The sequence below is a fragment of the Urocampus carinirostris genome, chromosome 10 (assembly GCF_059441175.1).
Source record: "Urocampus carinirostris isolate Australia breed hairy pipefish chromosome 10, RoL_Ucar_1.0, whole genome shotgun sequence".
Lineage (NCBI taxonomy): Eukaryota > Metazoa > Chordata > Actinopteri > Syngnathiformes > Syngnathidae > Urocampus > Urocampus carinirostris.
Genome location: NC_142358.1, coordinates 36,467,433 through 36,755,790, shown reverse-complemented (window position 1 = coordinate 36,755,790; position 288,358 = coordinate 36,467,433). Strand labels below are relative to the sequence as shown.

Sequence of the window (288,358 nt, the reverse complement as noted above, 5' to 3'; positions counted from 1 at the left end):
TAGCTAAAAATACATGCTAATTTCTCTTATGAACTGATTAACAAGAAGTCCCATTTCTGATTCTCTGACAGCTTTAATACATTGCAATGCAAAAGCATGAAGCGATTCTCTCTCCAAGGACGTGGTAGGCAGCCCTACGCTTTCAAATCATTTCATCCAGCACTTGAAAGGAAAGCGTAATGCAGCATTGTGTCACATCACACCAGTGTTTCTGTGATGGAGTCAATGAGCCCGAGTGTACTCCACGCACTTGAATAGTAGAGCTTGTTAAAGTAATAAATGCGCCTCTTAAATGTTTTCATTAATGTCTCTTTAAAGGTAACCACTTGAGGAAGAAAATCAATTAATGACGAATGAAAAGGCCAAGTCTCAGGATTTTTCTCTTTGTTTTGACAATTACCATATGTAATTTTTTTTTAAACACCAATGCAAGTTACTTTGCATAAAATATCTTACACAGGGTTCGCCAACCTTTAATAATGTCAGGTACCAGCACAGAAAACAGGACCCACTCGTGTAACGTGACTCACAGTTTATCGGGGAGAAGAGAAAGGAGCGCACACTTGTCCGAAGACATGTCAAAACAGAATTTCGCAGACGCTCCGACCAAGGGCGAATTACAGGACAGCGTTTAAGTAGTTACAGGGAGCAATCTGTCAACGAGTTTCAGCTGGTGTCCATGGGCGGGGCCGATTGGGCGCCATGGCAACCGTGACACAGCCTTAATAATGATTGCAAATATTCCCTCTCTTTTGTTGAAAGGTGGGGTGCATTGTCGGAGAGTCCTTAAAAACTCGAAAGTAGTAGTATTAACTCTATTAATCAGCTAACTCTGACACATTGGCGAGAGCAAGACAGGAGCAAAAACACAGGAATAACAGATACTCAGGGCTTGACGTGTCAAAACATAGTTTTGCAGACGCTAAGACAAAAGGCGACCCACAGGACAGCTTTTAAGTAGTGACAAGGAGCAATCTGTCAACGAATTTCAGCTGGTGTCCATGGGCGGGGCCGATTGGGCGCCATGGCATCCGTGACCGAAGCTGGCGTCACATGGCAAGGCCAATTGGGCGCCATGGCAACCGTGACACAGCCTTAATAATGATTGCAAATATTCCCTCACTTTTGATTAAAGGTGGGGTGCATTGTCAGAGAGTCCTTAAAAACTTGAAAGTAGTAGTATTAACTCTATTAATCAGCTAACTCTGACACATTGGCGAGAGCAAGACAGGAGCAAAAACACAGAAAACACAGAATCTCTATTCTCAGGGCTTGACGTGTCAAAAAATAGTTTTGCAGACGCTCCGGCAAAAGGCGACTCACAGGACAGCGTTTAAGTAGTGACAGGGGTCAATCTGTCAACGGGCTTCAGCTGGTCAGGCCAATTGGGCGCCCTGGCAACCGTGACAGAACCTGGCGCCACACGATGGGGACCAATTGGGCGACATGGCAACCGTGACAATTAATTTTCGGGAACTGATTTGCACAAAGGCTACTAGTTTGATATGCCTGTTGAAAATGCAATATTAGGGACAGAACCATAACTAAATATTGTTTTATTTATCTGATTACATTTCAATCTATTTCTTAGGTATACAATATAGTTTAGTCACTAAACTATATTCGGCATTTGAAAAAATCAGTCCGGTTGATAGCATGTAATCAAAATTTTGTTTCGGCCCGCCATTTATTTGACTTTGAAACCCTTGCTTTAATGTATTCTTTCTGGAAATTAAAATGTTTAGAATATAAGGATTTTTTAAAAGGTAGGGCGCATTGTTTGCAGTGTCTTTAAACAGTGGAATATTTTAACCATTAAGTATGTTAATAATGCCCTAGTGAGTTCAAAGAGCCTTTGTATATTTTTCCAGCCATCTACTTTTATCTTATTTTTAGCATTGCTTTTCAGGAACGTGCAATACATAAGGAAGTGTCATGGCCAGCATGGTCGCCGTGGCGACCGGCTGGCCCTGCCCCCTGGGCACCAGCTGAAGCAGATCGCCTAATTTGCGTGTTTGCTTCTTAAGGGTGGGTTGTGGGTATTGCGGGTGCTGGTTCATTACATTTTCTGTTCTGTTTTGCTCTGTCCTGTTTTGTTTAAGTCGGAGGAAACCTGTGTATGCACGTTTCGAGTAAAAGCTTGTTTTGTTAGTATTCCTATTCTAAGTTCCTGTTTGCCTGTAAGCCTGTTTTTGTTTTGTTTTGTCCTTGAGAGTTGGACGACTTTTATTTTGCTTAATAAAAGTTCTGATCGTCAACGCAAATGAGTTCTCCCTTCCTGCTTCCTGCCTCCGTTCTGGTCCGGTCCCCCCGTGACAGGAAGCATGAAAGGAGGGCATGCATATTTCATACCCCGCCCCCGCGATTTTTTATTAGTGTAGCATGAAAATGGTGAAAGTAAGAAAAGGCCTGTTTCAAATACAGTGTAAACCCCAACCTGAACCCCAAAACTATACAGTCTTCATTTGTATGTAACTTCCTGTTTTTGTTTTTTTACCTCAAAGAACAACTTCAAGTTTGGGTGCCCGATAAACACAAGTTATATTACTATGTTTGTCCGATGGCCGAAAAATATCGCTGACCACAATCGTAACACATTGGTTGAGTGGGAATCGAACCTGGGCCGCAGCGGCGAAAGTGTCAAATCCTTATCACTGGACCATAGGGTTTATTTCATTATCATGATACCAGAAAATAAGCCTAAAATATTAAAAAAAACACAAAAAACAACGAGGGAAAAAACTCTTATGTGTATCTGAGGAAGACGTAGAAGGTCTTTAAATAAATATATTGTAAATTGTTTTGTCTTCATAGTTTATTGTTTTAATTGTTTTAATCATGGCTGCACTTATTCAACTAAGTTCGCAAATTAGAATGTTTAGAATAGAAGAATAGAACATTAGTTATTGTCATTTTAACCTGTCAAATGCACAACAAAATTAACATTGTTGAAGGAAAATGGTGTCATGAAGAGTTAAAATAGAATGCCTATTCGTATGTCATCTACATCAGTGTTTGTCAACCGGTGTGTTGTGACCCAAAAGTGAGTCACAGGGATTTGCCCTGGCAAAATAATGCTAAGAAGAAGAAAGAGCAAAGGGTAAAAACAGTAGATGGCGATAGGGCTCTGATCAATCTCTTCATCCTGAATAGTCACTCGGACCGTTCCAATGGTGTTTGAGAGGGACCACATCTCATTGTATTGGGATTTTGTTTGTTTTATTTCCTTTTTCTGTCAATAACATTATTATAATATAAGAAAGTTAATGATAAGGGGAAGGAAAAGTGGAAAAGAGAGACAACAATGATCAAGCCAAAGATGGAAATGAATTTCTCCGCTGTTTTTTCGTGCCGGAATTATCGCCGTTGTTATCACTTTCGGCATTACGTTTCGACTTATTACTGACACTGAAGAAATGATTTTCACCTTAAATCGACAACAAGCACCACAACAATGACGTCATCTCGAAGCAACGAGATCTCCTTGGCGGAGATCGGCGTGCAGACGAAAACTCGAACCGCGAGACCAAAACAACAATGGCGGATCTGCCTGACGAAAAGTTTGGAGTGCTGTAAATCTTTGTTAAAAATAAAAGTAATCGGGTAATAATGACAATTATGCGTCCCCGGCAAAAATGATGCGTCTCAGACGCAGGCAAACCAGAACCCTGCTCAATAGGTAATTCACAACGACTTCCCAAGCGACGTTTGTTACAAAGACGTGAAAGCTGGAATATAACCTTGGGAAGTGTGTATAGACGTAAGCGCAGAGCCGCAATCACACATAAAGCCGCGGCACACAATACCGAGTATAATTTGTTTTCTCCGAGCTTTTCAGTCTAGTAATACTCATTGCGAGAGCCCGCACGCCTTCCTCCCCTCCGCACCTGTTAAAATAACTCTCTCTAGGTGTGCAGAGGCATGTTTCCAGAAGGATGTGTCAAATGAAAGACTGCAGGGGTGCAAGGTGAGGGCAGGCTGGAAGGGAATCGCCACAGTTTTCCGAGGCTGCAGACAGGACTGCACACGGGCCTTTTTTTTCGACGGGGATGTTCATTAAAGTGCAGCTTTTGCTTCTCCTCGGGGACTTGGCCGAGCTTCCTGGCATCATCCCCCGCCACAATAAAACCCGCTACGCCCAACTCTCGGCGCGTGCTCCGTTCGGGGAAGGGGCGGGGGCGCTCGCGCGGAACCAAAGTCCAGAAAAGTGATCGTTAATTAGTTTCATCGCGCTCGCGTTTCTGACGTTGATGCCCTTTTAAGGACGGCCGTGCAGATTTATTTTTACAGTCATTACATTGCGCTGTGATATAGAACATTTTATATTGGTTAGACTTAAGAGAGTGTCTCATTGGTAGCGCTGATGTTGCTGTGTTAAGGAGGTTCATCTCCATAATTGCGTGAGGCTGCCCCCTAGGGGCCTACGAGAGAAACAGATCAGTAAGTCTTTCAATTCTAGGAAAGCCTAAATTTAAGACCGTTATCTTACACAGGCAATAGAACTCACATTTACCGTATTTTCCGCACTATAAGGCGCACCTAAGAGCCTTTATTTTTTTCAAAAGCTGACCATGCGCCTTATAATACAGTGCGCCTTATGTATGGATCAATATTAAGTCGCAAAGTCTTCCAACTAACTTGCAGCCGCCGACTAGATTTTCCCCCGAAGGCCAAGTAGTCCGCGGTGTGTGCTGGGATTTATTTACCGGCGTTTCATTGGCTAACCAATGTGTCAATCATCATTTGAATCGATCACTATTGGCTAAAGTTATTCGGAGGTCAAGGGGCGAATCCTTTTTATCATTTACAGGCTGGCATAGGCTTAAGCGGCAAAACAAAGCCTGCAATTGGCCGAAAAAGATGTGTCAATCATCAGTTGAATCGATCACTATTGGCTAAAGTTTTTCGGAGGTCAAGGGGCGGATCCTTTTTATCATTTACAGGCTGGCATTGGCTTAAACGGCGAAACAAAGCCTGCAATTGGCCGAAAAAGATGTATAGCACGTGGTTGACGGCATACAGAAAGCATTTTTTACTATTCTGTATTTGTAAATATTTGATTCTCCTATATTTACTACACTCACGGATATAAGAGGACCATGACTGCACATTATTATTGAACACAACGACTTCGGTGAGCTACTCCGGCTATATATTTTCCCTGTATCTTGTTTCAGACTGAACTCGATGTTTCAGTGATAAGCGGTGCAGATAATGGATGGAATGGAGTGTCTATTTTTTAAATTAAACTCAATTCCAAGTGTTTATTGTCATATGCACAGTAAAGTTGCGAGCGAAAAAGAAAATAGAAACTAAGGAATGGTTGGCATTTCTTGAATCCCAAGACTTTAACCTTCCGAATGATGGAACGATGCATTTGAGTGACATCGTACGGACACCGCATCCGCACGTGTTCTCGACACGTATTTGCTTCTTTGCAAGCTTTCGGAATGTTAAGGGGGTAAGAAGTTGGACTGAACTAGCTGACTGTTTTGTCGACGTTCCCATTGTAGCGCCTTATAATCCGGTGCGTCTTATGTATGTCAAATATAGGACCAAAAACTTTTTTTTCGGGTGCGCCCTATAACTCGGTGCGCCTTATAGTGCGGAAAATACGGTAGTTTTAAAGAAAAAATACATCAATGTCTTCGTTAAATCGAATAAATAGCACTGATTAAAGAGAGTTATTGATAGGATTATGTAGCAAACACGTTACTTAACCAAATTAACATACCGTAAATTCCGGACTATGGAGTGCACCTGATTATAAGCCGCACCCACCACATATCAAGAGGAAAACCGATTTTGTCCATACACAAGCCGCACCTGTATATAAGCCGCATGCGCGCACATTAAAAAACGTAACACAAACACAAAATGAACCCAAACCCGACTTCAAGTCCCGCGATTGAAACTAAATATCCTTCATCAAAGTCCACAGTCACAGGCACAGTTTGGATGATACCGGTACTTAAGGTTTGATGCAGACCTGCAGAGTCCGGGTCCCGTTGAAAGTAATCCAAGGAAACAAGTGTATATTTCCAAAGGAAAGGGTGGGAAAAATATATCAGATGAACACATTTACTCACGCAACTCGTTTTTCTTTAACCAACTTTTTATCCCCCTCTTCACCTTTTTTTTTGTCTGTCCCTCACCTTTAGCGGGCTCCACTAAACCCGTCACCTCGCGTTTGTTCCGCCCCTCCTTTTTCATTCACCCGTGCAAAACATATCAGAATAAGTGTTACAAAAATATTCAGTTGCAAATACATATTATACATGAGTTAAACATATTTACAAAGAAAGACAGTACACCGAGAGATTTTTCAAAGCTTTAATAATAATAATATGACTTTCATTCCAAACGGTGCCTGTGACAGGGCAGTTAATGGTAGCAACACTCGAGCGCCGCTGGCGGCCGTTAGAAAAATTACATGAATTGGCCGCATCACTGAATAAGCCGCAGGGTTGAAAGTTAGGGAAAAAAGTAGCGGCTTATAGTCCGGAATTTACGGTAGATAATTTGATATTTTCACCTTAATTAACCACACAAATTACGTCTCAGTCGATTTGTTTAGTTGTTGGTCAGGAATGATTTACTTTCTACAGTTCTCATTGACCAATGATGTCGCTTTCGAGCTAGAGATTAAGCTAATTTTATCGTTCACTCAGTCCTCATAAACAAAGCTAGTTAACTGAGCCGATGCTTAACTACAATATAAAAATCTTTACATTGTGTGACCATCACCTGATAAAGTAAACGTGAACATCTTTAAAAATGAACACATTATGAAAAAAAACGTTTTGTTAGCATGGATGCTAACTCCAAACACAACGGTTCACACTCGATATTAAACGTGATCGGTCGGAATGAACTTTACACCAATGTCAACGCAGACAGGCAACTTTTAATGAAAAACCAAATGTTTTATCAGGCACGCCGCACATTCGGAATGGTCCGCATTCGAGTACCAAAAACAAAGTTGTCGAATTACAAGAATAGAACCGTTATTTAGCCAGCAAATATCTAAATCCCCACATCGACAAACGCACCACGTCTGAAATAAAATTGGCTAATACCATGTATACACATATTTGTGAAAAACAACGGGAGAAAAATGCACAACATAAAACTGATTTTCATTTTGCTAGTTTTCCGCATATACGACTCTTGTTTTCAGAGTATAACAGTCTTGTCTTACGCAATAACATTCGTTTTTCAAAGTAAATTTGTTGGGGATGGAATGACACGTGTTCAACCATGGAAGGGGGCGAAGTCATTTACAGGTACGTAAATAAAAATGTACTAGTAATTTCTTTTCTGGTTTTAGCCTAAAAGACAACAACAGTTGATGATAAAGCGGCTAATTTTCATGGTAAAATAGGCTTGTTTTCCGCAAATACTATACTCATTGTTTTCAGAGTATAATAGTCTTGTCTTACGCATTAATATTTGTTTTTCAAAGTAAAAGATGATGCTATTTGTTGGGGTTCAAATATGGAGGGGGAGGACATTAACATGTATGTAAATAACAACTTAAGGGTACACTTTTTTTGTGTTATTAGCATAAAAGACAACAAATTGACAAAGCAGCTAGTTATGAGAGAAGCGGGTAGTTTTCGGAATAAAATATGTTAGCTTTCCAAACATACGATCAGAATATAACAGTCTCGTCTTACGCATTATTAATAGTTTTTACATGTAAAAACAATGCTTGTTTTTTGATATACATAGCATCGCTAAATATTGGAGTTGCAACAGCACACGCAAAGGTAAAATCGTGTTTCAAAATTCAGATATCACTGTGCATGTTGCAGTTTACGTCAAAATACCTTTGCATAAGAGAGACAAAGCACCAAAACGAAACATATATTTTTCTTCCTAAAATGCTTTGTATGAAAAGACCCACAGCATATATCTCATCTCATTAGCTACACCGCTTATCCTCAGTAGGGTCGCGGGGGTGCTGGATCCCACCCCAGCAATCATCGGGCAATGGGCAGGGGACACCCTGAACTGGTTGCCAGCCAATCGCAGGGCACACGGGGATGGACACCTAGGGACAATTTGGACCGGCCAATCCACTGCATATATAAACAGATGAATTGATTTTCTGCGAAAGTCTGATCTTTATAGACAAAATTTACATCAAAATGGTGCTTGGGTAAATTGATCCCTCAACCACTAGAGCAGGGGTGTCAAACTCATTTTAACTCGGGGGCCACACGATAGAGCAAACATTCTGTCGGGGGCCGGACTAGTCGATTAAAGAGAAAGAAAAAGAGAGATAGAGAAATAAGATAAAGAGGGAGGGAAAAGGAGAGAGGGCGGGACAAAGAAAGAAAGGGAGGGAGAGAGCGTGAGAAACAAAAGAGACAAAAAGAGAAGTTGTGAGAGAGGAGGAAAGAAAGGGAGAGGAAGAAAGAAATCCAAAGAGAAATAGAAAGACAGAAGGAGAGAAAAGAGAAAAGAAAGCGCGAAGAGAAAAGAGAGAAAAAGAAATTAGAGCAAAATAAGTAAAAAAGACACACAGAGAGAAAGTGACAAAGAGAAACAAAGGTGAAAGAGACAGAGACAGAGAGTGGGAGAAAAGGGGTGGAAAAGAGAGAAACAGAGAGAGAGAGAGAGAGAGAGAGAAAGAGAGAGAGAAATAAATACAAGTACAGTGTCTTTGTGAGAGGCACCTAGCTTTGGCAACATCAAGTGGACATATTTCAACCTGCAGCTTGTTTTTCTCTTGCGCTTCTCTGGTTGTTGTCTCACGGGCCAGATTCAATCCCTTAGCGGGCCTGATCTGGCCCGCGGGCCGCCTGCTTGACACCTGTGCACTAGAGTCATAGGGGCCCTATTTCCTATGGTGTGTCTTGGGCAAGTACAGCCTGGTGGCGTCCATCCCTCCCCAGGCCAACATGTTTCCATCCAGTGCCGAACCAGTGACTTTTCGCGTGTTAGTTCGAATGATCACTTACATCAAAATATTTTGCATAAAAGACAGACATTTGGTACAAATAAACAGACCAGAGAATATTATCCCGAGGAATGGCGTGTATAACCCGTGTATCCATCCATTATCTGCACCGCTTATCCTCAGTAGGGTCACGGGGTGCTGGAGCCCGTCTCAGCTGTCTTCGGGAGACCATGCAAAATCTGCACAAGAAGGTTGGTAGCCGAATTTGATCCTGTGACCAAAAAATTGACCATGACCAAGTCCCAAATACCCAAACAAGTGAAGCACCTCGGCACCCAAGTCGGTCATGCTCTTGTCCCTCCAGATGAAACGGGACACAAGAAAGTGGCCATGTCACTCGGGTCACACGACACAGCAGGGCCCAACAGCTTTCACTGGTTTACCCCTGCCGCATCATACTTTTGTATAAAATATGCAAAACCCAAAAAATGCAAAACCCCCAAAAATATTTTCCGCAAAATTCGGATAAACAAATTTACGTCAAAAAACAACGGATAAAGGACGGCCATAGAAAGCGAATAGACCCTATAACTGGATAAGCAGAGTTCCCTTGCATGGCTGACGCTGCCATCGGTGTGTGAGTGTGTGTGAATGGGGAAGTGTGAAGCACATTGTAAAGCGCTTTGGGAGGTCTCGACTTGAAAACCGTTGTATAAATGCAGATCATTTACATCCACGTCATGCTACTTCTGTCACGAAACGGATCGGGAAGCAGGAAGTACAAACTCCTTTGCGTAGACGTCCTCACACTTTAATTGAGAAAGAAAAGTTGTCCAAAACACAAACGGACCAGACCAAAAAAACAAAACGGGTCAAACACAGGCAAAACTACAAACTACCGTAAATTCCGGACTGTAGAGCGCACCTGATTCTAAGCCGCACTCACCACATTTTAAGAAATTAACCGCTTTTATGCGTACACAAGCCGCACCTGTATATAAGCCGCATGTTCACACACTGCAACATGCAACACAATCGCAAATATTACCGAAGCTCAATTCTAGGTCCTGCGATTGTGACTAAATATATAGTACACAATCCGAAAACCATAGTCAGCAAAATGAATGGAAAATCATACCCGTACTTAAAGTTTGATGCAGACCTGCAGAGTCCGGGTCCCGTTGAAAGTTATCCAAGGAAAAAAAATGTATATTTCCAAAGGTAAGGGTGGGAAAAATATATATCCACTATTATCTGCCGCGTCCACAAACACTCACCTTTACCGGTCCCCACTTCCCATCAGCCCGCGTTTTTTTCGCCCCTTCTTTATGATTCGCCTGTAGAAAACTCATCAGAATGGTCTCTAAAATAAATATATTACAAAAATATACAGTTGCAAATACATATCATACATGTTTACACATATTTACAAAGAAAGACGGTACACCGAGAGAGTTTTCAAAGCTTTAATAATATTAATATAACTTTTATCCCAAACCGTGCCTGTGAAAGGTACCAACACGCTACTAGGAACACCCTCGCAATATAGCAAACGTGTCTGTTAAGTAAAAACATACCGTAATTGTAAAATTCACGGTAAAAAGACCTCATCTTCCTCTTTATAACTAATGCCTTTAAAGGCGTCTTCCTCGTTATCGGAAAGGACCTTTATCCTAAAGACAATTTGTGCACAATCGAAGAAGTAGCAGTCTTCCTCGGCGCATATGAAGTAGCAGTCTATTCCACCGGTCTCAATCTTACCTTTTGTTCTGTCAATCTTACCTTTTGTACTCGAGCACCGCTGGCGGGCGTTAGAAAAATTATACAAATTGGCCGCATCATTGAATAAGCCGCAGGGCTGAACGTTTGGGAAAAAAGTAGCGGCTTATAGTCCGGAATTTATGGTAGTCATTTCCAGAATTAATCAGAACTCGCAGGAATCTCTCAGTATGTTACACCGAAGTGCAACAAAGTCCAACAAGCACAAAATATACAACTAAGCATAAACAAGTTTTCAACAACAATCAGTTCAAAAGAGCAGGTTTAAGTACCCACAGGAGTAATCGGAAAATGGGAGTCAGCCGGTGTCAAGGGGCGGTGCCAGCTGGGCGCCATGGCAACCGTCCAGAACCTGACAACTTCGTGTAAAAGCACAAATAAACAAACTTTCCACTGGAAAATAACCGCAACTTCTAAATTATTGGTGTCTCTCAGAGAAGACGAGTCTTGTTTTTGGGAGAAGCAGAAAAACCACCCGAGTTTTTTGTCACTACAACGTATCAATTCCGTCTCCGTGGGGAAGGACGATTTACGGCAAATGTTGTTTCAGGTTATGAGCGAGCGCACCGAACAATTTCAATGTATCTCAAGGCGCCGTTCGGGTGTTGTAATACGCTTTTAACTTTAAATTGCTGCCAAATCCTTTTTCCTTTTTGCGCTGCTCCAGACGTTTCGCATCCACCGCAAGTTGCCAAGGAAACAGTATAATGGCCGCGATTGGATCATGCCTTATTTTGATTTTTTTTTCCCTTTTTTTTTTTGTTCAAAACTTGTCAACATCTGCCAAGTAACAAGAAGCCTTACGGGTGAAAAAATACAAAATCAATTTGCAGATTTCCCGAACGGAGGGAAGATTGAAATAATGGCGGAAACACCATGAAGGTGTGATTCGGGTCTAGATACGTCCGGCTTCAAATAACGAAGTGTGATTTTTTTTTTTTCACCTGAGTGAAATCTGAGTAAAAGATAACGCTCGTTTTTAATATGAAAATGAAACATGTGGAAGAAGAAGTGACGCATTAACAAGCTCAGATATGCTTTGAAAGAAAGTATTGTCGTGTCCAGCATGGTCGCCGTGGCGACCGGCTGGCCCCGCCCCCCTGTAGTAGATCAGCTAATTTGCGTGTGTGCTACTTAAGGGTGGGTTGTGGGTATTGCGGGTGCTGGTTCATTTGCATTTTCTGTCTGCATTTTCCCTTCTGTTTTGCTCTGTCCTGTTTTGTTTGATACGGAGGAAACCTGTGTTTTCACGTTTTGAGTAAAAGCCTGTTTTTGTTCTGTTTTTGCTCTGCCCTGTTTTGTTTGATACGGAGGAAACCTGTGTTTTCACGTTTTGAGTAAAAGCCTGTTTTTGTTCTGTTTTGTCCCTGAGTTTTGGACGACTTTTATTTTGCTAAATAAAAGTTTTGATCGTCAACGCAAATGGGTTCTCCCTTCCTGCCTCCTGCCTCCGTTCTGGTCCGGTCTCTTGACAAGTATAGAGGTACATCGGTAGTCCTACATTCAAAATAATCGTTTTGTTGCGGGGTTCGAAAAAAAATTGGAACTTGAACACCCGAACACGGCCGAGTGACATGAGCGGCCATCTTGGCTAATCAACCCGAGTCGGGTAAAATCTTTTTGAGAGAAATTGTCACATTTCGACGAATTTATTGTGATTTAGTGCTTGTAATTGCATTTTTTGTTGATGAAAATGGATTTCATAAAAGTTTGTAAAAATGGAAGGCCTTGTTCCAACTACAACCCTAACCCCAAACAAAACCCGGTCCCTAGCTCCAAACAAAACCCGAACCCAAACTCCAACAAAAACCCTAGCCCTAGCTCTAACCAAAACCCTAAACCTAGCTCCAACCAAAACCCTAACCCTAGCTAAGAAATAAAATCAGGCCTAAAAAAATCTAGCCCAACTTGACCTGGGCCCACGTTTTTTAAAGCCTGACACAGCCCGAGCCCGACAAAACGCAAACTCTATTTGTTAAAGTTTATTTGTGAGGACTCAGTGAAAAGAATCCGCGAGAGGAGGACGGAATCCACTGTACTAATCCTCAACAACAACAAAGAAAATTAAGAACAGTGACGGGTGGAAAATAAAAATTAAAAAAAAAATCAGTGAGAGATCCCCGACCCAAACCCGAACGTAATGATTGACATTTTAGGCCTAACGGATCGCGCCAGACCTAAAATGTCGTGCTCGGGCTTAAGATCATACTTCTTCACTAGTTCCAACAAAAGGTCCAAAGCCTAGAATTTACTGCCTTGCATCTTCAACTACAGTGTGGCATATTATTTTTTTTGTTTCGGTGGAAGAAAAAACATTTTGCCCGGCAACAGAAGACCAATAAAATAAATAAGTAGTTAACAGAGATCCAATTAAATTGTCTGATTAATCAGAACTACTGTGAATCTGTTAGTTGTACTCACTAATGGAGCAACAATAATTTTAATAATCCTTGAATCAGACAATCATTTTTCATTAATAAATAATCAGATTTTTGATGAATATATTATTTAATTTCCTCCAATTTAATCCAAAATTTTGGACAGAAAAAGAGAATATTGTATACTATCAAACAAAAATCCAAGTGTTTGTCAAATAGCTTTACAATAAACAAAAATACATATAAATGCTTGCTATACACCTGCAAATATGTATTTAAGATACTTTTTAAATAAAGTGGAAAAAAATGAGAAGCAACATCGTCGGTTCCAGAGGAACCTTGTATTTTAGGCCGGTCAGTAATTCATTCATTCATGCATCAAAATACGGTCTCGAAGCGCCCTCTGCCGGACCTAAATGTGACTACAAGTTTTTCGAGTCGCCCCCTGCTGGGTCAAAGTGGCACTACAAGCACACCCCTTCTACGTCACAACGGAATTCAATGCATTCTTATTTGCATTGAATAAACGTGCTGAGTAATGCATTTAGTGAGCAACACAACAAATTGGTATTGAAATTTGTTGCCACTGCTTTTAATTATCAAGTTTCAACTATTGTATTGATTATTTGGTGCAGCCCTAGTCCCAACACTCACCAACATGGAAAATACTGGAGGACAGGTGTAGGATTTGATCGTTTGATTCAAGAGCTATGGCTTGGGCACTTGAAGAAGCAAATCGAGCTGCCGCCCCTAAGCTTGGCATTATTTAATCGATCTTGTGAAGGTTGAGGCGCTGGCAGGAAGAACTATGTATTCAGATACAGTGGAACCTCGGTTTTCGAACGCCTCTCTTTTCGAACAAATCGGTGTCCGACCAATAATTTCGAGAAATTCTTGCTTCGCTGTTCGGTCAGAAAATCGGAGTTCGAACACCGGTAATAGAATAGAATAGAATAGAATAGAATAGAATGGAATAGAATATGCCTCTATTGTCATTGTTACAACATGGGATATGCTGTGACAACGAAATTGGACGACTCCAGTTCCACATTTACAGTGAGGATAAGGAAACAAAGAGATAAAGGAACAAATAACTAACTGTCTTTGTTGTAAGTAGGCGTTGTTTTCCTTCAGGGGGGGATGGGGGGGTTGGGGGATGAGGGGGGTGAGGGACAAACAGAGTTGGTGGATACAACCGGAATGTTTGATGTTTGATCTTACATTACACATAGTCCAGTGTTTTTCCAGAACTGCTTAGTCCACATATTGAATGGATTTGGGAGTACAGTCCATAAACATGCCCGATTAAAGTCGCCGTCGACGATAAAGCTCCATTGGGGTGTGCAAGCTGCTGTTTATTGATAGCAGCGGGCAGGAGATTTAGCGCTATGCTAACGTTAGCATCCGGTGAAACGGTTAGTGTGAGTGCGTACGCTAGGGTGCGATGCTGAGCGGCTTACGGGTGTTTTAGCCCCTTATTATGCCTCTGAAGAAAGTCAGTGCAAGCAGCAAAGTTGCTACAGGTGAAAAAAGAAAAGTAGTGCGTACAACTATTGCATTTAAGAAAGAAATAATAGCCAAATATGAAGGAGGTGTGCGAGCGCCTTCTGCTGACCACCACAAAGGTAAGAAATCCTATTCATAAGATTACGATAACGCGAACGTTTGATTAGCCTGGGTTAGCTTTAAGTTTACATTAAACATTCAGGGTGTTGGAACGGAGCCCAACATTGAGGGTGTTGGAACGGAGCCCCCTTTCCAATGAACCGCTCACCACTTGTTGTGGAGACCCGGGTGCTAAATGACTTGTAAACGACCTGATTTTTTTATTTTTACACATTCATGTTAGCGTAATCTTTCGTACAGAAGATAACGAAAACGCGGACGTACGATTAGCCTGGGTTAGCTTTATGTTTACGTTAAACATTCAAGGTAAACATTCAGGGTGTCGGAACGGATTAAAACGATTTACATTATTTTTAATGGGAAAAATGATTTTGGTGATCAAACAAATCGGTTTTCGAACAGGGTTCTGGAACGGATTACGGTCGAGAACCGAGGTTCCACTGTAATACATAACAGGGGGGCGGGGGGTTTGACAGTACTTCATTTAATATTGACTCACAATTTTTCAACTTTTTCCAGTCCTCAACCTTTTGAAACGAATTAAAAAGCTGAGGAAGTTATCAATTCAATCGGTTCTCTTTCTGTATCATCTGAGTTATTGTCAGGGCGCTGGACTTTCCTTTAATCCTCAAGGATCGATGACAAGCGAATGCAATTTTTTTCTGCCACCATGGCAACAACAAGTTTTACAAACTGGCACTATTCTCTACACTATGGTATCCGTTGTGCTGTTGTCTGGAAATATAAGCCTCACGGTTTATGCGGAAAATCCCACATTTGTGTTTTCTTTCGAATGCGTAGTAAGTCCGTGCTTGATTTTGTAATAGCTCCTGTAGTCCACATCATGGATGGTCCAGTACTCGAACAAAATTTTAGTCAAATACCTGAACGGAATACGGTCAAATACCGTCAGGTCATTTTAATTTGAATGTATGAATACTTGGGCAACACACAACTTGCTGTATTCCATTATTAACTTCTAAATCCATTATTTACTCAGGGGTGCACTCATAGAGTGTTTTTAAATTCGCTCTGCTCAAAAGGATCTTTGCTCTAGTTCATTAAATTTGGAGAAAAAGAAAATATTACCCTGTCCTTTGTCATTTGTATATTCAACCAATAATGGTTTTTAATTTTATTTGATTGTCTTCGCCGGGAGAGCAATTACCATAATAATAAGTTCTATTTGTTATATATATATGTATGTTGGTAATTGGCAATACCAACATTGGTGCGGTTAGGAGTAAATTAAAGAAAATGGAAATTTAAAGTATCATATGTATATTACGTATATATATATATATATATCTTCTTCCCTGACGAGGGAGGTCATGCTCATCCCTGCCAGTTTTTGTTTTTTTGTTGTTATCGTCATGATTACTGATTTAATCACCTGTGCCCGCTCATTTGACGCCAGCCGCAGCGGGCTATCTGATTGACTCCCGGTCCCTATTTAAACCCAGTCCCGTCACTTTCCTGTTGTCAGTCCGTCTGCGAACCTCTGTTGATACTAGGCAAGCCTTTTTGACCCTGACTTCCGCCTGTTTTTGCACCCGTTTTTCCACCTGCCCGTTCCTGATCTCCCCGTTTGTCTCCGGCTACGACCTGTTTTGATCCCGACCCCGTCTGCTCTCCCGTCCCGACTTTGGACCCGTTTCTGACCCCGACCACGTTTTTGCTCTCCTGTCCCGGCTATCGACCTGTTTTTCCATCCGATTGCGAGAGCGACTTGCCTCCCGCATCCAGCGAGCACCGGATCGAGGGCGCTGCCCTTCCTCTTTCTATCAATACAACTTGTGGTTAACGTTACGCGATTGGGTCTACTCTTTGTGCTGGTCCAGACAGTTATCTTAGCATGAAAATATCGAAAGTAAGAAAAGGCCTGCTTCAAGTACAGTACAAACGCCAACCCAAACCGAAAAGGGATGAAAAAATAGAGGGTGTCTAAGAAATGCACGAACTTGCACGTGCATCATGAACAAGCTAATAGAGGCTGTTGTGATGACACAAGCCAGGAGATGGCGGCTGCGAGTAAACTTTAAAAATTCCATCATTTATATACTCCATCAAGTCTTACAAAGAAAAAAATTTAATCAGCCTATAATACATATTATATATATATATATATATATATATATATATATATATATATATATATATATATAATCTCCCTTATATCCCTTAACCACTAGGGTTGTAGGGGCACCATTCCCTGTGGTGTGTCTTGGGCAAGTACAGCCTGGTGGCGCCCATCCCTCCCCAGGCCAACAACCTGGTAATAATATATATATATATATATATATATATATATATAACAAATTACAATTCAACATTGTAACAACAGTGTAATAACATGTTATTGTATGTTGTTATTTTAGAGATGCATTTCAAACTATTAACCCTCTGTGCTAATAATTAACAAAAAAGTAGCTCTAAGCTTAAAACATGCTGGTTACCTCTGGTATACAGTATAGGGGATACTGTACTTAGTTTTTTTTTCTCAGTGGATCAAATTGAAGGTAATAACATAGTTATACTTTGTAGTATTAAAGGAGCTAAACGGAATTTGGATATTTTTTCTCTCGTTGCCGCCATCTCCTGGCTTGTGTCATTATTGTTTTCTGTGCAATTATGTACATTTCTTAGACAAGCTTGAATGAACTATTTTTCTTTCATCTCTTTGAGGTTAGCGTTTGGACTGTATTTGAAGCAGGCAACCTCTTACTTTCACCATTTTCATTCTAAACAAATACAAACAAAAAACTCACTCTCTAACACCCCTCCCCTAACCCCCATTCCTCTATCCTTATGTGTTCCACTCCGAACTGCTTTGCTTGAAGTAAAATAAAAGCAGATAGGCGTGGTGGAAAGTAAAGCATACGGGCTCTTTGAACTCAGTTGAGCATTGTCAACACATACTAGATAGAAAAAATATTTATAATATTATTTTTAAGGACACTTTAAACATGCTCCTCACGTTTAAATATGGACCATATTAGGGAAGTGATTCAGTGAGTGTACAATGTTACCTCTACATACAAGAGTTTCAGGTTACAAAGTACCTGAATGGGAGAATATTGCCTCTTATTACAATATACGAAGTCAACAATGCAGTATAGTATGCGCTGCCATTTGCCACTCTCAGAGTTCTACCTGGCAATGCGTATGTGTGTATTCCAGCATGCTCTTCGTGTCCCCTTCCCACTCAGTTAACAGTCTACTGTATGGTTCTGTGACAAAAAGCTATCATTCACAATAGACTCCACAAAATACATGCAAAAAAGTGGACACAGAGAAAAGAAGTGAAAGATATTTTTTCCTGGTCATAAAGAAAAAAAAGATATAATGGAAAGGTATAAAAACACATATATATCAGATTCAGATTCAAATATACTTTATTGTCATTCTAGTACACGTGTATACAGAACGAAATGTCGATACATCTGACCCGCACAGTTTCCTTGAATGTACAGTTATAAATAAAATGTTGTATTGAGTTGGAGTATTGAAGTACTAATAATATACTAAATAATTATGGCTATGTATAGTATTTTACAGTAGTGCAAAGAGCGCAAGAGGAACAGCTAACCAGATGTGCAAAATGGGCAGTCAGGTAAACAAGTCAGGTAGACAGTAACAATAACACTGTAACACTGATATACATATATATCTTACAACCGACTAAATAAGCCCCCAAAAATGTTAATATTATGCGACAAAATATATCAGGAAATAAAAAGAAATGGATATCTTGTGAAAGAATTGAAAGAACAAACGACGTTTGTAGGCCGTACAACCTTTGCACATGAGTCAATAATTTATTGAAAAATAATTTTGCATTGCCGGAAACTCAGCAAAATGTAACTTGATGTCAAGTTTTGGACATGTTTGATAATTCATTATCTTGCCACACTTGGGATTATGGTTGCTCACTGTTGTTTCAAGCGTTTCTCACCGACTTTTGTGAACGCTCAGACCCGTGGGAAATTACAGGGAACATTGCTCAAGAGGCATTTTTTTTTTCTTTGCTAATAAAACACTGTTACTACAATGTCTTCATTTCAAGCATACATGTTAGCGCCCGAAGCTAGCTGAGGTATAAAAACCACTGGCAGCGATTTTAAAGGCGAGTTCACACGCAATAAAGTATATTGGCCTTCATGAGAGGCCATTTGTGGAAGTCATATCGAGCTCTCAGAGATAAATTGCACCCGGGCGGCCGTGTGCGCGCCTGCCTCAGGTGTCACGGAGCATCGCTCTCTCGCACTAGGGTGCATTTATCCCGGCACCCTGCGAAAGAACAAGGCGACGTTCAAAGCCTTTGGAAATTCCAAACCCCAAAAATAGTTCGTATCAATCGTGTACGATAGGGCGCTCTTTGGGAAAATGGCGGCGCTATTCTTTTGCTGCATGAGAGAGCAGCTCAATTTGCCAGAAGTCTCACTAGTCACGCACTGGACTTGAACGATGACGCCAGAGGACAGCGGCGAAATCAAGACACATCTTAGTTTCTTAGGTTTTTCAAAATAAAAGTGAGGCTCGTGCATTGCTTTGGTAAAGAGAATTCAGTTGCTTGTGTTTTATGGGTGCAGGACGATTTAACACGGAGTTTTTAGTTTGGATGCTCCAAATGAATTCATTTATTCATACTGATAGGTTGGTCGTTTTGGTTGTAACATTTCTCAGAATTCACTGTGTGAATATAACTTGTTTTTATATTCCTAAATATAAAAACAATCTTTCACACACACACACACACACACACACACACACACACACACACGAAGTAACGTTTCAATAATCAGTCTAATTGCATCTCTTGTACGTTTTTCAGTCTTGTACTCTTTTATTTTGAAGTCGCATTTCCGGTGTATTTTTCTGTTTCCTGTGTGAATATAGTTAACTAGACACACGGGGGCGGGCAGTGCTGCCGGGGCACTCGCCCGAGGTGTGTTATTACAGTGTTATTAAATTTATTTACCTTAATGCTTGTTTTTATTTGAGTAATTCTGCCAACATAGAGTTTATATAAGTTTTAACTTTATCACATACAATGGTACCTCTGCTTGCGATTTTAAATTCATTCTGGGAGTAGCTTTGTAACCTGAAACATTTGTAAGTAGAGTCGCCTTTTGAATGGGAATGCGCTAATCCGTTCCAAACACCACACAAGTGTGATTTTCTTTAATAAATGGTCTCAGTTTTATTGGGAAGAAAGGAAAGGATTGCACACACTATCTGGTGCTCGTTGGTCGCGGGAAGCAGGTCGCTCTGAACGCGTGAGTGGCACTTCCGTGGCGAGTGATAGCGGTGTCGGGAACGGAAAAAACGGGTCAGTAGCCGGGACAGGAGAGCAAAAACGTGGTCATATCAGCAACGAGTCCGGTTACATTGAATTGAGATAATTTACATGAGAAATAAAAAATAAATTAAAAAAAAAGCATAGGGAAGATTAAACTGACTTTGAAGGACATGAAATGAATAAATTGTAAATTTTATGTTATGATTCTGGGCGGCACGGCGGTTGAGTGGTTAGCGCGTCTGCAGCACAAATCTGAGGCCATGGGATCAAATCCAGCTACCAGTCGGAGCTTGTATGTTCTCCCCGTGCGTGCGTGGGTTTTCTCCGGACACTCCGGTTTCCTCCCACATTCCCAAAACATGCATGTCAGGTTAATTGGCCGATCCACCAAATTTTACCTAGGTGTGAATGAACAAGTGAATTGTCCTGCAACTGGCTGGCAACTAGTTCAAGGTGTCGCCTGCCCACTGCCCGAAGATAGCTGGGATGGGCTCCAGCACCCCCGCGACCCTACTGAGGATAAGCAGTGCAGATAATGGATGGACGGATGTTGTGATTCTGTTCATAGTTCACGTAGTCAATCAAACGTTTCAATCATGTACTTTTGTTGCTTACAATGATTAGTTTGAGCTGAGAAAAAGTCAAATAAAAGGTCGTTGATTCAAATTAAAGGATGCGCATTATACAGGAGTGCGCACTACACAAAGAAATACGGCACATATTTATTATTGCACCTTTTGAATTCAATCCAATATACATGTTGCACAATAATATTTTAACATTGAAATTGTTCTTAAAAAACGGCCCCAAACCACAAAGATGAAGCAAACCTTGTAAACTTTTTGAAATCTGTTGGCCTGGAGAGGGATGGGCACCCACAGGCTGTACTTTCCCAAGACACACCACAGGAAATGATGCCCCTACCACCCTAGCGGTTAAGGGATCCAATTACCCACCCACCCATTGTCACTTCCACAGCCATGACATGCCCGGTCCATATTTTTTCCCAAAGAATTCAATTTTGGTCCACCTATAGATTGCCTGTTCGCTGCCTCTGTACCGACAACAATAGCAAATCAATGTGACCCACATTCCCCGTTAGCTATTTTCAAGCTATTACGTCGGGGTCAGATTATTCTATATTGTCGCTCTAATGTCACTACTTTGGCGCGTTTATAGCGTCATTCTCGCCTTTCATAGCTTGGCAAGTGTGAAAGAAAGCATTTAAACTGCATGGCACGCTTAAGAGTGCACTTGAAGCTATGAAAAGAAATGCTGAAATCATAAAAATGAAGAAAAAAGATGCCGCTATCATCCAGTTGCTGCACGTGCCGTTAAGTAAGAACAAAAAAAAATGCTTTAATAGTCTATTTTGGCGCTCTTCTGTTAGAGCGTTTAGCGTTAACTTCCCTCAAACCCCATAGGAGCGACTGGTGCCATGCTAGCGTGTCGTCATTGTTTTCTTCTGTACGCAGAATTAAAATGTTACTCCTTGGAGCCTTGCTAGTTCACAGCCCATTTGTTAAGTCTTGGCAGTCTAATCATTTAATGGCTATTACTGGTATAATTTCATTTATTTTTGCCAAAAGGATAGATAAAATTGCAAAATTGGTACTTTTCAGTTTCTATTATTATACAAAGTCAGGAGTGTCCAAACCTTTCATAAAGCAGCCCAGATTCAGTATACTGAATATGTGTGAGGGCAGATGATTCAGCTTTTTGATTCTTTGAATGTTTGGTAATAAATTCTATCTATCTACCCTGGTCATATCCCTCGAGGGGTGACCGACAGCAAGACAAACACATAAAAAAAAAAGAAAAGAGAAAAAGAAAAAAATTGCAAAAAAAAACACCCACAAACATTTTTGGACCATGGCCAAAACACCCAAACAAGTTAAGCACCTAAGTTGGTCATGCTTCCGTCCCTCCAGATGAAAACGGGACACAAGAAAGCGGCCATGGCACTCGGGTCAGGGTGACACAACACACTCTTCTGTTCAACAGCAGGGCTTGACAGCTTTCACTGGTTTACCCTTGCCGCATCATATGGGTTCCCTGCCCATCCCTTAGAACGCGTCCAAACATCCCACTAACCTTTCACAACACCTCTCCACTCATTTCTATCACCAACAAGAGCTCTAGCTTCCATCATATGTAGACCTCTTTCCTGCAGTGCACTCATAATAACATCCATACACGTCAATCGCGGCTTTCCTCTTGGTCTCCTTCCATTGACTTCTGCTCTGTAGATCCTCTTCAACATTCGCTCCTCATCCATCCTCTCCATGTGTCCAAACCAACCGAGTACTCTCTCATCCGCACACTTGCTCAGTTCCACTACTACTCTAGTCCTGTCCCTCACAATTTCATTTCTCAAACTATCCAATCTTGTCACTCCACTAACATACTCCTGAAACACTTCATCTCAAAAACATTTAGTGACCTTCTCAAATCTGCGTTCAGGCGCCAAGTCTCTGCACCATACAACACAGTCGGCACAATCACACTCTCATGCCCTTTTAACATCCATACTTATACTCTTAAGTTCGTTAGGTTTGCAGTGCTTGGAGACCAGCGTTGCGACCTCGTAGCTTGCCGTTGTAGCGTTTTCATTTAACTTGCAGGGTTTTGTGAAAAAGAGCTACTGTGCTGTTAAAACAGCTTCCAGTTACTTCACTTTTTCACAGCGTTCGTTTCCAGTTAGCTTTTTGTAGTGATTATCTTTGGTCCGGCAGTGCCTTTTTATATTATGTTCTTTGATAACAGCCCCACTCTCTTGGAAAATTAGGCAGACGCAGTTGTTTTGGATTTCGGTAAAAATAAATACTCCAATTTCCACTTGTCCGTGTAGCGGCAGTCGTTACAGTCAACTTTTTTCTTTTTAATTTACAGTCGCCAGGTCGGAAATGGGATGAGCTAAAATTCTCACTTAAAGCCAAGGGTGGTGGCCTAAGGACTACTGCCATCATCTGGTGAAATTGTGATTGTTGGTTTTTTTGGTACAAATTTATTTAATACTGCGGTTAAAATTATTGGTATATTATCAATTTGATGACAGAGGCTGCGGGCCAGTACAAATTCGATCACGGGCTGTAACTGGCCTCCGGGCCAGACTTTGGACATGCGTGATTTAAGTGGTTGAAATGGAATTGAATCACTCGAATCATAAATAATTTGCTGTTTAGCGCAAATGTACGGTGAGCAAATTAAACCCCCCAAAAATGACATACTGATTACTGATGGTAATGTTTCTATGATGAGTATATTTTGAAATTGTCTCTTAAATCCCAAGGGTTTAAGTTTTCCAATGATATTTGGCATGACGTTGTACAGACACATATTTGTTTATCAACAGTTCAGCTGTCCGGTGAGGGGTGATATCAGCTCCTATGATGCTAAGGGGGTAAACCATTGTATGCGGTCGAGCCCACTGTTGGTGAAGGGTTGCATGGCACAGAAACTCACCCCTTGTTGTGCTGTGGGCTTAATGTTCAGTGTCAGGCTCTGAAGAGCGAAGATGAATGAATGGTTGGTGAATGTGAGTGTGTTCTTGACTCTAGCCACCTCCCAACAGGGGATACAGACAGGAATGATTGATGGATGGATGGATGGATGGATGGATGGATGGATGGATGGATGGATGGATGGATGGATGGATGGATGGATGGATGGATGGATGGATGGATGGATGGATGGATGGATGGATGGAGTGATTGTTGGATGAATGAAGTGATTTATTGTTTATAAATGAATGGGTGGAATGATTTATTGTTTATATATGGATGGTGGATGGATCGAGTGATTGTTTATAGATGGATGGAGTGATTGTTTGATGGATGGATGGAGTGATTGTTTGATAGATGTATGGATGGATGGAGTGATTGTTTGATGGATGAATGGAGTGATTGTTGGATGGATAGATGGAGTGATTGTTTATAGATGGATGGAGTGATTGTTTGATGGATGGATGGAGTGATTGTTTGATGGATAGATGGAGTGATTGTTTGATGGATGAATGGATGGATGGGGTGATTGTTTATAGATGGATGGAGTGATTGTTTGTTGGATGAATGGATGGATGGGCTGATTGTTGGATGGATGGATGGAGTGATTGTTTATAGATGGATGGAGTGATGGAGCGATTGTTTGATGGATGGATGGGGTGATTGTTTGATAGATGTATGGATGGATGGAGTGATTGTTTGATTGTTTAGAGATGGATAATTGGAGTGATTGTTAGATGGATGGATATAGTGATTGTTAGATGGATGAATGGATGGATGAAGTGATTGATGGATGAATGGATGGATGAAGTGATTGTTTATAGATGGATGGAGAGATTGTTTGATGGATGGATGGATAGATGGAGTGATTGTTTGATTGTTTAGAGATGGATAATTGGAGTGATTGTTAGATGGATGGATATAGTGATTGTTAGATGGATGAATGGATGGATGAAGTGATTGATGGATGAATGGATGGATGAAGTGATTGTTTATAGATGGATGGAGAGATTGTTTGATGGATGGATGGATAGATGGAGTGATTGTTTGATTGTTTAGAGATGGATAATTGGAGTGATTGTTAGATGGATGGATATAGTGATTGTTAGATGGATGGATATAGTGATTGTTTGATGGATGGATATAGTGATTGATGGATGGATGGAGTGATCGTTGGATGGATGGATAGATGGAGTGATTGTTTGATTGTTTAGAGATGGATAATTGGAGTGATTGTTAGATGGATGGATATAGTGATTGTTTGATGGATGGATATAGTGATTGATGGATGGATATAGTGATTGATGGATGGATGGATGGATGGAGTGATTGTTGGATGGATGGATGGAGTGATTGTTGGATGGATGGATGGAGTGATTGTTGGATGGATGGATGGAGTGATTTTTTGATTGTTTAGAGATAAATAATTAGAGTGATTGTTAGAAGGATGGATGGAGTGATTGTTAGATGGATGGATATAGTGATTGTTAATGGATGGATGGAGTGATTGATTGTTTGATGGATGGATGGATGGATGGATTGAGTGATTGTTGGATGCATGGATGGAGTGATTGTTTGATTGTTTAGAGATGGATTATTGGAGTGATTGTTAGATGGATGGATGGAGTCATTGTTTGTTAGATGGATGGATGGAGTGATTGTTAGACGGATGAATGGAGTGATTGTTTGATGGATGGATGGGTGGAGTGATTGTTTGATGGATGGATGTATGGAATGATTGTTTTAATTGTTTATAGATGAATTGATGGATGGAGTGGTTGTTGGAGTGATGGATGTACTGATATTTGGATGGACGGATGGACTGACAGACGGATTTGAACAAATCATGGAATGACACACAAGAACTAGCTTTTTTCTGGAGTACCCATATATAGTGCAGATATTTCTTAATTTCCTCAGTTTAAATACTAAGTATCTCAATGTGGTTCTAGTAATACATTTTTACATCTATAAAAAACATTTTTTAACAAAAAAAACAAAACACTCTTCTTACTCTTGTATAGGGCGGCATTAGCTCAGGAGGTAGAGCGCTTGTCTTGGGATCAAGAGATCGATTTCGAGTTCGATTCCCGTGTTATATGTCAAAGTGTCCTTGGGCAATACACTGAATTCCTAATGCCCCCAATAAGCAGGTTGGCGCCTTGCATGGCTGCACGGCCGCTATTGGGGTATGAGTGTGTGTGAATGGGTAAGTGTGAAGCACACTGTAAAGCGCTTTGGGAAGTCTTCATTGACTTGAATATATTATATATATTATTATATAAATGCAGACCATTTACCATTTACTCTTCACGTTTGCGTCGGCTAATTTACCAAGGGTTCAAACGGACAAATTCCGATTCAACAATCCCCCTTTTGCATCCGCAGATTCCCGGGCGGGCGAGGGGGCGCCGCCCAAACTGGACCACGCCGTGATCGGCGGTGTGGTCGCCGTGGTGATGTTTGCCATCCTCTGCGCGCTCATCGTTCTGGGTCGATACTTCGCCAGACACAAAGGTAAGGCGTCACCAAATCCCCTCTCCTCCATGAACCCTTCGGCCTGATAGTATGTCCACTGTGAGTGAGATAAACTAAAAAGAAAAATCCAGAAATCACAATGCATGGTTTTTTTAACGATTTATATGTATTATATAGCTGCAAATAAGTATTTGAACACTTGAGAAAATGAAATATTTGGTAGATCCAAGATGGCGGCGCGCGCGAGTGCAGCGGCTTCAGGGTCTTTTGTTTTTCAGTGTTCTTTTATCCCTCATATTTTCCCTTCGACTCCTTTCAAAACTACAATAACATCCACAACATCCCGAGGGATATACAGAGACCACTGGATCTCCCTGGGTGATTTGCCTACCGACAACGACACAGCAAAAGTAAAAACCTGCCGGTTGGGCCTAGGCTAGGAAGGCGACCACACAGACCAGCGCTTCCATGCATGTTCCTGACCAACGCCAGTTCCATGAACCACAAAATGAGTGAATTTGAGCTGCGGATTGCCACCAACAGCTTCGTCCGAAAACGCAGAATTACTCCGAAGTCCAACTAGCAGGATGCACGCTTCACCGGCAGGACTGAGACAGAGACTCCGGTAAAAACAGGGGTGGGGGACTATGCACTGCAATAACAGCCGAATCATTGACACACACTGCTCACTCGATATAGTTTCTGGCAGTATCGTGTGGACCCATCTATCTACCGAAAGAGCTAACTGTGGTCATTGTGGTTGCTGTTTACGTCCCACCGGATGCTAACGTTCCACCAGATACTAATGTTAGCATAGCGCTAAATCTCCTGCCCGCTGCTATCAATAAACAGCAGCTTGCACACCCCGACGGAACTTTTATCATCGCCGGCGACTTAAATCAGGCATGCTTAAGGACTGTAATTCCCAAATTCATTCAATACGTGGACTGAGCAAACAGGGGAGAAAACACTGAAATGAAATGAAATGATGATCTGAAATGATCTGCATTTATATAGCGCTTTTCAAGTCAATGACCTCCCAAAGCGCTTTACATTGTGCTTCACATTTCCCAATAGCGGCCATGATCTGTGCAGCCATGTAAGGCTGCTAACCTGCTTATTGGGGGTATTGGGGGTTCAGTGTCTTACCCAAGGACACTTCGGCATGTAACACGGACAAGCCGGGATTCGAACTGGGATCCCTTAATCCTAAAACGATTGCTCTACCTCCTGAGCTACTGCCGCCCACTGGACCGTGTGTACAGTAAGATCAAACATCTAGTTGGATCCGGCCATCTCTGTCTGTCTCTCACCCCCTCATACACTCCCCTCCAGAGGAAAACAAAGCCTGCAACAATGACAGTACAATCATCTTCTTTGTTTTATTTATGGAGTGCCACGTCCAATTTCGTTGTCACAATATAGTCAACCCATGTTGTAACAATGACAATAAAGGTATATTCTATTCCGGATACAATTGCTTTTTTTTTGCTATTACAGAGTTTTCCCTTTTGTCGTCCGACAGGCACTTACTTCACGCACGAAGCCAAAGGGGCGGACGACGCCGCCGACGCCGACACGGCCATCATCAACGCCGAGGGCGGCCATAACAACAGCGACGAGAAAAAAGAATATTACATTTAGGGTTCCGTAAAGAAGAGATGGCGGTGCCGTGGTCCAACTGATGGGGATTATTGTGTTGTGACGGGTTCGGGGTGGGGGAAGGTTTTAAAGAAGGAAGCCGAATTTTGGGACCGGCGTGGCCTCGCCGAGTCTTTTGTCTCAAAAAAAAAAAAAAAAAAAAGCTTCCTGGACTGCTGGGGCCTAAACTTCTGTAAACTTTCTTTCTTTTACAGACGATTTTGTGCCTTGTTCTATTTCGGTTTGTTTTCTTCCCATCCCGGCCTCGTGCTTGTTTTAGATGAAAGTGTTCCTTTGTAAACTTGTGCCGCCGAGCGCCAAGAGGATGCTTTATATTTCGCGTTCATCTTAAAGGAGACATTTTATGACGTTTTTATCCGATTTGAAGAGAAGAACTATCCCAAGTACAGTAGACCCCAGGGATACGACATTCGTTCCAATGTGAGGATTGTAAGGTGAAATAATCTTTATGCTTTCCCCTCCATCATTACCGCAAGTATTGGGACCCTAGTCAAAGAAATTTAAGTTTAATATAAATAAATCAAAAATACCACATTTACTTAGAGAGATACAGTATTTTGAAGAGAGAGGCATTATGGGAGGGAGTTCAACCGATAACATATCCTCACGACGCTGTGATGCAATCAAGTAACAGGCCAGCATATTATATGACACCTCCCACAATAGCAGGAATCTAAGAGATGAAACAGTTATAGCTATTCTTATTTTCTGGGTATCGCACTGTGAATTTAGCATATAGCATGGGATAGAAAACGATGGTAATTAGCTAATGCATTCCAAGCCCAAGATATGAAACAATAAAACAGTAAATTACTACCTATATGTAATATGTGTGTATATTATTGAATATCCATATCGTTAAACAGATGTAAAAGAATAATGGGATTGTATTTATTTTGAGTGTGATGCAAGTAGAGCTGGTGCAGTAGGGTTAGTGGGTGGATGCAGAGGGGGACGAGAGAGCGGATTAAAACAAATTCTAAAAATTCCACTTGCCCTTATAAGACTTTTTTACCTTAATCACATCCTTATTCGAATAATTGTCCTGACTGTCGATTGGTTATGGCCATATACTTATAACGTTCTGTGTGTCTTTTTCATATTTCTTTGCAAGCTTCATTTCCATGGTTATCATGTTTTTTGTTAGTATCTTTAGCATCTCTTCAAGCCTTTCGACCCATGGCGTATGAACACAGTACAAAATATACAGTATTTGATTGCAGACTTGCAAAATCTCTCTGAAACACATGAAACTGATCAAAGAAAGAGAAAGGCATCATGGGAGGTAGTTCAACCAATACCATATTTGGCGTTTTCATGATGCCGTGATGCAGACCCATAGCAAACTAGCATGTTTTATGACCTCAACCAATATTGGATAAGTCATATTACCTTACTCATCATATGTTTGAAGACCCTAAATTTGAATTGTTAGGTTTTTGGGCGAAAAAAAATATTTTCCTGTTTATGTCGTATACCGGGGCCAATAAAAACATTGTTTTCCACATTGTAACGTGAAAATATTGTAAGCCAGGAACGCCGTAACCCAGGGGTCTACTGTACAGTAAATAAATTACCATTCACTGCATTCTTATTGGCTAAAGCAGCAATTCAGTATGCACGTTCAAGAACGTGGTCCGTGAAACAAACACGTCTTAGATATTTGTACACAAAACATTTTTAGGGAAAAAGTCGATAACACGTCTAACACACAAACACGTGTTAAGGTAATGGATCAAATGACAGGTATTGGTTACACTGACATAAACAAATTTACATCACCAATGTTAGCTAAAAAATATCATTGACCCCTAAAAACTGAAACCGCAGCCCCTTATTATTTTTGTAACATGTTTGTAAGCTTTTAAATATCGAACGTTTTTCTATTCCTACACTATGAAAGTCAAATTCCCATGTCCTGATTTTATGAGAATATATCCAATTGTTGGGGCAATAATTTTATCATAGTGAAAGAAAAAAAAACATTAGATTTGATTAGAAGGATGAACTTAAGGAGCAATATTCATAGTCTGAAAATTTAAATTAACACGAAATTAGAAACAACAAAATTGGACGCGCAAGTTACCGGTGAAGTGATAAACATGAAGCCGAATTATCAAGGTAATAACATTAAGATTTACATTAAGATACGTTTAAAACTGAAAAAAGTCATTTCCCAACAGTCATTCTTTTGAAAACACATTTTAGATATAACATACAGTGAAGAAAATAGGTATTTGAACACCCTGCTATTTTGCTATTTCCCCCACTTAGAAATAATGGAGGGGTCGGAAATTGTCATCGTAGGTGCATGTCCACTGTGAGGGAGATAAACTAAAAAGAAAAATGCGGAAATCACAATGCATGATTTTTTTAACGATTTATTTGTGTGATATAGCTGCAAATAAGTGTTTAAACACTTGAAAATGAATGTTAGTATTTGGTACAGTAGCCTTTTTTTTTGCTATTAGAGGTCAAATGTTTCCTGTAGTCTTTCGCTAGGTTTGCACACACTGCAGAGGGATCTTGGCCCATTCCTCTTCACAGATTTTCTCTAGATCAGTCAGGTTTCTGGGCTGTCGTTTGAACTCCCTCCAAAGATTTTCGATTGGGTTCAGGTCTGGAGCCTGGCTGGGCCATGCTAGAACCTTGATATGCTTCTTACAGAGCCAATCCTTGGTTTTCCTTTGGGTCGTTTTCTTGTTTGAAGACCCCGCCACTTAGGGAAGGAGGTAGTTCCCCAAAATCTCACAATACACGGTCCCCAGTCATCCTCTCTTTAATGCAGTGCACTCGTCCTGTCCCATGTGCAGAAAAATACCCCCAAAGCATGATGCTACCACCACCACGCTTCACAGTAGGAATGGTGTTCTTCGGATTGTACTCAATTTTGGTCTCATCTGTCCACAAAATATTCTCCCATGACTCCTCTGTATCATCCAAATGGTCATATGCAAACTTAAGACTTATGTGCTGGTTTAAGAAGGGGGAACCTTTCGTGCCACGCATGATTTGAGAACATGACGTCCTACGGTAACCTTGGAAACGGTGGACCCAGCTCTTTTCAGGTCATTGACCAACTCCTGTCGGGTAGATCCGGGCTGATTCCTCGCCTTGATTAGAATCATTAAGACCCCACGAGGTGATATCTTGCATGGGGCTCCACTCCGATTGAGATTGATCGTCATGTTTGGCCTCTTCTATTATCCAATGATTTCTCCAACAGTGGACCTTTTTTCACCAAGCTGCTTGGTCATTGCTCCGTAGCCCTTTACAGCCTTGTGGAGGTGTACAATTTTGTCTCTGGTGTTCTTCGACAGTTCTTTGGTCTTCGCCATGTTACAAGTTACAAATCTTACTGATTGTATGGGGTGGACATGTGTCTTTATGCCGCAAACGACCTCCACCAGGCCTAACAGGTCTTTCAGGGTCAGAATTCTAGATGAAACACAAGTGTTCAAATACTTATTTGCAGCTATATCACACCCAAAAATGGTCAAAAAAATCATGCATTGTGATTTCCGGATTTTTCTTTTTAGTTTATCTCTCACAGTGAACATGCACCTACGATGAGAATTTCAGACCTCTTCATGATTTCAAAGTGGGAGAAATAGCAAAATAGCAGGGTGTCCAAATACTTATATTCTTCACTCTATGGAGGTATTTTAAGAAGGTCTCTGTTGTGCATTTTTCTCCAGTTGTGTTTTTCAGAAATATGTGTATATATGGTAGTAGCCAATTTTATTAGCAGAGTCGTGTTTCAGACGTGGTGCGTTTGTCGCTGTGGGGATTTAGATATTTGCTGGCTAAATAACGGTTCTATTCTTGTAATTCGACAACTTTGTTTTTGGTACTCGAATGCGGACCATTCCGAATGTGCGGCGTGCCTGATAAAACATTTGGTTTTTCATTAAAAGTTGCCTGTCTGTGTTGACATTGGTGTAAAGTTCATTCCGACCGATCACATGTTTAATATCGAGTATGAACCGTTGTGTTTGGAGTTAGCATCCATGCTAACAAAACGTTTTTTTTTTCATAACGTGTTCATTTGTAAAGATGTTCACGTTTACTTTATCAGGTGATGGTCACAAAATGTAAAGATTTGTATATTGTAGTTAAGCATCGGCTCAGTTAACTAGCTTTGTTTATGAGGACTGAGTGAACGATAAAATTAGCTTAATGTCTGGCTCGAAAGTGACATCAGTGGTCAGTGACGACTGTAGAAAGTAAATTATTCCTCACCAACAACCAAACAAATCGACTGAGACGTAATTGGTGTGGTTTATTAAGGTGAGAATATAAATTCATCTACGCTAATTCGGTTAAGTAGCGTGTTTGCTACATGATTTTATCAATAACTCTCTTTGAATCAGTGCTAATTATTGGATTTACCCAAGAGATTGATGTGGAGAAAAAGAAGCAAATTCCAAACAATTTCCCTGTGACAAAAACAATAGCTAGCATTGATTTTAGCTAGCATGTTTAGCGCACCGATCTGTGTGAAACCAACCTATTTCTGAAACTGAAGATTTTGAACTTGACTCTCTATGATTATAATTTAATCATTTATTTTATTTGTACATTTATTAAATGTCCATTTGAAACACGTTATCCGTTCAATGATAATCTTAGCATGCTAATACGACAAACGGGGTATGATTTTTATTTTAAAAGGGCAAGAAGTAACACGTTTTAAGTTTTTATACAATAACAGTCATTTCTATTGACTTTTTGTCGTTTTTATTCCCCTAAAGATTGTAAAATAATCGGAAACTCTATTTCCTTGGTTTTCTTTAAAGATAACAAGCTAGGAAGAATTTAGCGCTACTGTTAGAACGATTAGCATTGTTAGTGTATATATTATAAAAGCATACAAAGTATGCTAATTTCCTTTCAAAAATACTTCTTTTGTTTTAGTTTGTTGCTCAGGATATGAGCAAATCCAAGGATTTTTTTAAATGTATACTACAAAATAGTAAATTAGAAACTTTCCAAAGTAAATGTAAGGAAGTAGTATGTTAGGTATAATTGTAGGATCGCATCAGAAGTAAGGACAATTATTGTTATTCTTTTAATGGTATTAGCCAGACTTTTGCTCTATTAAACCTGCTTCCCAACATACCGTTTAATATCCTAAAAACTTCACCTGAAAGACTTTGTTTCTTAGCAACAGAAATGCTAACAAAGACATGGCTAGCTATTTTATTTCAGCATGTCAGGAAAAGAGGGGAGAAATAATAATGTTTTATGGAGTTTTTTGTGTAGTCTTTTAAAACCAGAACCAGAACATGTCCTACAAAAAATAGGAAGCTAAAACGCTAAAAAACGTACAATACGTAAAATTACGGTTTCAGTAATGCGCCAAAGTGATGGATGCTAACCGCCATTAAACTCGAAGAAGTACATACGACTTTTTCTATAAAACGGGGATATTTTCCGTGAAATTATTAGAAAAATTAGGACTTTGGTACCCTAAACTTATTGAAAACATTAATCAATAACGTTATGCGTTTTTTCATAAATTTGCAACAATAATCTTATTAGCAACGATTGCCAATTAAAATATGGGTACTATGTATGTAATTTTTTTGTTGACTGTATCGATTTAAAAGATGATTTTAATGTCCTAAAATTAACTAATTGTAAAAAGAATAAAATGTATAATTCCGACACTAGTTACGGTTCGGTTCCTTGTCTATAATCATAAAGACACATCATGTATTTTAACCATGTTTAATCTAGTTCCTTTTATTATTGTAAAATTGTGACCTCATTCAAATATTTTTACGACTTTTGAAAAAAAAAATTGTTTATTTAAAAACAATGTCGCCCCTTTGGTTTTCTTTGTAAGATTAGAATATTTATCCAGAAAACACAAAACCATTGTCATTTAAAGTTGTTTATTAGATTTGATAAAGGTTTCCATGCCCTGCATTCAAGTATTTTCTTGTATATTTCTGTTCTCTTTTTTAACCGGCTGGACACAATGCCGTTTTCGGACCCTGTGTTGTACAAATCTTGGATGGTCCCGGATGTTGTATTTATTATGTCTTATTAAATTTGGTGATTCCAAATGTTCGGTGGAGAGACATTTGTTATTTATAGGGACGTTGACAGTCAATCAGATGCGTTATTAGAGAGAACCTGCAGATGATTTTAAACTGAAAATTCTGTCAACTTGAGGTTAAAATGGTACATTGACACACATTTTTATTATCATTATTATTTTAATCCACTTTAAAGCTGTGTTAAAGTGTTGAGTTAATGCCAGATTAAAGCATTAACTCCAGTAGAGTTTTAACTCCAATTAAAGTAGCTCTGAAGGTTTACCTTCAGTTAGAGCAGCTTTGAAGCTTTAACTGCAGTTAAAGCAGCTTTGAAGTTTACACTCTAGATATACTTTTAGTTTTTTAATAAACTGAAAGTATATTTGACTGTTTATCTCTGGTCAAAGTGGCTTTGAAGCTTTAACTCCAGTTTAATGGGCTTTGCATCTTTAACTCTAGTTAAAGTGCCTTTAAAGCTTCAACTCCAGTTAAAATGGCTTTGAAGCTTTAACTCCAGCTAAAAATAGATTTGACTTTTTAACTCTAGTCAAAGTGGCTTTGAAGCTTTAACTCCAGTTGAAGCGCCTTTGAAGCTTTAACTCCAGTCGAAGCGCCTTTGAAGATTTAACTCCAGTCGAAGCGCCTTTGAAGATTTAACTCCAGTTGAAGTGGCTTTAAAGCTTCAACTCAAGTTAAAGTGGCATTGAAGGTTTAACTACAGTTAAAATAGCTTTGAAGCTTTAACTCCAGCTAAAAGTAGGTTTGACTTTTTAACTCTAGTTAAAGCAGCTTTAAAGCTTTAACTCCAGTTAAAGTGGCTTTGAAGGTTTAACTCCAGTTAAAATAGCTTTGAAGCTTTAACCCCAGCTAAAAGTAGATTTGACTTTTTAACTCTAGTTAAGCTTTAACTCCAGTTAAAGTGGCTTTGAAGGTTTAACTCCAGTTAAAATAGCTTTGAAGATTTAACTCCAGCTAAAAGTAGGTTTGACTTTTTAACTCTAGTTAAAGCAGCTTTAAAGCTTTAACTCCAGTTAAAGTGGCTTTAAAGGTTTAACTCCAGTTAAAATAGCTTTGAAGCTTTAACCCCAGCTAAAAGTAGATTTGACTTTTTAACTCTAGTTAAAGCAGCTTTGAAGGTTTAACTCCAGTTAAAATAGCTTTGAAGGTTTAACTCCAGTTAAAATAGCTTTGAAGATTTAACTCCAGCTAAAAGTAGGTTTGACTTTTTAACTCTAGTTAAAGCAGCTTTAAAGCTTTAACTCCAGTTAAAGTGGCTTTAAAGGTTTAACTCCAGTTAAAATAGCTTTGAAGCTTTAACCCCAGCTAAAAGTAGATTTGACTTTTTAACTCTAGTTAAAGCAGCTTTGAAGGTTTAACTCCAGTTAAAATAGCTTTGAAGGTTTAACTCCAGTTAAAATAGCTTTGAAGATTTAACTCCAGCTAAAAGTAGATTTTACTTTTTAACTCTAGTTAAAGCAGCTTTAAAGCTTCAACTCCAGTTAAAGTGGCTTTGAAGGTTTAAATCCAGTTAAAATAGCTTTGAAGCTTTATCTCCAGCTCAAAGTAGATTTGACTTTTTAACTCTAGTTAAAGCGCCTTTGAAGCTTTCACACCAGTCGAAGCGCCTTTGAAGCTTTCAATCCAGTCGAAGCGCCTTTGAAGCTTTAAATCCAGTCGAAGCGCCTTTGAAGCTTTAACTCCAGTTCAAGCTTCTTTGAAGCTTTAACTTCAATTTAAGCGGCTTTGAAGCTTTAACTCTAGTTAAAACGTCTTTAAAGCTTCAACTCGTCAAAGTGGCTTTGAAGCTTTAACTCCAGTTGAAGCGCCTTTGAAGCTTTAACTGTAGTCAAAGTGGCTTTGAAGCTTTAACTCCAGCTAAAAGAAAATTTGACTTTTTAATTCTGGCTAAAGCGGGCTTTGAAGCTTTAACTGCAGTTAAATGGGCTTTGAATCTTTAACTCTCGTTAAAGCGTCTTTAAAGCTCCAACTCCAGTTAAAGTGGCTTTGAAGGTTTAACTCCAGTTAAAATAGCTTTGAAGCTTTAACTCCAGCCAAAAGTAGAATTGACTTTTTAACTCTAGTTAAAGCAGCTTTAAAGCTTTAACTCCAGTTGAAGCGCCTTTGAGCTTTGAATCCAGTCGAAGCGCCTTTGAAGCTTTCAATGCAGTCGAAGCACCTTTGAAGCTTTAAATCCAGTCGAAGCGCCTTTGAAGCTTTAACTCCAGTTCAACCTTCTTTGAAGCTTTAACTTCAAGTTAAGCGGATTTGAAGCTTTAACTCTAGTTAAAACGTCTTTAAAGCTTCAACTCGTTAAAGTGGCTTTGAAGCTTTAACTCCAGTTGAAGCGCCTTTGAAGCTTTAACTGTAGTCAAAGTGGCTTTGAAGCTTTAACTCCAGCTAAAAAAAGATTTGACTTTTTAATTCTGGCTAAAGCGGCTTTGAAGTTTTAACCCCAGCTAAAGGTAGATTTGACTGTTTATTTCTGGTTAAAGCATTTTTAAAGCATGGTCTCCAGTTAAAGCAGCTTTGAAGATTTAACTCCAGTTAAAGTGGCAATGAAGTTTTAACTCCAGGTAAAGGATTTACTCAGGTTAAAGCAGATCTGAAGCTTTAATTCCAGTTAAAGCTGCTTTGAAGCTTTAACTCTAGTTAAAGGGACTATTGATATACTATATGTCGAATAAGAAAATAAGTACTGATGTTCTGTTTTTTTATTTTGAAAAACGCAAAAAATACATTGGGCATTTTATAGTATGTATTTTAGTGCAACTATACCAGCTCAGTAGCCTAGATGGTAAGGCGCCCGCTTTGAGACTGGGAGGTCGGTGGTTCGCGCCCCCGCCGAGTCATTCCTAAGACTTAAAAAGTGGTCGGCGGCGCCCTCTGTTGGCTGCATCGGCTCGCTACAACGGGTCAGGTGCAATCGACATTTCGTTCTGTGTACATTGTTACACAGAATGACAATACAAGGAAATTATTATTATTATTATGTGGCTGTCATGCAAGACGAACTCCAGTTAAAGCGGCGTTGGAAGTTTTAACTCCAGTTAAAGCATTAACTCAAGATAAAGTAGATCTGAAGCTTTAACTCCAGTTATAGCTGCTTTGAAGTTTTAACTCCAGTTAAAGCATTAACTCAAGATCAAGCAGATCTGAAGCTTTAACTCCAGTTAGTTCTGAAGCTTGAACTCCAGTTAAAGCGGCTCTGAAACTTTACTTTCAGTTAAAGCACCTTTGAAGCTTTAAATACAGATAAAGCAGTTTTGAAGATTTAAAGTGTTGCCCACAGTTAAACCGCTTTGAAGCAATAACTCCAGTTAAAACAGCTTTAGAGATTTAACTATAGTTAAAACAAATTTGAAGCTTTAACTTCAGTTAAAAGTTTGAAACATTAAGCTGACAGCACTAAAATACATACTATAAAATGCCCAATGTGTTTTTTGCGTTTTTCAAAATAAAAAACAGAACAACAGTACTTCTTTCTTATTCGACATATAGTATATCAATAGTCCCTCACTATATTACTATTTACTTACTGACGCGTTTAGCAAATATATGGATAAAATTCCCGATTGAAAAATAAAGGAAGACTTTTAAGGAAGTGTACAAACAAAATAGGAACACAACCTTATTTAAACAGTACTTTTGCAATTACTTTAAAAAAATGAAAATGGTTCAAGGTATCAGGTGTATGTTTTAAATGATTAATCTTGGTCCCTAGTTTTTGGAAACACGCAACAGAGGTTCGACAAATTTCTAGAAAGGAAAGTTTGCACGATGTCACTGTATTGGATTTCCTTATCTTCCGTTTGTTGCACCACTATTGCGCTAATCCTTCGCTTTTGTTTCCTTTGTTTTTTAGCGCTTGAATTGGGTTAATGAGTACCTTTTGTTTCTTCTCTCAGGTTGGTGAGTGTTAATAGTTGTTTTGTTTTCATCTCAGGTGGAATTCAAATGTAAGAACAAAATATTGAAAAAAATAAGAACTCTCTTTTGTGTTAGCATAGCGGCTTTTTCAATGGATTTCAACGGCCCGAAAATTAAAAAGACCGATTCGATTTGTTCATGGAGTGGAGCGGTCCTTGTTCTGGTAAATCAAATTATATATATTTGACATACATGATACGATGATTTTCCTGTGACATATCCAAAACCGATGTGCTTTGCCCGAAACGCTTCGATATTTTGGTCGTGTTTCCTTTAGTGTCGTGAACACTTGGTTTGTTGTTTTATCCATGCACCGTTTGTGTTGGTTGGCAATCATTTTTACAAAAAAGAAATACTACCTGATGAGTACTTGTCTTAATAAAAAAGCTGTGGTATGTTCTTGTTGTTGTTTCTTGAAAACAAAAAACAAAAAGAACAGCGTTATGGTCATTTTATACAATGTACCGTGTTTTCTGCACTATAAGGTGCACCCAGGGATGTGATTTTTCCGCTAATTCGCGGAATTCCGCTTTTTTTATCTCCAAAAATAAAATTTTAAGATTTCCGATTTTTTAATTGGTAAAAAAAACGATTTCGTCTCTACAGCATTCCATTTTAGTGTTTCCGTAACTGAAATGAAACGTACTTGCGATTGGTTGAAGTCTCCGTGTTGACCAATAAACGCGCTTGTTATAAAGGCGTAGGAGTATGCCATTGTTCATTTCTCACACGTTTTTGCCGAGTGTTTAAAGAAAGATGTCCGAGATCGAACGCAAAGATGCTCCGCGAGGTAAAGAAATTGATAAGATCATAAAAAACAAGTTTCGATCGGACCGGTTGGAGAAGGAATTATCTACAAATGTTGGAAAGAAGACTGTGACGAATTTGTTCAGTGACTTTATTCGGAAGATCGATCGTGCCGGGAAAGCGCTTTGCATTTGATGCCATGATACCATTGTCTATGGTGGGAGAGGTTTCAAAGCTCTTGAAAGTCACGCAAAGAGCAAAAAACACGTGAAAGAACTCCAGTCAAGAACAACAAATTATTCCGTCGCTGGTAGTTTCGGTGCCCAAACGAAAACTCCAAAACTTTAACGCCTCCATCCCTTATTGACACCACAAACGGAAGCGGTAATAGAGACGTGATCCACCCCAAAAACCTGTACCAGTTGCTGATAGAGTCGTGAATTTTGAGGTAGGTGGTAAACTTTTCAAATTTATTTGACAGTTTTCCCCTTTTTTTCGAAAATATTATAACGTAATAAAAATGGCCATAAATATTTAACAATTACAATAATAGATTTTCATGTGTACATTACACCAACACTTTACTGTAGGGCCTATACTTATTGTACTTTCATTTATAGATAACATCTTCTGCTATAACAAAGACATTTGTGGTATGTTCTAATATGAGTTACTTTTCATTTGGTCATGATACAATTATTTCTTCATGAAATTTGAACTCTTCAACATGATTTATGTGTTAACTTAGTAATCACATGAGTTAGATATGATGATATTCTCAGTGATAGTTTTTAAAAGCAAAGGCAGTCCAATGTTTTTTAATGTGACTGATTTTGAGTTGACTTAAACTGTAATTTTATATGGGATAGTTCAAAATACATTGAAAATTGATGCTGTTGTTTTGTCTATTTCTTTGTCATCTGAGTGCATTGAAAGTACTTAAAAACACGGAAAACCCATGAGCTCCGGGGGGCTTCGCCCCACTTGTCCCCCCACCAGGGCACTGCCCTGGACCTAGCTGGGTGCCCGCGGCCCCAGACCCCCGCCTAATTTTCAGATAATTTCACTTTGGTCAAATCACATCCCTGGGTGCACCTGAAAGCCTTCAATTTTTTTCAAGAGCTGACCATGCGCCCTATAGTACGCTGCACCTTATATATGGATATTGATAAAATAATATTCCCAAGGTGCGTAATTATGTCGATTGGAGGGACATTCTCATGTACTGATCATTACGCAAATTTCTCTCATCTTTGGCTTTCTAACAAGTTTAGCAATTCCAAACACCGTCACCCGATACTGAGAGTATCAGATATCTAAGACCATGCCCATAGAGGCATGATCTGTGCGAGTGTCGCTGGTCCATATAAAAAAGAAAATTGGCTGAGGGATAGCCCTGTCATCTTTTTTTCTGGCCTGCCTTCTTGCCTTGTTCATCTTGGAAGACAGCCACATGGCGTGGCCGTGCGGGCCTGACGGCAGCCTTGAGCTGAGCACGCGGGCCATACGTTGCGACCATTCGAAGCTTGAGACCAAATCTCTCCGCAACTCAGGTAATGTGATGGCTATAGATTTAAGTCCATGTTTGCTTGTTCTTGGGAATAAGCGTTTTTTTCTTTACAAGGAAATCTCCCCAATTTGACTAACATTATCGCTTTCTTTTTGTGCTTGTAACTTTTCAGTGGTCGAAAACTACCACAATGTCCGCCCCATTTTTTTCTATCCTTGATTTTTTGCGTCAATAAATTGTGTGTCCTGGTTCATTGATTCCATTTTCTTGAGATTAGTAATTCATATCAGAACTCAAAGCACTCAAAGTAATAACGTAAGTTTTTTGTTTTGTTTTTTAATCAGTGAAGTAATTCTAGCATCCTTCAGAGAAATTCGTTTACTGATTGGAGTAAAGAATAATTCGTTTCAATCCTAACGATTTTCAAAATGAAAGCTAGAAAAATCCATTTAAATTTTTTATCCAATTTTGTGTGTGGATAAAACATTTTGCTACACAAAAGATGAAATGTATTGCTCTTTTTGTTTTCTTTTGTATGATAAGTCCAAGTACAATATAATCCATCCAAAACTTCAATATTTGAATGAAGAGGAGGAAATTTAAAATGTCTTAAAGAAATCCGACCTATCGAATGATCGAGAGAAAAAAACCCGACAGAATTCATGGATTACGACAATAATTGTTAGAAAATTTTACACAAGGTCCAAGGCTAATTAGACCTAATAGGCTAATTGGCTGGGTGCAATACCAATATCCACCACCGGAGTTGAATTGACTAACCGCACTTCCTCAGGTGTAATCGAAGACGGACAGGAGAGGTGTTTCTTCTCACGCCGTCCGTCAAAATCAAAGCCAGGAAAATATGCAGAAGCCAGGCCTCATCATGAAAGAGGCGCTTCCCGGGACATCGTGATTGACAAGGACAAGCTCACAGAGATCCTGTTAGGCGTTTCGAGTGGAAACTTTGTTTTAACAAATGGAAAAAACATTTTTTTTTCATTTTTTCGGCCCGGGAAATAAGGCCTGCTGGCAGGTGTCAAGCCTAGCCAGGTAAAGGTCAATAATGTATTCCTCCTTTAATGGGAAGACTTGAACCGGATAAAATACTCACAATTTACTCTTGCTGTGTAGAAAGAAATATGCTGTATGGGGAAAAGGAATAAATAAAAGACATCTCAGAAAATGGAGGCTATTAAAGCAATTGAATTTGTTAAGCGATAAAAACTAGTGTCATATTATTCTGCGCCAGAACAAACACGTACTGTATTTATTGATGTATAACGCAAATTTTCTTAAAAATAACTCAAAGAAAGTGTGCATTATACACAAAGTTCAACACGTGCAATTATTATTCATTAACCATAGCTGACCACAATCACAAAACATGGGATGTAAGGGAATTGTACCCGGATCCACCAGCGGTAGATAACATACGAAAAGGCATTCGATTTTATCATCACATTATTTGCATCGACTGTACGAGAGACGAATGATAGAGAATGGAAAAAAACAGGAAGTCACCCTGAAAGACATTAATCAGGGGTGTCAAACTCATTTTAACTCAGGGGCCACACAATAGAACAAACATTCTCTCGGGGGCCAGACTAGTAGATTAGAGAGAAAGAAAAAAAGACAAAGAAATAAGAGAGGGAGAGGGAGAGAAAATCTGAGAGGGTGGGACAAAGAGAGAGAGAGAGAGAGAGAGAGAGAGAGAGAGAGAGAGAGAGAGACAAAAGAAATAAAAATAAACAGTGAGAGACAGGGAAAGAAAGAGAGAAGGAACGAAATCTAAAAAGAGATAGAAAGAGAGAAGGAAAGAAAAAAGGAGAGAAGTGTAGAAAGAGAGGAGGAAAGAGCAAAAGACAGAGAGATAGAGAAAGAGAGAAAAGACAGAAAATGAAAAAGGAAGAGAGAGCAAAATAAGGTAACGAGAAAGAGACAGAGGAACAAAGAAAGAGGAAAAAGAGAGACGGATAGAGAGTGAGAAAAAAAGGGATTTGGAGGTTGTTGGCCTAATGCATATAGTTTTTGTGTTTTTAGTTTAGAACTCTGTCGAAAACAAACATATATACATCGTCTGATGAATGTATTCTCTTTTTAATAATGGCTGCTTAAACGACAGTAGCTCAGGAGGTAGAGCGCTCGTCTTGGGATCAAGGGATCCAGGTTCGAATCCCGGCTCGTCCGTGTTACATGTCGAAGTGTCCTTGGGTAAGACACTGAACCCCTAATATCTGAGGTTAAAGCCTTTATGGGGCCCTAAGCAAAATTTGATTTGGAGCCCCGTATTACTTATGACTATAGTATTTTTGTAGTAAAACTGTAGTATTATTATTTTCAGTATTTTTGTACTATCTCTTGTATTTTGTAGTATTTCCATAGAATAATGTCTATTGTATATCTTTAGTATTTCTGTAGTATTTTTGTAGTAAAGTATTACTGTAGTTTTATTTTTGTATTTTTTTTTTTTATATTTCTATTGAAAAATTATTGTAGTATCGCTATAGGTGTAATTTGCAGTATTTCTATTGTAAACCTCTTGTAATAGTATTTTTGTAGTACTATTTCTCGAGTAGTTTTATATATTATAGTACTATGAATTTGTATATTTTTAATATTTCAGTAGAAGTATAATGGCTGTATTTCTAAAGCAGTATTATTGTAGTATTTTTGTGATCGTATTTCTTTAGTATTTTTGTAATTGTCTTTTTGTAGTATTTTTGTAGCAGTAGTAGTATTTTGAAATTTAGCATTACTCTAGTAGGATTTGTGCAGTAATTATAATACTGTTTTTTATTTTCAGAATGAAAGCAAAATAATATATGATGTCCCTGTTTTTAAGCACTATATTTGATATTTATTTTTGTAGCTATTGCGTAGTATTTTTGTAGTATTTGGTAGTATTTTTGAGTAGACACTGTTAGGAAATAGATAGGTACCGTTTACCAAATCTTACCAATTAGTTATCTCACTCCATTAACCAAACACAACCTACGTTCTCCTAACAATGCGCGCTCGTTTCTTGGTGGAAAAATGAACAAGAGACCGGTATTTCCACAAGGGGGCAGATTTAAATTCTAAATTATTTAGCTAAGTGAACTCCATCGAATACATGGCCAAATTAGCCGAATTAGTGTCGCTCGAGTTTTGGTTCAAGCCTCCTCTAAGGATCTTACATGGCTCCTCCCATGGGCGTGCCAGGAAAGCCCCCTCGCCTCGATGTCTGGAGGAACTCAAAACAGCAGAGCGTTTCTACGTCATCAGGGCCTTGTTCTCCAAACATCAAATTCCCCAGGCAAAACATTCCGCAATTTGGAACAGCGTGACCTGAAGCCCACTCAGTGAAAATCTTCATTGCACTCGATAAATATGACTTGTATTTAATCGTATAAAATCCTTTATAGTAAAATGTATAAAATCCTTCAACACTTAAAGTGACAATGGGGATCCTTTCTCAAGATCTCTTCGTTTTCCTCATGTTGAGGTCTTTGAGTTTTTCGTTGCCTTCATGTGGGTTTTAGATCAGGGGATTGAGTAACTCTTGACTCTTTGTGATTAAGGGTGTCACAAATAAACATGACTTGACTTGACTTAAACCTCCCTCCTGTTTTCCTTGCAACTTTAAAATCCATTGATGTCTTCTCTCCTTACATAAGAGTCTACTAAACTGTAAACTTAATGTCTTACTCTGTAAAAGAAGAGTTAATAAGCTCCCGTCGAATTTCAACGTGCGGTTCAAGTTCAGGCTCAGCGAGTTACGAGCCACGATTTGCACTTAAGATGCGGCGGTTTCCATCCTGGGTGTTTAATTTTAATTTGGGAGGACACGTTTAGGTGTAATTAGCACGATGGGGAAATTGCGGGCGAACAAACGTTGGCGGCGTAACTTAATTGCTTAATTGAGATTGATGGCGGCCGCGTGGTAACGACGCCGCGTGGGAACAAACAAGGTCAACGCCGTTTGTGCCAACCGTTTAACGGCTCGCATTTAGCGCCGACGGGAAACGTCTTTCTCGTCGTTTGCCGCGTTATTTTTATCCCGATGTTTGATGGAGAGAAGTATAAATTGAAAGTGGGTGGGTAGGGTTACTTTAACTGGATTACTTTCAATGACTTTTGGATTACTCCAATACCAAATATGCTAATAAAAGACAAAAGAAACTAAATATGAATAAAATGATGACTCACAACACATGGTAAGCTTTCTCTCCTGGCTTTGATCTCTTTGATCTCCAGGCAAAACGAACATAAAATGCCACAGAAACAAAAAGAAAATAAATCCAAACAGCTTGCCAACATCATTTTTGCCGTTCCATGTATTCCGTTACTCCCCAAGCCTGCACAAAATGGAGTCATTTTATTCATATTTAGTTTCTTTTGTCTTTTATTAGCATATTTGGTATTGGAGTAATCCAAAAGTCATTGAAAGTAATCCAGGTAAAGTAACCCTACCCAACCCTGTTTGCTGGAGATCAAAGAGATCAAAGCCAGGAGAGAAAGCTTACCACGTGTTGTGAGTCATCATTTTATTCATATTTGGTTTCTTTTGTCTTTTATTAGCATATTTGGTATTGGAGTAATCCAAAAGTAATTGAAAGTAATCCAGGTAAAGTAACCCTACCCAACCCTGTTTGCTGGAGATCAAAGAGATCAAAGCCAGGAGAGAAAGCTTACCACGTGTTGTGAGTCATCATTTTATTTATATTTAGTTTCTTTTGTCTTTTATTAGCATAATTGGTATTGGAGTAATCCAAAAGTAATTGAAAGTAATCCAGGTAAAGTAACCCTACCCAACCCTGTTTGCTGGAGATCAAAGAGATCAAAGCCAGGAGAGAAAGCTTACCACGTGTTGTGAGTCATCATTTTATTCATATTTAGTTTATTTTGTCTTTTATTAGCATATTTGGTATTGGAGTAATCCAAAAGTCATTGAAAGTAATCCAGTTAAAGTAACCCTACCCAACCCTGGGTTTTATAGCGTGAATATTGTTTTACAGTGGTAACCTCACTTGAAGAATTAATTGGTTTTAGCAGTGACGTTGTATAATGAAACACGTTTTCCCATTGAAATGAATTGAAACGAGATGAATCTGTTCCAAGGTCATCGAATGCAACCAAACCCCTAATAAATAAACTGTAACTAAAGTGATGTAGTCTAATCTTATTGCCCGTGCACCGCCAAAACTTTTATTTTAAATGTATTTCTTATTAATTTCGAACCCGTATGACCATAAAGGCAAAAATTCCTTTTCATAGCTCCTATTGGAGTTTGTATAGCGTGGTGAGTAGGTACACTAATGTTCAGTCAACGTTCATAAACATACCACATAGTATAATTAAAACACAAAATTAGGCCAAAGAAATGCAAAAGATGAAGTTACAGTACAGTACAACGCTATATTAGCAGTTCACAAAACAAACAATAAAAGCTGGCAGTCGTTTGTGTCGCTATGGAGACATTGAACTGAGCGCCCGCCATGCTGTTTGACTAACAGCCTATAACAGTCGACCACACAGTCATGCCTACCCAACACACACACACACACACACACAAACACACACACTCGCCCCTAGGATAACATTTGCTGTGTGCTGCAGAACACAATGCACAATATGTTGATAGCAATGGCAATAAAGACAATTATATTCAATACAAAATCCCTGAAGTGTGGACGCCGCTAAAAGTAAACTTTGATACAACCATGGATATCTCATCTCATCAGCCGTACCGCTTATCCTCATTAGGGTCGCGGGGAGGGCTGGAGCCCATCCCAGCCATCTCCGGGCAGTGGGCAGGGGACACCCTGAACTGGTTGCCAGCCAATCGCAGGGCACACAGGAACAGACAACTCATACGCTCATTCAAACCTAGGGGCAATTTGGACCGGCCAATTCACCTGAAATGCATGTTTTTGAGGAAACCGGAGTGCCCGGAGGAAACCCACGCAAGCACGGGGAGAACATACAAACTCCTACACAGGAAGTCTGTATTTGAACCCACGACAGGTTCCCATGACATGAACTGTGCCGCACACGCGCTAACCACTGCGCCGCCGTGCTGCCCACAACCATGGATATGGCATGTATTATTTTGATCAGAGGTTAGCAACATATGGCTAGCAAGCCTTATTTGGCTCTTTTAATGAGTACATATGACTCAGGGATGAAATAAAGCGTAAACAATACAGCACTGATTGATGCACATATAAAGTATACATAGAACACATTTTTAACTACAGTTTACAGTCAAGGTGTCACAGAACCAGTTTTGTCTGTAAATCGCTAATTAATCCTTTATATGAAAGCTCATTAAACAATATATTGTTTGATGCGACACTATACGATGCAAAGCCACAAAACAGACTTCAACCCAATCACATATTTTACCCAGAAGCTCTAGCAAAGCACCTAGAGCAATTTGATTGGGTGAGCAGTAGGAATGGGCGGAGCTCAACACAGGACAGGATGCACACACTCCTTTGCTCCCAGCCCCGTCTGCACTGAAAGTTATATACGTTGGTATCCATGTGTGCAGTATTTTGTGACATTTTTACAAAAGTACTTTGCTTGCACCTTGTTTTGAAACCAATATCTGGGACAAAAATGAGCATTAGCACTCTCAAGTAACGGGAGGAAGACAAAATTTAAGTGGCATATTTATATTTATATTGGACACAGGCTCTGGTATTATCATGATTTCATAGTTTTTATTAAATCCTCAAACTCCACACAGTAAAATAAAACGTGCTGAAGAATTGTCTTGTCTGGACAGCGGGTTTGGTCTTTTTATTGAATTTTGTTTTAAAATATATGGTGTGGCTTGCTAAAGAATTTTTTTTAAATATATTTTTGATTTTATGACTCTATGGGTCAATTGAGGTTCCCCACCCTTGTTTTACAAGAGCCATTTAAAATAGTTCCTGGTTTGTACAACAGAGGGCACTGTATACATTGTTTTGCAGACGAAGAAGAAACGCTTTCAAGAAGTAACAAAAATATGTTTTTACCGTGCTGTGGCCGTCAATCGTAGCTCACTCTTTCATCGTTCGACAGAGATTCAAGAACCTGAAACCAAATAAGATGACATTATTTATTTTTTTAAACACAAAAATTATTATTTAAGACCAATGTCACAAAATGACATCACGTTTATTGTCATCTTCTGCAAGGAGCAGTTGTAAGATCAAATCAGAGATCAAATCCGATTATATTTTGCAGAGTTTGCTTCTTGAGTAAAGTCAGTAGAGTTTTTTAAGAACCGGCTTCTTCGGCTCAGCTCACTACAAAGAACCGGCTCTTTTGGGTCCCAAACGGCTCTTCGGGTTGGTTTTGCTTCTTTAATCCCTACACGACCAAATATTATGTAAAATTGTTCACAAAATGAAGTAAAGGAAGGGGGGAGAATAGAAAAACAAAGAAACAAAAATACCAAAATGAAAAAGTAGTGAAAAGCTGAGAAAAAAAGAAACAAAAGGAAGAGGAAAAAAAAAAGAAAAAAATCTGAAAAAAGACAGAAAAAAAGAAAAGAAAGAAACAAAGGAAAAAAAGTAAATAGAGAACAAAAAGAAAAAAGTAACAGCTCGGAAAAAATAAACACAATGAGATTTTTTTAAAGGAATTAAAAAAACAGGGAAAAAGAAGAAAAAGTTTGTGTTGCATTCAAATAATTTCCAATCATACCAAGTCAATCTTGTTGCCAACATTGTACTTCCACTAAATTAAATACAGTTCTGTATCGTGCTAATCGTAAATGTTAGTATTATGAGACAAAAGATACCTGGAAAAAAAATAAATGGGAATCTTGTGAAAGAATTGTAGTAAAAACAAATGACGTTTGTAGGTCATACAACCTTTGCAATAATACATGAGTCATTTCATTCAAAAGTGAAAACAATTTTTGCATTGCCGGAAACTCAGAAAAATGTAACGTGATGTCAAGTTTTGGACATGTTTGATAATGACTTAGTTGCCACACTTGGGATTGCTGTTGCTCACTGTTGTTTCAAGCGTTGCTCACCAACTTTGTGTGAACGCTCAGACCCGTGGAAAATTAGAGGGAACATTGCCCAAAACCCTTATCCTCCTCTCTCCAGCTCACAGGCTCGCTTACTTTTGTTTACTCAATCTCATGTTAACATTGACTTCAAAATACTGCGTTTAAAATACACAGAGGGAATGCGTGTTGTTTTTACCAGAATGCACTTTAATTCTGGCCGAATTTGCTAGGGAATTGACCATTTACCATTTGTGCGCTCTGCACACACGTGCAGTTTTTGATCGTTCAATGTAATTTAAATCAAGACACTCTTGGATTTATGGACAACAGAATGATAAAGAACAATAGGATTTGAGATCTTGGGTTGTACCATTGGTTATGAGTAGAGATATTTTCTGTAGAGTAAACCTTTAGTCACAATCTATCGTAATTATTCATTTCGGAATAATTAAACATATTAATTTAAATATAACCAGGCAGCACGGCGGGGCAGTGGTTAGTGCGTGTGCGGCACAGTTCATGTCTTGGGAACCTCCTTTGTGGGTTCAAATCCAGCTACCGGACTTCCTGTGCGGAGTTTGTATGTTCTCCCCGTGCTTGCGTGGGTTTCCTCCGGGCACTCCGGTTTCCTCCCACATTCCAAAAACATGCATTTCAGGTGAATTGGCCGGTCCAAAATGTCCCTAGGTGTGAATGAGCGAGCGAGTTGTCTGTCCCTGTGTGCCCTGCGATTGGCTGGCAACCAGTTCAGGGTGTCCCCTGCACACTGCCCGATGATTGCTGGGATGGGCTCCAGCACCCCCGCGACCCTACTGAGGATAAGCGGTGCAGCTAATGAGATGAGATGAGATTTGAATATAACCGCTTCGTAAAATACTGTATATTCTGTGCGAACAACAAAGAATTTAGAATACCGTATTTGAAAAAATACATATTATTCATATCGAGCTCAAGTTTACGTTAACGAGAACGGACAACTGAGGAAAATATCGCTTTCTTCCTTTCAAATGCAGCCGCTATATTTAACCGTGGTTAAAAATAATAACGGCGATAAGAAGTCACGTCGAGAAGCACTTGCTTTATAACGACTAGCATCTGACATGCGCTATAATAAACATCACGTCCCAATTAGCTTAAAATGCTTCTCGATTTGACTCAATTCATCGGATCACCACTAGATGTCAGGCATCGTTTAAGAAGAAGACAACCACAAAGAATGCTTTCAATAATTTAAAGAGGAAGTCAACATTATTACTTAAATCACAGGCGTCAAACAGGCGGCCCGCGGGCCAGATCAGGCCCGCTAAGGGATTAAATCCGGCCGAGACAACACTCAGAGAAGCACAAGAGAAAAACAAGCTGCAGGTTGAAATATGCAGGGATCAGAATGGAGATTTTCATTTTCAGCTGAAATAGCCAGGGTCCAGGAATAAATCAGGGCGGAGCCCCCCCCCCAAGCTCCTGGGTTTTAGGCAATTTACTTGTCCAAAACCATGCTTATATTTATCATTTTAGTAACATTTTTAGAAGATTAAAATAATTTGCCCACATAACTGATTTTTTTGTAAATACTGCAAGATAAGTTCAAATGCAGTTCAGTCCCTGCAGCTTGAGCAACAATGCGGCCAATTTTTCTAACGGCCGCCAGGGTGCGCCAGAGCAATAAAGGAAAGAGTGAGACAGTCGGATTTTGAATTTGTTTGCTACGCAAGAGAAAAAGTGAAAAAGTCGGAATGCCTTTGGGGTTCAAAAACAGCGGAAATCCGCGGATCCGCGGAAAATTCTGATCCCTGAATATGTCAACTTGATGTTGCCAAAGCCAGGTGCCTCAAACAGAGACACTGTGCTTGTATTTCATTCTCTCTCTCTCTCTCTCTCTCTCTCTCTCTCTCTTTTCCACCCTTTTCTCCCACTCTCTGTCTCTCTTGTTCTTTGTTGCTCTTTGTCTCTTTCTGTCTTTTTAACATCTTTTACTCTAACTTCCTCTTTTCCTTTTATCTCTTTTGTCTTTCTCTCATCCTACCCCTCGCACTTTCTTTTCTCTCCTTCTGTCTTTCTATTTCTCTTTGGATTTTTTTCTTCCTCTCCTTTTCTTTCCCCCTCTCACAACTTCTCTTTTTATCTCTTTTGTTTCTCACGCTCTCTCCCTTTTTTTCTTTCTTTGTCCCGCCCTCTCTCCTTTTCCCTCCCTCTTCCTCTTATTTCTTTATCTCTCTTTTTCTTTCTCTTTAATCTACAAGTCCGGCCCTGGACAGAATGTTTGTTCTATCGTGTGGCCCCCAAGTTAAAATGAGTTTGACACCCGTGACTTAAATGATAGGCCACCTGAGGTTTATAAGGATTACAAAAGACTATTTGTTCCCCATTAGGCACAGAACTGTTCCTCCCCAAAATCATGCAGATAGGTCTCAAAATATTCCACGTGCCATGGATCTCGAGGAATTAATGCTCAAAGTACACCGTTTGACCTCAGATCTCTTAGATCTGTAGCATCAAGTTCCTAGGGGTGCACATCACACACAAACTCACCTGGTCCGTGAACACTGCATCACTGGTAAAGAGGGCACAGCAGCGCCTGTACTTCCTGCGGAGGATGAGGAGAGCCCACCTGCCCCCACCCTCCCTCATCACATTCTACAGGGGCACCATAGAGAGTATCCTGACCAGCTGTATCCCTGTGTGGTGTGGAGGCTGCAGCGCTTCCGACTGGGGTAGTGTGAGGAGGGTGACGAGGACAGCAGAGAAAATCATCGTGACTTCTCTCCCCTCCATTCAGGACATTGGCCAGAAGCGCTGCCTATCCCAAGCTAAGAACATTATCAGGGACCCCTCTCACCCCCATCATGGACTGTTCAGTCTGCTAGCCTCTGGGAAGAGGTACTGCAGTGTGCGGTGCAGGACCACCAGGTTCCACAATAGTCTTGTCCCCCTGGCCATTGGACTGTTAAATGGTCAATTAAACACATAGTAAATCTAAACTGCTGCTAATCTGTACATCTGTTGGTTTTGTTTGACTTTTTGCACTACTGGCAGTTCTTTATAGCTAGCCACTCCTTGCACATCTGTTTCTCTGCACTATGGTACTTACAGCGTTATTGTTACAGTGTTATTGTTACTGTTTACCTGACTTGTTTACCTGACTGCCCATTTTGCACATCTGGTTAGCTGCTCCTCTTGCACTATTTGCGCTTCTGTAAAATACTATACATAGCCATAATTATTTAGTATATTATTAGTACTCAATACTCCAACTCAATACAACATTTTATTTATATCTGTATATTCAAGGAAACTGTGCGGGTCAGATGTATCGACATTTCGTTCTGTATACACGTGTACTAGAATGACAATAAAGTAGATCTGAATCTGAATCTGAATCACCAGAAGAAAACATGGACCAAATTAATGGCGGGTCCCATTGAAAAAGATTGTATAATCAGTGAATGCATAGCGCTCATTTTTGCTTGAAGTAATTGGAACTTTGCTTGCCATGTCGCTGGGTGACTTCTGACTGTTTTGTCCGTGCTTTGATCATCAATCGACATCGTGATGTGGCATAGTGCGTTTTTTTTCAAGGTTTTGTAGTGAATGATGGAGCTTTGATCAACCACTTTGTTACTGTTCGAGTTTTAAAAGCGCCGACCAATCAGAGGCAAGTTTTAATAATGGCACAAGCCAATAAACGATGCAAAGTTTGCAAGAACCACACGATGCCACTCCCACTGTGTGAGTTCATTGAGTGTCATGGCAGACTCCGCAAACATAGTCCCAGAGTCAACAAACGAGAAGGAAATGAAGCTTGCACCGAAGAAGGGGGATACATCACTTGTTTGGACCTATTTTAGTTTTGACGAAGCGGACGTGGAACAGAAGAAAAGCATCACACTATGCCACACCCGCCGTGTGAGCTTATTGAGTGTCATGTCCGACTCCGTAAACATAGTCCCAGAGTCAACAAACGAAAAGGAAACCAAGCTTGCGTCGAAGAAGGGCAGTACATCACTTGTTTGGACCTATTTTAGTTTTGACGAAGCGGACGTGGAACAGAAGAAAAGCATCACACTATGCCACACCCGCCGTGTGAGCTTATTGAGTGTCATGGCGGACTCCGTAAACATAGTCCCAGAGTCAACAAACGAGAAGGGAAGAAAGCTTGCACCGAAGAAGGGCGGTACATCACTTGTTTGGACTTATTTTGGTTTTCACGAAGTGTACGTGGAACAGAAGAAAACGCCTGTTGCAGAATTTGCTTTCGCATAGTTGCTAGGTCCAGAGGAAACACAAGTAATTTGTACCAGCACCTTAAAAAGGTTTTTACCAGGGGGACCCAAGTGTGTAAATCGTGTCTGCAGGGCTTAACTGCTTCATGTGGCTTCATGTTGCCATCACTAGTCTTTTGTTCATAAATGTTTTTGCAACAAAACAATACTTAGAGAAAAAAAGACAAAATCTTGGACATTACCCAGAAATGGAAACAGAAATATTTGAGTGACTTAAAGGCACATTTATATTAAGTAGCTTATGAAGTATGTTGAACTCATAGCTTTTGAGTTTCTCCTCACCCTCATGTAGGTTTTAGATCAGGGCACGGTGTAATAATAGTCTGTAGTTTGCAATAATCTGTGGTCTGTGCAGCCCTTTGAGACTCCTTGATATTAAGGGCTATACAAATAAACATGACAAAAGACAAAATGGATATGGAGTGTCTCAGATACGTGTCCGTTTGTAAGCTGTCAAGATTGCACTAGGTGGTGTACAGTTTTTCCCAATTAAAAAAATTTTTTAGCTCTTTTTGAGCAGGTTTTAGCTTAAATGTGATTACTTACGATAATGTTTCAGTAGATAGTTACTTTTAGAGTAACACTTTAATTACCGTAAATTCCGGACTATAAGCCGCTATTTTTTTCCCAAACGTTCAACCCTGCAGCTTATTCAGTGATGCGGCCAATGTATGTAATCTTTCTAACAGCCACCAGCGGCGCTCGAGTACAAAAGGTAAGATTTAGAACGGTGGAATATATGTGCCGAGGAAGACTGCAACTTCTTAGCTTGTGCACAAATTAAATTAGCGTAGAAATATCCTCACCATGCAAATTGCAAAAAGAAAGGCACATGACGCAGCTTTCAAGCTAAATGCAATCGAGCAGTCCGATAAAGAAGGAAACAGAGCTACTGCACGTAAACTTTACTTTGCGAGTGTGTTGCTAGCATGTTTTTGAATAAGGGAGAGTGGGGCGACATCTATATGACATAGTCTCTTTCCCATACTAGGGAAGACAACTTTGATGACGTCAGTTATAAGGAGGAAGATGAGGACAGTTTACCGTGATTACTACAAGTACAGTATGTTTTGTTTACAGAGCAGTTTACTGTGTTGCGAGCGTGTTCTTAGTAGCGTTTTGCTACCCTTCACAGGCACGGTTTAGGATGAAAGTTATAATATTATTAATAAAGCTTTGAAAACTCTCTCGGTGTACCGTCTTTCTTTGTAAATATGTGTAACCATGTATAATATGTATTTGCAACTGTATATTTTTGTAATGTATTTATTTTAGAGACTTATTCTGATGTTTTCCACGGGCGAATCAAAAAGAAGGGGCGAAAACAACGGGGGCTGACGGGAAGTGGAGTAAAGGTGAGACGTGTTTGTGGACGCAGCGGACAATAGTGGATATATATTTTTCCCACCCTTACCTTTGGAAATGTACATTTTTTTTTCCCTTGGATTATTTTCAACGGGACCTGGACTCCGCAGGTCTGCATCAAACTTTAAGTACCGGTATCATTTTCCGGTTATTTTGCCGGCTGTGGTTTTTGAACTGTGTACTTTATATTCAGTTACAATCGCGGGACTCAAAGTCGGGTTTGGGTTAAATTTGTGATTGTGTTACATGTTTTAATGTGGGCGCATGCGGCTTATATACAGGTGCGCCTTGTGTAAGTACAAAAGCGGTTATCCTCCTAAAATGTGGTGGGTGCGGCTTATAATCAGGTGCGCTCTATAGTCCGGAATTTACGGTATATGGTGTTATTTTTATAGTTGGGGTAACGCATTGAATTTTTAAAGGAAGTAACTAGTAACCGTAACTGTTTTTTAATTCAGTACCATACCGAACACCAGTCGTCACCCGTTAACCTGCAATCCGATTGAACCCCTGGAGAACTTTCCGAGTTTGGGGGCACTGTTCCGTTTCACAAGATGCACCCTAACACAATAGTCACATTTCTTATCTTCTTATTGCCTTATCTCCCCGTTGTATTTACTATTGTGGATGCATAATTGATTTCCTTTTATTTCAAATTCTGTCATTATCTGTTATGAAGGCCGGGAAAAAACACATAACAGTGCCTTTATTTAGTTGTTTTTTTTGTATAGGAAAAAGTGTTGGCTTTTGGCCTTGAAGCGCCGCCATCAATTATCAGTCCTGCTGTTTTTTTTCTCCTTCTAACTTATCAAATTAATGAGTTGGGTAATTAAAAAGTTACATGTTTTAATTAAATTGCCAACGGATCCACGCCCGTCACCTGGAAAAGTGAGAAAGCTGCCGCAGGGGGTTAGAGTCGAGCTCTTTCGACGGGCTTCCCCGTGTGCTTTAAAATGGAGCTTCTGGAAAATATTTTTTTAAAAGATGAGAAAACGTTTCAGTATTTTGGAAGTGGAACTTATCCTGTGGCTATTTTGGTGCTTTAAAATGAGAAGGTTTTGGGGAGTAATGAGCTCAGCTAGGCAGAGAAGAGTAGCAGCATGTGTTGTTAGGTTCCTGTTCAGGTTAGCTTGGCACTAGCTAGCTAGATAGCATAGTCAAGTTTATTTGTGACGCCCTTAATCACAAAGCGTCTCAAAGGACTGCACGGACCACAGATTATTGCAAACCACAGACTATTGTTACAACATCCCCTGATCTAAGACCTACATGAGGGCAAGGAAAAACTCAAAAACCTCAACATGAGGTAAATGAAGAAACCTTAAGAAAGGACCATCTCAAAGGGCTGCACAGACCACAGATTATTGCCTAACTACTATTACTATTATCACACCATCCCCTGATCTAAGAACTACATGAGGGCAAGGAAAAACTCAAAAACCTCAACATGAGGAAATCACAAATTTAAAAAAGTGAAAATAAAAAACACCCACTTATTTTCTGGACTATGATAACGTTTTTTAGCAGGGGCAAGTCTTTGTTCTCCAGAGGACTGGAAGTAGAAGGTTGACATCTTCCGTTCCGCCATCCTTCTCAACTTTTCCACCAAGATGCCTTTTGTTCCGGTGAGGTAAACCAAGAAAAGAAAACGCAGTAGACAATTTTTTTTTTGGGGGGGGGGGGGCCGAATAATATTTCATTTCAGAATTCCCAGGCCTCGCAATAAATTGATTGTTCTTCATTCTTTGTGTGCCTATACATATTTCCACTACTCATGGACTGCAAAATCGATAATCCAATATATTTCAAAGTAATGGTCTTACATATTAATGGTACAACCCAAGATCTTAAATCCTATTGTTCCGTTTCATTGTGATGTCCATAAATCCAAGAGTGTCTTGATTTAAATATATTGAACTATCAAAAACGGTGAAAAAAATTCAAAAGTTATAACTAATAAAAATAACTAAAAAAGTTTTTTTTTTATACGTTTATCTGATATAATGATCTAAAAAGGAATGTAGTGCTCCAAAAAGGTGAGACGAGTTTTGAAAAGAATAAACTTGCTCTTCGGTTTATTTGGATTATTTGTTCAAATAATTTATTAACCACCTAATAATGCTACATCGCGTTGGGGAACCCTGACCTAGAATATAAATGTAACTTCTTTTAAACTAAAAGGGATACCATTTCCCAAATATTACTATATTTTTTTTAAAACAAAATAAAAAAATGTATTCTCTTTCTGCACAGAGTTTGATTTAAATCGTACTGTACTTCTCAAAATGTGTAGGATTAAAACTTAGCTGTTAATGCTAACATATTAGCATTAGCGGTCACGTCAATGATTGATTGATTAGCATTTACCTCTGACGAGATGCTAGCGGCTATACTGTAGAGGGCTAAGCCGCCAAAGCCAATGCTATTTGATAATGTAGCTAGTGGTTGCATTCGCAAAAATATGCTAAACCCAGGCCAGAGATTCCCAGGATACAATAATAATAATAATAATAATTTCCTTGTATTGTCATTCTGTGTAACAATGTACACAGAACGAAATGTCGATTGCATCTGACCCGATGCAGCCGCAGCCAAGAGAGGGCGCCGCCGACCACTTTTTAAGTCTTAGGAATGACTCGGCCGGGGCGCGAACCCGAACCTCCCAGTCTCAAAGCGGGCGCCTTACCATCTAGGCTACTGAGGCCACAGAAATCATCCAACAATCTTTGATTTTGTTGCGATCAAATTTAATATGGTCATCTCGCCCACCTCATGTCTTAAACAACCCTTTTTAAGTGACTTTTTAAAATATTTATTATTATGGCCATGCCAACAAATCTTAGCATTGGTCATTGTTTGTAAAACCAACATTAGCTTCTAAACTTATTAGTATTAACCTCTAAATTGAGGAGAGCGCTTATAGTAAGCTAACCTGCCAAAGTCGATTCTAATTGGTAATGCAGCTAGCAATAGCGTTGGCAAAATGATGCGCTTTATTCAGGTCAGAATATTAAGCTTAAGTGTTCATTATTTTGTCAACAATGTTAGCATCAGTTAGCGTTTGTGACACAAGTGTTAGCTGCTAAACTAATTTGTATTAATCTCTGAAGTGATGCTTGTGCCTATAGTAAGCACGTTCAAACGTTCGCTTTATTCCGATTTTGAAATTTTCGTTCAGCTTGGAAATTTCTGTTCGTTTGGCAATTTGCATACTCGGCAGCCAATCAGAAGCCTGGATTGAATAACTTCGTGCTTCCAGACTCTCACGAGCGTAATAAGGTCGTGCATTTGCATATCATTTTCCAAAGTAGACGCACAGAGAACACAAGAAAAATGGATAAGTGGTTAGGAATCAAGCCAAAACCTCAGCCTGAGAAGAAATATTCAAATATTCAAAAGAAGCTAACAAAATTTATGACGCTACAAAACATAAACGTACATTAAAAGCATCGTGAAAAGAGGAGTTCACGTGGCTTGTAGCAGACGACGCAACGCAAACATCGGATGAATGAAGATGAGTAAATGCAGGTACGTACTGATGGCAGAAGGAAAACAGCGATGTCATATACATGCAATGAATGTTATAAGTAGATTTATAATAAACTTAATTTCAAAGTGTTGTTCTGTTCTATATTCTGATGATGAATCCTTAATACTATGCAACAATGTTTTTTTTTTTTTTGCGATGAGTCGTCTTATTGTGTTTCAAGTTGTGAAAAATGGGGCAGGCAACTTTATGGCTGGACATGCAACTTTTCGGAGTTGTCTGCCCTGGTGTCCGCTAACTCTTTGTCATGAGTTTCAGACACTGGTTTGACGCTTAAACAGTAATATCAAACTTTGCTTTTTGTTTTCGAGCCCAACAGCGTTCGACTAATTTTCAAATTTTATTTTACTGTATTTTCCTAACTATAAGGCGCACCTAAAAGTCTTAATTTTTTTCAAAAGCTGACCATGCGCCTTATAATACAGTTCGCCTTATTTATGGATCAATATTAAATCGCAAAGTCTTCCAACTAACTTGCAGCCGCCGACTTGATTTTCCCCCGAACGCCAAGTAGTCCGCTGTGTATGCTGGGATTTATTTACCGGCGTTTCATTGGCTAACCAATGTGTTAATCATCAGTAGAATCGATCACTATTAGCTGAAGTTATTCGGAGGTCAAGGGGCGGATCCTTTTTATCATTTACAGGCTGGCATAGGCTTAAGCTGTAAAACAAAGACTGCAATTGGCCGAAAAAGATGTGTCAATCATCAGTTGAATCGATCACTATTGGCTAAAGTTATTCGGAGGTCAAGGGGCAGATCCTTTTTATCATTTACAGGCTGGCATTGGCTGAAGCGGCAAAACAAAGCCTGCAATTGGCCAAAAAAGATGAATGCGCATAGCACATGGTTGACGGCATACAGAAAGCATTTTTTTACTATTCTGTATTTGTAAATATTTTATTCTCCTGGATTTACTAAACTCACGGATATAAGAGGACCATGGCTGCACATTATTATTGAACACAACGACTTCGGTGAGCTACTTCGGCTATATATTTTCCCTGTATCTTGTTTCAGACTGAACTTGATGTTTCTGTGATAAGCGGTACAGATGATGGATGGAATGGAGTGTCTATTTTTAAATTAAACTCAATTCCAAGTGTTTATTGTCATATGCACAGTAAAGTTGCGAGCGAACATAGAAACTAAGGAATGGTTGGCATTTCTTGAATCCCAAGACTTTAACCTTCCGAATGATGGAACGATGCATTTGAGTGACATCGTACGGACACCGCATCCGGCGTGTTCTCGACACGTATTTGCTTCTTTGCAAGCTTTCGGAATGTTAAGGGGGTAATAAGTTGACTGAACTATCTGACTGTTTTGTCGACGTTCCCATTGTTGCGCCTTATAATCCGGTGCGCCTTATCTATGGAAGATATAGGACCAAAAACTATTTTTTCGGGGTGCGCCCTATAACCCGGTGCGCCTTATAGTGCGGAAAATACGGTACATAAACACATACCCATATGTGAAGTATGCCGCGAAGACTTTTTCCTCCACCGGGTGTTGGTTTAACATTCGGGTTGTGAAACGGGTAAAACAAGTGCTGGAGTCGAGCAGTTCCGTTGACGTTTTACCCAGAACATTCTGGCCACAAATGAGAACACAGAACAAAGCGGTGTGATGAACAAAAGCGCAGTTAAAATGGCTGACGATCACTTTTTACACCAAGACAAAAACAAAACTCATGAGGTAGTGGAAAAATCCCTACTACACACCAGCCCTTTGTGTAAACCTGGTATGGCAAGTACTGATTTGTAAAAGGAACTCAAGGCTTTCTTCTTGAAACAAAGTAGAGACTGAAAAACCGAATGAATGGCTGTATCAAGAAGTGAAATAGTCGCGTTCAAATAAATGAATTATGAAGACTAAAATACATACGGTGGCTTGCGAAACTATTTGGCCCCCTTGAACTTTGTGACCTTTTGCCACATATCAAACTTCAAGATTTAATACTGTAATTTCTTATGACGAATCAACAATAAGTGGGACACAATCATGAAGTGGAACACACTTTATTGGAAATGTTAAACTTTTTTAACAAATAACGAAAAAGTGGGTGTGCAAAATGATTCAGCCCCTTTACTTTCAGTGCAAAAAACTCTGTCCAGAAGTTCAGTGAGGATCTCTGAATGATTCAATGTTGATCTAAATGACTAACGATGATAAATGGAATCCACCACTGTGTAATCAAGTCTCTGTATTACTGCACCTGCACTGTGACAGTCTCAGAGGTCTGTTTAGAGCGCAGAGAGCATCAAGAAGTACAAGGAACACACCAGGCAGGTCGGATATATTGTTGTGTAGAAGTTTAAAGCTGGATTTGGATACAAAAAGATTTCCCAAGCTTTAAACATCCCAAGGAGCACTGTGCAAGCAGTAATTTTGAAATGGAAGGAGTATCAGACCACTGCAAATCTACCAAAATCAGGCCATCCCCCTAGGCCAATTAAGTGCAGACCTCAATCCAATTGAGAATATATGGAAAGAACTGAAAACTGCAGTTCACAAACGCTTTCCATCCAACCTCACTGAGCTCGAGCTGTTTTGCAAGGAGGAATGGGCAAAAATTATTTTGAAAATGGGGTGGCAGTAGCTTAGGCGGTAGAGCGCTCGTCTTGGGATCAAGGGATCCCAGTTTGAATCCCGGCTCGTCCGAGTTACATGTCGAAGTGTCCTTGGGTAAGACACTGAACCCCTAATACCCCCAATAAGCAAGTTAGTGCCTTACATGGCTGCAAGGCTGCTATTGGGAAATGACATTGTAAAGCGCTTTGGGAAGTAATTGACTTGAAAAGCGCTATATAAATGCAGATCATTTCATTTTTATTTCATTTCATTTCAAAAATATCAGGTTCTCGATGTGCAAAAGTGATAGAGACATACCCCGAGCGACTTCCAGCTGTAATGGCAGCAACAGGTGGCGCTACAAAGTACCGTAAATTCCGGACTATAGAGCGCACCTGATTATAAGCCACACCCACCACATTTTAAAAAGAAAACCGATTTTGTACATACACAACACGCACCTGTATATAAGCCGCATGCGCCCACATTTAAACATGTAACACAAACACAAAATTAACCCAAACCCGACTTCAAGTCCCGCGATTGAAACTAAATGTCCTTCATTAAAGTCCAAAAATCACAGATGGCAAAATGAACGGAAAATGATACCGGTACTTAAAGTTTGATGCAGACCTGCAGGTCCGTGTCCCGTTGAAAGGAAAAAAGTGTATATTTCTAAAGGTAAGGGTGGGAAAAATATATCAGATGAACACATTTACTGACGCAACTCCTTTTTCTTTAACCAACTTTTTACCCCCTCTTCTTTCCTTGTCTGTCCCTCACCTTTAGCGGTCCCCACTTAAACTCGGCACCCCGCGTTTGTTTCGCCCCTCATTTTTCGTTCACCCATGCAAAACATTATCAGAATAAGTGTCTAAAATAAGTACAAATAAATACATTACAAAAATATACAGTTGCAAATACATATTATACATGGGTGACACATATTTACAAAGAAAGGTACACCGAGAGAGTTTTTAAAGCTTTAATAATAATAATATAGCTTTCATCCCAAACAGTGACTGTGAAGGGGCAGTTAATGGTAGCAACACTCGAGCGCCGCTGGCGGGCGTTAGAAAAATTACATAAATTGGCCGCATCACTGAATAAGCCGCAGGGTTGAAAGTTAGGGAAAAAAGTAGCGGCTTATAGTCCGGAATTTACGGTATTAACTCAATGAGGCTGATTAATTTTGCACACCCACTTTTTTTGTTTTTTATTTGTTAAAGAGGTTTAAAAAAATCCAATAAAGTGTGTTCCACTTCATGATTGTGCCCCACTTATTGTTGATGCTTCACAAGAAATTACAGTCTTATATCATGATGTTTGAAGTCTGAAATGTGGCAAGGGGGCCAAATAGTTTCGCAAGCCACTGTAAATACTTCCAAAGTATGCCGACTCATTTTTTTCCCACGTTTCTACATTTTTTGTCTACAGTTGCATAGACACAAAATGTGAGACCTCCTAACAATAGTGAGCAGAACAAAGCCGGGCAATTACGTTGATAATGACTTTTCAGACACATCATTACATCTCATCTACATCTATTTAAGAGCAGTTGGCGCTACCAACTGTTTGTTCGCCGCGTGGAAAAAAAAAACAAAAAACACTGCCGATAGTGAGGCGGCTGCGTGTTCAGGGTTCATTATTGAGCACTAATTGAATTTTTAAAAAAGGGGTGCACGCATGCGTGTCGTTACGCTTGGTGGCACTCTTCAAACTTTTATCTTCACCTTTGCTCGAGATTCTCTTAGGGTGTTGTCGTTTTCTAACCAAGCATTGTTAAGAGTGTTGATGCTGATTTACTGGGAAATTACTTACTTTATAGGTGAGCAGAAAAGGAAAATATAAATGGGTCATTTTAGCAGGCGTGTCAGACTCATTTTAGATGGGGGGAACCCCCATGGTTGAAATACCCAATAAATTCACAGGGGTTGGACTAATCACTAGTAGATTCATGAGAGATTGAGAGAGAAAAAGAAAGAATGAATGAGAAAAAAAGAGAAATAGGGAGAGAAATAAAGAGAGAGGCAAAAAAGAGAAAGCAAGCAAGAAAGAAAGAGAAAGAAAGAATAAAAAGCAAGAAAGAGCAAAATAATTGGAGAAGAGAAAGCAAAAAAGACAGATACAAAGCGAGAACCAGAGAAAAGGTGAAAACAACGAGAAAGAGGAAGAAAAAAAGGTGACAGCGAAAGAGAGAGAGATGAAGAAAGAGAAAAACTGAGAAAAATAAGAATAAAAAGAAATCAGGAGAGGATAAAGAAATATGGAAAGGAATCAGTAAAACAGAAAGAGGGAAAAGAGAGACAATTGGGTGAAAAATGAAGAGCGAGGGATAAAGAAAGGGCGAAAGAAAGAGAAACAGTGAGAGTAAGTGAGGCATGAAAAGAAATGGAGAGACAAAGAAAGAGAGAGAGAAAAAAAGAAATTAAGAAAAAGAGAAAAAAAGAGAAGTAGAAAAAGAGATACAACAAAGAGAGGGAGTAAGATAAAGAAAGTGAAGAGATAGATGGAGAGAAAGAAAGACAAAGGGGAGAAAAGATAAAGCGGGAGAGAAAGACTTTAAGACAAGGATAGAGAGAAAAAGAGACATAGAAAAAAAAGGACAAGGAAAGAAGAGAGGGATAAAAAAAGAAGAGAGAAAGATAGAGAAACGTATAAAGGAGAGAAAAAACACAACTACAGTGGATGTTTTGTGAGTGGCGCCAGGTTTTGGTGACATCCAGTGGACCAAATTAAAACTGCAGGACATTTCTCTTAGCATTGTCTTGCAGGCCGGATTTTTGACCCCCTTTTCTTTAGATATTTTAAAGAGTATGTCAAAAAGACAAATGACACCCAAGCCTGCTTTGTTTTGTCGGGCTATAAAAAGTATTAAATTGCTTAATGAATATATTAAATAGTTGGAGGTTGACCCCCGCCCCTCTATCAACCCCCCCAGTTCTGCTCCATTAAAGGACTGAATGATGTCATTAATATTCTCCGCCCTTCCGCCTTACTTCCCTAATGGCGACTTTCAGGCTTGGTGTCATTCACGCTGTTAGCATGCTAGGTTATCCTACATTAATTACGCTAGGCGTTGTTGCCTTTTGGACATGTTAGGCAAAGTTTTGGTTATTGCTTCATTAGTTCTTTGAACCTGTTAGTTAAACATATTCTAAGCTGAATCTCTTTTAGCACGTGTTGCTATCTAATGTTATGCTAAGCCATGTTTTCTTTAGCATATACACACACGTAGCCACAAAAACAGACTTGTTTTATGTTACTCTTGATTGTGTTCAAGGCTCATGGATGCCTTGATAGCTAGTAACACGCATCATCCGTTGATGTAGAGATGCTTTTAGGCGAATTTTTTTAAATATTTGTCAGTATTATTGCGAGTTTTTAAATACACGAATATTTTACACAGTTGGATTCGTTACATTGACCGATGTAAGGAGACCATGGTTGCGTATTATCAGCGAATGTGATGGCTGCCAGACAACTTCGGTGAGCTATCCCAGCAATACATTTTTGGGGTAACTTTTTTCAGACTGATCGTGCTGTACCTGTGATAAGATTATCTTTAAAAGGTCAGCATTGCTTGAATCCAAAGAGTTTACGCTTTCCAATGATATGTGCAAGCTTGCTACGCCATTGCTAAACTCGGCCAATTGCAGGGTTTGTTTTGGCTATCTAGCCAATTTGAGGCTCCGAATAACTTCAGCCAATAGTGATCGATTCAAATGATGATTGACACATTGATTAGCCAATGAAACGCCGGTATATAAATCCCAGCATACACCGCGGACTTGCTACGCCATTGCTAAACTCGGCCAATTGCAGGGTTTGTTTTGGCTATCTAGCCAATCCGAGGCTCCAAATAACTTCAGCCAATAGTGATCGATTCAAATGATGATTGACACATTGATTAGCCAATGAAACGCCGGTATATAAATCCCAGCATACACCGCGGACTTGCTACGCCATTGCTAAACTCGGCCGATTGCAGGGTTTGTTTTGGCCATCTAGCCAATCCGAGGCTCTGAATAACTTCAGCCAATAGTGATCGATTCAAATGATGATTGACACATTGGTTAGCCAATGAAACGGCGGTATATAAATCCCAGCATACACCGCGGACTACTCCATGTTCGGGGTAAAATCGAGTCGGCGGCTGTTGAGTAAGTTGCGAGACCTTGCGAATTTAATATTGAGCCATATATAAGGCGCACTGTATTATAAGGCGCATGGTCAGCTTTTGAAAAAAATTAAGACTTTTAGGTGCGCCTTATAGTGCAGAAAATACGGTACAAGTCTAAAGTCTGAATTTTGGACATGTAAAATAACGTGGACGGGGGGGTCTCTGTTCCCAGGGGTCCACTGCATAAAAAGCCAAAATGTACGAGTACGATCTGACAATGCATCGACTTCAAAAGGTGTAAAGTTATAATACCCCGGACTTTTTGTTTTTGCAACCCAAGTGCTTTTTTTCCTCCTTTAGTTTTCGCCTAGTCAGCACATCCCGGACACACACCATCAAACTGCATCCACCGGAGATTTAAATATCTTCTAAAAATAGCCTTCAATTGAAAAGAAAAATAGGACACTACATCATCCCCATCCTGATGCCGGATCCGTGAGTCATGGCAACACCGTGTCGGCCTGTTTGCATCAGCATCAAACGCTAACTTTCACTTGTAGCGCACCCGCCAAAAAGCCCCGAGAGCAAGTTCGGCTCCGTGAAATTTTCTCGACGCTAGGGAACCCACGTGGTGTGAAAGCGGGGGAAGTCTACCGTTTGGGCCTTCGAGCTCACATTTTCTGAGATATTCTTAGAAGATCCGTCCAGTAACTACGACATTTGACCACGTTAAATTCCCAAGTACCGTGGATATTGGTGTAACAGGCTCTAAGTTTCCATTAGAAGTTGGTCAAGTCATGTTTATTTGTGACGCGCTAAATCACAAAGAGTCTCAAAGGGCTGCACAGATCAAAGACTATCGCAAACTACAGACTATTATGACACCATGCCCTGATCTAAAACCTACATGAGGGCAAGGAAAAACTCAAAAACCTCAACATGAGGAAAATTAAGACACCTGGAGAAAGGACCGTCTCAAAAAGTTGCACAGACCATCACAGACTACAGAATATTATGACACCATCCCCTGATCTAAAACCTACATGAGGGCAAGGAAAAACTGAAAAAACCTCAACATGTGGAAAATGAAGAAACCTTGAGAAGGGACCGTCTTGAAAAGTTGCAAAGACTATCGCAAACTACAGACTATTATGACACCATGCCCTGATCTAAAACCTACATGAGGGCAAGGAAAAACTCAAAAACCTCAACATGAGGAAAATTAAGACACCTGGAGAAAGGACCGTCTCAAAAAGTTGCACAGACTACAGAATATTATGACACCATCCCCTGATCTAAAACCTACATGAGGGCAAGGAAAAACTGAAAAAACCTCAACATGTGGAAAATGAAGAAACCTTGAGAAGGGACCGTCTTGAAAAGTTGCAAAGACTATCGCAAACTACAGACTATTATGACACCATCCCCTGATCTAAAACCTACATGAGAGCAAATAATACACATATTATCAACATAAAATATAGGTTATTCATATGCTATAGAGCACAGGTGTCAAACAGGCGGCCCGTGGGCCAGATCAGGCCCGCTAAGGAATTGAATCCGGCCCGCGAGACAACACTCAGAGAAGCGCAAGAGAAAAACAAGCTGCAGGTTGAAATATGTCAAATTGATGTTGCCAAAGCCAGGTGCCTCAAACAGACACTGTACTTGTATTTCTTTCTCGCTCTCTCTTTTCCACCCTTTTTCTCCCACTCTCTTTCTCTGCCTCTTTCACTCTCTATATCTCTCTTTTTCTCTTTCTTTGTTGCTCTTTGTCTCTTTCTCTCTGTGTCTTTTTAACTTATTTTACTCTAACCTCCTCTTTTCTCTTTCTCTTTTCCTACCCTTCACGCTTTCTCTTCTCTTCTCTCCTTTTTCTATTTCTCTTTGGATTTTTTTCTTCTTCTCCCTTTCTCTCCCACTCTCTCACGACTTCTCTCTTTATCTCTTTTGTTTCTCATGCTCTCTCCCTCTCTCCCTTTTTTTCTTTCTTTGTGCCGCCCTCTCTCCTTTTCACTCCCTCTCTTCTCTTATTTCATCATCTCTCTTTTTCTTTCTCTTTGATCTACAAGTCCGGCCCCCGACAGAATGTTTGTTCTATCGTGTGGCCCCCCGAGTTAAAATGAGTTTGACACCCCTGTTCTGGAGGAACATACCCTCGAATCCTCTCTAGACTGTCCACCCCCTTGAACCTTGTATTCTATGAGAAACACTTAAATCGAACGCCTTTTCATATGTCATCTGTATCACTGGTCACATCGTGGTTAGGGTATGGCACTTGCACAGCCACAAGCAGTTTTCAGTTCCCATTTCATTTCATGTTTTGCGATTGTGGTCATTTATATTTTTTGACGGATTGATCATTGCACAAATACAGTAATATACTACTGTGGAACCTATAAAGCTCACCCAAACTTTGAGTTCTTTTTTGGTAAAAAAAAAAGCGCAGCACACACATCCATACTTCAGGGATTTTGTATTGAATATAATTGTCTTTATTGCCATTGCTATCAACGTATTGTGCATCGTGTTCTGCAGCACACAGCAAACAGCAAATGTTATCCTGGGGACCTGTATGTGTGTGTGTGTGTGTACTGTAACTTCATATTTTGCATTTCTTTAGCCTAATTATGTGTTTTATTTATACTATGTGGTATGTTTACGAACATTGACTGAACATTAGTGTTACTTCTCACCACGCTATACAAACTCAAATAGGAGCTATGAAAAAAAGGGAATTTTTGCCTTTATGGTCATACGGGTTCGAAATGAATAAGAAATAATTTTAAGATAAAGGTTTTGGCGGTGCACAGGCAATAAGATTAGACTACATCACTTTAGTTACAGTTTATTTATTAGGGGTTTGGTCGCATTTGATGACCTTGGAACGGATTCATCTCGTTTCAATTCATTTCAATGGGAAAGCGTGTTTCATTATACAACGTCACTGCTAAAACCAATAAATTCTTGTAAAACGAGGGTTGGGTAGGGTTACTTTAACTTGATTACTTTCAATTACTTTTGGATTACCTCAATACCAAATATGCTAATAAAAGACAAAAAAAACTAAATATGGATAGAATTATGACTCACAACACGTGGTAAGCTTTCTCTCCTGGCTTTGATCTCCGGCAAAACTAACATAAAATGCGACAGAAAAAAAAATGAAAATAAATCCAAACAGCTTGCCAACATCATTTTTGCCGTTCCATGTATTCCGTTACTCCCCAAGCCTGCAAAAATGTTGTCATTTTATTCATATTTAGTTTATTTTGTCTTTTATTAGCATATTTGGTATTGGAGTAATCCAAAAATAATTGAAAGTAATCCAGTTAAAGTAACCCTACCCAACCCTGTTTGCCGGAGATCAAAGAGATCAAAGCCAGGAGAGAAAGCTTACCACGTGTTGTGAGTCATAGTTTTAATCATATTTAGTTTCTTTTGTCTTTTATTAGCATATTTGGTATTGGAGTAATCCAAAAATAATTGAAAGTAATCCAGTTAAAGTAACCCTACCCAACCCTGCAGATAATTACGGCAAGTTTTCACTCAAGCATACGGGCACTGGAAGGTCACGCCGCTTCACTGCCGAGCGACCGTTTCAGTCCGGGTGATCGCATCTCCTCCAAGAATGAATTCATCATGGAAGTGAGCCTTTATTATAGCTTAATCACGCTTTCAATCACTAAGCCTTGTCTTCTTATTGTCCTCATCTCACTAACTACGCTATCACTTTTAAAGCCGGTTGATTTGCGGATTCAGAAACGAAACAATGAAATTCAATGAATAATCAAGCGTGTTTTCATGAATAAAATAGCGTTCTGTCGTTATTCTCTGTCTAAGAGGCTACGCTGGTGGTTAGAAAACAATAAAATAGGTAATAGGTAGGTAAATAGGTTCCATTAGCAAACTCATTCCAATTCTTTGTAAAAAAAATGCAAAAGTACCCCACCGCCTTATGACGATTTCACTTTTGTTTTTCAGCCCCTCGTTACAGCATTTCCCCACTATATGACAAAAACAAATATGTTTTGCATGCCATTGATACCGTAAATTCCGGACTATAGAGCGCACCTGATTATAAGCCGCACCCACCACATTTTAAGAGGAAAAGTGATTTTGTACTTACACAAGCCGCACCTGTATATAAACCGCATGCGCCCACATTAAAAAATATATAACACAAACACAAAATTAACCCAGACCCGACTTTAAGTCCCGCGATTGTAAATGAATATCCTTCATTAAAGTACACAGTCCAAAAATCACAGCCGACAAAATGAACGGAAAATGATACTGGTACTTAAGGTTTGATCCAGACCGGCAGAGTCCGGGTCCCGTTGAAAGTAATCCAAAGAAAAAAGTGTATATTTCCAAAGGTAAGGGTGGGAAAAATATATATCCACTACTGTCCGCCGTGTCCACAAACACTTACCTTTACCGGTCCCCACTTCCCGTCAGCCCGCGTTTGTTACGCCCCTTCTTTTTAAATCGCCCGTCCAAAACATATCAGAATAAGTGTCCAAAATAAATACAAATAAATACATTACAAAAATATACAGTTGCAAATAACATAATATACATGGTTACACATATTTACAAAGAAAGACGGTACACCGAGAGAGTTTTCAAAGCTTTAATAATAATAATATAACTTTTATCCGGGCAGTTAATGGTAGCAACACGCTAGCAACACGCTCGCAACACAGTAAACGGGTCTGTTAAAAAAACATACTGTACCGCAGTCTTCCTCGGCGCATATATTCCACCGGTCTAAATCTTACCTTTTGTACACGAGCGCCGCTGGCGGCAGTTAGAAAAATTACATAAATTGGTCGCATCACTGAATAAGCCGCAGGGTTGAAAGTTTGGGGAAAAAGTAGCGGCTTATAGTCCGGAATTTACGGTACATACAAAATTCAGACTTGGCAGTGTTTGTGTGAATGGTAAGTTTACAGTCTACGATGCCAGTCTGCTATTGATCGATGGCATGGAAATGCTGATATAGTATTGGTTGACCTCTTTCCCATGATGCCTTACTCTCTTTGTTCAATTCAGGATATCATGTTCTTTGTAAAGATTTTGCAAGTAAGTACGATACAATACTGTATTTTTTTACCGTCCCAAGGCCCTTGGAGCTAGGGTCTGGATGATGTTGGGTCGAATCAAGATTCCCAAAAGAAAAAAAAAACGGATTAAAATGTCTCACTGTTTTGAAATATATTAAAAAATGCAAGACAAGATCACATCTAAAAATTTTAAAAAAGATAAAAAAGAATTAATATAAAAATCAATCCATCAGAAATAAATAAATCCATAGTTTACATTGGCTGTACTTATATTTAAGGGACAGTGTGTATTATTTGACGACTAGATGTTGCTGCATTGTGATGTTCAAATGAAAACGAGTGCTGAAAACAAGGAAGAATACAAACTACGGAGAACCAAACTTCCAAAAACACACCATTTTTATCTTTCTATCTCTTCTCTCTCTCTCTCTCTATCTCTCTCTCCTTTGTGTCTCTATTTCCATCTCTCTCTCTCCTTTGTGTCCATCTTTCCTTCTCTCTCTCTCCTCTGTGTCTATCTTTCCATCTCATTCTTGTGGTGGATCTCTGGCGCCCCCCTGTTGGTTATAATGACAAATGCAATATCAGAGGTTGGCGGCCCACATGTTCACTTTAACGCAAAATAAATAAATTCACAAATGATAAATGTCCATTTTTGATATGTGATCCTTGCACTAATACACATTTCACAGTGCCCGTTTAGGTGTAACATGCCCCTGTTCTCCTGGGGGGACCCGTAGGGGGTGATGCCACCCTACAAATGAATGCCAGCTGCTGTTAATAACGAGGAAAAACGAAAAGCAATGTCAAAGTGAAACCGCAACAGAGAAGTGTCACCGTCATTTTTAAGCAGACTTATTGAGAAAAATGGCAACGATTTGAAGCATTTACAAGCACTCCACCTGAAAAGTCACGCACTTTTCAATCCTTGAAAACACAATATCAAATTGTAAAATGTAAAGCACTTGTAAGAAACATGATGGGTTTATATCCCCGTTGGGATCCCAATTTAAAGCAGATTACAGTGGAACCTCGGTTTTCGAACGCCTCTCAGTTCGAACAAATCGGAGTCCGACCAAAAATTTCGAGATATTCTTGCTTGGCTGTTCGGTCAAAAATATCGGAGTTCGAACGCCGGTAATGCGTGAGTGCGTACGTTCATGTTAGTGTAATCTTTCGTACGGAAGATTACGATAACGCAAACGTACGATTAGCATGGGTTAGCTTTATGTTTACGGTAAACATTCAGGGTGTTGGAACGGAGCCCAACATTCAGGTTGTTGGAACGGAGCCACCTTTCCAATGTACCGCTCACCACTTGTTGTGGAGACCCGGGTACTAAATGACTTGTAAACCACCTGATTTTTTTATTTTTACACGTTCCTGTTAGCGTAATCTTTCGTACGGAAGATTACGCTAACGCGAACGTACGATTAGCTTGGGTTAGCTTTATGTTTACGTTAAACATTCAAGGTAAACATTCAGGGTGTTGGAACGGATTAAAACGATTTACATTATTTTTAATGGGAAAAATGATTTCGGTGATCGAACAAATCGGTTTTCGAACAGGGTTCTGGAACGGATTATGGTCGAGAACCGAGGTTGCACTGTATTATCCTATCCAGGGGTCTACTGTAACACGTTCCATAATTGTTCCTAAACATCCGACCGTCGGAGTTACCATTGGCCACTGAACCTTCAGTTTTCAACACTCGCTGTCTATTTTTAAAGGTGCCGTTGCCACCTGTTTGACAAGGATACTGACGCCAACGTTTCATCGTAAAGTGTGAAATAAGGAAAAAAAAATCTCATCACATTTAGATGAATTCCAAAATAAACGTCTGCTGGATTCGTCGCGGATTTTCTTCTTTGGATTGCTCGATAAAGACTTTTTGCATATTGGTGCCGTTATTCCTGTAGGATCGATGATATGAATCTTAGGCCGTTTAGATAAGGGGCCAGGAACCCTTTTGACCCAAAAAGCAATAAAAGCCAAAATATTTATGGAAGAGCCACACCATATATTTGAAGACAAAAGTCTTCAGCATATTATTTTACTATGTTTCATTTGATGATTTGATCAAATCTATGAAATAATAATGCCGGAACCTGTGTTTGATATCAGTAAATATGTATGCAGTGTCTGAAATAACATTTACTTTACTCCAATTTCGAAATCTTCGTCCGGTTTGGAAATTTCGGGATTTCGGTTCGTTTGGCAATTTGCATACTTGGCAGCCAATCAGAAGCCTGCATCAAATAACTTTGTGCTTGCGGACTTTCCCGAGCCTTATAAGGTCGTGCATTTGCATATCATTTTCCAAAGTAGACGCACAGAGAACACAAGAAAAATGGATAAGTGGTTAGGAATCAAGCCAAAACCTCAGCCCCAGAAGAAAGGTTTAAAAGAAGCTGGCAAAATTTATGACGCTACAAAACGTAAACATTAAAAGCATCGTGGAAAGAGGAGTTCAGGTGGCTTGTAGCAGACGACGCAACGCAAACATTGCATGAATGAAGATGAGTAAATACAGGTACATACTGATGCCAGATGCAGTGTTCATTTTACCTCTGAAAAGTGATGGGCCCCGGGGACTCACATGCTCAAAAATCCATGGGTCCCAACGGAGATCCATGGGTCCCCAAAATTTTGTGTGTTCCATGCCCTTACAAACTGTCGTATTTTCCCTTACAAAATACAAAAAAACTTATTTTTTCAAACGTGTTTATTTATGTAGTTTAACATGTTATATTGTACATGTGTTTCCTTATATCATATATATTGTTAATTAACATTTTGTTGTGAGACACTGAGTTGCTCGACATGAATGAGGTTTATATAAAAAAAGTTCAAAAATGAAGTCGCTTGGACGTTCACTGCAGAAGGAAAAAATACATGCAAATATAATTAAGTAGAATAATACATTTTCTTATTCAAATTATTAATTCATTTTCTGCATTGAATTATTGTTGGTAATATACTGATTAAAAGGGATCACCACAAACCTGTCTTTTTTCATTTTCTCCTTTTATACTTTTTTTTTATTCTTAACTTCTTGACTTGACTTTATACAACATAATCATTCGTAATATAATGCATCAAAGCAAGTAAGCCATTTGAGAGCCGGCTCTCTTTAATGAGTTGAGCCGAAAAAGCCGGTTCTCTAAAAAGAAACGCACTTTCACTACACAACTCGAACTGGAGATCGGCGTGCAGACGAAAACTCGAACCGCGAGACCAAAACTACAATGGCGGATCTGCCTGACGAAAAGTTTGGAGTGCGGTAAATCTTTGTTAAAAAAATGATAATGACAATTTTGTGTCAAAAAAGTTGCATCCCGGGGGACGCACGTTGATTTGACACGATGCGTCCCCAGCAAAAATAATGCGTCTAGGATGCAGGGACGCGGGCAAACGAGAACACTGCTGATGGAAAAAAGCGATGTCATATACATGCAATGAATGTTATAAGTAGATTTATAATAAACTTAATTTTAAAGTGATGTTGTGTTATATTTTCTAATGATCATCCTGAATACTTTGCAACAACCGTTTTTTTTGCGATGAGTCGTCCTATTGTGTTTCAAGTTGTGAAAAATGGGGCAGGCAACTTTATGGCTGGGCAGGCAACTTTTCAGAGTTGTCTGCCCTGGTTTTTCTCATGAGTTTCAGACACTGATAATATATATTATAGAATTTGTCTCCCTCCCTTATTTACTTAAGAGTTTTGAGGCTCATTTCGACCATCGACTTTTGTCCAAAATAATGGTTTGAAACAGGATGCAAGTATATCATCGTATTTCCCTTCGGCGCAGACTTCACTGAGCGAAAGAGAGCGAAGGGAGGTCCTTGCAATGTGTGCAGAGATCAGCCCAACTCGACCGCTCGCCTAATCAAATTGCTTTCAGTGGTTTGCTGTTGTTTTTTGTGGTTTCAAGTGTTTTCTGTGGGTTTTCATGATGGAGTATTTCAAAAGTGAGCATACATAGTTTAATGAACTTCCAGTCAAAGGATTTGTTCTTAGGAACCAACTGTCAAAACAGGTTACAGACGCTCCCCTACTTACGAAAATTCGAGTTACTAACAAAGGGATGTCGAAAAATATCTAGAAATTGCTGTAAGTTAGATTTTGTACTGTGCACCTTTTTCCGAGTACAAGACAGTACTGTAGTGCTTCTTTCCGCCGCTACCGGCGTTCTCATGGAGCTGTGAGAGGTCACCCAGCCTCCACCCCGAAGAAGAAATCCGGCTTACTCTTCCTAGTTTATGTGTAAACAATCTATATCGTCTATGCTATCTCTATACTATATCTAGTGCGTTAAGAACTTTGACTTTTTTATTGTTTAATATCTCGTGCATCCATTTTATATGGTTGGTGTAAAGTGTAAAGAAGAGGTGAGCCATTTCATTTAAAATGAAAGTGGAATAAAAAAGTTTGATGCGGTTGAGAAAACGCTTTTTTTCCAGCGTGAGGAGGACCTCTTGAAGCGCATCTTCCAAAAGTAAGTTAAACTCAACTTTATTTATCTTTATAGAGCATATTATTTTAAGAAATGTTTATTCTTTTAGCACAAAACAATACAGATTACGTATACAAGCCTTAAACATACTTATAATAGCTCAGGAGGTAGAGCGCTCGTCTTGGGATCAAGAGGTTGCAGGTTCAATTCGGCTCCTCCGTCTTATATGTCGAAGTGTCCTTGGTCAAAACACTCAATCCCCAATGGCCCCATTAAGCAGGTAGGTGCTTGCATGGCTGACTCCCTATTGGTGTGTGAGTGTGTGTGTAAATGGGTAAGTGTGAAGCACATTGTAAAGCGCTTTGGGAGGTCTTCATTAACTTAAAAAGCACTATATAAATGCAGACCATTTACCATTCACTGAAGCAACTTACGAACAAATTCAACTTACAAACGATCGTTCCTAAGCAATGTTCCCCCTAATTTTCCACGGGTCTGAGCATTCACACAAAGTCGGTGAGCAACGCTTGAAACAACAGTGAGCAACCATAATCCCAAGTGTGGCAAGATAGAATTATCAAACATGTCCAAAACTTCAAGACATCAAGTTACATTTTGCTGAGATTCCGGGCAATGCAAAATTATTTTTCTCTTTTGAATGAATTGACTCATGTACTATTGCAAAGGTTGTACGGCCTACCTCGTTTGTTCTTACAATTCTTTCACAAGATATCCATTTATTTTTATTTCCTGACATATTTCGTCGCATAATATTAACATTTTTGGGGGCTTATTTAGTCGGTTGTAAGATACAGAACTGTAGTTAATCACATTTTTTAGTGGAAGAACAATGTTGGCAACAAGATTCACTTGATATAATTGGAAATTATTTGAATGCAACACAAACTTTCTTCTTTTTTTCTGTGTTTTTTTTTCTACTTTTTTTTGAATTCCTTTAAAAAAAAATCTGTGTTTATTTTTTCCGAGCTGTTACTTTTTCTTTTTTGTTCTCTATTTACTTTTTTCCTACATTTCTTTTTTTTCTGACTTTTTTCTTAACTTTTCCTTCTCTTTTTCTCTTCCTTTTCAATTCTTTTTTTCCTTTTCAATTCTTTCAGCTTTTCGCTACTTTTTCCTTTTGGTATTTTTTTCTTTTTTGTTCTATTCCCCCCTTCCTGTAAGTCATTTTGTGCATAATTTTACAGAATACTTGGTCATGTTGGGATTAAAGAAGCAAAAACAACCTGAAGAGCTGTTTAGGACCCGAAAGGTTCCTTTTAGTGAGCCGAGCCGAAGAAGCCGGTTCTCGACAAACTCTACTAACTTTACTCAACTTCGTTCTCCTTCGACTCGACTTCAAAATACGGCATTTAGGACACAACGTCAGGGGAAGCAGTGTATTTTTACTTTCATGCACTGTAACTTTGACTTAAGTCGCTTCTTAATTAGTAATTTTGAGCCCTCATTTTTGTGCGCTGGCTAGATTTTCTTGTGCGCTGAGAATGTGCGAGCAGTGTGCAATTGCGCAGCTTAGAGGGAACACGGTTCGTAAGTAGGGCAGCGTCTGTACTAATGAAATAAAATGAGTCTTATATGGCTCGCGAGCCATAAGTTCCCCAACCCCGAGTTTTGATAATTAGTTACCCCAGTGAGCTATGCAAGCTATCCAATTTTTGCAGACTCAAATTAAATAAAGAGCAGAAAAAAAACGTAGCGCCAACCTTTAAGCAGATGTTTGGATGTAATTCGGTGGGCACAGATCACAATTTTCCAGCCGATCGCCGATCTTTTAAAGTCAAAGCTGCCTGTTCGGATTTCTGCTGATCCCCCTTTTTTCTTAATAACACGCGCCGTATACATTCACCTTTTCAAGTAGATTTATTTCAAAACATTGAAAACTAATTAGTCATCTTATCAGAAAAAGTACAGTGGCTGACATTTGGGGATAAAGGAGGAAAAGATCGGTCTGTTTTACAAGTCTCAAAATTGATTCCCCAAACTAAAAATAAACAGGGCTGATGACAAGACTGACCGATTATCACACTGGTGTCAAAAGCATGGCCCGCAGTCGAAATGTGGCCCGCTATATAATTTTACGTGGCCTGCGAGACAAGACTGAGAAAAGCACGAGAGAAAGAAAAAATACTCCAACGACTACCTGCAGGTAGTTTTTCCTTAAACTGATTGTTTATTACGCTGGCAACTGCGTGGACAGCAAAGTAAGAATTTCATTGTGCAGGGAAACGTGGTTCTTTACTGTGAATATGACAATAAACAATTTATATTTGAAAATATCATCTGAAGGAAAAAAGTAGTATCCTGAAATTCATCCATCCATTATCTGCACTGCTTATCCTCAGTAGGGTTGCGGGGGTGCTGGAGCCCATCCCAGCTGTCTTCAGGGAGTGGTCAGGGGACACCCTGAACTGGTTGCCAGCCAATCACAGGGCACACAGAGACAGACAATCCAATCGCTCATTCACACCCAGGGACAATTTGGACCGGCCAATTAACCTGACATGCATGTTTCTGGAATGTGGAAGGAAACCGGAGTGCCCGGAGGAAACCCACGCAAGTACAGGGAGAACATGCAAACTCCACACAGGTGGTTCGATCTCATGACCTCAGAACTGTGCCGCACACGCGCTAACCACTGCGCCGCCGCGCTGCCCCATGTCCTGAAATCGTTTTTTTAAATTATAATTTCACAGCACAGAAGTTATTTGTTGAGAAAAATAAAACAAAAATTAAAATAAGTTCATGCGGATCTTTTTAGTTGTTAAGCCTATAAAATGGTAATGCTTAAAAAGGTGCACAAATGTAAAACTGGAGCTGTACCATTTGGTCTCTTTTTGAAGACAACCCTGAGGTTCTCTCCTTTACAGTCCTGTTTAAGTACTGCTGTCAATTACTTATGGAAGTTTGAATACACACACTAAAAAAAAGAGATTTTATCCCCGCCTATCTTTACCCCTCCATAATTCTGCCTGGAAAATGAATATAGCAGTGTGTTTGGACTGAATAACACAACAGGATTACAGCCCAAAGCCTTCCTGAACTCCACCTCAGATTTGACAACAATACTACAGAAATGAGCATTTTACACAGGTTTTCCCTAAAAAGAGGGCCAGGCGAACCGAAAGTATGCCATTCAGGTGACTTTGGAAAAGGGCTGCTATTCTTAAATGCTTCATTCATCCATCTATTATCTGCACCGCTAATCCTCAGTAGGGTCACGGGGGTGCTGGAGCCCATCCCAGCTATCTCCGGGCAGTGGGCAGGGGACATCCTGGACAGGTTGCCAGCCAGTCACAGGGCACAGAGACAGACCACCATGTACTCGCTCATTCACACCCAGGGACAATTTGGACCGGCCAATTCACCTGACATGCATGTTTTTGGAATGTGGGAGGAAACCGGAGTTCCCGGAGGAAACCCACGCAAGCACTGGGAGAACATGCATACTCCACACAGGAAGGTTCGATCTCATGACCTCAGAACTGTGCCGCGCACTCTCTAACCCCTGAAATTCTTCATCATACAAAAATTATCTTGGGTTCTATCGAAATATTTTTACATCAGCTATTGTTTGTCACGCCTGCAAATATGATTTACATCTTATAATGTTAGGTATTATTCGAATCAGTGGAAATTCAGTGTTCTAACCATATATAACGTAGGAATGCTTTGAAGTTGTTCTGTACATAAAGAAATGGGAACAGTTCAAACAAATACTTGAGCCTGTAAATAGAGTTTATCGTTTCAATAATATAGTATTTAATGTATAAATAAACAAAAAGGGGTTTTTGCTTAGCAGATTTTGACTATTGCACGTCCTTTTTCAAAACCGTTGCAAAGAACGAGGGATAACTGTAAATGTTTTTTTTTAGTATTTGATGCGGCAGCCACGGCAAAATCCCCACAGAGGCTTCATCATCTTCCAACTCGCACCTGCCACGTCTCAACATCTGGATGCTGGCAGATGTTCCCCAATCATTCCTCAGACGGGTCAGCGTTCCCTACACCCGCACTTGAACTGTCCTCGCTTTTATTCCATGGTGTCTTTGGACATTTTAACGCCTAAGTCAGGTTGCCATTTAATGGGAATGACATTGTTTTTTTTCTAATCCAGTGACCCTTGTTACGATAAATATGAGATACAAGACGTCTTTTAGGCAAAAATCTTGCCTGACATACAGGAGAAAATCCGAGTTATGAGATTTCCACTCTGTACCACTAGAGGGCCAAGTGCTCAAGATTACCGACTGCTAGCATCCCGGGTAACATGTGAATCTCCTGCCACAAAGAACTGGGCCCACTTTCGTGTTTTATTTCTTTCCATCATGTTCTCTTGTGCTCCCTCACTCCTCCACGAACATGCAAAAACTTGCATTTTATTGCATTAATATCATCATATTTATCTTATCACTGTATTTGTACGTCTAATTAATTTTAAAGTGTTTTTAAGTGTTCAAGGAAATGTGTTTTGTATCTGATCAACTTGTTAACAAGCGCACAAAACTGTAAACATATCTTTCAACTTTTTTTTTCTTTCTTTTCTTGGTGCAGCTAAATGAAACTGAAAATAAATATTGTTGCACGAAACTGATATATGTACCTTGCACACTTGTTAAGTCTCCTGCTTTGGCTACAATTCTCCCGCCTACCGATCTAAGAGCAACATCTACTGATTTCTAAAAATTCCATTTTTTGGGGCAGGGGGGTCGCCGAAATTTTTATGTGAACAAAGTTTTGGCGATTAAAATGTAGCCGAATTATCCCTAGTCTTTATCATCGTCTTTTTCGCCGTTCTGCACCGGAAAAAGCTTTGATCGAGACTCGGCAACCATAATCTCGAACTCCACGTGATCTCATTCCTTCGAGAGCAGCAAACGAATAAGAGTGCTACATAGCACTATGTTAAAGAAAACCAGCAAATTTGGAATAATTAAACATTGTAATAATCACATGTAAACATAAAATAACAATAAAGTAGATTAAAAACGAATTTTATTGTTGTCTTTTCAAATAATCAGGGATCAGAATGGAGATTTTCATTTTCAGCTGAAATAGCCAGGGTCCAGGAATAAAGCAGGGCGGAGCTCCCCCCCCAATGCGGCCAATTTTTCTAACGCCCGCCAGGGTGCGCCAGAGCAATAAAGGAAAGAGTGAGACAGTCGGATTTTGAATTTGTTTGCGACGCAAGAGAAAAAGTGAAAAAGTCGGAATGCCTTTGGGGTTCAAAAACAGCGGAAATCCGCGGATCCGCGGAAAATTCTGATCCCTGAATAATAATAATAATCGCGTCGAAAAAAAAATCCCGATTTCCCATTACTGAAACTTAACATGTATGACCTTGTGATTTATTTCTTTTTTTGATGCTGAATTTTATTGCACTTCTTTTCGTTGCACTATTATTACAACACAATATTCTTTCTCATTCACGGATATTGCTGAGCACTGCATATGCATATATATATATATGTACAGATATATTTCTTATTGAAATCCTATGTACAACCCTGGATTGCTATGTCTAATCTTGTACAATGTTTCACAACGTTGATATCAATGACAACATAGACAAATAAGCTACTCAAGGTTGATGCTTTTACAAGGCTTGGAACAGATTCATTGGTTTTCAGTTATTTCTTATGGGGAAAATTTGTTTAAGAGACGAGCAATTTTAAATAAGTGCTTGATCTGGGGAACAAATTCATTTCTTATGAAAAATAGGCCCCCGTTTTACCATGTTATTTTTTAGGGATGCACTATAATTCAGGGCAGCACGGCGGCGCAGTGGTTAGCGCTTGTGCGGCACAGTTCATGTCATGGGAACCTGTCGTGGGTTCAAATCCAGCTCCAGACTTCCTGTGCGGAGTTTGTATGTTCTCCCCGTGCTTGCGTGGGTTTCCTCCGGGCACTCCGGTTTCCTCCCACGTTCCAAAAACATGCATTTCAGGTGAATTGGCCGGTCCAAATTGTCCCTAGGTGTGAATGAGCGAATGAGTTGTCTGTCCCTGTGTGCCCTGCGATTGGCTGGCAACCAGTTCAGGGTGTCCCCTGCCCACTGCCCGGAGATGGCTGGGATGGGCTCCAGCCCCCCCCCCACCCCCCGCGACCCTAATGAGGATAAGCGGTACGGCTAATGAGATGAGATGAGATGAGACTATAATTCAGGCGGATAGTTATCGAACCGAGAACGGGCAGATGTAACGTCACGGTTATCATCCGTCCATCCATTATGTGCACCTCATATCCTCACAACAGTCGCAAGGGGTGCTGGAGCCCATTCCAGCTATCTTCGAGCAGTAGGCAGAGGACACCCTGAACTGGTTTCCAGACAGTCCGGAGGGCAATGTAGTTTGATGATCTAAAGAAGAATTAGTGTGGGCTAATGCAGGTGTTGGGAACCTTTTTGACCCAAAGATCGTCCTATACTGTCTCAGTCGGATGCGGAGATTATAATTCACGCGTTTGTTACCTCCCGTCTCGATTACTGTAGTGCACTACTCTCCGGTCTTCCGATGACCAGACTCAAGAGTCTTCAGCTGGTACAAAATGCCGCAGCGAGGCTTTTAACTAAGACTAGAAAGTCAGATCACATCACCCCAATTTTGGCTAACCTGCATTGGCTCCCTGTCAGCCTAAGATGTGATTTCAAGGTTCTCTTATTATTATACAAAATCATACATGGACTTTCCCCCTCATATCTTTCAGAACTGATTTCCCCCTATGTTCCAGCCCGAAACCTTCGTTCTGAGAGCGCCGGTCTTCTGGTGATCCCAAGAGCAAAGAAGTGTTCCGCTGGTTCGAGAGCGTTCTCCATCCGGGCACCGGTGTTGTGGAATGCTCTTCCCCCTGAGATCCGATCTGCAACCTCAGTGGAAATGTTTAAATCCAAGCTTAAAACTCACCTCTACTCTATAGCATATGAATAACCTAAACTGATCATGTGTAATAACCTGTGAAGCCCTTTGAGACTCTTTGTGATTAAGGGCTATACAAATAAAAATGACTTGACTTGACAAGCTAAATATTTGGATTTTAGATAGGGAAAGAGCCACAACATGTATTTTCAGACAAAATTCAACAAAACTGCTTAACCCAGTCTCCAGACAAAAGCTTATTCTTTAGCACATTTTATTTCACTGTGTGACATTTGATGATTTAATAAAATTTAGGAAATAAGAATAATGCCAGAGCCTGTGTACCAAATGTCAACAAATATACCACTTTAATCTTGTCTTCCTCTCGCAAATACTTAAGATCACTGAGGCTCATTTTGACCTTCATTTTTTTCATAAATAGTGGTTTCAAAACATGGTCCAATCAGTTATTTTGTAAAAACGTCACAATGCTCTGCAAACTAGGATCCCGATGTGTTTATTTTCGGCGCAGAGTGAGAGACAGAAGGGAGTTCTTGCGATCTTTGCAATGCTCCACCCATGTTCTAGGTGCTCTTCTGGTGTTTTGGCGTTTTCACAGTTTGTTATGTGGATTTTTATCATAAGGTGTGAACACGGATTATCTAATGAGCTTCCATATAAAGTATTCTTTAGCGATATACAGCCAAAACATGTTTTTGGGGTGGAACATCTCGACTGTTAGATATTAAGCATTGGTTTGGCTTTGCTTGCTCTACAATAGGCTCCAAAAGATTGACATCATGAACAGCATGAAAAAAATTAACATGGATTCAGTTTTGACTCCGGGCCATATAAGGCTCATCAGCCCTAGGTTCCAGACCCCTGCACTAATGTGTACAGCTAGGATGCCACTTGAGATAAATGAGATTTTTCTTCACCAAGGCATGTGTGACATTAAGTTTTGAAGGTCTTGTATAATTGTCACATAATGAAACTACCCGCAATATTTATGTCAAGATGTCGAAAAAAAGTGGTTATTAAGCTTTAGTCTACCCAACATTACATCTACGAGACTTGTTTATCAAATTGGAATAATGTAATGGTTATTGTAAACAAATATAAGAACAGACATAAGAAAAAAATTGATTTTGCGTATTTTATTTAATATTTCATACGGCAGCCAGTTAAAAAAAAAAGAGTGTATTTCTATTAGCAGAAGAATAGTTATTGTGCATCCGTATCATTGTTTATCTAATTTTATGTTTTTAATATGTAAAAGTGATTGCATAGGAGGTCAGTTTGTTATTTGGACTATTATGCACCGTTTATACCATTGTCACTATCGGCCAATCATGTTGCTCTTCTTGATTCACACACCATTTAGGTCGGATCTGCTTATTGTAACATAGGAGATAATGTATATTAAAAAAAAGGGCTCAAGGAGAGGGCTTTTAAAACAGTTTGGAATTCCTTATCTGAGGATTAGATTCTCTCCTGTTCCCCTTGTAAATTGCGAGATTTATGTCTTCACTACTTACTTTGAATGTCTATTGAATTATATAAACTTATCCTTTGCAATGTCATTTATTATTTGTATAAATATATCAGTCAGAAAAAAAAATTATATATATATACAGTGGAACCTCGGTTTTCGAACGCCTCTCAGTTTGGACAAATCGGTGTTCGACCAAAAATTTGGAGAAATTCTTGCTTCGCTGTTCGGTCAAAAAAAATCGGAGCTCGAACGCTGGTACGCTAGGGTGCGATGCAGAGCGGCGCACGGGTGTTTTAGCCCCTAATTATGCCTCCGAAGAAGGTCGGTGCAAGCAGGACAGGTGAAAAAAAAAAACAAGTTGTTCGTCCAACTATTGCCTATAAGAAAGACATAATAGCTAAATATGAAAGAGGTGTACGAATTTCCGATCTTGCTAGTGAATCAAGATGGCGGCGCCCCTGTTCGGCTGCGGCTACATCGGCTCGCTACAGATTTTTACACTTCGGCCATAAAACCCAGTCTTCGACTCAGTTTTGACGGCGCACAAAGTCAACTCAAACTGCAGATTAATATACGATCACAGTTTTTTTTTGCTGGATATGCGATCATCCAGACATCAAGCGCTCGGTGCTACGACCACTCGGGAGTGTTTATTAGCCACGGACTGCCATGTCAACAAGACCCAGCGGCCTACAAAGCAGCGAAGCAGAGTGGCAAGAGAGCGGCGTGACCGGAGGAGAAAGCGAGGTTGTCGGGCCGGGCTAACCGCTAGCCTAAAGACTAAGGCTAAACCCTTCAAAACGCCTCTCCCATCCATTTTCCTCTCCAACGTTAGCTCTCTGGACAATAAACTGGACGATTTACAACTAGGAAGTAACATCGAAGCGCGAGATGACGAACTGCTGCGCTAAAATTCTGACGAAGACGTGGTTAAACTTATCTATCCCGGCTGACGCTCAAGGAAACTGTGCGGGTCAGATGTATTGACATTTCGTTCTGTATACACGTGTACACGAATGACAATAAAGTAAATCTGAATCTGAATACAGCATGGCTAAATCTACTATCAGTACGATAGTAAAGACTAAGGAGGCTGTGAAATCGAGTGATGCGGCTAAGGAAGTTAGCGCTATAAGCAAGCAACTGCCGCAAGTTTTGGAAGAGGTTGAAAAACTTTTGATGATGTTTCTCTCCCCACCGTCCACCACAAAGGTAAGAAATCCTATTCATAATTATTTTCTTTACCCTTTGTTTATTTTTACACGCTCATGTTAGCGTAATATTTCGTACGGAAGATTACGCTAACGCGAACGTACGATTAGCCTGGGTTAGCTTCATGTTTACGTTCTTGGTAAACATTTAAGGTGTTGGCACGGATTAAAACGATTTTACATTACTTTTAATGGTAAAAACGATTTTCCGTGATCGGCCAAATCGGTTTTCAAACAGGGTTCTGGAACGGATTATGGTCGAGAACCGAGGTTCCACTGTATATATATTACACGCACACACGTGAAGGGCGATAAGAGTGGGGTTTTATCAGTAGGGAAAAAAAGTCATTGTGCATCCCGATTAAGTTTCAGTTTTGACAATTTATGATATATTTGTGTTTTCTTTTTTTTCAAATGAAATATTAAGTTAAAATAAATTAGCACCATTTGTCCTCGGTAGTAGGGTTTTATCAATATGGGTCGGAGAAAACAGTTATCAAGCATCCATGTTATCCTTTACAATAGCTGAAATATATTTGAATAAAAACTAATGTCTGATATAATTTAAATAACCAAAACAGTAAAAACAGCCGAATCTACAAAATCCTCGTTCTAGGAATCTTTTTGCGAAGTTTCCAAAAATGCTATACCCTCTCGAGGCAAAGCTGCCTCGAGAAAAAGAAGACCTAATAAAGCAGAAAATCTATAGATTGCTGTCAACCAGTTGGACAATTCTTTGCTAAATAAACCATGTGCTGCATCGGACTGTGCGGTATTGCTACCCACAGCCTATAGAAAGATTTCTTTTCAACACGGATTGCTTGAGGCCGTCTGTGTGTGAGCGTGTGCTTGTGTGTCTGCAGCGTGCCATAAATAATTTCCCCTTCAACCTTCACTGGCATGAAAATGGAAACGTGTTGCTTTTGAGACAAAAAAAAAGGAAAAAGCGAGCTTTGAATAGCAACGATGCATGCATTTTAAACCCATAAGGCAGGGGTGTCCAAACTTTTGAGAAAGCGGGCCAGATTTGGTAAGCTGAAAATGCGCGGGGGCCAAATATTCAGGCTGGCGTTCTTTGAACAGTATTTTAAAAATTCACCCTCTGTCAAAGGTCTGCAGTGCTTGGGGATGAGCGTCACATCCTCGTAGCTCCCCTTTGTAGCATTTTCACTTGGCTCGCAGGGTCTCGTGAAAAAGCGATGCAGTGCTATCAAAACAGCTTCCAGGTGCTTCACCTTTTCACAGCGTCTGTTTCCAGGTAGCTTTTGTAGTAGGCATGTTTGGTCTGGGAGTTATTCTTGATATCATGTTTTTGAAAACAGCCACAGTCTCTTGGAAAATTAGGCACAGTTCTTTCTTATTTTGGTGAAAAAAATATTTCAATTTCCACTTGCCCTAGAAGTGGCGGCCCTCACAGTCAACTTTCCTTCTTTTATTTAACGTCGCCATGTCGGAAATAGAGTGCGCTAAAATTGTCGCACAAAAGCCAAAAGCAAGGTGGCCAAAAAGCTACTGCTAACATCTGGTAAAATGCTGATTGTTTTTTTTTTCCAAATTTATTCTATGCTCCGGTCAATATTACTGGCCGGCAACATATTGCAGACGCCCCACTACTTACGACCGATCAACTTACGTAAAATGGTAGATTTGATACCCAGACATTGCTGTCAGTTATATTTTGTATCATGTGCACCTTTTTCAGAGTAAAGGAAATTACTCTAGTGCTTATTTCTGCCGCTACTGGTGTGTGGTTGTGTGAGAGGTCACCCAGCGCCCACCTCGAAGAAGAAATCCACTTCCTCTTCCTAGTTCCTGTGTAAACATTCTATATTGTCTATGTTTATACGATCTCCAGCGTGTTAACAACTTTGACATTTTTATTGTTTAATATATCGTGCATCAATTCAGTAGGGTTGATGTAAAGTGTAAAGAGGAGGTAAGCCGTTTCTTTTGAAATGAAAGTGGAATAAGAAAGCTTGATGCGGTTGAAAAAATGGTGGGAATGGGTTTTTTTTGGCCACTTTTTACCACTGTGGAGGACTTCTTGAAGCGCATCTTCCAAAAGTAAGTTAAACTGTTTATTTTTTAGTACAAAACAATCCAGGTTACTTACACCAGCCTTAAACATACTTATATACTGTAAACCTTAAACATACACAATATAGCACTAAAGCAACTTACGAACAAATTCAACTTGCAATCGTCCGGATCTCATTCGTAAGTAGGGCAGCGTCTGTATTTATTTTATGAGAGGCCATGGGGCGGAAAAAAATTGACCATGGGCCGTAACTGGCCCCGGAGCCAGACTTTGGCTGCTGTAAGGTGACTATAAGCATCATGCACTGGATAACAAATATGTTACCCACCTTTAAAATAATATAACCCACGTCATTGACTTGCCCCTGAACGACACCCTGGCCACAAGAATCGATGGTTTTGATAGCAGGGCTCTCAGAACCATCGAGAACATCAGGTGGCCCCAGCGAGTCTCCAATAAAGAGCTCAGAGCCTGCACGTGCCAGCCCCAAGCATCTTCCCTGGTCGCACAACGCCGCACCCGCTGGTTTGGCCATGTCCTTCGTCTACCACCAGACCATCCGACACGAGCCATTCTCCAGTTTGACCCAAAGGCCGCAGGCTGGAGACGACCACGAGGGAAACCCCGCACTCGATGGCTCGACGTCGTTGCGGGCGACCTCCAACAACACGGAGTTGCCGTAGAGGATGCAGAACAGCTGGCACAAGACCGCCAGCATTGGAAAAACCTGGTTCATCTGGTCGGCTCAACGCACAGGGACGGGACCCCCCGACCTTCGCTGGAGCAATAAGTAAGTAAGTACGTCATTGACTTGCACGTCTTTCCTTACCAATAATAAAGCAGTGATTTTGGGGTAATCTTTTGCACAATTAAGCTACGTTTTTCAACTAGTGTGCCAGGGCACATAAGTGTGCCGAGAAACCCTGTCTAGTGTGACAGGGAAAATTGCCCCATCTTATTTTTATAAAAAAGCATGCTATTTTGTGTTTTAATTTTTCCAGTAACCAACAAACTCACTGTAATATCCAGCCATATCAGTAGGTTCTTTTGTTTTCTTTTTATAAACTAATTATCTACTCATGAGGTCGTATGAATCAGTGGTCAGCAACCACTTGGGCCGCGGAACGGTAACGAGCTGCACCAAAGGGGATAGCAGTTGCCTCATTTTTTTGCTTAAACCACATATAATGCGCATGTTTTGCCCAAAAAATAATGTAAAGTTTGGATGCGCGTTAAAAAGTTTTTTTTTTTTTGATAGTACATTGACTTATTGGAGCAATAATTAATCAGTCGAAAAACTTTGCTGACCACTTTTGCACGAAATTGGATGCAACGGGAATCGAACATGGATTGCATCAGCGAGAGCGCCAAATCCTAACAACTAGACCACACCAGATGTAGATGACAGGAACAACATTTGATTTGATCTCATCACAGATTTTTTTTTTTTTTATGGTACGACTGTTGAATATGTGGCAACGTAAGCTATGAACACAATATAATAATAACATTTACAATGTTTTACATTTATATCTTTCTAACATTTGTCTCTAGTACTGGGAGTAAAAATGGTGTGATGATGAGATAAAATCCTATGCTATCTACATTCCTGGTGGTCTGGTGATTACACAGTGAATTTAAGCTGATTACTATTTATAATATTACTAATGTTATTAATTGACCAGGTCACGAGAATAATTTTAGACATTAAACCAGTCAGTGAATTTAAGCATTATATGTGTTATTTCTTTAAGAAAAGAACGAGATATTATAGTTGAGCCAGGAAAAAAAAGGTAAAAAATATTGTAAAATCCCAAATCACAGCTAATTTAGTAGCCAAATTAAAAAACAGTTATTACCTTATGGCCCTGCAACTAGTTCAGGGTGTCCTGTACCCAAATATAGCTTGGATGGGCTCCAGCACCCCCGCGACCCTACTGAGGATAAGCGGTGCGGATAAAGGATATTACCTAAGCCTCAGCGACCACATGTGATTAGAAAAAAAATACACATGAAGATCTATGCTCTAAAAACCATGAAACCAAAAAAAAGGACGGTATGCCTTGAGATTTTTCAATTTAAAAAAATGGTGCATCACCTCAAAAAGGGTGACAAGCACTGCACAAAGATGTTAAAAAAACATCCTCAGAGACAGCTTCTTCCCCGGTGATATCACCACCCTAAACAAGCATGCATGACTGCAAAAGAAATATACTACCTAGGGAATTGAGAGATTCATATATATTTTTTTCCTTTGCTCTTGTATTTAGCAAAATGCTGCTGCAAAAGTCTTTGTACTATTTTGGGTGCACTTAGAAAATAGGAGTCTGCAAAAACTACTTTGTAAACATTCACAATCCAAATATTTTTTATACTATTTCACATTTAAGATATTTTATCACTTAAAATGAAATGGCACGTTTAATCTCGTTCGTTGTAAACAATGATCACTACGTTGTGAGCAACATGGGGGATTTCTAAGCCTGTCTGCTGTGTAGGTGCGCCCTCTAGCGATTAATACAAGTACAAAATTGGGTTTAAAGGCTACCAAAATATTAAAAACAGTCGTGTTTGGTATACATATTTATTCTTGCTTTAAAGACAAGCACTAGAAATAAAATTTTAGGACACACTCCTTTACATTAAAAAGAGTCAAACACCGTTTGAATAATAATTGATGTCGTAGCTCCATTTGAGTGACAAAACAGCAAGTGACAAAAATATACTTTTTGCTTTTGTATTTAGCGAGATGATTCCAAGCAAGCGAGCAAGCGAGCTTTCTTTGTTTTGTTTCCAGGCAGAAAAATATACCAAAACTTTCTATCAAGAGTTTTGAAAACGTCACGTAAATGCGCCGTTAAGACAATGTGTTTTCTTTTTTTCAAAGTGCTGACTGCAATGAGACAAGTAGTACGGTACGTCATCAGAAACTCAAGTTAGCTGCGTTTTTTACACAACAAACATGACAAAATCTATTTGTACACATTCTAAAGATCCAAATATTCAAAGTTTACCTTGTCTTCCCTCAGTTGGGCGCCACTAAAACAATGACGGCCGCCATTTTGTTTTCAAACTGAATAGCAGAGCTGAGGAACCTTTAGTGTTCCGTGGGTCACGTGACTCTTTCTGCCATATTGGATTACAAGTGACAATGGAGGAGGATGCCAATCGATCCACATATTTAGGGTTTTGAAGACTAGATATGAAGTAAAGATGATGGTAACACACAACATAGGTCTGCAATTTCTCACCCTACTTACCTATCCAAAAATAAAATGAGCATTGATTTAAATTCTTTCAGCCACTAATTGTATATGCTTCAAGACCTTTACAGGATCAAATGTCTAGTACATCTAAGTAACACATTGTGCTGCGATTAAGACATTCGTTTGTAGAATGTGTCTGCAGCTGTCAATATTAAGTCGGCATAAACATATACGCACAAGTACTACAAAAACGTTCTCAAAACAAAACTCAATATGCTGTACTGACTAAAATTCACAAGTGCAATTTGTTATTGAGTCACATGATCTTAAGCTCTCCCTTCACACATGACAAAGTGATAGAGGAGACAAAGTATTGCTACTACAAGATAAAAAAAAAAAGAAATCAGACTTTGTAGTTTTAGTCAGTACAGTATTTTGGGGTTTTAAGAATGTTTTTGCCGCTCTTGTGCATATGTGTCAATACAAATGTAATCAATATTGACTGCTTTAACAGTTGATTGAGATTGACAGCAAAACACAGTCCGCAACCAAATGTCTTATCTGCAGCACAATGAGTTACTTTTCTGTACTAGACATTTCCCCGCAGTTCCAAGATCGCAATCTTGCTCCATAACTAGAAGACGAAGCACTTCGCTATCGAAGTGAGTCATTATTACTCCTGCCGTTTATCCCCGCTTCATTGAATTTCTTCACTTTCACATTCAGAGCACTGAGCAGAAATCAAATCCCGTTACCATCTGCTGCGATTATTTGTTTGAATCGAAGTCGGATTCCCTGGTCCGCATGAGTTCTAAGCCAGCTGTTTGGAGGCGGCTGAGGCAACCAGACAGAGATCTGCGGGAAGTGCATCGACATCATTCGTCTCGACAAAAAAAAAAAGAAAAAAGAATAAGCCATATCATATTTTAAGGTGCAGTGTTTAAAATTTAGAAAACAAGTAACAGTTTGTAGTCTGGAATTTACGGTAGTTTACGATCACCGGAAATTGCACTAAAATGACCAGGATGGGCACGGTGGTTGGTGCAGCCCCTTGCAGAGTTTGCAAGTTCTCCCCGTGCGTTTCCTCCTGGTACTCCGGTTTCCTCCCACATTCCAAAAACATTCACGTCAGGTTAATTGGCCGGTCCAAATTGTCCCTAGGTATGAATGAGTGAGTGAATTGTATGTCTCCATTTGCCCACTGCCCTGAAGATAGCTGGGATAGGCTCCAGCACCCCCGCAACCCTACTGAGGATAAGTGTTGCAAAAAATGGATGGATGGATGACCAAAATGTGATGACAACTAGTCGTTTTTCATTGGATACAGGTCTATATTGTTAATTACCTTCAAGTTTTCTTCGAAACCCCGTCTAAATTAGTAAAAGTATGCCAATAAACTTGTATTTTCATTTTCTTCCTATGTCGCTTGTAATCCAATATGGCGGCCGCTTAAAGTAATGTGACCCTCGGAGGCCTAAGTATCTCCAAATACATATATTTATTTGTTTTTTAACACAAAAATATCCACCACTTATTTCTCTACCAACATATATTCTTAAAACAAGCTAACGTTCCAATTTCATCAAATCGATTACAAAATCCCTTTACCGTGTTGATTATATTGCCATTCAAAGCATGCAGCTGAGGATTGAGCATTTTAACCGTTGAATAATATTGATGTAAAACAGAACTTTATTTTCAAGAAGCTGTTATTTACCAAATTTTTGTAGTTGTCCTAAAAATGATTAAAATAGACATTTATTAATCAATAAATATTGGTCATAGTAGTTGTACTTTTGTTATGCACATTGCGTTAAAATCTAAATTTTCTTGCTAAAAATCTGAACCCCTAACATTATTTGAGTGCTTTTTCCACATATTGTCGCTGTCGTGGGGAAAGAGCTTATCGCCAATATTAACTTCTTTCAGGATGAAAAAATATTCACCAAAAATAAGATTTTTTTTACATACTGTAAAAGCCACAGAACATTTAATACCGACATATTTAGTAAAAAAAAACATTATTGGGGGTCAATTTATATGATGAACCAATTTCATAGCTATATTTTATGATACAGCAGTGATAACATAACATATAACATGAAATATGTTTTGTGTATTTTGGGATGAACAAAATTATGATTATTTTTATTTAAAGGATCATCACAGTCATAAGTATGCTCCAATAACAGTCATGAGTAAAACTCTACTTAGTAAATACCGTAGCACCAGAGTTTCCTACAATAAATCGATGTTTCCAAATATCTTTACTTTATTATTATACAGTGGAACCTCGGTTCTCGACCATAATTTGTTCCAGAACCCTGTTCGAAAACCGATTTGTTCGATCACGGAAATCATTTTTCCCATTAAAAATAATGTAAATCGTTTTAATCCGTTCCGACACCCTGAATGTTTACCATGAATGTTTAACGTAAACATAAAGCTAACCCAGCCTAATCGTAAGTCCGCGTTATTGTAATCTTCCGTACGAAAGATTACGCCAACATGAATGTGTAAAAATAAAAAAATCAGGTCGTTTACAAGTCATTTAGCACCCGGGTCTCCACAACAAGTGGTGAGCGGTTCATTGGAAAGGGGGCTCCGTTCCAACACCCTCAATGTTGGTCTCCGTTCCAACACCCACATAAAGCTAACCCAGGCTAATCGTACGTTCGCGTTATCGTAATCTTATGAATAGGATTTCTTACCTTTGTGGTGGTCAGCAGAAGGCGCTCGCACACCTCCTTCATATTTTGCTATTATTTCTTTCTTATATGCAATAGTTGCACGCACTACTTTTTTTTTTTTCACCTGTAACAACTTTGCTGCTTGCACTGACTTTCTTCGGAGGCATAATAAGGGGCTAAAACACCCGTACGCCGCTCAGCATCGCACCCTAGTGTACGCACTCACGCATTACCGGCGTTCGAACTCCGATTTTTTTGACCGAACAGCGAAGCAAGAATTTCTCGAAATTTTTGGTCGGACTCCGATTTGTTCGAACTGAGAGGCGTTCGAAAACCGAGGTTCCACTGAATTAAAAAAAAAAGGAATAGATAAACTGTAATGTCATGAGCATATTTCCGATAGTTAACTGAATATTTAAATTAATAGCTCCCTGAGGTTTCCACAGTTATCTTTTATTGGCAATAAGAATTTGAATAATGGCCAATTTGATGTTAAAGGTGCGGAATAATAGCACCAAAATTATTGTCTATTGTCTTTGCTTGCATGACTTGTTTTTTCTATAAGGGTCAAATCTGGTATGTCTAATTACAGTAAGGCTGATTTTTTTCAAAATGAAATAAAATATAAATGTGTAACTCAAAAGAGCTTCACTTTTAAAAAGTATAAATTTGGTCATTAGTTATTTAATGTTATGGTTGTTTGATTTGTTTGTATTCTGGATTGTGTGAGCGGTCAAATGCAGGCCATAGGTTCCACAGCTCCGCTTCCCAAAAAAAAAAAAAAAAAAAAAAAAAAAAAACATTGAAGGTTACACTAGCAGCATGCGTCTCCCCCCTAGTGGCAGCTTTAAGCAGCTCCAGCAGGATAACTGAGAGGCTTAAAAAACAGTCAAATGGTCTGGCAAAGGATAAAGTGCTGTCTTCACTTTTGACATAAAAATCACCGAGCGTCATTCACGAACGGCGTGCGTCCTGACTGCCGGCTGATAAAAGTTCTCCTGAACCCGAGGCTTCGATTGCAGTCTGTGTCCGTGGGCGGGTGGGGCACCGCCGTCCGTACTCAGTAAGTACCCTACCCCAGATCTTTTAGGTCCTGGAGCCGCGTAGAACCCACCTGCCGCATGTTCGTACTGCGCGGACCGCGCTTTCGTGCTTTGAGTCCTCCTACCAGCCTGAGACGAAAAAGCCCCGACTTGTTCGTCCATGGGAGACGTGACCAGGCGGTGCGGATATCGGTGGCGGTTCTCCCGGGTGCTCTGCGAGCGCTCAGGCCTCCTAAGGATCCCGGCTTGGACTTTCTTGTAGGGATCCATTTGGCCCAGCTCTGCGAAGCCCCTTTCAGGCAGCGAGGGGATCTTGCGGAGTGCCGCTTGCTGATGCTGCTGAGGGGCACTTTCGTTTGCAGGAACACGGCGCGTCGGTGCGGGTTCGGCAGCCAACAGCATCCCGTTACCCGGGTCCGACTTGCTCCTGATGTGCATTATCTCTCTCCCCGATGAGCCGGCCGGTGAAACCGGACTTTTGTAGGGGGAAATTTTCTTATTAGTTTGGTAAACCCCGCTGTTTATCAAAGGCTCCCTATCCAGTGGGGGATAGTAAAACTCTGAGGGCGCTCTTTCCTTGGTAGACCGTGCTCTGTAAGGTTGCCTTTGGCGGATACTACGTTGGGAAGGATTAAGAGGATAACGTGCACGGTTGAAATCCGGGTAAGGGTTATAGAACGCCGGCAAGAAGCTAACATCTTCTATGTGGGGTCGAAACGGCCTCTGATAAGCTGAATCCTGCTCCGGGTAGAAATCAGGCAGGATGTCGACGGCAGATAGCTCGTAACGAGTACTTTGCGGGGTGTGGAAGGAGCGTGCCCTCCTGATGCCAGGGAAGTTATCTTCAGATCTCAACAGGGGCTGCCCGGGTCCCATAAGATGTTCTCCACCGTAGTATCGTCTATACTGAGGCAAGGCGGAGGGTCCATACCCAGAGGACGTACCGCGGTACTCTGAGCTCTGCCTATAAATCCGGCCAGGCCCAGAGAGGTGACAAGGTAGAGCATCGAGTCTGGGGTATTGGGGTACCCTACCCGAAGGGACCTGTGGAACAGGTCGGTCACGGTAGACGTCGTCTAGTTTGTAGCCGTAGCGACTAAACGACGAGGATCGTAAATGCCGAGGTAAGACCTCATCTACAGAGGCAGGAACGGAGGTTTCAGCCAGAACGGCACGGAAGTTGAAGATGTTGATGGAGTCGGCGTTGGCGTACACAGGGGAACCTAAGGGGCTGTGCGGGGAGGGCGTAGATACCCCCACACTTTGGTAGGTCGGTTCATCCGTCGGGGAGTCCAAACTCCCCGAGCCTAACGGGCTGACGTTGGGCGTGAAGTTACTCTCCTGGCCGGTGTAGAGATACGGCGGCGTTTGCCACAAGGGGGTGCCTGAGTAAGGCTGAGAACCAGCTTTGAGATCCAGCGCCGATGGCCGAGCAGGCCGGTCCTCGGCTTCCTGTCTCTGGAGGGGGTGAGCCGGGCGGTGATACTTTCTCCTCTGCGAGCCGCTGCTAGCCTTTTGCGCCGACTCGGCCAGCGCCAGGGCCAGCTTGCGGGCGGCGCTCGTCGGGGAAGGGTGAGGAGGGAGAATAGACACTGAACTCATAAGTCTATCTGCTCCTGGGGGGGCAGAAGACAAACAACGCTACAGTATGACAAGACAAACAAAGCTATGGTGAGACGTGATGGGACAGAACACAAAAGCTTTCATAAGAATCTACAGTAAAATGCTAACTATGCACAATGCATGAGGAAAGTATTAAGACAACTTTGCTTTTTCTACATTTTATACCACTGCCTTATTCCATAAGTCCTCAATATCATTGAGCTTCAATGCATGTCATTTTTTGGGACTGGCACTGAATCAATTACACTCTACTAGAACTGGTTAAAAATATATCTCACTTTTAACCCTTTAACATGTTTAAAGGGACCTCCACTCATTAAAAAAAAGAAACAATTAGCAAAATTTCAGAACAATAATTGATTTCAAATATATTTAACTCTCATAGCTCGTGCAAAAAAGCCACCATTTCAAATCTAACACTCAAATTACTTAAATGAGCTGTACGGAACTTCTTAGTCGAGGTTGCCATCTCCTGGCATGTGTCATCATTGCAGCCTTGGTCAAGCTCCTAATGATACGTGTGCAAGCAAGTGCATTTCTTAGACACGCTCTAATAAACTCATTTTTCCTCTTGAGGTTCTGGTTCGCGTTTGGACTGTACTTAAAACAGGCCTTTTTTGCTTTCACTAATTTAATTCTACCCTTATAAATAGAAACAAATTAAAACCGTGGGGAGGAGCATGAAGTCACTCTCAACCCCCACTCCTTTTAACTAACGTGTTCCACCCCAAACAGCTTTGCTAAAAGTAAGAAAACAGCAAACGGGCGCACATTGGAAAATAAGCCACAATGTCTCATTGAACTTAGTTGGGCATTATACTTGATAAAGAAAATATTGTACTTTTTAGGGACACCTTAAACCACTAATTCAAATCCCTTTTTTTAAGTACACGATAAAGAACATTTGGTAACTGTCCATTTATAAAATACTGAATTAATGCAAGTATTTTATTCTATTGACTACATTCTACAATCAAGCCTCCATAAAAACAATAAAATAAACATGTATTAGTTCTTCCAGGAAAATAAAAATAAAGAACTATATTAGTAAAACTGAGCAAAATATTGCCTTCATTAAACATTATTTGCTGTGAGTTTTGTTGTAAAACTCCCTTTCCTCAAAGAATTGTACATGTAATGTTAAAGATTAGACATGTACATGTATATTATATATATATATATATATATATATATATATATATATATATATACATATAAAACAACATCGTTAATGAGGGTTTTCGTGCATATAAATTATAGGAAGACTATTTTGGAATGAGGCTGTCACAATCCGATGTAGAAAAAGTGAAGCTCAGTCATAACTTTCCGGCCGCACTGTGCAAGATGTGATGGCTTTAAAGGAAAGTTTTACTGACCAGGGTCTGGCAAGTTTTGGGCGGAGTCCGTAAGCGCGGATGCTTGACTCGCTGAACTGCGAGGGCTGCAATGTCGATAAGGAGCGAGGGCTTCCGCTGTGTGGAGAACATGTGACCGTGGTAGCTGAGGAAGACGGGTTTTTCTTTCTGGGCATTTCCTTCTTACCTTTTTGAAGCTGCGCTGGGCTGCTGAGGTTATCCGTGGAGGCGGCGTCGGACTCGCTCCGCTTTGATTTGTGTCCTTCTCTGCTGCGCAACGCTCGGGGAGTCCCGGAGGCCAAGCTGCACTGGAAGGACATGGGGTCGAAATCCAAGGAGGACATCCCTGCTACGGGCGGGTAAAGATCGATGTCGTCCTCCGGCAGCGGCGGTGAGAGTTCATCGGTGCTGGGTCGACTCAAGGACGGTTTGCTTCTGGTTCTGGATGGGTCTTCTCTGACTGATGTGGGCACAACCTCGCTAGTTGAGCGGAGGCGGAGATGCTGGTACTTTGGAGGCTCTCCTGGAAGGCGATGACAAGTGACAACTTTTTACAACAAAATAAGTCATGACACCCCATAAACTTGTTAAAAAGACATAAAAAAGAAATATAAGATGAAAATTAATGTTAGGATAAATTGGCAAAGAATATCTACAAGGTAGTTAGTGCTAGTTATGAGTGCATCAGAAGAATAGTGCAATGAAAAATAGAGCAATGACATTAGCAGCAACATATTTCAAATTCTAGAGTCAAGAAATAAAATATATCCATCCATTATCTGCACCGCTTATCCTCAGTAGGGTCGCTGGGGTGCTGGAGCACATCCCAGCTGTTTTCGGGCAGTGGGTAGGGGACACCATGAATTGGTTGCCAGCCAGTCGCAGGGCACACAGGGACAAACATTTCGCTCGCTCATTTACATCTAGGGACAATATGGACCAGCCAATTAAGAATAGAATAGAATAAAAGAAGAATAGAATTTACTTTTATTGTCATTCTTTGTAACCATGCACACAGAACGAAATGTCGATACACCTGACCCGTACAGTTAAATTTTAACGAGGCGATGCAGCCGCAGCCAAACAGGGCGTAGCCATTTTTTAGTCATTAGGTGACCAAACCCCCCAATTCCAACCCTTACATGCCGAGCGCCAAACAGGGAGGCAATGAGTACCAATGTTGTAAGTCTTAGGTATGACTCGGCCGAGGCTTGAACCAGCGTCCTCCCAGTCTCAGAGCGGGCACCCTACCATCTAGGCTACCGAAACTAACTATTTGAACACCCTGCTAGTTTGCTATTCCTCCCACTTAGAAATCATGGAGGGGTCTGAAATTTTTATCGAAGGTGCATCTCCACTGTGAGAGAGATAAACTAAAAAGAAAAATCCTGAAATCACAACGCATTATTTTTTTAACGATGCATTTGTGTGATATAGCTGCAAATAGTATTTCACTGTTGTTTTATTCATTTTTTTCAACCAAGCGTAACACATTCTTTGTTTCAGCCCCAAATATACCACAGTGCGCCATATGGTGATGAAAGTACGGTAAATATACAAAACATTTACCTTCAATATTTTGTAGCGATGTTAAAGATTCTTCACTTTTTGTCGATCGTAATGTACCGCTGTCACCTCTTCCACCTATTGCGGAACAAATTTGATTCATAAGCATCATAAAAACAAAAAAGACCACAGCAAATATGAAAAAACAGGCCACGTTGCAGAGTCACTGAGCACACCTGGCAGTGCGATGCTCTTTATCTGGTTGGGCTCGCTGGGGTGTCGCTTCAGCTTACGCTTGGACACAGAGTGCGACTTACCCAAGTGGAAGAAGGACAGCCAGTTGCCCACAGGAGACTTCTTGGCTTTGCTAGAACCCCGCTTAACACTACAAAAGAGAGAGAGGGTGCTGTATAAACTACAAAAAACTTGAATTGAGCAATTTTCCTCAAAATCAAAAAAGATAGATCGATACATTATTTCTTTAATCAGTTTTTTTAACCATACCTTACATCCAAAATATTTTAAGATCATAAATTTACCATAGATTACCTTGTTCCCCTCAGATTATGATACATTAATACGTGGAGAAAATGATTGTAAATCCATATTGAGCTATTTAGTGATCTTATCTCATCCCATCTCATTAGCTGCACCACTTATCCTCAGTAGGGTCGCGGGGGTGCTGGAGCCCATCCCAGCAATCATCGGGCAGTGGGCAGGGGACACCCTGAACTGGTTGCCAGCCAATCGCAGGGCACACGGGGACAGACAACTCATACGCTCATTCACACCTAGGGACAATTTGGACCAGCCAATTCACCTGAAATGCATGTTTTTGGAATGTGGGAGGAAACCGGAGTGCCCGAAGGAAACCCACGCAAGCACGGGGAGAACATACAAACTCCGCACAGGTAGTCCGGTAGCTGGATTTGAACCCACACAGAAGGTTCCCGAGACCTTAGAACTGTGCCGCACACGCGCTAACCACTGCTCCGCCGTGCTGCCCCTATTCAGTGATCGTTTCTCAAATGCCGCGTTTAACAGGAAAAAAAACATTTTTACTTATTTAGATATGTAATAAAATTTAATTTATAAATTCAGGACAGAATAAAACACAGTCAATTTGAAAACCAGCTATTTGTCATTATCATATCATACAGCAATGTCGGTGACGGTAATATTAGCCACTAATACTGATATAGAAGACGATAGCTGCTAATGCTAGCATCTTCTTTAGTAACACTATACTGTAATAATAGGAACCTGTTCCGTAAAACAGAGATATTTATTTTAATTGAATGGCGCTGCATCTACTGTATGGAATATTTCGCAGTTTAAATCTCAACTACAAAAGAGAGAGGGGGCACTATATTACCTACAAAGGCACTTGAGAATGATTGGATTTATTAGGTCGTATATATCGAGATCTTTTCTTCCTCATGCCATGAGGCTCTTTAACTCTACCCGGCAGAGTAAAAGCCCACATTAAACCACACCCCCTACATTGCATATTAACGAATTTTATTGCAATATGTATTCTGTGTAGCACTATTTAGATATTATATACAACACGCTACAGTGGGCATTTGCACGTCACATTGGGTATTTGTATATTGTATTCTTTTGGCTTTATTATTGTACTGTTCTCAGCTCAGGGATGCTGCTGGAAATGTGAATTTCCCTTCGGGGATGAATAATGTATCTGTCTATCTATCTATCTATCTATTTACCATAAACTACTAAGAAATAACTACATATAAAATGTTTTCCGAATTTTAATTGCACTTTTCAGTGATCATTCCTCAAATGCTGCTTCTATACACCGATGTTTTATTGATTTAAATATGTACTAGAATTTGAGTTAGGTATCATTTATATTGAATCCAAATTTTACTGACACATCAACGTGTGTGGTTGCCTTATTATCGGTTAATGCTAACCTCAAATATGCTAGGTGCCATTTCTAGCAACAATTTTGGCAAAACTACTATTGAATGTTAATGATTATGCTTAGGAGGCCAGCCGCTAAATTGTCCCTGTTAGAAATATTTTATTGCTCTTAAAATGTTGCTTCCATACACCTAGAATTATCTTTGGTGGTTAACATGGTAATCTTTAGTTGCTAAAAGGAAACTTGCTGAACTTTGACAACAACTTAGCCGCCTACTTTAGAATGCTCAATGCGAATCTGATTTTGTTGATCCTTTGGACAGTAATTGTCCTTAAGGATGAAACGTATTGTGATTGCTTGAAAGAATACCTTTTTCTTTATGGTAACATTTTGTACAAAATGAATTACTCTTGTTTGAATTGTTGTTAAAAGATACTGCAAACGGTAACTGTTCTGCCTTTGAAAAAAAGAGTGGTCTTCAGGTGGCCCTTGTGTTTAACACAGAATAGAATAGAATATACCTTTATTGTCATTGTTACAAAATGGGTTAACATATTGTGACAACGAAATTGGGCATGACACTCCAGTTTCACACATTCACAGTGAGGTAAAAAGCCAAAAAGATAAAGGAACAGAGAAGATAAGGTTATAAAACAAGGAGGATAAGGCTATAGTTACAATTTACATGATATTAACACAAGAAATGTCGGCATGTAGTATGTTACATAGAGTTGAATTGTTTGTTGCTAGAATTCATTTTAGTGGTGAAACCAGATGTCATTATGTTTAATTATCCTAAATTACATATATTTATATATTTGTATGTATATTTGTACCGTAGCTCTTTGTGTAATCTCAATTCCATGCGTCCTATAGTCTGTGCGCGTTACATTTGAAAAGTTTATCAGAAAATACCATTTTTAAGGAGTGTGACAAATAATCTCGTGTGCTATGTAGTAGAGGTTGACAGATTAATAGGCTGGCTGATTATCGGCAACGATATTTGTGAATTTGACAGATATCGGTATCGGCGTTTTTATACATTTGACTAGCCGATTATTTATGTTTGCTAAAACCCCCGAGCTGTCTCTCCACCACTCTTACGCCTCCGCCCCTCTCCTCCCGCTACCCACGCTGTGCCCTCTGATTGGATAAGCAACCGGGTCGGAGCCAGTGATGAGAAAGCTTTTTCCGACTCTGAACACTGTAAACAGCGGCAACTCTCAGACATTTCCCGACATGTCTCGGAATCAAGCCGCTGATAATAATTTAATGGCCCTACGTGTAGTCAAAGATACACTCAGCCGATTTAAAACATAAATAAGATGCAAAAACACATCCCACACGAGCTAGCCTGAGCTTATGCAAATTCATGCAACAAACAGACTGACAAAGACCAACTCCCGTAAAAGATCCATACACAAACATAAACAAATGCAACAAAAGTAACAGGCATTATAGTATTGATATTTTAAAAAGTCAATAGTAGAAAAGCATTTTTGTGAGCTAGCATAAAAGGCGCAGTTATCTTGTTTGAGGGAAGCAGGTTTAAGTGGAGACCAGGGGTGGCGAACACGCAGCTATATTGGCTCTTGGCCAATAAGAATGCGTCTCTTTGCCTCATCATATTTTCTATATACTGTGGCTCTTTAGTTTTTTTTCCCTCTTAAAAGAATCCATCTATCATCCATCCATTATCTGCACCACTTATCCTCAGTAGGGTCGCGGGGGTGCTGGAGCCAATCCCAGCCATCTCCGGGCAGTGGGCAGGGGACACCCTGAACTGGTTGCCAGCCAGTCAGAGTGCACACAGGGACAGACAATTCGCTCGCTCATTCACACCTAGGGACAATTTTGACGGGCCAATTAACCTGAAATGCATGTTTTTTGGAATGTGGGAGGAAACCGGAGTGCCCGGAGGAAACCCACGCAAGCACGGGGAGAACATGCAAACTCAGCACAGGAAGGCGCTGGATTTGAACCCATGACCTCAGAACTGTGCCGCACACACGCTAACCACCGCGCTGCCACGCTTGAATCCATCAGAGTTAACAACAAATAATAAATTATATTTTGAAATTAATTTGGCGGATTGGTTGTTTTTATGCTGCTCCGGACACAACTGACTGCCAATCATCTGCGTAGGTTACGTCGAATGCCGGTCAGTGCGTCGTGTGGCTCTTTGACTCTCACGGTTAAAAATTTCGGCTCTTTATGTCAAACTTATTCGCTACCCCTGGTGGAGACTGATATATTGGCTCTGATGACATTAGTTGGGTCAAACTAGCCAGACATGGGACCAAGTCACACATGTGCAAGTCTCAAGTAAGTCTCAAGTCTTCACCTTCAAGTCCCAAGTAAGTCCCAAGTATTTTTTTCTTGGGCAAGTCATGTCACAAGTCAAGTCCCGAGTCTTAGATTGCCAAGTCCAAGTCAAGTCACAAGTCATAAAAACAGCGACTCGAGTCGACTCGAGTCCAAGTCACTAAGTCTCAAGTCCCCATGTCTGAAACTAGCTCTAAAACAGGAAAGCAGACACTTTTCGGTTGCCAGCCCCATCAAAATATCCATTTCTTTTTGCACTTTTTGCTTGAAGTCAAAATAAGTCACGTAGGTTGTATTGACATTTTTATCAATTTCTAAGTTAAAAAAACATGAAGCCATTTAAATTTTCATGTACCTTTATAAGAGTTGCTGCACAGCCTAAATGTATTTCCTGCACTGTTAATTTTTGGTTTAAGTGAAGTATTAGTCATGTTAGTTGTGTTAAAAATTCTTATTTACTGTAAAAAGCTTTCAGAAAGCAATTTAAGCTTATACGTACCCTAAACAAGTTGCTGCTAAGCCCTAAGTTTGTTTCCTGCACTGTTAGTTTTTGGTTTAAGTGAAAGGTTAGTCATGTTAGTTGTGTTGAAATTCTAATTTATTTACTCTAAAATGTTTCAGAGAGCTACCAATTTATAACAATTACTCTTTGCTTCTTTTTGCATTATTAAAAATTTCCTATGCCAATTTCTAAGCTTTTACAGCAAATGAATATCGGATAACGGCCTCCTCTCAATACTAATAATCGGTATCGGCCCTGTAAAACCCTACCTTGTAGTGCAGAGAATACAGTATATTTATATATTTACAAAAGACCTATGGTAGATATTGAGTCTTTAATGTTCTTCTGCTGAACGCACCTCTCGAGCGGGAGCTCAATGACTGTATGGAACTTGCCCATCAGGGCCCCGGGCCCCTCGCCGACCTCGATGTAATCGCTGCTGCTGAGGCAAGGGGTGGTGGCAGGAGAGTTCAGCTGGGCCTGAGAGCGCGCTTGAGCCTCCTCAAGAGAAAGCAGCTTGGTGGACGGCGAGCACACCAGCAGAGACTTCGGTCTGGATAAGCTGTTGTCCCCTAGGAGACAAAATATTCAGAGTCAGCATCTGCTCCGGGCAGGACCTGGTTTTGGGACTCACCGGCGCTGTCCCGGGTGACTGTGTTGAGCTTGGTGCTAAAGAGCACCTCGGCGTTGTTGAGGATGAACTCCACCACCACCGACTGGATGCGCACCTCCATGAAGGCTGCTGTGCCGCTGAAGCAGGCCGACTCAATCTGCTTAGACCTGGAAAGCATGTGTAAAGTGTCAAGACCTACTTGAAAATTACAGTCCACCCCCGGGATATGTCGATCCCGCCATACGATGTTTTCACTTCATGTTATGGAATAAAATGTTGTTTTCAGCCAATTCTTTACAGCATTTGACCTACTATACGGCATTAAAAGCCACTTATTTGGGTGCACAGAAACATGAAATTCAATGTTTGTGGTGTTCATGCTTATGATGGGTTACATCTCCAAGAGTCCTGTCTGTTATTGGACCACGTCAAATGAAATGCTGGTGATTTTTTTTCACTTTACTTGATAAAGAGGTTGCAGTTTTATTTTTATAAATGCAAACCACGTTTTATTGCACAGAAAGGGGGCACGTTGTTCAAATCATCAAAATAAAAATGACATGAATTTATTTATTGAATTTTTTCAATTTTATCAAATAAATGAAACATAATGTAATTCATTAATATTGTCAGGATGTTAAACTTGAAGAGGTATCCTACAATATAGTCATCATTCTCCACAGGATGTGCTGCATTAAACCTTTGATGGTCGGCTAATATTGCTAATATACACACAGCAGGTGTTACATTCATTGTAAAATAGATATAATTTTTATTAATTTTGGCGGCTTCAGTCCCTTCTCAAGGTTTCTTCATTTTCCTCATGTTGAGGTTTATGAGTTTTCCTTGCCCTCTTGTAGGTTTTAGATCAGGAGATGGTGTCATAATAGTCTGTTGTTTGCAATAATCTGTGGTTTGTGCAGCCCTTTGAGACTCTTTGTGATTATATACAAATAAACATGATTTGACTTTTCATTTTTTGGTCAAATATGGCTCTTTTTTAACATTTTGGGTTGCTGACCCATGTACTACAATTACCATAGGTTTCTATACCGCGTTACAAAGCAATTACATTTTGGGATCCCAGCCACAGAATAGAATCATGTCATATCCTAGGAGTCTTCTGTATTGTACGCAATATGACTGACCTGAGCAGATTTGGTGCCCACACAATAGCCAAGTTCTTGGTATGCATGTTGGTGCTGGAGCTAAACGTGGCCAGACGGCATAAGTGTCTCATAAGGTACTCCAGCGTCCTGCACACAAACATTTTCACAAAGATGGTCACCTTCAGGAGAGTAGAGGTTTGCTTGTGTTTCAGGGGCAATTTCATGAGGTCAGTCTTGACATTAAAAAGGAAATTGTGTTGAATGTATACATCTAAAATAATTATCTTCGCAAGAATTTTCCCCGTTTAATCAACATCCATCCATCCATCCATCCATTATCTGCACCGCTTATCCTCAGTAGGGTCGCGGGGGTGCTGGAGCCCATCCCAGCTATCTTCGGGCAGTGGGCAGAGGGAACCCTCAACTGGTTGCCAGCCAGTCACATGGCACACAAAGACAGACCACCATTCACTCGCTCATTCACACCTAGGGACAATTTGGACCGGCCGATTAACCTGACATGCATCTTTTTGGAACGTGGGAGGAAACCGTAGTGCAAGCACGGGCAGAACATGCAAATTCCGCACAGGAAGGTTCGATCTCATGACCTCAGAACTGTGCCGCACACGCGCTAACCACTGCGCCGCCGTGCTGCCTTAATCAAGAAATATGATTTTTTAATTTTATTTTTTACTCAATACTTACGGGAAAAAAATAAAAACTAGCAGGTGGCTTTGCTCATTAGAAATATTTTACTTCTTGCACAATCTAAAGTAAATGGACAATGTGTAACATTTAGTGCCACCTAGTTTTACAAAAAACTCTCATTCAATAACAATGGCAAATATAGGAAAAATACCTGAACTATCACAAGTTTCTTTTTAAACATCATATGTCGAGGAATTTGAATACCTTTTACATAGCTGAATCCCTACCTAAGGTCGCCGCCATGCTTTTCTGGCAACACTGTGCTCTGTGGCATTAGTTTTTGTTCACATAAGGCAACACAGTGCCATCTGGTGGTCAAATCTTTACACACTCGGCCCTCTCAGGATTATTTATAGTAAAATTTAAAAAAATACTACAAAGTAATAGATCATTTTGTACATGATAAACAATAGGTTTCCTCCTTTTTTACAGAAAAAAGTAAACAGAGAAAAATGTGAAGATTAAGAGAACATTTTTACATTGCACAGTTATGCCCTTTTCATTAAAAACATTTAATGACGACTACAATTGTTAAATATTCGTTTTTGTTACCGTTGTTAGGTTTAAAGTGCAAATTTTGAGCTTGGCTTTCTCCCTTTGGTGCATTGTGAGTTGTTAAACAAACGTTGTGGGGGTCTATTTTGGTGGTACGGTGTTTTGTCTTGAAGCCGGAGATCATAACATCTTATAAGTTATTAGTAGTAGTAATAACAGCTTTGAGCAGTTTCCCAAACACATATGTAAGTAAATCAAATACCGTATTTTCCAGACTATAAGGCGGAACTAGAAACCCCAAATCGCCTTGTAGACGTGCCCTCTCTTGGCTGCGGCTGCATCGGGTCAGATGCAATCGACATTTCGTTCTGTGTACATTGTTACACAGAATGACAATACAAGGAAATTATTATTATTATTATTATTAAAATGTGGAAATGTATAATTACAATTAATTGATCCTGCATACAGTAACTATTTATGAATAAAGTTATTTATTTTAAAAGTGAGACCAGATGTCAAAATGTAGGTTGAAGTTCTATGAAATACCTTTTTAATTCACTTTTTTAATTGCAGTTTTAATGTCTGCTCATTACAGTCTAGTGCGGCTTATGAGTTAATAATTCTTCAAAAGACTATTTTGGGGACGTGACTTAAAGTGTGTAAAATACATTTTTAATTTCATGTTATTAGATTTAGAGAAAAAAAAATTAAAAAAGCTTTGTTATCATGGCTTGTAGGGTAAATGTATTTTTCCCAACGGAACCCAAGTTTCATTTATAGCCACCAGGTTGCGCCACCGAGTAGTAAAACCAACCTATAGTGTGGAGGAGGCAGCTGCTGGATGACGTTGTGGATTTTGGCCAATCTCTCTTCGTCTGTGGCTGCAGACACAGCCTCCTGTGAGGATAAAGCAAGCGGGACAGAAAGGCTTACAATCCCATTCACTCTCTTTTCTCCTCTACATTCCGAACAGACTTTTAGCACAGAATGCACAGCACTATCACATATCCTTGTGCAAAACAGTACTTTTCATTATTTTCTGTGGCTCCCCCCAAAGGAAGAAGGAAATTGTCTTGCGCCCCCACAAGTCTAGCACCTAAAATCCCCCAAAGCAGAGGTGGAGGAGTTGTTTACCGGTAAAAGTGACACTGAAAATGAATATTTCATTGGATTTAGTGATTTGGAGTGAAACTGATAATTGTAAGCATGTTCTTCCTGCGGAAGTTACCTGAATGACTCTTAATGTTACGTTGTTACTGACATAATCAAGCGTGTCTAAGATATGCACGTACGTGTAACGTTAGTTTACCGTACATTTATACAGCCCGTTGTTTTCCATTTTATTTTTATTTTAAATTGCTTTTTCGAGAAGACGTGCATGTTCTGGATTCTATAAAAAAAAATCCCCCCAAATTGTGACTTATACTCCATGTGCAACCTATACATGTTTTTTCCTTCTTATTTATGCATTTTGCTGGCAAGTGCGACTTATACTCCGGAGCCACTTGAAGTCCCGATATTTAGGTACCCAAAACCATAAATAATAATGCATTCAAACAGATAACTAAAATTAGCAACTCAAGAGCACAATATTAAAAAATGCTGCAAAACAAAAATATATAATTAGTGCTGGGGTTTTTTTCTTCAAAGACATTATAATGGAATCAGCTTGATTTACAATACACACCTTTACATAGTACCCTACTGTAGTGAAGGTGCAACTGCCCTGGATTCTGGGAAAGTTGAAAAAAAACGTTCTCCGATGCCAAACCAGCATGCGCCCCGCCCCCCTTTATGGAGCCTCGCATAAAAATCGTGACACCATTTTTTATGAAGAATATAAAACTCACCGAGAATCTGTCATACAGTTGGTAGGTGAGCAGAGGGTTGGGAAGCTCACGGAAATACAACTTGCAGAGGGAGCCCACTGAATGGATGTCCTGTCGAAAAACGTCTCGGCTCAGGTCAGGAATATGCTCCGAGTCAAACTCGTGCCTGAATGTGCACACACGGAGACCATCAGATGACCTACAAGTGCCTTTTGGACGCTGCACGGATAAAATTTCTGGATCATATGATCTGACGGAATATACACGCTGTAAATGCAGACAGGAAGATGTAGCTCAAAGAATAAAAATTGGGTCAAACCACAAAGGTTAGCTGTGAACTAAGACATCAAATTTACATAGAATTTCAGCTAAAAATGTAAAAAAAAAATAGTTCTTAAAATAAAAATACCATCATCAACTAATAGTAAAGTTTTACCTTTCTTTTTTTGCAGTGCACTGCAAAAAGTCCTCCTACTATATATAAAAAAGTTCAAATTGCAGATAATTTTGGTTGTCATTTTTAATATTATTAATTTATTATACTGTATTATTTTTCGTATTTTAAAAATAACATCGCTTATGAAATTGTAAATAATTCTACTTTAAATGAGGAAAATATACCTAAAATGAGAAGATTATTATCATTATTATTATTATTATTATTATCATAACGATAGGCCAAGATGGATGTGCGCATGGGTGGAGCAGCTAACGTCTCATTTACTTTATTATTCTTGTCTATTTTGCTCCCTTCTGGACACATTCTTGGCCAATAATGACTACAGTTATCAGGAACTGTTGCCAATTTTGATGCCACCTTTGCTTTCCCAAAAACAATTCAAAGGGCCACAGGACCTCCGTGGGTGGCCAACCCACTTACGAAGCGGAGCAGACAGCGTAGAGGTCATGAACAGAAGCAGGGCTACCGATCGGGCTATGATGCTAAGCTAAGGGAGCTACATTAGCGGGATCCCAAAAGTGATTTGGGAAACAGCAGAGAAATACATGATGATGACAGCACTGTCTCTCAGCCTACCTACAGTAAATGTCTTCACCGATCTTGCCTGTCAACATTATTCCTGTGGTGTGGACCTGGCACCTGCTATCGTCCAGAAACAATACAGCCGAACGGCGACCTCTAGTGGCGTTTACTACAAAGACTGCACATAAGAGGCTCAGCACAGCGGAAACTTGGTCTTTTGAATATTAGATAGCATGCTTCCAAAGTTTTACTGGTTAATGATCGTATTTGTTATCACAATCTTAACCTGATTGGTCTTAGTAAAACCTGGTTGAGACCGGATGAGTTTTTAACCACTACATGAGGCCTCTCCCCATAATTATGAGAGCTTACATGTAGCACGCTGTTTGAAGAAGGGTGGCGGTGTTCCGCTTATTTCTGTTAACATACAAAAATTTATTCCCTGTGCCTTATAAATACAAGGCCTTCTTTGGTTCTTGGCATGTGGTCCTCCTCCATTTCATCGCTGATTTTTGTAGTGACTATTTATCGCGCCCCGGGAGCATACACAGTTTTCTTAGATAAATTCTCGGAACTGTTCACTGACCTAGAAACTACGCAGCCAAAATAATAATTATGAGGGACTTTGAAATTCACATGAATTTCCCATTTAGTTCGCTTAGTGTTGCATTACAGTCTCTAACCAATAGATTTGGTTTTAATCAATTACTTGATATGCCGGACTTGGTTCTGACTCAAGTTTCAATCCCAATGTGACGGTATTACCGTATACTAACGTAATCGATATTCAGTTACATTTGAGTTGCTGGCTAAATGTCGTATTTAAGAAAACTAAAGAACTTGGAGGCTGCAATATTTGCTTTGGTACATTTTCTGCCCTCTTGGATCTTTTACCGGTGCCGTTTCCTTTATTTAAAGGTTGTTGACTTACTTATGAATGATTTTATTGCTGCTTTGATTAGTGTCCTAGATTCTGTGGCGCCCCTACGGCATAAATACCGGCCAAAAAGACGCAAGTCTTGGTTTACTGAAAAAAACTAGATCACTAAAACATACTACAGGAAATGTGTACGAAAATGGTGCGCTACCAAGCTTAAGCTTTTTTCGTCAGACCTGGTGCAAAAGCTTGCTGAAGTATAAATCAGCCCTTGCATCCGTTTAAACTGCCTATTTCTCTAAGTCAATTAATTGCTGCACATAAAAATAACCCCAAAATCCTCTTCGACACTGAAGCATCACTAATAAAGCAACAGATATTTCAGATGGTTCTATCCATTTTGCTCATAACTTTATGATTCGTCACTTGATAATTTCACACAGCTGCTGAGAACAGCCAAACCAACTATTTGCCTGTTTGACCTACTTCCAGGCTCGCTGATAAAATATCTTTTTGGGGTCCTTGGACCTTCAGTTTTAAATATTATCAACCTATCGCTCTCAGGTGTTGTTCCAGAAGCTATTAAGTCTACTGTCATTAAACCTACACCTAAATTACCCAACCTTGATTCGGAAAAGCCTATTTATTTACGGACCTGTGTCAAAGTGACTGTATCTTTCTAAAGTTCTTGAACAAGTTGTGGCACCGCATCTGAATAGTTTTATGTCTGAGAATAATCTTTTTGAATTTATGCAATCAGGATTCACTCTCCTGAGACAGCCTTGGTTAAGGTAACCAACCAACTTCTGGCAATAGACTCTGGGACTTCATCACTATTGCTGCTGCTACACCTCAATTGTGCCGTTGACACTGTGGACCATAATTTCTTACTAGAATGGCAGGGAAAATGGATGGGACTCTCAAAACCTGTCCTCTCATGGTCCAAATCCTACCTCTCAGATAAGATGCATTTTGTTAGATATAGTGATATGATCGTTGAACCCTTTAGTGTTTCCTGTGGTATTCCACAGGGCTGAGTACTTGGTCTGCTTCTTTTTTAGCCTTTATATGCTTCCATTAGGTGATATTTTTCGCAAGTATAATATCTGTCTTCGTTGCTTAAAGATGACACCCAACTGTCTTCCAATGGAGGAATTTGGCCCACTAAATTCGAAATTTGGGGGCCTGCCTCACTGAGATAAAAAGATGTATGTCACTTAACTTATTTCACCTTCAATTCTGAAAAGACTGAAATGTTAATTGTTGGTCCAGGTAGTTGTCAAACACTGCTCTGAACATTGACAAACTTAATATCACCCAAAGTGACAGGTCTACGATTTAGGAGTCACATCTGACACTAGTCTGTCCTTCTGGTTACATGTAAATATTATCACTAAAACAGCTTTTTTCCATCTTCGCAACATTGCAAAACACCCTATGCATTCACAGTCTGATGCGAGGATTATAATTCATGCGGTTGTTACCTCTTGTCTCCATTAGTGTAATTTACTACTCTCCGGTATCCTGAAGTCTAGCATCAAGAGCCCTCAGCTGGTTCAAAATGATGCAGCGAGGCTTTTAACGAAGACAAGAAGGTTGGATCGCATTACCCTGAATTTAGCTGACCTGCATTGGCTCCCTGTCATCTTAGAATGTGATTATAAGGTTCTGTTGGTGTTATACAAAATTATGCACGGAATTTCCCCTTCATGTCGTTCAGATTTATTCTCCCCCTGTGTTCCTGCTCGGGGCCTTCCCTCGGAAAATGCGTGATCCCAAGAGCCAAGAAGAGATCTGCAGGTTTAAAAGCGTTCTCCATTCGGGCCCTGGTGCTGTGGAACGCAACCTCAGTGGTACTGTTTAAATCTATGCTTGAACGCACTTAAGTTCTATAGCTTTAGAATGACCTTTATTTCATGTTGACGATGTCTGGGTGTTGTTTGTTGATGCTCTTTGCAACATCAATTGCAGCTTGGTTATCCTTCTCAAGGTTTCTTAATTTTCTCATGCTGACATTGCTGAGGGTTTGAGTTTTTCCTTGCCCACATGTGGGTTTTACATCAGGGGGTGGTGTAATAGTACTCTGTAATAGTCTGTAGTCTTGAGACTTCTTGTCATTAAGGCCTATACAAATAAACATGACTTGCAAAAAAATATAATATGCTTGCACATTCAGTTATTTTTATTTTACTCTAAAAACAAGTTTGAAATCTAAAATATAAGAACAATTTGAAGTATTTTCATAATTTACAAGTTTCAATTTGGTTGAATAGGATACACAGTAAGAGAGGCTATTTTAACAAGATGTGTCTAATTTTACCTTACTCGTTCAAATAAATCTTGGAATAAGAGAAACAATATTTATAACGTTGTGAAAAAAAATTGCAGTCTAAAAAATAAAATTTTAAATGGCCACACAATAAATTTAAGTATTACTTTTATTTTTTAACTAGAAAAACACGTCCAAAATCTAGAAAAACAAGACAAATATTGACAAATTTTTTTTTTTACAAGATAAACAAGTTTTGAATGTAGTTGAAAAAGTTGACTAACTTGTGATACACTGCAGCGGGGTAGGAAATGTTGTTCATCTTAAGAATGTTTCGTATTTCACAAAATATATTCCTTATAAAAGAAAAATGAAAAATAATATAATATAAATATTAGGGCGTCATTAGCTCAAGAGGTAGAGTGCCTATCTTGGGATCGAGAGGACGCAGGTTCGATTCCCGGCTCCTCCGTGTTATATGTCGACGTGTCCTTGGGCAAGACACTGAATCCCTAATGCCCCCATAAGCAGGTAGTTGCCTTGCATGGCTGACACTGCTATCGGTGTGAGTGTGTGTGAATGGGTAAGTGTGAAGCACATTGTGAAGCGCTTTGGGAGGTCTTCATTGACTTGAAAAGCGCTATATAAATGCAGACCATTAAATAATAAGATTAGGAATGGGCAATTAATATATATATTTGAAAAAAATACTGTAAGTCTAAAATCTAAAAAGATTAGATGAATTAGAAGCATTATTTTCTTTTTTTCCCCCAGATAAACAGCTTTTAAATGTAGTTTAAAAGTATTTTAATATACTGCAACGGAGGGAGACATGTTTATTTTGACTAAATATGTGTTTAAAATCCATTTTGAAGAAAATAAAAATTATATTCAAAGTGACACAAAAAATATTTTTAAATGTAGTAAAATGAATGAATAGCTACTTAAAATTAGCTAAATGATTTAATTTTGCACAGAAGCATTTTCCTAAAATCTAAATGAATGGAAATGCTTCACTTTTCTCATTTCAAATGTTCATTTGTCATAACTGTTTATGCCATGATTGTACCGGCTGTGTACCTGCCTAAAACGAATAACTCTCATCATGCCCATTCCTATCAATAATTCGGTAACAATTCATTTCAAGATGATCAAGCTATAGCGATGACACATAAATCAAATTAGAGTGAAAAAGAAACCTGAGCTTCTGGATGTTGGAGGAGATTCCCGACAGCCTATAGATTCCATCCACCACGCCGTGCTTCTCGATGAACTCTGCGCAACTTTTCACAACCTGTGGGACTGAAGACAGACAGAAAATCCAGCTATTTCAACCGCATCATAGATGGAAGGGTAAATCATCATGATCCTGATAAATGGATGAGCATAGCTTTCGATATTATGAGTTTTCTTTTCTCCCCCTCCCTATGAATAAATCCCTTGAGAGGATTAAAAATAGACATAGAATTGATTTGACCAACACATGCTGGCAGATGCTGCTGCTGCCGCTTATTGATCTGCATTTCTTTGTAGATTCAGTAATTTTATTTATATATTTTTTCAGTTCAACAGTATACCCCAAAGATACAACATTAATTCTTTCTTAGGTAGGGATAGTAAAGTGAAATTGCTGTTTAGTGGGGGAAAGAAACCTATGGTAATGCATAGCTAATGTGTTCCAAACATCCAGTGACAAAGATAAAAACATTAAAATAACAAAATATTGGAGGGTAGATAGATAGATGGATACTTTATTCATCCCCGTAGGGAAATCCACACTTCCAGGAGTATCCTTGAGTTGAAAATAGAATCATAATAAAATAAAAGAAATAGAATGTGTCATAATAGTCTGTAACAATAGTTTGCAATAGTCTTTGACCTGTGCAGCCCTTTGAGACTCATGTGATTAAGGGCTATAAAAATAAGTATGACTTGACTTGACTGACTTGAATAAATAAATACCCAATGTAACGTGTTGATATAGATTATTTAACTAATGCTGCATAAAATACACGCTGTAATAAAAATAGGGTAATATGCAAATGTGGGGGTGGGGTTTAATGTGGTCTTTTACTCCCCAGGGTGAAGTTAAAGAGCCTCGTGGCATGAGGAAGAAAAGATCTCCTCAGTCTGTCCGTGGAACAAGACTGTGACAGCAGTCTGTCGCTGAAGCTGCTCTTCCGTTTGGAGATGATGCTGTTTTGGGGATGTGATGAATTGTCCATGATTGACCGCAGCTTTTTCAGTGCCTGTCTCTCAGCTACAGTTGTCAGGTAAGTACTACTCATGTGTAATAAACTTGTATATAATTAAATAATATTACAGTAGACATCTCATTCATATCTGGTGAAATGCTCCTTGAGCTGGTACAGTGGAGTTAGCGTGTGGATGCACGCAGGGAAATATACGACTGAAGATTTCAAAATCCCATTTGCGATGCAAAAGTTTGCCGACGACACTGCGATCGTGGGATGTATCAGAAACGGGCAGGAGGAGGAGTACAGGAAATTGATTCAGGACTTTGTCCGATGGAGCGACGCAAACCACCTGCACCTAAACACCACCAAGACCAGAGAGATGGTGGTGGACTTCAGGAGAACCAGAACTCACCCGGTTCCTGTAACCATCAAGGGAGAATGTGTAGAATTTGTCCAGACCTACAAATACCTGGGTGTGCAGCTGGACAACAAACAGGACTGGACTGCCAACACAGAAGCTCTATGTAGGAAAGGGCAAAGCCGACTTTACTTCCTCAGAAGGCTGGCCTCCTTCAACATCTGCAAAAAGCTCCTGAAAATATTCTATGAGACAGTAGTGGCAAGCGCCCTCTTCTATGCGGCAGCGTGTTGGGGAGGCAGCGTCAAGAAGAAGGATGCCTCTCGTCTCAATAAACTGGCTAGGAAAGCGAGCTCTGTTGTGGGCAAAGAGCTGGACAGCCTAACAAAAGTAGCTGAGAGACGAGCACTGAAAAAGCTGAGGTCAATCATGGACAATCCATCGCATCCACTACACAGCATTATCTCCAGACAGAAGAGCAGTTTCAGCGACAGACTGCTGTCACTGTCTTGTACTACGGACAGACTGAAGAGATCTTTTCTTCCTCATGCCATGAGGCTCTTTAACTCCACCCGGCAGAGTAAAGGCCCACATTAAACCACACCACCTACATTGGATATTACCGAATCTTACTGCAATATGTATTCTGTGTAGCACTATTTAGTTACTCTATATAACACGCTACAGTGGGCATTTGCACGTCACACTGGGTATTTGTATATTGCATTCTTTTGGCTTTATTATTGTACTGTTCTCAGCTCAGGGATGCTGCTGGAAATGTGAATTTCCCTTCGGGGATGAATAAAGTATCTATCTATCTATCTATCTATCTATCTATCTATCTATCTGTTATGTCCTCAGAAGATTGAATTCCTTAATAATTGTCGGATTGTAGATTGCTTTTTTCGATTTAATCCGAACCTTTCACTGTAATATATTTTTATCTTCTATTTCATATTTTATGTCTTAGTTCTGTATTTTAGTGTTTCATTCTGTGGGGTTGGGCTCCGCACTAGTGGTGTGTGGTGCGATGGCTGAAAATCCTTACTGCAGCCACCGGCTGCCATCCTCCCTCAGGTCCCTTACCTCACATGATAAGTGATTTTGCTGTAATTGTATTTATTTTACTATTTTATTATTATTATCATTTTGAATCATTTGATGTTGGTGTTGTATGGTGGGGAAAATGCCATAAAGAGGGGCCCAAGAAATATATTATCCCATACCGAAAAGTACCGAAAATGTCTCAAGGCAAGGTATCCTGGGGGTCGAGTGCATTTTGAATTCTTGCCTGCCTCGGGTAATCTCAAAACCCTCTAAATTTGCTTTCCATACACTATTATACAATTGAAAAAAACAAAAAACAAATTTGGGCCCTTTATTTTATCTTTACGCACTTCACCTTCATGTTCTGAGCTGTGGAGGTGTTCGCCCAGGTCGCAGCCGAAAACTCTTTCCCTGAGGATACCGCGCTGACGTAGCTTCTGAGGCGGCGGCCGCGACTTCATGAACGATCTCAGGAAGGTAACCAGCTTGCCGTGTTTCTTACATACTGTCAATTACCAGACAGGGAAAAAACACACACACTTGAATGCAATCTGTCTCACTTCCCAGAGGAACGTTGCCCATAAATTATGCAGTCCAATGAGACAGAAGGGCGGGCAGTATACCTGGCTTGGGAACCGAGCTTTGAACACTCGGTGGGAGCTTGTCGTTGATCAACTCGACACAATCGCTCGGGAAGAAACCCACCTGAGAAGTAAAAGACAAGTGTTTAGGTCTTAAAGAGATTGACACTGTCAGGCAGTCATTATAGCCAAGTGTTGGTGAGGTGAAGATTTAAAATAGGTCAGTGAGCATCAGGGTATGCATGCACTTCAGAACAGGAAAGGCCTAAATGCTAGAGAAGCCAACGCTATGTAAAAAAAAGTGTTCTGACCATCAAAATAATAACCTTTCAAAGAAACAAAAATCTTGCTTATTTCAAAAATATTTTGTCTCATTTAATATATCCTTTATGTAAAAGTTCTTTGTGAGTTTGAACATTACAAAAAATATAGATGTTGGGACAAATTATACTATATAGAGCATTTTACTTCAAAGTGTTTACTGCATAAAGCCCAGTTAATAAACAGGGGAAATAAATAGTAAAAAAGAAACATAGAAGTACTAAGTAAAATGTTCTTATTTATTTGGAAGATAATTTGGGTCATTCAAATTAATAAGGAGTTCAACAGTGCAAGAAATTTGAGTTAAAACATTAAAAATAAATGATTATAGTGTAAATAATGTTAAACAAGAAATATATGTATCCTTTCAATGATAATTTGTAGGGTTTTTTCCAATTAATGCAGCTCGATACTTCATAAGACGAGGACAAATACATTAAAATAGGAGAAAAAAATAATCCTCCCAAGCACTCTTTTTCTTATTTATTTGGAAAGTAATGTTGGCGATTTAAATTATAAAGCAATTCCACAGTGATGAAAGTTCAGTTAAAAATATTGAGGACCAAATAATGATAGTATTATATCTATATATAGGGCAGCATGGCGGTGCAGTGGTTTGCGCATGTGCGGCACAGTTCTGAGGTTATGATATTGAACCTTCCTGTGTGGAGTTTGCATGTTCTCCTTGTGCTTGCGTGGGTCTCCTCCCACATTCCAAAAACATGCATTTCAGGTTAATTGGCCGGTCCAAATTGTCCCTAGGTGTGAATGAGCGAGCGAGTTGTCTGTCTCTGTGTGCCCTGCGACTGGCTGGCAACCAGTTCAGGGTGTCCCCTGCCCATTGCCCTAAGATAGCTGGGATGGGCTCCAGCACCCCCACGACCCAACTGATATAAACGGTGCAGATAATGGATGGATGGATGTCCTCATTTATTGCAGCTCAAAACTTCAAAACGCCCAGTACAACATTTTGGAAAATGTTTTAAGAAAATAAAAACTATTCGCAAAAATAGTTGAATATTAATTAAATTGGTTATTTTATCATATTATATATTAAATCACCCCAAATATATGTTACGGGACAATATTTTTTGCAAGGGAAACACTGTCCAGTTAGAATATTTAGGGGGGAAAAATGTAAAAAACAAGTAAAATAATCACATTTCAGATTTCACTAGCAGTTCATTTTGCACTTGTTAAACAATATTTTTAGTTTAAAGATTATTTTTAAGAAATGTTAGTAAAATGACCTGATCATTTTGAGCATTTAAAGTTATATATATATATATATATATATATATATATAATATATATATATATACCGTATTTTCCGCACTATAGGGTGCACCGGGTTATAGGGCGCACCCCCAAAAAATAGTTTTTGGTCCTATATCTTCCATAGATAAGGCGCACCGGATTATAAGGCGCTACAATGGGAACGTCGACAAAACAGTCAGATGATTCAGTCCAACTGATTACCCCCTTAACATTCCCAAAGCTTGCAAAGAAGCAAATACGTGTCGAAGACACGTGCGGATGCGGTGTCCGTACGATGTCACTCAAATGCATCGTTTCAAATATCATTCGGAAGGTTAAAGTCTTGGGATTCAAGAAATGCCAACCATTCCTTAGTTTCTATTTTCTTTTTCGCTCGCAACTTGACTGTGCATATGACAATAAACACTTGGAATTGAGTTTAATTCACTCAACTCATCACAGCAACATCAAGATCGTTCTAAAACAAGATACCGGGAAAATATAAAGCCGCATAGCTCACCTAAGTTCTCACGTTCAATAATGATACGCAACCATGGTCTTCTTACAACCGTGAGTGAAGTAAATCCAGGAGAGTAAAATATTTACAAATACAGACTAATGAAACATGTTTCTTTATGGCGTACTTTAGCAAGCTTGCTATTCACAGTAATCTTTTTCGGCCAATTGCAGGGTTTGTTTTGGCCCTCTAGCCTATCCGAGGCTCCGAATGACTTCAGCCAACAGCGATCGATTTAACTGATGATTGACACATCTTTTTCGGCCAATTGCAGGGTTTGTTTTTGCCCTCTAGCCCAGGGGTGTCAAAGTCAAATGGACGGAGGGCCAAATAAAACATTTGGCTACAAGCCGAGGGCCGGACTGTCCAATCTTTACTGAAACCAAGATTTAACCTACTGAAAACACAACAAATATATTACAATATGATTGGATAAATAAAGCAATATTTTCTTATGACTCTGTCAGTCATTTTTAATTTCAGCAGGCACAAAATACAAATGTCCTTTATATAAAAAACTCATAACATATCTCATAACAACAACTCATAACCATTTTCTATCATTCAATCATCTGAAATTATTAAAAAAAAATATTGCCTCGAAATACAATAAAATAAAGTGCAAAAATCTCTTGTTACTTAAAACCAATAGCAATCAACACACTGGACCTCATCTGTCCTGCTCAAATGCACATTGACTTTCCTTTCTGTGCTTTCTCTGGGTTAGTGTGAAAAAAAGGAATTACTGATTAACAAATAATAACAATCAAAAGTCATTTTCTCTGCTAAATAGGAGACAATTTTATCAAAAGACTGTTGTCCACATCAAGATCTATTTTCCATGAAAAGCCGAAAAACAAGAAACACTCCCAGGACAGAGTCGGCAAACAAAAACAACATAGTCAACATAGACAATAAAGCTTTAAAATTCCCGAGGGGAACAACAAAAAACAAGACCTTCTTTATGTGCATATTTAACTTTTAAACTTGAACGGAGTAAAAACTTCAAATGTGTAATTGCACAGGAAACATTACTGTATTATTACTGTATTTACATACATTTATATACAGTACTGTATTACTACAACTCTACATTACTTGTTTGAGGCGTGTGTTTTGTTTCATGATGCCGTCTAATATTATACTCTTTCATCACCGCCACACTTTCTCCACATAGCAGACACACAGGTTTTCCAGCTACCTCCGTGAACATGTACTCCAACTCCCACCTTGTTTGAAAGCCCCGGTTTTCATTGTCCACCTTCCGTTTAGCCATTGTTGATGGGTATCTGTGGGCTAATTTTTGCTGTTATGCTAATGACTGCTGCTGATCGACTGCTGAAGAAAACAAACCGCCTCCCGCTTTGCTCCCGCTCGGCGCGTCCCGGTTGCATTGTGGGAAATGTAGTATTCATGCGTACTGCGGGCTGCTGGCTTGCAGCTGCCTGCGGGCCGGATCTAATAATATATTGATATCGTCACGCGGGCCAGGTAAAACCCTCTCGCGGGCCTAATGTGGCCCGCGGGCCTTGACTCTGACATATGTGCTCTAGCCTATCCGAGGCTCCGAATAACTTCAGCCAATAGCGATCGATTCAAATGATGATCGACACATTGGTTAGCCAATGAATCGCCGGTATATAAACTCCACGTTCGGGGGGAAAATCGAGTCGGCGGCTGTTGCGTAAGTTGCGAGACCTTGCGACTTAATATTGAGCCATATATAAGGCGCACTGTATTATAAGGCGCATGGTCAGCTTTTGAAAAAAATTAAGACTTTTAGGTGTGCCTTATAGATAGATAGATAGATAGATAGATAGATAGATACTTTATTCATCCCCTAAGGGAAATTCACAATGTATTATATATTACAGGGATGTGATTTGACCAAAGTGAAATTATCTGAAAATTAGCGGGGGGGGGGGGGGGGGGTGATTGCTAGCTGGGGGGGGCGGGGGGTTGGGGGGAAACCAGGTAGGACCAGGGCAGTGCCCTGGTGGGGGGAAAAGTGGGGCGAAGCCCCCCCCTGTACCATAATAATATCGTGGCCATTAAGAAAATCAATGGTAGAATATCATACAAGTACTTAATTTAAAAAATATAAATACTGACAATAGTTTTGATTACTATTAGGCTTAATAATATTTTTAAATTTCCTAAATCATATTTTAAATGTAATAATTTATTTCTTTAATAGCAGCGTATCCAAGTATTTGATAAATGAAAGTACAATAAGTATAGGCCCTACAGTAAAGTGTTGGTGTAATGTACACATGAAAATCTATTATTGTAATTGTTAAATATTTATGGCCATTTTTATTACGTTATAATATTTTCGAAAAAAATGGGAAAACTGTCAAATAAATTTGAAAAGTTTACCACCTACCTCAAAATTCACGACTCTATCAGCAACTGGTACAGGTTGTTGGGGTGGATCACGTCTCTTTATTACCGCTTCCGATTGTGATGTCAATAAGGGATGGAGGCCGTAAAGTTTTGGAGTTTTCGTTTGGGCACCGAAACTTCCAGCGATGGAATAATTTGTCGTTCTTGACTGGAGTTCTTTCACGTGTTTTTTGCTCTTTGCGTGACTTTCAAGAGCTTTGAAACCTCTCCCACCATAGTCGATGGTATCATGACACCAAATGCAAAGTGCTTTCCCGGCACGATCGATCTTCCGAATAAAGTCATTGAACAAATTCGTCACAGTCTTTCCAACATTCGTAGATAATTCCTTCTCCAACCAGTCCCATCGAAACTTGTTTTTTACAATCTTATCAATTTCTTTAGCTCGCGGAGCATCTTTGCGTTCGATCACGGACATCTTTCTTTAAACACCCGGCAAAAACGTGTGAGAAATGAACAATGGCACACTCCTATAACAAGCGCGTTTATTGGTCAACACGAGACTTCAACCAATCGCAAGTACGTTTCATTTCAGTTACGGAAACACTCAAATGGCATGCTGTCGAGACGAAATCGTTTTTTTTTACCAATTAAAACACCGGAAATTTTAAAATTTTATTTTTGGAGATAAAAAAAAGCGGAATTCCGCGAATTAGCGGAAAAATCACATCCCTGATATTATTATATTATGAGTCGGCGGCTGTTGCGTAAGTTGCGAGACCTTGCGACTTAATATTGAGCCATATATAAGGCGCACTGTATTATAAGGCGCATGGTCAGCTTTTGAAAAAAATTAAGACTTTTAGGTGTGCCTTATAGATAGATAGATAGATAGATAGATAGATACTTTATTCATCCCCTAAGGGAAATTCACAATGTATTATATATTATTATATTATTATATATTATTATATTATATATTATATTATATTATATATTATAAATATTATATTATAATATTATATATTATAAATATAGTGCGGAAAATACGGTATATATATTTTTTTTTTAAATATTTTATTTTATTTAAAATCATATTTATTTAGTTTCCAATCCACTGCCCAAGTCGGCTGGCAAACTAAAGTAACACAAATTAGCTTCACTTAAAAAATGGGTTGCAAAGGAAGCAACAAAAATATTAAAAACCAAATATATATATTTTTACCTGAAAGCCATGCTTCCCTCTCCACCAGCCTGTGTCTTCTTTGGGAGGCATGTCGATGACGGAAAAAATGTCCCCCACCTGACAGAAGACATAATTCCCCTTAAATTAGTCCGTGAATCTGAAAGCTATCTGCAGCCAGATTTCAAAATCTAATATCCCCAATTCAATCGATAGATTTAAATGTGTTGCTACCTCAAATGTCAGTTCATCAGTGGCTTGAGCTGTATAGCGTCTGGTGACGTGGGCGGCAGCGATAGCAGGGACGTTGATGGATGCCTCCTCAGACACCAGCAAATGATTCCCTTTGTTATCGATCTACAAAACACACCATTTCATCACAATCTTTAACTTTGTTGCACAAAATAAGATAATAAAGGACACAATTACTCAACATAGACACTTTGATCTATAATGAACATGATTATTGACTACCTCCATCCATGTGAGAACTGGACCACAGTTGATCTTGTTGTCAGCGATTGCAGAGAATCGAGACAAATAGGTGGCCAACATCTTGTTTATCAACTGGAAAAAAAAACACCACAATTCGTTTTTAGACAAGGTTGAGCACTTTCAAAACAAGATAAATATGTATTTGAAAAAATGCAAGGGAGGTTCCATTTTAGAGTGAGACAATTCAGTTCCGTTTCATAAGATTTATTTAATTCTTAACAACATCAATTATCTGACGTAACATGTTTTTTTACATCCCTGCAAAAACATTACTATTTGTTTCAGTTTAGACCCAACATAAAACAGATATCATTTTTAGATCATACTTGCAAAGAGACACCTTTTGCCTGTACATTACATTATTTCAAAGTAAATATTTTTTATTCCACTGGCAGATTGTTTTGCTAGCTCAGGTTTTTTGGGTTACATAACAGAAAAGTTTTATTTAAAAAATCGCAAAGGCCAAAAAGTTTCTAGCATTTTTTTTAAATTAAGAATTATATACTAATTTGAAAAATAATTTTAAATAGGTTACACTGTAAAGATTGTCGGGTCAAAAATAACTTGTGCTCGGGTCAAATATGGACAAGCGCATTGCTTGGGTTGATTTGACCCAATGTCCTGTGTTGTTTGGCAGAGAGAAAAAAAAAGAAAGTTCTGTAATGTTTTATTGTTTAGTATGAGTGAATTTTGCAAGAAGGATTATTTTTGTTTAAAATAACAGCCCCAAAGTTGGTGATTTTATAAAAAACACTCTGCATCATCTTGTTTAGAACAACCCAAAAAGTCATCAAATTTGTCCAAGTATTGGGTAGGTCTGAAATAATTCTAAAAAAAAAAATATTGTTTTTTATGATAACACCACCCAAAGTTGGTTCATTGTATTAAACGGCCTGGACCATTTTGTTAGGGAGAAACCTAAACAATTTGGTTGTTTTGTGTGAAACAAATTGAGAAAAAAAATGGGTCAAATTGATTCAGCAATTGGGCTAGTCCCATTTTGACCTAAGTGGTTTTAGAGAGCAGAGAAAATACAGGAATAAATATACTTTTTATTATTTTACAGTTGATTCATATTAAGGATTATTATTTTTGTAAATTATCTGCTCTATACAATAATTATCTCTTTCAAATGAGCAAAATTAACAAGAAAAAATACCCCAAGATGGCAAAATTGCATTAGTTATTATTTTGATTATTTTCTTTTTTTTAACTGAGGTCTCTTTGGATTGCTCAAGTTAAGGTTTGCAAAAATTGTATAGGACAGTTGAGAAGAACATTTGATGAGCTATACCTGAGGTGCGTCTCTCACTGGATCATATTTTGGCAGCTCGGTAAGTTGCGAGTAGCGACGGTCATAGATGCACAAGTGCAGGTGTTTGTCTAGCACACGGAAGTCTTCGTAGGATCGCCTTACCAGCCAGTTCCGTGCCTGGTAGTGGACCAGAGAATAATTTGAAATCTAATGTGTGAGCTCCTCCATCTGCACATCAAAATTACCTGGCAGCTGATCTGCACCAGAAAGAGAAGTTCATTGGAGTCGTGGCCGCCCTTAAAAACGTCACCTTGCCCTTCAGCAAAAGTCAGCTAAGAAATAAGCAGAGTGAAAAAATTGGGGTTTATATTCAATATGAGAAGAACCCAAAATTCCTAAATAATTGACGTCTTATGTGAGTGTGACCTGAAAAGAAGAAAACATTCAACCTAATTCCTCAATCAATTGTTATTTTTAGAACCGCTCTCTCACTTTTGAAGACAAATCCTCAGCAATGACAGCAATAATCATATAGTCTATTAATCTTATTATTTTAATCGTCCTCTACTCATCTTTGGTGCAGTCAGAAAAACATGTTTGAATCCATAAGCTGTAAAGATATAACATATTTTATTCACGTCACTCAAACCGAAGATCCTCTTCAGCGATGCTCAATGTTGAAAAAAATTACACAATTAGACTAATAAAAAATTTAAATATTTCAAAAATATTTCACTTTGGGAATACATTGGCAGATGTGGAAACAAAAGAGTTGAGGGAGCCTTCTAGTTATTTATAACGGTTTGAAGCTCACTGAGACGGGCTGTTATACAACACACAGCGACCCACTTTACTGCTCCATAGGGGTGAAAAAGGACCAGACACGATGGTTCCACATGGAACCTTAGCTAAGGTTTCGCCTTAGGGGCTGGGGAGGGTTAGTCTTAAGGGTTTGGGCTAAGAGTTAGGGGATAGGGTTATTATGTTTTATTTCTAGGATCAAATCTAAAAAAAAGAGGGATTAGAGTTAGTATTAAAATAAATGTTTGACTGGATTTAAATCATACGGTAGCAGAAACTGAGAAGAGCACCACAATCAGGCTACTTCAATCTTTATTTGAGATCAAACTATTTGATATGCATGACATCAATTAAGTCTCATCTGGCCTCGTGGCTCGCTCGTTTGGTTGTATAATTTTGGATCCCTTTTTAAACAAAAAAAAAGAAAAATTACATATGGAAATGGCAGCACGGCGGCGCAGTGGTTAGCGCTTGTGCGGCACAGTTCATGTCATGGGAACCTGTCGTGGGTTCAAATCCAGCTCCAGACTTCCTGTGCGGAGTTTGTATGTTCTCCCCGTGCTTGCGTGGGTTTCCTCCGGGCACTCCGGTTTCCTCCCACGTTCCAAAAACATGCATTTCAGGTGAATTGGCCGGTCCAAATTGTCCCTAGGTGTGAATGAGCGAATGAGTTGTCTGTCCCTGTGTGCCCTGTGATTGGCTGGCAACCAGTTCAGGGTGTCCCCTGCCCACTGCCCGGAGATGGATGGGATGGGCTCCAGCAACACCCCCCCCGCGACCCTAATGAGGATAAGCGGTACGGCTGATGAGATGAGATGAGACATATGGAAATGCATGTTTGTTCCCGGTGTATTGTTGCTCGAGAGTAAGGAGAAAGGGGGAAAACAAAAAAATGTAAAATGATGAAATCATGATTAAATCCTGTGATACTTTCTAAATTGACTAACAAATGACTGTTTTAATAATCTGAGGCATGATAGTGGGTTGAAATGATTGGTAGAAGAGTCTAATTTTTTAGGGGCTTTTGGCTTTGACAGTTCATCCTTTTTTGTTCCAGGTTTGTTATTTTTATGACGGGACGTTTGTGGCAATATAATAATAATAATAATAATTTCCTTTGTATTGTCATTCTGTGTAATAATGTACACAGAACGAAATGTCGATACACCTGACCCGTTGTAGCGAGCCGATGCAGCCGCAGCCAACAGAGGGCGCCGCCATTTTTACCAATGTTATAAGATGCTTAAAAAGAAAAAAAAAAAGATATGCACAAGGTATTGTAACGATCCAAAATATAAGAATTCATGCCCAAATGTGACTATTTTACAGTCAGGGAATATGTAATACAGAGTGCATTTATAACACTAGATATTGAGTTGCTACATTTCTACCAACAGTCAAAAACATTCAATTGTACAGCTTTAATCTGTTTCTACTTTCTTCTTACTACCCTATTTGTAATGCTAAAGATAGAAACTAAAAAAAACACCATATGAATTGGGATATATATTTACCTAAGCCTCAAACAAGTGACAATTAGTTGAAATTAACATAGCATGCAAACTATTTGCTGTAAATATTTATCATCTGTCTATCTTATAAGTCTTTTATTACACGCTTATTCTGGACTTGTTGAGAATGTACAATATGTTGTAATCAGTGACAAAAAGGACAATTCCATTCGATTATCAGTCATTAACAATGAAAAACAAGCAAACACTTATTACAGATAATTACAATAGAAATCACAATGGGGAAAGTAGAGCACTCCATTCATTGTTAAAGAAGCCTAAAATGATTATTGACCAAAAACAGCACACCTCACACACTCACACCTACTGGAATATTTAAAGAAAGAATACTTAGACATGCACATTTAGCTGGATCGGCACCAGGGCACCACTCTTTGTTGGCCAAGAATGGGATTCATGCATTATTTACAGGAAAAACGGTGTTGCAAAATTTCATTCAGTCTTAACTTTTCCATGTAATTTTTCAAAAAGAGCCGAGCAAGTCCTCGGCAAGGTCACGATCAAACAAAGTTCTGATGAAAACAATGCATGAGAATAAGCACAAAGGCGAGCACACGTGCACGTTACCTGCCTCTCAACCCTGCGAGCAGCTGTTTCTTTCAGAGCAGGACCTCCCACAAATTCCCCCGCAAAAACAGCAAAACGAGTTTTATTCTAGGAATGATGCTCCTCATCAGCTGGATCGCGATGAGAATATTCCTGTGCAAAACATCAATACGAGACGCGGATGCTTCGCACTGTGTCTCGCTCCTGCACGCTGCCGGCGAGTTCCCCGCCTTCCCCCCTCCCTTTTTCATCCCTCTCTTTCCTGCCTCCACCCCATCCACACAGCGCTTCTTTATCTTGCCACAAAAGACGGCTTGGCAGCTAGCACGGGTCTTCGTCTTAGGCAGAGCTGCAAAGACCTGGACGAAGCCGCCGTGAAAGCATCATTGGCAGTGTGTTTGGGGTTGTGCAGGGAATAGGATATAATGGAGGCGGGGGAAGGGGGTAGGATTCGGGCAGCGTACGTCCTTGTTGCCCTTGTGTGGTTCCGGCGAGACCTTATATCCCTTAGCCCCTCCCCCATGTGATATTCTAACACCACCAAATTTTGTAATAAACATCACACTACTAAATAGCAAAAAATAGCAGGCTTTTTCACCTTGAACAATAACAAGAGTCTATTATTTTTTTCATTCAACCTATTAAGGGGAGGCTTTGTGACACTGCCCCCTGCAGGCAACTAGCTAAAATCACAGACAAACACTTGATACAACAGCTCCTTTCATTTGACTGGATCTGAAGCAAACACTGTTGGTTTGTAAACCACAATGGCAAAGGGAAAAGAAGAAATGGATTTGGTCACAGATTTACTGAAAGAGCCATTTTCAAGACGGACTTTTCGAGAAAAGCTAGACATAATTGAGAACGGTCAAAAGATTCTGAAGCTAGCAAGCCTGTCGCAACCAAGAAAAAGGTTTGTCCGCCACTTTCACCCCACTAACTGATATTATAATATTCTCCCTGATGTATATACAGTCTAAGCCATATTTACTATTATGAAAAAAAAAATCTGGGGGTCAGTTTATATGTGCATTACTGGTTGTGTGTGTCACTAGTAGCGAATGGTAGTCAGCACATAGGGAGCAGGCGTAGCTAATACATGATCAACGAATTCAATAGGGCTTAAGTGGGTACAGAGTTACGGTCTTTATTTGTAAAAAAAATTTTGTAATACTCAATGCCTGGAGAAAAAAAAACTACTGGACATTACTCAGAAATGGAGAAGAACATATTTGAGTGGTTTTACGACAAAATTGATATGGAGTGTCCCAGCTGTGTTAGTTTGCAAGCTCTCAAGATTGCACAAGCCAGAAAATATGGAGGGTTCACAGCTTCCACAAATTGGTGTACACATTTCCCTATATTCGTTTTATTATGTGGATATTTATAAGCAGTTTTATGTTTAATGTGAGTATATACTGTATGGTAATTTGTTAATCGATAGATACTTTCAGAATAATGCAGTACTTTGGGGTGTCGGTAATCTGGAGGGGGTAACACAATTTCTTTTTAAGTAAAGCTACCAGTAACTGTAACAATTTTTTTTATTAATGAGCCCAACACTGGAAGCAAACAACCTCAAAGTGCCTTTGCAATCCCTTCAAACCCAGATGACTGCAATTATCCCAGCACTGCAGGAAGGGGTGTAAATTCGTCTTGCCTGACATCTCCCTAACACTTCAATTAGCTATGTCGTACCCTCTAACAAAGGATTAATTGCAGATCTGGGGTCCCTAGGACAACCTAGTCGGATGGTCTTACTTGAGGTAGTTGCAGGCGCGGTGTTTGTGTAATTGCCTTCATATGCATTTTGCTAATATGGGACACTGCCTAAAGAACTAGTATGTGAGGTAGGAGCAGCGGTTTGAGGCGAATGCTAATAAAAGAGTAAACCGGTGTGTGACATTAGCATGCAAAGGGAGGTGATATAACAATGTGGAATTTTAATGTGCATTGGGTATGATTTGTAAAGCTATTAGCAGTATAGATAGATAGATAGATAGATAGATAGATAGATAGATAGATAGATAGATAGATAGATAGATACTTTATTCATCCCCGTAGGGAAATTCACACTTCCAGCAGTCTACCCTGTTGTTTATTAACAGATGAACATGATGCCCGTGGGGTGCTTGTAGCGAAGTGGATGACGTCAGGCCAGTCCAAAAATTCGACATCCCTGCGGCAGATGGATAACTTTTCTTTGCGAAAATCCAGGGATACACCACCTCGTGTTAGCAAGTCCGTCCGCCTTCTCTCCGATTCCCCCCGGCTTTCGTGTCTCTGTTTAGCAGCGTTGAAGCCGGATTGCTCCGGGTAGCTCCGGGTGGCTACACGTTAGCGTCCGGAATGCTAAACGTGAGCCACGTTTCCGCAAAAACACAGCAACTGCGCTCCCTGTGCGCTTCGATGTTTTCCAAAAGCACTCGATGATGCGCTTCGATGTTTTCCAAAAGCACTCGATGATCTTATTTGGTCGTGAGTTCGCATTTACCATGATTACGGATGGTACCGAAGACTTATAACGCAGCTAGCCGCTTCGCTAGCTCCGGCTTTTCCCCACGATGGGCCCCTTCATCACGCCGGCACGAGAATTCTTAAGGGCACGCATTTCTTGTCCGTTAAAACCCATGTCCATAGGATAGTAGTAATCCATAGTGTAGTTGTCAAAACGGGAAGAAAAAACACCGAAGATAGGAGCAAACAATAAAACAACAGGGCAGCTGCTGGAAAAGGCAGCCGCTCGTGGCAGCGCCGCTTTGATCAACATGTCAGGTAGTTTGGGCTTATTTAGCTCTGGCTAAGTTACAGCCCCTTTTTATCCTTCAAAAACGTGCAATAAGAACCATACCAATATTTTATCCATGCAGTCAAAATTATTAAAATTGGATAATTTTATAAAATTTTTCACTTCACAACTGTTATTTAAGGTCAACAAAAACATAGTGCCGGAAAAAGTACAAAAATTATTCACTCGGAAAGAGGGAAATTATAACTTGAGGGGCTGTAGTGAATTCAAAATCCCAAAGGTGAGAACAACCAGGAAAAGTATGTGTGTGTCTGTGTGTGGAGTCAAACTTTGGAATAATTTACAAGATGAGATTAAACAATGTCCAACTATCCATGTGTTCAAATTTAAATACAAAAAAGCATTACTGGCAAAATACAGGGATGAAGAAAATGGGATATGAGGGAGATTGGAAATACCGCGTTTAAAACTATAGTTAACTTGTCGTTATTGTTGCTATTATTATATCAGAACTGTTATTGTAAATATTATGTTTATTTTTATTGTTGTTATTATCATTGGTGCCGCAGTGACATTTGGTAACTAGGCGCATTATGTCGTTGAGGGATGGGTATTACGAAGATTAGTGTATAAAATATGTGATTATTGTAATTATTGATATCTGACCTATGTAATAAGTATATCCATGAGATTTTTATAATGAGACATAAGAGGAAAGGAGGATTTGTAAAATGTATTTAATAGGGAAGATAAAGGGGTAGGGAAAATAAGCATCTGCTTCTGACTACCCCTTTTCAAACATGTTATGTGACATTATTTTGTAGTTGACTCATTGTTTTTGTCCTGTTTTTATTTTAATGTTCGAAATAAAAGTTTTCATTCATTCATTCATTCATTCATTCAAGTTACGGACAAGCCAGTCTTACGAGAAGGGTGTTAAAAATCAAATCATGACATTGACTAAAACATGAATGCAAATTTCCCCAGGATCAGCCGAAAAATCACAAGTCACAGTTTGAAATATATTCTGTTCAGTTCTGCTGAAAAGTGATTTTTTATAAATACAAAACATTACTCATTAATAGTTGTACAATATTTTGACTTTTGGAGTTTCCATCAAGAGTTAAAGTTTTAAATAAATGTTAAAAAAAAACGTGTTAAGTCAAATTGCTTAACGTTTAAAGCAGCTTTGAGGGTTAAATCCACGAGTTAAAGCAGTTTTCAGGATTGATTCATGAACTAAAGCGCTTTTTAGAGTTTAATTTATGAGGTAAAGCAGCATTAAGTGTTGCAAATTTTAAGTGTTTAATTAACGAGTTAGAGTAGTTTTAATAGTTTATCTCAAGAGTTTAATCAACTTTGACTTTTACAAAACCGTTTTGTCAAAGTTACCACTTTAAATCTGAGTTTAGGCTTTAACTATTTATTTCATTCTGACCATTGTACAGCTGAGCTGTATTATTAGCATAGCTACCACTTTATTTTTTCAAACTAAAAGCAGCCCCAGTTTAGATGTAAACTTATAAAACCCATAAGCAGATTCCATGCGGTTAATTGTCAAATTAATAGGCAGAATCTCAGGTTTTAAGCGGTTGCCAGAGCTGGATTAAGAGATTACAACTAGAAAGCTAACTCACTGGCATGAGTAAAACAAAATAATAAAAATGGACATATATTTATTTACAGATGACATTTGTTATTTGTTGACCTATAGACAAAATATTATCAAGTCTTACCTCAACGTTCCCAAAGTCGGCAGTCTCGTAGTGAAAGTGGGCGCACTCCGCCAGTCGAGGGAAGTGACCTTTGGGAAACGTCAGCCTAAAGCCCAAAGTGAAACAGGATTACCTCGATATTCGGATGCTGTGACAGTCAAGAAAGCAAAGAAGCGCTATGGGTTTGTTGGGAGGGGACTGTGCTCGTCTCACTGGCCTGAATAAGAGGCCTGATTTTCAGCCCGTAATAGCTGGGAGCACCTACTTCTTCATGTTCTTGACCTTCATGCTCGCCGTGCTGACGCAAGAGCGCAGTATGGGCTCGCCCGTCATTTCATCGCTTTGAACCTGCAGAGCAAATAGAATAGAATTGTCTTTATTGTCTTTGATTACAATGTACTGTAAATTGCTTAAAAGAGGGGTCTAAAACTTGACGATATGAAGGTCTAATGTCAGTGCAGCTCGCGTCAGTTTGATATGTATCCAGGGCTCAAAATTGGGAAGAATACAATCGCAAATGAAGCGTAAATTATATTGAGTATGGGATTAAAGAAAGACAGAAAAGTGGAAAGACGGATATAGAGAGACAGAGAGACAGAGGAAGAGAGTCAAAGAGAGATGGACATGGTGAAAGAGAATATGAGAGGGCGAGACAGACTTGGAGAGATATGAAAGATATAAGAGACATATAAATTCAAAGAGAAAGACACAGCGAAGGACACAGGGAGACAAAAAGAAAGACAGAAACAAGGGAAAGAGAGAAAAAAATAGAAAAACACCAAATGCAGTTGGACTTGACCAATAACATTTTTCTACTCACAAACTTTTTATGGTATGTTCCCTATTATTATTTTTTTTTACTTATTATCAATTCAGTTATGTTTTCATTAATTCTTAATAGTTATTTTATTATCTTTAGATCTTATTCTGTGTAAAAAAAATGAAAACATATTTGAGATAGGAGTGGAATGCTTGATGATTGCCTATAACCTTACACGGTGGTTTTCTGGGCTGTGTTGACATTTCTCCGTAAGATTCTTCTGTTTGCTGCTTTGCACCCTGCATACAATACAGTGTGCCAGCATGTTTTCTACTGTAACTTTGAAGAACCGGGCTTTCAAACTTGCAGCCAGGGGATCAATTGCAACCTGCGGGGTGATAGTTTGAGGCCCAAGCCTTATTTTAAAAGTCTAAAGGGACTGTGTGTATTATTAAGCACCTCCTGGTGGGAACAATATAATACATTAAAAAAACAAATACTGATTTAAAAAATAAGCAAATATAGATGAACCATGAAATAAACGTCTATGTTTTAAAATACTCATGGGTAGAGATATTTGCATTTATTTTACATAAAATTAGCCTCACTTAAATTGAGCTGACATCATTGTTGGCCATCTTACTGCTACAGGTTCCACCAAAAACCAAAAAACAGTGATTTTTCCTTTTCCTTTTTTCCTTGTTTTTACCTTGCTTTTTACATTTATTTTCTCTCTTTTCTCTCATTTCTCACCTTTTTTCTTCTTGATTTGACTTGTTTCCCATCTTTTTTTCCTTTTCCTTTTTGTCTTTTCATTTCCTTGTTCCCTTTTCTTTTCTTCCTTTTTTTCTCGTTATTTGAAAAAAGGCTGGTCAAAAATAGAAAAATTAGAATGTGGTTTGGTCACTTCAAGTCTCTGTAGTTTGTCTTCTTTCTTATTAGCACTTGTTTTTGGTTGCACGGCACAATAAAGTGACATTTATTGATGTAAGTGTAACCCACGCAAATGATGGATTCATTTATTACTGATTGATTTATTTTTTGATAATTTTTATTTTTAAATCTTATTTAGTGCAGCATTGAAAAAAATATTTGACAACAGTAGATGTTATTCAATCATAAGTTTTCGTGTGGGAAAGCCAATTCAGCCCAACCTCAGGCAGACCCTAGCTCAGGCGGTCCTCAAATCAATCGAATTTGAGACCTCCTCTGTAGAAGGACACCAGCAGCTTCTGTCCAAGATGCTTATCCTGAGCACTCTCAGGAAATTGAGCCACTGCTGGACCTCTCCTATCACAGCTTTTATGTTGGCAGACCAAGAGAGGTCAAACGTGGAAAGTAGACCATTAATGAACCCCAAAAAGTCTGGATAGGTTTGCGGGTGAGCGAATAGTTGTGCATGTACCTGCATCTCCGGTGGTAGTTGCTCGTCTGAAGAACCGATGCCACTCGCTTGAGGTAGGACATTTTCTTTGTTCGACTGACTGAATGATGCTGTGTCCCTGCAGAGAAAAGAAACAGAGATGAAGGCTTAGGAGATAAAGCTGCATCTTTATTACTCCCCCTGGAGCAACTATACAATTTGCGTTATTTGTGAGTTTTCATTACATTTTGTGAATAAGCAAGCCAGATTGACTGTCCCAGCTGAGTGGACTAAACTATAAAATATCATTAGCTAGGTTGGGGTTGCTACAATACGCTTGAGTTCCTCACCAAATAAGTTATATCTCATAATTAGTTTCTTCATCTTGAGCATGTAAAGAAGTCGACAGGGACCTGGAACACACTGTCGCTGAGTACATAAATTCTATTGGCCAGTAATTCTCAAAAAAGGAGTACGTGAGAGCAATCTTAGGGTATGTGATTTACAAAAATCAAGAAGTGTTTGTATTAGTGTTTCACAAATGTTTTAGTGTGTTTCTCTGCTCAGACGTGAAATTCTTAAAACTACTTGTGCAATCCTCAGAGCACTGTATCACTCAAGCAAATTCAAAAAGAAGCTTCTCATTTCGTTGAACAAGTTGCAGATGTTTTCGGACATCCATGCAAATGGTTGGTTACAATTATCTGCTGTTTCTGCATTATCAGCTGCAATTGTCATTTTGGTCACATGGACCACTATTGGGGGTGGCAGTAGCTCAGGAGGGAGAGCGCTCGTCTTGGGATCAAGGGATCCCAGTTCGAATCCCGGCTCGTCCGTGTAACATGTCGAAGTTTCCTTGGGTAAGACACTGAACCCCTGATACCCCCAATAAGCAGGTTAGCGCCTTACATGGCTGCAAGGCCGCTATGGGGAAATGTGGAGCACATTGTAGAGCGCTTTGGGAAGTCATTGACTTAAAAAACGCTATATAAATGCAGACCATTTCATTTCATATTGAGTTGTCTCATCACCTTCAATATTTAGTCATTAGTTCATTGAATATGGCTTTACTTGAAAAATGGTTGAACATGTCAAAATGTGTGTGCTCACTTCAAATCCTATCACGGGGCATTACAACACAGAATGACACACTTTTCTGCAGGGGCTTCAATTGCGGCCCTCAGGGTAATAGTTTCAAAGTTAGTTTGTATTTTTGAACACTAAGTGTTGCTGTATTATGTAAAGCAGCCAGATGTTTTTTTTTTTTAAAAAACAAAGAAGAATACAAACTACAAACACTCAATGTGACCAAAAAGAACCATAAAAACTAATTATTTTTGACCAGCCAGTCAAGAAACGGACCAGGAAGCAGGAAGTCGGAACTCATATGCGTAGACGATCTGTCACTTTAATTAGGAAATAAAAGTTGTCCAACACACAAACGGACCAAAGACAAATCAAAACAGGTTTAAAGGCAATCAAAATTACAAACTTGGCATTAGTCAGATCAAACGGGCATGAACAGGTCTTCAACAAGGTAAAGCAATGGTCTGGTGGCGGGCAGTTCCAAAAGGAGTGCTTAAGTACTCCAAAAGCAATCAGTCCAATGCGTCTCAGCCGGTGTCAAGGTGCGGGGCCAGCTGAGCGCCATGACAACCGTGCACGACATGACACAGCCTTTCCCAACGTTTTTGTTTTTTGGCCACCCGTTGAAGCAAGATGCCCCAGTAAGAACAGCTATCTCTAGGTGAGGCTCATGTCATGTCAAATATATAGAAATTTCTCAACCTATGAGTATTTTTAAAAAATCCACATTTATAAGGAATTTCATACATTGTTCCTAAGTATTCAACATTCCTGTTGTCCCTGGAACAAAATGACAAACCACTAGGTGTTGAAAACCCAGAAAAACAATCCCTACCTGATATTTTAACTTAAAATGTTATAACTTTTCGAAAATTGGTCCAAAGAGTACAAAAAAAGATTTTTTTTATTCACATTTGCATGTAAACTTTATAAAAAGTACATCAGGATGGGTAGTTCACTACTTTTTTTCATTGAATTATATTTTCTACGTCTAGGAAACACTGAATAATACACACTGTCACTAGTGTATTATGGATTTTTTATAAATTAATTGATGTTGATTCTCGATGTGTTTTTTTTCAATATTATTTTTGTAAAGAATTAAAAAAAACAATGTTTGGGAACATTTGAATGTTTTTAATCAGAACTTTATTTGTGGCCCAAACTCTCCCAGACCCTATCTCCAGTGGCCCCTAAATCAATTTAGTTTGAGACTGCTGCTCTACAGGGACTTCATTCCTGAACACAAGGGAGATCAGAATGGGGATAACCTGCCAGAATTTAGTTTTGGACAATGTGGGTTTTCACCACTCCAATACAATCAGGGAATGGTTTGAAGTCAATTTTTTTTTTTTTTTAGAACAAATATTTACCATGATCCCTAAGAAATAAGATATCTCTATGTTTACTATACTGGAAACGGTTTGTTCAGTTGGCAACTTTTGGATTTACATTTTAAGTTATGAATTTATCTGTTAAAATATGTATTTAGTGTTTTATAGTAAAAAAGGAAATAAATATACTTAAATGAGCCAATAATGACTATAATAATAATAACTTACATGGTAGATGGAAGATAATTATGACTTTTGTTTTATAAAATAATTTTTCAAAATAGTTTGCTAAATGAAATGTATCTGCAAACAAAACATCTTACTTTTTTATTTACCAAGTATCATTAATTGTACTGTTTTCCCCCACTGGTTCTCTAATTGGAATTTTTGCATTCTACAAATTGATTCATTACTATTTTTTGCTTCATATATTTTTTTCCGATTGTTCAAGAGCAATGAAAACAAAACTACAAAGTTGAAATTATCAAAACATATATATTGTAAATTTTACTTTTTTGTATTCATATTTTAAATATTATTATGATTTTTTTCGTTAGTTTTATTCTTACGAAAGTAATTAGTGGTAGTATTTCAGTTTTTTGTATACACCAAACCATACAAGGCATTTTTATTTAATTCTTAACCTATTTTATCGGAAGACAAATGTGACAATTGAATTGTTGAATTTTATAGTGATACAATATGATTATGGAAGCTATTTTCTCTATATAAGCATCATCATTGACTCTGGAGTGGACTGGGGTTAACTACACTGTTATCGTTTACCTGACCTGTAACCAACAGCTGACCTCGGACCTGATCCAACCCTTTTTCCTTTTTTTTCCCTTTTTTAAGAGAAAGTGATCCACCTGATATAATGGCAAAGCTCTCACATACTGCAGATGGAGCAAGTGAGTGGACTTTTCTCACCCTCAAAACATGACACTGCATGAGTCCAACCCAGTCATCCCACATGCAACTGATAAGATTCCAACAAGCAACAATATAGCAAGTAAGACGTAATAAAAAGCCAAGAGGAAGTGCAGAGTCTCTGTGGGTTTTGTGTTTGCCGAGCAGAGTGGAGCTCACCTATTCAGGCAGACCATAAAGGCTGCAAAGCGAGCGTTTTACAAAAGCCCGAAACCCAATGTGACTGGGAGAGTGGCGGGAGGGCAAGTGCAGGGTGGGGTTGACTTTTATGAGCAACAAAAAGACACGAGGGACGGTCGACGCCGAGGTCACATTTATTCAGGCTGATGAGCTCAGTGACTTGAGAGCATGCATTACTCATTGCAACGTGAAGTCACACAATGTGACGTCAACACAAACACGTATTTGTCTTGACTCCCTATGACAGGGGTAGTCAAGCTTTTTGAGTAGGGAGGCCGCATGGGTTTGAAGAAATTTGCACACAGGCCAGACCTTAGAAAAAGAGCTGATTGATGAACATCATTTTGTTGGTATCCTGATAGAGTCGTAAATCTGATACTTTGGCAATACATGAGGGAAAAACTTAACATAAGCCGTTAGGGCACGATTTTGGAAAAAAAAATGCGATTTTTCAGCCCTAGATTGCAATTTTGGTGTGATTTTTGATATTAAAATACAAATGCATTTTCTGTGCTAGGTATTTATTTGAGAACTTACTAGTTTTATTGATGGATTTTATGGTGGCACACAAAGGGACACAGGATAAGAAAGACAAAAACCCCAAACATTTTTATTAGTAGCCCTTTCTTTAAAACATATGCTAGCATTCATTTTTACCATGTTCGTTTGGCGGGCCGGATTAAAATGCTTGAGTAAATGATTTATTTCATGATTTAAGTATTTTACTGTGTTTTTATTTATTTATTATGAAAATGTTAACCTGAATTGGGGAACTTCTCTGTTAGATGTCATAAATATAATAGAAAAGGAGCCAAAGCTTCCTTAAACTTCTGCAAGGACATCCAAGCAAGATATATGTTTTGTTTAATACAGGTGTGCAATCTTTTGCCTAAAACAGCGTGTGACTTCTATTTTAAGTAAAATAACCTTGGGATGTTTCCTGAAATGTTCTCTGGTTGATAAATGGTGGTCAGCAAATACAGCCTTGTATGTGGCGCTTCATATTGGCGACATCCAGTGGACATATTAAAAACAGCATGTGATTGCTTGTCATGATATGGGCTTATTTTTATTTTGTGCTTCGCTTAGCTTTTGTCTCGCGGGCTAGATTAGTGGTAGATCAGTGGGCCGTAGTTTGCCGACCCCTTCCTTAACATTTGCAGAGAATAAGAGACGGTCTCACCCCTCAAAGACGCGACTGCTTCCCGGCTCTCCCCGGGGCCGTGAGGCTGCATTCTCAATCACCGCGGCAACCACGCAGCCGGCCTCCATGATGCAGTCTTCGTGCGAGAGCACGCGTCCTAAAAACATGAGAGTCGAAAACATCAGGGCTATGGCAGGTAGGTGAGACTTGAAAGGGGGCTTTTTTGGAGAGGCGATGCCACTTCAGACAACTGCTTGAGCTTGCCTCCCAATTGTAAGAAGTGATGTCATGCTACAATGCCGCCAGCTGACACGGTGATGATGCACGCTCGGCTGCACTTTCAGGGGGAGGGTCTATTTGCTGAAGGGGAATGGCAAGATAAGCAGTTGTTGCAAGAGAAGAAACAAATGGGTTGTAAATGGTTTGGTCAATTTGACCCAAATTTGTAAGAAACCGCCTAGTAGGGTTTGTTTTACACATTAATCAATGTATTGTTTTATTTATTTTTTGGGGGTTATTTTTTATGCATTTATTTAAATACATAGATATATCTCCCCCACATATACATAGATATACCCCCCCCCACACACACACACTAATATATATATATATATATATATATATATATATATATATATATATGTATATGTGTGTAGTTAATGTTACATTTGTCTTGTTAGCATTATTATTACTGTTAGACCGGCAAATACTTCTTCTAATAATCAAAATGTAGGTTTTGTTTCCATTCTGTGCATCAAAATACAATATAAAATAAATTTAAAATCAACAACTTTATGAAAATAAGGCTGACGAGAAATAGACAGACCTATTCTTTTAATTTTACAATTAGGTATATTTTTGTTTTTATTTATTGTGGGGATGGTTTGCTAAGTAAAACAACACGCGGATTCACAGAATTTGAAAACTTCCAAGATAACACAAAAACAAGAGCATGGTGATGCAGTAAACAAATCTGTGGTTTTACTACTTGAACGTATAATTTAATGTGGAGCAAGATGTTAATGTATCACATCCAAATTCACATTTGAAAAGGCAAATTTGCCCCAGGCTTCATAGACTGAATGTATTGTTGCTAGACAGTAAGATTGTTGGGAGGAATAATGAACTTAAAAAATAAAAATGTAGATCTTTGTTTAATGTGATCCATTCTACATTGATTAGCGCATGACTGTTAGACATGATGAGTTGAAATAATTAACCAAAACCAATGTGGACCGTACTTAGATTTATACTTTAAAAGAAAAGCCTATACCCAAATGGAGCAGTAATGTATCCACTTTTAAAGCCTTTGCATTTAAAAATCTGGAGCTATTGGAACTGCTTTAGGATCCAAAATCTATTAGCTAACATAATCTCACAGTGATTACTACTCCTCTCTTTATGTACTGTAAACAAACAAAAGGAATGCATTGACAGAGTGAAACTGGACTCCCTAATGGTCCTCCATGCAAACCTCCCATAACTAGCTTTGCAATGAATGCTTGGCGACAAACATCGAGTAGGAACATGGGGGCAGGAAAAGCACTAAAGAGTCCCTTTACGTATCAACACTGAAGCACTTACAGGTCATCACTAATCAACATTCAAACGTGGAGAATAGACTTATCGCCAGTGCCCTTTTCCAGCGGGAACGGCCGTGGATAGCTGGCTGTTGATGGACTTCCACAAAGCCTGATGACTCAGCAGAATGTGAGCAGGCGGACAGAACAGGACTGCATTTCTTTTTGTACTATCTCCTCTGTAATGAGCTCTGTAAATACCATTGACGCGTAGTTTGAATTTAAAGGCCTCACCCTCAGTCTTATCTTTATTTACAGCTTCTTGTCTATGTGCCTGGAATTAACAGAGGATTTTTTTTGCGAGAAATCTATGGTGGAAAAATTCTTGGCCTTGTCGGCTCCGGTGTCAAATTCGGAGGACGTGATGTACTGGATTCTGAAATCTAAAGGCTTTCTGTGCGCATGATAAGAATGCTAAGAATTGAAGGAAATATTCAAGGTTCACTACCTTTCTTATCGAAGGAAATCCAATTCTAGAACTTATTCAATTGTTATAGACTTGACACTCTTTCAGTGGTCATTTTACCTGTGAAAAGTGATGGTCCCGGGGACTCGCATGCTCAAAAATCTGTGGGTCCCAACAGAGCTCTATGGGTCCCTAAAATTTAGTGTTATCGAGGTTGACATTGTAAATCGGTGACAAATATATAATATAAATCTATATATTCATTCAGTTTTAATCATCAGTTTATTGGTAATACAAATCAGTTATCACTTCAAGATTTTTCAGTTCACAACAATATTGCACATTATTTAAAATAATATTGCTCGAATAATTATATGAATCTATATTTTCATTCAGTTTTAATCATCACAGTTAATTGATAATACAAAGCAGTTATCACTTCAGATTTTTCACTTCTCAAAAATATTGTACATTATACAAAAAATTATTGCTGAAATATTAGTCTATATATTCATGCAGTTTTAATCATCACAGTTAATTGGTAATACAAAGCAAGTTATCACTTCAGATTTTCCAATTCAAATATTCTTCGTGGTTTGCTGTCCCGCCACAGTTGTAATGCCTTCTCAAGGTCCAATCCATTATCATCCTCCTCATAGCGTAACCAGGAATATAATTGAGTCCATTTTGGCAGAAAAGTCCTTGCTAGGAGTATTCTTTTGTTTGTCCTCTTTCGTCGAATCGTTGGCTTCAACACACATGTTTTCCTTTCCTTCGCGATCTTCTGAAGAATTTCTCCGCCGTTTTTTCGTGCCGGAATTATTGCCGTTGTTATCACTTTCTGCATTAAGTTTCGACTTATTACTGACACTGAAGAAATTACCAATTTTGTGTTGATTTTTACCTAATACTAACTTTTTTTGGAGGCATACTTAGCCTTCACCTTCCCTCGACGACAATCACAACAATGACGTAATCTCGAAACGAGATCTCGTTTGCCGAGAGCAGCGTGCAGATGAAAACTCGAACCGCGAGACCAAATCAACAATGGCGGATCTGTCACGGTCGCCTTGGTGACCAGTCTGCCCCGCCCCCTGGGCAACAGCTGAAAGCATTTCCACTAATGGTGGGTCTGTATTTAAGGCTGCATGGTGGGCTCTGCGGTTGGGGGTTCATTACTACTCATTCTTCACAATCCCGGTCTGTTATGCCTTGTCCTGTTTAGTCTGTTATGCCTTATCCTGTTTTAGTCTGTTATGCCATGTCCCGTTGAGTTCGTGCCGGAGGAACTCTGTATTGTTCTGTTTTGCCCCGGAGTATTGGGCGACTTTTATTTTGTAAAATAAAACTTATGGATCGTCAACGCATTTGAGTTCTCCCTTCATGCCTCCTGCCTCTGTTCTGGTCCGGTCACCTTCCACGCCACCACGTCTCGTGACAGAATGAACCCCCCGACAATTGAACTCAGCGAACGATCCCAGCGCGACTTGGGGAGAGCTGGAGTGCGCAGTTTGGCAGGCGCCTACTGAGTTGGCCTTCCCTGCCCGTTCGAACCACGGCCCCGCCCGTCGTGGCCCTTGCTGTGCCTCGAATGGGGTCCCAGGAAGAATTGACGCCTGCCTGCCCGACTCCCGTGCCGATTGCCTGCTATTCCCTCTCCCCTGCGTGCAAGTCCGACTCCGACTCCGCTGCCCGTCGGGCCAACTCCGACTCCGCTGCCCGTCGGGCCGACTCCGACTCCCAAGCCTGCCTGTTCGACTCCCAAGCCTGCCTGTTCGACTCCCAAGCCTGCCTGTTCGACTCCCAAGCCTGCCTGTTCGACTCCCAAGCCTGCCTGTTCGACTCCCAAGCCTGCCTGTTCGACTCCCAAGCCTGCCTGTTCGACTCCCAAGCCTGCCTGTTCGACTCCCAAGCCTGCCTGTTCGACTCCCAAGCCGGCCTGTTCGACTCCCATGCCGGCCTGTTCGACTCCCATGCCTGCCTGTTCGACTCCCATGCCTGCCTGTTCGACTCCCATGCCTGCCTGTTCGACTCCCATGCCTGCCTGTTCGACTCCCAGTACTGATTTTGTTCAGTCTTTCCTGTCCTGTCTTGTCTGTTCTGAATCTGTTCCCCCCTGAGTCTGACTCTTCTGAATCTGTTCCCCCCTGAGTCTGACTCTTCTGAATCTGTTCCCCCCTGAGTCTGACTCTTCTGAATCTGTTCCCCCCTGAGTCCGACTCTTCTGTAGAGGCCTGACCTGAGTGCGACTCTTCTGTAGAGGCCTGACCTGAGTGCGACTCTTCTGTAGAGGCCTGACCTGTTTACCTGTTCTGATTCTGCTCTGATTTTGCCTGTCTGTTATCCCCTGTCCAGCTTGCCCGCCGGACCCCCCCCTGCCGAGCGCCGATTCCGATCCGCCCGACGCAGATGGCGCCTGCCTCTCCCCGTTCCTGCGTGTTCGGAGGAGGGAGCGGGGTTGCCCCAATCGTGAGCGTCGAACCATTCCGGGGCGTGAGGTTGTAATTTTTTCTTTTTTGGGACCTCGGGAGCTGTCCCTTAAGAGGGGGGCTCTGTCACGGTCGCCTTGGTGACCAGTCTGCCCCGCCCCCTGGGCAACAGCTGAAAGCATTTCCACTAATGGTGGGTCTGTATTTAAGGCTGCATGGTGGGCTCTGCGGTTGGGGGTTCATTACTACTCATTCTTCACAATCCCGGTCTGTTATGCCTTGTCCTGTTTAGTCTGTTATGCCTTATCCTGTTTTAGTCTGTTATGCCATGTCCCGTTGAGTTCGTGCCGGAGGAACTCTGTATTGTTCTGTTTTGCCCCGGAGTATTGGGCGACTTTTATTTTGTAAAATAAAACTTATGGATCGTCAACGCATTTGAGTTCTCCCTTCATGCCTCCTGCCTCTGTTCTGGTCCGGTCACCTTCCACGCCACCACGTCTCGTGACAGGATCTGCCTGACGAAAAGTTTGGAGTGCGGTAAATCTTTGTTTAAAAAAACATTTAATCGGGTAGAAATGACAATTTTGTGTCAAAAAAGTTGCGTCCCGGGGACGCACGTTGACTTGACACTATGCGTCCCCAGAAAAAATTATGCGTCTAGGACGCAGGCAAACGAAATCACTGCTCTTTTGTTGCGGGTATAATGCTCCAAACAGAACCTATGAATGGCAAAATCTGAAGTAGAAACCTCGCTTTTAAAAATTAGTATAAAATACTCTATAACGCATTGAAACCTAAGACCAAACCCTTTTCAGTCCAAGCTTTCGAATAACAAATAAAAGTACCGTATACTCCATCCATTATCCCCTGCTTGTACCGTATACCCTACTTATATAATACCAAAACCTACTCTATTGGGGATTTTTTAGCCAATCGGAATGCAGAGGAGATGATGAGAATCTGTGAAGAACCGCATAACAGAAAAGGGTCACTCTATTTATTGATGTTAGAATGATATATTTACCAGAAACAAGACTGATTATTAGAAAACCAAGAAAAACAACTGTTTTTCAAGCCAATACTCATTAGTATAAAACAACAGTTTACATGCAAAATATGAAAAACATGTTTTTAACAGCAGCACGGCGGCGCAGTGGTTAGCGCGTGTTCTGAGGTCATGAGATCGAACCTCCTGTGTGGAGTCTGCATGTTCTCCCCGTGCTTGCGTGGGTTTCTTCAGGGCACTCCGGTTTCCTCCCACATTCCAAAAACATGAATTTTAGGTTTATTGGCCAGTCCAAATTGTCCCTAGGTGTGGATGAGCAAGTGAGTTATCTGTGAGTTATCATTTCAGGGGGTCCCCTGCCCACTGCCCGAAGATAGCTGGGATGGGCCCTAGCATCCCCGTGACCCTACTGAGGATAAGCGGTGCAGATAATGGAAGGATGGATGTTTTTAACATTTTTGAACATGCATATATGAATATGTGTAATCTCAAATGCTGTGTTTTCAGATAAAATAAGGGCAAGCCAGGCACAAAACATATATTCCAATTCATTGAAAGACTGAAAACACGAAGCTAAACCTTATTCATAAAACAGAGGACTAAAATACATTTGATTAATCCTAATTTTCAGATGTTCTAGTAATCTTTTCCTGTGTTTAGGTTTTAGTGTATCCATTTACGGTTCACGGATCTTTTAACCATCTGGATCAACAGAGCATCAATAAGGACACAACTCTGAACAGCTTTCTCCACTCTTGATTGTTCTTGGTTTGTTTTTAGGTCGAGGCAAAGTTGACATCAATCCATTCCTTATGGTTGGCGGCCCAGTCGTTCCTCTCCTTCTGGAGAATTATCTTGCCCAGACCTGATTATATTGTGACATTACCTTATGATTGCAGTTTTCGTCTGCACACAGTTCTTCGTAGTGCCGTCTGATGGTCTGTGAGTCACCTGGGATATCTAGCTGATGCCTAAAAGTTTCTTGTACTATCCCATCTCCATTGCCTGGATTTTCTTTTCCAGTTTTTCTTTGAGAGTCCTTGTCTCCCAAGCGTAGAGGATGATGGAAGTCACAAGCGCTTGCATGAGTCTGTTCTTTGATTTCACTGCTATTTTCTTGTCCCTCCGGATGGGTTTAAGTGTGGCTGTTGTTTGAGCTATCCTGGCCATGATTTCTGACTCCTCTTCTGATATAACAGCTCCATGATACAGGGTTCATACATTTTAATGGCCAAAATCAAGCACTTTTCAAATAATTTTAAGGCCAATTGTTCAACTTTTCCAGTACCTTCAAAGGAAGAAATCCAACGCTATTGTTTTATTGTTGGTGACTTTGATGACTACAAGAAAGTCGCTATCTTGCTGTTAGCACACTCTTTGTGCTATTTTGGGCTGTTTCTATCCATGATCTATCATCTTTTTGTGCCAATGGGCTGCCCTAAACCAACATGAATTCTGCCATTCTGCTTCAACAATGCACGTACAGCTTCAATACGCCACACATGGATACAAACATGGAAAAGGCTCTATAGGTGTTGGGTAATAATCGAGTTCAATACGTAAGACAACAAAATTAAGTACTGTATGTATGAAAATCCGAAAAATAAGCCAAACTTTGACTCATATAAATGATACTGATAATGAATCAGAGTGCATTCAATCTTTCAATTCTCAAGAATGAGGATTTGTTTTGCTTTTTGTTTAAATTCAAACTGTTTTCAGAGAATCTATTTCTAAATTGGTAAAATTGTTTTTTTTTTTCTTCTTTTTCTGCATTTTATCATTAATTTATAACACTGAAGAGTAAAATTTGTAATTTGTATTTTACTGTTTTGCATTTTTAGGGGTTTTGTTTTGTTGTTCAACATCAAATCGGTTCAGTGTGTACAAAGCTAAAATTGTTTTTTGTATTTTAGAATTTTTTGGTAGATCTGTGAATATTTCAATTTATATTTTATGCGTTTTTCAGGAATCCCTGAAAAGCATATGACATTACTAATAATCAATTATAATAAATAATAAAATAATAAATAATTTGGTGGATAATGTGACGCTTCACATGACAATGCCATAATGACAGTATACTGGAATTTGTGGATGTTATTTTTTTTATGGCAACAATTTCAAGCATTTTCAAGCACTTTATCCCAAATTCAAGCATTTTCTTGACCTTGAAAACAACATTAAAATGCAAGCATTTTCAAGGATTTCAAGGACTTGTATGAACCCTGAAGATATTTACTTTGGAGAGAGAATGCAGCCTTGTCTCACACCGACTGTGGTTCAAACCATTCTCCAATGGTACTAATGAACAGTACACCATTGTTGGCATTGGCTTGCCATACTCTATAAAACGCCTTATTGAAATCCACGAAGACGTCCATGGGGTTTCTCTGATGTTGTTGAAACTTTTTACATATGAACAGATTAAAAATCGGTTCTGTGGTGCTCCCTACCTCCCTGAAACCTGTCTGTGCCTCAGCTAGAATGTTTTCAGCCTGCAGATTCAGTCTGTTCCGTAGAACCTTTAGTATACCTTTTACTCACATGGCTGATGAGACTGATGGTTCTGGAATTGGAGCGTAGATGGATGTTTCCTTTCTTTGGTAGCATAGTCACTAGCGATTTTGACCATGCAGATTGCCACTGTCCTGTTTGCCAAATCATTCTGCAAATATTTGTCAAAATGTCTATGGTTTGATAAGATTTCTGATGGGATTGTTATCAATTCCTGGAGACTTTCCGTTCTTCAGTGAGGTAATTGCTGCCTCTACTTGGAGGATAGAAAAGTTATCACTTTCCCCCGGGCCTGAACTCATAAGGACCTCAGGGTTTTCCTCTGTCAGGTTGTTGTCGAGTTTGGAGCAGTATACAGTCCATCTATTCATTAGGTCGTTTTCTTGGGTTAGCTTATTCCCTACCTCATCCTGAATGCTGCTGACTTTTGCCTGTTTTGTTTGTGTGAGGTCTTACACTAATCAGATACCGATACCACGGCTGTGTGGAACGGTCAAAACCCAATTCCTTACCGATCAGATTATTTGTGTCAACCAAAAAGTTAATTATTAAATATGGTCATAAGATGCTGGTTTTAGACTTCTAAGTTAAAGTTTAAGCAATTTAACTAGCATTTTATCAATGTGTCATGCGGAACAGTGGAATTCATACGGCGGGTGCCTATTTATTTTGGTAACAGCAAGTTAATTGTGTGGAAGCGAGGAAGCGCCAAAAAAAAAAGAAAAAAAGTTGCTTGTTCAACAAACAAAACTTTCAAAATGGAGGCAATTATGAGAGTAAACAAGAAGTGGAGCAAATGTGTCAGTGTTGGTGCTTATAAAAGAGAAAAGAATAGAATTGTCTTGATGCTTATTGATTATGACATAGTGTACATTGTTTTTTGAACACAATTAGACAAGGCACTCCACGAAAAACATGTACCGTAAATTCCGGACTATAAGCCGCTACTTTTTCCCCAAATGTTCAGCCCTGTGGCTTATTCAGTGAGGCGGCTAATTTATGGAATTTTTCTAACGGTCACCAGCGGCGCAGGAGTTTAAAAGGTAAGATTAAGACCAGTAGAATATGTGCATAAAGTAAGGCTGCAATCTCTAAGTTTTGGCATATATATTCTGTAAAGTTAAGATACGTTCCGATATTGAGGAAGATGACCTTGCTAGCGATAGTTATGAGACGGAAGTTGAAGAAGATCTACCTCATTCTCATTCTTCACATGTATGCTTGATACATTGCGAGCGTGATCCTACTCGCGTGTTGGTACCTTTCAAAGGCACGGTTTGGGATGAAAGTTATATTATTATTATTAAAACTTTGAAAACTCTCTCGGTGTACCGTCTTTCCTCGTAAATATGTGTAACCATGTATAATATGTATTTGCAACTGTATATTTTTGTAATTTATTTATTTTAGAGATTTATTCTGTTATGTGTTCTACGGACGAATCAAAAATAAGGGGCGGAGCAAACGCGGGCTGATAGGAAATGTGGTAAAGCTGAGTTACCGGTAGATCTGTCTGTTGTCGCAGCGGACAATAGTGGATATACATTTTTCCCACCCTTAACTTTGGAAATACACATTTTGTTTCCTTGGATTACTTTCATTGGGACCCCGACTTTACAAGTCTGCATCATACCTTATTACGGGTATCATTTTCTATTTGTGATGTCAACTTTGGTTCCGGATTTGTATACTATCTATGAAGTTACAATTGTTGACCCTACAGCCTGGCCCGCGTTAAACTTGTGACTGTATCGCAAGCTTAAATGCAGGCGCCTGCGGCTTATACATGGGTGCGGCTTGTGTAAGTACAAAAGTATCAAATCACTCAAATAGTGGTGGGTGTGGCTAATAATCAGGTGCGCTCTATAGCCCGGAATTTACGGTAAAAAAAATAAAAATGATAGAAAAAAAAGGGTATTACGATTTATAAGTAATATGTACAAGTTTTGGATTGGATTTCTTTAAGGGAAAATAAATCGATCCTTGATACCAGAACATCCCTGACTCAAAGAAACACATTCCCTGAGGTCGAAGCCAATCACCTGGCTAATGTTTAATAAGAAAAGAATAAGTCAAACGAAGAACACACTGAGGTATGGTTTTATTTGAGGCGCCAAAACATGAAAGGAGTTTTTGTTGTTTTTAATTTAAGCCGCTAGAAGACGTTTCTATCTGATGGCCTACATGGCAAAAAAAATGGGACAAGCCTACTCTATGCGGGCTGTTTATGAAACATGCTTCAGCTGCTCCTGTCTTGACTGGATAAATGGCTGCCTACATATTTTCCCGGAGTAAACATAAAGAGATGAGTCCGATTAGTCACTAATATATATTCCTTTTTTTCCTGTTATACCCCACTGTGAAAACGTAGCCATTAATACTGCATGTTGGTGTAATCGTTGTACTAAACAACAAGAGATGTTCATAAAAGTTGCCTTTGTCTTCTATTTTTAGAACGTAGTGGTGGGGTCTGGGATTAAATCGTCACCCCGGGTGAGAGACGGGCGTGTTGATTAAATATTTGTAGCTTTATTGTCCGTGATTTAATCACAGCCCGCTTAAGCGCCGTGCACTCTGGCCCTGGTTTGACGGCGAGGAGATTGAACCGCCGTGTGAGACGACATCAAGTTAATCTGGCAGATTGAGAGATTATGTGACCGTACCAATCTCCATACCACCTCCAGAATGGTTAAAGAGAAGGAAGAAGGGGCTAAAATGTTGCCTTGGGCTGATCTGAGAAAGTCAAAAGGTTCCTACGCCACCTCATCCACAGTCTGAGGCTGTCGGTATGGACGGGAGTGGTTGCCATGGAAACCAGCAGCCTATAAAACTGCATCCTACGGTGCAACAATGCACTGAATAAGCTTTTAATTTTTCGTCAGCGTGTTTACAGTTGAGCAATTTGTAAACTTTGCAATTTGTCTGCTAATGTTAACATTTAAGTGAGTGATTCTCTAGAAATAGTCATATTTTCCACATTTAATGGTGTGTAGCTCATCAAAGGTTTGAGGCTCTTTATATTATATATATTCATATATACAGGGATAAGAATGGAGATTTTCATTTTCAGCTGAAATAGCCAGCGTCCAGGAATAAACCCGGGCGGAGCCCCCCCCCAACGCAACCCCCCCCCCAAACCTGGGTTTTAGGCAATTTACTTGTCCAAAACCATGCTTATATTTATCATTTAAGTAACATTTTTAGAAGATTAAAATAATTTGCCCACATAACTGATTTTTTTGTAAATACTGCAAGATAAGTTCAAATGCAGTTCAGTCCCTGCAGCTTGTGCGACAATGCGGCCAATTTTTCTAACGGCCGCCAGGGTGCGCCAGAGCAATAAAGGAAAGAGTGAGACAGTCGGATTTTGAATTTGTTTGCTACGCAAGAGAAAAAGTCGGAATGCCTTTGGGGTTCAAAAACAGCGGAAATCCGCGGATCCGCGGAAAATTCTGATCCCTGTATATACACAGTGGAACCTCGCTTTTTGAACGCCTCTCAGTTCGAACAAATCGGTGTCCGACCAAAAATTTCGAGAAATTCTTGCTTCGCTTTTTCGGTCAAAAAAGTTCGAACGCCGGTAATGCGTGAGTGCGTACGCTAGGGTGCGATGCTGAGCGGCGTACGGGTGTTTTAGCCCCTTATTATGCCTCCGAAGAAAGTCAGTGCAAGCAGCAAAGTTGCTACAGGTGAAAAAAGAAAAGTAGTGCGTACAACTATTGCATTTAAGAAAGAAATAATAGCCAAATATGAAGGAGGTGTGCGAGCGCCTTCTGCTGACCACCAAAAAGGTAAGAAATCCTATTCATAAGATTACGATAACCCGAACGTACGATTAGCCTGGGTTAGCTTTAAGTTTACGTTAAACATTCAGGGTGTTGGAACGGAGCCCAACATTGAGGGTGTTGGAACGGAGCCCCCTTTCCAATGAATCGCTCACCACTTGTTGTGGAGACCCGGGTGCTAAATGACTTGTAAACGACTTTATTTTTTTATTTTTACACGTTCATGTTAGCGGAATCTTTCGTACGGAAGATTTCGAGAACACGGACCGTACGATTGGCCTGGGTTAGCTTTATGTTTATGATAAACATTCAAGGTAAACATTCAGGGTGTTCGAACGGATTAAAACAATTTACATTATTTTTAATGGGAAAAATGATTTCGGTGATCGAACAAATCGGTTTTCGAACAGGGTTCTGGAAAGGATTATGGTCGAGAACCGAGGTTCCACTGTATATATATATATATATATATATATATATAAATGAAGGAATCTATAGTGTTACCCTGAACATTTGACAACTAAATGTTAATGTTTATTTTTCAAAGGCTGATATTTGCAATAGTCTAAATTTTATGATACACAATTATAAATTTGTATCTTTGTAATCGAGAAGCCAAAAACAAGAATTTAAAATTACAGTGTGTAACAATTCACTACTAGAGGTCGCTGTATCTTGATGAAGCTGAAGCGTGTGTACTGGATAAAGAAACACTACGGAAACCTGAAGGATGCCACTGTGCAACATTTGCAAATATACATATACATTTACACCAGCAACTGGACTTAAAAGCTGGTGTTAATGCCCGACAAGGACAACAAAAGACAAAAACAACTTAGTACACCCGGAGTGTCTGAAAGAATCCTATGGCTGGAGTTGGTCAGAGCTGGTGTGAGCAACTAACTTTAGTGGCTAGCATGAGAAACTATCGAAAAGGCCTTTGCAAAAGCAAGCCTTATTTACAGGAAGTAGCTAACAATAACAGTAGTGGCTAGTAAGGCTTCAAGATTTTGAAAAAAAAAAAAACTAATTGCAACTTTTCGGACTTCTATTGCAATTTCAAAGCATGAATGAAATGAAAAATGCATTTTCTGTGCTTTCTTGTTTATTTTTGTGAGGACTTATATTTTGTGTTGTCCTAGATAAGATCTGCAACCTCAACGGAAGTTTTTAAATCGAGGCTTAAGACACACTTCTATTCCAAAGCGTATGATTGATGCCCACCTCATATTCTGTTTTGTCCTGTCTTTTTCCGACGCCTGCCTGGCTGATACGAAGGAAAAGGATGATTTGGGATGGGTCAGCGGACCAGCGTATGACCTGCAGCATGTCAACCCCTGCATTTACCAGCTGGCAGAGATGGGAGGCAGCGTCGTGGCCGTCATAGACTTTCTGGACTGGATTGCAGGCTGGGGGTGTCGCTGATGTCATGCACTTTCCGGACATTTTCAACATCTTACCTAATGTTTACTATTAAGTGAGCAGTAATGCTAATTGTAATTCACCCTGGGCAATCCTGGAAGGGGGAACACCACATGTGAGGTCCTTTCTCAAGGTTTCTCTTTTCTCCTCACACTGAGGTTTTTGAGTTGTTCCTTGCCCGCATGCTGGTTTAAGATCAGGTAATTGTGTAATTTTGTAATTGTAATCCTGTGCAGTCCTTTGAGACATTTTTGTGATTAAGGGCTATATAAATAAATGTGACTTGACTTGTTACTGACATTGCTAGTCACGAGGCAAAAACATGTCGTACTTCAAAAATGTAAATCCTGTTGCATGTGCACAGCCAGTAAGTTGTACTAATATCCTAGCAGAGTTTTTCAAGACGGTTAACGACACCAGAAAGCCCTGCTGTCCCTTTTAAAACCAACACTTGCCCACACACTGCAAACAAACAATAAAAAAATCACACATTTACAGAAAAGGTGTTGCATTATATTGCCTCAGAAGTCGTTAGCAGCTAACTGGGGTAACTTCTCCCAAGGTGGACTCTGACCTGGAGCAGCACATACACACACGCAACAGCTGGATGTGTCCTCCCCACCCACCACCATTGCCACACTTTGCTGTTGTTACTGCTTTAAAGCAGCAAGAAAATTACATCGATCGTTCAGTACAATATGTGCAACGTGATGTCATGATGGAAGGATAAAAGGGCGGCTTGGATAGTGCGTCTTTTTACCTGCTGCGGCCGGGTGTCCTCCGCTGTTCTAAGCCGCCGATGGGAGCACATCCTCGGCATCCGCCAGCATGTTGTCGGCATGGCACTGCATCGACAGTCAGCGAGCACACGACTATTCCGGACCTCTGTGATGAACGTCCAAAATCGAAATGAATAAAATAAGAAAAGAAAAACCGCAGAGCTCCTGTTAGAGCTCTTCTCTGAGAACGCTTCGCTGGCTGCACTCTGACGCGGGAGCGCGCATGACACCGCCTCCGTGCGCGCGCCGCGAATAGATGGCGGTTGCGCGGGTGGTGTTTCCCACGCCGAGTCACTGCAAGCTGCCATGAGAAGTACAAGTGGTATTGTGCGTGGGGGGAAATCATGTTTCGCAATAAAAATTCACATCATTTTGCTCAAAACGCCTACCTTTTATCCAGCACGAGCGTGCACGTTTATGTAAGTTAGCGAGTGTAGGTGGGAGGTAATGCTAATGCTAACACCCGCCCTAGTTTTCAAATTGGTAAAATCGTTTTTTATGTCATTCTTATTAAAACCACATATTTTAACACACAAATTGGTGTTGCTACCTTTTCATCAAGTATTAAATACTACTTTTTATTATTTAATTACAACTAAATACAAATAGCTAGCTAACGGATGACAGGTACGCTGCTCCTGGAGTCACGTGACGCCAATGATACCTGTTGCTAGGGTAATTAGAAAAGGACAAGCTCCATTTATTTAGAACCCGGATGTCAGATGGTTGCCTTTAATTGCCCGACGGGTTTTTCTTTTATTGCTTTCTACGGACGTTTTTTGAAAAGAAACACCTTTATATGCCTGTAAGTTGGTGAGAACTTTAAAATATAAATGTGAATTTAATGGGAAAATATAATCTGTAATACATTTTGGTAAAGACAAGGGATATGCTAACATTATCGTTGCTGTAGTGGTAAAAAAAACCTTTCTCCATTTTTGTAGATTTTACTTCTTTTCCTCAATTTAATATTTATATACCCTACTGTAAATTGTACCCTGTTTTCCATAACAACCCCCCAACCTGTATTATAACGGTCATTTTGTATTCTTTAGCGTCTCCTAGCGGTAAAGAAAACACTAATTAAAAAAGCACCATGATTTGAACAATAAGCAAATTTACAGTGTGTTTAGTATTGTGGTTGAGGTTAACTGGTCATTATTATGCTTAAAGGGACAGTGTGTATTATTTAGCGGCTTCTAATAGTAATAAAATTGAATTAAATAAAAAATTAAAACATACATTGAATTAAAAAAAATAAGCAAAACTACCTTACCTATTATAAAATATGCACTTTTTGAACAGGTGAAGAAATGTGTAGTTTTCTGTATAAAATGAGGCTCACCTAGAGGAAGCTGACATGAAAGTTCACCATCTTGCTACTCAAAGTTTCCAAAAGGGCAGGCAAAAAAAATGTGTGCATTTTGGTCACTTTGAATCTCTAGTTTTAGTTCCTTCTTTTTCTTTTTAGGACTTTTTTTCAGTTGTATTAGGTCAACAGAATGCGCTAACCCATGCCTAACATAGTTACGCTATCCATGCAGAGAAAATCCAGCAGCCTAAACACCGCGAGCAACTCTCTAGTCCAGGGGTCGGGAACCTTTTTGACTCAAAGAGCCATAAAAGCAAAATATGTTAATTTTATTTTGGGAAAGAGCCACACCATATAATGTGAGACAAATTTACTAAATTGCTAAACCCGCGCCCCAGACAAAAGCTTAGTCTTCAGCACATTTATTTTTGATGATTTGATAAAGATTATGAAAAGAAAATAATGCCAGAGCCCGTGTCCCAAAATCAACAAACATGCCACTTTAAACTTGTCTCTTTCTTGCAATTACTCAAGATCGGTTAAACTCATTTTGACCCTTTTTTTCCAACATATTGGTTTCAAAACCAGATGCAAGCATTTATTTTGTAAAAAGGTCACAGCATTCTGAGAACAGGGAGCCTGATGTGCTTACTTTTGTCGCAGACGGAGTAGGGCGAGAGATGGGAGGGAGTGCTTGCACTTTTTGCATAGCTCCACCCATCCCTCCCACTCATCCAATCAAATAACTAAGTTCTCTTCCGGTGTTTTCGCATATTTACAATTTGTTCCGTGGTTTCATCAAAAAGTATCCGAACACTGAAAACAGATTATATAGTGAGCTTTTATATAAAGGATTCTTTAGCGTTGTACAGCCAAAACGAGTTTTATTTTGTGTGGCACCTTGGCTGTAAATCGTAGTGAAAATGTGCCCTATATATTCTGAAAAGTACTGCATGTGGAATCAGCTTTGGTTTGGTTTTGCGTGTGTCAGTACAGGATTAATGGCTCAAGTTTTGAACGAAATGGAGAAAATTTGCATGCAATTAAATTTGTCTCTGAGCCATGGGTACTCATAGAAAGAGCCATATCTGGCTAGCGAGCCATAAGTTCCTGACCCCTGCTCTAGTCGCTATTCCTGATAGCATAGCCGTATAATGTCTTGCTTATTATGCAAACTTATCCCAAAAGACAGTGGAAAACGGTCTCAATTATATTATACAGAGTTATATTTATGGCATCAAGAAATCCAAAGACGTTAATAACCTTTTAAGGGTGGATGCAAAATGTTGGCGATCTATGAGGGAGTCAGAAGCTCCGTACCAACAACACATTGAAATAGATTTATATTTGTTAACGATAACAGTATATGGAGGATATACAAATGAGTGACCCAGGACAAAAAATCCCTGAAATGAGTGGTGTGGATTGAATAAATTTAGATTTGTCCCAGTCTACAGCGAGGAACATATGGAAACAACATCAGGAGACTCACAAACCCAATACACCAGATCACAAACTCCACACCCTATCCATCTCATAATTTACAAGTTTTACTTTAATTGCAAACTGCCACCTTCGCTTTTATGTGTTTTTTCTATATGCTAGCGAGGTAAGCTAACAAGGGTGCCCTGATATACTCAAAGATAGTGCAAGTAACTTACAAACTCCTTTCACTGAAAACTAACCGACCCAATTGCAGCGTAATAATAATAAAACACAAAAATAAAATTTGGTTCCCATCAATCCTATGCACGTTGAGTTGGTTGTGATGGTGAAGCTGCCATCATGCCTTGCATTGTGTGACACAAAAGGGGTGGGACTGTCGTCTGCCTCACGTTCTGATTGGCTGAAAACAGTGCCGTCTTTTAATCGTTTTCTAGTGGTCAAATATTACACACTGTCCCTTCAAGACAACCCAAAAATTTGGCCTCAAAGTTCGTTTGGGAACATTCCATGAAGGTAGAAAAATGATAAAAATTGAGATATATTTTTTTTTACATGACAGTGACAATGTGTTACAATTTCAACTTCATGATTGCAAACATTTTATTACAAATGTGTCTCCTACCTTATTGTTCTGTTGCACTTTTAAAGTTGAGCCGTTTCGGTCATCTAGATAAGGAGCATGAGTATATTAAGTCTACAAACAAAACTAAACCTGACAAATATTCAAGCAAGTGCCTTTTCATTAACATGGGAGAATGTCCCTAACTTCTTTTGACTGTTTATTTAGTGGATTAACAGGTGATTACTCTAGTCTAGGTGTATGCACATGCTTGTTCTTGTGTTTGTTTCCCAGCATGCCTCTGGGCTCGAGAATAAGAACGAAAGAGTAAAGGTCATTCTCTTTTAACCTAGTTGTTTTCCTTCTTCCACCTCCCTGTAATTATGTGTGTGTGTGTGTGCAAAAATTAAACATTACCTTAAAAGTTGCCATACATGTTTGTAAAGATACTTTGTATTTAACCTCTTGCAGTTGGTGTGTTACTTTCCGGATGAATGAGTGTGTTCTTTAGACAGGAGGTCATTTGGAGCAAAATAGACAACACTTACACCCTGTGTCTAGTTTGTGAACTACACTTTCCTATGGACGAAAGTATTGCAATAGACAAGGGGTCACAAACTCAATTTAGGCCCCGTCAGTTTTTCTGCAAGAAAAGCTCAAGTAACCATTGTGGTCTCAATTTGATATATTTTTTTCCATGAGATAAGATCTGAAAATTAAAAAAAAAATAAAAACAGGAAAACGAAAACATTTTTAGATAAATAAAATTATAGGAGCAAATGATAAAGACTTAAGACACTAACTGGGTAGTGTAACCTTCTAAAAATCCCCAAAAGCTAAGTGTTTCCAAACCTTTTTTGAGCCAAGGCACAGTGATTAAAATATCTCGAGGCACAGGGCCCATCAGAAAAAGTTAAAAATGAACTCATGGCATTTATTTCTTTTTTTTTCCTTTCCTTTTGTTTGTTGAATTATCATGTCGCCTAAATCAACAGTTTATATTGTGGTCACCGTGGCTCAGCAGCAGGTTTCTTTATTTTCCACATGCTGAGGTTTTTCCTTGCCCTCATGTAGGGTCTAGATCAGGGGATGGTGTAATAATAGTCTGTAGTTTGCAATAGTCTGGTCTGTGCAGCCCTTTGAGACTCCTTGTGATTAATGGCTGTACAAATAAACATGACTTGACTTGACTAAAAATATGTTACATATTATTACACTAAAATTTTGATATTTATACTATTGAAATAAAATTGTGTTCCATTAAGTCTTAATAATTTCACTTTCTGAACATGAATGGAACTTTTAACACGAAACATGTATGGCTTTTAAATTAACATGTACAATTTGATATAACTCAGAATCTTGTGATGTACAGTATGATGACACGACAAAGGCATATACGGTGAAATTGCGTTTTAGAACATGTTTTGGTTTAAGAAACTTGGCCAAAGGCAGAAGCACACCAAGAATTAAGTGCATCCACTGTGACGATCTTCTTTACACGTTTTAATTTGAATAAATTATTTTGCTGTTAGATTGCAAAAAAATGTTTAATCGAAATAGCTAATTTGCAGAAACGTATAGTCTGTGATGTGTAGATACTACCATGGGTCAAATCAGGAAGTAGCTAGCCAATCATATTGCAGGGCCGACAAACATGAATTATTTGCGCATTGATTAACCTAAATAGCCTTAAAGTTGCATCCATATTGAATTTGCACGGGACAAACTAACATTAAAGGCACAGTGTGTATTATTTGAACAGTAGATATCACTGTTTTGTGTAACATTTTTATATTAAGCAACTTTAAAGTTAGTCAACTGGAGTCTTTTTAAAAATGTTAAAGTCGACATTACTGAATCCATCGAAAAAAATGCATATTGACCAACCACAAGTGGAAAAAAGTGGAAGGGGGCGGTCTATTATTTTAAATAAGGAAGCCTTTTGTAAGCTATTGCTGGATCTGCTGTTGTTTATGTTTAACATACATCAGTGCTGTGCAAAAATGTATGGGGGTAAAAATGGTTGTGATCCCCATGCATTTGAAATGCCCTCCCGAGACTGATGTCTGATCACGGTACTGGTGTTGCACCTTTATTCGGACAATAAATTTTAATTTTTTTAATGTGTGAATTTTGCTTTTCTAGCTCTAAATATGTGGGTTTCCCCCAATGATGATCATACACAAGGTTATAATGAATTTAAAATCAACAGTTTTGATAAACAATGGACAAAACAGAGGAAAAGAAGGGCTGACAGGAAAAAGCTGGGGCTCATCTAGGTCCTGTCCCCTTAATCAAAACACATTTTCTTTTACATTCTTTGACATTAATCTTGTCATCTCATCGAATTTTTAGAACAAGGCATTTTACGTAACATAAATCACATTTTGTCATCACACAAGAGAAAACAATCTAAATGAGCATAAAGATGTAGATTATTATGTAGATGTCACCCTTTGAGACGTATTGTGATAAAGGGATATACAAATAAACATGACTTCATTTTCATTAATTGATTTTTTTTTTCTCATTGATTCATTTCATCTTTTGTCTTGACATCACCCCCTTATTATGTCCTGATTTGGTATTTCATTTATTTCTACGAGAAGAGCCCTAAGTCAATCTAGCTCGAATGAAACCCGTCTAGCTGGTCTGTCAATCAGCAAAAAATCCTCATAGGAGGATGAAGAACAGCAAGTAAATGTGTTCAACGTCCTCGATGTCCAGTTGTATTAGACATAGTATTTTCCAATTATCCCAGTCATCGAGATTATACCAGCTTTATTATTTTCAGCTCTTCCGGTAGAATATATCCTATCAATTGCACTGAATGTCCAATATAAAGATTTGGAAACAGTGATCTTGCCGTGGGAATGGGAGACGATCATGTGACCAGAAAGGACTCTATGGGTCTAATGTCTGAGCTCTCTGCAGCGTTCAGCTGTTTTAAACCTTACTTTATTTTTTTTGACTGATATATTAACCATCTCTCTGTGAAATAGAAATTGTTTCACGATCCAATTAAACAGTTCAGTAAAAACAATGCATAATAAGAACAAAATACAACATGGAAGACCTGTTTTATCTTTTTTTATTATATCAAAATACAAAAATTTGAGAGAAAAACTTCTTATGGGACTAAGCGTTGGACATGACATGGTGACATTACTGTGATCATATTCTTGCAGGCGCGGCATGTGGTGAAAATGAGTTGATATGGTGCGCTGAAGCGGCCGTAACCTCTGCCCGTAGTGCCTTTTCTCCACTAAAAGAGGCCAGGATCAGAACCAGGCCAGAGTGAGTTTTCTTTCTTCATGTTTTTTTTTTACATTGTAGCTTTTTTCATTTCCGTTCACACACGCACTATCGCTCCGACACGCATACAGAATCATAAAATTACTTTACAGATTCCACTTGACAGCGGTGAGAAAAGTAATACAAATATCATACATAAGGCTTTGGTACAGCACCATACAGTATGAGTTAATTGCTCACAATGGGTCCGTGTTAAACCTGATGACAGGGCGGAACAATGAAAGAGTAAATAAAACCGGTTCATTGCACTGAGATATTTACAAATGTGGATTTTGCACCCAAACGCCGAATGTAAACATGTGATGCACAGCACAGAATCGGGTGAATGGATGAAAAATGGAAAATGTTCTTTCCTTTGAAGCACTACGTGTCTTGCTTGCTTGATTATGATGAGCATTTGACGCTAAAACAGTTAACAACGTAGTGCTTTTTTATTGTAGCCTACAATAATAAGAATAATAATCAATAATAATAATAATACATTCTAGTTCCTCAGTGCTGGTACACTTGAAAAAACAGAGAATATAGAAAATACTACATCTTATTCTAGGTTTTTCTGTCCATCAACAACCAGCTCAAATGTCCATGAATGATTGCTAAATGTTTTGTTTTGTCCCTACATGCAAGATTAATATAATGAAAATAATCGTTAAATATCAAGCCGACAGGGGCTAGCGAAGCAGAGAAGTTCTGACCAAAAACAAAAACAACGGAGCTAACAGTACGTCCAAAGCAGCCCTCTTTAAAACACTGTACATGTTGTTTTTTTGAGAATGCGAGGAAATTAAAAAAAAGATCTCGGAAGACGAATTCCTTTCCTTGGAGTAGGGGATGTGTAGGCGTGTACGAATGCGGCTAACTGGTGCAGTACAGCAAGGATTACGAGAGCCTTCGCCCAGTGACATCACAGCATCTTCGCCAATAATGAAACGTTAGATTTTCTGCCATTTTTCTTTTCACCATTGTTTTCACAATTGGGTTGTCTATAATTGTGTCGTATTGTAGGTTAAACTGAAGAACTACAACCCAGCTAGCATTTTAAGAGTTTTCGAGTAATCCCGAATACATTTCTGATGTTTTAGTACAGAAGTGGACTTTTTCATTCGGCCCGTCTAATTAAAATGTTGAAAATATAATGGCTGCGCGTATAAAAGAGTAAAATAAAATGTTCTTTTTATGAAAGTGTGTTGATTTGGTGCCACCCTTGTCTTGAGTGTCACTAACATTTAAATAGTTGGCAATATATTTTTTTACTTGCGATTTTTAAATTGTATTTATTTTTAATATAAAGATATTTATCAAATTTAATGAAAAAAAAACAACAACAACTGATCTAGCTATATTTCATTTTGTGTATTTTTAATGTATATTCTCAAATTTTGCTTTAAAAAGGGACATCATTTATCACCTTGCTTTAATTCTGAATGTCTTTCTAAACCGATTTGATTAAATGGTTTATTCATAGATAGACAGAAAAAGGGCTGTCGTAAATGTGACATATTCGTCTAATTGTAAACATTTTTTGTATTACACATATTTTAACACGTGTGATTACCGTCCTTTTTCATACATACCTCCATTTACAGTGTACAATTCTTTGTTTTAGCCCTAAGAACTTAAAGCAAAGAAAAGAGACATTTCTGTCACTCTTAGCTGCATTCACTTTAAATCTGTTGAAATCTTAAATGTCTCTTTGCTGCCCTTTAGTTTTATCTAATCAACTGCTGTATTCACTTTAGAGTTGTGTGTTAAAATTAGGGTATTCTTTTTCTCATCTGTGTTCAATTTTGCACTTTATTACTGTAGAGTTGGGTCAAAGACCTTACGACCTGTTACCTGACCATTACCTGACCAGTGCATTGTTCCTCAAAAGGTAACAGACTGAAAATCCTGCACTCTTGCAGTTGTTTTAACAAAAAGAACATAATATTAAGTTAAAAAGGATTTCTTGATTATTTAATGACTTGATTTCTTAAACCATTGAATTACTCTTCTTTATTAAGGTGTACAGTATATGTGATATTAAGCTTATATTATCATAGTAGCATATAATGCAGAGTGGCAAAAAATTGACAATATATTCGTAATTGGTGATTATTTGTTTAATGTAGCGTATGAAATTCCTAATTGTGACAGCCGTAGACACAGACAAAAGGAAATCTAACATATGTTTGAGTAATCGTAAATGCACAGCATTGCTGTTATTCTAAAACAATTACCACAATTTTGTTTATTTTTTTTTTTTTTTACTTTTGCATGACAGGATCGTGCAAAAAATCTAAATAAAAAATAAAACAATAAATGCCAAAAAATCGAGAATTATCCTTTTGAAATGCCAACAACTATATGGGAAAGAGTAGACTGGCCTACATTTACTTAAAGGTATCCGATTCCGGACAATTGGTAGATACAAAATATAAAACCCATACAATGCGGCCCGATACTCAAAAACTTTGCCCACCCCTTTTCCAGTAAGATTCGTTTGCCTGTATCGTATTCATGCCAACCACACCTTTTTACTTATTTTTAAAAAACAGTGCTTTAAAATAGCTGTGTTCCAATTGTTTTGGGATGTTTGAATGTTTTTTTTTCTGCGTGGTTAAAAAATTCATTATCAAGAACTGCATCCCAGGCTTTATATGTGCACTGATTAAAATGCCTTGAAGAAATGTGTGTGAAAATGCTGTGACATCAGCGTGGAAAGGTTCAATTTGCCACTGGAGGTGTGGCAAAATGCCTCTGCAGCGGCGTGCTTAAGAAAAAAAAATTGCTGACTCGATAGCTGAGCTCCTCGTCATTTCCCTCAATTTAATAGCGTCCGCGCTCGTTGTCAGCACTACATTTTTAAGAGGGTACCTTGGAAGCACTGACTCATACACACACGCTAACATGTTGAGGTCATTTGAAATTCACAAATTGTAATATTTTCTTTTCCCGAGGTGTGAAAAGAGTGTACAGCTATTTTTTTTCCAGAATTGTCTATTACCACCATCGTACTCAACACGGCTATGATAAAGAGACAGCTTTAGTGTTACCAGGGAAGCATCCCCCACCCAAAAAATAAGAAAAAGTTGTATTTTTTTCTACTCTACAGCACCACAACGTTTTGAACGTAGCACCAAGTCGTAATGCTGAGAAGCCACTAACAAGCACGTAAACGCTAGATAATGTACATAGCTTCTGTCCGAGGAGCTAACGTTTAGTAGCTTTGGATGGCTAGTTGAAAGTTAGAAGCTTCCTTGTCAGGCTGTTCCAGTATAGAGTCGATCCGGCTTCTGAGGTAGTATCGGAGCCGTATTGTGGTATTTTCCAAGAATAACTGCTTTCCAGACCTTATTGTGTTGAGAGCGATTTTTTTTCCAATTATTATTATTTTTTTCTAATAAGTTTCAGCGATATCCTGATTCATGATGTTGTAGGGATGGGTGAATTTGTATTCTTTCCTATATTTTCCAGCAAACAATAGTACATAGCTCTATTTCATTAGACAGCAAAAGGTAGTGGATCAGGGGTGTCAAACATACGGTTCGCCACCAGATTTATACCGGCCCACGAGAAGATGCTGAGAGAAGCACAAGAGAAAGATATGCCATATAATGTGAAACAATGAACTGCAGTTTTAAATATGTTGCCTGGATGTCGCAAAAGTGAAGCAATAATCCACCCTCTGCAGCTGTATTTGCTGACTTACATTTTTCAACCAGAGAACATTTAAAACAGCTTAGAGGTATCAGGTATCAGCTTTCCAAATTTGGGTTATCATTTTCATTAAGATATGAATAAAAGGAGGAAATACTTTTAAAACATTCAATAACTTCTACATAAATATGTGTTAGTGTACTACTTTAGTCACTTTCCAGTTTGATAGGTTTCCACGGGTTGAATAAATTGTAGCAGAAATTAATTTGATTGTTTAGATATTCAATCTTGGTGAAGGGAGGGTAAAAGGGAAAAAAAAAACCTCAACAATTGTTTTATAATTAAATCTTATACCTCTTAATCATGATTTAATTGTGCCTCCTAAAAATTCCCAACCCTACAGCTAAGGCACATGTTTATGTCATTAATTTACAAGTCTGGCCCCCGTGAGAGTGTTTTTTTTTTCTACCATGTAGCCTCAAAGCTTAAATGAGTTTGACACCCAGATAACAGATTACTCAACTCCTTAAAATTGCAGAATAGAAATAAGCATAACATGTATGTAAAGTAAGATAAATTGTAAGTAAAATGATACAATTATCAAGTATTTCTAAATGTTATAAAATCACCCATCCCTAGTGTCACAGCTCTGTTCCAGGAATAACTCGGTCTGCGTGAAAGCGTTTCTCGAAAATCTACGTCTAAGGAATAATACGTTTGTAAGATAAAATATACGAGCAGAAGCAACAGGTCATACGCCGCTAACATTGTTATGTTCACTCTTCTGGGGGTAAAACCTTGTGCGCTAAAAGCATGACAAAACCAGGCACCTTAAAATGGTTCCACCTTAAGTCAATAAAGCAAATACTATATATCTGTCTCATTTTTGTACATCCTCATTAGAAGGTCTTCCCATAAAACAGAGTTTCTCTTTACAAATACATGTACAGTACATAAGAAATATAGATTCTTTTTTGTTCTACTTAAATTTCCATCTCTTCGATGTGTGTAGGTGCTGTCTTTCAAGCACAGTGATATTTCAACTCTCATCTGAGGCAAATTTCTTTCATATTCGCATGATTGAAAAAGCATAAAGAAAAACTTTGTAAAGGGGCCTAAGAGTACAGAACAGCTTAAAAAAAAACGTCAGCGGTAAGTCAATGCAGTGCGACTTCGGAACATTCATTTCCTGTACAGCGAAAAAAATACATTCAATATCGGCTAGTGTCCGAAAAATGAACAAGCATACAGAGTAGGAGCTAGAAAGTGATACATATTTCTTAAACAGTCGTGTTAGTTGTGGTTGGATACAGTGGACCCTTGCGACTGATATGTATGCCAAAATAATTTTTGGGATTTTTTATGGGCGTGTTATCTTTGGCCTTTCTTTTTGTGTGTAAAATATTAGTCAGAAAATCATTCAATATAAGGCCCAGCATGTATTTGTTTTTCGTCTAAGTGGTAGTATTGTACCAAATTCCTTAATACAATAAAAGAAAATGTTAAACTAAAATGGAAACATATACTGTCCTGCTCAGCTTCAGGATAGCGGGTGTCTCGGCTAAAATTAAGGAATGAATTATAAATGTTATATTATTTAAAACAGCAATCACATTAATATGATTGCAGTGAAAAGGGAGACAAAATTGCTATTGCACTTCCGTAAAATAATGTATAAATGATTCAATAATTCGTGTGAAAGTCTGAGTTCTTTCTGTTATTGTCTACATTATTTCTGAGATTTTAATGAAAACAAATACCTCGGAAATATGTAATTTAGATTTTGTAATTAGTTGCTAATTACGTAATATATATGTATTTTTTGCATAATATTTATATACTGTACTTGAAGTGAACAAAACCTGAGGTAAAAACAAGGTACCTGAACCAAAAATGTACCAAAAAACAATATTTCCCTTCATTTAATTTGAATTTGATTTGAGATTTTTTATGACATTTTTTTAGAACATAGTGGTAATTCAAAATCTTATAAGCAGTAGATTTAGATGGTAAGGCGCCCGCTTTGAGACTGGGAGGTCGGTGGTTCGCGCCCCGGCCGAGTCATTCCTAAGACTTAAAAAGTGGTCGGCGGCGCCCTCTGTTGGCTGCGGCTGCATCGGCTCGCTACAACGGGTCAGTTGCAATCGACATTTCGTTCTGTGTACATTGTTACACAGAATGACAATACAAGGAAATTATTATTATTATTATTATTATTATTTGTTAAATTTTGAATTAAAATATGATTTTGGAATGGGTGAATTTGGATTGTCTCAATAGCTTTGCCAGCAACCCGTAGTACCATCAAGATTTTTTTCAGTTTGGAATTTTTAAGATGATTTTGTGATGAGTGAATTTGGATTTTTTTCCTATCTTTGCCAGCAACCTATAGTGATGACAACATTTCCTACATTTGAAGTTCAAATACATATGGGAGGGTGGGGGGGGCAAAAAATAGTACAAAAATAAAACGTGCATATAATCTTTAGTATTTTCCGCTTTTAGCAACAAATAATGTTTAAGGATGGCATATTTCTAAGTTGTATATAAATACGTGTATATAATATTTGAGAAAGTGAATTCCCTGCTAACATTAACCCCTTACATCAGTTACATCAAGTTTCTATATATCCAATTTTATAAACATGTTTACACACAACACCCAATGCTAGCCTTAGCGCTAGCAACTAATGAAATGCAATCTAACTGTTCCTGTAATTTAATATACGTTCACAAGTACTGTATGTATAGGGACGACTGGTAAGTCCCCTGGAATGCTAAAAATACTGTTGTATACAAAGTCTTGTTGTGGCTGCTGTTTTGGTTAGCATTCAATTTTTATAGAATAATGAAAGTGAGTTTTTCTCAATCATTAATTCTACGGTAAAGGAAAACCCTATAACAGCTTTAATAACTAACATATTTTAAATGCGTTTCATTCACAAGGGTCCGCCGTATTCTATTCATTGCTTTTTAGCACTTTCTAGCTTTATGAGGCCTCTTATGCTTGCAAAGTTCCTATTTAACATGCAGCACCTTCATTCTGTCTGCATTAACTTTTATATATTCGTTTATTTATTTGCCTTTTTGTCCTTTTGTAGCCCTGTGCATTCCGCATGTACTCAAAAATCTGTAGCCGAAACTAGAAAAAGCCAACGAATAAAACAAGTCATGCAACCGCTCTGACTAAAAGAAGAACATAAATAAAAACAGCAGTATGTAATCCTCCCCATCAACAATAACGAGAGAAGGCGATGGAAAAGGCAAGTTTAAGCTAGAAAAAAGACGAGCGCAAAGGCAAATAAAGGCACCTCTATTTGTGCCACACACAAGCAAAATTCATCTTACTCAAACTTTTTACGATTGGTCACCCTGTTCGTCTAAAACCTCTCCAATCGTCGGCGACTCTCCTTTGTAACATCGACACGTTAAGACAGTCTCAGTAGATAGTACCGCTACATAAACACAAGCTAATAGCGAGAACCAAACACTAATTAACGTGTCAGGGAAACAAAAGGGAGCACATAGCATTATTCAAACCTTATTAGCTTTTTTTTCTTCTCCATATGAAAAAAGGTCAAGTAGGTACAGTATACCACGAGAAGTACAGCAACTCTGAGGTATATTTGGTGGTAAGAACCCTGTGTTTGATTACTGACACTATTTGTATTGTAGGGAAGTCGGTGAGTGGACACACCGGTCTTAACAGTACACTGTATAACTGGAAAAACATAAGGACAGCCGCCCGTTTTCTCCTTTTTGTGTGAGTGAAAAAAACTTTTTATTACTATCGAACGGAGCTTCACTCCTTTGTTTTGCCTATTTATTTACATTTTATATCTTTTATAATGATATGAGGAAAAGCAAGACCTATGAGAGCCAGTTTGAGAAATAAATGATAGTTGTTGTCATACTCTCAAACATGCACAACTATACAGACATAGTCATACTCGTGCACAAACACTACTGTACTCTCTTTTACAGTACGTACTACTATACTCTCATACACAGTACTATATTCTCACATGTACTACTATACTTTCATAGACACACTACAATACTCTCTCACACATATTACTATACTCTCATACACACTACTATACTCTCTCGCACATGCCACTATTTTGTCATACACACATTACTATACTCTTAAAGACTTTACTATGCTCTCATACGCAACAGAAATACTCATATACTCTTCCACATATACCATTATACTCTATCACACATACTACTACCCTGGGAGCGATTCCAGTTTGATGTCAAACTGTACAATATATACTCACAGATCAGTGTGCATCACCATGGTTACCAGAAATACCCAAAGTGAAACATCACAGGGTGAAAACCCTTATAGTAATAGCAATTTCAATGGTGTGTGAGAGTCTATAGTAGTGTGTGTTGGGAGTATTGTAGTATGTGGTTGAAAGCATAGTAGTGTGTTGTGAATGTAGTATGTATGATGATAATATGTGTGAGGGGTTATAGTAGGTTGTGTAGGAGAGACTATACTTTTGTTTGTGCATGGGTATGACTGTGTCTGTTTGAAAGTATAGTTGTGCATGTGTGAGAGTATAATGTCACATGTGAGAGCAAGTGCGATTTACTTCTCAAACGGCCTCCCATACAAATCTATTGTTCACGTCGAAACCTTCCGCATTCGAGAGATGATAGGAAAGCTATCAGCTCCATACTAAGATCAGAGTGTGGTGCGGCTGGGGTTGAGGTGGCCTCGAATCGAGTTCAATGGCTTGGCCTTCCCCCGCGAGTTTAGCGTAGAGTCCCATAATTGGGGCCCTCAGAGTCGGCCCCGGTCAGGATGCCGGTCTGGTCGTCCTCAGAGCGCCTGCGATGCAGCAAGGAGGTCAAATAGAGATAGGGGTTCTTCTTAGTTTGCCTATTTCTCGTTCGGCCGAGCGATTCGTCCTGGTGGGTGCTGGTCTGACATGGCCGCTGGGTCTGAGAGGGAGACACACCTAAAGGCAGTGGGGATACAAGGACTTATTCCTTGCTTTTATCATTTCCCGAACACCTCATCCCTGGCTTCTAAAATTGCAAATATATTATAACCACTTCTTAACAGACGGAACCTAGGATTACCCTGTAAATTTTGTTTTGAATTTTAGAAAATATTGCAATATTATTTTAGTTTTGGGTCCTTTCCTTTTTCATTTTGCATGTTAAAAGTCCATTAAAGTCTTCGGTCCTTATTTGGAGTGTCTACTAAACTTTGAATTTAATAGTATGTTGGCAAAAAATATTCTTAAAGCAAGCAAAATTGCATAAAATATTTCCTTTTCTTTCATTCATAAAAAAATGTCCAAATTATTAGCATTTTTTTTTTGATGTAGAGTAACAATTCTTAAAAGGGCCGTGTACCATTTAGTGCCTCCCAGTGGTACAAAAAAAAACTTTCATTCAGTAAAAAACGTTGATTTGAAAACTCGGCAAAAATAGATAAACTGTTAAACCAATGCTTATTTTTATAAAAAAAAATCATGGGTCGAGAAATTTTTATTTATTTTACATGGTGAAATCCTGAGCTAGTTAATACAGTGCCATCTAGTGGTCAATTATTAGACCCTTGGTCTTTTATAATAATAATAATACACAATAATAATAATACTTGCAATGCACACTTATACGCACACACACACACATATACATATATATATATATATATATATATATATATATATTTATATGTATATATAATGTATATATATGTATATATAATATATTTATATGTATATATATATATATATATGTATACATATATATATATATACATATATATATGTATGTATATATATATATATATATATATATATATATATATATATATATATATATATATGTATGTATATATATATATATATATATATGTATATATATATATATGTATACATATATATATATATATACATATATATACATATACATATATATATATGTATACATATATATATATATATACATGTATATACATATACATATATATATATGTAAATATATATATATGTAAATATATATATATATATATATATATATATATATATATATATATATATATATATATATATATATATATATATATATATATATATGTATATGTATATGTATACATATGTACATGTATCTTCTCAAGGTTTCTTCATTTTCCTCATGCTGAGGTTTTTGAGTTTTTCCTTGCCCTCATGTAGGTTTTAGATCAGGGAATGGTGTAGTAATAGTGTTGTTTGCAATAATCGGTGGTCTTTGCAGCCCTTTAAGACTCTTTGTGATTTAGGGCTATACAAATAAACATGATTTGACTTGACAAGTCTAATAAACCAGACACACCCATTCAACTTGACAATGACAAAATTACACAATTGTGTCAAAGTAGAGTATTTAAATGCAGGTCATTTATTGGTCATTTTAAGTCTGATTAATTCTTATAAAGAACTCTCCACAAGAATACTGAGAGAATCCACTAAATTTCCTATTAAATCTGTAACTGATGGGATGAAAATCAAACCTTACCGATTCTCCTTGCAGAGGTTGCATTGTTATTATTGTTTGTTGCCACTCCCTTGGTTTTAGTGATACAGTGTTGAAACAGTGCTTGTAGACTCTCAGACCCAGCAGAATCATCACGAGCCCCACCTAGAAGATCCCTGAGGAGAGCATAAAGAGGGGAGAAAAGGAAAAAAAAGGTGTACAGCACACAATGTCCAAACATTAATCCAACATTCCATTTTTTCCTGTCAAAATACAGAAAAAATGGCGGCACATCGGTCGCACTGCTACTCAGTGGTCTGAAAACTCCACATACTATATTAGCACTGATGGATGATAAGCGTTAGACACAATGAGGAAAGACAGAAGACAGAAACGGTTGACATTTAAAGCAGTCATTATGTGAAGGACCCGATTCCCCAACGTCAATACATCGTTTTGCTATATCAAATTGTTGTTAATAGAACCATTCATGTTTGGTTTCTGGTTTCTAACAGCGGAAGCAGTTAATAAGCATTTAAGGGCTTTACATAATGACTGCTTATGAGAGGCAAAACTGTTCACTTTTCCGATTAATAGAGATGCTGAATAACGAATGGCTAAAAAAGGGATACAAATCAACCCTTTTTTATATTAAGGAGTTTGTTTTCATTGTATCAGAGTAGATCCCTCAAACATTGACAAAATCATTATTAAAGGATTTCAAATGAAGTTTGAAACATATTGGGCCTTGTGGCATTGGGACCTTTGGCTGAAAAAGTAAAGTGTGCAACTCCAATTTTAATGAAAAGCACGCTTATTCAAATAGGCTTAACATTTATTTGATTTTATTTTTGTTTTAAATCTACCGTATTTTCAGAACTATAAGGCACACGAAATTTAAACTAATATGAAATGATGGCAGTGAAATAAAACATGAGAACATATTGGAAACTTTTTTTATAGAACATAAAACATTATTATTAAATCTGGCTTCACTACAACAATAGATTCATTCATAAACGGTTACTGTATACGTTTATTCTGTTTTCACATTTACCTCAGGTTGAGGTTTTGAGTTTTTCCTTGCCCTCATGTAGGTTTTAGATCAGGGGATGGCGTAATAATTTGCAATAATCTGTGGTCTGTGCAGCCCTTTGAGACTACAGTATTTGTGATAAAGGGCTATACAAATATACTTGACTTGACTTGACTATTGGACACCAGCAAAGAAGATCGTTTAGGATCCCAGTTTGTTATTTTGACCCTGAACCCTCATTCTTGTCCATTACTTTGACTATTATGCACTGTTAGCATAATTGTCACTATGCGCTAATAATGTTGCTGTTTGATTCCCACATCCTTTTAGGGCAGATCTGCTTTTTGTAACCTGGGAGATTTAATAAATACAAAGGGCTCTATTTTTATAACGAGTTTCTGTTTTCTCCATTCTATACAATTCATCTCTGGTACTGTGGATAAAAATAGAGTGAAAATGAAATAAAATTTAACGCCTTTTCGTGTGCCACCTATATGGTGGTTTAGTGGTCAGAATTCTGCCTGCTCACTGCTGCAACCCAGGTTCCATTCCCGTTGCATCCAATATTTTTCGACTGATCTATCATTGCACAAATACGGTAGTCAAACGCAGTCTTTGTGTTCTTTTTTATGTTAAAAAAATAATTGCGTCATACACGAAAAAATACGGTAATTGATCTTTTAAGTGGCAGTATCCATCCCTTGTTGCTGTGGAGAGAGAGTGATAAACATTAGAAATAAGGTCATCAAAGACGATTTGGGGGGCAGTTGTCGGTTCAGTGTGCCTTTTGGACCGCTGCACGTTCTCCATATAGACATAAACACGGTACAGCACACGTCGATCGACATGAACACTGCGGCACAAGAGGCCCCGCCATGCCGACGGAGATGGTAGGAAGAAGGAAATGGCCGTTAAGTCACATGACGGTAAACGAGGAAGATGGCCATTAAAAAAAAAAAAACGCTCACATGACGGAAGGAAAGAAGCACAAATGTCACAGAAAAGTCAAGTTTTCTTTGTTATTTCTTTGCTTATATAGAGAGAAGTTCAGAGAAAGCATGCATGGCATTTTGCACATGGAACAAATCTTTAAAGGGGAATACTCCTTTCTATCGTTCAAGTGCGTCCTCTATTGATTCAAGACTGTTTTTCTTTTCTTTTTTTTACTATACTTATGCGCAGGTAAACATGTCAAGCAAAGCCACTCGCAAGCCTTGAAGGCCGCAGCAGGCTCACAATGCCTCAGCGCTACAACTCACAAATGCACCCTGCGGCCGTGATGATTAAATTACAGTGGTACCTCTTGATACGAGCACCTCCACACACTAGAATTTTGATACACAAGTTATTTCATCAAAAATCTTGCTTGCTTTACGAAGGAAAATCCAGCTCACGAGCAGTTCACGAGCAGTCCACGATACAACCACTAGAGAACATTCAAGATCGCTCGTGACCGCTCGCCCCTATCAGCTTGGTCCAGTTTTTACCTCCCGCCATCACGTGCCTGATTCCACAAACTTGGTTGAACCTGTAGAGTACCCTCATCCCGCAGAAAATTTGTTTTGATCGCATCTCCTTAATCGCATTTTATAGCGTCTCCTTTTTGTTGTTTTCTGTGACCTTAGCCATGGGAAACGGTAAGGTGTTTAATTAAAAAGGAGATGATGACAATTGAAGAGAAGCAGGAAATGATAGAAAAACCTAAGCACTGTGTTTGTGTGAGGGACCAAGCCAAGGAGTACAACCGGGAAGCAGTGAGTGCCAATCACAGAGCCGCGGAAGTATTTATGCAGCACTTCGCTGTAATAATTTCCGAGGGAAGGTATATTCCTGTTGCAAAAAACAGAGAAGAGAAGGGAAAACCAGAGAAACTGGCATCTACAAACAAGATTATTATAGAGGTAGTGGCCAAGAGGAAGTATGTTTCTGCTTTTGTGGCAAATGGTCGTGCGACTCCTCTTTTTAACAACAATTGGCTTACACATTTCCGTAACATTTTGAGGGGGAGGAAAAGACAAATCTCCCTGGATACGTTTTTATTTTTTTCAAAAGACCTGTAGAAAGTGATAGCTTGTGAGTCCAGCTTAAAGGACAATAGAAAGGAAAGAATAAAAATTGAAAGGGGAAAAATAACCATCATACTGTAAAAAAATGTGTTCATGTTCATTTAAAGTTACAGTAACCAAAAGTGTACAGAAAGTGCTTACGTATCATCAAAAGTGATGCGCCTTCACTCCTCACGCACTACCCCTAACCTTCATTACAGCGACTCGAGTTCCTCCTTGGTTTATTCCGTTATCATCTTATTTATCTTATTAATGTATTTGTTATGCTTAATTACTTATTGAATCTGTTTTTAGTGACCAGGAAGGTGTCTTATAGCTATTTAGGGTTCACTTTGCTTCTTTTGGGAGTTCAAGAATGGGCCAAGTTTTTAAATATTTAATATCGGGAGAATTTTCTTGTTACACGAGCAATTCGAGCTATGTGAGGATCCTGGTATGAATGAAGCTTGTATAAAGAGGTACCACTGTATTACCATTGGCGCCGCTCGCTTGAATCCAGCACAGAGGCACCACCACCTAAAGCGATTCCCCTTTAAAGGAGAGAGTGATTTGAGCCCTCCACCTGCTGACATCTCCCTCCCCTCTCAAACATGGGTCCAAAACCCTTACCTATTGCGGTGTGGGGGGCCGGGTCACAACGCTGCCCAGATAGCTGAGATCAATCAAAGACAAGTCAGGTAAGACCCTCGCCCGCTAAAAAACAGCGGTTCTAGACACTGCTACCACTTCCCTTTAGGAGACTGTTGGCGTGCCGTGCAACAGACTGTACTGGCTTGTATTTAGGCCACAAGGGTCACCAAAACCATGGGACATTTTGTATTTGCTATTGATTGCTGTAGATGGGATTATTGAATAATGATATATATTTTTAAAAAAGGATTCACAATCATTTTCATAGATGCATCTGAAGTAAAACAATTTTTACAAAATTCCTTACAAATGCTAAAACTAAAATGTTTTTGAGTACATTGCAAAGTCATGCACCCCCAAAAAAAAGACAATCAATTACCATCCTAGTTTAATGTATTATTTTGTTTATTTTTATGCAATTATTAAAGGAAATTATATGTTTAGAGGGCAGGCTCTTAGAGCAAAATACTGGTGCAAAGCAAAAATGAAAAAATCTTGCAGAATGCAATACTGTATCATAAATTCCAGACTACAAGCCACTACTTTTTTTCTACATTTTAAACACATTCTACAATACATGTTTACAATACATTTTACAATACCATGAAGCCTATGCTTTTGTTTTACGTGAGATGAATAGTGACGACTTCAGATGCGTGCCAGGCCCTTCATGCTGAACTTGGGGCGGCTAATACCCGGCAGGTCGCCTCGGCCGGCGCCTATTACTGGTGCCGCCTAGGAAATCCTACTGTTTAATTTTGTGCTGACATGATGTGATTTCTGCTTAGTGCCCTTAATGTCAAAGTGACGGCAGCGGGAGTAACTCGTCATCTAATTAGTGACGCGCAAGAATGGAAGAACAAGATTCCCACCATCAGCAGGAAAATGACTGGTACAGAAAAGTAACACATTGTGCCTCGATCAAAACACACATTTGCAGATTGTGTCCGCAGTTGTCAATCATAATCAATCACATTCTCAGAAAAAAATCAATGTACTGTCTTGACTAAAAATCAGAAGCCTGAATTGATTTATTTCTGTCGTAGCAATACTTGATTTTCTCTCTCTCCATCACTTTGTCATGTACGATGGCATGGGAGAGCCTAAGATAGTGTGCATGATCATGCAACTCTAGATAAAATGAGTTTCCTAATCGCGGCACAGTGTGTTACTTTTCTGTACTAGGTATTTGGCCTCTGTTTTTTTGTTTTAAATGTAAGGAATGAAAGTTAATTTTATAGGGCTTTTTAAGCCTGTGGCTTAAAATCCAGAGCGGCTTGTACAAAAACAAAGATGATTTTCTTTCTCATATTTGAACGTGTGGCTTTTAATTAGGTGTGCTCTATAGTCCAGAAATCAGGGTAGTATAATTAAAGGACATAGTGCATGACCAAATAGTAGAATATTGTAATTTTGGTATACGCATATATTTTTTCGTCAATTGAGGACTTCAATTATATTAATTTGAATGATACCTGAATGTTTGTGATTTTGTGGGTTTTTTTTTTTTTACTACGACCAATCATTTTACTTTTGTTTGTTCTACTACATTTTCATTATGACTTTGATTATACAGCAAAGGTTATATAAAGCTCACCGATCATGGATTACTTATGGCACGAACATGTTTGTGTTTTAACTATAATACTTTTCTGGCTCAGGATCTCAAACACTATTTGAGCTAGTCGCTGGAATTTTGAAGCTGAAGGTTCCAGATTTATTTTTCTTTTACATTATGTAATGGGCTATCGTATTGCTCAGTATTATCCAACAAATATGAAATTAAAGAGGTACTTCACCAAAAAAGAAGCTAAACATATGAATGCTCAATGCTATTACATGCCTTCTTTTTGATAAAGTGAGCCAAATAATGGATATCCATCTTAGTCATATTTACATAGAAGATATAGAGCAAACACAGAGAGACTGTGCAACGATTACCTACCCTGAGGCTGAAGCCTGGAGCTGCGAGGGCTCTGAGGGTAACATCTCCTCCTCTGTTCTTCTCTGAGACGGCCTTTGCCCAAAAACATCCCTGCCCTCCGGTGGGGGCGAAGGGGACTGTGAGGGATAACTGGCTGCTGTAGAGGCGTAGGACATGTGGGTGGTATGGTAACCAGGGCTGGCCTGCTTTCCCCCCTGACTAAGCGTGGGGGATGTTGTGAGGGAGGACCTCCGAGAGAAGGTGGCCGAGGCCTGCAGGGTAAGCTCGGGCATCTCCAGAGACCGAGAGGTTCGGAGGATGCCAGGATGGGGCGGCGGGCGCACTAGAATATCCGGAGAGCCCGGCTGGGTGCTAAGAGGGCTTTGGGAAAGTGGGGACAAGCGGGATGGTTGTAGTACTAAGGGGGGCAGGCTGGGGTCTGCTCGACGCCCAGCCCTCGGGCTGAGCCATGACTGGGGGCTACTACTTGGGGCTGTGCTTGGGCTCCCTGCGCGGGCTGCCGGGTCAGGGTAAGGCAACACTGGTACGCCCACTCCATGGGACGTGTGTCTGAGCTGGCCGAGACTTTGGGCCTGTTGCATAGCTAAACGCCTACCCGGAGGCCCCAAGGGCCGGTCTCTGCCTGCGGGAGCCACTGGGACCTCCAGCTGCAGGAGTCTCGGGCTCGTCGGGTCTGTCATGTGGGAGAGGTGGAGGCGACCAGGCGGCAGCGAGTGAGAAGGGTAGGAAGGTGGGTCGGGCATGTCCAGGGGATGATTTAAAGAATGGTGAGGGGGGAACATGAAGCGTGGACCTTCCAGACCAAGGAAGGGTAGCGCATGAGGCTGCCAGCTTTCAGGTGAGCGAGGGGCAGGGCTGTGAGTGTGAGACAAAGAATGGCCCGAGGCGGTGTACTGATGATGCTCCATCTCTCCGCTCTCCTCGGGGATTGAGGGGTAGCCGAAGGGCCCTTCAGCGGTGCCCGGTGGGGAGGACAGAGCGGAGCTATGTGGGCTTAGGTCAGGCATGTAGAATGGTGGAGGAATCCCTGATTCAACGCGGCTGCCAAGATACCCATAGTAGGGACCCTGGGGGAAGGCCCTGTAAAGGGCAGACGGGGCCTGCCCGGAAGCGTGGAGTGCATTTCCCTCTGCAAATCTCATACCTTCCATGGCCCTGTGCAGGTGGGGGCTGTAGTTTGGGGGCTGGGTGGACTCAAGGCTGGAAGATGTCGGAGAGAGTTGCGGCCGCAGCGTGGGCATTATGGGGGGCAGAGGCCCGGGGTCGAAATCATTCTCCTCGTCGGACTGCCGGAACTCTGGGTACAGGTCAGACTCTTCGGCAAAAGGGAAGCCCTGGATGCGGCGGTGCGGCGGGCTGGTTTCCATGACGAAGCGGCCATCAGGCCCGCGGCATATCAGCTCGATAGGTGTGGTGACTTCAGCCTCATGTTTGGATATGTTGTACTTCTTGCTGGTAATGGCACGCTTGGTTTTCTTGTAGAAAGAGAGCTCTTTTTCCTTGTCCCGCTGGGGGCTTGGCAGTTTCCTGACGTACAGCCCGGGTCCGTGGGAACCCTCGGAAGAAATGGAGCGAGGCCGAGATGGTGGTGAACTTTCCGGGCTAATTTTCCCTGATGACAACCTGGCATAAAGACACAGCGACAGAGACAGAGCTTTGTTAGTACATAAAGTATGAGGAAATGGAAAGTACTGTCAAGGGAGCAGAATTTCTTTGCAGACAAACATTGTTAAATATTGTATGTAAAGAAAATCAAACCAGTATCCCGGCATCGAAAGTGCCAAAATCAAACCACAAGTGATACAAATGATATACGAAAAGGCATTGGATCTCACCTCACCATAATGCTATTACTACTTGCGGTGCCAGAAATGAATGTTACAGAAAATCTTCCTGAAAGTTATAAATAAATGCAAAGTCTGATCCATCATCAGATACACCAAAGAGTTGTTTCCTTCGTCATGTTTCCTATATATGTAACTGTACATTTATAGTATCTGATGATGTGTCGGAGTTTGCGTTCACTTATGACTTTTTGTTTTCTCCATTCTTTAACATGAATTTCTGGCACGGCGAGTAAATATGATGTGATAACAAGATAAAAACTAATGCTTTTTGAATATCATCTGTATCACTCGTGTTCTAGTAGATAGGTTCCGGCTCTCTCACCGCTGCAACTCGACTTCGATTCAGGTTGTTTATAATCTTTAGCGATTTTAGTCAACAATACATTCGCTTGATCAATCATTGCCGAAATACGAAAGTATACCGTAAAGCCTCAAGTAGTCACGCACATGTACAATCATTGTATCCATTTCCAATCGTATTGACCGTATTTTGCAGGATATAAAGTTATAAGGCGCACTTTCAAATGTTTGCCCAATTTAGGGTTTTTAAGTCAACAATAAGGCGCACTTTCAAATGTTTGCCCAATTTAGGGTTTTTAAGTGCACCTTATAGTCCGGAAAATACGGTACTACTTTTATTAAAGATGACTTTTAAGGAAAATTAGATTAAACTTTTTTGGCTAACTAAAAATTAAAATGATGGAACAAATGGGGTTTGTGAAAACAAGTATATGGTGACAATAGTTTGACAGCACAACAGCTAACACAAAGCAGGCTTGAGACACTCACGAAACATGCTTGTTAAACGTTCTCTGCATGCACAACAAAAACAAGAATAAAAAGCCACAAAGTCACGCCGTTATGAAAACATGCATGCCAGGCCATTGCAGTGCCGTGCAGCGCAGCACACTCACAAGGGGCTGGCAGGCGGGGGCAAGAAAGTGCTCCTGGCAGGCTCGTCCCAGCAGGGCTCTACCCCTGGCAAGGGGGTAAGAGGAGGCCTGCGGCGGGAGACAAACAACACAGGCCTGGTTCATCTTTAAATGTATCACGAAGGTAGAAGTGGCCTGTTTGTGTCTAAATGTCATAAATGTATGAGAGGGCGTTTGAGAAGTAAATCATACTAGCTTCTCATATAACATCATACTCTCCCACATGCAAAACTATCCTCTCAGGATGACAAGCACTACTATACTCTTCCAAACACACCACTGAACTCTTACACATACTATTATACTCTCCTACACACTACTATACTTTCTAATGACTACTATATACTCTCATACACACACTACCATGCTTTAACACACGTACTACTATAGCCACACACATTCAACGATACTCGCACACACACACTACTATACTTTTTTACACACCATTAAAATTGCTATTACTATTGGGTTTTTTCACCCTTGGTGTTATGATCACATCACCTCTTAGTTTTTGCTAACCATGGTAATATGCGTGCAAGAGTGTAATAGTATGCGTGAGAGAGTATAGTAATGTGTATAAGAGTATAGTAGTATGTATGAGAGGGTACAGTTGTAATATCTCATGGGTATGACTTTGTATAAGAGTTTATTTGTGCATGTGTTAGAGTATGAAGTTCTATATGAGAGCCCCTATGATTTACTTCTCAAACGGCCTCCCATACAGATGTGCCCTTTCTCACTAGTAGCGTCATTTCTAATTTTTGTTTTTACACCCAAGACAGATGATTACACACAAGGTACAGTGAATGTGCAGCTAAACAAAATAGTGTTAAACACTGAGAGTCATGCAGAGAGCTTAACAGAGTTTGAGGTTAAAGGACACACATTGAAATTAATACACAGACACACACTGCTGCTACTCCAAAAGTAATCATTTTAGCTTTGTATTTCCTAGACTTGCTCCGGAGTACTAGTTGCACCAGCCATAAAATGCATTATAAAAAAAAAAAGCATACACCGCACTCAAGTATAAGTCGCATTTTTGGGGGAAATGTAATTAATAAAATAAATCCCCTCTTTGGAAGTTGTGTAAGCAGAATCAACCCACTGCTCATTTGTTTTTACCGCTGAAATTATCAACAGAGCCCCAGAGCGCCCTCTTGCCACCTCGTGTAAAAATAGCAAATGAAATGATATACAGTAATCCTTAGCTATAACACAGTTCAACTTTCACAGCCTCGTTGCTTCATGGATTTTCATCATGCATTGTGCTCTGCTTTCTGATTGGCTAAACTGTCCCTAAGACAGTAGAGACTGTTAAAAAAAATATATGATATGTTCCCAGGTAGATAGATTAATAGATAGATAGATAAATAGATAGATAGATAGATACTTTATTCATCCCCGCAGGGAAATTCACATTTACATGTAAATGTACAGCATACATTACTTTTATATGTAAAATAAATGCTTGTTTTTGTTTTATTTCAGAGTACAATAAAATAATTAATTGTATAATGAGTGTAAAAAAGTAAAGGTTTTAACCTCACAGATTTTGCCTATAACGGGTTATTTTTGTATTTCACCCGCACCAATAAACGAGGGTTCACTGTACTGATAATAATGTGTTAATAATTTCCCACTAAGTCCGTGACCCCCAAAAAAAGATTCATAATCTGGAAAATATGTAGGGAACGTAAACCAAATATTTTCATTTACTGACTGCCCTATGATTCTGTGCCTCATATCCAGTAGAATAGGAAAATGATATAAGTCCTTAGAAGACTTGAATTGAATGCATCATTCTTAGTAAGACACACACTATTACAAAATAAAAATAAAAAAAATGTGGGCTTTCTTTGTTTAATTCTAAAATTGGTCATCCTCTTTAGAAAAAGTGAAAGGTTAAGAACATTGTCATCGTAAAGAGATTGTGTAATTCATTTTTAACTTTATTCAAGTGAAGACTGGGGTGAATAACATGGAATAATGTGGCAATGGTATGCTAATTTTAGCAGTTTTACGTCTACAAGTGTGTTCAATACTCAACAGGGATGTAATAGCGGTAAGAGAGGATTCTGGACTTTTTTACATTTTTATTTACATTTTAAATTATTTTCATGTTATACTCTAATTATTCTTCTAATTTATTATCCTTCCAACCTTCAGCACTCATGCACTGCAGTATTTAATCTTATGGTATATTATCTTGAACTTCAGGATGGAACTTTTTTATTTGATTGTTCATTTGATAGGTTCCAATGACAATAAATTCTATTCTATTCTCGAAACACAAACTTACGATTGTTATTTTTTTTGTGTGACTTGAGTGTTGAGCCAAGAGGAAAAAGGGCTGCTGCCTAAGACGTATAAAAATAAGGAAAGGTTTCCTACAATTTGGTCCTTTGAAAAGATGAGATACTGAAAAAAAGTCAATGATTTCAAATTTAAAAGCTGATCTGATATTGTGAGGATATATTCTCAAGGTTTTTTATTTTCCTCATGCTGAGGTTTTTGGAGTTTTTCTTTGCCAGTTTCAGATCAGGGGAGGTAAAATTGTAGCCTGTTCAGTCATTTGAGACTTTTTGTGATTAAGGGTTATACAAATAAATGTGACTTGACTTAAATAAAGACTGTGCAGTTTGGATGGTATTTTCAGTGGGATTGACAAAATCTGGTGCAAAATAACCTGCACAACTACAAACATCAGTTTTCTCTGCTATACTTACGGTGATTCCACACTCTTCCTGAAGTGAGTCACAGACAAGGGAGGATCTAAAAATGAAACGAATGGTTAGCATTTAGCGCCGCAATTCAAGGAGAATGGCTCAGTTGGTAGCTGACCGACCGGGTTTTCGTTTGAGCTTGCGCCGGTGCTGCCGGTTGACGAAACACGCCGCCAGAGTGCTGAACAGTACGGCAGCTGCTAGGAAACAGATAGTCGCCACCACGCCTGCCACGACCGGACGGGCAAGCCCCTCGTCGGTCACCTCCGCTGGAGGGAAGGGATCTGACGGACACAATGGAAAACTGCATTGCAGGATTTTGGGGGGGGGTTAAGTTTTATGTTGACTACAACAAGACCATGAATAATCTGTTGTGATTGGTAACAGACGTACGATCTTAAGCTTGAGGACGAGCGGAATTTCGGGCCAGGTTGGGCCTAATCATTATGTTCACGTTAGGGCAGGCTTCTCTCTCGCTGCCTTTTATTATTATCCACCTGTCATTGTTCTCCTTTGTCCCTCTGCCTCTCACTCTCTTAAAGTGGTGAAGTCAAATCTTTAAGACGTACTGCTGGTGGAGTTTATGGTTTAGGGACAATAAAAATATAAGCTTCTGCTATTCTTTTTTTTCCCTCTTTTTGGGTTTGTCCAGTTAGTGTCGCTTTTCTGTTTAGTTTTCTTGGTTCGTTTTTGTTGTTGTGCATAAACCGAGTTGGTATGTTTTAATGTTATATAGAAGCATAATGGCACGGCATTACCGGGCTTGGCGTTGCCAGGCATTGTACCGTGGTTTGTTAAAAAAGCGCCAGGGAGCACAAAAGAGCCACATGAAGATGCGCTTGTACACAAAGGCAAGTAGTTATCAATTTGGTGGATGCATTGACACCAAACCTAGCTAAAAACACTGAGAGGCCTAGAGTATAACTTTGTAATTTTTTATGAAACTCGGTTCAGCCGTTTTGGGGCGTACACGTCACATACGAAAATCAGGATTTATGAAGAAATGTAGACGTTTGGATTACAAGTTTAAATATATCGCCACCTTGGATGCTGTAATATTATTGCATGAACTGAAATAATTTTGTGTTTGTATCCCTAGTGACCAAAAAATCCACAAAAAAATAAGAATAAAGTAAATAAACATTCGGGTATTCTTGATTGAGGTTTTTGCTTTGTACTCACCTGTGCTGGACACGCCTACTACATTACTGCTCTCACTGATAAGATCTTCCATGACTGCCATCACTCGAAACTCATACCAGGATTCCTGGTGTCAGGAATAAGCACAAGGTCTATATCTTTGTTATAACAAAATGTGTTTCTTTTTCTTTACCTGAACCAGGTCTCTGGCGACAAACTCTGTTTCAGTGGGCGGGATGAGGTCGTCCAAGGTCTCCCATCGCTCCCCGAGACGGAATTCCAGGATGTAGCGGTTGACGGGCGAGGAATGGTTTCCTGGCGGGAGCCAAGTGAGGAGGACACCGTGTTGCGTGCGGTTGGCGGTGAGGCACCGCGGTGGGGTAAGAAGCACCAGTGGTTCTGGGGTACCCAGGGGAGAGCCTGGGGAATCAGGATTAAGGTCAGGGGGTTTGCATAGGCATATTTAGGAAATTGGGAGCATTTGATCGTAATTTAGGGAATAAAACGTGAGCAGACAAAAAAAACTGAAGGATTATCCCACCCCAAAAATTCGTTTCTATAGGAATATTGGTAGGAAGCTATTTTCCCTCTTATCTTCCAAGGGTCTGAGTGTTCACACAAAGTCTGTGAGCATCACTTGGAATAACGGTGAAAAACATCAATCTTCTGTGTGGCAACTAAATCATTATCAAACATCTCCAAAACCTGAATAAAGTTACACTTTGCTGAGTATCCGGCAATGCTAGATTATTTTGCACATTATAATACATCGATGAATGTACTATTGGAAAGGTTGTACGACTCACAAACGTGAGTCTTATTTTTTTTTTTTGAACGACACTTTTCAAAAATGGAAATCTCAAGTAAAAGTTATCTTTTGTTACCTAATACTAACATTTTGGGGGATTTATTTAGTTGCTTGCACAATACATAATTGTATTTAATCACACTTTTTAGTGGAAGTACAATGTTGGCAACAAGATTGACATATATATTTGAAAATGCACCTGAAGACCAATCTTATACACTCCATAAAACTGTCTTTCTTCTCTCTTTTTTCTGCACTTTTTTTCCCCTGCTTTTTTTCAACTTTTTTATTTTTTCCTTTTTTTTAATTTTTTTCTCACTTTGCTTATATTTTCCTAGCTTTTTACTCCCTTTTTCTTACAAATTTTTCTCTTTGTTCTTCAGTTTCTTTTTTATGTTTATTTGTTTCTTCCTTTTTTTTCAGTGCTTTTGACCTAATTTCTTGCTTTTTCCCTTTTCCTTATTTTTTCTGCTCTTTCCCTTTCTTTTCCATTTTTATTTTTTTTCTTCTCCTTTTGTTGATATATTTCTTAGTTTTTACTTCTTTTTCATTTGGGTATTTATTTTTGCTTTATCTTCCCTCTTATTTTTTAAGTCATTTTGTGAATAATGTTGGATGATTAGTGTTACAGGGTTTCTGCGGATCCTTGAAAAGTCTTGAAAAGGAATAAGGCCTTAATTGTCTTAAAATGCATTAAAATGTCTTGAATCCAGTTTTCGAAACTCTTAAAAATGTAAACACATAATACGATTTATATTCTATAATTCATCGAATTACTTTTGTGGCAACATCGAGTGACCACAATCACGGTGATGTGGTTTCAGTAGGGCCCCCTCAGAGCAGACGCATGTCTTAGGCAGTGTTCCCTCTAAGCTGCGCGCCTGTGCAATTGCGCACTGCTCGCACATTCTCAGCACACAAGAAAATCAAGCCAGCACACAAAAATGAGGGCTCAAAATTACTAATTAAGAAGCGACTTAAGTCAAAGTTACAGTGCATGAAGGTAAAAATACACGGGTTCCCCTGACGTTGTGTCCTAAATGCGGTATTTTGAAGTGGATTCGAAGTAGAACAAAGTTGAGTAAAGTTAGTAGAGTTTGTCGAGAACCGGCTTCTTCGGCTCGGCTCACTAAAAGGAACTGGCTCTTTTGGGTCCTAAACGGCTCTTCAGGTTGTTTTTGCTTCTTTAATCCCAACATGACCAAATATTATGTAAAATTATGCACAAAATGACTTAAAGGAAGGGGGGAATAGAACAAAAAAGAAAAAAATACCAAAATGAAAACGTAGTGAAAAGTTGAGAAAAAAAGAAACAAAAGGAAGAGAAAAAAGAAGGAAACATTTAGAAAAAAGCCAGAAAAAAAGAAAAGAAAGAAATGTAGGAAAAAAGTAAATAAAGAACAAAAAGAAAAAAAGTAACAGCTCGGAAAAAATAAACACAATGAGATTAAAGTAGGAAAAAACACGAAAAAAAACAGAAAAGTTTGTGTTGCATTCAAATAATTTCCAATTATATCAAGTGAATCTTGTTACCAACATTGTACTTCCACTAAAACATGTGATTAAGTACAGTTCTGTATCTTACAACTGACTAAAAAAAAAACAAAAATGTTAATATTATGCGACAAAATTTATCAGGAAATAAAAAGAAATGGATATCTTGTGAAAGAATTGTAAGAACAAACAATGTTTGTAGGCCGTACAACCTTTGCAATAGTACATGAGTCAATTCATTCAAAAGAGAAAAATAATTTTGCATTGCTGGAAACTCAGAAAAATGTAACTTGATGTCAAGTTTTGGACATGTTTGATAATTAATTATCTTGCCACACTTGGGATTATGGTTGCTCACTGTTGTTTCAAGCGTTGCTCACCGACTTTGTGTGAACGCTCAGACCCATGGAAAATTAGAGGGAACATTGGTCTTAGGTCTACACACAATGGACATAGAACCTTCAGGCAGAGAAATTTACTTTGGATCACGAAACATTGTAAATTTAATGAGAAATGGCTTTCCAACGAATGCTTTTTGCCATGGCTAAAGGCTGTGCCATGTAATGTGTATGAGGCACGATGTATTGTGTTCAAGAAATATTTGTGTTAATTTGTTTTGTGTGTTTCACTTGTGTGTTCTTTTTTGTAGACTTGGTCATGTTTTTTATTTCAAAAGAAATTCAAAAAGTCTTGAATTTAACTTGCCTTAAGTTGTAGGAACCCTGAGTTAATATATAGATTACAGCAACAAAAACAATCTGAAGAGCCGTTCGGGAGCCAAAAGAGCAGGCTCTTTTTAGTCAACTGAGCCGAAAAAGCAGTATTTACCGACTTTACTCAAGTTTGTGCCACTTTGACATTAACTTGCGCATTTAAAACAAACCGCCAAGGGAACCCTTGTTGCTTTTACCTGCATGCACTGTAATTTTGGCTGAACTTGCTACTAAATTTGCAAATCCCAAAACATTATTTGTATGCGCTGGATGGATTTTCTTGTGCACGGAGAATGTCTCCACTGATTATATTTTTCTTCAAAAGAAGATTAAACCCCCTCAAAAAACAAAATTCAACTACCAGTGCCAGAATATGGCATATAAAACTTATCTAGCTTGACTTCAATTGACTCCGACTTCATTTTTTTCTCATACCAGTAGATCAAAATGTTCTTCCATGATGTATTTTATCCACGAAAGGAGTGGTTTTTGCATGGACCTGAGGGGACGTATCGAGCAATCAATGATTTGTCCCCGCAAATTGTATGTGATCATTAAAAAAAAGGCAAAAACGAACCTACGCCATTGATTATATCCTTGATTCATTGTTAATATTATCTACATTTGAAATATAATTAGGATAGCAAATCCAAGCTACACATGAGAGCAGTATATCATTTTAAGCATCTACAATAACACATAAACAAAAGTGCCAACATTTCCGGCCCACCTGCAGTGTTGACCGTCACAACTTCGCTGAAGGGGCCGGTGCCCAGTTTGTTTTGTGCCAGCACACTGAACTGGTACTCTGTCCCAGGCTCCAGCCCTGGCACCTGCAACCACGTCTGCGCACCGGAAACCGGCATGGAATGCCAATCGTGGGGACCGAACTCCACTCTCTTTGACCTGCGCATCGGAAAACGAGAGTGATCGTATGTAAGTAGTTTGTGTTAGTGAGTTACAGCAAGTCATGTTTTGACTGTTTTTTATGGGCAATTTTCACTGTTTAAATTTGGATTGTGCTCACAAGTGACCTACTTAGAGGGATCCACCTGGGAAATAAGGTCACTAACAAAGGGAAAACAATTTTACAGTCACATGATGATCGTGTTTCTTTTTTCCGAACAGTAATGAAAAAATAACTGAAACCCCAGAGGGATGTGAAGTCCTTTTTTGGTCCTTTTTGTTGTTATGATCACACAACAATGGCGTCCTGTTTGGCAGTGCAAAATACGACGTCATTTCTCATTAAATTATCTTGCAAAAGTCACACATTTCTTCCAATATGCATACAACTGCTACAGTGGTCAACAACCACTGGCCCGCGGACCGTTATTGAGTGTTGTTTGGTACCGGGCTACAAAGCAAGAAAGAAAAGTTGCCTTCTATTACAAAAAATAATCGCCTTATTTTTTGCTTAGACCGTATATAATGCACATTTTATTACCTAACAAAAGAACTCAAAGGACCATAATATCTTACCGGTTGGAAAAATGGATTGGTCTCTCATGAACTGTCCTCATATTGGTCAGATCCTACCTCTCAGATAGGATGCACTGTGTTAAATATGGTGAAATTAAATCTGAGCCCTTTAGTGTTACCTGTGGTGTTCCGCAGGGTTCAGTATTTGACCCCCTTCTTTTGAGAGTTTACATGCTTCCATTAGGTGATCTTATTTGCAAGTATGATATCAGTTTCCGTTACTACGCAGATGACACTCAACTATATCTTCCGATGCAGGAATGGGCCCCACTAAACTGTGGAAATTTGGAGGCCTGCCTCACTGAGATAAAAGAATGGATGTCACTCATCTTCTTGCGCCTTAACTCTGAAAATACCAAAATATTAATTCTTGGTGCATCTTAATGCCGTGACTTGTTCTCAAAAACGTCTCTGAACATTGACAAATGTAATATCACCCAGAGTGACTCAGTCAAAAATGGAGGTGTCACATTTGACCCTAAAATGTCCTTCCAAACACACGTTAAGAATATTTCTAGAACAGCTTATTTCCATCTTCGCAACATTGCTAAAATTCGCCCTATGCTGTGTCAGTCGGATTATAATTCATGCATTTATTACCTCCCATCTCGATTACTGTAATGTACTACTCTCCGGTCTCCCTAAGTCCAAAATCAAGAGCCTGCAGCTGGTACAAAATGCTGCAGCGAGGCTTTTAACTAAGACAAGAAAGTTTGATCACATTACCCCGATTTTAGATAACCTGCATTGGCTCCCTGTTAGCTTAAGATGTGATTTTAAGGTTCTGTTGGTATCATACAATGTAATGCATTGACTTGCCCCCTCATATCTCTCAGATTTAATTTCCCTTATGTTTTGGTCTGGAGCCTTCGCTCTGAAAATGCTGGTCTACTAGTGATCCCAAGAACCAAGAAGAGATCCGCAGGTTCGAGAGCGTTCTCCATTAGGACCCCTATGTTGAGGAATGCTCTGCCCCCTGAGATTAAATCTGCAACATCAGTGGAACTGTTTTAATCTAGGCTTAAAACACACTGCTATTCTATAGCTTATGAATGACTTATATTTCCTGTTGACGATATCTGTGTGTTATTTGTTATTGCAAAATCCATTGCAGCCTGGTCATCCTCGAAGGGGGATTACCTCATGTGCGGTCCCTTTTCAAGGTTTCTTCATTTTCCTCATGTTGAGATTTTGCAGTAACAAATAATACACATATATTGTCAACGTAAAAAATAGGTTATTCATATGCTATAGAATAGAGGTGTGTTTTAAGCTTAGATTTAAACATTCCCACTGAGGTTGCAGATCAAATCTCAGGGGGAAGAGGATTACACATGGAGAACGCTCTCGAACCTGTCTTCTTGGCTCTTGGGATCACTAGAAGACCAGCATTTTCAGAGCGAAGGCTCCTAAAGTTTGTCGCTTGCTGTGGCACTGGTTTTCGTTCGCATTTGACAACAGTGTCATCTAGTGGTCAAATATTACACGTTGGAGCTTTAATATCTTTCAAAGTCCGATTCAGTGTCAATAAATGATTTTAATCATGGCCCAACGTATTCAGCAACATGGCGCCGTAAGAATAGTGTGACGGTGAGCTAAATCTCGTTTCCTTGAGTCATCTTTAACCCTAGTGGCGTAGTGGTTAGGAATCGTCGCTCTCACCACTGGGATCCGATTTCGAATCCCCTTGCGATTATTCTTGACGCAATGTTTGTGACACACAATTCTTAGTTTGAGTAGAGTAAAAGTGAATCTAAATGTTATACTTATGTTTTATTAAAATTTATGGGTGAGCGTTATACGTAAATAAATATGTACATTATCAAGTTTATCTCACCACAACGATCCAGGTTCGAATCCCATTTTAATAGAAAGTCAAGTCATATGTATAGCCCTTAATCACAAAGAGTCTCAAAGGGCTTCACAGGTTGTAGTTTTCAACACGTTTGTGACCTAAGATGCTTTGTTTAAGCCAAGAAAAGGTAAACGCGGAGCACTTACACTGGACCGTACCACACGGAAAAAGTCTGCTCGAAGCCGCCGTCATAGCCCGCTTCCCAGGACACATTAGCTAAGGAGGTTGAGGCCACAACATGGATGTTGCCGGGAGCGTGTGGACTAGTGCCTGAGTGGTTTACACACAAAAGGAAAGAGGTAATAATCAAGTGCGCTTTATAGTCTGAATTTTACGGTAGTTGCAACAGTAATCCAAACTATTTTTTAAAGTTTTTACGTTTATTTATTTTCATTTCAAAAATCGCATCACAAAATTAACAAAACACCCGAAAAGAAAAAAAGGGATGATGGATTGAGGCAAAAGTCATATAGGAGACTTTTTCTATCAATCATTTCAACTCGTTATTTTGTCTAACATCGTTTTGACAATCATTTCTTAGTCAATTTAGAAAATATCTCATGGTTCAAATCATGACATACAATTTACATTTTCTCAGTTTTTTTCCCTCTCATCCCTCTCCTTCTTACTCTCTAGCAACAATCCAATCCATAAAACCTAGGCCAAATAGAAATTATTACTCGTAAATTTATGAAAAAAAATCGGACAGGACACAACCAAACGAGCGAGCCATAAGGGCAAGGCGAGACTCAGTGAGGGCCCATGATGATCAATGTGACTCCATTTGCTCTTTTTTGTTCTATTTTATGTTCTCTATCCTTTCTCCATTATCATCTTTTCATTCTTGAATCCAATCAAATATTGGAGGTTTTTTTCCCCACACACATCTTTCAAATCCTTTTTTGTTTTAAAAATTTTCAGCAATTTCTCAATTTTCTCTCCTCCATTGTCATAATGACTGATTCATTTCACCTGTGCCCGCTCGTTTGGCGCCAGCCGCTGCTGGCTTCCTGATTGGTTCACCGTCATACTTAAGCTCCATCCCTTCACTCGCCTGTTGTCAGTCCGTCAGCGAACCTCTTTTTCACAAGGCAAGCATTTTTGATTGACTCCCGTCGGCCCCGTTTTTCACCCGTTTTCCACCGCTTCTGTTCCTGATTTCCCCGTTCGTCTCCGGCTATGACCCGTTTTTTGATCCCGGCCACGTTTTAATCTCCCGTCCCGGCTAACAACTTGTTTTTTGACCCTGACCATGTTTTGATCTCCCGTCCTGGCTAACGACTCATTTTTTGACCCTGACCACGTTCGGCTCTCCCGTCTCGGCTGATGACCTGTTTTTCCGTCTACTACACTACACTTCTCCGGAAGATCCACTTCCGCATTCGGAATTTGTTACGATTCTGTGAGCGGCTTGCTTCCCGCGTCCAGCGAGCAACGGATCGCAGGCGCTGCCTTTCCTCTATATCTCAATAGACTTGTGATTTACGTTACGCATCTGGGTCCTACTTTAGTTCTGGTCGTGACATCCATATTTTGACATATTTCATTTATTTCAAGTTAGAATTAGTATAGACAATGCACTCCAGCATATCATGTTATAAAGACTTAAAAGAGGAGAAAAATGTAAAAATAAATAGGCAAAAATGTTTCCAAAGTTGTGCTTGAAGACTGGCTTAAGTTGCAAGTGCATCAAAACAATGCTGCAATGACAATTCGCTGAGACATATTTTTAAAAACATAAGATATGAAAAACAATTGTTTACATGAATACGCAATATTTTTCACAGTGCCTCTTTAGGGTGGTGATGATAATAAACTGTCTCTTAGTTAGTCCTCGTTTTGCTGCGGTATCATTTTAACTTCTTGATTTTACTATGTACAGTAAGAAACAATCATATGAAGTATGTTTTTTAAGTTTTGTGAACATTTCTTTATATCATTTTTTCCAATAAATTATTGTCTTGGACCTGGTATTTAAATTGTGTTGGGAGAAGGTCCTTAAGGTTGAAGGGCAGTTAGCACAGCTTAGCATTAGCATTGCGCCTAGTGTAACATCTCAGTAAAACAAAGCCTCTCAAGTTGTGCTGGTATCAAGGCAAAGTCACAGCGTCTCGTCCTCAAACATTCTCAACTACTCCAAGTAGGCTACTCGAGATGCAGCCAATTTACAGTTTGCAGTAAAGACGTCCTGGCACCGCTCGCTGGACACACAAAAGCAGCAGTGTTGCGTGATTACGAAACCAACCTCCCAATGAGCCACATCAAGCTATTACAGAAAAGATGTAATGAAATTCTAATGACACTCGCAGCCAAATTTGTTGGATAGAGCAGATTAAGAGAAGTCTATTGCGATTATAGAATAGAATAGAATATGCCTTTATTGTCATTGTTACAACATGTGATATATTGTAACAACGAAATTGGACGACTCCAGTTCCACATTTTACAGTGAGGATAATGAAACAAAGAGATAAAGTAACAAAGAACATGTTTTAACTGTCTTTGTTGTAAATAGGCTCTGCTTCCTCCGGAGGGGGGTCATGAGGGGGGTGAGGGACAAACAGAAATGGTGGATCGAACTGGATGTTTGATCTTACAGTACACACAGTCCAGTGTATTTTCCCGAATTGCTCAGTCCACGTATTGAATGGATTTGGGGAGTACAGTCCATAAACATGCCCGATTAAAGTCGCCGGCGACGATAAAAGCTCCGTTGGGGTGTGCAAGCTGCTGTTTATTGATAGCAGCGGGCAGGAGATTTAGCGCTATGCTAACGTTAGCATAAACAGCAAGCACAATGACCACAGTTAGCTCTCCCGGTAGATAGAAGTGTCTGCACGATACTGCTAGAAACTCCATATCGAGTGAGCAGTGTGTGTCAATGATTCTAGAGACTATAGACTAATAGACTCGAAGATGTGTAACGGTACCGATGACGAGGATTCGGGTGCCGGCGGTGATGCTGGTGACCACGTTAGTAGCAACACATTCCCAATCGCCGTGGTCCTCCTTGCTGAGGGACACAAACTGCAAGCTGCCGCTAGGGAGGATGTTGTGCTTGCTACGGCTTGGCTTCCCGACCTGAAATGTGATTGTTAATGAATACAAATAAGAGCGGAATTGGAAAAAAAAGAGAGAATAGTTACATTTACTGACAAGTCAATTCTGTTTTGAATTTTGGACACGTACAAAGGAGATTGCATAGGATGCCAGTTCGTTATGTTGACTATTATTTGTTGTCGAACATTGTTTGGACTATTACGCACTGTTGACATGATTGTCAATATCGACCAATCATGTTGCTGTTCTTTGAATACCACTCCTTTAGAGTGTATCTGATTTTGTAATCTAGGAGATTTAATTGAAAGAACGGGCTCGGGGAAAAGGTTGAAATTTCTTATTGGAAATGTGGGTCTTTTTGCTTTCTACATGCAAGTTAAAATTCCATTAATGTAATATCTCCTTATTTGTAGTGTCTGGTTGGTTAGTTGGATCCCTTAACACCTTGGGTCGTAGGGGCACCATTTCATGTGGTTTGTCTTGGGAGAGTACAGCCGGGTGGCGCCCAACCCTCTCCAGGCCACCATGTGTTTCGCGTGTTTCGCGCACTGCACTACGGAAACGTCTACTAAGCTATAAAATTATCCTGATTTAGACTATTTGATTTGCTGCATATTTATCGACACTTGAACCGTTCACTAATCATTATTTTGATAAAATCTTCATAGATTTGAAAAATCACATTTTATTAAATTCTAAATTTGTATTTTAATCCTCATTGGCCACTACCCCAATGTCATAATTTCGTCATAAATTTGAAGGTCAGAATTTAGAACACAAAAATACAAGATAAAAAAATAGGGCACATAGTAGAGGCTAAACAACCAATTGATTTATGACCAATAATTTATAATAATCAATGAATCATTTAAACTGGATTTACCTTATTGTTTAGAAAATCCACAAATTCTCAGAGTTTTAGCTTCATAACACACGAAAATGCCTACCCTATTTCCCGCACTATACGGCGCACCGGGTTATAGGGCGCAACCCCAAAAAATAGTTTTTGGTCCTATATTTTCCATACATAAGGCGCACCGGATTATAAGGCGCTACAATCGGAACATCGACAAAACAGTCAGATAGTTCAGTCAAACTTATTACCCCCTTAACATTCCCAAAGCTTGCAAAGAAGCAAATACGTGTCGACACGTGCGGATGCGGTGTCCGTACAATGTCACCAAACAAACATCTCTTAGTTTCCATTGTATTTTTTGCTGGCAACTGTGTGGATAGCAAAGTAAGAATTTTATTGTGCAGGGAAACTGGGTTCTTTACTGTGCATATGACAATAAACACGAATTGAATTTATTTTAAAAATAGACTTATCACAGAAACATCAAGATCGTTCTAAAACAAGATACTGGTAAAATATAAATCCGCATAGCTCACCTAAATTCTCTTGCAGCCTTCACGTTCATTAATGATACGTAACCATGGTCTTCTTACAACCGTGAGTGTAGTCAATCCAGTAAAATAGAGTAAAATATTTGCAAATACAGAATATTAAAAAATGTTTTCTCTATGCCGTAGTGCAACCCAACCAACGTGTGATTCACATTCATCTTTTTTGGCCAATTGAAGGCTTTGTTTCACCCCTTTAGCCTATGCGAGCCTGTAAATGATAAAAAGGATCCGCCCCCTTTAACTCCGAATAACTTTAGCCAATAGTGACTGATTCAAATGATGATTGACACATTGGTTAGGAAATGAAACGCCGGTATATAAATCCCAGCAAACACCGCGGACGACTTCGCCTTCGGGGTAAAATCGAGTTGGCGGCTGCTTGCTTTAGTTGCAAGACTTTGCGACTTAATATTGATCCATATATAAGGCGCACTGTATTATAAGGCGCATGGTCAGCTATTGAAAAAAATAAAGGCCTTTAGGTGCGCCTTATAGTGCGGAAAGTACGGTATTTCTATTCTCACCCATCATAGAAACATGATGATCTTTGTGGGAAATCAATAAATTGTAAAAGTATTCTTGCAAAACAAAACTTTATAGGTGACAATTAGGTAAATTTTTTCTTTCTTTCCCCTTTTGTATTGATTCATTTTCTTTCTTTCTTTCATTCTTTTTTCTTGAACGTTTTTACAAAATGTAATGATATATAATATGAAAATGATGCCATTTTCGGCAGGTCTCAAAGTTTAATTTTATTTCGATGATTGGCTTGATACTAGAATTTCTTATTAATTTAGAAAATTAAAAATAATATTTCATATAAAGTGTACCCTTGTTTATGCCGGCGGTTACGTTCCAAAATTACCCCATGATAGGTGAAATATGTAAAAAAAAAAAAAAAACAATTATTGTACAAATAAATACTCTTAAATGCAGTACAGCCTTAGCAGAAAGTTTCATTGATTGTCAATGTTGTGACTTTAAGTCTCACCTTTCTCCAAGTAATACTGGGAATATCGGGGTCTCCAGAAGCAGCACAGGGGATAACTAACTCTCTGCCGGCCTCCTGTCGGTACTCCCCCCCAGGCCTCACGTTAAAGTAAGGGGGATCCTTGACGCCCACACACAACACCGACATTACTATGGTCATGAATTTTTCTGGAGCGCACACTCGCTGGATCGAGCCATACCTTTAGCACCAAAGTGGCAGGGGGGGACATGCCCATGGTACCCAGGGCGTTGTAAGGCACACAGGTGTAGGTGCCCAGGGAGTCTTCCGTAGCCTCAGCGACCCGGATGCTCCCGTCCTGCGTTAGGCTCCATCCGGGGTATTTCTCCACCCGCAAAGGATAACCATCCTTCTCCCACCTCACAGACGTTACTGGCGGGTTGGCATCGGCTGGGCAACGGATGGTGCCTGGCAGTTTGCGGGGCACGTAGATGACCGGCGGCATGTTAATCACTCGGGCCGGGTCTAGAGGAAAAATTGACGGATTTGAGTGTCAGTAAAGGAAAATTATTTTTTCCAAAACTTAGGAAAATACAGAGACCCTTTGTTACTTTGCGCTTAGGTTATCGCTGGTTTACTCCTTCAAGGATTTTGAATTGAATTGTCCGTATTGTCATTGATATCATTGTAGGGTACTGCCCTGCTACCAAGGCATTTCCCCTAACCTTTTCCAACCACCGACTCTGCCTACACAACAAAAGACCCACAATTCATTCACAGGAAGTGACCACCAGTGTTCATTCTTAATTGAAAGATTAATGATTTGCATATGTGTCATGTTTCATGCCAGAGGATTTATTTCATTGCGTGTCCGAATGAACTTGTTATCATCAACCGATTGAGGAACTTTATTTGAAAAGCATCAATTGGAACTCCTACTGGGAACACGCCCTGCCTCTGGTGACCGTGACATCACTTTAAACGGGGAAGCGTGAACAGCTTTCTCTTCTACCGGTGCTCCCTTTGCCCAGAAGACCCCCCCAGTGGAACTAAGATGGCGGCCGAGGTCTCCAGGTCTGCCACCTCAGGGCTTCAAGGCTTGGAGAGCCCGTGGTTCTGTCCGTCCTGGTCCTTCGGATGAGAACAGCCACAAGATCAAAAAGGTGACTGCCTACTCTGGTTTGTGGCCGCATGGAGATGTGGCCGCATGGAGTTGTGGCCTCCTGAAAAAACAAAGACCAGCCCATGCTCTCCCCCGGAATTGCTCAAAGGAGGGTAGGTGGGCTCTAGCTGGAGAGGTAAGGTTGAGCGAGAGCGCGTGCCAGAAGCAAGAGAGCGTTTGGACCTTGGGTGATGGTTCTATAGGTGTGGGAGGTCCCGGCCGGCCTTAGTCACCGCCCTGTAAATGGAGTCGCCTGGCAACGCTACAAAACGTAACTCTTTTAAATTTTAACACGAACCTTTGTTAACATTTGGCTCTTATCTCACGGTTTACAGTTCATGGATCCTTTAGCCACCAGGGTCAATGGGGCACAACTTTTTGCGGTGCGTATTTGCCAAATACAGCCTGGCGACTCCCATCCCTGTCCAGGTTTATGGCTACCCCACATGAAATAGTTCTTACCTATGGGCAGTGTTCCCTCTAAGCTGCGCGTGTGCGCAATTGCGCACTGCTCGCACACTCTCAACGCACAAGAAAATCTAGACAGCGCACAAAAATAAGGGCTCAAAATTACTAAGAAGCGACTTAAGTCAAAGTTACAGTGCATGAAGGTAAAAATACACAGGTTCCCCTGACGTTGTGTCCTAAATGCGGTATTTTGAGGTCAATGTCGAACGAAGTTGAAAAGTAAAGTCAGTAGAGTTTGTCGAGAACCGGCTTCTTCGGCTCACTAAAAGGAACCGGCTCTTTCGGGTCCTAAACGGCCCTTCAGGTTGTTTTTGCTTCTTTAATTCCAACATGACCAAATATTATGTAAAATTATGCACAAAATAACTTAAAGGAATGGAGGAATAGAACAAAAAAGAAAAAAAATACCAAAATGAAAAAGTAGTGAAAGGCTGAGAAAAAAAGAAGGAAAAATTTAGAAAAAAGCAAGAAAAAAAGAAAAGAAAGAAATGTAGAAAAAATAGTAGATAGAAAACACAAAGAAAAAGTAACTGCTCGGGAAAAAATAAACACAATGAGATTTTTTTTAAAGAAAAATAAAAAGTAGAAAAAAAACACGGAAAAAAGAAGAAAAAGTTTGTGTTGCATTCCAATAATTTCCAATTATATCAAGTGAATCTTGTTGCCGACATTGTACTTCCACTAAAAAATGTGATTAAGTACAGTTCTGTATCTTACAACCGACTAAATAAGCCCCCAAAAATGTTAATGTTATGCGACAAAATATATCAGGAAATAAAAAGAAATGGATATCTTGTGAAAGAATTGTAAGAACAAACGACGTTTGTAGGCCGTACAATTGATTATCTTGCCACACTTGGGATTATGGTTGCTCACTGTTGTTTCAAGCATTGCTCACCGACTTTGTGTGAACGCTCAGACCCGTGGAAAATTAGAGGGAACATTGCCTATGGGTGTTAAATTATCACTGTAGTTTACTATGTACGGATACATATACACTGTCTATGGTTCCTACTTCACGTATAGAACAGATACTGTATAAAGACATGATAAATTGTTACATAGTAAATGGGATTAACAATAACATTAATAGGAAAAATAAAGTAGTACATTTACAAGAATAAAGTTACAATACAGTAGTGAATATGTAGATTGTGGCCATCCTCTGCATTTTGGGTGCCGTGGCTGGGTAGCAGTCAATTCCCCTACGGCTGTCCGTTCTAACATAGCTTAGCACGATAATCAATGACAGGCAGGAGGCGACCGGGGAGCAAATTAGCTTGCAACGGCTGCCTGGGAGTGTCCTCTCTCATCCGTCGAGGAATGTGGTCATCTCTATCTTTGGCAATGAACATGCGGATAGGCAGATCATGGAATGAAGATGGCTACCTTGTGAAATCAAAATGGCTGCAATTGAACGATGAAGATGGCAAAATCGTGAACTGAAGACAGCTACATCACAAAACTGAGATGGTTATTCTGTAGAAAGAAGATCCAGTACTAAACCAGGATGTATGAATGTCCAGAATTTGCTTTAAAAATAAATACGGCCACTTCGTGTAAGTGACAAAGGTGGCTTCATCATGGAATTTCAAAGTCTAAAGTTCATATTGGCAATGCACACTCACCAAAAATAACGTTATATGCATTAGACTATAGCGTTGATAAAAAATCGGTCAGTCTGGATTTATGGGCCCGATCATACCTCTGATTGGTAACGTACATTTATGGGTAATTACATTACCTGTGCAACAAGTTCATAATAATTTAGGGATTTGGCTTAACAAAATTACCGTAAATTCCAGACTATAAGCCGCTACTTTTTCCCCAAACGTTCAACCCTGCGGCTTATTCAGTGATGCGGCCAATTTATGTAATTTTTCTAACGGCCGCCAGCACATTAAATTAGCGTAAACTTACCCTCATCATACAAATTGCAAAAAGAAAGGCACATGACGCAGTTTTCAAGCTAAATGCAATCGAGCAATTCGATAAAGAAGGAAACAGAGCTATTGCAAGTAAACTTTACTTTGCGAGCGTGTTCTGGAATAAGGGAGCGTGGGACGACGTCTATATGACAAAGATTTCTCTCCGGTACTGAGGAAGACGACTTTGATGGCGTCAGTTATGAGGAGGAAGATGAGGATGGTTTACCATGATTTTCACAAGTACGGTATATTTTTTTAACAGACCCGTCTACTGTTCTGCGAGCGTGTTGCTAGTAGCGTGTTGCTACCTGTCACAGTCACGGATGGGATGAAAGTTATATTATTATTATTAAAGCTTTGAAAACTCTCTCGGTGTACCGTCTTTTTTTGTAAAAATGTGTAACCATATATAATATGTATTTGCAACTGTATACTTTTGTAATGTATTAATTTTAGAGACTCATTCTGATATGTTTTCCACGGGCGAATCAAAAAGAAGGGGCGAAAACAACGGGGGCTGATGGGAAGTGGAGTAAAGGTGAGATGTGTTTTTGGACGCAGCGGACAATAGTGGATAGATATTTTTCCCACCCTTACCTTTGGAAATATAGACTTTGTTTCCTTGGATTACTTTCAACGAGACCCAGACTCCGCAGGCCTGCATCAAACCTTAAGTACCGGTATCATTTTCCGTTCTTTTTGCCGGCACTGGTTTTTGGACTGTGTACTTTATATTCAGTTACAATCGCGGGACACAAAGTCTGGTTTGAGTTACTTTTATGATTGTGTTACATGTTTTAATGTGGGCGCATGCGGCTTATATACAGGTGCGGCTTGTGTAAGTACAAAAGCGGTTATCCTCTTAAAATGTGGCGGGTGCGGCTTATAATCAGGTGCGCTCTATAGTCCGGAATTTACGGTAATACATAAAAATGATCATTTTCTTCATCCTTTTATGGTGAATACCTTAGTTAATATTACAACTGTAATAAACTGCAGAATATTATAATTTACAATTTCAAAGTGATAGAGAAGTATAGTGCTGTGACATGTTTGTGATTGGCCACAAACCAGAGTAGGCAGACACCTTTTGTCCTCCCCCCCAAAAAAACAATTTTGGTGGTATGTAATTTCTGACACACTGAAAATACTTCCTGATTCGACAACCGCTTTTCTACCCTTAAAAACAGGTATCGATTTATATTTTTCTACTGCTTTTTCAATTTTAAACAAAAACAAACCCGAGAGTAGTATTTTAGTCTATGGCTGCTTTGTTTTGAAGGAACCAAGTCCTTGTGCGTGAAAAAAGCACTCCAACAATCACATTTGATTTCTGTTTTGGTAGGTTTTCCACGTCTGGTTTTTAAAAAACACCTTTTTTGATTTTTGTTTTTAATTCTGGAATTCTGCATTGTGATTTAGGCGTTAGGCGTTAACACTTAATTAATTGAGAAAATATTCTACTAGAGGACACCCCGATGGAGCACCCCACCTTTGATGAAATCAAAAACAGGCCATCTCATGGATTCACCATCTCGGTAGCCTAGATGGTAGGGCGCCCGCTACGAGACTGGGAGGTCGCTGGTTCAAGCCTCGGCCGAGTCATACCTAAGACTTACAACATTGGTACTCATTGCCTCCCTGCTTGGCGGTCGGCATTAAGGCTTGGAATTCGGGGGTTTGGTCACCTAATGACTCCCAACACAGTAGTTGGGTCTAAAAACCCGGCACCGATCGAAGGCGACGCGTCACGTCGAAAGGTTCGCGTGTCAATTGATTTCCTGTAGATATCATGTTTATCTGCATTTTTTGCATTTTTTTATATAGCGCTTTTCAAGTCAATGACTTCCCAAAGCGCTTTACAATGTGCTCCACATTTCCCAATAGCGGGCTTGTATTGCAGCCATGTAAGACGCTAACCTGCTTTGGGGGTATTAGGGGTTCAGTGTCTTAGCCAAGGACACTTCGACATGTAACACGGACGAGCCGGGATTCGAACTGGGACCCCTTGATCCCAAGACGAGCACTCTACCTCCTGAGCTACGGCCGCTTTATGGTTTATACTGGCTGAATAAATAAATACAACAATACAATAATCAAGTCAGCCACAAAATAAAACAGAGATAAGCTAAATTTTAACATGTGGACGTCCACATCGTGAAACCAAAATAGCTGCCTCATGACACACAAACGGCTACGACCTGTAACAAAAACTAAAGATAAGCCCAAAAACCCCGATATGCGACCTTGCAAGCGGGCAAGGTGGCTGTGCGGCGGCACAGAATAATAGATCCCCATCACCCGCCCCCCTAGCCGGCGGAGACGGTTGCCGCGGCAACACTCACACTGAACGGTCAGGTAGGCCGACGCCGAGGGAGAGATACCCAAACTGTTGCTCGGACCGCACGTATATTTGCCTGCGTCTTCCGGCTTCACCCGGAAGATGATGAGCGTGCCGTCGATAAGGATGCGCACTCGCAGCTTCAGGTCACTGCAGGGGGGACACACATGCTTTTATTTTGAAACACAGAATCCTACATACACATGGGCGAGCCTATGGTACGTGAAAAGGCCATAAGAGAGCAGCAGAGAGTCAAACAATTAAGCAGGAAGACCTGAAAAATCCCTAACGCAGAGGTCTCCAACCTTCTTCAAGCCGAGAACAACCTTTTGTTACTAATTAGCGCAAAGGGTACCTTGTTATCTATGTTCTACAATGACAACATGTGTTTTTACTATGTTGTTACTCTGTTATTACCAGGTTAATTACTGGAAGTAGTCAACCACTCAAAAAATAATGTCAATAGAAAATCACAATGACCTAGCACTGCTGAGCTATTTTCAGAGCAGGTCTGAAGGTACCTCAGCACCACATTGGAGACCCCTGTTAGTCACATAAATTATTTTCTCGGTGTATTAAGGAGGAAAATGTCATTTTTTTTCCTTTTATTTATATTTGAATATTTTTAAAATCAAAATTGAAAAATACTGGAAGAAAATGTAAAATAAGTTTGTATAGTTAAATATGTACATGAGTTTTAAATTACTTTGATTGTATTTACATTAGAAAAAAAGTACAGGACTGTTTCATAAAATGTTAATATTGTGATAAAGTGATTTATTTTCTGTAATGCAATTTAAAAAAAACAAAGATGTTCTGGATTCATCATAAATTATTACTGATAATGGCTCACGGCCTACTGGTATTTCCTTTTCATGATATTTAATTATTTGGAAATGAGTTTTTGCCATAATCAGCAATATTAAAAAAATAATAAACCTTTCATTTATTATTGTTTGAAATGGAAAAAAATGCTTAATAAATTGTTCCTGGTAATTTATTTATTTACATGACGGTATGCAACAATCCCAAAGTATGAATAATAAGTAACTTATATGTTTTGATTTTACTTCATATGTATGTTTTTTGTTTAAAGATTTAATACAAATCAAGATAAATTGTGAATTTTTAATCTTCTCAAATAAATAATCTGAAAAAAATTATATTTGGAGATAAACAACAACATATTTCAGACTCACCATAATGCTTTTTTGATGGTAAGTAAATAAAAACAGTATTTTACCTTTTAGGATCTTTCAAATCTTCATTAATGACTTAAGTCAAAATGGATACTTCTTTGTAGGTAAGATTTAAACCATTCTGTTCTCTCAGCCAATCAACAGAGAGAGATCTGGTGATTAAAAAAAATAAGAATAAAAACAATTTCGGTCAACTTACTTCTTGAAGTAGACATTGACGTCCTCCCAGAACCAGGTGTAGGTCAGGTTGCCAGGATACGCCTCGGCTTGGCAGGTGAACAATGCATTCTGGGAAATATTGACGGTGACGTTTTCGGGTGGGGAAACGATGAACGGAGGCCCTGCAACAAAGCATGTCGGTAATTGGTGACATCAAAGTGAAATACAGTATATATTTACAGTAGACTCCCGGCATATAGTACACCTTACAACATTTTCACTGCAGTATGTTTTTGTTTATCCCCCTTTACAGCATTCACCCACTATCCGACATTAACCATAAATTATCTTGCGTACTCAAAGATGTATTAAATTAAAACTTTGCATAAGTAAAGTTATGTCGCTAAGATGCATGCCTGCTAATGGTCGACATCAAATAAAATAACAATCTGCTGTTGGTTTCAATCATAGCATCATGAAAATGCCAAAATACCTCCCATAATGCCTTTCTCTTTCTTCTTGTCATGATTACTCATTACACTCACCTGTGCCCGCTCGTTTGGCGCCAGCAGCTGCTGGTTACCTGATTGGTTCCACCTCCTGTTCAAGCTCAGTCCTTTCACTCGCCTGTTGTCAGACCGTCAACGAACCTCAAAAACCGCATTTTTGACTCTGACTCCCTGTCACCCGTTTTCCACTTGTCCGTTCCTAATTTCCCCGTTTGTCTCCTGCTACAACCCGTTCTTGACCCCGACCACGTTTTGCTCTCCCGTCCCGGCTAACGACCCGGTTTTTTACCCTGACCACGTTCTGATCTTCCGTCCCAGCTAACGACCTATTTTTCCGTCTAACTACGCTACAATCTCCCGCTCCGGAAGATCCAATTCCGCATTCAGAACACGCTCCGATCCCGTGAGCAGCTTGCTTCCCAAGTCCAGCGAGCACCGGATCGCTGGTGCTGACTTTCCTCTATATTTCAATAAACTTGTGAGTAACGTTACACATCTGGGTCCTCCTACTGTTCTGGTCTTGACACTTCTTTCTGTTCGAAATATTGCGTTCTTTGTAAAATTGAGTCTGCAATATTATACTGTTTTTTTTGTGTGTATGTATACGTTATATGTTTTTCTGTAAAGTCTTCATTTTGAATCCGCTGTCGCCGACCCCCCACTATGCATCTCCACGCTACTCTTATCAACCAGCTTAAGTCATGTCCCACCATCGGTAGATAACATTTGATTTTTTCTTCACATGTATATTCATGAGAGGCACGGCGCCTGGGTATTTAGCGCCCAGCCTCTCTGTGCAAAGGTTCAGGATCCAAGTCCAGCTACCGCAGCCTCATTGTGTGGAGTTTGCATGTTCTCCCCGTGCATGTGTGTCAGTTTAGCCGGTTCTAATTGTCCCGAGGTGTGAATGAGCGAGTAAATGGTTGTATGTCTCTGTATGCCCCGCGACTGGCTGGAAACCAGGTCAGGGTGTCCCCTGCCCACTGCTTGAGGATGGCTGGGATGGGCTCCAGCACGCCCGCGACCCTACTGAGGATAAGCGGTGCGGATAATGGATGGATGGATATTCATTTACATCATTACTTAAACATATACGCATATATAACATTCACTTATTTACAAAATTTACAGAATTTACAAAGCACACAATATTCTGAAGAGAAAGAAGAAAGAGAAAGGCATTATGGGAGGTATTTTGGCATTTTCATGATGCTATGATTAAAACCAACCGCAGATTGTTATTTTATTTGATGTCGACCATTAGCAGGCATGCTTCCTAGCGACGTAACTTTACTTATGCACGGGCACAGCAAAGTTTTAATTTAATACATCTTTCAGCACGCAAGATAATTTGTTGTTGATGTCGGATGGTGGGTAAATGCTGTAAAGGGGGCAGAAGAGCAGCTTCAGAGACACGCTGCTGTCACAGTCTTGTTCCACAGACAGACTGAGGAGATTATATCTTCCTCATGCCATGAGGCTCTTTAACGCCACCCGGGGGAGTAAAAGCCCACCTTAAACCCCACCCCTACATTTGCATATTACCCTATTTTTATTACAGTAAGTATTTTCCGTAGCACTATTTAAATACTCGATAGCAAAACATTATATTGGGTATTTTTGTATTCTATATCTTTATTTTATTTTTCAACACAAGGATACTGCTGGAAGTGTGAATTTCCCTACAGGGATCAATAAAGTATCCATCTATTTATCTATCTATCCATCTATTATATGTTCAGGGTTGGGTAGGGTTACTTTAACTTGATTACTTTCAATTACTTTTGAATTACTCCAATACCAAATATGCTAACAAAAGACAAAAGAAACTACATATGAATAAAATGATGACTCACAACACGTGGTAAGCTTTCTCTCCTGGCTTTGATCTCTGGCAAAATTAACATAAAATGCGACAGAAACAAAATGAAAATAAATCCAAACATCTTGCCAACATCATTTTTGCCGTTCCATGTATTCCGTTACTCTCCAAGCCTGCACAAATTTAGTCATTTTATTCATATTTAGTTTTGTCTTTTATTAGCATATTTGGTACTGGAGTAATCCAAAAGTATTTGAAAGTAATCAAGTTAAAGTAACCCTACCCAACCCTGCATATGTTATTTTAATATATCAATATTTTTATCTGGATTACTGGAGGTTGAAACCCATTAGCCACGCTTAACTATACGCTAAACAGTAATTTCACTTCGAAATCCCCACCTCAGAACAGATCAATTTCATATATTGAGGGTCTACTGTACTGGGTTTCTATTTACTTTTCACTCAGTTTTCTTTTACAGAGAGCATGAATTCCTGATTTCCACGTAGAATCAAAAGTGACACTGTGAAGCCAGCGTGTGCTTCACATTGCAACCTTTTCACCCCAGCACTCCATAAAAAAGGAGGAGAAAGCAGAAGCCATGAATGGTAAGATGTCTTTTTGTGAGCAGGCCCAGATACAAAAAGCAAAGAGCCTGCTGCTCGTTTTCAGGGCGGAACATAAAAGTGGACGAGTGACAGGCGCGGAGAGATGAAAATTCCGATCAGTGGAGTGGTTAAAGCGAACATGTTTCACGATGACCAACTTTTAAATGTTATTCGGCGGTAATAGGAACCGGTCTGACGTCAGGGACCACCACCCTACCCTAAATACATCTCATCTCATCTCATTAGCTACACCGCTTATCCTCAGTAGGGTCGCAGGGGGTGCAGGAGCCCATCCCAGCAATCATCGGGCAGTGGGCAGGGGACACCCTGAACTGGTTGCCAGCCAATCGCAGGGCACACAGGGACAGACAACTCACTCGCTCATTCACACCTAGGGACAATTTGGACCGGCCAATTCACCTGAAATGCATGTTTTTGGAATGTGGGAGGAAATCGGAGTGCCGGGAGGAAACCCATGCAAGCACGGGGAGAACATACAAACTCCGCACAGGAAGTCTGGAGCTGGATTTGAACCCACGCAGGAGGTTCCCAAGACATGAACTGTGCCGCACATGCGCTAACCACTGCGCCGCCGTGCTGCCCATACCCTAAATACATGCCATGGCCAAAATCGCGAAAATAATTCTGCTTCATAAATCGATTGAATAAAATGATGCTGCAGTTGACAAGTGATAGTTGGCATTTAAAATAAATGAGTAATTCAAATAATACTGTTCCTTTCACTGTTCAATAGATGATCTACCAGTACATACTATTTTCCATTCATGGCATGTAAAATGAGTGACATCATGTCAGAAATATGTTTTGACGAATACCTGGAATATGACAATATTACAACTTTTTTTTAATAAATAAAAGAAAAACCCATGGGGTCATTTTTGACCCTACGTACGCATCTAAAAAGTTGCATCTTTCATGTGTAGGGATTTTTCTTCCTATAATTTTGAATCAATCAGTAAACGTGTTGGCCTCTAGGTGTTGCTGGTGCTCCACCATAAATCTTTTTTTCTCTGAAGGATTCTTGAATTTCCTACACTGATAAAAACATTTTTTAATTACGTCATTACTTGAGTTCTTTGAGTTCTGATATGAATTCCTAATCCCAAGTAAATGTATTCAATGAACCAGGTCCATTGAAATAGGACACACAATTTATTAACGCAGAAAATTAATGATAGAAAAAAACAGGGGGTTGGGGGGGGCGTGTTATGGGAGTTTGGCCGCTGAAAGTTTGGGAACTACAAGCACAAAAAAGTCGCGCTATAATGCTAGTAAATTCTTGGGAGATTCTCTTGTACAGAAAAAAAAAAATGCTCATTCCCAAGAACCAGCAATCACGGAGTTAAATCTGAAACCGTCCCCTTACTTGTCGTGGACAGACTTGGTCTCGTGCTCAGACTCATCGCAACGTGTGGCCAACGTGCTGATCTCAAGGCCGCAGTGCAGGCCCACATGGCTGACGTGCGATGAGTCATTCGGGTGGGAGAAAAAGAGACTGGCTATCGCTCAGCCAAAACTTTTTATACGGACGAGTGATGCTCGACCAGATAATGCTTCTATGGCCGTGGTCTGAGATATCTGATATTCTCAGTATCGGGTGACGGTGTTTAAAATTGCTAAACCTAATAGAAAGCCAAAGAAGTGAGACATTTGCGTAATGTTCTGTACTTGAGCGTGTCCCTCCAAAAGACATAATTACGTATGGTAAGAATATTATTTTATCAATACATTGCCTTGGATGTTTTAATTCCATTCAAAACTTCATTTTATCAGAATTCATTATGGAACATGGTGAATTGGTATGTTATTTGAAACAAAGAAGATGGAAGTCATTTTTGTGCTGGGCTTATTTGCTCTATAAATGTCAAGTCAAGTCACATTTATGTGTATAGCCCTTGATGACAACGTGTCTTAAAAGGACTCCACAAGTTACAATTACACCATCCCCTGATCTGAAACCAACATGCTGGCAAGGAAAAACTCAAAACCTCAGTACAAGAAGGGTGCTTCACAAGTGGCAATCCAAAACACTTTACTTCAGTGGCTTTGTCTTCAAGATAAAAGAAAAAAATCCAAGTATTCTCCGCTGTCTTTGCAAAATGTTAAACAAACCATTAGCCTTATTCTGTGGTGAGAAATTGTTCGTGTCAATTCACATTTGCAGGGAATTGTATCCATCTACTGGCAAAGAGTTTAAACGGCCATGAGTAATATGTTTTCTTATCCGAGCATTATTTTTAAAAGCTAAAGGTTTGCGACTCCCTTAAAATGGATCCGCGACCCACTTTTCGGTCCTCACCCACCAGTTGAGAAACATTATTGGGATATCAATAGGAGATGGCGATCTCAAATTGGAATTGCTCTATAGCAGGGGATAGAAACCTACAGTGATTTGTTAATGAGTTGGAATCTCCGGTATCTGAGTTTAAAACATAAAAATAGCAAATTAGTGCATAGTTTGTACTACTTATAAGTAATATCCATCCATCCATCCATTATCTGCATCGCTTATCCTCAGTAGGGTGGCGGGGGTGCTGGAGCCCATCCCAATATAAGTAATATCTCATCTCATCTCATCTCATTAGCTGCACCGCTTATCCTCAGTAGGGTCGCGGGGGTGCTGGAGCCCATCCCAGCAATCATCGGGCAGTGGGCAGGGGACACCTTGAACTGGTTGCCAGCCAATCGCAGGGCACACAGGGACAGACAACTCGCTCGCTCATTCACACCTAGGGACAATTTTTGGACGGGCCAATTAACCTGAAATGCATGTTTTTGGAATGTGGGAGGAACCGGAGTGCCCGGAGGAAACCCACACAAGCACGGGGAGAACATACAAACTCCGCACAGGAAGTCTGGAGCTGGATTTGAACCCACGCAGGAGGTTCCCAAGACATGAACTGTGCCGCACATGCGCTAACCACTGCGTCGCCGTGCTGCCCTATAAGTAATATATGTATGTTTAAAACACAGGATAAACCATGTTTTTGCTTCTCCCTTTAGCATCACTGCAAGCTTAAATACAGTGTCGTATTGGCAAAAAGATTCTGAATGAAGAAAGGAGCATGGTGGGAGGTGGTTCAGCCGATAACATAACGCAAACCAATAGCAGATCTGCATTTCATAAAAAAATGAAACTAGAAATACGCAAAAACAGTTGGAATTTTGTTTTTTGAGCATGCAAAATAATATGTATACGGTAAAGAGTGGCCGAAAAAACATCCTATTCCACACTGTAAAGTGAAAATGATGGGTTTTATTGTCCTTTTTTTTAAAATATTGGATGTCGTAGAGCAGCACGGCGGGGCAGTGGTTAGCGCTTGTGCGGCACAGTTCATGTCATGGGAACCTGTCGTGGGTTCAAATCCAGCTCCAGACTTCCTGTGCGGAGTTTGTATGTTCTCCCCGTGCTTGCGTGGGTTTCCTCCGGGCACTCCGGTTTCCTCCCACATTCCAAAAACATGCATTTCAGGTGAATTGGCCGGTCCAAATTGTCCCTAGGTGTGAATGAGCGAGTGAGTTGTCTGTCCCCGTGTGCCCTGCGATTGGCTGGCAACCAGTTCAGGGTGTCCCCTGCCCACTGCCCGATGATTGGTGGGATGGGCTCCAGCACCCCTGCGACCCTACTAAGGATAAGCGGTACGGCTAATGAGATGAGATGAGATGGGATGTCGTAGATCTGTAAAACACTGAAACCTAACTCCTGGAGAAATGCGATTTTAAACGGGACGTCTTCAACAATGCTAATCCATAGATGTAATCACTAAAACGTCGGACAAGATCGGTTGAAATTCGGTCCTGGTGGAACACTCGGAAGGGACGCGCATTGATTGAGCTAACAAGGCCGAGCTTGTGATGAATATCACGTCGGATCGATACCTTGTCGCACTGAAACATCTCCAGTGAGAGACTTGGACCATGTCAGGAAGTTCAACGTGGGTTGTTTGCACAAGTTGTCGAAAATCGACATATTGTCTTCAAGCTTTTGTCAACGTGGTTGTATCTTTTTTTCAAATATTTTTTTTCAATATCTGTCAATAATTCCTATATATGTAACGGGTGTAGTAATAACTTTTGTTTTATTGAAATTCCTGCTGAAATATGTGTATAGTTTTTGGTAAATGTCCTGCAATGATGAGTCCAACTGTGCCATCTGCTGGTATGGGGTGGGATTTGGTTTTGGCTTCTGCCATGTGACCGGGAGGCGGGGTTTGTTGGCAGTCTTACCAGAGAGAACTGCAATGGTAAGACACATCTTTTGGTGCGCCACAAAAAAAGTTAATTTTAAACGTTATAACCACAGCTGACATATCTCTCAACATGCACAGTAATGTGATTGATGTTGTCAAGCTGTTTAGGTTTATTTTAGTTTTGTTTCTGTTTTACTAAATTATGAATTCCCCTTGTAGAGATCAAAGAGATCAAAGCCAGCAGAAAAGCTAATGTTGTGACTCATCCATTTGCAGGTAACTTGTACCCGTTTTTATACTCATTATTGTTTTTATTTCTATTTTTTCACATACATTAAAAAAGGATGATGTTGGTTAAAATTCAGACGAAAGAAAAATATGTTGAATCCATTGTAAACGTTAAAAATCCACTATACGATCTCTTGTTAAAAGTATCTTGTTAAAATGTAAAGATGTAAAAATGTATTGTGATATTCTAAAATCTATTTTATGTAGATTGAAAAGAAAGCTCTTTGATATGCTTTGTTGGGCAGTCTTACCAGAAAGAACTGCAATGAGATCAAAGAGATCAAAGCCAGCAGAAAAGCTAATGTTGTGACTCATCCATTTGCAGAAACTGTAATAATAAAAACCTCATCATCCAGTCCAGCGTGAATGTGGATCTTTGGTGGGACACGTACACCGCGGTTACATATAATCAAGTCAAGTCACACTTATTTGTATAGCCCTTAATCACAAAATTACAGTTACGACATCCATTGATCTTAAACCAACATGCGGGCAAGGGAAAACTCAAATGAATCTATAAACCATAAGTCACTTAGTCTGAGGATTCTTTTTATTCAAATTCTTTTTATAGCCAATACTAATTTGATACAAAGAGTGCATAATCGTCACGGTTGCCATGGCGCCCAATTGGCCCCACCCGTGTGGCGCCAGCTGCGGCTCATTGACGGATTGGGTTTCCGTCTATTTAAGCTCAGTGCTCTCCTTTTCTTGTGTCTTTCTCTTCATTCTTCCTTTATCAGTCCGTCAACGAACTTCTGCCCCGCAAGACGTGGGTTTTGACTCGGTCCTGTTTCCTGTTGGTATTCCCTGTCTGGTAATGTTCCCGTTTATTTTTGTCCTGTTTCATATCGGTTGCCAGTTTCGTTCCCGTTTATTTTTTGTCCTGTTTATTGTTCTCCCCAGTTTTTGTTCGCGTCTAGCTTGTCCTGTTTATTTTCGATATCCTGTTTCATTTATAATCCTGTCTGTTCGTCCTGCCCGGTATCGACCCCATCTGTCCGATATCTACTCGAGCAGGTGGTTTTTGATCTTCCTATCATTTCACGCCAGACTGCTGCCTAACGTGCATGACTCCCCATTTCCCATAAAATAAAAGACTTGTGTGAGAACGTCACGCGTTTGGGTCCTGATCCTGTTCTGGTTCATGACAACAATATATGATATCCATGCCAATGTAATCCCAGTTTTTCACCCACTTGTCCTGAGCCAGCCAGAATTTTTGTCTATCAGGACACTATCAGTTGCCAAAACGCGATACGGTGGACGATATCTGTATTCACGGCCCTCTGGTGGCGATTTAACAACTGGAAATTAAAACCGTGAAAAAATATCATTAAATAATACGTGAACATCTAACCTTGAAAATAGAATGAAATACAGAAAACCAAGATCAGGGAGTTCCTTGTGGTCCCCCCGAAAGTGCTTAAATTCTAACCACATAGTATAGTGGAGGGTCTCATACGTGCTGCCCACCGGCACCAGGGTGCCCCCTATAGGCAGCTGAGGTGCCTGCAAACCTGTTCCGAAACTAGCTCACGAGTCCTGAGTCTTGTGATATCCCAGTAAAATTATTTTATTCAACCCTACTTACAATAAATAACCTGGTAATAACATAGTAACAACATAGTAATAACTTGCTAAATTGTTATTCTAGAAAATGCATTTGGAATTGGTTGGCTTTGGCGCTAATTTGTCACAAAAAGTAGCTCTCGGCTTGAAAAAGATTGGAGATCCCCTGGTATAGTGTATTGAGCAAAAATAAAACGTTCTTTTTCACATAATGGACAGGATATGCTGTGTTTCGATTCACATTAAGAGTACATTTTGAACCCAATATATTTTGAAACACTCATGGTTCACCTTTTACTTCCAACTAGCTCTGGGATGTCTTGTCATCTCTATCTCATTAGTGTCAGTGATATGTAAATGTGAGACATATATGAACGAGTGCATGTGTCATGAACCGGAACAGGAGGAGAACCCAAATGCGTGACGTTTCTCACACAAGCTTTTATTTTCCGGGAAATGGGGCAGTCATGCACGTTAACCCAGTGATTCTGCAATCGCTGGGCGGAAGACGTAAGGCAGCGGTCTGGCGTGGAATGACAGGAGGCTGACAAGATCGATAGCAATTGCTCGAGCAGATATCGGACAGATGGAGCGATACCGGACAGGACGGGACACACGGGACTAATATCAAAACTGGATATCGATATTAAACAGGACAAAATAGAAGGGAACAATACCGGACAGGAAAAACAGGCAGGGAACCGGACACAGTCAAAACCTATGTCTTGCGGGGCGGAGGTTTGTTGACGGACTGACCAATGGTGAGTGAGAGCACTGAGCTAAAATAGAAGGGAAGCCAATCTGTCAACGAGCCGCAGCTGGCGCCACACGGGCGGGGCCTATTGGGCGCCATGGCAAACGTAACAGTATAAAGTAAATGAATAGATGGATGCTTGAAAGGATGCTTTGGAAGAAGACACAGACCCCCAGGTATTAAGTCGCATTCGTCATTTTGTTATTTTATTTATATGTTCCTACTTCTTTGTCGATGTTGTCTTGTTAGTTGCACTATAATATGATGGCACTTTTCTATTCGTTTTGCAACATTTTTGGTCATATCGTCATGTTTTTTACTCAGGGCTTGGGGCAGCTGCGGGGGGACCTGAGAGTGAGCGCATAAAGGGGATGGCAGAGGGAGAGAAAGGCGCAAACAGACATGGAGAATGTAAACAAAACGAATGTACGAATGTACCCTGAATTGTGCATCACAAATATACTTTTGAAATCAAATATCAATCCTTCGAAGTAATCATTTCTTTTTACTAAATAGAACTGTAATTTTATTAAGTATTTTTTTACAATTACAATTAAAAAAATTGTAATCCCTATTACGTAACGCCATTACATGTATTCAGTTAATCCCCAAGCCTGATAAATATGCATTACAATTTATTATACACACATTCCACTTTTTATTACCTTGTACCAGCAGGCGAGTCGTATGCAGCACCTCCCCCTGGTCACTATAAGCCCTGCACGTGTAGGCCCCCCTGTCGTCGCGGGTGATGCCCAGGATGGTCAGGCTCCCATCATGCACCTGGAAAATAAATCAAGGAATAAAAAACAAACCAATCCATAGAAAAATAGTGAGAAGACTGCTACACGATAAGCCATTTTGTCAAAGACAAGTTTGAAATTGAAATTCAAAATTGTAACCTAGCCACTAGAACACGAGTGATACAGATGACATGTGAAAAGGCATTGGATTTCATTTCATTTCTAATGACTGTTTTCTCCAGTTTTTAAACCAGGGATCTCCAACCTTTTTCAATCTGAGAGCTGCTTTTTGTTACAAATTACGCGATAAGCCATTTTGTCAAAGACAAGTTTGACGGGAACTACCGGATAATCCGCACTATAAATTGCACCCGATTATAAAGCGCACCCCCAAAATATTCCTTAGGTCATATACTTTTCATATACAAGGTGCTCAGGACTAAAAGGCGCATTAAATTGAAATTGAATTTCAAAATTGAAACCTAGCCACTAGACCACGAGTGATACAGATGACATGTGAAAAGGCATTGGATTTCATTTCATTTCTAATGACTGTTTTCTCCAGTTTTTAAACCAGGGATCTACAAATAAGCGCTAAGACCATCCAGTTTGATGTGCACTTTGAAAATAACAACTTATAATGTTATTACTATGTTGTTACTATGTTATTACCAGGTTAAGTATTGGTAGTGTTGAATAAACCGAGTCAAGTGCTAAAAAAACTAATTTACTAGAAGATTACCATGGTCCGTCGGTACCTCAACTGTCTTTAGGGGCACCATGTTGGAGACCCCTGCTCTAAACGTTTGTACTTGGCACCGTGAGTAAAAATAGAGTGATAATGATATGATACATGTAATGCTTTTTCTTATGTCATCTGTATCAACGGTGGAGTAGTGGTTACGTTTCGGCGCTCTTACTGCCGCAACCTGGGTTCGATATCCGTTGCGTACTATTTTTGCAATTTTGGTCAGTGATGTTTTCGTGATCGTTGCACAAATTACGGCAGCATACCATCAATAAAACTTTGAGGAGTCATTTTTCTTTAGTTATTTATTTCGTGCATGAGAGATTTTAGCAATTATTCTATTAAATTATTAATAATGAATCATTTAACTGTGTGTATGTGATAATTGCCTTATCAAATACTAGTATGCGATAAATTTCAACTATTGTTTTCAAAATGTAACAGGATATACATGAACATGATATATCCTGTACGCATTTCCAAATGGATACACGAGGGTTGTCAAACAGGCGGCCCGCGGGCCGGATCAGGCCCGCTAAGGGATTGACTCCGGCCCGTGAGACAACGCTCAGAGAAGCACAAGAGAAAAACGGGCTGCAGGTTGAAATATGTCCACTATGCCAGATGGTTCTCACAAAAACGTTGTAGTTATATTTCTTTTTCTCTCTTCCTCCTTTTTTTCTCTCACTCTCTATCCCTCTCTCTTTCACTCTCTCTGCCTCTCTTTTTCTCATTCTTTGATCCTCTTTGTCTCTTTCTCTCTGTGTCTTTTTTTAACTTCTTTTGCCCTTTCCTTTTTTCTTTTTCCCTCTCTTTTTTCTCAATCTCTCTCTCTTGCTTTCCCCTTCTCTCTTTCTACCTTTCTCTCTTTATTTCTTCTCTCTCTTACTTTTAATTTCTCTTTGGATTTTTTTCTCTCTCTCCCTCTCTCTCTCTCTCTCTTTCTGTCTCTCTCTCTCTCTCTCTCTCTCTCTTTTCCACCCCTTTTCTCCCACTCTCTTGTCTTTGTCTCTTTCACTCCCTGTGTCTCTTTTTCTCTTCCCTTGTTGCCCTTTGTTTGTTTCTCTCTGTGTCTTTTTAACTTCTTTGGCTCTAACTTCTTTTTTTCCTTTTCTCGCTCTTCTCTTTCTCTCTTCCTACCCTTCGCACTTCGCAATCTGCAATGATTGCGTTTGCCTTGATTCAACCCTAACCTTTCACTCTTTCTTTTTTTCCTTTTTTTGATCCTCTTTGTCTCTTTCTCTCTGTGTCTTTTTAACTTCTTTTGCTCTTTCCTTTTTTCTTTTTCCCTCTCTTTTTTCTCATTCTTTCTCTCTTACTTTCCCCTTCTCTCTTTATACCTTTCTCTCTTTCTTTCTTCTCTCACTTACTTTTAATTTCTCTTTGGATTTCTTTCTTTCTCTCTTTCTTTCCCCCCTTTCACTGTTTCTCTGTTTATGTTTTTTTGTTTGTCATGTTTTTCTGTCTCTCTCTCTCTCTCTCTCTCTCTCTCTCTCTCTCTCTCTCTCTCTCTCTCTCTCTCTCTCTCTCTCTCTCTCTCTCTCTCTCTCTCTCTCTCTCTCTCTCTCTCTCACTCTCTCTCACTCTCTCTCGCTCCCCCTTTCTCTCGCGCTCACCCTCTCTCACCCTCTCTCTACCTCTCTCCTTGTCCCACACTCTCTCTTTTTCTCTCCCTCTCTTTCTCTTATTTTTTTCTCTCTCTTTTTCTTTCTCTCTAATCCACTAGTCCGGCCCCCGAGAAAATGTTTGTTCTATCGTGTGGTTAAAATGAGTTTGACACCCCTGGTATCCACCATATTATGCGTTATATGAGGCGCACCGGGTTATAAGGCGCACTTACAAATTTCTGGCCAATTTGGGATTTGTAACTGCGCCTTATAGTCAGGCCAAATGTGGCAATATAACCCCACACACACAGAAAGCAACCTTTGTCTATAAATTACGCAACAGGTTGTCAGGCCGTCCATTCACGTCACACGCAGCTGCAGCCTGCATATTATGCAGCCGAGGGACAAAAGAACTAACCCGGCAGAACTTTGCCAGGAGACGCCAAGCATTCTCCATCTCGCGGCACGCTTGCAAAATTTACCGACACGGCACGTTTGCTGTGCAATAATCGCGCAACAGGCTGGGAGTCAAAGTGTGACACAAACAGTGGGAAGCTGTTAAATAGATCCATTACCAGGCCTGGGAATCTATTTAAGATGACGCGGATACAAAATTTGGACAAACCCAATCCAAGCAAGATTTGTTGGTATTAATATTGTTCCCGAATATTCATCTATTTGGGAAAATACATTCATTTATTTTGAATGAAGTTCAAATGGGGAAAGCTGTTTACTTATTAGTCAACCATAAACTTGGGAATTACCGTAAATTCCGGACTATACCTGATTATAAGCCGCACCCACCACATTTTCAGAGGAAAACCGGTTTTGTACTTACATTAGCCGCACCCGTTTAAAGCCGCATGCGCACATGTTAAATGAATGCATCACAAATAAAAAAATTAACCCAGACCGGACTGTAAGTCCCACGATTGATGCCAAATGTCCTTCATTAAAGTACACGGTCCAAATATCACAGCCGGCAAAATGAACCGTAAATGATACCGGTACTTAAAGTTTAATGCAGACCTGCAGAGTCCGGGTCCTGTTGAAAGTAATCCAAGGAAAAAAAGTGTCTATTTTCAAAGGTAAGGGTGGGAAAAATGTATATCCACTATTGTCCGCCGTGTCCACAAACACTCACCTTTACCGGTCCCCACTTCCCGTCATCCCCCGCGTTTGTTACGCCCCTTCTTTTAAATTGGCCCGTGCAAGACTTATCAGAATAAGTGTCCAAAATAAATACAAATAAAAACATTACAAAAATATACAGTTGCAAATGCATATTATACAAAGACGGTACACCGAGAGAGTTTTCAAAGCTTTAATGATAATGTTATAACTTTCATCTCAAACCATGCCTGTGAAGGGTAGCAAAACGCTACTAGCAACACGCTCGCAACACAGTAGACGGCTGTGTTAAGAAAACATACCATACTTGCAATGATCACGATAAACCGCCTTCATCTTCCTCCCTATAACTGACGTAATCAAAGTCGTCTTCCCCAGTATATAGACGTCGTCCCACGCACCCTTATTCAAAAACACGCTAGCAACACACTCGCAAAGTAAGGTTTACGTGCAGTAGCTCTGTTTCCTTCTTTATCGGACTGCTCGATTGCTTTTAGCTTGAAAGCTACGTCATGTGCCTTTCTTTTTGCAATTTGCATGGTGAGGATATTTTTACGCTAATCTAATTTGTGCACAAGCTAAGAAGTTGCAGTCTTCCTCGGCGCATATATTCCACCGGTCTAAATCTTACCTTTTGTACTCGACCGTCGCTGGCGGCTGTTAGAAAAATTACATAAATTGGCCGCATCACTGAATAAGCCGCAGGGTTGAAAGTTTGGGAAAAAAGTAGCGGCTTATAGTCCGGAATTTAAAATAATGAGTTGAATAAAATCAATTTATTGATTTGCCATTTTATAAATCTGCATTTTAAAATTGTTGGCATTTAAGAGTACAATTTATTAATTAAACACATTTGCACAAGTGAGAGAATTATTCATTAAAAAGAAATTAATATGATACATACAAAATAGTTGTCATGAATCGATTTTTTTGTTGTTGAATTTGCTTTAAAAGTAATTGAGTATATACAGTGAAGAAAATAAATATTTGAGCACCTTGCTGTTTTGCTATTTTTCCCCGCTTAAAAATCATGGAAGGGTCTGAAATTTTCATCGTAGGTGCATGTTCACTGTGAGAGAGATAAACTAAAAAGAAAAATCCAGAAATCACAATACATGATTTTTTTAACAATTTATGTGTGTATTACAACTGCAAATAATTATTTGAACACCTGTGTATGTTTAAGAATTCTGACCCTGAAAGTTAGTCTGCCCATTAGAGGTCTACCCGCACTCTATATATCATCCTAAAACAGATGCAACGTTTGAGGTCTTCAGCTGCATAAAGACACTTGTCCACCCCACCCCATACAATCAGTAAGACTTCAACCAACGCCAGATCCATCGTCCACAATGAGTGAATTTGAGCTGCGGATCGCCACCAACAACGTCCAGAATTGGAGGATTTTTTTGTCATCACGGAGTCTTGGCTTTCCCGACGCCGCATTACATCACCGGCTCGAACGAGACGAAGACTCCGGTAAAAACAGGGGTTGGAGACTACGCGCTACAATAATAGCCGAACCATTGACACACACTGCTCACTCGATATGGAGTTTCTAGCAGTATCGTGCAGACCTTCTAACGTTAGCATAGCGCTAAATCTCCTGCCCGCTGCTATCAATAAACAGCAGCTCGCACACCCCAACGGAGCTTTATCGTCGACGGCGACTTTAATCGGGCATGTTTATGGACTGTACTCCCAAATCCATTCAATTGTGGACTGAGCAATTCGGAAAAACACTGGAAGGGTTGAGTGGAGAGGTGTTGTAAAAGGATAGTGGGATGTTTGGACGTGTTCTAAGGGATGGGCAGGGCACCTGTATGATGCAGCAGGGGTAAACCAGGGAAAGATGTCGGGCCTTGCTGTTGAACAGAACAGTGTGATGTGTGACCCTGACCCAAGTGACATGGCCGGTTTCTTGTGTCCCGTTTCATCGGGAGGGACGAAAGCATGACCGATTTGGGTGCCGAGGTGCTTAACTTGTTTGGGTGTTTTGGCATTTGGGTTGGCCATGGTCTAAATATTTTTGTGTTTTTTGCTATTTTTTACCTTTTTTATTTTCTTTGTTATAGTAAGTGTTTGTCTTGCTGTCGGTCACCACTCTTGAGGGATATGACCAAGGTAGATAGATAGATTGATAGTTTCAAGGGCCACCGTTTATTATAATGTTGTTACTATGTGACTATTAAAAGAAGAGACAGGCTCAGTCAGCAGATAAAACACCATGCCAGTCAGAAATCACACTTCCTAGAAAATCACAATGACCACTGGTGAGCTTTTTTCAGAACCTGTTTGTCATGTCCAGCATGGTCGCCGTGGCGACCGGCTGGCCCCGCCCTCTTGGCAAACGGGGGTGGGGCAGATTTTCTAATTTGCGTGTGTGCTTCTTAAGGGCGGGTTTTGGGGATTGCCGGTTGCGGGTTCATTGCATTACTTTGCATTATTCTGTTCTGTTTGACTTGAGGAAACCTGTACTTGCCCGTTCTGAGTCAAACCCTGTTTTGTGAGTATTCCTAGTCTGAGTTCCTGTTTGCCTATAAGCCTGTTTTTGTTTTTGTCCCTGAGTGTTGGACGACTTTTATTTCCTTAATAAAAGTAACTGATCGTTAACGCGAATGAGTTCACCCTTCCTGCCTCCTGCCTCCGATCTGGTCCGGTCTCGTGACACTGTTCGCAGGCTACTCAGGTTTTCGGCCTACCTGATGCCACCTTAGAGACCCCTACCCTAGAATGACTAACACAAAATGTTCCCTTTTAAACCATGAATAGTAGTAAACATTGTACATACCCCATGGACAGAGAGTATTAATGGGGAGTAAGCACATATGAATTATTTACTCCATTGCAAACAGTGAAAGCTCTGTGTTTTCATTAATGTTTATATCCTAAGTAGTATTTATTCATTGGCAAATAACCACGGAGAACACATGGCACTCACTGAAGATGGCAACTATCTGTGAAAAAGTGTTTTTTTTTTCCCCAACTGCAGCATCTGATACATCATTATGTTACGGGAAGGTTCTTATTTTTTACTCATTCCTTCGTAGTGAGAGTCATTTGTTGAAGGGGACTGGAGAATTGGCATTTATTTAGCCAGCCATAATGATTAGCTGTGATTTATTTGTTGTTCTTTAAGGGGGAAAGGTTCTTATTTACTCAGCTGTAGAGCGAAGCAAACATTTATTGAAGGGGGTGACAAATTGGGGGAAGGCGTTCATTTACTCAGGTGCTGCTGGTTCTAGGCACTTATTTGCTTGTACTTTTTAGGTATTATTTAATGCAAATATATATATATATATATATATATATATATATATATATATATATGTATCAATAAGGTCGAAGGGGTGGTGGAGCCCATCCCTGTCATCTTCGGGCAGTGGGCAGGGGACACCCTGATCTGATTGCCAGATAATGCATGTTTTTGGAATGTAGGAGGAAACTGGAACACCCGGGGAGAACATGCAAACTCCGTACAGGAAGGCCGGTAGCTGGTTACGATCCCATGACCTCAGAACTGTGCCACAGACACGCTAACTACTCTGCCGCTGTGCCACCCATATATATATATCGGGCAGCACGGTGGCGCAGTGGTTAGCGCAGTGGTTAGCGCGTGTGCAGCACAGTTCTAAGGTCTTGGGAACCTCCTGTGTGGGTTCAAATCCAGCTACCGAACTTCCTGTGCGGAGTTTGTATGTTCTCCCCGTGCTTGCGTGGGTTTCCCCCGGGCACTCCGGTTTCCTACCACATTCCAAAGACATGCATTTCAGGTGGATTGGCCGGTCCAAATTGCCCCTAGGTGTGAATGAGCGAGTGAGTGGTCTGTCCCTGTGTGCCCTGCGATTGGCTGGCAACCAGTTCAGGGTGTCCCCTGCTCGCTGCCCGATGATTGCTGGGATGGGCTCCAGCACCCCCGCGACCCTACTGAGGATAAGCAGTGCAGCTGATGAGATGAGATGAGATATATATATATCAGTGGAACCTCGGTTTTCGAACGCCTCTCAGTTCGAACAAATCGGTGTCCGACCAAAAATTTCGAGAAATTCTTGCTTCCCTGTTCGGTCAAAAAATCGGAGTTCGAACGCCGGTAATGCGTGAGTGCGTACGCTAGGGTGCAGTGTAGATGGCTCTTTTCGTGACCAACTGTTGTCGCGTGCGGACGTGCTTCGTTTTGCTTTTGGCTCGGTTTTCGAACAGGGTTCTGGAACGGATTATGGTCGAGAACCGAGGTTCCACTGTGTATATATATATTATATACAGTATACAGTACATATGAATACCTGTATATATTGGTGCTGGGGGATCATGGGGGCGCAGGTGAGGGATACGGGCGGATGGGCGTGTGGAACGGGATGGGTGATAGGAAGCAGGGGCTGGTAGGGGGTCTGGGGGGGGTCAGCTGGCCTCGTTGGGTGGGGGGATGGAAGGGTATACTGCCATGCTAGGCCCTACGCTTTTGTTGATTACGATGTTCAGCTCGATCACCGCTTACCATGTTTAGGGAGAACAATCCTTCTCAGTGTTCTCGTTTGCCCACGTCTCTGCGTCCTAGACGCATCATTTTTGCTGGGCATGCATTGTCTAAAATCAACGTCCGTCCCCGGGACGCAACCTTTTTGCCACAAAATTGTCATTATTACCCAATTACTTTTTTTTAACAAAGATTTACTGCACTCCAAACTTTTCGTCAGGCAAATCCGCCATCGTTGTTTTGGTCTCGCGGTTCGAGTTTTCGTCTGCACGCCGATCTCGGCCAACGAGATCTCGTTGTGTAGTGAAAGGAAGTCCGTCTTTTTTTAGAGAACCGGCTTTTTTGGCTCAACTCATTAAAAAGAGCCGGCTCTCAAACGGCCTACTTGCTTTGATGATTGATATTACAAATTATGTTATGTTATGTATAAAGAAGTTGAGAAAAAAAGGAAGTATAAAAGGAGAAAATAAAAAAAGACAGGTTTGTGGTTATCCCTTTAATCGGTATATTACCAACAATAATTTGATGCAGAAAATGAATTAATAATTTGATGATTAAAACTGAATCAATATTTAGATTTACATTATATATTTGTCGCCGATTTACGATTACAACCTCGATAACACTAAATTTTGGGGACCCATAGATCTCTGTTGGGACCCATAGATTTCTGAGGATGCGAGTCCCCGGGACCCATCACTTTTCACAGGTCAAATGAACACTGCCTTCTTATGATTATTCAGATGATACTGATATCAGTAGCTAACAATCTGCCTATGCTAATTTCATTCTCATTCTCATTAGTTTTCTTTGGAAGTTAGGCACTGGCTGGCCTTAGTGAAACTACAACTGGTGAAGGAAATTGAGCTGGCAAAAGGGGGAAACCATCTGCTTGTCAGACGCACCACCTCAGCCCCTCCGCCCTTCTTTTGCGCTTTCTTTTTCTCAGAATTCTAAGTTGATCAGGTAAAAACAGGTATCACATTGCTTTATTATTCACCTCTTTGGGTTTCCTGTCTACTTGAACCAGCTACGAGTCAAAGATGCGCGGGAAGGGCCAGAGTATCATGAAGAGATACATTGAAATACACGCACAAAAAACGGGAGCATGGATCCTATAATGTATGATCTCTGATCAGATACACTAACTCCAAAAAGAAAAAAAAAACAATTTATTAAAAAAACAAACATTTCTGACCAACAGTGTACCTCAACATTTTTTTATGAAAAAAGTCTGCCTTTGCTTAAGAAAACATTGATTTATTTACTACCATATTTGACGTGTTTTCATTGGTGGGTTGTATTATTTTGGGGGGTCTGGAAAGTACACTATATGCGTTTTTTTTAAATGTGCTGTCCGGAGTTTGAAACATTGTTACTCATCGCCTGGCTTAAAGTCATGATGTATTACAAAGACTCGAATGAAGTCTTCTTCTTCTTCTTCTACTCTTTTGGGGGGGTTGGTTTGGCGTTTGGACTGTATTTGAAATATGACTTTTCTTTTCTTATCTTCATGCTACACTAACAAAAAAACGGCAATGACGAGCATAAAGTTACTCTCCAACCTCTCCCTCCTGCCCGTTTTTCTCCAACCAATGTCAGTGTCTGAATAACGTCGTATGTACACTTTACAAAACGTCCCCGCCTGGGTGGCCGACAACTTTTTCAAGAAAAAAAAAACATTTTATTCAAATAAAAAGTTTGCTTTATTCCGATTTCGAAATCTTCGTTCGGTTTGGAAATTTCTGAATTTTGGTTCGTTTAGCAATTTGCATACACAGCTGCCGATCAGAAGACTGCATCGAATAACTTACGTACTTCCGGACTTTCCCGAGCGTTATAAGGTCATGCATTTGCTTATCATTTTCCAAAGTAGACACACAAAGAACACAAGAAAAATGGATAAATGGTTAGGAATCAAGCCAAAACTTCAGCCCCAGAAGAAATATTCAAATATTCAAAAGAAGCTAACAAAATTTATGACGCTACAAAACGTAAACGTACATTAAAAGCATCATGGAAAGAGAAGTTCACGTGGCTTGTAGCAGACGAAGCAACGCAAACATTGCATGAATGAAGATGAGTAAATACAGGTACATACTGATGGCAGATGGAAAACAGCGATGTCATATACATGCAATAAGTGTTATAAGTAGATTTATAATAATCGTCATTTTAAAGTGTTTTTCCGTTATATATTCTGATTATCAATCCTTGATACTTTGCAACAACGGGTTTTTTTGCGATGAGTCCTCTTATTGCATATCAAGTTGTGAAAAATGGGGCAGGCAACTTTATGGCTGAGCAGGCAACTTTGTTGTCTGAGTTGTCTGCCCTAGTGTCCGGTAACATTTGAGTTTCAGACACTGCCAATATGTTGCGTGTCCCGGAACAGTGTTGCTAAAAGTACGATATAAAGAAGATAGGCAGGGTGGAAAAAAGTTCAGATCTTTGAGTTCATTCAGGCACAGTTAACACATACTTAATAAACAAAATTGAACTTTCAACTTTTTAAGGACGCCTCAAACGACGCAGAAGTGCTATTTGCAGAGGGTTGTTTGTCTTTCCTGTTTCAGTGAGTAGCAAAGGTTTCTTGGAGGCATGCTTTATTTGGGGAAGGCCGTTTTGTTTTTTTCTTCCGCAATTTACAAAGACATTATTTTTATTCTGTTTTCGTTATGGAGTGGAAAAGCCTGTGCCGGTCGTGTCCGAGCGGAACAAGGTCGGAAATCGTGTTTCATTTCTGTGGACGGCTCACTCGTCGAGTCACTCGGCAGCAGAAAGCACTCCAATCATCCGCTGCGTGAGAAAGTATTTTATAATTCAAGCCGTTTTTGCCGTTTGGATGAATTTGAATCGGAAAGCCTCATAACGCTGACAGAGAGCAACACATCAATCCCGACATCGGGCTACAAATCACGTAAAGGAGCGTTACGAGCTCTGCTACATGTGTACACTGTTTTATGGAATATTTTATTTCTATGGTATGGAAGACCGATCCTGCAAGATGTAAGAAGAAATTTACAGACGCTCCCCGACCTACGATCATTCAAATTACAATAAACGGTAGATAAAAACATTTTTTTCGGGGTGTCGAAAACTATCCGGACAAAGCTGTAAATTAGATTTAGTATTGTGGGCACCTTTTATCGAGTAGAGGACATTACTGTCGTGCATCTTTCCACCACTACCGGCGTGTGGCGCTGTGAGGGCTTACCCAGCATCCACACCGAAGAAGAAATCCGCTTCCTCTTCTTAGTTCGTGTGTAAACATTCTATACTGTATCTCCAGTTCGCTAAGAAGTTTGACGTTTTTACTGTTTAATATGTTGTTCATCCATTCAATATGGTTGGTGTAAAGTGTAAAGAAGAGACAAGCCGTTTCTTTTGAAATGAAAGTAAAATAAGAAAGTTTGATGCGGTTGAGAAAATGTTTGGATCTCTTTTTTTCGGCCACTCTTTAACACAGAGGTAGACCTCTTGAAGCTCAGCTTCCAAAAGTATGTTAAACTAAACTTTATTTATCTTGCAAAGTGTAAAGAACAGGAGAGCTGTTTCTTTTGAAATAAAAGTGGAATAAGAAAGCTTGATGCGGTTGAGAGAAAAGGGTAAAAAGGAGTTTGCCCATCTTATCTACATGTGTTTAGTAGACTTGAAGAAGGCATTTGAGTGCGTTCCTAACGGAGCCTTGTAGGGGGTGCGTCGGGAGAATAGGATATTTGGTATCTGGGCAGTACAGTCCCTTTATGACTGGTTCCAGAGTTTTGTCCGCATTGCCAGAGGTAATTCAGATTTGTTTCCAGTGAAACTTGGAAACAAGGTGGCCCTTTGTTTTATTCTGTTCATAACTATTTTAGACAGAATATCTACGTGCAGCTTTGGCATTGTAGGGGTCAGGTTTTGGGGCCACAGCATTGCAGATAATGTGTTGCTGTTGGCTTCTTCTGGCCGTGATCTTCATCTCTAACTGGAGTGGTACCCAGTGGAGTGTGAAGCAGCCGGGATGAAGATTAGTTCCTCCAAGTCCAAGACCATGTTTTTCGGCAGAAGAAGGGTGGCATGCCCTCTTCAGGTTGGGGACGAGATCCTGTCGTAGAGGAGTTCAAGTATCTCAGGGCTTTGTTCACGAGCGAGGGCAGGATGGAACAGGGGATTGACAGATGGATCAGTGCAGCGTCTGCCATCATACGGACCCTGTACCAGTCATTCGTGGTGAAGAAGGAGCTGAGCCAAAAGGCAAGGCTCTCGATTTACCGGTCGACCTACGTTCCTACCCACACCTATGATCACCAACTGCTGGGAATGACCAAAAGAACAAGATCCCTGATAAAAGCGACTGTAATTAGTTTACTCAACAGGGTGGCTGGGCTCTCCCTTAAAAATAGGGTGAGAAGTGCTGTCTCCCGGGAGGGACTCTGTAGAGAGTTGCTACTCCGCATTGAGAGGAGCCAGCTGAGGTGGCTCAGGGATCTGATTAAGTCATCTCCTGGTCGCTGACCTCAAGAGGTGTTTCATGCATGTCCCACCGGTAGGAGGTCCCGGGGATGACCCAGTAGACGCCGGAGAGACTACGTCTCTAGGCTGGTCTGGGAACATCTCCGGATCCCTTCAGATGATCTGAATAAGGTGGCTGGGGATCGGGAGGTCTAGGCTTCTCCTGTGACCCAACCCCAGATAAGTGGAACATAATGGATGGATGGATGGATGGATAGATGGAATATATGACAAATACTGAAACAAATGACTCATTTTTAAAGAGTTCATTTTTGGCAAATATATCTTTATCAAGGGCAGCACGGCGGCACAGTGGTTAGCGCATGTGCGGCACAGTTCATGTCTTGGGTTCAAATCCAGCTCCCAGACTTCCTGTGCGGAGTTTGTATGTTCTCCCCGTGCTTGCGTGGGTTTCCTCCGAGCACTCCGGTTTCCTCCCACATTCCAAAAACATGCATTTCAGGTGAATTGGCCAGTCCAAATTGTCCCTACGTGTGAATGAGCGAGTGAGTTGTCTGTCCCCGTGTGCCCTGCGATGGCTGGCAACCAGTTCGGGGTGTCCCCTGCCCACTGCCCGATGATTGCTGGGATGGGCTCCAGCACCCCCGCGACCCTACTGATGATAAGCGGTGTAGCTAATGAGATAGTGAGATATCTTTATCATTTATTGATTTCTACATGTGTCCAGATCTGTCCTCTGTAGAATGAAGCCTTTTCCCTGTACGCATAAATAAAGCGATAAAGTTGGGGAACGTCAGCACCATGACAATAATCGACCGCCCACAAACTCGTCCTCTCCATCCCCTGTCTGCCACATTCCTGCATTTCTCTGGCGAGTCTCTGTGGAAGCCAAAGCATGTGGCTGAGCAAACACGCCAGCACACACACACACTAAAAAAAGACTCTTTGCAGACATTTCCCCAAAGAGAGAAATTTCAGAGGACGGCTGATAATCACAGCGCTTCATTCTGGCTTTATTTTAAGCACAACACTCAAATGAGGACTAATGGTAAATGAATGCCTTTAATTAATATCGAATCGGAATGTTTTCAGGTTACTGTGAAGGTCGGTTCTTGTGAATTGGACTGGTCAAATAAAAGAAAATTTATTTGTATTGCACTTTTCAGATGGAATTCAACTCAAAGTTGTTGTAATAAAAAATGTCCTTTACCAAAATACATTGAACCCTTGTTTTTGCAGGGTTTACACTACCAAAAGAACTCGGATAGGCGAAAACGGTGAAGTCGATCTGTAAAACGTGATTATTTACATCTAACGGAGGTAACTCGGTGCATTCTACTAATTTTTTATACAGCTAAATAATACACGCCATCTTTCCCTGAAGCACACTAAGTTCATTAGTTAGCATGAAAGGATACATCAGAGCATAAACTAAGCTAGTATTAACACATAACACCTTGATTTCCCCAATTCTATTTTATGCATTATAATTTATTATTCCTTTTTAAGGAATACAGTGAACTCTGGTTTATCACGGAGATTCAATTCTGAAAAGAACCTGTGCGTCTAAGTAGTTTCATCTCATTAGCCGTACCGCTTATCCTCATTAGGGTCGTGGGGGGGCTGGAGCCCATCCCAGCCATCTCCGGGCAGTGGGCAGGGGACACCCTGAACTGGTTGCCAGCCAATCGCAGGGCACACAGGGACAGACAACTCACTCGCTCATTCACACCTAGGGACAATTTGGACCGGCCAATTCACCTGAAATGCATGTTTTTGGAATGTGGGAGGAAACCGGAGTGCCCGGAGGAAACCCACGCAAGCACGGGGAAAACATACAAACTCCGCACAGGAAGTCTGGAGCTGGATTTGAACCCACGCACGAGGTTCCCAAGACATGAACTGTGCCGCACATGCGCTAACCACTGCGCCGCCGTGTTGCCCCGCTAAGATTTTTTTTTTAAATTATTGTACGATAGAGTAAAATCCATCCATCTATTTTCTGCACCATGTATCTCTTATGAACCAGAACAGGGGGAGAACCCAAATGCGTGACATTTCTCACACAAGCTTTTATTTTACGGGAAATGGGGCAGTCATGCACCTTAACCCAAACGCCAGTGATTCGGCAATCGTTGTTCGGAAGACGTAAGGCAGCAGTCTGGCGTGGACAGGAAGCCAGAAGCCGACGAGATCGATACCAATTGCTCGAGCAGATATACGACAGATGGAGCGATACCGGACAGGACGGGACGGACAGGATTGATATCAAAACTGGATATCAAAATGAAACAGGACAAACTAGACGGGAACAAAACTGGAGATCGATATTAAACAGGACGAAATAGACGGGAACCATACCGGACAGGGAAACACAGGCAGGGAACCGGACAGAGTCAAAACCCACGTCTTGCGGGGCAGAGGTTCGTTGACGGACTGACAAAGGGAGAGTGAGAGCACTGAGCTTAAATAGAAGGAAAGCCAATCTGTGAACGAACCGCAGCTGGCGGGGCCAATTGGGCGCCATTGCATCCGTCACAGTATCCTCTCAAGGGTCGTGGGGGTACGGTAAAATACTTTTACTCACACAATACTAATTTATTTTGCAAAACGTCTTGTCAGCATTTTAGATTTTAGAGAATTTCCACGTACATAACACAGATTTTGCAAGCTGTTTCACATTTGTGTACACATTAAGCCTCAACGTTACTGAAGCACAAATAAAGAAGGGAGACACTGTTGAGCCAATATGAATGCACAAAATGCAAACCTGGGAAGTTGCGCAACTGTGAAAATTGAACTTCGTCATAGCGAGGATTCACTGTACATAGACACACAACGGTTAAAATAAAATAAAAATCATAAATTTAAAAGAAAAAGGAAAAACAAGTTATGCAAGGCACAAACTAACCACGCGAGGAAAGGGACCTGAGAGAGGATCATCACTTTGTTAACTTTACAAGCTTAATCGTATCCGTCTAGAAAAAAAATGTATATAAAATGTATCAATGTGTATATATTAATACAAGAGTCACATAGGTGGTGTCTAGTCCCTTAAGACGGCCTGAGTGGCCTGTGGAATGGTTCAGAAAATGGCTCATTGTGATTTTCTAGGAAGCTTGATTTCTAAGAATCATGATGGTGAAATGAAGAACAGAACCTGTTCTAAGCCTACACTTAATAATTGCAACCCGTTAATAACATATTAACAACATAGTAATAACAAGTTCTTTCAGAGACTCATATCAAACTAGTAGCTCTTAGAAGTTAGTTCTCGGCTTCAAGATTGGTGACCCGTGTATTGATATTTATAACAGTTACGGATAATCTATAATATTCAACTTTCAATTTTTAGTAGCCTCAAACCTACTTTTTGAGAGAATCCAACAAATATTAAAAGGTCCAGAGAAATCCCCTCCAAATAATACAGACAAAACAATATGATTTACTTATTATATAAGACAAAGTGATAAAGAAAAAACTAGGTGGCAGATGGTGCCATCTGTAGTAGTACACACAAAGAAAAAAATGCAGCCATGATCCTTTATTTTATTTTATTATTTATCTTACCGAATATTTCGCATTGGTGGTAAGTTCCTCCCCCTCCCTCAGCCAGCTGATTACGGGTTTGGGGTTTCCCTGGGCGGAGCAGCTGAGAAGGATGCTGCCCCCTTCCTTTGCCTCCACATATTGCGGCGGCGTTGATGTAAATGTTGGCGGTGCTGTTGAGAGAAAAAAATAACCAATATAACTCATAACGACATTTTTGGGCAATTGTATGAGCGGCATTTGCCAAACTGTCATGAACCGGAACAGGATCAGGACCCAAATGCATGACGTTTCTCACACAAGCCTGTTATTTGACAGGAAATGGGGGGTCATGCACGTTAGGCAGCAGTCTGGTGTAGAATGATAGGAGGCCAGAGGCCGGCGAGATCGATACCAATTGCCCGAGCAGGAATCGGATAGATGGGGTCGATACCGGACAGGACGGGACAGACAGGATTGATATCAAAACAGGATATTGAAATTAAACAGGACAAACTAGACGGGAACGAAACTGGAAACCGATATTGAACAAGGGGACAGACAGGATTGATATCAAAACAGGATATCGAAATTAAACAGGAAGGACAAATTAGACGGGAACGAAACTGGAAACCGATATCAATCAGGACAAAATAAACGGGAACCATACGGGACAGAAAATACCAACAGGAAACCGGACCGAGTCAAAACCCACGTCTTGAAGGGCAGAGGTTTGTTGACGCACTGACAAAGGAAGAGTGAGAGCACTGAGCTTAAATAGACGGAAAGCCAATCCGTCCAAAAGCCGCAGCTGGCGCCAAACGGGCAGGGCCAATTGGGCGCCATGGCAACCGTGACAAAAACTTTGTATTTAGGGGAAAAAACCCGTCCTGAACACCCAGCAATTATCTGCACCGCTTATCCTCAGTAAGGTGCCTACTATCCTCAGGCAGTGAGCAGTGGACACCCTGAACCGGTTGCCCTGACTCCCACCAGTCCCGTTTTTGCTCCTGTCTGTCTCCGGCTACGACCTGTTTTGATCCTGACCACGTCTTCTCTCCCGTCCCGGCTTACAACCTCTTTTTGTCCCCGACTACGTCTACTCTCCCGTTCTGGCTTACAACTTAAGCCAGAACGGGTAAGACTGAGTAAGACTGTAAAAATTTAGAATTATGAACTAAAAAGTATTAGTTTGAGACCGAAAATTGCCCTCAAATTGTAAAACGGGTTTGGGATCACCGAGCAAGAAATCTTTAAAGGAAAATTGAAAAATCAAACTGGATGATTCACAAAATTCCGTCTCGACAACTCAAATTAGTCAAATTTCCACTAATTTGTCAAAACGTTTGAAACCGAAAATTGTTGCATTCTTGAGTCCATGATCTAGGGGAAGACACTCGCAATAAGCATAAAATAATGATTCCATTAAAGAATCAAAATATATCATTCGTCTTTCTTGTTTTTATAACAAAATTAAGTTTCCGACCCCGACCAGGCCTTGCTCTCCCAGTCCCGGCTACCGACCAGTTTTTCCGTCCCTGACACCGCCATCGCTCTCTACAGAAGATCCACTTCCGTGTCCGGATCACAATCCAAGTCGGATCGCGAGCGCTGCCCTTCTTCTTTCTTTCGATCGAATTGTGAGAAAGCGTTACGCGATTGGGTCTACCCTGTGTGCTGGTCCTGACAGCACAGGGCAACTGTTCTGCCTTTGAGAAACACAGAGTGGTTTTTAAATGCCCCCTTGTGGTTAACATGATAGTTTTTTGTTGCTTAATTACATTTTCGTGTCGAAACCCGATGTCGTAATGTTAATTTATGTTCTATGTGTAAAGTTGACTGTTTTTGGATGTGTATTTCTTAGACTTCCATGCTATGAAATTAACCTGTTTTTAAATTTTGGAATATAAAAACCATCATAGGGCGGGGCAGTGGTTAGCGCGTGTGCGGCACAGTTCAAGTCATGGGAACCTTCTGCGTGGGTTCGAATCCAGCTCCAGACTTCCTGTGCGGAGTTTGTATGTTCTCCCTGTGCTTGCACTTCGGTTTCCTCCCACATTCCAAAAACATGCATTTCAGGTGAATTGGCCGGTCCAAATTGTCCCTAGGTGTGACTGAGCAAGTGAGTTGTCTGTCCCCGTGTGCCCTGCGATTGGCTGGCAACCAGTTCAGGGTGTCCCCTGCCCACTGCCCGATGATTGCTGGGATGGGCTCCAGCACCCCCGCGACCCTACTGAGGATAAGCGGTGCAGCTAATGAGATGAGATGAGATGAGAAAAACATCACACACATACACATGGTCACGTTTCAAAAATCAGTCTAATTCCATTTTCTTTGTAAATACGTTTCTCAATTTTGTTTCATTTTCTTGTCAAGCCGCGCTTATGTGTGACTTCACTTCCTGTTTATGCGTCAAGTCAATAAACCACGCCTCCTGACCGGATGGAGTCAGTACGGCCGGGGATTCTGGGAAGATGGCTGCTCGGTCGTGCTCGCTCCATTCGCGAGGGAGGTTAAAACCTAAATGAGTCTTATATCTTGTATATCTCTCACATATGGAATACATTATTTCAATGTAAATTTATTTATGTTTTATGCAACCCGAGCTCTTACTGTCGTTTTAATTCCATGCGCCTTATAGCCGAATGTGCCTCTTAAATATGACAAATATATCACACAAAACGATTTTTCCAGGGTGTGCATTATAATCCTGTGCACATTATAGTGCAAAAAATACGGTGACTAGTCTCTTAAGGAGGCATCTGTAAAACATTCACGTACTCTACTGCAGAAACTAGCGGACATTTACCGGGAAAAGGAATTATTTAAGGAAAGAGACTTATGAAGAGTACAAGGCTTGTGTTTAAAAATTGAATTATTTGAGCAGAAGTGTTTATTGACTGTGAAGAAACCTCTGTATTTATATGAAGGATTCATTATTTGCAAGGGGCATTTATTATTGTCAAGTACTCCGTGTCAGTTGGTAGGATTATATTTGAAAAAGGCGTCTATAATTTTTCCCTTTTTATTTGCGAAGCTTCAGAAGGTTTTATTTGAAGGAGATCTGATAAGCTTATGGATTAGTAGACACTCGAAATAAGAAGAGAAGACATTACTTTTGCACTTGCAAGAACAGTGGAGGACTGTACAAGAAAATTCAAAATCTGGTGGAAAAGCTCTAGTTATTAAATCTCCAACGTTACAAAGAGAAAATCTGGTGTGGATATCAAAGAACCACGGACATTAATGACCAATAGTGACAATGATGTAACTAGTGCATAATAATCTACAACAGTGAGTTATAATAGTCAAAATAACCAACTGGAATCCTATGTAATCTTCTTTGCATGTGTCTAGTATTTCAAAACAGAATAAACGTATCAAGACCCCGGTATTTTTCGTATTTGAAGGTTTTATCCGAGCAAAAATGTTTATTTACTCATCTTCACCAAGAACTTTGTTTTTATTATTGTTCTGCTCTGTGTGTGCGGTACACCATTTTAGCAGTAGCTTAATTACTCTTGGAAAAAGTCAATAGCGTCTAAGCTCCACTTTATTCCAAAACAGAGTAAAACTGTAATACAATGAAAATACACCACAAGTCTGACACCACAAATGATTGACAAAAAACATGATATTATTAGCATTTTTTCTGTACATATATACATTAAAATATCTATTAAAAAATAGTTTTGGAAACTTAAAGATGGGGTCGATGGGACATCACCAGAACAGATGGCTGTTGATAGTAATGGGGTCAGAACACTTACTTATAACTATTCATGAATGGTTAAAATATTTTTTTAAAAAGCGTAGTTCTCCTAAGCAAAATTGGAGTTCTGTCTCAACATTTGAAGTAGTTTTTATTTATATATGTATATGTTTTTTTTTAAAAATGTTTTAAGTTGCATTCAAGTAATGAGAATTCCTATCGTTTGGTTAAGAAGGCATTATTAGGTAAAAAGGAATTAACACGGCGGCTGAGTGGTTTGCGCGTCCACAGTACAGTTCTGAGGTCATGGGATCAAACCTTCCTGTGTGGAGTTTGCATGTTCTCCCGTGCTTGCGTGAGTTTCCGCCCACATTCCAAAATCATGCATGTAAGGTTAATTGTCCCTAGGTGCGAAAGAGCAAATGAATTGTCTGTCTCTGTGTGCCCTACAACTGGTTAGCAACCAGTTCAGGGTGTTTTCTGCCCACATGTCGAAGATAGCTGGGATGGGCTCCAGCACCCCCGCGACCCTACTGAGGATAAGCGGTGCAGATAATGGATGGATGGAATTAATATACTCAGATAAAGGAAAATGCAGTTACAATAAAACCTTAAGTTACGGCGTCACTACCTTATGGGTTTTCACTTATTTCGTTGTGGTGACAAAAAAACAGTTTGAGATCTGTTTTCACAACAACATCTGACAACACCTGTTTAAACTTACAACAACATGTTATCATATCGACAATATTACTACTATTGAACTAGGCGAGAATGGCACACTAAGCAAGAATAGAACACAGTATGCAACAGTAGAATAACTTATTTACAGTTTAAATCCATCAGGAATGCTGTCATAATCGTCTGTTCTTTGCAATAGTCTGTGGTCTGTGCAGCCCTTTGAGACTCATTGTGATTAAGAGCTATACAAATAAACAAATATAGACAACGATTCCTAGTGTAATATTAAATCAAGATCATCTCAGGGGCTGTAGAAAACCTCCACGGGGCCGGATGTGGCCCGCGTGCCTTGACTTTGACATAGGTGATCAACAGCAATCGACACCTTGTTTGCTGTTTCCGTGTCATGACGGAACCTCAAAGCACCCGCACTCAAAGAAAATTCGACAATGTTGGCGCTTGTACGAAGTGTAAGTGCTGTGGAAGCAGGTGCTGTCTTCGTTCGTTGGCTTTTTCTCTCGTTTAGATGCACGTGGTCACCCTCCCCCCCTTTGGAGTTCCTGTTGGGTGGCCTTTGCTTCCTGCCAAGCAGACGGCGCATTAGTGCCCACTCAGTGGCAGGTGTCAGATGGCGAGGCCGAGTGCCCGGGGAAGGACAGGGAGGCCAGTCTCCCTCCAGGTTTACTACCGTCCATCCACCTCCTCTTCCTGCTCCTGTCTAGTCTGCCTGGTGCTTCCCTTCCCTCTTCTTTTCATGCATCGGCCCAGCTTTGCCGACAGCAAGGGGGAAAATAAGCACGTATTTTGAAGATGAGAGAATTTTTTGTTATGGATTAGCACTAGTGCTAACAGTTTGAGATGCATTTCTATAATAACTTATTGCTTTATTACTATGTGGTTACTACATTATTGCTATGTCATTCAGAGGGTTGGGTAGGGTTACTTTAACTTGATTACCGTATTTTCCGCACTATAAGGCGCACCGGGTTATAGGGCGCACCCCGAAAAAATAGTTTTTGGTCCTATATTTGACATACGTAAGACGCCCCGGATTATAAGGCGCTACAATGGGAACGTCGACAAAACAATATACAATATTTAAACTTTCCGGTATTTGTTCGTATGATTGTGTGAGTCAAATGCTTCATACATTTCTAAGACTCCTGCTATTTCTGGACGCCGTAAGATGAAGGTCTGCTATTGGTTTGTATCACAGCTTCATTACGATGATGTTCTAGTATTGGTTGGAATCAAAAATGCTCCATTTCTCTCTCTCTCTGTCCAATTCACCCCTTAACTCCACTGTACCAGCTCCAGTGCTTTGTACGTTTTAGATGCCTGTCTCTTTTTGGTGGACATCATATATGATGCTTGTCTGCAATTGGTTTGTGTCACAGCTTCCCTAAAATGCCTCTATTCTATTGGATAACTCCTACAATGTACCATCTTTCTCTCTTAAATTCTGAATCTTGTCTCCCCACCTCAGCATCCACCTGCTAACTCCGCTGAACCAGGTCAAGTTTTTAGTCCTTTTTCAAGATGCCTATCTGTCATCGGACGTCATACAAGATGCAGGTCTTCTTTTGTTTGCATCATGGAAAATTCCCACAATGTACCATTTTTCTCTCTTTCTCTCTTAAATTCTGAATCTTGTCTCCCCATCTCAGCATCCACCTGCTAACTCCGCTGTACCAGGTCAAGTTTTTAGTCCCTTTTCAAGATGCCTATCTGTCATCGGACGTCATACAAGATGCAGGTCTTCTTTTGTTTGCATCATGGAAAATTCCCACAATGTACCATTTTTCTCTCTTTCTCTCTTAAATTCTGAATCTTGTCTCCCCCCTCAGCATCCACCTTCTAACTCCGCTGTGCCAGGTCAAGTTTTTAGTACCTTTTCAAGATGCCTGTCTGTCATCGGACGTCATACAAGATGCAGGTATTCTTTTGTTTGCATCATGGCTTCATGACGATGCCGTTAAGCCATTAGCTAACTCTCACAATGTTCAATATATATCGCTCCTTTCTATTCAGAATGTTGTTCCCCCGCCCCCACCCCTTCCTCTCTGCATCCACCTGCTAACTCCACTGCAACAGCTCAAATGCTTTGAATGCCTAAGATGCCTCTCCGCTATTGGTGAAAGTGATTTATGATACTGGTCTGCGGCTTCATGTAGATGCTGTTAGCTATTGAATAACTCCCACGTTGTTCTTTCTCTTTCTATACTATTCAGAATCTTCTCCCCTTTTTCCGCATCCACCTGCTAACTTCAATGTACCAACTCAAGTCATTTCTCACCAAGGGTAAACAAAATTTAATTCTCTATTTGGTTATTTCTGATGTTGTTTTAATACATACACATATATTACATATAAGTATTACTTACTATAAACTGTTCTTTTCATGATTTTGGAATAGAATAGAATATACCTGTACCTTTATTGTCATCGTTACAACATGGGATATATTGTGACAACGAAATTGGACATGGCACTCCAGTACCACATTTTACAGTGAGGATAAGGAAAACAAAGAGATAAAGGAACAAAGAAGATGTTTTAACTGTCTTTGTTTCCTCCGGGGGGGGGGGGGGGGGGGGGGTATGAGGGGGTGAGGGACGGACAGAGATGGGTGGATCCAACTAGATGTTTGATCTTACTGTACACACGGTCCAGTGTTTTTTCCTTAATTGCTCAGTCCACGTGTTGAATGGATTTGGGAAGTACAGTCCTTAAACATGCCCGATTAAAGTCGCCGGCGACGATAAAAGCTCCATCACGGTGTGCAAGCTGCTATTTATTGATGGCAGCGGGCAGGAGATTTAGTGCTATGCTAACGTTAGCATCCGGTAGAACGTTAGCATCCGGTGGAACGTAAACAGCAAGCACAATGACCACAGTTAGCTCTTTCGGTAGATATAAGGGTCTACACGATACTGCTAGAAACTCTATATCGAGTGAGCAGTGTGTGTCAATGATTCGGCTGTTATTGTAGCGCATAGTCCCCCACCCCTGTTTTTACCGGAGTCGTGCCGGTGAAGCGTGCGTCCTGCTAGTTGGACTGCGACGTCGGGAAAGCCAAGACTCCGGGATGTATGAAACACATTAGCTTTACGGGAATTTCACTTTACAGAAGTCAATGTCGTATCCTGGGGGTCTAGTGGTTATTATTATTATTTTAGATATCAGTGAAACTGTGATTACTTTTATATCAAGTCATAAAAAAAAGATTGTCACGCTTGCTCAAAAAAAGTATGACGTTATTAGGGTTATGATTAGTTTCTGTTGAAAGGCCTGACGGGAGCTCTGTGGCAGGAAGTTGAGCATGAATACTGATGAGGCAAAGCGACAGAGGTGCAGTATGCCCAAACAACAAGACATTCACAAAAAAAGTCTGCAGGTGACAGCAGGCCTGGCGCAACAGTACCATCGATTCACACATGGAATCCAAAAGTCATTGGCCTCAAAATGCATTAGAATGCTTGACCACGATTTGATTCGGGATGCAAGTCTTATAAATACTCCTCTAGGGCAGTATCTCTCAACCTTTATGAGCCAGGGCACAGATTTTCATGAAAAAAAAGAAATATCGTCAGACATGTTTTAAAATAAACTTTTAGCATCAGTTTCCTGTTGTTGTTTTTTCATTTTATAGCCTACAGTGGCTTGCGAAACTATTTGGCCCCCTTGACTTTGTGACCGTTTGCCACATTTCAAACTTCAAACTGTAATTTCTTGTGAAGCATCAACAATAACTGGGACACAATCATGAAGGGGAACACACTTTATTGGATATTGGATATAGTGGGTGTGCAAAATTATTCAGCCGCATTGAGTTAATACTTTGTAGCGCCACCTTTTGCTGCAATTACAGCTGCAAGTCGCTCGAAGTATGTCTCTATCAGTTTTGCTCATCGAGAAACTGATATTTTGGCCCATTCCTACTTGCAAAACAGCTCGAGCCCAGTGAGGTTGGATGGAAAGCGTTTGTGAACCGCAGTTTTCAGTTCTTTCCATAGATTTTCTATTGTATTGAGGTCTGGACTTTGACTTGGTCAAACTTGGTCACGACCTTGATATGCTTTTTGGTGAACCATTCAATTGTAGCTTTTTTTTAATGTTTTGGATCATTGTCCTGTTGGAAGACAAATCTCCGTCCCAGTCTCAGGTCTTTTGCGGACTCCATCAGGTTTTCTTCCAGAATGGTCCCGTATTTGGTTCCATCCATCTTCCCATCAATTTTGTTATGTTATGTCCCTATCAGTTTTGCACATCAAGAAACTGATATTTTTACCCATTCCTCCTTGCAAAACTGCTCGAGCTCAGTGAGATTGGATGGAAAGTGTTTGTGAACCGCAGTTTTCAGTTCTTTCCATAGATTCTTAATTGGATTGAGGTCTGGACTTTGACTTGGCCATTCTAACACCTTGATTTGTTTTTTTGGTGAACCATTCCATTGTAGCTTTTGCTTTATGTTTTGGATCATTGTCTTGTTGGAAGACAAATCTCCGTCCCAGTCTCAGGTCTTTTGCGGACTCCGTCAGGTTTTCTTCCGGAATGGTCCTGTATTTGGCTCCATCCATCATTTTTAACAATCTTCCCTGTCCTTGCTGAAGAAAAGCAGGCCCCAAACCACAATGCTGCCACCACCATGTTTGACTGTGGGGATGGTGTGTTGAGGGTGATGAGCTGTGCTGCTTTTACGCCAAACATAACGTCTTGCATTGTTGCCAAAAAGTTCAAATTTGTTCTCATCTGACCAGAGCACCTTCTTCCACATGTTTGGTGTGTCTCCCAGCTGGCTAGTGGCAATCTTTAAATGACACATTTTATGGATATATTTAATAAATGGCTTCCTTCTGGCCACTCTTCCATAAAGGCCAGATTTGTGTAGTATAAGACTAATTGTTGTCCTATGGACAGATTCTCCCATCTCAGCTGTAGACCTCTGCAGTTCATCCAGAGTGATCATAGGCCTCTTGGCTGCATATCTGATCAGTTTTCTCCTTGTATGAGCTGAAAGTTTAGGGGGACGGCCCGATCTTGGTAGATTTGCAGTGGTCTGATACTCCTTCTATTTCAATATTATTGCTTGCACAGTGCTCCTTGGGATGTTTAAAGCTTGGGAAATATTTTTGTATCCAAATCCAGCTTTAAACATCTCTACAACAGTATCTCGGACCTGCCTGGTGTGTTCCTCGTTCTTCATGATGCTCTCTGCGCTTTAAACAGACCTCTGAGACTATCATAGTGCAGGTGCATTTATACAGAGAATTTATTACACACAGGTGGATTCCATTTATCATCGTTAGTCATTTAGATCAACATTGAATCCTTCAGAGATCCTCACTGAACTTCTGGACAGAGTGTGCTGCACTGAAAGTACACGGGCTAAATCATTTTGCACACCCACTTTTTGTTTTTTATTTGTTAAAAAAGTGTAAAATATCCAATATAGTGTGTTTCACTTTATGATTGTGTCCCACTTATTGTTGAACTAGAAAAAAGCAATGACGTGTTTTATCGCAAAGCTAAAACCGGGCACTTTCCTGCGTCACGCCAGACAGGATCCCACGACACCCTAGTTAAAAAAAAACTGCTTTCCAGTACCTTCCACCAGCAGCATCTTGCCATCATTATTTAACTAGGGAGCTTTGCAAAACATATGCCTCATCGCATTTCACACACCAGAAATACACGTGTGAACCACACTGGAGGTTGCGATACCTGTGAAAGATTTTGTCAAGATCAACAACTTCTCGAGTTAATGCGCCGCATAGAGCCAGTACGACATTTTTTATCGCAACGCGCCCTTCTGCAAGACGAGGGGGGAAAAAATGGCTAAAATGCCTCCCTCACATAAAACTCACTGCATAGGTTTTGCTAATGCACATGAGGGGCGAGGAAAAGGTGCAGATATGTTATTTTCCCAGCCAGTCATCACTTTGATCGATTGGCCGCTTTACTCCATGTTTTACGGACTGGATGTCAGGACCAGAACGAAGACAGGACCCACTTGCGTGCGTTTCTTAGTTTTATTAGGAAGGAGGGAAATGGTAGTACAGTGGAACCTCGGTTCTCGACCATAATCCGTTCCAAAACCCCGTTTGAAAACCGATTTGTTCAATCACCGAAATCATTTTTCCCTTTAAAAATAATGTAAATCGTTTTAATTCGTTCCAACACCCTGAATGTTTACCTTAAATCTTTAACGTAAAGCTAACCCAGGCTAATCGTACGTTCGCGTTATCGTAATCTTCCGTACGAAAGATTACGCTAACATGAACGTGTAAAAATAAAAAAAAAAGGATATAAACAAAAATTATGAATAGGATTCCCTACCTTTGTGGTGGTCAGCAGAAGGCGCAGGTGGACGGTGGGGAGAGAAAAATCATCAAAAGTTTTTCAACCTCTACCAAAACTTGCGCCCGTTGCTCGCTTATAGCACTCACTCCCTTAGCCACATCACTCGATTTCACAGCCTCCTCATTCTTTAGTATCGTACTGATCGTAGATTTAGCCATGCTGTATTCCCTAGCAAGATCCGAAAGTCGCACACCTCCTTCATATTTTGCTACTATTTCTTTCTTAAATGCAATAGTTGTACGCACTACTTTTCTTTTTTCACCTGTAGCAACTTTGCTGCTTGCACTGACTTTCTTCGGAGGCATAATAAGGGGCTAAAACACCCGTACGCCGCTCAGCATGGCACCCTAGCGTACGCACTCACGCATTACCGGCGTTCGAACTCCGATTTTTTGACCGAACAGCGAAGCAAGAATTTCTCAAAATTTTGGGTCGGACCCCGATTTGTTCGAACTGAGAGGCGTTCGAAAACCGAGGCTCCACTGTATACAGGATCTGTAGATCGTAGGTCATGGGGAGCAGGTTACTCAGACGCGGAAGTGGTGTTTCCGTGGCAAGAGAGGGCAGTGTCGAGGGCGGGGAAAAACAGATCGATGGCCGGGACGGGGGAGCAAAAACGTAGTCAAGTTCAGAAAAGGGGTCGAGCCGGAAATCAAACAGGAATCAGGACAGGAAAGAGTCAGGGTCGAAAGGGCTTGCTTAGCGTGAGCTGAGGTTCGCAGACGGACTGACAACGGGTGACAGGAAGACGGGGTTTAAAAAGAGACATGCAGCCAATCAGCGTCCGAGGCAGTTGGCGCCAAAGGAGCAGACTCAGGTGCCTAGCATCAGTAGTCATGACCATGGATAATTTCGAAAAGGACAAAAATCAATCCTATGCACAAAGCAAAACCATAGTTTAAAGTAGGTTTCTAGGTCAATTTGTATCAATGTATGGAATTTTTTTCTTTTTCTCAGTAAACTTTGGGTCATAATGTGTCTACTGTAAACTGGACTGTTTGTGAAATAATTCACAACTGAATAAACAATGAAAGGAGGTGCAGCAATGAAAAGATTAGCAATAAAAATATAGTAAAATAAAGAATAATATTTGGAAAATATGTATCTAATTACTCCTAGCAGATACTTTCCCGTGTGTTTTTTTCCCCTAATTTGACTTGCAACTAAAAACTGATTTATAATCATATAAAAATGTATATATATATTTTTTTCTGCATTTTATTATTATTATTTATATTTTACTTGAAACTAGGCAGTACGGCGGCGCAGTGGTTAGCGCGTGTGCAGCACAGTTCTAAGGTCTTGGGAACCTCCTGTGTGGGTTCAAATCCAGCTACCGGACTTACTGTGCGGAGTTTGTATGTTTTCCCTGTGCTTGCGTGGGTTTCCGGCACTCCGGTTTCCTCCCACATTCCAAACACATGCATTTCAGGTGGATTGGCCGGTCCAAATTGTCCCTAGGTGTGAATGAGCGAGCGAGTTGTCTGTCCCTGTGTGCCCTGGCAACCAGTTCAGGGTGTCCCCTGCCCACTGCCCGATGATTGCTGGGATGGGCTCCAGCACCCCCGCGACCCTACTGAGGATAAGCGGTGCAGCTGATGAGATGAGATGAGATATTTTACTTAAAACTAAAAAAATCCAGCGGATAGCTGTGCTTATTCGTTTTTGGGGCGGGGTAATTTATACTTTTTATTCATTTTTATGATGCGGCAGGGGTAAACCAGTGAAAGCTGTCGGGCCCTGCTTTTGAACAAAAGAGTGTGTTTATTTCCCTTTTTTTTTCTTTGTTATTGTATGTGTGTGTCTTGCTGTCGGTCACCCCTCTTGAGGGATATGACCAAGGTAGATAGATGGATAGATAGAATTCATTTGGGACAAAAGTCCAGTACAATTGATAAAAATATACTCTGCCCCTTAACATTCCTATACAGTTCACTTAAAGGCAGGATACGGGTAGCAGGGACAGGAGAACAGAGGTTGGATAGGTTTTAAATAAGAGATCATTTTTCTCATTTGAGTTATTTTCTCATGATTTGTCTTCGTTTTTTATGATATATGTCTTGAAATTCATGCAGCTTCACACTGCAAAAATAATGTTATTACATCTAGAAATTTTAAGTAAAAAAAAAAAAAGTAAAAGTGTCTTTTTACGTAGCATCATAATGTAATAACAATTGCAAAATGAGTACAAGACTCAACATAGTTTTAATATACACAATTTGTCAAGACCAGAACGGAGACAGGACCCACTCGCGTAATGTTTCTCGCAGTTTTATTGGGAAGAAGCGAAAGGAGCGCACACACGATCCGGAGATCGCTAGTCGCGGGGAGTAGGTTGCTCAGACGCAGAAGTGGGACTTCCGTGGCGAGCGATGGCGGGAGCGAAAAAAGCAGGTCAGTAGCCGGGACAGGGGAGCAAAAAACTTGGTAAGGGATCGGAAACAAGTCAAAAGCCAGGAGAGGAGAGTGGACATGGTCGAGATCAAAAACGGATCAGAATTCGGGACGGGAGAACAGACTGGGTCGAGATCAAAACAGTTCGTAATTCGGGACGGGAGAGCAGACTTGTTGTCGTGTCGGGAACGGAAAGAAGTCGAAAGCCAGGAGAGGAGAACAGACGTGGTCGAGCTTAAAACAGATCGTAGCTGGAAAAAAAACGGAGCAAAAAAACAGGACAGGCGAAAAAGGGCTTGCCATGTAAAAACGGAGATTCGCAGACGGACAGACGAAAGGAGACTGTCAGGACAGAGTTTAAATGCTGACAGGGAGCCAATCTGTCAACAAGCTTCAGCTGGCGTCCACGAGCGGGGCCAATTGGGCGCCATGGCAACCGTGACAGAAGCTGGCGGCACACGGCCAATTGGGCGCTATGGCAACCGTGACACAATTTCTCCCAAAAAACAATGACATAAAAATTATCTTTCAATTTAGATGTATATTTTCTAAATTTCATAGATTCAATGACAATTTCAAGTTTTATTAATTACTGATCCCTGAACGTACAAAGAGGGCAACTGATGATTGCAGTATGTAAATTGATGTGGATAACAAGTAAAGCCATTAGCAACTAGCTTCCCAGTGTGATACAAGTACACCAAAGACACGCAGACTCACCATTGACAGTAAGATGCACCCAACTCCCGTTGTGGAAGGTGTCGTACTGCTGCTCCAGCATCAGGACCCGACATTCGTACCAACCCTGGTCCTCCGAACGAACCGGCTCGATCTGCAGGGAGGCCTTCCCGTGCAGGGAGGCTCGACCTGCAGGAATCCAAACACAATAGTTAGCGAACATGTCAATGAATGTTTTAACTTAATTTTTGCGGTTTAAACTCTTTGATTAACAACCTGTATGGAGTGAATTTCTACAAAGTAGGAATCACATATATAATGTATAGCGTAACACTAGGAATCTTTTTATGCTGCAGAGCATTGTGGGAGTTGTATTGCCGAGACAAAGATCCAGCTGACTCGTAAAAGAGTTTCATGTATATTGATTGATTTCCCCAGGATATTTCTGTTCTATTTTCTGCCTCCACAGTGAAAATGCAGTCCATATACAGTGGATGCGACAGTTGCATCCAACCACATATAGAGTAAGTCAATGCTTCAGGCAGGGCATGTACCATCACAACTTGTAAACAGAAAGGACGCTGCAATGGCGCACACTTTGGATTTAAAATGTTTTTGTTGATTTTTATGACTATTAGTGAAATATCCTTTTGTCAAGAACCAGAACAGGATCAGGACCCAATCGTGTGACTTTATTTTACGGGAAATGGGGAGTCATGTACGTTATGCAGCCTGTCTGGCGAGGAAAGAAGCCAGAGACCGACGAAATCGATTCCAATTGCCCGAGTTGATATCGGACGGATGGGGTCGATACCGGACAGGACGGACAGACAGGATTGATAACGAATCAGGATATTGAAACTAGACAGGAACAAAAACTGGAGAAAAAAACAACAGGACAAAAACAGACGGAAACAAAACTGGACGAGAAATTAAACAGGACAAAAATAAACGGGAACAATACCGGACTAGAAATACCAACAGGAAAACAAGACCGAGTCAGAACCCACGTCTTGTGGGGCAGAAGTTCGTTTGACGGGCTGACCATGGGCGGGGCCAATTGGGCACCATCGCAACCGTGACCCACACAGGCGTGGCCAGTTGGGCGCCATGGCAACCATGACACCTTTAGTTAATGTTAAATGAGGAAAAGACTGCAAAACCGTGTGGGACTTGTAAAAAATAGGTCAAGTGATAAATACATAGTCATCAATTTCTCTTAGTTATTTCCATTTTATTGTCCACAGCTGATAAACCGTCAATATGTAATGTAAGTCTATGCTTTTGGCTCGCCGCATACAAGCACATTTTGTAAACACACTATAGAGCACAATTTTGGAGCAAACAAGCTTAGAACTTGGTTGATTTTCGTAAATGACATGAATAAAATCATCCTTTAATTAATGTCAAAAGGTAAATGCAGAAACATCGTAATATCGCTATTGCTTCGCCTGACAAGGCAAATGTATAGTGTTTTTCGTTTGTTTTGAGTCATGTAAACGATTTATTCGTATGTCTCCAATCAGCGTCAAAGAACAAAAGGCAGTCTACGATGTCAGGACCAGAACAGAGACAGGACCCACTTGCGTAACGTTTATCTCAGTTTTATTGGGATGAAAAGAAAGGATTGCACACACGATCTGGTGATCACGGGAAGCAGGTCGCTCTGAAGTGGGACTTCCGTGGCGAGCGATGGCGGTGTCGGGAATGGAAAAAACAGGTCAGTAGCCGGGAAACCGTGGTCGAGATCAGAAACAAGTCGAAAGCCAGGAGAGGAGAGTAGACGTGGTCAGGATTAAAAAAACATGTCGAAGCAGGGAAACAGACGGGAGCAAAGTCAGCTTGCCTAGAGTACACTGAGGTTCGCAGACGGACTGACAACAGGTGACAGAAAGACGTGGGTTTAAATAGTGACAGAGAGCCAATCAGAGTCAGAGGCAGTTGGCGCCAAAGGAGCGGGCACAGGTGACTCACATCAGTCATCATGACATACGATTGGTTTGAGTGTACTAGGCACTCTCAATGTGACGCAGATATTCATATTTAAAAATTCTGTGCTGCATTGAGGACCCAAAACTCCAACTGCAAGATGGCAAAGTAACTGTACCGATTGTGAGTCATAAACAGTCTCGGGTGTCGTTTTGCACAGCGTCTTGTCTCAGATACACTGAGAGTCCACACAGACTTGTAACCAATGTTCCCTCTCAGCCCACAAGAAAATCTAGCCAGCGCACAAAAATCAGGGCTCGAAATTGCTAATTAAGAAGCGAATTAAGTCAAAATTACAGTGCATGAAGGTAAAAATACACGGGTTCCCCTGACGCTGTTTTCTAAACGCGGTATTTTGAATGTCGAACGAAGTTGAAAAGTAAAGTCAGTAGAGTTTTTCGAGAACCGGGTTGTTTGGCTCGGCTCACTAAAGAGAACCGGCTCTTTCGGGTCCCAAACGGCTCTTCAGGTTGTTTTTGCTTCTTTAATCCCTACACGAGCAAATATTATGTAAAATTGTGCACAAAATGACTTAAAGGAAGGGGGGGAAATACAACAAAAAAGAAAAAAATACCAAAATGAAAAAGTAGTGAAAAGCTGAGAAAAAAGAAACAAAAGGGAGAGATAAAAGAAGGAAAAATTCTGAAAAAGGCCAGAAAAAAGAAAAGAAAGAAACAAAGGAAAAAAAGTAAATAGAGAACAAAAAGAAAAATGTAACAGCTAGGAAAAAATAAACACAATGAGATTTTTCTAAAAGAATTTTAAAAATAATAGAAAAAAAACAGGGTAAAAGAAGAAAAAGTTTGTGTTGCATTAAAATAATAAAGTCAATCTTGTTGCCAACATTGTACTTCCACTAAAAAATGTGATGAAATACAGTTCTGTATCTTGCAAAAGACTAAATAAGCCCCCCAAAATCTTAGTATTATGCGTCAAAAGATACCAGGAAAAAAAATGAAAATCTTGTGAAAGAATTGTTGAAAAACAAATGACGTTTGTAGGCCGCAAAACCTTCAATTCATTCAAAAGTGAAAAATGTTTTTGCATTGCCGGAAACTCAGCAAAATGTAACGCGATGTCAAGTTTTGGACATGTTTGATAATGACCCAGTTGCCACACTTGGGATTGCCGTTGCTCACTGTTGTTTCAAGCGTTGCTCACCGACTTTGTGTGAACGCTCAGACCCGTGGAAAATTACAGGAAACATTGCTTGTAACACCTTCCAATTTCCCAACTCGAAATTAATGTCAAAAATTGTCCAACTGGCTAAGATAAAACCCAATTCTAAAAGTATCAGTGCAAGCGGAAAACAGCCTTCGTCTCATAAGCCGGCATACGTTCCACCAGACACAGACCCCTCTACGGTCTGCGTCTTCACAGTCCGATATAAATTGGAATTCGAATAAGAGAAAACCACAAGGGAAAGGGAGAATTGGAAGAAAACGAGACTGCCCGAAATACGCCGCTGCTCGGCTGTCTGTCTTGCAGCTCCGGGCTGCTTTTGACAGCCCGACAGAGTGAAACGTTCGTTCCTGCCCAGCCTGACAAGTGCTTCTCAGATCTTGTGTCTTTGCAAACTCATCTCATCTCACCGCTTATCCTCAGTAGGGTCGCGGGGGTGCTTGAGCCCATCCCAGCAATCATCGGGCAGTGGGCAGGGGACACCCCGAACTGGTTGCCAGCCAATCGCAGGGCACACGGGGACAGAGAACTCGCTCGCTCATTCACACCTAGGGACAATTTGGACCGGGCAATTCACCTGACATGCATGTTTTTGGAATGTGGGAGGAAACCCACGCAAGCACGGGGAGAACATACAAACTCCGCACAGGAAGTCTGGAGCTGGATTTGAACCCACGCAGGAGGTTCCCAAGACATGAACTGTGTCGCACATGCGCTAACCACTGCGCCGCCGTGCTGCCTCTTTGCAAACTGTGATGCGTAAAAGCAAAGCACCACCCGCTCCCTGTCCAGACGCGCTATGGCGGAGAGCGTACGTACGAGCGACGGCGTAAAAACAGACATTTTTTTTTCCCGTCAGCAGAAAATCAATTGCGTCGCGGTGAAGGGAGGAGCGCAGCGACTGCAGTCTTGCAGGAGAAAAAGAGAGGGGGAAAAAACGGCTGTCTTGAAAAAAGTCTGGTCTATTTTTGGGTTGGCCATTGAAGTGCTGAGTCGGGGGCTGAGAGGAGGAGGAGTGTCTTGAAGAGATCAAGGCAGTCGGTGCTGTTTAAGTAAAACCGGAACGCATCCTAATCAAAATTTTAGGCCGAATAGCACGCACTGCTCGACACAATCTCCGCTGCGGGTCGTGTGGAATCCTGGGAAAATTCAATCTTCTCAGTCAGGAACTTGAAGGAAGCAGATTCACCAAAACGTCTCAAGATAACTACAGAAAAAATACTGAAAGTCTTTGTTCAAATCCTTTTCTTTGGAGTTCTTCAGATCCAAACGTGTCCAATGTTCTAAGGTCTTGGGAACCTCCTGTGTGGGTTCAAATCCAGCTACCGGACTTACTGTGCGGAGTTTGTATGTTCTCCCCGTGCTTGCGTGGGTTTCCTCCGGGCACTCCGGTTTCCTCAGACATTCCAAAAACATGCATTTAAGGTGGATTGGCCGGTCCAAATTGTCCCTAGGTGTGAATGAGCGAGCGAGTTGTCTGTCCCCGTGTGCCCTGCGATTGGCTGGCAACCAGTTCAGGGTGTCCCCTACCCACTGCCCGATGATTGCTGGGATGGGCTCCAGCACCCCCGCGACCCTACTGAGGATAAGCGGTGCAGCTAATGACATGAACAAAATATATTTAGTCTACTTAGCCCCTTGTCCGCCATGAACATTACAGACCCAATAACTCCTTTACCACAAACCTGAAGTTCCATGTGTAAGTTTCAAATTTATATACTCGTCAAGCTCCACGGCTCCATTCCCTTACAAAGTACAAAATAATCTTACACCATATTTTTTTCAAACGTGTTTATTTTTGTAGTTTAACATGTTATATTGTACATGTGTTTCATCATATCATATATATTGTCAATTAACATTTTGTTGTGAGATACTGAGTAGCTCGACGTGAATTAGGTTTATTATAAAAAAGTTCAAAAATGAAGTAGCTTGGACGTTCACTGTAGAAGAAAAAAATACATGCAAATATAATTTAGTAGAATAATACATTTTCTTATTCAAATTATGAATTCATTTTCTGGATTAAATTATTGTTGGTAATGTACTGATTAAAGGGATAACCACAAACCTGTCTTTTTTCATTTTCTCCTTTTATACTAACTCCTTTATACAGCAATAATGATTCAAAATATAATGCATCAAAGAAAGTGAGCCGTTTGAGAGCCGGCTCTCTTTAATGAGTTGTGCCGAAAAAGCCGGTTCTCTAAAAAGAGACGGACTTCCTTTCACTATATAACTACCACATGAAATCCGAGGCGGCAGACGCATGCGCACAGTAGCATCAAACCGCTGGCTTTGTTTGCAATGAAAAAAATAAATGATACAGAGATAGAGGCTACCGCGGCGAACTCATTTGACTTGATTGATTTGCAGTTTCGTGATCGTCGGTGTATACCGGATGGTACTCATAATTGACAAATTTGCGTTTTTCCGTATAGATTTTCTAGAGAGACTGACTTCCTTTCACTACACAACTACCACATGAAATCCGAGGCGGCAGACGCATGCGCACAGTAGCATCAAACCGCTCGCTTCGTTTGCAACGAAAAAAAACGATACTGAGATAGAGGCTACCGCGGCGAACTCATTTGACTTGATTGATTTGCAGTTTCGTGATTGTCGGTGTATACTGGATGGTACTCATAATTGACAAATTTGCGTTTTTCCGTATAGATTTTCTAGAGAGACTGACTTCCTTTCACTACACAACTACCACATGAAATCCGAGGCGGCAGATGCATGCGCACAGTAGCATCAAACCGCTCGCTTCGTTTGCAACGAAAAAAAACGATACCGAGATAGAGGCTACCGCGGTGAACTCGTTTGACTTGATTGATTTGCAGTTTCCTGATTTTTGGTGTATACCGGATGACAGACGTTCCCCTACTTACGAACATTCGACTTACGCAAAACGGTAGATAAGAAAAAAAATTTCAGGATGTTGAAAAAAATCCGGATTTTACTGTAAATTAGTTTTTATATTGCATGTACCTTTTTCCGAGTACAGGACATTACTGTAGTGCTTCTTTGCGCTGCGTCGTGCTGTGAGAGGTCACCCATCACCCACTCCGAAAAAGAAATCCGGCTTCTACTTCCTAGTTCGTGCGTATACACACTGCACTGTATCTCTAGCGCGCTAAGAATTTTGACGCTTTTATTGTTTAATATCTCGTGCATTCATTTAATATGGTTGGTGTAAAGCAGGGGTGTCAAACTCATTTTAACTCGGGGGCCACATGATAGAACAAACATTCTGTCGATGGCTGGACTGGTAGATTAAAGAGAAAGAAAGAGAGAGATAAAGAAATAAGAAAAAGAGGGAGGGAAAAGGAGAGAGGGCAGGACAAAGAAAGAGAGAGACGGAGAGACCTTGAGAAACAAAAGAGATAAAAAGAGATTTCGTGAGAGAGGGTGAAAGACAGAGGAGAGGAAGAAAAAAATCCAAAGAGAAATAGTAAGAAAGAAGGAGAGAAAAGAGAAAAGAAAGTGCGAAGGGTAGGAAGAGAGAAAGAGAAAAGAGAGAAAAGGAAAAAAGGAAGTTAGAGCAAAAGAAGTTAAAAAGACACACAGAGAGAAAGAGACAAAGAGTAACAAAGGAAGAGAAAAAGAAAGACATAGAGAGTGAAAGAGAGAGACAGAGAGTGGGAGAAAAGGGGTGAAAGAGAGTGAGAGAGAGAGAGAGAGAGAGAAATACAAGTACAGTGTCTTTGTTCAAGGCACCTTTCCTTGGCAACATCAAGTTGACATATTTCAACTTGCAGCCTGTTTTTCTCTTGCGCTTCTCTGAGTGTTGTCTCGCGGGCCAGATTCAATGCCTTAGCGGGCCTGATCTGGCCCGCGGGACGCCTGTTTGACACCTGTGGTGTAAAGTGTAAAGAAGAAGAGAGCCGTTTCTTTTGAAATGAAAGTGGAATAAGAAAGCTTGATGCGGTTGAGAAAAGGGTTGGATCGCTTTTTTTTGTCCGCTTTTTACCAGGGAGGAGGAAGTCACCTAACTCTTCCAAAAGTAAGTTAAACTTAACTTTATTTATCTTCATGGTCATTCTAACGGCCCTTTAACTGCCACATAGGCCACGGAGTGACAATTTCCGGAGAGGAAAAAAAATAACTTGAACGAGGATTTCTCTCGAATGCGTACCCAGGAGTAGGAAACCCAGCAAGTGAAAATCTTATTCCTATGACCAGTGATTCTCAGAGGGCCATTTATTGAGCCCTTAGTTCACAGGTGTCAAACAGGTGGCCCGCGGGCCAAATCAGGCCCGCTAAGGGATTGAATCTGGCCCGTGAGACAACACTCAGCAGAGAGGCGCAAGAGAAAAACAAGCTGCAGGTTGAAATATGTCAACTTGCTGTTGCCAAAGCCAGGTGCCTCTCACAAAGACATTGTACTTGTACTCTCTCTCTCTCTCTCTCTTTCTTTTCCACCCCTTTTCTCCCACTCTGTCTCTGTCTCTTTCACTTTCTGTGTCTCTCTTTTTCTCTTCCTTTGTTGCTCTTTGTCTCTTTCTCTCTCTGCGTCTTTTAACCTCTTTTGCTCTAACATCCTTTTTTCCTTGTCTCTCTTTTTTTTTCTCTCTTCATACCCTTCACACTTTCTTTTCTCTTTTCTCTCCTTCTGTCTTTCTATTTCTCTTTGGATTTCTTTCTTCCTCTCCTTTTCTTTTCCCCCTCTGTCACAACTTTTTATCTTTTGTTCCTCACGCTCTCTCCCTCTCTCTCTTTTTCTTTCTTTGTCCCGCCCTCTCTCCTTTTCCCTCCCTCTTTCTCTTATTTCTTTATCTCTCTTTTTCTTTCTCTTTAATCTACTAGTCCGACCCCCGACAGAATGTTTGTTATATTGTGTGGCCCTCGGATTAAAATGAGTTTGACACCCCTGCCTTAGTTGAAGCATCCCCGTGTAACAATTTCCCAAGGAAAACACTTTAATTGAAGGGTAGTGGTCCTAATGGTGATCTGGGGTCTGTTTTAAACGTTTTTGATGGTAAATGGTTTGCATTTATATAGCGCTTTTCAAGTCATTGAAGACCTCCCAAATCACTTTACAATGTGCTTCACACTTACCCATTCACACACACACCAAGTCTAAACTATTTGTAGGGACTCTTCAATGGATTTTGAACTTGCAAAGGGGAACAGGAGAGGAACCAAACGTCGAATAAGGAATTCCAACTTGTTTGAAAAGCCCACCTCTGGGTCCTTTCGTTTTATCAAATGTCCTGGGTTACAAAATCAGTGTTTCATAGAACAGCAACATGAATGGACGATTATGACAATGATGTAAACAGTGCATAGTAGTAAAAAACACCGAGCAACAGCGAGGTGTAATAGTCAAACTGAACGGGCATCCTATGCAATCTTATATCATCTCATCTCATCTCATTAGCCGTACCACTTATTCTCATTAGGGTCGCGAGGGGGGGCTGGAGCCCATCCCAGCCATCTCCAGGCAGTGGACAGGGGACACCCTGAACTGGTTGCCAGCCAATCGCAGGGCACACAGGGACAGACAACTCATTCGCTCATTCACACCTAAGGACAATTTGGTCCGGCCAATTCGCCTGAAATGTATGTTTTTGGAACGTGGGAGGAAACCGGAGTGTCCGGAGGAAACCCACGCAAGCACGGGGAGAACATACAAACTCCGCACAGGAAGTCTGGAGCTGGATTTGAACCCACAACAGGTTACCATGACATGAACTGTGCCGCACAAGCGCTAACCACTGTGCCGTCGTGCTGACCTATGCAATCTCCTTTACAGTTATTTAATTCTAAAAACAAAATAAATGTTTCAGTTTTTCTGCATCAACACCAACTGATTCATCCATCCATTATCTGCACCGCTTATCCTCTGTAGGGTCACGGGGGTGGTGGAGCCCATCCCAACTATCTTCGGGCAGTGGGCAGGGGACACCCTGACACCTAGGGACAATTTGGACCGGCCAATTAACCTGACATGCATGTTTTTGGATTGTGGGAGGAAACCGGAGTGCCCGGAGGAAACCCAAGCAAGCACAGGGAGAACATGCAAACTCCGCATCGGAAGGTTCAATCTCATGACCTCAGAACGGTGCCGTGGACGCGCTAACCACTCAGTCACCAAGCTGCCCAACTGATTCAATGAAGGTTCATTTTAAAGCAATAAACAATTGAACATTTAAGCTAGCTCTGCTGGAGCAGGAAGACGTGGAGAAACTACAAGACTGGGGCTTCCTGAGATCCAGGATTCCCCTCATTTGATCAAGACCAAAAGCCCTCAATACGCCTATGATAGCCACGTAAGCTACCAAATGACGGAACCTGGGAAACTCATTCAAATTGGGGTTTTTCAGGATTCAAACTCAGAACTTCTAACACCCTCAGATTAGAGGTAAGATCGGGCCAAAAAAAAGCACCCGAGCCCGACGCAGGCCCGAGGGGTATTAAACCCGACCCGGACCGAGCCCGACTAATTAACTGGATTTGCTGGCCCGGCCCGAAATTACATATTTTATTTATAAGGAGGGGTGATTTATGATAACAAATTAAACTCTGCCTTTTGTTACAACATCTAGGCCTAAGTTAAATAAAACTGTATAAACATTTACATCTTTTATATTTCTGTGTCTGCACTGCAGATGTTACATTAAGCGACAATCTGTCATTGACGGTTTTTTTTTTTTGAGGTAGCGAAAACATTTAAGGGCGTCCGTCATTTTGACGACTTGATCATTGGGCCATAATCCACAGCAGCAGTAGTAGTACGTCCTTAAGATTTTAGCGCAGCACTTTCATTGAGGGGGTGTTGACGTGTTGTGCCCTTTTCCGACTCCTATGCAAATTCCCCCCCCCCCCCCTGATCGTATTCTATATAAAACGCTTATTAAAACAATAAAGCGAGCTTTTCTACTATCAATTTGAAATTGCTCCACACTTCACTCTTACCAGAGTGCGTTTTCCTCGTCAGTTCTCCTCTCTTGAGTTTATCCTTAACTTCTTGTTGGTCCGACTCCATATCGGGGATACCAGGCCAAAATCACGCGAATTTGCGGAGGGGAAGATTATTAAGAGGACAGCATTCACGTCACGTCACGTGCACAGAGCATGCTCTGGCTCCGTTAAAAGCAATTACAGCTCCTTCTCCGTTTTATCCAAATTATTTATTTTATAACAAGTATTCCTTGGTCTAGTATCCATACATAGTTTAAGTATATATTTTTAATGAACATATATTTATAATTATTAATTAATTTAAAAAAAAAAAAAAAAAAAAAAAAAAAAAAGCAGGACCGAACCCGACCCGACCCGACCGTATGACTGACATTTCAGGCCCGACCCGGCCCGAAATTGCCTCGGGTTCGGGTTCGGGTTCGGGCTCGGGCCATAAATCTTAGGTCTACCTCAGATGTCATTGCAATCCCCGTAGCATCAGGCAGGAATAAAACCAAGTAACTGTCCACAAACGCTTCCTCTTATTTTAAACTCTACCATGTGCCACTCCATTTGTCACGGACCAGAAACAGAGACGGGACCCAATCGCGTTCGTTTCCTCAGCTTTATTTAGAAGGAGGAAAGGGCTTGCACCCACGATCCGGTGATCACAGGTAGCAGATCGCTTGGAACGCAGAAGTAGCATTTCCGTGTCGAGCGAAGGCAGTGTCGAGAGCGAGGAAAAAACAGGTCGATGGCCGGGACGGAGGAGCAAAAACGTTAAACGGGTTCAGAAAAGAGGTCAGCACCGGGAATCAGATGGTAAACAGGGCAGGACAGAGTCAGGAGTCAAAAAGAGCTTGCCTTGCGTGTAGCTAAGGTTCGCAGACGTTCTGACGAATGTTGACAGGAAGGCGGGGGTTTAAAAAGCGGTCAGCAGCCAATCGGCGGCCGTGGCTTTTGGCGCCAACGGAGCAGACTCAGGTGCCCTGCATCAATAATTATGACACCATTTTGCTAACAGTCATGAAAAATCTCATTCAGTTACATTTCTACCCATGCAACCATTCTGATTCAAAATAGCATTCCACATCTCAATGCTAACCGTGTACACATTCCTTCTAATACCGATAAAGGTGTTATAATATATATACCGTATTTTCCGCACTATAATGCGCACCGGGTTATAGGGTCCTATATTTGACATACATAAGGTGCTACAATGGGAACGTGGACAAAACAGTCAGATAGTTCAGTCCAACTTATTACCCCCTTAACATTCCAAAAGCTTGTAAAGAAGCAAATACGTGTCGTAGACACGTGCGGATGCGGTGTACGTACGATGTCACTCAAATGCATCGTTCCAAATATCATTCGGAAGGTTAAAGTCTTGGGGTTCAAGAAATGCCAACCATTCCTTAGTTTCTATTTTCTTTTTCGCTCGCAACTTTACTGTGCATATGACAATAAACACTTGGAATTGAGTTTAATTTGAAAATAGACACTCCATTCCACCCATTATCTGCACCGCTTATCACAGAAACATCGAGTTCAATCTGAAACAAGATACAGGGAAAATATATAGCCGGAGTAACTCACCGAAGTCGTTGTGTTCAATAATAATGTGCAACCATGGTCCTCTTATATCCGTGGGTGTAGTAAATCCAGGAGAATAAAATATTTACAAATACAGAATAGTAAAAAATGCTTTCTCTATGCCGTCAACCCAACGTGTGATTCACATTCATCTTTTTCGGCCAATTGCAGGCTTTGTTTTGCCGCTTTAGCCTATGCCAGCCTGTAAATGATAAAAAGGATCCGCCCCTTGACCTCCGAATAACTTTAGCCAATAGTGATCGATTCAACTGATGATTGACACATCTTTTTTGGCCAATGCAGGTTTTTTTTTGCCCCTTTAGCCTTTACCTCCAAATAACTTTAGCCAATAGTGATCGATTCAAATGATGATTGACACATTGGTTAGCCAATGAAACGCCGGTAAGTAAATTCCAGCATACACCGCAGACTACTTGGCGTTCGGGGGAAAATCTAGTAGGCGGCTGCTTGCATTAGTTGCAAGACTTTGCGACTTACCGGTAATATTGATCCATAAATAAGGCGCACTTATTATAAGGCGCATGGTCAGCTTTTGAAAAAAATAAACGCTTTTAGGTGCGCCTTATAGTGCGGAAACTACGGTAATATTCCAACCCTGGGAGTTTGTCCCACAGCCCGAAAATCAGGCGCTAAAAATCACAAAACGCACGCTTGAATTATTAATGGAGTCTTTGCTTTGGGTCGGCGCGAAAATGTTTTTAAATGCTGTAATTTTCATACAGCCGTGGGACAAATACGGGCAATAATGAAGGGGAGATAATGGATTAGGAAAGGGGCCGCGCAAAGTACAGCGTTTAGCTGGAAACTATATTTTCTTTGGGGATGACTCGCGTTCAAAGTTCAGAAGATATGTGGATGTTTATATAGCTGATGAATGCTCTTGCAACATTATGGAGCGCCAAAACGCCACATAAAAAAGAAAAACTAGTCATCCTTTTAACAAGCGCTGCTGATTTGCTGAGCAGGATATTGAATAGAACTTTATTTATTAAATAATTAAAGAGGGGTTCAATTTGACACATTTCTGACTGTAAAACCTAATATGAAACTCGTGCCCGTACATTATTTGAAAGACCATAACCTTACTATTGTCACGGTTGCCCATTGGGCCCACTTGGGCTCTCTCGTTTGGCGCCATATGCTGGTCGTTGCCTGATTGGCTTCCCTCCTATTTAAACTCAGTGCTCTCATTCACTCCTAGTCAGTCCGCCAACGAACCTCTGCACTTGCAAGACGTGTATTTTGACTTTGTCCGGTATCGATCCCGTCTGTCTCGTCCTGTCCGGTATTTTGCTCCAGTCTCCACTATCCGGTATCGATCCCGTCTGTATCGTCCTATCCGGTATCTTGCTCCAGTCCCCGGTATCTGGTATTGATCCCGTCTGTCCAGCCCTGTCCGGTTTCTTGCTCGTGTATCCAGTATCCGGTATTTTTTCAGTTAGTCCTGCCCTGTCCGGTATCTAGCTGGGGTATCCGGTATCGATCCCGTCTGCCCCTTCCTGTCCGGTATCTTGCTCCAGTATCCAGTATCGATCCCGTCTGGCCCGTCCTGTACCTTGCTCGGGTATCCAGTATCCGGTATTGATCCTGTCTGTCCCGTCCCATCCGGTATCCTGCTCGTGTGTCCAGTATCCGGTATCAATCCTATCTGTCCCGCCCTGGCTGGTATCTTGCTGCTGTATCCAGTATCGATCCCATCTGGCCCGTCCTGTCCGCTATCTTGCTCCAGTCTCCAGTACCGATCCTGTCTTTCCTGCCCTGTCCGGTATATTGTTCGTGTATCCAGTATCCGGTATCGATTCAGTTAGTCCTGCCCTGTCCGGTATCTTGCTCGTGTATCCAGTGTCCGGTATCGATCCCGTCTGGCCTGTCCTGTCCGGTACCTTGCTCGGGTATCCAGTATCCGGTATTGATCCTGTCTTTCCCGTCCTGTCCGGTATCCTGCTCGTGAATGCAGTATCCGGTATCGATCCTGTCTGTCCCGTCCTGGCTGGTTTCTTGCTGCTGTATCCGGTATCGATCCTGTCTGTCCCGTCCTGGCTGGTTTCTTGCTGCTGTATCCAGTATGGATCCCGTCTGTCCTTTACGGTTTCGATCTCGTCTGCCTCCGGCTTCCTGATTCCTCTGTCTCACTTCCTTTGCCCAGCGATCGCCGAATCACTGAAGTTTGTGTTCACGCACATGACTGCCCCATTCCCGTGAAATAAAGCTTGTGTAAAAATGTTACGCGTCTGGGTCCACCGTCTGTTTGGGTTCTGACAACCATTGTCTTACTAAGTATTTCTTACATGTTTATCCAATAGTGCAGGGGTTGGGAACCTATGGCTCATGAACCATATATGGCTCTTTTAATGAGTACCATATATTCACGGCAGTCACGCGCACATAAGAGTTTCTTCAAATATTTAAACCCACTCCAATCTGTCCCCTTTTGTCAGTCCGTCTGCGAACCTCAGTTAACACTAGGCAAGCCTTTTTTCGACCCTGACTCCCACCTGTTTTTTGCTCCCTCTGTCCCCCGACACGTTTTCGTCTGCACACCGATCTCGAGTTCGAGTTGTGTAGTGAAAACCCGTCTCTTTTTAGAGAACCGGCTTTTTCGGCTCAACTCATTAAAGAGCCGGCTCTCAAACGGCTCACTTGCTTTGATGCATTATATTACAAATTATGATGTTGTATAAAGAAGTTAAGAAAAAAAGGAAGTATAAAAGGAGAAAAGGAAAAAAAGACAGGTTTGTGGTTATCCCTTTAATCAGTATATTACCAACAATAATTTAATGCATAAAATGAATTCATAAGTTGAATAAGAAAATGTATTATTCTACTTAATTCTATTTGCATGTATTTTTTCCTTCTACAGTGAACGTCCAAGCGACTTCATTTTTGAACTTTTTTATAATAAACCTCATTCATGTCGAGCAACTCAGTGTCTTACAACAAAATGTTCATTAACAATATATATGATCTAAGGAAACACATGTACAATATAACATGTTAAAAAATGTGAAAAAAAAAGATTTTTTTTTGTATTTTGTAAGGGAAAATACGACAGTTTGTAAGGGCCTGGAGCACACCAAATTTTGGGGACCCATAGATCTCTGTTGGGACCCATAGATTTTTGAGAATGTGAGTCCCCGGGACTCATCACTTTTCAGAGGTAAAATGAACACTGCAACACTTTCTCGTTCTTCCAATAAAACTTGTGAGAAACGCAAGTGGGTCCTGTCTCCGTTCTGGTCCTGACAACACTGGTGTTTTTTCCGCTCTACTTGCACCTCGTGAAGCCGATTGGACGCTAACGCACTTGGAAGGGGGAACTTACCCCATTCCGAGGAAACCTGCTGTTACTCAACAGGGATCTCCTTTCGAAAGAAAAAACATTGTCAAAACCCGGCCTCGTTTTTAGACTCAGGACCTGAAACGCAGCGACACTGTTTCCATCTGACGAACAGGGTTGGGTAGGGTTACTTTAACTGGATTACTTTCAATTACTTTTGGATGACTCCAATACCAAATACGCTAATAAAAGACAAAAGAAACTAAATATGAATAAAATGATGACTCACAACACGTGGTAAGCTTTCTCTCCTGGCTTTGATCTCTTTGATCTCCGGCAAAACGAACATCAAATGCGACAGAAACAAAAATAAAATAAATCCAAACAGCTTGCCAACATCATTTTTGCCGTTCCATGTATTCCGTTACTCCCCAAGCCTGCACAAAATGTACTAATTTTATTCATATTTAGTTTATTTTATCTTTTATTAGCATATTGGGTAATGGAGTAATCCAAAAGTAATTGAAAGTAATCAAGTTAAAGTAACCCTACCCAACCCTGCTGACGAAGAATTAAAAGCCGAGGGTGAGGCGGTAAAGAGGAAGCAAGGGGAGGGGATAAACGTGACCCCATTTCTGACAGTTCGCCATCTTGTCTCCCGCACGCCATCGGAGCAAGCAATTTCCCGCTGCGTTGAAGGCACAGCGCCGACATATTGACTAAATCAGCGTGGTGGGATTTATTTTTTTTAAGGTTATGATGCCATTCATGCAGCGTGTAATGCACAGGTGTCAAACAGGCGGCCCACGGGCCAGATCGGGCCCGCTCAGGGATCGAATTCGGCCCGCGAGACAACACGCAGAGAAGCGCAAGAGAAAAAAAAGCTGCAGGTTGAAATATGTCCACTTGATGTTGCCAAAGCTAGATGCCTCGAACAAAGACACTGTACTTGTATTTCTTTCTCTCTTTCTCTCTCTCTCTCTTTTCCACCCCTTTTCTCCCACTCTCTTGTCTCTGTCTCTTTCACTCCCTGTGTCTCTTTTTCTCTTCCCTTGTTGCTCTTTGTTTGTTTCTCTCTCTGTGTCTTTTTAACTTCTTTGGCTCTAACTTCTTTTTTTCCTTTTCTCGCTCTTCTCTTTCTCTCTTCCTACCCTTCGCACTTTCTTTTCTCTTTTATCTCCTTCTGTCTTTCTATTTCTCTTTGGATTTCTTTCTTCCTCTCCCTTTCTTTCCCCCTCTCTCACGACTTCTCTTTTTATCTCTTTTGTGTCTCACGCTCTCTCCGTTTCTCCTTTTTTTCTTTCTTTGTCCCGCCCTCTCTCCTTTTCCCTCCCTCTTTCTCTTATTTCTTTATCTCTCTTTTTCTTTCTCTTTATTCTAGTAGTCCGGCCCCAGACAGAATGTTTGTTCTATCGTGTGGCCCCCGAGTCAAAATGAGTTTGACACCCCTGGTGTAATGCATCTCTAATAGGCCAGCCTTTCACTTGCATTCCACTGCCTGGGTCATCAGTTTATGTTCGTTTTGCCGGAGATCAAAGAGATCAAAGCCAGGAGAGAAAGCTTACCACGTGTTGTGAGTCATCATTTTATTCGTATTTAGTTTATTTTGTCTTTTATTAGCATATTTGGTATTGGAGTCATCCTAAAGTAATTGAAAGTAATCCAGTCAAAGTAACCCTACCCAACCCTGTGGGTCATAGATCAATCAAGTTTGTGGCGCTGTTATTTCCCATTGGCTCCTTTATGTGTGTCGGGGCTTAAGAGAATCTTGATCTAGGTCTTTGTCATAAACCCAAATGGAAGCAAATCCATTTTCGAAAAGTTAACAGGTAGATTAAAGAGAAAGAAAGAGAGATAAAGAAATAAGAGAAAAGGGAGGGAAAAGGAGAGAGGGCAGGACAAAGAAAGAAAAAGAGAGGGGGAGAGAGCGTGAGCCGATTACCTTAAATTTTATTATATCTCTAAAACATGAAATTTGGTGTGAAACACTAAAACCAGAAGCCAGTTTGGACAAAAACTTCATGGATGATTATACACTTCAGCTCTCTTAGAGTAGAGTTGGAATTTTTTATGACATCTATGCTGTGGTATCATTTTTGTCAGGGCACTCCTAGTATAAAAGTGATTGTCAGCCATTTTGATCTTTGTACTTCAATAAGCATTGTTCTGGACCTCTACCTGTGCCAGAAATATTTTGTAATAAAAAACCTCAACAGAACTCGAAAAAGTCCTTCCTTCAGTGGCAAAACAGCAATGGTGAAGGAGTTTTTCGCGGTAACACCACAAACAAAAGAAAACAAAGGCAAAGGCCACCTCACTAAATCAAGTAAATGCATACCTGTCAACCTGTTTTTGCCGTACAAAGTACGTTTATTATGCATTTTAAAACGTGTACGACATACAAAAAAATCTGTACGGAAAAACACAAATTTGTCAATTATGGGTACCATCCGTATACACTGACTATCACCAAACGGCAAATCAATCAAGTCAAACCAGTTTGAGTTGTGTAGTGAAAGGAAGTCCGTCTCTTTTTAGCGAACCGGCTTTTTCGGCTCAACTCATTAAAGAGAGCCGGCTCTCAAACGGCTCACTCGCTTTGATGCATTATATTACGAGATATTATGTTGTATAAAGAAGTTGAGAAAAAAAGGAAGTATAAAAGGAGAAAATGAAAAAAGACAGGTTTGTGGTTATCCCTTTAATCAGTATATTACCAACAATAATTTAATGCAGAAAATGAATTCATAATTTGAATTAAAAAATGTGTTATTCTACTTTAATATATTTGCATGTATTTTTTTCCTTCTAAAGTGGACGTACAAGCTACTTACCGTAAATTCCGGACTATAAGCCGCTACTTTTTCCCCAAACGTTCGACCCTGCGGCTTATTCAGTGATGCGGCCAATTTATGTAATTTTTCTAACAGCCGCCAGCGGCGCTCGAGCACAAAAGGTAAGATTTAGACCGGTGGAATATATGCGCCGAGGAAGACTGCAACTTCTTAGCTTCTGCACAATTTAAACTAGCGTAGACATATCCTCACCGTGTAAATTGCATTAAGTAAGGCACATGACGCAGCTTTCAAGCTAAAAGCAATCGAGCAGTCCGATAAAGAAGGAAACAGAGCTACTGCACATAAACTTTACTTTGCGAGCGTGTTGCTAGCGTGTTTTTGAATAAGGGAGCGTGGGACGACGTCTATATGACAAAGTCTCTTTCCCATACTGGGGAAGACGACTTTGATGACGTCAGTTATAAGGAGGAAGTTTAGGATGGTTTACCGTGATTTCTACAAGTACAGTATATTTTCATAACAGACCCGTTTACTGTGGTGCGAGCGTGTTCCTAGTAGCATTTTGCTACCCTTCACAGGCACGGTTTGGAATGAAAGTTATAATATTATTATTAAAGCTTTGAAAACTCTCTCGGTGTACCGTCTTTCTTTGTAAATATGTGTAACCATGTATAATATGTATTTGCAACTGTATATTTTTTTAATGTATTTATTTTAGAGACTTATTCTGATATGTTTTCCACGGGCGAATCAAAAAGAAGGGGCGAAAACAACGGGGACTGATGGGAAGTGGAGTAAAGGTGAGACGTGTTTGTGGACGCAGCGGACAATAGTGGATATATTTTTCCCACCCTTACCTTTGGAAATATACATTTTTTTTTCCTTGGATTATTTTCAACGGGACCCGGTCTCTGCAGGTCTGCATCAAACCTTAAGTACCGGTATCATTTTCCGTTCATTTTGCCGGCTGTGGTTTTCGGATTGTGTACTTTGTATTCAGTTCCAATCGCGGGACTCAAAGTCGGGTTTGGGTTAATTTTGTGATTGTGTCACACGTTTTAATGTGGGCGCATGCGGCTTTTGTACAGGTGCGGCCTGTGTAAGTACAAAAGCGGTTATCCTCTTAAAATGTGGTGGGTGCGGCTTATAATCAGGTGCGCTCTATAGTCTGGAATTTACGGTAATTCTTGAATTTTTTTTTATAATAAAACTCATTCATGTCGAGCAACTCGGTATCTCACAACATGTTAATGAACAATATATATGATATAACGAAACACATGTACAATATAACACGTTAAACTACATCAATAAACACGTTTGAAAAAAAATATGGTGTAAGATTATTTTGTATTTTGTAAGGGAAAATAGGACAGTTTGCAAGGGCATGGAGCCCTGGAGGTTGTAAATGTCTCACCGGTGTATTCCGGGTCCACATGCGGAGGGTAGAAGCGGAAGTTGATGAAGAAGGGGATAGGCACTCCAAACTTGAACCACTCCACCACGTAGGGGGGCTGCTGACCATCCAGGGTGGGGGACACGTCGCACCCCAGGATCACGCTCTCACCGGCGCGTGCCGTCACAAACCGGGGTTCCTCTCTCACTCCGTGGGCACCTGTAATTAAGCGCTTCCATCAGAAAACGGATTCCCGTGCCTTCGATCCACCTTTTTCTTTCTGCCGCGCGCACATTAAAGCTGCGCAGCGTTTTGTGGACGCAGAGCGTTCCATTGATCTGGTGAGGAACCGCCGTTGGACCCGAAGCTTACCTGTCTCAGCACAACGCTCGGTCGGGGAATGGATTTTTTACAGTTTGCCAAAAACCGGATGGCGCTTTTGTCGAGCTGCGCTTTGCTGACATTTCAATCCCAAATGGGAGTGGAAGCGTTCATTAAGGGGACTGAGATCATTACTGGGAGAGGTCCAAAGCGTCAATCTGTTTCTAAGTGGACAAAATACAATCGGGGTTGGGTAGGGTTACTTTAACTGGATTACTTTCAATTACTTTTGGATTACTCCAATACCAAATATGCTAATAAAAGACAAAAGAAACTAAATACGAATAAAATTATGACTCACAACAGGTGGTAAGCCTTCTCTCCTGGCTTTGATCTCCGGCAAAACTAACATAAAACTGACTGACTAAATTTTGTGCAGGCTTGGGGAGTAACGGAATACATGGAACGGCAAAAATGATCTTGGCAAGCTGTTTGGATTTATTTTCATTTTGTTTCTGTCACATTTTAGATGATAACAATGTAAATGAAGCTGATGATTGTCAAGAAATACGAAGAAGGCACACGGACGGCTACCGTCGCTAGGATACGTGGTTGTAACTAATGGACAATCAGGGGTGTTATTGAAAATGAGGATGTGCACAATCCTTACAAACTAGTTTAATTTTTAATCTGCTGTCACTCTCTGCATCCACCTGCTACTCTACTTGACCAGCTCAAATCGCGGCTCACCAAAAATAAATAACATTTCATTATTTTCTCGACATGTATATTAATTTATAATTTTATCTAATCACTTGGATCTTTGTTATACATGTAAGCTTATTTTGATGTCTTTTATCTGAAGTACCGGGTGTTCTGCGCTAATTATAAAAGGTTTCTTGTCATGGTTACTGACGCGAGGCACCTAAGTCTGCTCCTTTGGCGCCAACTGCATCGGACGCTGATTGGCTGCTTGTCTCTTTTCAAATCCCCGTCTTCCTGTCACCCGTTGTCAGTCCGTCTGCGAACCTCAGCTCACGCTAGGCAAGCCCTTTCGACCCTGACTCTCTCCTGTCCTGATTCTCATTTGATTCCCGGCTCCGACTCCTTTTCTGAACTTGACTACGTTTTTGCTCCCCCGTCCCGGCCATCGATCTGTTTTTTCCCGCTCTCGACACCGTCTTCGCTCGCCACGGAAATACCACTTCCGCATCTGAGTAACCTGTCAACGATCTACAGATTCTGTACACTACCCTCTCCCTTCTTCCTAATAAAACTAAGAGAAACGCACGTAAGTGGGTCCTGTCTTTGTTCTGGTCCTGACATTTCTATGCCCCGCTATACAGCATTTTCACTTAGTGATCCCCACCTTAGAACGGATTCATGTTGTATCCCGGGGGTCTTATGCATTAAAACATACATTTTTGCTTGGAACAATAAACCAACCCTGTCATAAATCCTAAACTGTGTAACGGATATTGTAAAATTGTAAAATCTTGCAGAAGGGAATTTAATTGAAGCACAGTTTTTCAGGGGGAGGGTTGACAAACGGGAATCGAACCGCAGATATTCCCTTCTCCCTCTCGGACTCCATTTCTGCCCGGCCATATGGATCACTTAGCCAGTGTGTTTATCATTTTAATCGGCGTTATCCTGTCACAGAGTTAATCCACTTTCCTCCTTTCAGCCAGTGCAGATTCTGCTCTGAAACAGAAGCAGATTAAATCAAATTATTTGATTTTTTTTTTCCCACCGGAATCTGCTTTGCTATTGTGCCTCTGGACCAAAAAAAGGAATTTAAAAGCCGAGCTGTAGTGTATTATGAATTCCATAGCCGAATATCCATCTGCTCAGCCAACAATCTAGAACTTGAGTTCATTGTTTAATCTGCAAATCCTAACTTTTTCCCCCCCAAAAAGTTGAGTATTTATAAGGTTTTAGAAAGTAAGCTAACAAGGTAGCTAGAAATTTATATAATTGTCACTGGAGAGAAGAGGTAAAATCTAGGGCCCGAATATCGGTTTGGGTATAAAATGTCAATCATTAATGTCGGGCTGGGCCGGGCCGGGCTTCTCTCTCAACATTTTTTTTTTCATGGGGGATCTGCCCAGCATGCACTTACTTTTAGTAATTATTTGTTTGACTACTTGCGTAATATTATTCTGAAGTATTCATGATTACTGATGCGGGGGCACTTGAGTCTGCTTCGTTAGCGCCAACAGCCGTGGACCCTGATTGGCTGGTGACCTCTTTTTAAACCCCCGCTTTCCTGTCAACAATTGTCGTATCGTTCGTGAACCTACGCTACATGCTAGGCAAACTTGTGTGACTTCTGACTCTATCCTGCCCTGTTTTCCGTCTGATTCCCGTTGCCGACCTCTTTTCTGAACCTGTTTACGTTTTTGCTCCTCCGTCCCGGTCATCGACCTGTTTTTTCTCGCTCTCGACATTGCCTTCGATCGACACAGAAGTGCCACTCCCGCGTTCCCAGTGATCTGCTACCCGTGACCGACGATCACCGGATCGTGGATGCAAGCCCTTTCTTGCTTCTAAATAAAGCTGAGTAAAACGAATGCAATTTGGTCCAGTCTCCGTTCCTGGTCCGTGACAGAAGTAACTGTACTTTTACTTGAGTAACATACTTTGGCGCTGCACCTCAGCGCTGCATTTCGGCACCGTGCGTACTTCAGTCGAAGAAGGCATAGTACACAGTATATAGGACAACAATCAGTCGTATACTGCACAAATCTGGCCTTTATTGAAGAGTGGCAAGAAATAAGCCATTTCTTAAAGCTATCCATAAAAAAGTGTTGTTTAAAGTTTGCCACAAGCCACCTGGAAGACACACCAAACATGTGGAAGAAGGTGGGTGCTCTGGTCAGATGAGACCAAAATCAAACTTTTTGGCAACAATGCGAGACGTTATGTTTGGCGTAAAAGCAGCACAGCTCATTACCCTCAACACACCATCCCCACAGTCAAACATGGTGGTGGTAGCATCATGGTTTGGGCCTGCTTTTCTTCAGCAGGGACAGAGAAGATGGTTAAAATTGATGGGAAGGTTGATGGAGCCAAATACAGGACCATTCTGGAAGAAAACCTGATGGAGTCCGCCAAAGACCTGAGACTGGGACGGAGATTTGTCTTCCAACAAGACAATGATCCAAAACATAAAGCAAAAGCTACAATGGAATGGTTCACCCCAAAAAATATCAAGGTGTTAGAATGGCTAAGTCAAAGTCCAGACCTCAATCCAATTGAGAATCTGTGGAAAGAACTGAAAACTGCTGTTCACAAACGCTTTCCATCCAACCTCACTGAGCTCAAGCTGTTTTGCAAGGAGGAATGGGCCAAAATATCAGTTTCTCGATGTGCAAAACTGATAGAGACATACCCCAAGCGATTTGCAGCTGTAATTGCAGCAAAAAGTGGCGCTACAAAGTATTAACTCAATGGGGCTGAATCATTTTGCACACCCACTTTTTCATTTTTTATTTGTTTCTTAAGTTTAAAATATCCAATAAAGTGTGTTCCACTTCATGATTGTGTCCCACTTTTTTAATGCGTCATAAGAAAATACAGTTTATGTATCTTTATGTTTCAAGCCTGAAATGTGGCAAAAGGCCACAAAGTTCAAGGGGGCCAAATCGTTTCGCAAGCCACTGTAGCTCACCAGTGGACGGTCATTGTGATTTTCTAGTAATTTTTTTAATTAGTTAAGTGAGTCTCTTTAACCCAATTTTTAATATTTAACCTGGTAATAAACATAAATTCACATAAGTGACTTCCATTTCATTGGCTTCATGGACAGAAAAAATCGTTTCTATGACTGAATGTCTGAAGGTTATCAAAAGCTTTTTGGATTTTTACTGCTTCAAATTTCTTCTTACTTCACACTAGCTGCATTGTTTAATGTTGCTAAAATGAGTCACTTGACGTCAATCTTTAAGCGACCAGTGAGGAAAAAAAGAATGGAAAAAAACTCAATATTTTCCATGCTGACGTCCCTGCAAGGAGTTCCAGAACTAATAATTGCCCAATCTTATTATGAAATCCTCAAGAGGGCGCAATCAGCAGCGGCTTGATCATTGTGCGATTTCATTTCCTGCACGGGTTGGTTCATTCATTCGGTCGGCATGTTTTACTGCTTGATTTGTGACTCATTCGCTCAAAATTGTAACATCATTGTAGAGACGTTCATCTTGATAGGAGCTGATTAGTAGAATGATGTCAAAATAGATGTATTCATATATTTTTGCCCGAGCCTTTGATTAAAAAGAATATAGAACAATACTCTTGGAGTGTAAGGGTAATTGGTCAAACAGGAAATAAAATACTTGATTACTGATGTGAAGCACCTAATTTAAACTCAGTCCTGTCAATCCCCGGTTGTCAGTCCGTCTGCGAACCTCAGTAAAAGCTAGGCAAGCCTTTTTCCACCCTGATTCCCACCTGTTTTTGCTCCTGTCTGTCCCCTGGCTTCGACCTGTTTGATCCTGACCAAGTCTACTCTCCTGTCCTGACTTTCAACCTCTTTTTGTCTCCGACCACGCCTACTCTCCTTTCCTGGCTTACGACTCACCTCCGACCCTGACCACGTTTTTGCTCTCCTGTCTCGGCTACTGACCCGTTTTTCCGTCCCCGACACCGCCATCGCTCGTCACGGAAGATCCACTTCCGCGTTCAGAGCGACCTGCTTCCCGCGTCCAGCAATCACCGGATCGTGGGCGCAACCCTTTCTCTTTCTTCCACTGAAACTTGTGAGAAACGCAACGCAAGTGGGTCCTCTCTCTGTTCTGGTCCTGACACTTTCAGCTTCAAAAGTTCAATTGTTTTGCACCCTGACTCCCACCTGTTTTTGCTCCTGTCTGTCCCCTGGCTTCGACCCGTTTGATTCCTGACCAAGTCTACTCTCCTGTCCTGACTTTCGACCTCTTTTTGTCTCCGACCACGTCTACTCTTCTTTCCTGGCTTACGACTCGCTTACGACCCTTACCACGTTTTTTTGCTCTCCCGTCCTGGAAACTGACCCGTTTTTCCGTTCCGGACACCGCCATCGCTCGCCACGGAAGATCCACTTCCGCGTTCAGAGCGACTTGCTTCCCGCGTCTAGCGAACGCCGGATCGTGGGCGCAGCCCTTCCTCTTTCCTTCCTCTTTCCTTTAACAAGGCTTGTGAGAAACGTAACGCAATTGGGTCCTGTGTCTGGTCCTGACAATACTTGAACAAAATACTTATTATAAGCAGTGGCTAACATGTTTAGCATATGGCTACATGTGTAATTGCGCCTAAATAGCTCAAAAATATCCAGGCAGTGGGTTACACGATTAGCATGTGGCTACAAGTGTGATTGTGAATCACGAGTTGAGGCCATTAACCATACACTCTTTAATCCATTGAGTTTCCTTTTTAAACTGTAAAGTTTTTAAATAAGTTGACGTTTGTTTCAAATAGTAACAACTACAAGAGGAAATAACAGGAAACAAAACACTGAATCACTTTTCATCAACAGTGGCTAAAACAATTAGCATATGGCTACGAGTGTGATTGCTAACCGCAACCTTAGAAATGCATCACTTTAAATACCATTAACTTGAGAATACACATTGTTATTCATTGTGCTTCCTTTTAAAACTATGAAGCTTTGAAATAAGTTGACTTTATTTTAAATATTTACCGGTGCAACAGAAAATAAAACATTAAATTACTTTTAATAAATGGTGGCTAACACAATTAGCTTATACCCACAAGTTTGATTGCTGACCATTGACTAAAAAATGTTTAATTCACCGTTTCCTTTTGAGTGTCACGTCCAGGACAAAGGGTGAACCCAATCGCATAACGGTTCTCACAAGTTTATTGAGATAGAGAGGGGAAGCCGCTCTCGCAATCGGATTGTGATCCGAATACGGAAGTGGATCTTCCGTAGCGAGCGATGGCGGTGTCAGGGACGGAAAAACAGGTCGATAGCCGGGACAGGAGAGCAAACACGTGGTCGGGATCGGAAACGAGTCGTAAGCCAGGACGGAAGAGTAGACGTAGTCAAGATCAAAACAGGTCGTAGCTGGAACATGAGAGCAGACGTGGTCGGGATCAAAACAGATCATAGCCGGAGACAAACGGGAGCAAAAAACGGGACAGGTGGGAGTAAGGGTCGAAAAAGGCTAGCTTTGTATACACAGATGTTTGCAGACGGACTGACAACAGGGGACTGACGGGACTTGGTTCAAATAGTGACAGGGAGCCAATCAGAACCCGCGGCGGTTGGCGATAAATGGGCGGTCACGGGTAAATGACAATATTAATCATGACATTTAGACTGAGAAATTGAGTTTTTTTTCAAATATTATTAAAAATATGACCAGTAGATTTGGAATTAGCATCGAGATGGGTATACATATTGATTTACTAAATTGTTGAATTTGGTAAAAACATGTTTCAGTCCATTTTTTTTCTCCAATCTAATCCAATAATGAGTAAATGAAATTTATTGAATACAAATGATTTATTGTTTAATATTAAAATCATTTTTGCTGTTATTTGCTGTTATTTATTAAACAAATGCTTGAGACTGTAAATTAGGGTTTGTTCTTTGGTTTCAACCTATGCTGGAGTATTCTATGAAATAAATAAATAGATAAAGGTTTCTACCTTGGCCATTTTCAGTAGCCTAGATGGTAGTGTGCCCGCTTTGAGACTGGGAGGTCGCTGGTTCGCGCCTCGGCCGAGTCATACCTAATTGGTAAAATGGCGGCGCCCTCTGTTGGCTGCGGCTGCATCGGCTCGCTACAACGGGTCAGGTGTATCGACATTTCGTTCTGTGTACATTGTTACAAAGAATGACAATACAAAGGAAATTATTATTATTATTATTTTGACTATCGGGGACCTTTTTAAAACGTAACTCCCTCGAACAACGAGGGATTACTGTTTTTACTATTGAGACAAGATTTCATGGGATGCCAGTTCCTTATTTTAACTCACTGTTGTTTGTTGTTTTGACCATTGCATCATTGTTGCTATTAACCAATCTTGTGGCTATTCTTTGATTCCTACACCTTTTCAGGTCTGATCTGTTTTTTTGTAACCTTGACGATTTAATAAAAAACCAGGACCTTGCTGGATGGCTTGAGGAAGGGATGGAATTCTCTTATCTGAGAGCTACACGCCTGGACCTCTTTGCGAGTTCAAAATCCATGGCTGACTTCTCACCGAGGGGAGCACGGTGGAGCAGTGTATAGCGCGTGTGCGGCACAGTTCTGAGGTCATGAGATCGAACCTCCTGTGTGGAGTTTGCATGTTCTCCCCGTGCTTGTGTGGGTTTCCTCCCACATTCCAAAAACATGCATGTCAGGTGAATTGGCCAGTCCAAATTGTCCCTAGGTGTGAATGAACGAGTGAGTTGTCTGTCTCTATGTCCCCTGCCCACTGCCCGAGGATAGCTGGGATGGGCTCCAGCACCCCCGCGACCCTACTGTGGATAAGAGGTGCAGATAATGGATGGATGGATGGATGGACTTCTCACCCTATTTTGAGCGTCTACTTAAGTTAAAATTCAACAACAGTACATCTAACGCGAGATCACAGCTCATCTTGCCAGACAAGGCCAAGCGTCACGATTCACATCCGCTCTCTTTTCGTATCCCGTCTCGCCGGCGACGCGAAACTGGAAAGCGGAATGTTTGTCCGCGAGGACAATGTGAGAGTGCTTTACGGCCAAATTTCTGCGAAGGCCTCTCAAGGGCGTGCAGCCGCTGGGCTGGATGGGACACTGACAGCCAAGTAATTGAATGCCAGGCTGCGTAACTGAAGGTCACTTCAGGGAATGAGTCTTTGTGCGTAATTGTATGTGTGGCTACAGTACAAATATTAGCATCTGGGGCACCAATCATTTCGAAGCTGAGAACTTGTTATTTGTTATGAGCAATGTTCCCTCTAAGCTGCGTGTGTGCGCAATTGCGCACTGCCCAGAGCTTTTCCGCGCACAAGAAAATCTAGCCAGCTCACAAAAATCAGGGCTCGAAATTGCTAATTAAGAAGCGAAGTAAGTCAAAGTTACAGTGCATGAAGGTAAAAATACACGGGTTCCCCTGACGTTGTGTTCTAAATGCGGTATTTGGAAGTCAAGGTCGAAGTGGAACGAAGTTGAGTAAAGTCAGTAGAGTTTTTCGAGAACCGGCTTTTTCGGCTCAGCTCACTAAAAACGAACCGGCTCTTCAGGTTGTTTTTGCTTCTTTCATCCCTATATGACCAAATTTTATGTAAAATTATGCACAAAATGACTGAAAGGAAGGGAAAATAGAACAAAAAAGAAAAAAATACCAAAATGAAAAAGTAGTGAAAAGCTGAGAAAACAGAAACAGGAGGAAAAAAAAGAAGAAAAAAGAAGGAAAAATTCGGAAAAAAGCCAGAAAAAATGAAAAGAAAGAAACAACGGAAAAAAAGGTCAATAGAGAACAAAAAGAAAAAAAGTAACAGCTAGGAAAAAATAAACACAATGGGATTTTTTTAAAGGAATTTTTAAAAATGGGAAAAAAAACAGGGAAAAAGAAGAAAACGTTTGTGTTGCATTCAAATAATTTCCAATTATACCAAGTCAATCTTGTTGCCAACATTGTACTTCCACTAAAAAAATGTGATTAAATACAATTCTGCATCGTGCAACCGACTAAATAAGCCCCTAAAAATGTTAGTATTATGAGACAAAAGATACCAGGAAAAAAATGGAAATTTTGTGAAAGAATTGTTCTAAAAACAAATGATGTTTGTAGGCCGTACAACCTTTGCAATCGTACATTAGTCAATTCATTCAAAAGAGAAAAATCATTTTGCATTGCCTGAAACTCAGCAAAATGTAACTTGATGTCAAGTTTTGGACATGTTTGATATTGACTTAGTTGCCACACTTGGGATTGCTGTTGCTCACTGTTGTTTCAAGTGTTGCTTACCGACTTTGTGTGAATGCTCAGACCCGCGGAAAATTAGAGGGAACATTGGTTATGAGTGTTTTGTTTGGAGCTACATTTCATGTCCGCATTTTTCTCTTACCTGGATTCTTCTCGAAAATTTGCAAATTTTTTAGAAAAAAAACCTTAACTATTCTTTTTAAGTGTTTGTTGTCATTAATCCATCCATTATCTGCACCGCTTATCCTCAGTAGGGTCGCGGGGGTGCTGGAGCCCATCCCAGCTCTCTTCGAAAGTGGGCAGGGGACACCCTGAACTGGTTGCCAGCCAATCGCAGGGCACACAGAGACAGACAACACACTCGCTCATTTACACCTAGGGACAATTTGGACTGGCCTAATCGTCACGACCAGCACAAGGGTAAACCCAATCGCGTAACGTTCCTCGAAAGAGGAAGGGCAGCGCCCACTATCCGATGCTCGCTGGACGTGGGAAGCAAGTCGCTCCAGCAATCGAATTATGATCCGAATACGGAAGTGGATCTTCCGTAGCGGGCGATGGCGGTGTCAGGGACAGAAAAACTGGTCAGTAGCCGGGACTGGGAGAGCAAGGCGTGGTCGGGGTCGGAAACGAGTCGTAAGCCAGAAGGGGAGAGTAGACGTAGTCGGGGATAAAAAGAGGTCGTAGACGGGAGCAAAAACGGGACAGGTAGGAGTCAGGGTGAAAATGGCTTGCCTAGTATACACAGAGGTTCGCAGACGGACTGACCACAGGGGATTGACAGGACTGGGTTTAAATAGGGACAGGGAGCCAATCAGAGCCCGCAGCGGTTGGCACCAAATGAGCGGGCACAGGTGATTCACATCGGTAATCATGACACTCATACCCTGACGTGTATGTTTTTGAAACCGGAGTGCCTGGAGGAAACCCACTCAAGCACAGGGAGAACATGCAAACTCCGCCCAGGAAGGATAGTAGCTGAAGTGTTTGAAATCATTTAACCCTATATAAAATGCATTTAAAAATATGATTCTGTATTTTAGATACCTTTTTGGTGACAGACATGCTCAATTTGATTGTGTCCGTGGTGCAATGTAATCAACTTCCTCAAGGAAATAAAACGATTTAAATATAATAATTATTTCACAGTTCATGTCATGGGAACCTGTCGTGGGTTCAAATCCAGCTCCAGACTTTCTGTGCGGAGTTTGTATGTTCTCCCCGTGCTTGCGTGGGTTTCCTCCGGGCACTTCGGTTTCCTCCCACATTCCAAAAACATGCATTTCAGGTGAATTGGCCGGTCCAAATTGTCCCTAGGTGTGAATGAGCGAATGAGTTGTCTGTCCCTGTGTGCCCTGCGATTGGCTGGCAACCAGTTCAGGGTGTCCCCTGCCCACTGCCCGATGATGGCTGGGATGGGCTCCAGCCCCCCCGCGACCCTAATGAGGATAAGCGGTACGGCTAATGAGATGAGATGAGATTTGATAAATAACATTAAACTTAATCTAATTGTTAGAAATTTGTAATTTTATGACACAAAGCTAACATATACTGTATAGGACCGCCATTTTTGAGAGGTCACAAGTTCGATTCCCGGCTTCTTTGGGTTAAATGTCGAAGTTTCCTTAGGCAAGGCGCTGAACCCCTAACCATTAAGCAGGTAGGCACCTTAGAAGGCCATCGGCCGCTATCGGTGTGTGAGTGTGTGTGCGAATGGGTAGTGTGAAGCACATTGTAAAGCGCTTTGGGAGGTCTTCAGTGACTTGAAAAGCGTTATATGAATGCAGACAATTCACCATTATGCTAAAAACTGTTTTCATATAAATGGAGCGAAGGGGGGTGCTTGTCGCTAACCAACTCACAACAGAAGGAACTGAGTCTGTTAGCAGCTAGCATGCTTTATTACAAGCTCCTTCAATTGTAAGCATCCTGCTCTGTTGCACAGTAATGGATGTTATAGATTTGCTGACACATGCGCAAAAAAAAAAAACTCCAGCGCGCAACACACAAGTAGAAAAAATGGCGGCCGTTCGAGAAAGGGTGACATTACAGCACAACGTATGATTCAAGGCGCTTGTGAAATTAAATTGATATCTTATTCTCAAAACAATTATAGAAATGTTGTCATGTTTTAGGGAAAAAAGAAACCTACACAATTCCCTTTTAGCATAAAAGCTAGCTTTGTCCCCAAAATAGCTTCTAATGCAAACAACATATTGCCAAGATTTGAACCCTAATCTTCATCTTCAATTCGAAAGATGCATAACTAGCTATATAGCTACATATATAGCTACCTAACTAGATGCATAACTAGCAAGCTAGCGCGAGCATAACTGGTTAGCGAGTTAGCGCAAGCATAACTGGTTAGCCAGCTAGCGCAAGCATAACTGACTAGCTAGCTAGCTAGCTAAAGTATAACTGGTTAGATAGCTAAAGTATAACTGGCTAGCTAGCTAGCTAAAGTATAACTGGCTAGATAGATAGGGAAAATTTACACTTCCAGCAGTATCCTTGTGTTGAAAAATAAAATAATAAAATAAAGATATAGAATAAAATAATACCAAAATACAATGTTTTGCTATAGAGTAATTAAATAGGGCTACGGAAAATACACACTGTAATAAAAATAGGGTAATATGCAAATGTGGGGTTGGGGTTTAATGTGGGCTTTTACTCCCCCGGGTGGAGTTAAAGAGCCTCATGGCATGAGGAGGAAATGATCTCCTCAGTCTGTCCGTGGAACAAAACTGTGACAGCAGTCTGTCGCTGAAGCTGCTCTAGACAGCTAACTGGATTTATAATTAGCTAGCTAACTAGATGCATATCTAGCTAGATAACTAGATGCATAGTGTTAGATTATCAAAATGTGTCACTGAATATTGTAATCATTATTGCAGTTTTTTTGTTATTTAATCATCACATCATTATTTTACTAATCATACTATGTATGTAGTTTTATAAAATGCTCCTCACAATTATCTATATATTTTAACGAAGTATTTACTTGCTGCATTCATAAGATGTTTTAATGTATCCGTTCATTCAGTACTTTCCCAAACAAGTGGTCTGATTAGTCTACCCTTATCTTATAAACTTGAAAATGTCAGGACCAGAACGGAAACAGGACCCAGTTGTGCGAAGTTTTCCTCAAGCTTTATCAAAAGAGAGAGGAAGGGGTGCGCCCACGATCCGGTGTTCGCTGGACGCTCTCAGATTCGGACTGGGATCCGAACACGGAAGTGGATATTCCGTAGCGGGCGATGGCGGTGTCAGGGACAAAAAAAACTGGGAGAGCAAGGCGTGGTCGGGGTCAGAAATGTGTCGTAAGCCAGAATGGGAAAGTAGACGAAAAGAGGTCATAAGCCGCGAAGGGAGAACAGGCGCTGTCAGGAGCAAAACAGGTTGTAGCCGGAGACAGACGGGAGCAAAAACGGGACAGGTGGGAGTCAGGGTCGAAAAAGGCTTGCCTAGTATACACTGAGGTTCACAGACGGACTGACCACAGGGGACGGACAGGACTGGGTTCAAATAGTGACAGAGAGCTAATCAGGACCTGCGGCGGTTGGCACCAAATGAGCAGGCACAAGTGGATCACATCAGTAATCCACCTGAGTCCAGTCTTAGGGTTAACCAGGGTCTGTTTGTGAAGATGTGACTTCTTGACTGTCTGAAAATTTCCACCCGAGTTAAGTTTATTGTTCCAGTTTGTAAAATCGAAGCCCCTTTTCTATAAAGACAGGGGAGAGACATTTTTCTATGCTATGTCTTTGGGTATGCTATTACCAGGTCCAGGGTATACTCAGATTTATTTTATTTTGTAACTTAAAATGTACTTAACTGAACTGCTCTCTTCTCTTAATACTCGGTCCGAATTCAGGAACACGTGGCGAGACACAGACTGTCTCGTCCACAATAGTCGGAAAGATAACTGTTAGCTTAACTCACAGGTGTCAAACAGGCGGCCCGCGGGCCAGATCAGGCCCGCTAAGGGATTTAATCCGGCCCGCGAGACAACACTCAGAGAAGCGCAAGAGAAAAACAAGCGGCAGGTTGAAATATGTCAACTTGATGTTGCCAAAGCCAGGTGCCTCGAACAAAGACACTGTACTTGTATTTCTCTCTCTCTCTCTCTCTCTCTCTCTTCCACCCCTTTTCTCCTACTCTTAGTCTCTGTCTCTTTCACTCTCTGTGTGTCTCTTTTTCTCTTCCTTTGTTGCTCTTTGTTTCTTTCTCTCTCTGTGTCTTTTAACTTCTTTTGTTCTAACTTCCTTTTTTCCTTTTCTCTCTTTTCTTTCTCTCTTCCTATCCTTCGCGCTTTCTTTTCTCTTTTCTTTCCCTCTGTCTTTCTATTTCTCTTTGGATTTCTTTCTTCCTCGCCCTTTCTTTTCCCCCTTTCATGACTTTTTATCTCTTTTGTTACTCACGCTCTCTCCCTCTCTCTCTTTTTCTTTCTTTGTCCCGCCCTCTCTCCTTTTCCCTCCCTCTTTCTCTTATTTCTTTATCTCTCTTGTTCTTTCTCTTTAATCTACTAGTCCGGCCCCCGAGAGAATGTTTGTTCTATAGTGTGGCCCCAGAGTTAAAATGAGTTTGACACCCCTGGCTTATGAAAATCACATCTTTCTAAGATTCAAATCATAATCTTCAACTCAAAAGCTGTGCTAATGTGAAGTCCAAAGCCATTGAAATCCAAACGTCCATCAAAAATTGTGAAGTTCTAAGGAAGGAGTGGATTGATTAAACGTTTCAATGTTGATTATCAGATTGTTCTTTAGTAACTTGAAACAAATGCATGAGTGCACTAAATCCAGACTCGCACAATGTCCCAGACAGAAAATGAAAAAGTCAGAGGGATCGATCTATCTGTGGCACAATCTCAAATCTCTCAGGACGTCTTTGCGAAGGTGACTGGCGGTCTGTCCAACTACTCAAACACAACCAAAGTCCATGTAGGGCCGCAACAATTAGTCGACATAGTTAAAAAGGATCGATAACAGAAATAGGCGAGAATGAATGCCATTGTCGACGTTTTTTTTTCAAAAGAGTGAGGCATCTCTACCTGAATATAATATCTATTGAGAGTCACTCTATGTCTCAAGTGGTAACATACAGAAATAACAGCATCAACATCAAGTACCAGGGTTACTACAGCTTATGGAAGTTGAATTCAAGACTTTTTAAAGACTTTTTAATGCCTTTTCAAGACAAATTCAAGACTAAGTCAGCAAAAAAAAACACAAATGTACATACATTGAGCCTCATACTCATTACCCTGCACAGTTTTTATCCATGGCAAAAAAAACTTTCAGTGGACAGCCATTTCTCATTAAATTTACACTTTTTTATACTCCAACGTAAACGTCTCTGTCCAGAATTACTATGTGTATTTTGCGTAGACCTAAGACATGTGTCTGCTCTAAAAGGCCCGACTGAAACCGCATCACCATTTTGATAGTTCCATTATGTCATGATTACTGATGCGAGGCACCTGAGTCTGCTCCTTTGGCGCCAACTGCCTCGGATGCTGATTGGCTGCTTGTCTCTTTTTAAAGCCCCGTCTTCCTGTCACCGTTTGTCAGTCCGTCTGCGAACCTCAGTTCAAACCTGGCAAGCCTTTTCGACCCTGACTCTCTTCTGTTCTGATTCCCGGCTGTTTCCCGGCTCCGACCCCTTTTCTGAATTTGATTACGTTTTTGCTCCCCCGTCCCGGCCATCGATCTGTTTTCCCCCGCTCTCGACACTGCCTTCGCTCGCCATGGAAATACCACTTCAGCGTCTGAGTAACCTGCTCCTCGCGATCAACGATCTACGGATCCTGTATTCTACTCTTTCCCTTCTTCCTAATAAAACTCAGAGAAACACACACAAGTGGGTCCTGTCTTGGTTCTGGTCCTGACAGTTATTGGTGTCACGCAATTTTGCCACGAGAGTAAATTGGTGAATTATTACAAAAACACGAAACAATGAATGTTTCGTTTCAATAATATATCATGTTCACATTTAAGACCTTTGAAAGTCGAATATAAGACATTTTATTACCAATTAAGGCTTTATTGTTTAGAATAATGAATTCAATGCCTTTTAGGACTTTTCAAAGATCTGCTAGAGCCCTGAGTACGCATGACGAAAACTATAGTTTGGGAGCACTTTGGCCTGGATACTGTGAAAAAAAAGACTACTTGCAAATGTTAAAAAGCAGACCTCGCGTATCATGGCAGTACCTCAGTGATGCACAAACATTTAAAGCAACCAATAGATAGTTGAACGAAACGGAGTCTGACTCGCCTCGGTAAGATTCAAGTAACATTTAAGCCAATGCGGTTTTGATGACATGCATAGTATATTTTATACGTGTGTACAGAGACACACTAGGTTATCTGTCTAATCTGTCCTCTACCACTGCCCCTTTCTCCTGTGGTGTTCCACAAGGATCTATTCTTGGCCTTATACTCTTTTTGTTGGGTCAAGTATTGCCAGACACAACCTTTCTTTTCATTGTTATGCAGACAACTTGCAAATCTACCTGCCAGTTAAGCAGAACAGTAACGATCAATGTTCTTTGTTGGATTGTATTGTTGAGATAATGCAGTGGTTGGCTCAAAATCGTCTTTATTCAAACGAAGACAAAATTCTATATATTTTGTTTGGGAATTCTGTAACGGCCATCCTTGGCACCCTGCCTTCTAAGTGGCATTGACTGTCAGAAACCTGGGTGTGACTTTTAACAGGACAGGCTTCTTTCTGTCATGATTACCGATATGCATCACCTGTGACAACTGCCTCGGACTCTGATTGGCTCTCGGTCCCTATTTAAACCCACTCCTATCCGTCTCCTTTTGTCAGTCCGTCTGCGAACTTCAGTTAACTCTAGGCAAGCCTTTTTCGACCCTGACTGCTAAATGTTTTTGGTCCTGTCTGTCCCCCGGCTCCGACCCGTTTTTGATCCTGACCACGTCTACTCTCCCGTCCCGTCTTCCGACCTCTTTTGTCTCCGACCACGCCTACTCTCCTTTCCCGACTTACGACTCGCCTCCGACCCTGACCACGTTTTTGCTCTCCTGTTCCGGCTACTGACCCATTTTTCCGTCCTCGACACCGCCATCGCTCGTCACGGAAGATCCACTCCCGCGATCAGAGCGACCTGCTTTCCGCATCCAGCAACCACCGGATCGTGGGCGCAACCCTTTCTCTTTCTTCCAATAAAACTTGTGAGAAACGCAACGCAAGTGGGTCCCATCTCCATTCTGGTCACTTTCAGCTTCAAAAGTTCAATTGTTTTGAAAACTGTCCTGACCTAGAAGAACCTTTACATGCCTTCATAAAATCAAGGTTAGCTTATTGCAATTATGTTAACCTCTCCCAGTTGTCTCTCACTCGCCTTTAACTTGTCCAGAATCTCCATATCTCCTGTTCTTCACTTCCTTCATTGGTTCTCCGTCCTTTATTAGCATGGGTGGCCAACCGGTCCTTTGAGAGCCTCATGTCCTGCATGTTTTGGAGTTTCTCTGGTAATTTCTCAGGTAATTCCAATCACCTGTACTTTACTGATTGCTAACAAGCTGAAAATGTGCATCGACTGGAGAAGAGAAACCTCCAATACATGCAGGACATGCAACTCTCTGGCTACCCCGGTTTTTAAAATCAATTTAAGACTTTTTATGTTGGCGTTTAAAGCTCCTAACAGCCTTGCCTCATCATATTTATCTGAGCTTTGAACTGTTGGCAATCCTTGTGGAGTTTTGAGGTCCAAGGACCAACTTGTGCTGCAAGATCCCAGGTCAAAATATAAACCAGGGGTTAGGAAGCTTTTTGATCCAAAGAGCTATAAAAGCAAAAAGTGTTTTAAAAAGAAATTAAGAAAGCCACAACATATGTTTTCAGACACAATTAAAAAAACTGCCAAACACGCTCTCTACACAAAAGCTAATTCTTCAGCACATTTGATTTCACTGTGTGTCATTTGATGATTTAATCAAATGTATGAGATAATAATAATACCAAATCCTGTCTCCCACATTAATGTAAATATGCCATTTACAATCTGTCTTCCACCTTCAGTTAAGAGTGTTGAGGCATTATTTTTCCATGAAATTTGTCCTTAATATCAGTTTTAAAACAATGTGCATGCAAAGTTCTTTAGTAAAAATGTCACAAATTACTGCAAACGATAAGCATATCGTCATATTCACTTTGGGTGTAGACTGCACTGAGCGAGAGAGAGAGAAGGAAGTGCCTTGCGCTGTGTGCAGGGATCCGCCCACCTGTACTGCTCACCCAATCAAAGTCGTTTGCCAGCGTTTTTATTTATCAATTTGAAAGGTTTCTTATCGAACTTCTGCATTAAGTTGCTTCGGCTTTATATGGGCCAAAATCAGGATGAAATCACTTGACTTTGAAACGCCACAGAGAGATGTGCAATTGTTACATTTTATTTCGGAGCCATGTGTTCTCATGAAAAGAGCCATATATGGCTCCCGAGCCATAGATCAAAGCGGCGCTGCCACGAGCGGCTGCCTTTTCCAGCAGCTGCCCTATTGATTTTTTGTCTGCTCCTATCTTCGGTGTTTTTTCTTCCCATTTTGACAACTACACTATGGATTACTTCTATCCTATGGACATGGGTTTTAGCGCACAAAAATGCGTCTAATCAAGGAATCAACTCCTTGCCCTGAAGAATTCTCGTGCCGGCGTAAGGAAGGGGCCTATCGTGGAAGAAGAGCCGGAGCTAGCGAAGCGGCTAGCGGCGTTATAAGTCTTCGGTTCCATCCGTAATCATGGTAAATGCGAACTCACGACCAAATAAGATCATCGAGTGCTGGTGGAAAACATCGAAGCGCACAGGGAGCGCAGTTGCTGTGTTTTGCGGAAACGTGGCTCACGTTTAGCATTACGGACGCTAACGTGTAGCCACCCGGAGCTACCCGGAGCAATCCGGCTTCAACGCCGCTAAACAGAGACACGAAAGCCGGGGGGAATCGGAGAGGAGGCGGACTTGCTAACACGAGGTGGTGTATCCCTGGATTTTCACAAAGAAAAGATTTCCATCTGCCGCGGGGATGTCGAACTTTTGGACTAGCGTGACGTCATCCACTCCGCTACAAGCACCCCTAGGGCATCATGTTAATCTGTTAATAAACAACGGGGTAGACTGCTGGAAGTGTGAATTTCCCTACGGGGATGAATAAAGTATCTATCTATCTATCTATCTATCTAGGTTCCCTACTCCTGATATGAACGCTGGGGTGACCGAGCCCTAGTCGAGATGTGTCTTATTTTGACTCTCTGCCTCTTTAAATCCAGGCCAACTTCTTTAGGATGGCTTTTTAGACTCAGTAATATCCATCCATCCATCCATCCATCCATTAACTGCACCTCTTATCCTCAGTAGGGTCGCGGGGGTGCTGGAGCCCATCCCAGCTATCTTCAGGCAGTGGGCAGGGGACACCATGAACTGGTTGCCTGCCAGTCGCAGGGCACACAGGGACAGACAATTCACTCACTCATGCACACCTAGGGACGATTTGGACCGGCCAATTAACCTGACATGCCTGTTTTTGGAATGTGGGAGGAAATCGGAGTGCCCGGAGGAAACTCACGCAAGCACGGGGAGAACATGCAAACTCCACACAGGAGGTTCGATCTCATGACCTCAGAATTGTGCCGCACACACGCTGGCCACTGCGCCGCTGTGCTGCCCACTCAGTAATATGAAGATACTTATTTTATTTATTTTCATCTCTTTCTCTTTAAATCCAGGCTATTAAAACACTTCTTCAGGATGGCTTGTAGTACTTTATTTGATCTTATTCGATCCTTTTGTATTTTTTTTTTCTCTTTGGTTTTACTTATTGCTTCTCATATCTACTGTAAAGCACTGTGGTACAAGAAAAGGATTGTTGTAAACGGCTGTATTGATAAAGTACCTTCACATTTTGCTCTCGCACTTCAGTTACTGCTGGTTCACTGTTTCGCGAGTCAAAAAATATTCAATTACAATTAAAAATTAATTTAAAAAGTATGAGAATAAAATGAAAATGCTTCGGGGCAGCACGGCGGCGCAGTGGTTAGCGCATGTGGGGCACAGTTCATGTCTTGGGAACCTCCTGCGTGGGTTCAAATCCAGCTCCAGACTTCCTGTGCAGAGTTTGTATGTTCTCCCCGTGCTTGCGTGGGTTCCCTCCGGGCACTCCGGTTTCCTCCCACATTCCAATAACATGCATTTCAGGTGAATTGGCCGGTCCAAATTGTCCCTGGGTGTGAATGAGCCAGTGAGTTGTCTGTCCCTGTGTGCCCTACGATTGGCTGGCAACCAGTTCAGGGTGTCCCCTGCCCACTGCCCGATGATTGCTGGGATGGGCTCCAGCACCCCCGCGACCCTACTGAGGATAAGCGGTGTAGCTAATGAGATGAGATGAGATGAGAATAAAATAAAAATGCTTCGGGGCAGCACGGTGGCGCAGTGGTTGGCGCGTGTGCTGCACAGTTCTGAGGTCATGAGATCTAAAGTGTGGAGTTTGCATGTTCTCCCCGTACTTGCGTGGGGTTCCTCCCGGCACTCCGGTTTCCTCCCACATTCCAAAAACATGCATTTAAGGTTAATTGGCCAGTTCAATTTGTCCGTAGGTGTGACTGAGCGAGTGAATGGTTATCTGTCTCTGTGTGCCCTGCGATTGGCTGGCAACCAGTTCAGGGTGTCCCCTACCCACTGCCCGAAATAGCTGGGATGGGCTCCAGCACCCCCGCGACCCTACTGAGGATAATCTCTACAGATACTGGATGGATGGATGCTTCCTGCACCACTGAGGAACGTTTCAGACAGCCAAGATTCAATCCGATTGGCTAGCACCCCTCAAGATCTTGTATGCCGATTGGCTGATTCGTATCACCCAAGCAGCTTTCATACCCCTGCTCTGCGTTCCAGTCTGTGTATAGATCGCGGTGAGAAGAATTTGCGTTCTCACGGTGTAGTTAAAGTTCAAAAGTTTGTAAAACCCCTCCTGCATCGACCAAACCGAAGAAAAGGCGAAAAATGCGAATAAAAGAATGAAAAAGTGACGCTATTGGACGTGTCGAAATCGGGAAATTGCTTCCTGACGGTAGCTGGAAAATATGGACTTAATGAAACTACCGTTGGCTATATCATGAAAGAAAAGACTAATATCCGTAAAACTGCCTCAATATCATTCTCGGAGGACGCAAAAAGGGTCGTAAACGAGAAAAATAAAACCATCGTCAGAATGGAAAAGTAAATTCTGTCTGAAGGGGTGTCGCTACTTAGCAGATTTTCATGTTTCCCAGGGGTTCTAGCCAGCGCACAAAAATCAGGGCTCAAAATTACTAATTAAGAAGCGACTTAAGTCAAAGTTACAGTGCATGAAGGTCAAAATACACGGGTTCCCCTGACGTTGTGTCCTAAATGCGGTATTTTGAAGTTGAGTCGAAGGAGAACGAAGTTGAGTAAAGTTAGTAGAGTTTGTAGGGGAACCGGCTTCTTTGGCTCGGCTCACTAAAAGTAACCGGCTCTTCGGGTTGTTTTTGCTTCTTTGATCCCAACATGACCAAATATTGTGTAAAATTATGCACAAAATGACTTGAAGGAGGGGGGGAATAGAACAAAAAAGAAAAAAATACCAAAATGATAAAGTAGTGAAAAGCTGAGATAAAAAGAAACAAAAGGAAGAGAAAAAAGGAGTAAAAAATTTAGAAAAAAGCCAGAAAAAAAGAAAAGAAAGAAATGTAGGAAAAAAGTAAATAGAGAACAAAAAGAAAAAAATAACAGCTCGGAAAAAATAAACACAATGAGATTTTTTTAAAGGAATTAAAAAAAAGTAGAAAAAAAAACACGGAAAAAAGAAGAAAAAGTTTGTGTTGCATTCAAATAATTTCCAATTATATCAAGTAAATCTTATTGCCAACGTTGCACTTTCACTAAAAAATGTGATTAAGTACTGTTCTGTATCTTACAACCGACTAAATAAGCCCCCAAAAATGTTAATATTATGCGACAAAATATGTCAGGAAATAAAAAGAAATGGATATCTTGTGAAAGAATTGTAAGAACAAACGACGTTTGACAAAAGACAAAATAAACTAAATATGAATACAATTACTAAATTTTATGCAGGCTTGGGGAGTAACGGAATACATGGAACGGCAAAAATGATGTCGGCAAGCTGTTCTGATTTCTTTTCATTTTGTTTCAGTCGCATTTTATGTTCGTTTTGCCGGAGATCAAAGAGATCAAAGCCAGGAGAGAAGGCTCACCACGTGGTGTGAGTCATCATTTTATTCATATTTAGTTTCTTTTGTCTTTTATTAGCATATTTGGTATTGGAGTCATCCAAAAGTAATTGAAAGTAATCGAGTTAAAGTAACCCCACCCAACCCTGCTGGTGTGACTGACAGGCAACTCTCCCTACCTGGCCTGCTGCTGCGTCATGCCTGGCAGGCAGAAAAGAAGGCCAAATCAATCCATCAGCAGTGTTGGGAATAACCCTGTTATTTTTTCAGTAACGGGGTAATCTAACTCATTACTTTCTCCTGCCGTTACAACGCTGTTACTTTGAATGAAGCGGTTTTTTTTGCTCTTTTTGGGATAATGTCACCATTCAAAATAGCGAAAATTTATAAATGTTTTAGTTTTTGTTTTCTGTGTTTTTCATAGTTAAGGTTTAAGCAGGGTTGGGTAGGGTTACTTCAACTTGATTACTTTCAGTTACTTTTGGATTACTCCAATACAGGCTTGGGGAATAACGGAATACATGGAACGGCAAAAATAATGTCGGCTAGCTGTTTGGATTTCTTTTCATTTTGTTTCAGTCGCATTTTATGTTAGTTTTGGCGGAGATCAAAGCCAGAAGAGAAAGCTTACCACATGTTGTGAGTCATCATTTTATTCATATTTAGTTTATTTTGTCTTTTATTAGCATATTTGGTATAGGAGTAATCCAAAAGTAATTGAAAGTAATCCAGTTAAAGTAACCCCACCCAACCCTACCCAACAGCAAAGCAATGCTGAAAATAGTCCTCTTCAAACGTCGACATTCTGCCGGTGTCACTTAATTATCGCTTATGGTGCCACCGGAGCGTTCTGCTGCTTCACCTTGACTACTTGCCAAAATCAACATTGACTTTGTTGATGTGACCTCCAGTCTGCCGGACCATATGCTTTTAAAAACCCCACCTCTTTCTACAAACCGGACAGTTCATCATAAGAATTATTATTTTGTTTTGAGTTTGGTGGGACATCAGGGACTACAAGGCCTTCTCTGCTGGCATAAAAAATATCGCTTGTCCTCAGTAGGGTCGCGGGGGTGCTGGAGCCCATCCCAGCCATCCTCGGGCAGTGGGCAGGGGACACCCTGAACTGGTTGCCAGACGATTGCAGGGCACACAGAGACAGACAACTCACCCACTCATTCACACCTAGGGACAATTTTGACCTGTCAATTAACCTGAAATGCATGTTTTTGGAATGTGCGAGAAAACCGAAGTGCCCAGAGGAAACCCACGCAAGCACGGGTAGAACATGCAAACTCCACACAGTTCATCATAAGAATTATTATTCTTTTGTTTTGATAGAAACAATGGGGGCGACACACAGTGAGTTTGGTGGGACATCAGGGACTACAAGGCCTTCTTTGCTGGCATAGAAAATATCTGAATCATCCATCCATCCACCCATTCATTATTTGCACCGCTTATCCTCAGTAGGGTCGCGGGGGTGCTGGAGCCCATCCTAGCTATCTTCGGGCAGTGGGCAGGGGACACAGGGACAGAAAATTCGCTCGCTCGTTCACACCTAGGGACAATTTGGACCTGTCAATTAACCTAACATGCATGTTTTTGGAACGTGAGAGGAAACCAAATTGCCCGGAGGAAACCCACGCAAGCACGGGGAGAACATGCAAACTCCACACAGAAGGTTCGATCTTACCACTGCGCCGCGATGCTGCCCCTAGTTCCTGGTACATTGTCAAGTCTTATAAATCCCCTGTTGTCAGTCCGTCTGCGAACCTCAGTGTATATTAGGCAAGCCTTTATCAACCCTTACTCCCACCTATCCCCTTTTTGCTCCAGTCTGTCTCCAGCTACAACATGTTGTGATCCTGACCACGTCTGTTCTCCTGTCCCGGCTTACGACCTGCTTTGATCCAGACTACGTCTACTCTCCCGTCCTGGCTTACGACTCGTTTCTGACCCCGGCCACGTTTTTTCTCTCCTGTCCCAGCTATTGACCTGTTTTTGCATCCCTGACACCGTCATCGCCCACCACGGAAGATCCACTTCCGTATTTGGATCACAATCCGAGTGCGAGAACGACTTGCTTCCCGCGTCCAGTGAGCATCGGATCGCGGACGCTGCCCTTCCTCTTTCTTTCAATAAAATTGTGAAAAAACGTTACACGATTGGGTCTACCCTGTGTGCTGGTCGTGACAGAATGCGAACTAAAACCAGTGCCACGGACTACAGCGTAGCAGCAAGTTGCCAGACAAACATGTCAGCAACCTTCGGCAGGGATTCCACTATGTAAAAGAAATAAAAATTTCCCGAATTATGCACGATAGTTCAGGGATTTTTGCCTAGTATTCAAATCAATGTCTTTTTGTACCACTAGGAGGCACTAAATATTACACACTTAAAAAAATAGTTCATTAAAAACCCAGTAATTGTAATTCCCTGGACTTCTCTGAAAAATCCATATCTGTCGTATTCAACCATGAGCATCCAGTGAGCGTCTAGAAAGCCTTTCTCCGATAAATCGAGAGATCTGCATGTGTTGCACGCTCAAGTGAATGCACACAAGCGTGCGATACTGAGGAAGAATGAGAAAAAAAAGGCGCAGATGCTCGGCAGTCGACTTGTCCTAAGGCTTAAAGGGTATCGTTGGCCAATTTGCAAAACACACCACGCCATACTGTTGGTACGACTAAATTTGAGGGTTCGTACACGTTTTAAAGGACAAATTCAAGCACATTTAAGGACAATTTTTCATATTTTCCGGGTTATAGGGCACACCCCAAAAAATAGTTTTTGGTCCTATATCTTCCATACATAAGGCGCACCGGATTATAAGGCGCTACAATGGGAACGTGGACAAAACAGTCAGATAGTTCAGTCCAACTTATTACCCCCTTAACATTCCCAAAGCTTGCAAAGAAGCAAATACGTGTCGAGAACACGTGCGGATGCGGTGTCCGTACGATGTCACTCAAATGCATCGTTCCAAATATCTTTCGGAAGGTTAAAGTCTTGGGATTCAAGAAATGCCAACCATTCCTTAGTTTCTATTTTCTTTTTCGCTCTCAACTTTACTGTGCATATGACAATAAACACTTGGAATTGAGTTTAATTTTAAAAAAGACCCATCACAGAAACATCGATATCACTCTGAAACAAGATACTGGGAAAATATATAGCCGGAGTAGCTCAGCGAAGTCGTTGCGTTCAATAATAATGTGCAACCATGGTCCTCTTATATCCGTGAGTGTAGTAAATCCAGGAGAGTCAAATATTTACAAATACAGAATGGTAAAACATGTTTCCTCTATGCATCTAGACAACCAAACATGCTATTCACATTCATCTTTTTCGGCCAATTGCAGGGTTTGTTTTGCCCCTTTAGCCTATGCGAGCCTGTAAATGATAAAAAGGATTCGCCCCCTTTACCTCCGAATAACTTTAGCCAATAGTGATCGATTCAAATGATGATTGACACATTGGTTAGCCAATGAAACGCCGGTATATAAATCCCAGCATACACCGCGGACTACTTGGCGTTCGGGGGAATATCTAGTCGGCGGCTGTTGCATTAGTTGCAAGACTTTGCGACTTAATATTGATCCATATATAAGGCGCACTGTATTATAAGGCGCATGGTCAGTTTTTGAAAAAAATTAAGACTTTTAGGTGCGCCTTATAGTGCAGAAATTACGGTACCTTCAAAGGGAGAATTCCCGCGCCCATCAAAGGATTTATTTTTTTGTTGACTTTGATAGCTAAAATAAAGTTGTTATCTTGCTGCTAGCACATGCTACAGTTATTTCGAGCGTTTCCTATCTGAGATCTACAATCCTTTTTTGTCAATGGGTTGCTATAGACTGACATGATATCTGCCACTCTACTCCAACAAGGCATGTGCCACTTGGTTACATCACACTTGTTTACAAACACGAGGGCTTTATTGTCAGGACCAGAACGGAAACAGGACCCAATTGCATTACGTTTCTCACAAGATTTAGTAAAGGAAAGAGGAAGGGCTGCGCCCACGATCGGGTGTTCGCTAGGCGCGGGAGGCAAGTCGCTCTGAACGCGGAATTGGACCTTCCGTGGCGAGCGATGGCGGTGTCGGGAACGGAGAAATGGGTCAGTAGCCGGGACAGGAGAGCAAAAACGTGGTCGGGGTCAGAAGCCCGTTGTAAGCCAAGAAAGGAGAGTAGACGTGGTCGGGGACAAAAAGAGTTCGAAAGCCTCGACGAGAGAGTGGACATGGTCAGGATCAAAAACGGGTCGAAGCCGGGAGCAAAAAACAGGTGGGAGTCAGGGTCGAAAAAAGGCTTGCCTAGTGAAACTGAGGTTCGCAGACGGACTGACAACAGGTGACAGAAAGGAGTGGGTTTAAATAGGGACAGGGAGCCAATCAGAGTCCGAGGCAGTTGGCGCCAAAGGAGCGGGCACAGGTGTATCACATCGTTAATCATGACATCTATACGTGTTGAGGAATAATTTAGTTTGTTACGGAAGACAAAAAAAAGAGGGTATTGTATGTATAAAAAGCAGAAAAATTAGGACTCATTTTTATGATATTGATTGGGTGCATTCAATCTTTCACTCTTAAAAACTGATGATCTTTTGCTTTTTGTTTTCCTTGTTTTTACTTGTATTTTTTTTTTTTTCGTTATTTTCAGAGGATCGGTGTCTGAATTGGTTGAAATAGAGTTGTACATTTTTTTGTGCATTTTATTATTTTTTTATAGCACTGAAGAGTTAATATTTTTTTTTGCATTTTCAATGATTTTGTGTTGTTGTTTGACTTAAAATTATTTTGTATTTTACAGTTTGCTTTTGTAGATCTGTAAATTTTTTACTTATGTTTCTGCAAAACATAAGAAACTTCTAATTAGAAAATACTTTGGTGTATAAAGTTTTACTATTATTGATAATTTATCATTGACAAGAAAAATAAAAATAAAAATCTTAGGGGCCTTTTGGGAGCCGAGCCAAAGGAGACGATTTTGTAAATAGAGCTGTCCTCTCTGGTGGGACCAGTATGCAATGGTGACAATTCACATGACAACGCTATAATGACCAGCCACCAGAGCAAACATGTCAGCGTCATTTTCAAGCACTTTTTTTCCCGCTATGTATTGCATGGTCTATAGAGTCAGACTGCCAAGAAACCTGGAAAGGGCATCAATTTCAAGCTTTGTCAAACACTTCACCCAAAATTCAAGCGTTTTCAAGGATTTCAAGCATTCGTACGAACCTAATTCCATTCCCAAAGAGTCGCTGGCTAACTTGGCTTTTAGATTGCTACAAGAAAAAAAAATAATCATGCAGAGGAAGTTGACCTATTTTCTGACTTGCCAGCTTTTGACTTACAAGTTGAAATATAATCTTCCATTTTGGGACGTTCGTGTCAAGAAACATCTTTGACACATATTGAGAAAAATAGAGATTTTACATAGGAGATGCTAACATAGTTAGCATGGAGCTGAATTCAAATATAGATGACAAATAACAAAGTACTGACGCCCTTGATCCCTTTTTTCAAGTGTTAGTGTGTTATAATTCACCACTAGAGGTCGTTGTTGCTTAGAAAGGAGTGTGTGCTACAAAACAGAAGCCCTAAAGTGTTTTTCACAATCTACTTCACACTTACCCATACACACACACACTAACACACCAATAACCCAAAGTCACTTCGACATTCAACTCTCGGTCCCAAGACGACCGCTCTACCGCTTAAGGTACTGAAAAAAAGAAGGTTTTAATGAATTGGATACGGGTTTTAGATCAGGGGATGGTGTCATAATAGTCTTTAGTTTGCAGTAATCTGTGGTCCGTGCAGCACTTTGAGACTCTTTGTGTTTAAGGGCTATGGCACTTTTCGGGGAACAAATTGCAACTCAAAATTCTGTACCCCAAAAAAATACTATAAAGACATAATACAGAGGAAACACACACACCGAGGTTGGGTAGGGTTACTTTAACTGGATTACTTTCAATTACTTTTGGATTACTCCAATACCAAATATGCTAATAAAAGACAAAAGAAACTAAATATGAATAAAATGACTCAATTTTGTGCAGGCTTGGGGAGTAACGGAATATATGGAACGGCAAAAATGATGTTGGCAAGCTGTTTGGATTTATTTTCATTTTGTTTCTGTCGCATTCTATGTTAGTTTTGCCGGAGATCAAAGCCAGGAGAGAAAGCTTACCACGTGTTGTGAGTCATCATTTTATTCATATTTGGATTATTTTGTCTTTTATTAGCATATTTGGTATTGGAGTAATCCAAAAGTAATTGAAAGTAATCCAGTTAAAGTAACCCTACCCAACCCTGACTGAGGTTCAAATAATATTAAGAATTCAATATCGAATTACAATGCATTCATCAACTTTTGAATTGTGTTGCTTTCCTATCAAAGATGCATGAAAGCCCAAACTGATTGTCACATTGTCAATTGTCTCTGCATCCTCCTTCAAATAACCACCTGCCACTTTCCTTTTTTTTTGCATGTAAAAAGACCCGGTGGCTCTTTGAGGAAATCCGCCAGTCTGTCACCCTCGCTGCAGCAAAGCCAAGCCGACTCACAAACGCCTCAAAGACACACGCTCCACCCCTCCCTCCTCCCCCGTTCTCTTTCCTCTCAGACTCCACGCCAGACGTGTGCTAGCACCACTTTGGACCAGGATGGGGACGCTTGCAGGATTCAGGGGTGGGAGGGGAGCTAACCGGCTGGGATCAGTTACCAGGCAACCGCTTGTCTCCCTCATCTGGACATGAATGGAAAAGCAAGGTTAAGTAAGTGCATCTGTCAATGCACATGGACTACTGCTCTCGCAGAGAGGAAAAAATACACGAGAGGCATTTTCTTACACGCGTGCATCCACCCGATGCATTATTTAGCTCCTCTCTCCATCCTTCGAGAAGGGGGGTGCTTCAGACGGTCACACCCCTCACATGCACGCTTTTCTCAGACTAATCCATTGTGTGTAAGGAGGAAAAATCTCGCGCAAGGAAAAGGGGGGAATGCATGTCTGCAGGACGTTCTCTCGTGCACTCTCTCTCTCTCGCTCTCACGCAGTGTGCAAAAATGCAATATTAGATTGCACTTCGACTCACCTTGAGCGGCGGTTCCTCTGCTGCTGAAAACACTTGCTATCAGAGTGGCCACATACCAAATCATAGTACTAAATTCATAGTACTAAAATGATAGTACTATTGGCAGCCAGCTGTCGCCACGCCGTCGCTCATATTCGACCTTGCACCTCCTTATTGAGCTCCCCTCCTGGCTTCTCCTTTATTTTCAAGCAACTTCTCGCATCCGGTGTGCTGCTTTCCCTCGGTCCCTTCTCCTTCTTTCATGCCCCGTCCTTCCATCCGCATCCCCCGATGAGACACAGCACCTGCAACCGCCGTTCTCGCCCGCCACACACGGAGCCGTTCTCTTTTTTCGTTTTTTTTTTTTCCCTTCTCCCCCTCCTCCTTTTTCGCTCCCCCCTCCTTCTCGTTTACGAGAGCCCCGGAGTAGGAGGAAGCCTCCTCCCCCTCTTCTCCTCCTTAAACCCCTTCTTGCAAATCCCGCCCACTTTCTCTCCCCTGATTGGTTGATGGTCGGACCTGCGGTTACGGGATTGGTTGGTGTATCCGTGCGCCTCATTCAAGGTGAGTTGGAGCGTGCCCGTAGTAGTGATGGGAAGTCCGGCTATTTTTAGAGACATGGCTTTTACGGCTCGAGTAAAAAATAAAAATAATAATAATTTAAAAAATAATAATAATAAGTATCGGCTTTTAAACTGCTCCTCAGATTTTTGCTGTTGTTTCTTCAAATTACATCTTACCAAATGCATACCTGTCACGTCTTAACTCTGAAAAGACGGAAATGTTACTCATTGGTCCATCTAAATGCCGTGACTTATTCTCAAAAACTGCTGTGAACATTGACAAATGTCACATCACACAGAGTGACTCAGTTAAAAATGTAGGTGTCATATTTGACCCTGATCTATCCTTTGAAATGCATGTAAAGAAAATTACTAGAACCGCTTTCTTCCATCTTCGTAACATTGCTAAAATCCGTTCAATACTGTCTCAGTCGGATGCGGAAATTATAATTCATGCATTTGTTACCTCCCGTCTCGATTACTGTAATGCACTACTCTCTGGTCTCCCGAAGTCTAGAATCAAGTCTCTTCAGCTGGTACAAAATGCCGAGCGAGGCTTTTAACTAGGACAAAAAAGTACGATCACATAACACCGATTTTGGCTAACCTGCATTGGCTCCCAGTTAGCCTTAGATGTGATTTCAAGGTTCTCTTAGTATTATACAAAATCATACATGGACTTGCTCCCTCTTATCTTTCAGATCTGATCTGCCCCTATGTCCCAGTCCGAAGTCTACGATCTGAGAGTGCCGGTCTTCTGGTGATCCCAAGATCAAAGAAATGTTCTGCTGGTTCGAGAGCGTTCTCCATCCGGGCACCGGTGCTGTGGAATGCTCTTCCCCCTGAGATCCGATCTGCAACCTCAGTGGAAATGTTTAAATCTAAACTTAAAACTCACTTCTACTCCATAGCATATGAATAACCTTCTCTTCTCGTCGGCTGAAAAATAGTCTGTGTAATATAGTGTAATAATCTGTGAAGCCCTTTGAGACTCTTCGTGATTTAGGGCTATACAAATAAAAATGACTTGACTTGACTTGACAACCATTTTATGCATTAGACTACTGCAGGGGTGTCCAAACTTTTCAGAAAGCGGGGCCAAATTTGGTAAGCTGAAAATGTGTGAGTGCCGACTATTCACATACCTGTCAACCTGTACGGTTTTGCCGTACAAAGTAAGTTTTTTATGCATTTTAAGACGAGTACGACGTACAAGAAAATCTGTACGGAAAAACGCAAATTATGGCTACCATCCGGTATACACTGACTATCACAAATCATTCACGTCAAACGAGTTTGCCGCGGTAGCCTCTTTCTCTGTATCGTTTTTTTCGTTGCAAACGAAGCGAGCGGTTTGATGCTACTGTGCGCATGCGTCTGCCGCCTGGGGATTTCCCATCATGCATCATTCCAAAAAAATAAAAAATAAATGGTGTACGATTATTTTGTATTTTGCACGGGAAAATATGACAGTTTGTACGGGCATGGAGCCGTGGAGGTTGACAGGTATGTATTCAGCCTGGCATTCTTAAAACAGTCTAATAAATTCAGGTGCAGGTTTCTTCATTTTCCTCATGTTGAGGTTTTTGAGTTTTTCCTTGCTCTCATGTAGGTTTTAGATCAGGGGACGGTGTCATAATAGTCTGTTTTGCAACCATCTGTGGTCTGTGCAGCCTTTTGAGACTCCTTGTGATTAAGGGCATCACATATAGATATGACTTGACTTGAGGTTTTTGAGTTTTTCCTTGCCCTCATGAAGGTTTTAGATCAGGGGATGGTGTCATAATAGTCTGTAGTTTGCAGAAATCTGGTCTGTGAAGCCCTTTGAGACTCCTTGTGATTAAGGGCATCACAAATAGATATGACTTGACCTGAGGTTTTTGAGTTTTTCCTTGCCCTCATCAAGGTTTTAGATCAGGGGATGGTGTCATAATAGTCTGTAGTTTGCAATAATCTGGTCTGTGAAGCCCTTTGAGACTCCTTGTGATTAAGGGCATCACAAATAGATATGACTTGACCTGAGGTTTTTGAGTTTTTCCTTGCCCTCATCAAGGTTTTAGATCAGGGGATGGTGTCATAATAGTCTGTAGTTTGCAATAATCTGGTCTGTGAAGCCCTTTGAGACTCCTTGTGATGAAGGGCTATACAAAT

General features: G+C 40.4%; 3 protein-coding genes and 1 long non-coding RNA gene across 7 annotated transcripts in view; 1 reads left to right on the top strand and 3 right to left on the bottom strand.

The window, feature by feature from the left end:
• The window catches only part of cadm1b (cell adhesion molecule 1b), a 722,615-nt gene extending 694,416 nt beyond the window's left edge, over positions 1-28,199 (top strand). Inside the window, exons 16-17 of the mRNA XM_088345365.1 lie at positions 25,885-26,013; positions 27,500-28,199. Of these exons, the coding sequence (XP_088201491.1) occupies positions 25,885-26,013; positions 27,500-27,618 (248 nt within the window). The 3' untranslated portion in view covers positions 27,619-28,199. The remainder of the gene's footprint in view (positions 1-25,884; positions 26,014-27,499) is intronic.
• Positions 28,200-40,638: 12,439 nt separating this feature from the next.
• Positions 40,639-58,650, bottom strand: LOC148358853 (uncharacterized). Its single transcript, XR_015851471.1, has 4 exons — positions 58,524-58,650; positions 46,875-46,932; positions 40,979-41,009; positions 40,639-40,806 (listed from the first exon to the last, which is right to left on the bottom strand). It is a non-coding gene; the product is annotated as an uncharacterized LOC148358853 (long non-coding RNA).
• A 32,924-nt stretch (positions 58,651-91,574) lies between these two features.
• arhgap32a (Rho GTPase activating protein 32a) lies at positions 91,575-149,731 on the bottom strand. Its single transcript, XM_088346206.1, has 23 exons — positions 149,525-149,731; positions 135,659-135,776; positions 130,988-131,084; positions 129,088-129,170; positions 128,844-128,928; positions 121,725-121,811; positions 121,519-121,656; positions 120,204-120,296; positions 119,964-120,086; positions 119,772-119,849; positions 114,148-114,229; positions 113,880-114,029; positions 111,121-111,223; positions 105,815-105,959; positions 104,779-104,861; positions 102,798-102,905; positions 101,671-101,816; positions 101,395-101,608; positions 96,555-96,703; positions 96,382-96,456; positions 95,000-95,335; positions 94,834-94,929; positions 91,575-93,450 (listed from the first exon to the last, which is right to left on the bottom strand). The coding sequence occupies exons 2-23, from the start codon at positions 135,745-135,747 to the stop codon at positions 91,742-91,744; spliced, it is 4,269 nt and encodes a 1,422-aa protein (XP_088202332.1). The 5' UTR covers positions 135,748-135,776; positions 149,525-149,731; the 3' UTR covers positions 91,575-91,741.
• A 6,206-nt stretch (positions 149,732-155,937) lies between these two features.
• igsf9ba (immunoglobulin superfamily, member 9Ba) lies at positions 155,938-286,005 on the bottom strand. 4 transcript variants are annotated; one of them, XM_088345385.1, is made up of 21 exons: positions 285,763-286,005; positions 285,666-285,685; positions 257,112-257,309; positions 237,965-238,111; positions 224,137-224,288; positions 208,074-208,191; positions 197,688-197,829; positions 196,294-196,439; positions 190,632-190,915; positions 190,433-190,552; positions 187,905-188,055; positions 185,121-185,244; positions 182,368-182,543; positions 178,816-179,042; positions 178,665-178,749; positions 177,605-177,766; positions 177,486-177,531; positions 174,739-174,825; positions 171,978-173,600; positions 166,343-166,476; positions 155,938-164,793 (listed from the first exon to the last, which is right to left on the bottom strand). In XM_088345385.1, exons 1-21 carry the CDS (start codon positions 285,795-285,797, stop codon positions 164,588-164,590), a joined length of 4,383 nt encoding a protein of 1,460 aa, XP_088201511.1. In that variant the 5' UTR covers positions 285,798-286,005; the 3' UTR covers positions 155,938-164,587. The 4 variants fall into 4 exon arrangements, with proteins under 4 accessions (XP_088201511.1, XP_088201510.1, XP_088201512.1 ...); XM_088345384.1 differs by having other exon boundaries at positions 285,666-286,005; XM_088345387.1 differs by lacking the exon at positions 155,938-164,793 and adding an exon at positions 170,012-170,054 and having other exon boundaries at positions 166,383-166,476; positions 285,666-286,005.
• Positions 286,006-288,358: the final 2,353 nt, after the last annotated feature.

Bases quoted from the DNA above. Each gene is read 5' to 3' on its own strand.
- arhgap32a (XM_088346206.1), bottom strand. From the start codon at position 135,747: ATGGAGGCCGGCTGCGTGGTTGCCGCGGTGATTGAGAATGCAGCCTCA. The intron at 119,850-119,963 runs GTAGCAACACAT...GTCTTCTGTCAG, and splicing joins CTGATGAACTGACATTTGAG to GTGGGGGACATTTTTTCCGT. The intron at 96,704-101,394 runs GTGCGTTCAGCA...TCTCTTTTGTAG, and splicing joins ATTGAGCTCCCGCTCGAGAG to TGTTAAGCGGGGTTCTAGCA.
- igsf9ba (XM_088345384.1), bottom strand. From the start codon at position 285,729: ATGATTTGGTATGTGGCCACTCTGATAGCAAGTGTTTTCAGCAGCAGA. The intron at 174,826-177,485 runs GTAAGTATAGCA...CTCCCGCCGCAG, and splicing joins AGGAAGAGTGTGGAATCACC to GCCTCCTCTTACCCCCTTGC. The intron at 164,794-166,342 runs GTAAGGTTTGAT...CACTGCCTTTAG, and splicing joins AACCTCTGCAAGGAGAATCG to GTGTGTCTCCCTCTCAGACC.